The 243,793-nt window shown below is 38.0% G+C and overlaps 1 protein-coding gene across 5 annotated transcripts; it reads left to right on the top strand.

Annotated features, from left to right (window-relative positions):
* The first annotated feature begins 2,150 nt into the window (after positions 1-2,150).
* On the top strand, positions 2,151-140,918 carry FUT8 (fucosyltransferase 8). 5 transcript variants are annotated; one of them, XM_074823934.1, is made up of 12 exons: positions 2,367-2,427; positions 28,446-28,523; positions 67,588-67,662; positions 67,779-68,013; positions 78,857-78,972; positions 79,105-79,270; positions 86,063-86,177; positions 98,898-99,135; positions 123,856-124,102; positions 125,351-125,527; positions 132,633-132,783; positions 137,272-140,918. In XM_074823934.1, the coding sequence occupies exons 4-12, from the start codon at positions 67,811-67,813 to the stop codon at positions 137,587-137,589; spliced, it is 1,731 nt and encodes a 576-aa protein (XP_074680035.1). In that variant the 5' UTR covers positions 2,367-2,427; positions 28,446-28,523; positions 67,588-67,662; positions 67,779-67,810; the 3' UTR covers positions 137,590-140,918. The 5 variants fall into 5 exon arrangements, with proteins under 5 accessions (XP_074680038.1, XP_074680035.1, XP_074680039.1 ...); XM_074823938.1 differs by lacking the exons at positions 132,633-132,783; positions 137,272-140,918 and adding exons at positions 126,700-126,762; positions 128,870-129,226 and having other exon boundaries at positions 2,380-2,427; positions 67,588-68,013; XM_074823937.1 differs by lacking the exons at positions 67,588-67,662; positions 67,779-68,013 and having other exon boundaries at positions 2,151-2,427.
* The last annotated feature ends 102,875 nt before the right edge of the window (positions 140,919-243,793 follow it).

The following is a 243,793-nucleotide window of genomic DNA, read 5'->3' as shown; positions in this document are numbered from 1 at the left end:
CTTTCTGGATCATCTTGATGCAGCTTAGAATCACAGAATGGTTTGGGCTGGAAGGGACCTTAAAGACCATCCAGTTCCAACCCCCCTGCCATGGGCAGGGACACCTTCCACTAGCCCAGGTTGCCCAAAGCCCTGTCCAACCTGGCCTTGAACCCTTCGAGGGATGGGGACTTCCTTCCCTTCCCTTCCCTGCATTCACTTTTAGCCTTTTTTTGCATCTATTTAGACTTTTCAAATGTTTTTGATTTGTGGCACTGTTTTTGGTTTTGGGGTGGGGTTTTTTTCCCATGAAGGGATGGTAGGATAGCAAGTTTAAGGTTATTAATGCTAAGTTAGCTTTTCTTATGCATGCCTTAGCAATAGTTCACTAGTGGATTTGTATCACAAATGGAAAACATCCCCAAGCTCTTTTGAAACAACTGTTTTGTTCTTTTACCTGTGTAAACATTGTACGTAACCCAACGGGTTTTGGAATCCAAATCCTTGACTAATTTTGTAGACATGATCACAATATAATTTTTAGTAGCTATAATAATAACAGCTATCACAGTAATAGGGGTTAGGAGCAGCAACTCAATATTTGACAACCGTTGGCAATGTGCTTACGATTTCAATTTCTAAACTAATCTCTAGTCTTGTCAGTTAGGAATTAAAACCTTAGGGAAAACAGATATAGTCATTATTTTTGCGTTTCCAGATCTCTCTGGAAGGTTGCTATGGGCACAGAATATTACAATTCTTCTTTCTGCCCCGCAGACTATGCTTGCGGCAGCTGTGCCCCAAGCTCCATGTTAGCAGGCAGCTGACCCATAATGTATGAAGTCAAAAGTGAAAAAGCAACAGACACTTCCATAGACCTTATGAGCATATTTGCAAATGTTTACTAGTTCTGGGGCAAAAAAAAAAAAAAAAAAAAAAAAAGAAACAGGGCTTGTGGAACAAGCTGGAGAAGACAAGTGTGAACAAATACATGACAGACCCACTGAGAAGCAGGACAGCTCTTCTGAGCCTGGGAGGGGGTGTAAGAAGGATGTGATAGTTACAAAAAACCCCGCCCTACCAGCTCTGGCTTTCACACAAGTCATAGCATACTGAAACACACTCCTCCTGCGATTCCCACTCTGCGTGCTACCGCTTCATCACTGCCATTTCATCTCCCAAGAACACCGAAACACTCCCAGCGCACGTTACAAACTTTGAAAATGTGTATAGCTTTCCCATGTGAGCGCTTGGGAAATTACAGTTACGTTAAATGCCCTGAAATTCTGCATCTAGCCGAGTTCACCTGCATTTATGTGCATTTTCAGGATGCGTTTTGCTAAGCCACAGGAGCAGAACAAGTCATACGTGCTCAAGTGAGCTAGGGGTGCTCAGGGGTGAACAAGTCGCAGGTGCCAGGCGAGCCAGGGGTGCTTAGGCCTGCCCCAAGTCCTGCTCTCACCCCGCGGACACGGAGCGCTTCTTTGACTCTCTTAATACAAAATCTTGCGAGATTTCTGTCCTTTGTAGGAATCATTATCTTAAAAAAAAAAAAAAAAAAAATCAAACCAACCATACTGAGCTTCTTCCTCGGGCACGATGCAATAGCGCTGCAGGCGGGGACCTGCCCGGTGCGGGCAGCAGCGCCCGCCGGGCACCGAGCCTGTCCGCCGACACGGCTCCGCTGCCCGGCTGCTGCGGCCGGCCCCGCCGGAGGGGGGTCCCCCGGGGCGCCCAAGCGGCTCCGGCCGTCCTCCCACTGCCTCAGCGCAGCGGCAGAGCCGGCCGCCGCTCCCCGCGAACGCCGCCGCCCCGCGCTCGGCAGAGAAAGGGCAGCGCGGCGCGGCGCGGCGCCGCCGTGCAGGGTGCGGAGTGGCGGCGGGGGTACCCCGGGGTTGTGGGGCTGCCGGCAGCGCGGTGCGCGGGGGAGTGCGGGACTGGGCCTGTCCCCGCCGCGCATGCGCGCCCCAGCGCGGGATGACGAGCGCGCCCCGGCAGCCCATCTCGCGCCCTCATAGGCCGCCTGCCCCCGGCCGGCGTGCGCCCGCCGCCGCAGCTCTTCCTACTGCGTTCGCGGGGCCGCGCGCGCGGGCGCGCGCTCCGCGGCGGGCCCCGGCGGTAGCTGCGGCCGCGCGCCGCCCGCCGTACGCCGCTCCCCGCTGTCAGCTGCTCGCGCGGCGCTCCCCGCCCTCGGCGCGCGCTGCCCGCGTCTCGCGCTCCGTCTCAGTCCGCCGGCGGCGGCGGCTCCTCCGCGAAGCGGCGGCGGCGGGTTCCTGCTTCCGTCTCCTCACGGCGGCGTGTGTCTGTCCGTCCGTCCCCCCCCTCCCCGCTTCAACTCCCCCCGCCCTCCCCTCCCCCTCGCCGCCCCTCCGCTAGCCCCGGCGTCTCCCCGCGCCCGGCACCCTCGGCGACGGCAGCGCGGGCCCCGCCAGCGGCGCCGGCACTCGGGTAAGGGGATGCGGGGGCTGAGCGGGAGCCGCGGCGGCGGGGAAGCGGGTACCGAGCCGAGACCGGGCTGCTCCAGCCAGCGCTCCCCATCCCTCCCCCGGGCCTGGCGCCGCCGCTGTTGCGACTCCGGTGCTGCTCGGCAACCGGCGCCGCCGGGGTGGCGGTGGCGGGGCGGGGGCCGGTCTCTCCCGCCGTGTGCCGGGCTCCCCGCGGGCTCCCTCACCTGAGGGGTGCCGGTGGGGCCTGAAGCCCGCCGGAGAGCGCGGCGGGGGCCCTGCGCCCGGCGGGGGGCCGGGGAGGCCGGAGCTTGGCGGGCGGCTGGGGCATCCTCGGTCGGCAATGGGGCCGGGCCGGGCCCGGGAGGGAAGTGCGTGCGAGCCGCGGGCGGCGGCGTTGCCCCGCGGAGCGCGGCGGGCGGCGGGGTTCCCGCGGCGGGGAGCGCGGCTGCCGCCGTCCCGTGCGCCGCGGCCGCGGGGGGAGGCCTCCAACTTTCCTCGTCCCGGGAAGTGCGGCCGCCCGAGGGGACGCCTGGTTTCGGCAGAGAGAAACGCACGGGAAGCGTGGGCTTCGCGGGCGGACCTTGCGCTCCAGGGCCGCCTGGTAGCTCGAGGAAGTGCTTGTCTTACAAGGGTGCAGAGCCATCGGTTGTTGCCCGGGGCATTTCCCACGGCGACCTTTACCGTATTTCGGCGCATTTAACTGGCTTGATCTTGGATTCTGGTACCGGTAAGGCTCTCGTGGTTCCTCCCCTAGTCGAGTTTGTGCTTAATTCTGCTCAAATCTTTCACACGTGTGTGCGAGTGTGTACCCACTGTGTTCCAGATGCTCGCCAAAGACCAGGCTGTGACCCTCTGCCTTCAGCAGCTCATGGGGGTACAAGAACAGGTAGAAACTGTAATGCTGTGGTGCGGGTTGTACCAAAAAGCCTCTGGACATAGACATCAGCTGAAAAACTGCTTGTTGAAAGACTGCAAGTTCCTCGGGGCGGTACCTGCTGTCCCTGTGCCCTCAGTGCACACATGGCACACCGTGATCCACATGCTGTGCATACGTGGATGTGGAAAACAACCGTGTGTTCAGGACACTTTGTCAGTGATCTTGTATTAGCACTTAGCGCCTTTTTTTTGATGCGTGTGTGTATGTGCTGAGGATACAGGTCAGCTGAAATGTGTGTGTTTCAGTATACATGTGTACGTTTCTGCACATGTATGCACACCTACTCCCTCTACCCCAAAATTCAGTGTTTTAGTGCCTGGGTATTAACTGAAAGCTAATGGAGAAAATACTTCAGAAAGAATGTTTAAGCATGAAAAGGTTTTTTCATTTTTATAGTGTTAATTTTCTTTCTTTTCCTAAGTCATTCTCCACTGGAAATTGTGATAAACTTTAGAAAAATCTGAACGGTAAAAGCAAATAAGTGGCCAATATTGCCTGTGCTGCTGCTGCTGCTTGGGGTGGTTTTACAGAAGGCTCTGTTAAAATTCCTTCCATAATTAACACAAGCTAGTTATTAGGAGTTGATGACTATGCTTTGATGTATTTCCAGTAATGTCTGTTTCTCTGCTTATTACAGGTACGCTTACTGCCAAATTTACTGGTACTTGTTAGGATTTCATACGTACATGTACCTTAAACTGACCAACTAGCGTATTGCAAAGTTCGCATATTTCCCAACACCAACTAATGAGACAACCTTTTTTCAGTGTTGAAAGTATAATTAATTATTCATCTTTTCTGAGCAAGCAGTTCAGTAATGAGGGAGGTGTAGGAATCAACCTGGAATGTTAAATCATGCAAATTCACTCTTTTAGTGATGTAGCTGCCAGGACATCTGACAACTGGGAAATACAGAGAGTCAGATTGGAAGTTGTAGCTTTCTTTCTCTTTTACTCTTGTGTTTTCGTTTGTTTAAAATTTTGGCAGTTTCATTAGCTGTGCAACTGAAAAGATAGTTCTAGCTAATATTAGAACAAGAAAAAAACATTAGCTATACTTGCTGGAGCAGAATGGAGCTCATTTACCTTAAGCAAATTGGTAAAGATAGTACTAAACCCCAGAGGGGCTCCCTTTTGTTTTGGCATCTCTGGTTTATGATCACTTTATTGGGACTGCAAAAAGGGCCTTGATTGTATAATGAAATGTTTATATATTACAAATACTGCAGACTATTCATAAGATTAATCTGAAAAACTGTATTTTTTGGTCCATTCTTGTCTCTCTCTAGCTGTACAGAATTGCTGCTTTCTCTGTCAGATGTGTTCTAAACGCAATGATTTTTCTCAGTGTTGGAATTTATGTACAGTAAAAAATAATAAACGATAATTCTACATATACATTATCTGATCAGTCTGTTCATTGACATTTAAGGGGATAAAGATGAAGAAGATTTGGACTTGAGTATTTAAATCTTGTTGCAGAGTCAGAATTTAAAATAAAAAGTAATTACTATAATCTTAGGCTGGTCTGGAGGGGGAGCTAGTGTCAAAGCAAAATGTGACTTAATTTTTTTCTGGACTCATTCAAAAGCTTGCTGTTTGGTCATAGAATGTACTTCTAATACAATAAGGAAAACAAATGCAGATGATGCATGCGATGTATGATTGCATTAATATGTATCTCTTATGATGAATATAATCTGCAAATGAAGTAATGTTTCTGTTTTTTAGGGAAATAGCACCTATGTTTTGCTATTAAGCAACAAAAACTATCTTCAAAGAACTTTGAAGTTGCAAGATCAAGCTCTCGTAAATCATGATAATGCCAGAATTAAGGACTCTTGAAAGAACTGTAATTTGGCCTCTAAATATATGGTTAAATGTTACACTTTTCCCTACAATGTTTCTTTCAGTATATAGCATAGAATGACATAGACTGTGTTCAGTGAGCAATATTGAATCTTTTCTCTTGATATTGAATAATGTGTGGCCTTAGTATTTGTTATGTGCTGTTCATACTGTACCTTCTTAATTTCCTCTTTTGCTGTTTCATTACCTTCAGTCTCTAGTGCCTGCATGTTTCACTAGTAATATTTTCACAGAAATCTCTGGAGATGTGTTATGTGTCCCTTTGTGTTGAGTATCCAATTTAGAGCCTTTATGATATGATTTTTCAAAATAATCTATCAGAGTTTTAATGATTTGCATGTTCTCAAATGTTTTCTCATAAAAGTCTGTCTCCCTATGTAATTTACTAACAATAACCTGGCTTCTTTTTGTTATTTTTTTATAGATCCCTTAACAGGGATCCATGAATGCATATGCTGGAAAAGACATCACTGCTTGGTTTGTAGTATGGTGTCTGTTGATTTAGACTGCATGTATAAATACTTAGATCTGCTGCAATGTTAACCCCAAGATACAAAGTCCCAAAATTTTGAAGAGTGGATTTCCCATTGATAGTGTGTTGTTTTTGTTTTTGTTTTTTTTTTTTAAGGTGATTTACTTGCAAGGAACAAGAAGAAAATCAAGTTCTCTGGCACAATATTAATTTCCTCTCTTTTCCTTCAATACCTATCTTATTAACAACACACTTGCCAATATTTGCAGTGCATGTGGCAACGTCCTTATATAGTGTTGTTATTTAATTTTTTTTTTAATATCTTGTTCAGTAATACAGCAAGAGTACCTTGTGCACAAGGGCACAGAGAACAAGATCAAATAATCTTTAATTTTTGTGATGTGACTGTAATTTTTTCTAAATGAGGGTTAGGCTTTTCATACTCATCTGTTTAAAAAAATAAATTCTTCGCATGTAAACAAAATAGTCAGCACGCTAGACTAAAAAAAGACAGCGACCCTGATGGACAGGAGGAAACCTTCTATCATGTGGGATTGCATTAGAGCATATGACTTTAGAAAGGCTGGAATTTGTGTATTTTGCCATAAGGTTTCTGCCTCTTGAGCTAGCAGAGAGTGGATAGTAGTAATTTGTAATTCATCTGTGGTCCAAATTATATGGTCAGTGAATGTTTTTCTGAGATTTTAAAGTGTTTCAAAGTAGTGATGAAACTCTGGAATCTTGGGTTCTATTCCAGGCTCTGGGAATAAGCATGTTCTTCTGTTTATTCCTTCTGTAATACCTACTTAAATATCTTCCTGTCCCAATCTTTTTTGCCCTATTCTGAAATTTTTATCATAGTCCTATTTTCACCATGTAAACAGCGTGTTTTTTGCTAAAGGGCTTTTTTTCCCCGAGATCCAGAACTGCTGTGCTCTGGGAGATTCTAACTAATAAATTGTTTATCCCGGTATTCTATCACTGTTTGAATCCTGTCCAGCTATTCACACTCCTGTGTGCTGCTCTCAGGCTTCTGTCCACTATCCTCAGCTTCACATCCAGTTTTCTATCATGCCTAGGATTTGTCCTCTCTGTTCTTCATTTCCTCTGGCTCCTGTTCTGTCTTCTGAAGTTTTCCAACTTCTGTGTTGTACTTCATTCTGGTTTTCTTGCCTAGCTGGTCTCTCATCTGAATTTGGTTTTGCCTTTCCTACCAGTCTTCTCACCCATCTCAGACTTGGTCTGTATCCCAAATTCAAGAATCTGTTCACTGTGTCAACTGTATCAATTTTTTTCTACATTGCAGTTCTTTCTTCAGTTAAGTCCTATTGGTCCCCTTCTTTTCCACCCTTTTGTTCATGTGCATAGCTCACCTCTTCGTGCTTGCTGGGTCCAGCAGTATATCACTGAGAAGCAATTCAGATGCCAGTGATTACTCAGGAAAACAAGCAGGCCTATCAAGAGATGAGCTTGGCTTAACAGGGAACTCATGTCTGAGCTCCAGTGCAAAAATGAGGTACGCAAGCAGTGGGCAGGCTATAAAGGAGACAGGCTATAAAGGAGAAGTTTAGAAACATTGTCCTGGTATGTAGGGATGACATCAAGAGAGCCAGTGATCACCCAGAGATGACACTTGCTAGGGCGGTCAAGTGCAGCAAGAAGAGTTTCTTTTAGTACTTTAGTAGTAAAAAGCTAGACAAGTAAAACATGGGCTTCTTTCTGAATGTGATGTGTCATTTAGTGACACGGATAAAGTTGAGGGACACAATGCCCTCCCCTCTTTTCCTTAGTGACCCTTCACCAAGAAGGTGTCCCAGGCCTCTGTGCTTAGTGGCAGGGTTTGCAGAGAGTAGCTACCAGTAGTGGATGAGGATTGAGTCGGGGACTGTTGAGAGAGCTCGAATCATACAAGTCCATGTGGCCAACTGGACTGTGACTGAGGATGTTGACAGAGCTGTTCAGAGTCACAGTAAGGTCCCTCTTCATCATCCTTGAAACATCTTGGATAGCAGGAGAGCTTCCTGATGACTGGAGAAGGGCATGTGTTGCACCCTTCTAAAAAGGCCAAAATACAGTCCGAGGAGCTACAAAGCTGGCTAGGTTCCTTTTCATCTCTGGGAAAATAAGGGCATGGGCGTTCTTGGAATGCGTTCCAGCACACAAGAAGGAAGTGATAAGGAACAATCAACATGGGTTTATCAAAGGTAAATCATGCATGACTAGCCTGATTGTCTTCTATGGAAAAATGGCTGAATTTCTGGATGAGGGAAGAATAGCAGATTTCATTTACCTTGACCTTAGCAAGGCTTTCAAATCTGTCTCCAACAATATTGTATCCAGATTTGGATGTTACAGTCCGAGTGGATGGAGAACTACATGAGTAAAAGACTGGTTGGATGGATGGACTCTGCGAGTAGTAGTTAATGTGTCCTATAGGGAGGATGGTAACAAGTGGGGTACTGCAGGGGTTCATCCCGAGATGGTGACAGAGTGCACTCTTGCACTTGTGGATGACACCAAATTGGGGGGAATAGTTGACATGAATGAGGACGGGCCTGCCATTCAGAGGGACTTTGGCACTGTGAACACAAGGCCCATCCAGAGCATTATGAAATTCAATGACAAGTGCAAAGCCCTGCACCTGGGATGGAAGAGCACCTTGCAGTGATACAGGCTGAGGACTGACTGGCTGGAAAGCAGCTCTGCTGGAGAAACCAGAGGTCCTGGTGGACAGCACTCTGACTGTGGGCCAGCAGCAGCATGCCCCTGCAGAAAAGAAGGGCAACAGTGAAGGACTTGGGAGTAGTATTGGATGGAAAACTGACTGTGAGCCAGCAATGTGCACTTGTAGCCCAGAAAGCCAATGTATTCTGGGCTGTATCCAGAGCAGTGTGGTGAGCAGGTTGAGGGAGGGGATTCTCCCCCTCTGTCTCTGATGAGACACCCCCCCACCCCCCGCAGTGCTGTGTCCAGCTCTGGGGGCCCCAACATAAGAAGGACACGGACTTGCTCGAGCGGGTCCAGAGGAGGCCATGAAGATGATCAGGGGGCTGGAGCACCTCCCCCGTGAAGACAGGCTGAGAGAGTTGGGGGTGTTCAGCTGGAGACGAGAAGGCTCCGGGGAGACCTTATAGCGGCCTCTCAGTGCTTAAAGGGGGTACAGGAAAGGTGGGGAGGGACTCTTGATCAGGGGGTGTAGGGATAGGATGAGGGGTAATGGTTTTAAATGGAAAGAGGGTAGATTTAGATTAGATATAAGGAAGTAGTTTTTTTACTGTGAGGGTGGTGAGACACTGGCACAGGTTGCCCAGAGAAGCTGTGGCTGCCCCCTCCCTGGCAGTGTTCAAGGCCAGGTTGAACGCGGCTTTGAGCAACCTGGGCTAGTGGAAGGTGTCCCTGCCCATGGCAGGGGGGTTGGAACTAGATGATCTTTAAGGTCCCTTCCAACACAAACCGTTCCATGATTCTGTGAACATTCTGAGCTCTTAGGAGGAACACAGCCAGTAGATGGAGGGAAGTGATTATCCCTCTCTACTTGATGCTCATTAGACTGCATCTAGAGTACTGCGCCCAGTTTTGGGACCTTCAATACAGGAAAGATACCGATAAGCAGAAATGAATTTGGTGGAGGGCTACCAAGATGGTTAGGGAGCTGGGACACCTGCCCTGTGAGGAAAGGCTGAGAGAGCTGGGTTTGTTCAGCTGGAGGAGAGCTGGCTTCATGGGGATCTAATAACAACCTGCTGGTGTTTTTGAGGAGATCACTGAGAAGATGGAGTCAGGCTCTTTACTGATGTGCGTGATGGGAGGACAAGAGGCAGTGGTTGCAAAATGAAACAAAGAAGGTTCATACTGGATGTAATGAAAAGCTTTCTCTCCATGAGTTTAGTCAAGCTGTGTAAGAGGTTGCCCAGAGAGGCTGCGTAGCCTCTGTCTTAGAGGTTTTCAAGACCGAAATCGATAACGTTGAGCAACCTGGTCTGATCTCATAGTTGACTTTGAGCAGGAGGTTGGGCTAGAGACATCTGCATGTCTGTATCTCTGAGTCTACAACTGTGGATGCTTAACTCCCAGAAGAAGCCTTAGATGGCAGTCAGTACAGACAGAATGCGTAGCTGATTCAGCTATAACATATCAATAACAGCAATGTCACAACGAGCTTGACAAAAGCATCATTTGTGTGTCAGGATATGCATTTTGCTGTCTTGTAGAAAGATGCACGGGGAGCTTAAAGCATGCAAGTGATTAAACTTTTAAAATTAAAAATAGCCTTCTGTAATAGGGCAAAAGTGTATTTTTCTGTAGCTTTCCTTGGAAAGGGGAAAAATATGTTTAGCATACAGTGAAAACGCTGAAGTAGCTCAGCTTTGACATGGACAGCTGGCACGGAATGGGTCATCTTGGAAAGCCTTTGGCAACTTAGAAGAAACTGAAAAATGAATCTTCTACAAGGAAGTATCAGACAGCCTTAAAAATAGGTGATCTTTCTGGGTCATTGTCATGATATGTATGTAAATTCATATTATGCAGCTTGTAATACATCATTTCAAGGTGGTGATTTTCTGACTACCTGTTAAATCAGTTGCAATCAATTCTGATGTTGGTTTTTTTTTCCCCCCTCAAATACATGATATCCTAGTTCCCTCACATGATTGTTTCTTCTTTTCTCCTCTCCCTTCCTCCCCCTCCACATTTTCAGAGTGGGGATGGGGAACAAATAAAGGAGAAGAAGCAGTCCTAAGATAGGAGGAGCCCAGTAACTGTTATAAGACCACCTTTGACTACAAGTCTTCATATCGGAAGAGCTGCATGTAGCAAAGAGCTACTGTTAAATGACAGGCTGGGGATCTTTTTTTTTTTTTTTTACATTTATTTTTTATTTTTGTTATTCAAGTATGAGATGCTACAGGATGAAATCTTTCAATGACCCTTTTCTGCAGTTTTTGCCCCTTCATTTGTATTTGCTAACCTGTAGTTTTTAGGGATCTTCCCTAAGACAAGTGGTGATTTCTGTAGCAAAGCTTAGTTTTCAGTGAATCAACCATTTTACATAGTTCCTTCAAATATTACATGTTAATAAAGCATAATTTACATAATTTATTAAAAAGAAAATTAAACACTTCAGGTATTGGTCATTCTAGAATTTGGTGAAGTTTGTGCTGCTACGATTGCTTTATGGTAGCAATATTTTGAATGTAAATGCTTTTTAGGAGTGCTTTCATTATATGTTTGCTTCATAACCTTATAGCAGTAAGGTGAATAATTTTCTGTATTATTAGAGAATTTCTTTTGTTAGTTTTGACAGTTAATAGCAATGAATATCACCATGACATTATTAATTCTGCAAGGTAAAGACTGTTTTAGAAGCTTGTGGAACATTGCTGTGAATATTTTATGGAAGTTAATTCTGACTGGCTGTGTGTTAAACTTTTTTTCAAAGCGTTGCTTTTTCCAAAAGGTTTTGTAAAATAACAGTAGATGTTCATCTTTAGTTTCTTAAATTACTTAGGTTTAACTTCACCATAATTTGATTAGAACTTGCACAGTGTCATAGTAACTTTTTATGATAAGTCTGATTTGTATGGGTACAAATACATTTGTCAAGCTTTTTGGAGGGTTTTTTATTTTTTTGGAGGTGTTTATGTGCATGTATGTAATAAATATTAAAGTATTTATCTGACATGCTCTTTATTGAACAGTTCATAAAATGTTCTTTTAAAAAAATGAGTTCTTTAAATTATTAGTGTATTCAATTACATAAATTCCTCTTTAAACTCTTTGCCTGTAAGGAGCTTTCTGTTGACCAAGTGACCTGTTTCAGAATGTGAGCTCTCAGGCTGCGTGGAACCTTCACCTTTAGCTCTGTGCCTTTATTTGTGATGATAAAATATGTAATGTTCCTGAAGCATGTATACAGGTTTCTGATACGCTGTACTTAGCTGACATCTTGTCTCTTTTTGTGTGTTTGCTAAGCAACTTCCTCTGTTTGACACACATTAGATGACTGTATGCTTGAGACTGAATAGTTTTTGCTGTTGCAATATATGTAGTGCGTTGATGGTCTCTTTTCTCTCTCTTGCTTTTCGCCTACCCCAAGCTGTGTAAGACCATTCATGGCAGGGCACATTATGTCTTTAGTTTCTCTAGCTGCCTAAGCAAGCATTTGTTCCTTATTTACGGCAAGGTTTGAATTCACAGAAGAAAAATATAAAAAAAAAAAAAATAAATTCCCCCCCCCCCCCCCCCCCTTATGGTTTTGTTTCACTGAGACACCTTTGTGGTATTGTGCCATGCTTTGGTATGCTTAGATAGTCTCTGCACTTCCTTTTTCTGTGGTCTGGGATTTTTAGCTTTTTGAAATGTTTGGAGAGACTTGCTCACAGTTTACAATATTTTGGATATGTGTCTTCACGTTTCTGTTCATTAAATAAGTCTGTTTCACTTTGTTGGCAATATTTATTTATTTTTAAACAGTACAATATCTTACTTTTTGATCTGTGCATTGCTTGGTGTGTTTTCAAGTTATAGCAGTTAGGACAGTATGAATTACAGCTTTTTCCTGATGTGGCCCACTGTTTAGGACACACTGGTATTGAAAGATGTTCTCCTTGAGTTGTTCTTCATTGCAGATGCCTATTCAGCACCCTGGATTTTGGGTTGAACTGCTAGATGTTCTTTCTGCAACATTTGTTGATTTTTAACTTCAGTGAGGTGGTGCTAGACTAGCTATCAATGCTCTTAAGTTTGCCCTACTAGGCTGTAAAGATGGATGGCAATTTGGGTGCTATGAGAGCTTACATTGCACCCTAGGACAGCATCATCAAACTCTGCAGATGTGAGTGTGCTTTGTGTACTTCCTAGAGAGCAGGGGATGCTGTCCCTTAGCAGGTTGTTGATGGTTTCTTCTAATGTAATTTTTTTCCTTCAGTGGCATCTGTACCCTTGGAATGCATGTGAGAAAGGCCTTTTATCCTTCTTTTTTGTGTGATTACAATGGATAGTGCTCTTATAGGATGAGGGGTTCAGTATAACCTAGAGCAAAGAAACGTTGGTCTCTTGAGGAGCTAGGCATACATATAAGATACAGAGAGGTCAGCGTAATTTAAAATGCTTGTTTGATTTTCCTGTACAACGTATTGCAGTGTCATGCATAGGCAATAATAGATAATAATTCTGCAGATTCAGTGTCTACAGAAGTGCTGAGAGAACATTGTCTCCACTTAGTTGATAGCTCTTCAGACCTCTTTATGTGTGTGCATGAAATCACTTGCTTGGAGTTTATCCTCAGGCACGCTGAACACGTCTCTCTGGTGTACCCCTAGTTGCTTCGAGCTATTGGGCCAAGAATAGGAAGTATCCCAAGTACTGAAATCTGACCGTAAGGTCATAAAACCATGTCTTGAGATGTAACAGGATATGCTGGTATCAGTCAGACAGAGATGTTTTGATCCTAGACTCTCCACAGAATGAGATTGAGATACCATTTTACAGAACATTGATTTTTGCTTGCTTCCAAGTTCACTGTTTTCTGAAGTCCTACATGAGGTAAGATCCTGCTGTCCCTGCTTTGTAGAGACAGTTACAATTTTGTGACCAACTATATTTTTGGTTAGGACTTCCAGGACTTTGCCTTTCAGGGCACATTTCTTATGTAGACTGTGAGTACATCTACTCCGACTGTATCAACCTCAGGTTCACTATTTGAATGCTGTGGCTGTTTAGGCTGGGCTTACTCATTCTTTCCGAGTATAGAAGGGGAACTGTCAGATTTGTGTGCCTAAGTGGATTAATTAGCCAGATGCGTGTCTCCAGTGTTGGTCTGGTCACATTCTTGCTATGTGGCAATTTTTTCTCATTGCTCTTTGAGGGTTTCTCTGTGTTCTCTCACTCTATAGTTCTGGTATTTAAGCAGGGAACACTCATGCCATTTTTCCCAGAAAATGCTCCATATTATGGGGCTACCTGAGTTCACTGCTCTTTTGTAAAGGCATTTTTTGTGTTTTGACAATCTACTCTCTTTCTTTCCTTATGTAAGTTGTTTTCTTGGCTATATAGACAGTATATGGAGAGTCAACGATTGCAAGGCCACTCTCAATAATCTTTGAATAATCATGGCAACTGGGAGAGGTGCCCAAGGACTGGAGGAAAGCAAATGTCACTCCTGTCTTCAAGACAGGCAGGAAGGAGGACACAGGGAACTAGAGGCTGGTCAACCTCACCTTGATCCCAGGGAAGGTGATAGAACAACTAATCCCAGAAACCATTTCCAGGCACGTGAAAGACAAGAAGGTGATCAGAAGTGGTCAGCATGGATTCACCAAGGGGAAGTCATGTCTGACCAACTTTGATAACCTTCTGTCATGAATGAATGGCTTGGTAGACAAGGGGAGAGCAGTGGGTATTGTCTATCTAGACTTCAGTAAGGCTTTTGATGCTGTCTCCCATAAGATTGTCATAGAGAAACTAGTAAAGTATGGACTGGATGAGCAGATAGTGAGGTGAATTGAAAACTGGCTTGATGGCTGGGCCCAGAGGGTGGCGATCAGTGGCATGTAGTCAGAGGCCAGTAACTAGCAGTGTACTCCAGGGGTCTATACTGGGTCAAGTCCTGTTTAATATCTTTGTGAATGACTTGGATGGTGGGTATGGAGTGCACCCTCAGCATGTTTGCTGATGACACAAAACTGGGGGGAGTGGCTAATATGCCAGAGTGTTGTGCTGCTGTTCAGAGAGACCTCAACAGGCTGGAGAAATGGGCTGACAGGAACCTCATGAAGTTTGACAAGGGGAAATGCTAAGTCCTGCACCTGGGGAGGAACAACTCCATTTGCTGGGCACCGACTGGCTGAAAAGCAACTTTGCAGAAAAGGACCTGGGGCTCCTGGTGGATGCCAACTTGAACATGAGCCATCAATGTGCCCTTGTGGCTAAAAAGCCTAACAGTATCCTGGGCTGCACTGGGAGGAGTGTTGCCAGCAGTTTGAGGGAGGTGATCCTTCCCCTCTGCTCAGCACTGGTGCGGCCACACCTGGAGTGCTGTGTCCAGCTCTGGGCTCCTCAGTGCAGGAGAGACATGGACAGACTGGTGAGAGCCCAGCAAAGAGCCACAAAGATGATGAAGGAGCTGGAGCATCTCTCCTATGGGGAAAGGCTGAGAGAACTGGGACTGTTCAGTCTGCAGAAGAGAAGGCTCAGGGGAAATCTTATCAATGTATATAAATACCTGACGGGGTGTAATGGAGTGGGGGTGAGGTAAGAGAGACACAATGCAGCATACCTTCTGGATCTCGGTAAGAAAGGCCCAGCAGCAAATGGCTTTATAAGATAACTGCTTTAATAAGGCAGACTAAGAAGAGAAATTTAGATAGTGGGTAAATCTTGTATCCCTCCAGTGCTGGGCACCCTGTGTTTTTGCAGCACCAGACAGAGCTCAGATGGATTTTCCCCCAGTGCAGTGTGCGGAGCAGAGCAGATCCTGTCTGTGGAGAGAAGCTCTCCCTCCTGGTCATTCAAGCTATTAATTAATTCACTTACAAGAAAACAACTCTATTCCTAGAGGATGTTCTAGTGAGAAATTCTTGCTGCACTTTGAGATAAAGGCAAGTCCACACAGGTGACATAATCGTCAGTACCAAGGGGGAACTGCTTGCAGACTTTTCTGTTACGATTAGCTGGCTGAGTTTAACTTGCAGCCAAGGAGTTTGTGCAGCACAGCACAGGCCTGTGCCTACTCAAGTTAACTGTTATGTGGATTACTAACTCCTAAACGTGCAACTGTCTCTCGGTCAGGATCAATACAGGAGGGTACAAAGAGGACAAAGCCAAGGCTCATTTTGATGGTGCAATGGGCACAAACTGAAACACAGGTGGTTCGGTCTAAACAAATGGAACAACTTTTTCACTGTGAGAGTAACTGAGCACTGGCACAGGTTGTCTAGACAGGTTGTTGTGGAGTCACCATCTTTGGAGTTACTCAGAAGCCATCCAGGCGTGTTCCTGGTCAACTGGCTCTAGGTGACCCTGCTTGAGCAGGGTGTTGGACAAGGTGACCTCCAGAGGTCCCTTCTGACCTCACCCATTCTGTGATTCATTGTGATGTTGTGGTTTGGTGTGTGTTTTCTCAAGGGAGGATGCCCTTGTGTTGGCATTGAGCAGTTTTTTCCCTGTAGTTGAGACTGGATTCCAAAAATACAGTTGTTCCAAAGCCAGTATTGAGACTACTCATCTCATGAGCATACAGGTCACTAGAGTTTAAGCTGTGTATGGGTCTTAATTGCAAAATGGCTTCCTGGGTCTCAGTTATGCTTTCTACAAGCATTTTGTTATTTTTTGCATAAACACTAGGAATGATTCTGTATTTAATAGAATGGTCTTCATATACCTATCACCTTCTTTCCATTGTCCTGTCTCTGTCAGAGCCTTGCTCTTTTTTAATTAACAGAAAGAATCTGAGGATGTACAATATTCTTCACCTTATGTCAGATGCAGGGTGGAAAGCAGTAGACCTGAGAAAGGGCTAAATGAGTTATGAGGATAGAGGGAGCACAAAACTATTAGTCAAAATGGCTGAGGCATGTAATTGCTGAAGGTCTGAATGTATAACAGAATTCTGATTATTGATTGGCAATTTTTGCAATTATGGTTAGTCTTGTTGAAATAACATTTGATAAATACATTAACATGTAATGGGGCTTGATGTTCCTATGCTTTTGTCATCAATTGTAATAACTGTAAAGGAATTTTTATGCTGTGTTAGACCTATTGGCTATAGCCAAGTGAATTGTTCGATAACTAGTATTGGCTTTGCAAAAAGTAGGGAACTGGTAGGTAGCAGTAGAGCATTTCTACAGGGATGATGTCATCTTGTTCAGGTAAGCAGAATGACTGAACTTCCTTTTTTTAAATCAGAGTGTCTCATTAGTTTACCTGAAGATATAATTGCAGTATTTTCTATATTTTTACTTGAGAAAGTTGTTTATTTTTTGAGGGAGTTTTAACTGAATTCTCAGGTTAAGTGCCCGTGAATTTATGCTGACTTGTTGAAATTAGCTTGCACTCAGTACTTAAGGATGCTATTCCTTCTGGACAGTAATTTGGACAACTCAGTCTTTTGAGTTTCACGTGTCATGAAGTTACCCTTTCATCCAACTTCTTGTGTCATGTTGACATCAGTTGTCATTTGGAAAAGATTAAATATAAATCCTTTTTATCTGCAGTTTTTGTTGATGTGACATGTATTCCCCCCCCCCCCCCCCCCCCCAATAGATCTTTGATATATAATCTTAGACGGTCCTTGAATATTACATAAATTTTACTGGTTTGTTAACTCTGGGTGTCCCTTCTATAGTATTTTGACCTGGTAGATTCCAGGTTTGCTCTTTGTTAAGTAACATCGTGCTTTCTCAGGCAGAGATCCCTCTCCTTAGAGATTTCAGAAATAATTATGTATTTTAGCAGACAAGCATAGAATTGGCTATGATACAATATAGTAAAGATTTTCAGCTATTGTCAAGTCATGCCATGTTGGTTAAGGCATCCAAATGATGTTTTGAATGTGTTTAGGAAAATAAATGATTAATCTTGATGGCTTTTTGTTTTTATAGATTTTATATGACTTAATTTTTTATGTTTCTAAAAATCTGGGCTAGTAGATGGAGATATGGTTTCGTGTTCCATCAGAAATGTTAACGAAGGTATCAGTTACATGGTTAGTTTTGAAAAGAAATGTGAAAAATAGTAAGCAGAATTGTATTTTGTTAACTTCAGAGTGCTCTTTCAAAAGTGCATACAGATTCTGAACAGCCTCTGACTTTCTTAATGTTTATATAGCTAGCATAAACATGGAAACACTTTTTCACAGTCTTTAAATGTTTATTTAAATATTCTCATGACACTGATGTGAAATGTTGCAATATGCTCACAGTGTTAGGCAGCAAAGGTGCATCCTGGGAGTTCATGAAGATTATTGTTTCCTGCTGAGATATTTTTAAATAGTGGGTGTAATTCAGTGGCACCTGCAAGTCAAACATATTTAGCCAGTACAGTTTTCCATTTATTGAGGGGGTTTCCATTGATCTGACTTCTAGGACAGTAAAGAATTGCTTGTGTACTTAATGTTTCTCTGTGCCATTTCTGTTATTAAAGTGCTCTTCAAAGTCATAAACAAGCAAGGTATCTTTAGATTGATAACCTTTGTTAGTGGCTTTTCTCCTGAAGTCTCTTACAAATGTAGTATTGTTGCTGCTTAAACTTCTTACCTTCCCTGGCAGAAGCAACCACAAGAAGACTGATTATTTCTTTATCTGGCTTAGACATGCCTTATCAAAAGAGGTAATAGCTTTAACTGAGCTTTTTGAAATCATAAGTGCTTTGGGATGGAAGCGTATGGAATGTTCCTTTGGACAGTTCTTTTCTTGGTTGTTGCTTGAAAATGTTGCATCTATGTGGCGTTTATTAACTGCCATCACCTGGTGTTGAGGGGTATCTAAAGCTCAGAGCCCTTAGATTATGGCATTTTTTTATTTATATGTTACATCAACTGTGATTGTAGAGAAAAAAGTGCTGTGAACTGTGGATTCCCATCTGAGAAATCTTTAGCTGTGTTTAGATGAGCTGTGTGAAGACTTACTATTATTTTGAAGGTGGATAGTCCCAGGTGTGCACAGTTAGTATGTACTAACATTAAAAAACCCCCAAAATACAGTGTGACAGTATTTGAGAATAATCATGTAAATACTTTTTGTGGTGTATTAGTAGCACATATATCGGTATGAAAAGTTTCTGCTGGAATGTGGTAAACCAAAATGAAATACCGTCTTTCAAACTGTGATTTCTAATGGCATTTATACTATTGCAGGGGCCTGTCTTCCCGAAGCTGCACTTACTACCTATGTGGAATTGGTGACAGTTATTCGGTCAGCATGTCAGCAAAAGATATTTGGAAGGAAGAGTCATCAGTTCTTGAGGATGCAGTTTGAGCCTCAACAAAACATTTTGTCTCAGCTATCTTTTATCTTGCTCTTTTTCAGCTTTAGACTTTCTATTTCCTGATGGAGATGTATGAAGCGTAGTGACAAGTTTGTTCTTTATCCAGTAGGCTCTCTAATGAGTTCAGTGATGGACAGCACTGATGTCAAACCGTATCTCTGTAAAACTATGTGTATAGTGAAAGCTACTACGAAATGTGCTTTTACGTCAAGCTTAAGATTACATCTCAATGTTTTTTAACATTGTCTCAGTGTTTTTTCTTTCATGCTTCCTGGAGTTCTTCCATATACTGCCTTTTCCTTTCCTGCTGTCCTCTTACAGGGATCAGGATTTAGCAGAAAACCCAGTTTCACGATTCTGTATCCCTTGGTGTTTGAGTACTGCCTTGTCTTGTTTGCATCGTGTCTGTAAGCACCTCCTGACTGCTGTGGGAAAGGGTGATCTATGGCTAAGTGAAGCTGTTTTTATGAAGGAAAACTGAAGTGATGCTTGGTATAATTTATGAAGTTCTTTGCTGTATGAAAACTAGCTTATATATATAGTATAGATTATATATATCCATATTATACATACATATATATACAAAACTATATAATAATACTAGATTATATCTAATACTGGTCACATAGGGTAGCTTGTACCACAGTCATTGGATAGTGTAGGGAAACCTGAATTACTACCAATGTATATTGTTTTAGGAATGAATGAAAAACTCTGTGTGGAGCCTTTAACCCACAGTAGATTCATTGCAGTGAGTCTGTTGCTTTCTTTCATACGTTATAGACTGAAAGAGATAAAAGGATGAAATTCAGCTTGATTAAACTCAACGTGTAACTTTAAAGATGGTATTTGCTTTTTATCCCTAAGTAGGGAAGACGTGTGTATAATTTTCTAAAAATTTCTGTCATAAATTAAGCATCAGAGGATTAAGAGGGGAATGCAAGATTGCCTAATGGATAGTAAAAGTGGGAGATAACAAAATAAGAGAACCACTTCAGGAGGAACCTTCGTGCATGCATTTAGCAATAGTCTCTTCTTAATATCACACTATTTTATTGTGGTTGAGGTGAAGCATGCTCAGGGAAAAGATGCATCAAAAATTATTCAAAATCTGAGCAACTTAAAATACCTGAAAGCTCTCTGAAATGAAATGTACCATAGTACTTTTTTCTCTAACATTTAGGCTCTATAAAGCTCAGTGCATAATATGGAGGAATAGTTTCAAATGCATTTTCTGGTGTACTGAAATATATAAATTGCGGATTTTTTTTGTGTAATATTCATGCTAATGGAATTATATTCAATACAAATTTTCAGCTTCCTTCATTATCAGGCACCACCAGCCACCTAACATACAAATTTCAAAACGGTCTTTCAGGTTTTTCTTATTGAAAATCCCTGACCACTTCTTTGATCTTAATTGCTAGAATCTCAGCTTTGATAGTCTTCTTGACCTTTGTTTGAAGATCTACCTTTGATTAGCCTGTGTCTGATAAACACCAAGCTGCAGTGCTGTCTCGCCTCAAGGGAAGCAGTGTTGTGGCTTCCTTTTTTCTCAGCTTCCTGGATGCTGAACACTGCTTGCATCTGTTCGTAGCCTTCCCACGGAGCAGCAATGGCAGCGGTATGAAATTGATACCATCTTTGAAATCTGCACAGCTGCTGGTGTGTCTCTGAATCACAGCAGTGAAGTTGACCACTATCTTGTTTATGTCACCTTACTGCTATTTGACCAATCAGTTAATAAAAGCAGAGTCACTCAAGCTGTTTGATGATAGACTTTATGATAAAATGCTATGATTTTTATTTGGTTCTTGTTCAAAAAACTTAAAATGAAAGATGAAATTATGTATGAATTCCCAGTATAATTTCCAAGCAATATCAACCTGTGTGCTCACTGTGGGCAGGTTTGAGGAAGTTACCTTTTTAAGAAGGAATTAAAAAAAGAAAGAGGAAGGAAGCAGGTAGGCATCTAAGGCACAATAGAAGATGCTGTTTGTTTCTTTTAATCTGCTGCTACATGATTTGTTTCAGTACATACATAAAGGATTCTTAGTAATTCTGTTGGTATTGTGTGTTCACCTCTCAATATAAATTCTCTGACTCTAAAAGACTGAGTAGTGGTATTTGTAGCTGTAGCTGGTATTTGCAGTGGGTAGTAAGGTATATATTTTTTTATTTTTAAAAAAACTTTATCTCCTTTGTCTGAAGGTTGATAGGCTGAATTAAATCCCACAGTCTAAAATAATCCCTCATAATTAATAGCAAGGCCCTCTAGCTTTGTTATATAATTATGAAATAGAAACAAAATAGATTTTCTTTATGACTTACAGCCATGTTCCTTTTTGTTGTGTTTTCAACATCACAGTTGTTTTTTGGTGACATGCATGATACTGTCTGTCGTCTTCTGTGAAGCTTGCTGATTTAGATCTTGCTTTTTTTTTTTTTTTTCCTGGGACTGTCAAACATTGTATTCATAGCCTTGTCTTTTGATAGGATAGGCTTTCTCTTTTGAACTAATTACTGTAACCCATAACAATCATGAGGCTGTACCGCACGACTTCCTTCCTCAAATTCAAACAGAGGTTTGTTTCTTCTTGAGTTTCTTCTTGAGTTTCTTGACCTTATTTCAAGAGAACAGGTTTTGCCAGCATTTCAGCTGTTATTTCTTCCTTGTGTTTTCTGTTTTCTCACTGAAGAACTTTCTTGATTGGGCTTTTCTGACAGCTTTTTCAGTCTTTTCTTTCAGTAGCCTGTGTCTAGAGTGAGTGTTCTCTCTGTGTGATTTTCTTGCCTCTAAATTTCCTCATTCTTTTTTTTAAATTTCTAAAGATGGTTACTACTTGCCCCTTTTCTTAGTTTTGTGTACTCCTCCAGACTTTATCTGCACTTAGTTTTTGTTTCCTTAAGCCGGTTTGATTTCAAATCCCTTTTGACTGTGTCAACAATAATAAAGTGGACATTGTCTGGTATTGAGGACTGCTGGCATGGATTGAGATTTCTCCTTTCTTTTAATCTCTCAGCCTTCAAAGCAGGTAGCTGCATGCGCAGTGCCATGTGGAAGTTTTCCCGGCCATGTGATAAACCTCACACTGTTCCCAGAGGTTGGAAGAGTGCAGTTGGCCTTTATCAAAAGTATTTCAGGGCTTGTTCTAACATAATGATTTGCATTTCAGTGTCTGGAGAAGTTTCAGGCATTAGTATATTGATGTAACCTTTTAGGCTAACTTTTGTAAAGTCAATAGTCAAGCCAGTTACCAGCTAGAGGTCAACTCAGTTATATCTATGATCTGCTTCCTGAAAGGCCTATCCTGTGAATTATTAATATTAAATCTTGTGCTTTGAATGATTCTGCTAGCTCTCTAGGAAAAAAATCCCAACAAAACTAAAGAACCAAAAAGAAACAAACAACCTCTCTCAACAGTCCCTACAAACCCTCATCCACTTAAATTTTCTTGTTTGGTAATTTATAAGACATCTACTTTCCTTCTCGCTGTAACTTTCTCATTTTAATGTTATGTGGAGTGCTTGGCTTCTGTTGCATTCTGGATCTCAGAACAAGTATACAAACCTTAGATATTCAAGACAAGATTTCCTGCTCTGCCATCTATATCTGTCCTTCCTGAGCCAAGTATGCCCTCTAACTTTATGTAGTATCCCACTAAATGTGTTGTGTCAGTTGAGTCATATTTTTGTTTACTTTCTGAGACTTCCAGCTACTCTTGTTTTATTCCTATAGTTTTTACATTAGTTGACAGAGATCAAGGAAGCTCTGAAGATAGTCTACTGTTTGCCATGTTTTCCTCCCTATGACCTACTAACCATGCTCATTACTTACCACTTTGGAGCCATGATCTAGATTGTCATTTGTAAGTCTTGCTATTAAAGAGGACAGTCTTTGCCTTTAATTTGCTCACTGGTGATATGAGTTACAGCAGATTTTCAGCTTGCCGCGCTGGGAAGCACAGATGGCACTTCACATGGCTGAGAAGAAATGGGACTCTGGGGAAAAGAAACATATGTTTTCCTGGATTTGAGAGAACTAAGAGAGGTCCAGTGCTTGCAGTGTTTTCTCAAATTTTCCCCAAATTTGCACTGATCATGCAAGTGTGTAACGTATTAGCAATATCAGTTTAACATACATGAAACTTTGTAAAGTGAAAAATGTAGGGCTGGGGACCCTGAACAACAGTGACCTGTCTTTGGGGAATATTGGGAGGTGTCGGCTAGGGTCATGTATTTTTTTAAATAAAAGGGAAAAATGAGTCAAGTGGTTGGGCCAATGTGTCTTGAAGGAGGGGAGCGGGAAGAAACTTGAGAACCGCACAGTGTCACATCAATTTATTAGAATCTGGGTGACCTACCTCCTAGCAAGGGAATAGTTTAAAAATGTGTTTATATTTGGGATGTTATTTAATAACTTAATTCTTAGTCCATGAAAGAAATCAGCAGATTATGTACTGTTTTGTATACTGTATCAGTTTTGTAGACTGTTCTTGATTTATGCCTTGAGAAACCATTATGTGTGAAATTTCAATATCATGAAGGGACTTTTTACGTTATAACAACTGTTTCATATTTTCTTCTGGTAAGGATAAGCACTTAATGATACTGAATTTTGCTCTTAATTATTATTCGTGCTATTAAAGATGGTGTACTCTTAGAACAAGGTCAAAGTGGCAAAGTCCTGTTTGATAAGGAAAAATAGGTGTGAGGAAATCTGTCTTTTAGGCTTATTCTGAGGAATTTTGAGGAATAATGCTTTCAAATCTGTATCTTGTTTGATTAAAGTAGAATTTCATTGAACAATTATATGCCCTTCTCAAATCTGTGGTAGTCAAAGCTTGTTTGAAGGGGAACCTTCTCTACAAAATTGAAGCACAGGTAGAATCCTGTGTACTTCACTGCAGAACAGCTAATTCTTGACAGCCTTTCTTCTGTGTGTGGTAGAAGTTTGATGATTTGGCTTTGATCCTTGCTTATAATGGATTTGAGTATATTCCAGCTTTTCTTTAGCTCTTAGCAGTAAGGAATCTTAAACAACAACAACAACAAAGAGAAAATCTAAAAATATATATCTATATAAAATATAGATAATATTATATATATCTTTTTTAATATACATATATAAAAAATATTATATTTCCTGCTGTTCCCCTGGGAAGTTCTTTGTTTCCATATTTGTTCAAGGAAACTTGCTTAGTATCAGCAACCAACAATGATACCAGACAGATGGATTGATGGATATAAGAGAAATGAAGTTCAGTTTTTCAGCTAAAGGACTGTTCCTCCATTAGAAAACCACATTCTGTCTTCTCTTAAAACTGGAAAACACAGTTCTGAGCTTCACTTGGCTTACAGAAGGAATAATTTTTAATTTGTTTTTCTTTACCAAACATGAAAAAGTGTTCCATGTAACATTTTAGCTGATTTTGTTGTTTGTTTGAAATGGTTTTGTTGTTTAAATTGATTCTTTTCTTGTATATTTTCCCTAACATTGGTTCAGTCAGTTCTCTGCCAGCTACTTGAAACCATCACTGAAATAAGCAAGTGACTTCGCTAAAAGGCTGGTCTGTGTGCTTCTGAGATTGCTAATACTAGAGAACGCAGAATTATTACACTTAATAGTAGAGGATGATTTATGTGTTTGGAGTAATAGAATATGATTTAAATTTAAAAAAAAAAAATTGCCATTCACATACTTGAGCACTGCCAAGAACTCCTGGTATAACTAAACTGGTAATCAGAGGTAGATTGTTGTTGTTGATCTGAGTCATCCCAGATCCTGATCTGTTTCCTTCTCAGATGGTGTGGCTTTGTGAGAGTAACATGATTCCAAGACACACCAGCTGGTTTCGAGCTTTTACAAGAGAGTGTTAGGACCAGCCAATAAAGCATTGCTTGATTTGCATTTAGGAAGGTATATAGCTCTGATCAGTCACACTCAGAAAAGATCGAGTCGTTTAGAAAAGAAAGAACTGTTAGTGTGATTATGCTGAAGTTGAACTTGCTGTCTTAAAGGAGAATGAAAGAATTTGGCAAGTAAAGCCTAGGAAGAAATAGCAATAGTCTTTATTGGGTGTGAGGGCGTATATGGGAGAGAAACAAGTGAAAATAAATACATTTGAGGGATAAATTTAATAGCAGAACTTGTTTGAAGATCAGAGGCTGAGGTCTGGTTGTACAAAATCAGTAATGGGGAGAGAGAAAGTCAGTGGTTCAAGATGATGTTTTATATAGTTATGTGAAAAGACTGTGTAAGATGATAAGGTTGATCCTGGAGTCAGAAATTAAAAATGAGCATATGAAATTTCTTGGTACTGGAATAACAGCAATCTCTGAGAAAGAGGATAAGGCAGCCAAGAAAATATTTGATTATTTGTCATGAAGTTTTCAATTTTACAAATTCTGTTCTTCAGGGCTACCACTGTTATCCTGTAGAGATCAGAAGGGAATACGTATTTTTTAAATTTTTCTCGGTGCATAATTTATCTTCTTCTGAAGTGGACGCAATTTGCCATTGACTAGAGGTGGGATTTTGAGTGAGGTGTCTGATTCTTCCTGTGGTATTGGGGAAAAAGTAGCTCTGGCCTGGCATACGGGTCTAGTGTCTGTGTTGAAAGTTAAATCAGTTCCCCTCTTCTTTCTCCATCTGCCTGGGGCAAAGTGTTTCTTTTTTTCTTCCCCCCTGGCCAACGCTCGGTATTCCTGAGGTGATGTAGGTATTTTCATCTAACACTTTTGTAGTTGCAGGCACTTACAGTGTGGCTGGCATCCTTGAATTCTGTTCTCTTGCTGTTGTGCATTCAAGTTTTGCATCTTTTTAGGGTTCAACTTAAAATGCATGAAAAGTACTGATGAAATGTTTTGGATTTTGTTTTGAATAGGTTCTTGTAATGCAGGAGACTGGATTAAACACTCCAGGTGGTCTCAAACCCTTTATAAGGGTACATTTTTTTATAAATAGATTAATTTTTCTAAAAATAAAAGGTAGTCACTGGTCCATGTTCAACCAGCAATTCAAAGTCAGAATCGGGCATATAACTAAAATTTCTTATCTTCAAGGTAACCTTTATCTCCAAAAAGATCTCTGCTAGAAGGGCAGACTTATCTGTCTAATTCATCTAGTAATATTAGTACTGTTGAGGTGATTGACCAACAAGTGCAAAAATTTTTTAAAATAGTTTTAATTTTTACATAGAATTCTGTTTTCAGTGGTATATTAGCAATATTAGACTGGAAAATTGTAAGCTTTTTGGTAGTTTTAAAGTTTGAATGACGTGGAGTGGGTGGACTATTTTTTTCCACAGTTCCATGAAAAGATGCTGGAATAGACAGTCACTTTGCATTAGTTGTGATGATCTTAAAACAAAGGGCTTTATTTCTTTTCTCTTAGTAATAGATTTAGGGATGGAAAAAAAAAATTGCTGGTCTCCTGCATCTTGATTTCAGTACAGCATTTGTTACTTTGTGTGTTACTCTGAGCAGACTATGGGCTACAAGAAAATATTCTAGAACCAGTGCATAGTCGGTGGCAAAACAATGTTTGGAACTCAGATTAAAATTTTGTTGTCATACAGGTAGAATCTGTTAAATTGAGCTACAAATGACTTGACCAGGCTAGGCTGGACAGTTTTATGTTAAACCACCTGAACATATTTCACTGTGTTGTGATTTCTTTCTTTTAAATTAGTCATGTTGTGGACAAATTTTCCTGGAACAGAGGTACAAACTACCTTGGAACTTTGTTTTTTTACCCTCTACTTTGTCAACAACTGTTAAGTAGCTACTTCACTCCGATGGTATGTTTGTGTGGAAAAAAAGACCCAAATATTCATGGTTCCTTTTTATTGTTCTGTGTGCTTTTATATATTTTAGGATACCACAGTTAAAAATTTTGGGGAGCTTTTTGTAGAGCATGCTAAATTGCCCAGACTGGTAGGAGTCTGGCTGTTTGGTACTGCCTGTAATTCTGTTGCTTACAGATAAATCAACTTGTAAATTTAGCAATAGTTCTCTTCATTACATGAAATGTAAACATTTCCACTTCACATTTACTATGAGCTAATCTGTCTAAATCTGTTTCTTCCATACATACGGTTCACATAATATGCTGCCTTCTACCTGCTTGGAGGGTTGCAAATATAGACTTGTAAGAAGATACAGCATAATGCTTCATACAAAATTAAAAGTAACCTTCATTCTAGACTGGGCGCCAGTGGGTTCGCTGTAGAGCTAGCCCTTGGAACAGGTGGGCTCCATATTCAGTTTTGCTAGGCTTCCTGATTCACCTTCAGCAGATAATTTCACCTCTCCATTGTTGTGAAACAGGTAGTGTAACTGATTTGATGAAAAGTACCATAAAAGAACTAGTTTAGTTTTTCTGGAAAGCTAAAACCCTGATGTTACTTTTTATACTAGGGGTAACAGTGTTGTATTTTTTGTTTGGATTTCTGAGATCCTTTATCACAGGAAAAGCTATATCCTTTTTATTGAGTGCCACCTTAGCTGAAGTATGCCCAAACTATCAATCTCAAATGGAAATGAAAATAAGCTATCTCACTTTTGCCCCCAGGCATTCTATTTTTGGAAGTTCATGGGTTCTGACCTTGTAGGTGCCAATTGTTTTTAAATAATTTATTACGTTAAAAAGAAAATACAGAATTCTGTCTCTTCTTCAAATTTTATCGCTGTTGCTGCTTTTGAGATTTTTAGAGTTGCCAGTTCACCTTGTTCATTTAACAGTACAGCTGCTGAAGTTTCTCTTTGAAATATAAAATCACTTAATTTGCATTCAAAAATAAGAATAATTTGGCAAAATTCTCATTGCAGTACAATACAATTACCCTGAAGCATTTATAATTTTCTCTTCACTCCTACTCCTGGTACTATTGTTGCTTTAATTGGTTTCCTATTTATTTTTGTTTCCCAGTTATATCCCTTTCCTTGAAGTCAGGTTCACAAATTAGCTTTTTCAACATCCAATTTATTGCTGTTTCAGAGTCTGATATGTGCAGCTCTTGCTTTTCGGCTAAATGGCCAAGAATCAACACTTAGTTCAGTAGTATACAGCCATTCTGAATTAGTGAGACCACTGTTATGAAATGATGTAGTAACCCTCGTGCCTTGATAACCCAAAAGATTTTGTTTAAAACAATCTGCTATGTTATATATGGTCTATTATGTATGTTATGTTATGTACAAATAACAAATAAATAAATAAACAAGTGGTACAAACCAACTTAACTTGCTTACATCTGTTTTAAAGCTAGAGCCTATTCTTTTCCGTGTGATAACTATTTCAGTTTGACGAGTTCACTATTTTAATTTTTGGTATCTGGTTTTAAAGTCTCGATCCTATAATTTTTCTCAGTGTTTTTTTCCTAAAGCCTGGCTATATATATCCCAAGAATGAATCCACTGCTTCCCCCCCTCCCCCCGCTTTCTTAGGTTTTTTTTTTTTTTACAGATGCCTTGAGGGTCTATACTTAACCTTTGTTTTTTTCAGCAATGAAGCAGACAGTTTCTATTTTTTGGACCTCAGTAAACAGAGGTTGTTCATATGTATAAATGTCTGCTTTCATAAGAGTTTTGCTACATGTCATCTAATCACAAATCATACAAACTTTTGAGCAATATTTTTAAGAGCGTTCACATTCATCTCTTGAATGCTGCATATAATAGTCAAAGGATGAAAACATGGATGAAGATAAAAAAGGATAAAAACTAACGATCTTCTTTTCTTCTACTTTCAGAGAATTACCTAGGCTTCAAAATGAAAGTGAGGAAGAAGAGTCCCCCAAAAGTATTAATGTGAACAATAAGTATTGCTGGTAAGTAAGTATTTTGCTTCCTCTGTGATGTTGCCTCCACTGGGACAAAAGCTAGATGTAAAGAAGCTAGATGAAGACGTGTGCTACTTAAACAGCAACTGAAAACTGCCCTTCTGTTGATAAATTCTTGTCAGCTGGAAAAAGCAAACTTTGCAAAAGAGAGGTCAGGTCCTCTGATTTCATGTCAGATCACTGACAAAATTTGGCCAATCATACATCCGTTTCACCTTTCTTTCTCCTTACACCCATTTCTCTCCCTTCTCTTCTTTGCCTCTCACATCTAAAAAGAGAAATTCTTTGATAGATTCATTATGTATCCTCTGTCCTGTGTACAAACCCCTTATTCTTTGGCAGTATTTTTGAACCCTTTCATCTGTATAGTAATATTACATGTATTTCTCAGAGATAAGCAGTACTTGTGTGGAAGCTGGGCACGGGCCCTGTTCCATGAAGCTTCTCTGAGAGTTGTAAGTAACTAAGCTGTTGTGTCTGGAAACTATTGTGTACTCTGGGATACCCTAGATCCAGTACTAGATTTTCTCAAATGGTAACGAGTATTAAAAACTTAATGCTACATATTCTTATGTTTTTAAAGGTTTATGCAGGTACCATAATACTCATTTAAATAAAGGAATGTATCATAAAAGATAAATCTTAGAAGAATAGTAACTCCATTCTTTTTGAGGAGTTGATTAAAGAATGAAGTGAGCTTCACTGAAATGTGAATTCAGGTGTAAACTTGGAAACCAAGTATGTTATGATGTTATTCTTTTTTGATGCAACTGTAGAAAAGACTGTTATGATCAGTATTGTTAATTGTGGTAAGGATAAGCTTAGACTAACAGCTCAGACTAACAGCTCAAGCAGATTTGTTGCAGATGAGATGCTTTTACTGTTCACCCAACTTCAGTCATGATTGTCAAGCTGAAGATGTCTAAAGTACTCTCAATTATTATGATTTATTTATACAGTTATAACTCTTGAATGACTTAGTTTAATAATTTAATGATTGGTTTAAAAAAGAAAATGTGAGATTTAAAATGAGGATCTCATGGCCAGGACAGAACAAAGAATATGGTGGTAGCTTTCCACACATCCAGTTTCCATTTAGGTTTACGGAAACTGGGTTAGCTGTTGTAACTGCTTACTGGAGGGGATTGTTTCTGTTTCCCAAACCCTGCTCTCTTCTACATCTGACTCCTGCTGAAACCAGTTAACTGGTTTATCTCACAAACCCAGCAAAAAGGTGGCTAGTTTTGTTTCTTGGTTTGTGGGTTGGATCAACTCAGAGAGCGTTGAAGTGGTGCAAAGGAAGAAATGAGACTGCAGGCAGGAGCAGAGAGTGTGGGAGCATAACCTGGCCCTGTAGGCAGCAGCCAGCCACTGGATCTGTCCAGCAGTTTGTTGTAAGGTTCTGGTAAAGTTGCTAGACTGGAAATAGACCATTTGACTTTGGAGAAGAACAGATGTGGCTTCCGTGAGAGCTTTAGACTAGAACTGGCTCATCTTGCCAGGTCCCTCCCAGCCCTTGCTGTTAGTAGGAGTGACCCATTGATACTGAATAGAAACACTGATTCAGAGGGAAAAAATCCTACTAGATAGCTAGAAAATCTGTAATAGTCTTCCCCCCCGCCCAGCCCCATGTGAAATATGTGTGCTTCAGGCCCAGGAAATGAATGAAGAGTACGTATGAAGAACTTGCATGACTTGTCCAAACCTCACTTCTTATCAGAATTGGCTGGTCTCTTGTACATGATGTTACATAATACAGCACTTTGTATCTTAGTTTACAGTTTTGTAAAGTAATTTTCCATCTATGAACTGCAGTTTTGTAGTTTATTAAAAAAGATCAACTGGGCATTTTTTATTACATTCTACAACACTCTTATCCTTTCTTGCATATACTGTAAGTTAGATTTATCTGTGATAGGCTTTTGAAGATAAACTAATCTCTGCAAAAGCCCTTTATATTTTGAGTTTTAAGGTTTATTGTAGGGGCACCTGAAATCTTGGATAGATATTCTTTATTTCTACATATCAAAATAGATCAACATATGATTCCTGATGGAAAAGGAAAATATTTTTTTCAGAAGGGTACGTTGCTAATCTAGCCCTGCCCTTTTTACAAGGATTGAAGCTGGACCATCCCTCTTGTTTCTGGAGTATCTACTGTCTTTCTTGCTTAGTACTTTCCCCCTTGTCTGAGAATCAGCATAGTCTGTTTCTTTTTCTAACGGTCGGCTTCAGTTCACTTTTTTATTCTGGTAGTCATTTAGCTTGGATTCTTGTTGAAAGATGGCTTATTGCTCGTCTGGCTCTCTGAAATATATTCTTTATTAAAAATGCATTTTATATAAGTCAGTTCTGATGCAGCAGCACAAGCAACAGTCTTTCATGTCTTTTTCCTTCTTAAGTAAAGAGGTTGCTAATGTATCCATTGACTTGCATGTTTACTGCAGTGAAAAATGATACCAGTCCGAGAGACTGCAGAGAAGTTGGAGGATTGGATTAGAATTTAATATGAACCAACAAATTAGAATAATCTGGGAAAAAGAAGATATGAACCATTAAGGGCAAGCTTAAAATACTGCTTTTAAATTAAAAATAAAATAGGCAAATACAGAATAAGGAATAGCTGAGAGTTCTGGAGAAAAATATTGAGAATTAAGAGCTTAAGTCAACAGTATCACGCACAAAAAAAAGTTCTGAAAATGTAAGATCATACCAGGATAAATAAATGGAGGCACTGTCATAAAACACTGTAAATCCCTCTGCTCAACTTAGAGTAGAGTTGGAGTCAGCTAGCTCATTGTGTCTGGTTTTGAGCCGTGAACTTAATACATGCAAACAAATCAAAATTACCTTGCCAAATTGGACAGTCCAGAAGACAATAGTACCGATGGTCAGAACATTGGATCCAAGACCTGTGAGGAGAGGTTTAAAAAAATCGAGGATGATTTAATACAGAGTAAGTGCTGCTGCTCTAGGTCTCTTGGAACACTACAAAATGAAATAAGCTAACATTTTTTCCACTGGAGATTAATGCAGTGTGGCTTGTGAAGCACTGCAGTAGACTGGGAAGAGCATATGTCTGTCTTTGGAAGTTCATAAAATGTAGTAAGAAACATGAACGTGTGTGATCTCATCTTAGAGGAGAGGGGTTTCTGATAACCTTATTACATTTTATTATTTAATGTCTAGTTTCTAGCTGTGTTTGTTTCTTGTTTTCTTAATTGACTATCTCTTTTGTGAGTGGAGCATGTGGAGAACAGCTTTCTGTAAAAGATGCCCAGAAGCAGCATAGAATCTCTTTCTGCATATTACAATAAGAGTTTTATTTCTAACTATTTTAGCTTAAGTATTTTATTCAATGGACCAAGTAACTTTTGATCTTCAGTGCATCTAATTTTAAACTTAAATAGTCCAAATCTAAAACACTGGCTGTAAATTTGGCAGAATTAGAGATGGTGACCTTGTGGGTATTACTTGATTATAAATTAGTAATATTTTTATAGTGCCTGAAAAATCAAATTTCAAATGTTGTTCATAGTCTGTACCATTTTAAATGTCTGAGATTAGACTGCTACACTAAACTAAAACTGCCTGTTGACAAGATCAGCGGAAATAGCCAGACAAGAAGTCTATTTTGTCTGGAATATGTTTCCTGCTTTACAAGTTCCTGCGGTTAAATAGGTGAGGGACTATGTCACAGGTTTTTTTTGTTTTTTAATATGAAATACAGAGAATTGGTATAGCAAATTCTGATGAAAGTGTATCTGAGTTATAATTTTAGATAAAATGATAGACTGGAGGTGTTAGTCTTGCCCACTTTTTGTTTATTAGAAGAAATTGTAGTTGTCATGGAGAGAAGAAAAGGATGTGGATAAATGCCAAGGCTACCTCTACAATACAGAAATATTCTTCAGTTGTTTTGGCTTTGTTTTTTGTTTTTTGTTTGTTTTTTTTTTCTTAAATGATGTAATCATACTACACTGATAATTAAGTACTCCTTTATTGTGTCTATGTTTGGATTATGTTAAATGGTGGCTACTAAACACTTTAGAAATTGACAGAACCTGTTAGCACAGGAAAATCTTAATTTGATTGTTTTAGCATGTCAGTCTTTTGTTTTGGTTTTTTTTTTTTTTTTGTTCTTAAACAAGTGTTGAAATACCCCAAGTCTAAAGGGAATGAGAAAAACTAGATGCCTTGCCAGTATGTAGAAAAAATTCAGTCAGGACATAGGTTAATTATAGGGCGATTGACTTGAAATTGATTCTAGTGATACTGTCTTTTAATCAGATTGATTTTTCCTAAAGGTATTTGTTGTAACTCATGTTAACTGTACTGAAATTGTCTAATGAATCCAAAAAACTGTTGGTAAACAGGGAACTTTCAAACCCTAAGGAAGGTTCCCTTAAAGCTACGTGGCAGGCAGTTCTTGAACATTGTCTTGCTGGCTCTTGGGGAGAATGTATGGCTCCTAATAAATATCTAAAAGTTGTAGTTTTAAACATATAGTAAGTAATTTTAATGATAGAAAGAGATCACTAACTCTTAAATTGCTTGGCAAGTTGAACTTACTTGAAGAACTTCTATTTGGATAGAGCCAGATGCATGAACCCAGGTTTAGAGACTAATATTGTAGATTGCACTTACAGGTTAGAGACAGTACTTTTGAATAAACCAACTGGTTGGAGGGGTGTAGGGGAGGTGATGTTACTGCTGTATACAATATTAATGGACTGTGGTGGGTATATTATGACTAGGTTGGAGGTCTAGTCTTCAGAAAGTAGGAAGGGGTTTAGAAAAGAGCTGTAAGGATCATTCAGATTCTAGGAAAGTGCATCTCATTTTAGAGATTTAAGAAGCCTGTTCTACTGAGGTGTTACTTGAGAAGTTTTGAAGATTTGTACTTTAATCCTGTATGAAAAGGCATTGGTAAAAGCTGAAAACAGACATGTTTAGTAGCTAACTGGTTGAGCAATTTATCTGGGAATTATTCATTCTCTCTCATTTAATGTGTTTGAATCACATGAGTGGCTTTAGTAAAAGATATGCATTACTTTGGACAAAATGTGTGGTTCTGATGTAAAGAATAGGAAAAAAGTTTCAGTGATCATTGGATTTCAGTGATCAGTTTGTGGGATGTCAGATTATGTTGGAGACAGTATTAATACAGTCTGTATAAACAAATTCCCCCCTGCCCCCCAAAGCCTTTTTAATTTAACCCTAGCAGTACTTGAACAAAAATTTCAGAAAGTATTGCGACTGCTGATATTAGCCTTGATACATACTATATAAAAATAGGCTTGTAGGTGGCTGAATTTAAATAAGCTTTTTATTACAAACCTCCTTGAGATATGGCCATGATTTTTAAACCAATTTATTGAAATTGGAGTAATGTAGATTTGTAGCAAAACCCACAATTCAATATTTTGCCTGTAGGAATAACCCTTACTTATGGTAGCTTTGCATGTCTCAGTTTCAAAATTCAGCTTTTGCTGCTAAAGCCAAATCTAGTATTTAAACAAAATTGTTTTGTAAATTAAAAAAAGTCTCCTGCTAACATTGTTTTACTCTGTGGATGCCACATTCCCTGTCTTGTGAAATAATCTTTCATTGATGTAGTTCACAGTGTGGTTTGTCAGCAGTTGGCTACAGTTTCAATTGCCTAATGGTTACTGTGATTGGAATCAAGCTGTTGGCTTTAAATTACCCAATGTGTTTTGGGTAACTTTTCATGCTGCAGTCTGTGTAATGTAAACTGCATGGATCTTTTCAGCACATGTGAATTGTAGAATCATGCTGGTTGGAAGGGATTTATGTTTAGTCCAGCCCCTCAATAGCAGCTCCAGTTAGAGTAGCTTGTTCAAGTCTGGTTTTGTATATCTCAGGTGATGTGGAATCTCCGCTCTTTGAGACCTACTCCAGTGTTTGACAATCCTCATAGGTGGTTGTGTTGGGTTTTTTTCTTTTATTGAGCTGGAATTTACTGTGTTCCAAATTGTGTCTGTTGCCTCTGGGCCTTCCACTGGGCAGAAAAAAGGTACAACCCCCTCTGCTGAGTACTTGCAGGGATATGTCTGTGTATATCATAGTTATACAAGAAGAGAACCAAGAAAAGAACAAAAAGTTGGGTGTTAAGGTGGCTTCTACCAGAAGAGAAAAAGAGAATAACTAAAATGCTGATGCTGCTGTCCATGCTTTTGACTTTCTGATGCAGTTTCATGCTATCCCTGTTTGGAATACATTAGGAACATTATTACTAGAAAGTGGATTTCTTTCAAGATTCTGAAAAGGGTACCATAGTAACATCTGTGAAAATTAATTCACTGAAAGGGCATGTACTAGAGGATCCAGCCTCTTAAAGAAAGCGAGGAGACTTTGGATACCAATGTGAGGCCTGATGAATGGGTGAAGTGAGTTCAGGGAGGTAGCTTGTATTTATTGTTTTTATGTTCTTGTGGAAGCCTGACATTCTCCCTCCACTCCCTGGCAGCATCTTCTGATTGTAGCTCTGAGTACGTGGTAAGAAAAGGAAACAAAGAACTAGCTTTCAAAGCATCTTAAAAACCTAGTTGGCCATAAAAAGCCTGTGAAATTAAATAAGCTGTTGTGTTCTGACAATCGGGTAGAATTTCTGGTTATGTATTACGAAATCGATTAATTGCAAACAAAAATATGTCACAATCTACACCATGAAAATAAAATACACTGGAGATCTGAAATACTCTTTGAAAGCAAGATAGTAATTAGTTGGCCAAACTAACTGATTTTTAAGCCAGATTTGTGAGGTAAACTGGAAATATGAATGACACAAGGCATTTTTTTTATTTAAAAAAAAATTTTTCTTTTTCATTCCTGTGCTTTTTCAGAAAAGTTTTGACCAGATGCCTTTTCCATGCCATTGAATTATAGAATTACTTAGGCAGCAAAAGACCATTAAGATCAAGTCCAACTGTTAACCTAGCACTTGCCAAGTCCACCACTAAACCATGTCCCTAAGTGCCATATCTACATGTCTTTCAAGTACCTCCAGGGATGGCGACACAGCCACTTCCCTGGGCAGCCTGTTCCAATGCTTGACAGCTCTTTCAGTGAAGAAATTTTTCCTAATATCCAGTCTAAACCTCCCCTGGTGCATCTTGAGGCCATTTCCTCTTGTCCTATCACTTGTTACTTAGGAAAAGAGACTGACCCCCACCTCGCTACAACCTCCTTTCAGGTAGTTGTAGAGAGCAATAAGTCTTCCCTCAGCTTCCTTTTCTCCACACTAAACACCCCCAGTTCCCTCAGCTGCTCCTCATAAGACCTGTGCTCCAGACCCTTCACCAGATTTGTTTCTCTTCTTTGGACACCCTCCAGCACAAGGTCTTTCTTGTAGTGAGGGGCCCAAAACTGAACACAGTATTTGAGGTGTGGCCTCACCAGTGCCGGGTGTAGTGCTTGCCATGATTGCCTTCAGTATCATATGGCAGCCGTAATCACCACTGCCTCTAAAATTTGGGCCATTTTCAGTGCACCATTTCTATATTTGTATCTTCAACAGTTCACCCTGCTTGGTATCTGTATCTGTAAGCTGTGATGAATGATATACAGTTCTCTTGAGGGTGGTGACAAACCACTCCTGAAACAAACTGATCTAATTTGGAGAGATTCTCATAGCAAAAATGTAATGGTACTTGTGTTCTCCCCCCCCCTCCCACTTGTTTAATGTGAACAAAATAAATCTGTTCTTTCTGTCAGTGGCCTTTGGTTGAGGTATCAGATACCTGAAAGACTGATTCTGATTAGATGAAGGGAAGACATAGCTTAGGAAATGATTTTCTGAGTTTCTCTGGTGGTAAAAAGCCTACTTGGCAAGCAGAGATGGGAGGCAGGATGTATTAGAGGCAGTGCAACAAGACTATTTAGTAAAACGTCCACATTAGATGGAAAAAAGGAAGAAGGATTGCCATTGGCTTTGCAGACCGAAGGGAGACCTCATTTTATTGCTCAGGGAACAAACATTAACTAAAGTGTTACAAAGGAATCCCAGTTCAGTTCTCAGTACCATACTACCCTCTGCCAACAGGTTATCAACATACCCTCACCAAAGTCAGCATATTACTGGTAACATTTTTGTCACAAATACTATGCAAAATATTATGTGTAACAGTAACAGGAATATTAAATTCTGTGAAATGAATCCTTGTCTCAAGGCATTACCAGCTCCTTTTCATCTAATCAAATGCATAGTCAAGGGTCATGTTGTGTCTTCTTATGCAGTAGTTGTATCACTCCTTTCTCCTTTTTAGACACTGTGTAGAATTTCGCCTGTCAGGCTAAAGGTAGAATCCTTCAGAATAAATATTGGCATTGCAGTTCTGCCACTGAATGTGTCTTTCCAGGAAAAATGCTAATGTTTTCATGAAGTTCTATTTTTAAAAGACCACTTTTTGCACCTTCCTACCGAACCGTTTTAATATTGATGATATTCTTTTTTTCACATTCTTTTCTTCACAAAGAAAAGTACTTCTTTCCCTTCTATGCTTAAGACTGGCTGAGGAAGGCAGAACTGCTATATGTCTCTTTCCTCTTGATTGATCACATTTTAGAAATTCCATTGTCTAAAAATGTTACTTTGCCTGCATGTTACAGTTGCAGTGCTGTGCAGCAGGTCATGTTTTTAGTGGCTCTTCATATGTGGTGATAGCTATTTACTTTCTGTTTCCCTTCAAGCAGATGATCTGGTGACTGATAGTAGTCTGGGATTGCAAACTTCTGGAGGGCCATCATTCCATTTTGCCCCATTGTCAAATGACCTTGATTTGCTGTCGGTGATGTTACATGGCAGTGGTGTTTGGCATGAACGTAATCTGAAGGGTGCAAGGAGATTGCTGACTGTCCTGTAATTGTAACAGTGAATGATCGTATATCTTGGTGTTTTTTTCACAACCCAAAAGCACCACTCAGCACTGTGCAGCTGGTCAATGAATACTTGCAGCAGTTGGTGAATTTTGTGCACCATCTGTATCATGCATCCTTTTGTCTTGATTATCTTGTCTTCATTACCGCGTGATTTTGTAGTTGTTGAAGTCAAACAAATATGGAAAAATTATGTATGCTGTTGTTATATGTGCATAATACTCATTTGAGAAGAATTCATGTTTCTTCTGGAGGGTGGCAGAATTGAAACTGGTGTGGTGAGCCACAATTAATTTAAAAAGGGGACATTAAAATCCGCAAGTGGAGTTGTGGGAAGTGGACTCTTGAGTTTTCATAATTCCCTGAATGCTGTGATTAGCATCCCACAGAGCATTGTAAAACAATCCATTAATCATATCTTAGGCAATGATAAAGAAGGCTCTGCAATGTCAACTGACTCGTGCATCTTTCTGTGGTCACAAGATTTTGTGAACAGGAGTCAGAATATATACAAAAACAAGTGTATGTATGCTGTAATGTGCCCCTGTTAGCAGCAGTGTGACAGGTGATGCCTTCTGGCATAAAACTTTTTCTAATGTAGCGATACTATTACAATAGGTTCTTAAGTTATTTTGCCCCAAATACTTTATGATGTTTGTATTTCGCTGTTACTAAACCATTTCTGTTTTAAATTAAGATTCAGATTAAAGATGTTTACACTAATTTTGTCCCACTGGTTCCATTCAAATGATTCATCTAGTTGTTTTCAGTCTGCTGATCTCCATGTTTTCTTACCATTTTATAATGTTGTTTCCCGTTTTTCCTGGGATATTCCAGAAAACTAATTTGCATATACCTGGAATCTCTGTTTTTCAATTCATAATTGTTACCATTAACTAATAGATAATTCTTAAAATATGTTACGATATGACATGATTTGTGTGATGAACCTGAATTACTAAGCTCTGTTGGAAGGGAAAAGTTAATTAATGCCGATACTTCTGAAGTTATCTTGCAAAAACTGAAAATGAAACATTCATTCTACATCAGTGCTTCACAATGTATTTGAAATGGTACATTTCTGAAAACCGCTTCTGTTCTGAAGCATACACTTTAAGTCAAAAGTAATGGCATTTACATGTACTCTGAACATACTACAAAATCACGAAGTCAGAACTGTTAAGTGATCCCTGGATTTCTCAGCCAGCAGTTTATGTTTAGTTTTGGCTGTTCAGTACAATAGCAGTATTCCAGGGCATGTTGCTAGGATGTGACCAGTGTAAAATAATCTCTGAGTTTGGGACCGTTTTACAGCAACGTATATTAGAGTGGATTAGTATGTTGATGCCTCACTGGAGCAGGGAGCCTAGCACAAAGCAAGGTCAAGAAAAAGGAAAACTCCAGCCCTGTTCAGACATTGGTGGAACGCAGTTCATGCATTCTAATGGCTTCAGAGAACATCTTAATAACATACCTCTCCACCCCTCACTCTGCTTTTGTTTCTTTCACGTGCCTTTTTGGAGCAATGATCTTGCGGGTTTGACTCTGCAAATCCCTCAAATTTGGCAGTACTCAAGGGTTTTCCCCATTTGCCTTATATTGAAGGATTGCTTATTGCCTGCATTTCATTTATGCCTTTGCATCAACTTTTTCATAATTTAGTAATGGTTGTAAACATATCATCTGGAGGTGGAATTGATGGCAGAAAGCGTGAGATCTTTTCCTAGTGCATGCCAAATATAATCAGTAGGTTCTGTGTGATTTCCTAAAATCTATGGATTTTCTCCAGCTCTGTATGTGCTGAGACTCAAAACAGGCTATAAAGAAGGACAGAAGAATTAACTTAACTGATACTGAAAATAATCAGAACTCTGTTGCAGTTTAGTACTTCCATACATGTATGCTGCTTCCAGATCGCCGGTGCCATTTCTTTAGTGACCTTAAAAGCATGTTATGTGCCCATATGCACACACAAAAGGGGGTTTTTTTTCCTCTTAATTTTTAATCTATATTCTTTTTAGCAGGCATAGTATAAACAAATGCCTCTTCCTGTTTGGGTTTTTTGTTTGTTTGTTTGTTGTTGTTTTTTTTTTTGTCCAGACCTACAGTTTTTTTTCTGAAATGCGATTTATTCTGTTACTCTGCCTAATGCTGTAACTTCTTTTGATTTCAGTCTAATGCCTGGCCTGTTATGATGAATAATCAAGTGTTTCTTTCATCTAGAAAGATTGTTGTGTTTATGAATTGATTAGGTTTCTTCAGCAGCTAAATTGCTCAGTGTGACTGCTTGTTCAGAGTTCTTCAAGGCAAAAAAAATTTTGTCGTTTTTTTTTCCCCTGTTCTCTGGACCAGTTCATGCAGTCAAATTGTGGAGAGGGTTCTAGGTTTTTCTGTTGTGTGCATTTTTTTGTTTGGTTGGTTTTTTGTTTGTTTGTGGGTTGATTTTTTTTTTTTTGTGAGGTTTTTTGGTTGTCTTTTTAATCTTTCCTCACCTGTCATTTAATTATAGAAGATTAAGGCAGAACTATAAAAATATGTTTTTCCTAAGGAAGCAGAGAATACAAGTTATTTTATAATGGGCTAAGAACCAGGTCATTGTTATTTTATTTATTTTATTTTATTTTATTTTATTTTTTAATATCAAATACAAGAATTATTTTGGGATCATTTTGGTGGAACCTAATGTTTTTCATTTTTTATTGTCAGAATAAGTTGACTTTTTTCCCCTCCACTTCATTTTATTACTGATAAAGATCTGAACATTTTAAAATGATCTTAATTTCTAGAATCATCAGAACTATGAATAGGTAAAGAATGTTTTGGGGTGTGTAATTGCAATGTTTTATTGGGTTTCATGCCTTTTATTTATATCCTAATTTTCAGCAGTTTTGGTCTATAATACATTTTTTTGTCAAGCAGTGAAAATCTGAGAGAATGGGGCAGGAGAGAAGAGAAAGCTTAAAACTTAAAACAAGAAAATGCACCAAACCAGCAAACAAGCAAACTAACAAACAAACCTAAGGAAAAAAGCTTATGCCAAACTGTTCCAAAAGCCTGTATTGCATGTGGGAAAACTTCCTCAACAGAACTGTGAAATGATGGCCCCCACTGCTCCCTGGTAATGTGCTTCTTTCACAGTATATAGCTTTATCTTAGCTGGCTATAGTTGAATACTGGGACCAAATCCTATTCATATGTATACATAGAACTGACTTTGTTGCATAACTATTGCTTATATTGGTCTCTGTATCAGAAAAATAGAAGGTGATGTATCTAATAGAACCTTATTTTAAAAGAATTCCAAAGCTGGTCTTTGAGGCAAAAGATCGGTAAGTTTAACTTCTATACCAAGCAAATCTGGAGAAACTTTGAAAACAGAGTTATTGGATATGTGTATAAGTATGGTATATTGAAGAAGAGCCAATGTAGAGGTGACTTGATCGATAAACTACAGTTAAATTGCCTGGTTTTGGCAAGACTTTCCAACAGTAACTTTTAGAAAAATGAGTCTGCTGGGAAAAGAGAAGCAGTCTTTTTGTGAATTTGTAACTCCATAGGGGAATAGAAAAACAGGAATATATGGTTACTTTTCATAATAGAAACAATGTAATGCAAGGATTCATTTTATCCTGCTCAAGGAACTATGCTGGGTCATGTGTAGTTCATCATAAGAATAAATTAGCGGGAAAGCAGAGTCTCTTGAGTTTTTCTAAATAGAATCTGTACAGGAAACTAGCATTGTATTTGGTTCTAAATAAGTTTGACATAATGTTTATGTTTTAGGTATCTTTTTTTTTTTTTGTGCACTTCTCTAACATAGATTAGGAGTGAAGAAAGTTAGAAATGAGTACATAATGAGATTTGGGAAGAAGTCTTCCTGTGGTCAGGTAATGAGTAAAAACAAAATCTGAATGGTACTAAATGAACCTGTGCATGTGGCATTTCATGAAGATATGGCTGTTCGCATTACTCAATACAGTGTGTGGAAGTCTTTTGGAATACTATGTGAAAAGACTAAAAAAATTACACTTCATAAAGCTGAATTTGGTAGTAAAGAAGTTTTTGCCCCCCTGCCTTGTTCTGTATTTGACGGACACTGGTTTGTCTACACTTAGCAAACAGAACATTTTTCAGTTTAGTGCAATTTGTTCTGGTTCAGGTTTAACAAGTGTCAAAATATTACTTTAAGTTCATTTCTGCTTTAAGGAAAAGAAAGATTTTGGGTGAGTTTTCAGATGTAGTTAAATTCAACTCACTACAATAAAGGTATATTTCAGAACAATAGCCTTGAATGTTCCCATTTTCTTGGTTATGGTCTTAATATGCATTGCTTAAGAAAAAGAACTGTAAAGCACAATTTTTTATGGCAGTTGCTGCTGTTTATCGCACATATAATTTCTTTTTGTGTATTGTAATACAAATATTCTAATAATATTTTTCTAAAGCCTGATCTGCCTTTTGGCAACACCTAAATGGTTTTATACTTATGCATAACTGAGTTTCTTTAAAAACTTTTTATTTAATAATCTGAAACAAATGAAAACATTCTGTTTGTTTGTAGATCTGGTTGTCAGTACAGCATTATTTTTGCTAGCGTTGGGAATCCCTTTTGCAGTTTGGAAAATGTTAACAGATCCATTAAAAGCAAATCAGGACAGTGGATTTTTTTAAAAATACTGGAGTTAAATTTTTGATCACCCCGTGCTATTTTAGGCTTATATCTACCATCATTGCTATGAAAAGCAAGGTGTACTGGTGTATTTAAAATACATATTCTATTGCATGTGTGTTTTTAAAAGCTTAAGTTCTTGTGTATGGCTGAAATCAATAAAGATCCCCAAACTCAAGTTTTTTTGGATTAATGAGAACTGGATCTGAAATCTTTTTATTTCTCTCTGGAGCCACCTATGCAATAGGTGTATGTAATTTGTCTTCCATCCACTGTTGCATAGGGAGTTTTTCCTAGAGAACTCTTACGAAATCTATTAGTAAATATTTAGACCATTTATAAATGAATTTGTATAAAAGTATGAAGTACGGTTTCTTGTATACATCAATTAAAGAACTTTTTTTAATGTTATACGTATTTCTGTGAAATAACCAGTGACAGTTTGCAGTCATAATTTATATGCCCATATGTCCCTTTTTTTCCAAAGGAAAACAAAAATACTCTGCCAAATATCTGGTATTTGAAAAGAAGTTTCTGAAAATCATTAGCTAATAAAAATATCCTGGGCTACTACAGTAGAAGAATGTTGTGATATTGAATAGATTTTTTTTGTACGTGCCATGTTACATTTCTTTCTCTTCACTTTCTTTCCCTCAGTGTTGCTGTCTTTAATACTGATTCGAAATGTATTTAGTAAATAGATAACAGAATTAATCTGGCTGTTGTTTTCAGGTAGCTTCTTTTCGGTTTTGTTTATTTTAGAAAGCTTATATCAGTTTTGACCACCTGATACATGGACACTGATGTCCATCGTCACCTATGCTTCTGAAGACTGGTGATCATAGTGTGAGGTAGAATACCTTGCTACCGGTCCTGTAAATATTTTAAACTGCTAAAGCATTACGCTGACCATAGCAAAAGATTTAACGTTCACTTGTGTTGGGCAGATACTGTGGTAGTGATAGCTAAGATACTCTTGACAGGAGTGATTGGTAGTGCCACTCTAGGTAGAAACAAAAAAGCACAATATGCTCATTTAACCTAGGTGTTGTAGTTTAATGAAGGAATTTAGCACTCTTTATTTTGTTCCAAATTTAAAAAGACAACATGTTATCAGAAAATAGTGACACATTTACTGAAAGAAATTCGGTGTGAGTGTTCCTTTTGCCATACAAGATGTTTAACTACATAAAGGGAAAGGCTAAGATTGTACTCCAAATAATTGCAGTGGCAGTTACTAACCATCTTGAAGTCATGTATATGGCTTTAATCAACACCTGAGAAGGTGACTTAGGAAAACATAAAACTGTTTTTTAGAGGAGCTAATTATCATAGCATTTTGAACCTCAGGTGAAATTGTTAATTGCTCAGCAACTCAAAAACTGGATCCAGTCTACAAATGTGTTCAAATTAGTATTACATTTCATTTCAAGTTGATGCTTTTATGAAAAATCTGAAAACAGCAGATGTACATGGTCCAAGTTTATTCAAGTTTGAATAAACTATGAGCAGAAGAGGTGGACTTAAAATTGCATCTGAGATACTGTAATGATATGCTTAGGTATTTTGATTCTGATGTCTTTACAAGTTGATGTTTACAAGTTGTGCAGGTTGAGAAAAAGAAGACTATAAAATACAATTCAGTCAGAATTTTGGTAGCTGTTTGATTCAGTCTTCATAAAAACATACATATGTGCAGAAGGAAAATGCCGTAGGAGAACTGGTATATCTGAAAAGTTCAATTGAGCATAAGGAATCTTTTTCAAAGAAAGAACTCCAGTGCTTGTTATGTTGGTAGTATTGTGTTAAAACTGGGGTGATGGATGGAGAGGAGTGGCTGGAAAGCTGCCAGTCAGAGAGGGACCTGGGGGTGTTGATTGACAGCCAGCTGAACATGAGCCAGCAGTGTGCCCAGGTGGCCAAGAAGGCCAATGGCATCCTGGCTTGTATCAGCAATAGCGTGGCCAGCAGGGACAGGGAAGTGATCTTACCCCTGTACTCGGCACTGGTGAGGCCACCCCTCGATTACTGTGTTCAGTTTTGGGCCCCTCACTACAAAAAGGACATTGAATGACTCGAGTGTGTCCAGAGAAGGGCAATGAAGCTGGTGAAGGGTCTGGAGCACATGTCGTACGAGGAGCAGCTGAGAGAACTGGGGTTGTTTAGTCTGGAGAAGAGGAGGCTGAGGGGAGACCTCATCGCCCTCTACAACTACCTGAAAGGAGGTTGCAGAGAACTGGGGATGAGTCTCTTGAACCAAGTAACAAGCGACAGAACAAGAGGTAATGGCCTCAAGTTGCACCAGGGAAGGTTTAGACTGGTTATTAGGAAGTATTTCTTTCCAGAAGGGGTTGTTGGGCGTTGGAACAGGCTGCCCAGGGCAGTGGTGGAGTCCCCATCCCTGGAGGGGTTGAAGAGTCGGGTTGACCCAGCGCTGAGGGATCTGGTGTAGTTGAGAACGGTCAGTGTGAGGTTAATGGTTGGACTGGAGGATCTTCAAGGTCTTTTCCAAATGAGATGATTCTGTGAGAGGGTAGAAAATCAGTTACCACTTTGTCAATGTTATTTGTCTAATTTTCAGTTTCTCCATGTAGTGCACTTCTGGGATATTTGAATAGCAGACATTAACAATTTTTAGAATCTAAAGCATATAGTATTCCCTGAACTTCGAAAACAAGTTTTAGTATCTTAATGTACTTCTCCTCCACCCTCTCTGACAGACTTGAAATGTAATGCTTTATGATTACTTAAATTTTAAATGTAGCCTGTGGGTTTTGATGTTTTGGCAATCTCAATCGTTTACTCTATATAATGCAATTAGCAAACAGGCCAGGCACTATTGCACTGGGAATGTAGTGTTGGTATTCTGTGGTTTTTTTTTTTCCTCCGATAAGTGAATTTAGTAAGTGGTTTATTTATTTGACATCACATACACAAATGCGTGTAAATAAAATAGGAAAAATGAATAGTTCTCCTACAAATTGATGACTGGATATCATTCCGAAAAGATTAGAAATAACACAGACCAGTTTTTGGAAAATCAAAATGTGTGAAATCCTGTAGGTAGTCAGGGATTCTCTTTTGTTTGTTTCTGACAAGTTTTGTGTATTGATTACAGCTTGACACTTTGTATACATTATGGGTGCTTCTGTGAATGCCAGTTGCAGGATGAGGATCTAAGTTAGGTGTGCAAAGCAGGAACAGTAAGTCCTTTGAATAGGGAAGGACCGAATTATACCAGCAGCAGCATGTGACACAATGTGAGCACAACTGTATTTATTACACTGTTTTGGAAAGTGCAGTCTGCCTATGCTTTAAATAGTAAATGTACACATGAAATGGTGTGACTTGTAAATTAAAACATGAACATGGTTTTCACATGCACAGGTTGTATTAGGATGGGAAAATCACAGAGAAGTAAGTTTACCTCTTGCAAGTCAGGACGCCAACTAATCCATCCTTCCTGCTCAAACATGGCTTCAGTTTGTCTGTATGCTCATTTTATTATGGTGGACAGAAGTATCTGATTCATCTGCAAGGGTCTGCATGCTTGCAGAAAGGACATTTTAAAGTTGACCATAGGAGCTATTTAGAAAGAAATAGCAGTTTCAAACATTCAGTATATATTATAATGTCAATATTTTTTCTGTAGTACTTAATGTTCTCAGATTGCTTTTGTGTTTCAAAGGATGTAATTTCTTGGGAAACTATACTGGTTGGAAACAAACAATTACAAATTTTCTTTGATCTTGTTTTCTGAATAGCCAGCTTTTTGGAGCCCTTAACTGTGTTTGTCCTAATAATGCCCTGTTATTTCATAGAAGAGCATAGTAATTACTGCATTTACAAAACTAATTATTGGAATTTTTCAATCAATTTGCTATGAGGAATGGCAAACTCTCTGATTAGAACAAAGTTATCGGACAAAATAAGTCTTGTAATAGTTTGTTTCCTGTAAGCCCTGATACTTATAAATAAGCCATTTTATAAACTACAGAAAAAAGTTGTTCTGTGTTTTATTTTACCACCCAAACAACTTTCATAACATTTCTTCTGTAGAAATGCTTAAGCTGTATGATATCCCCTCATCTTTCTTAGGTTTCACATAATTGGTCACACGTTGTGGCTTCTTTCTTTCTATGGTTTGCTGCTGCTTTTCATAAAGAGAAGAGTGTGAGAGAAAGTGGTCTTAAAAGTAGAATTTATTGCCTCTACTAACTATTAATCTCTATTAGCGTTGACACAGTAAGACTTAATTTTGCAAAAGGCGGCCCTAAACTCTCTGGCAGTGTGGGTTGGTTGTATATTTGCAGAATTCCACTCATGCTGCCTACTTCCAAATGCATAGACATGCACTATATATCATTCCAGCCAACTCCCTTATAATTACTTGTAAAATTGTTACAACAAAAATAATCTCCCTAACTTTGGTGCTTCAGAAATTCATGATCATTATATTTGGTATCTTGAAGACTCTAAGAATTGTATCAAAGCTTTATCAGAATGGGCTGAATTCTGGGGCAGTGTTGATTTACTGTATTTTGTTGCAATTTCTTTCACTTTTGTTCTTCACTTACCCGAATAGATTTCAGCAATGACCATGGCTACATAAGATCCAGACAGAAACAGTCAGTTGTAAAATTAATTTGATCTGAGCTTTTGTCTGAAAAGCTTCCCTGTTCTTCTCAAATGTCAGCAGCAGTTATCTGTGGAAGAAGTGTAAGCAAGCAGCCATGATCCTTCTGGCTTTCTGAGCTTCATTCTAAGACAGATGCAGTGTAATATCCATGGATGGATTTTTCTAGCAAGATTATATCAGTCTATTTTTTAACATATCCAAACTTTTGAACTCAAACACATTTTAATTACAGTGAATTTCACAATTTAATAGTGCCTTCTGAAAATCCAAATATGTGTCATCAACCAGGTCTCCCTTAATTTCGTGCTAATTGAATTGTTCATAAAACTTAGTCACCTTCTGAGACGTGACTTCCCTCACAAAAACAATGCTGATTATTTCCTGGTATCTGGTGTTTAACTATGTGCCTACTATTTTTGATGTGTACTGTAGCTTTCTATTATTCACCTTATGTAGAATTTGTATTTTCTGATCTGTTGTTTCTCAGGTTCTCCTCAGAGCCTTTTTGAAAAACCGATGGTCTTATTCTCTTCCCTTGTTATGGAATCTTAAGTGATAAGATACTGTGAAACTCTCAACGGTTTTGTGTTACTTGATTTCCATACACAGTTTTCATTCGGTCCTGATGATTTTGTTTTGGTCATTTTACTGGCCTTTCAAGCTGCAAGAATTCTTCTGTCATGTCTTTCTGAAGAAAGATTTCAATGTAGGGATCAATTTAAGTTCCTAGTATCTGCTAATGCGTAATGTACTTCATTTAGCTTTCCTGCTGTTGTCCTGTTTTTCAGTTGTTCTGTTACAACTGAAACATCATTTGGCTCTACAGAATCTCTGCCAAGTCTTTTGGTTCTATTGTGCTTTTAAAAAGTTTTGCTATAGTTTTAATGCATGTAAGAATTTGCTTCTCAAAAATTCTGTGACCTACCAATTTAGTATCTTCCAATTAAGCTTCATCACCACCTCTCTGCTTGGCTTATGTGTGTCACAGGGAACAAAACCAAAGTCATTATAATATTTTATAAAGCAGCTCAAGTTGTACTCCAAAGACTTCTTTTCTGCTGCTTCCTGCATTGTTTCTGGGAGTGAGCGTGAACTTGAAGTCACCAGCTCCTTCCCAGCATTTTCTAAAAGACTCTCTAGTTTTGTTATAAAATCCTCTGCACTTAGCAGTCATGTCAACATAGAGCCTTCACTAGCATTGTTATCTTATATGGACAATATTTTAATGTCTTGCTGTTATAACCTGCCTTCTTCTAATCCCTGTCATCAAAAAGTTAATTTCCATGTAAGAATGATGTTGGTGTCATGTACTATCAGATTTATAGGACCATTTCTGTCTCAAAATTTTCTTTCTTCTCATTGCCCCTTGACCTATAAGCCTGGATACGGAGTTGCTCAAGGTCTTTAGAAGTCTGTTCATTGTACTTCTCTGTCTAAAATCTGATTTTAGCAAAACCAGCTTCAAAAGACAGTACTTCACTTCTGAACATGTCAGGGTACATAATCATGTATATAATGTTTGGGGCATTACGGGGAAGCCTCTGCCCTCCACTTAGCTTCTGCTGCCATTTGTTTTAATTGCCAGTTTGTAATTTTGAAATGGGGGTAGTAGACTGATTTTATTGTTTTCTCGATTCATTGTTGCTTTTTGATTTTGCGAATAACTTGAGTAGAGCTGTAGATCCTTTATCCTCCTCTCTTCCTGTGGAGCTAAACTCTAATGCCATCCAGATGGCACTTTACCTTTCTAGGTTTTTCTGTCCTGAGACTGATTTTGCTGAAACGAGAATCCATCAGCCTGGCAGCAGATCGATTGTCTGCGGCTGGGCCTTAGCCCGAGTCTTGAGCAACGGGGCTCCAGGCGCGGGTGGCTCCCGCAGAAGGTGCTCAGCACCATGGAGAGCTCTTCCAGTGCCAGCCGGCGTAGTAATGGGCAGCTTTCAGTTTTTCTTGCTATTGTTGCTAAATTTAGGCTGAACTATTCAGAAATAAGGGAAGGTGAAGGGTAGGGCTGAAAACCCGCTACACTGAAAGTAGGAATAAGATGATAATATCTGGTATAAAAGAGAGTAGATGGAAAAACTGAACTTGCAAGTCCAAGGAATTGTGAGATACTACTGGAGGACTGCAAAACATAGGAGCAGCTGGCCATGATATAGCCACATCCTTATTAACAAGTATTCACCACAAAGGAAAATACTGCTTTTCTCCCAAATAATGAGTCTATAGGCAATGATTCTATGAAGTAATGGCTTTCTTTGTGGATAGTAGTGTAAACTTGCCTAGGAAGCAGTAAGAAAAACACAATTGTAGGTTTTTCCTAGTGCTTGACCTTTTTAAAAAGGATATTTCAAACCCTGCATTATGTTCCTTATTACCAGTCTGAAATACTTGAATGGGATTTCACTAGAACTGCATGTGAGAAAATATGCAAATTTAGCTTTCAAGTCCTTTTTTTACTGTACAGTATTCATATTGTTTTAATAATTAAAGACTTTATATGACAAATTAATTGATCTTATATTAAGAATTTTTAGTTTATAAAATAAAATACTCTTTGTTTAAAAAAAATTTCAAACAACTTTCTTTTCTATTGATAAAGTTATATATGTATACACTCACAGGCACACACAAAACCCCCATCATGCATATTAAAGAAAATGGCTGACTAGTTAAGGCTGATAGTTTCTAACATTCACCATGGTTTGACAGCAAATGTATGAATTACTGATAGTTGTTATCAATAAAAATGGGAATTCTGATTAACAGTGTAATCTTGCTACTTGATGTAAAAGGAGAAAACAAAAAGCTAATATCTTCGAAGATGTTTTAAACTCAGGAAGTTTTAAACTCCTCTGTCATTTTCCTTAGTAATGTCACACCAGTTTTGAGCAGAAAAGCTGTTGGCAGCTTTATGTGAGGTTTTGACATGCAACTTTCGCAGTCCTGTTTTATTCATAGCCTTACTATTGTACAAAGTACTTAAGAGTTTCTCAGTTCCTTCACTTTTAAGTAAAAGGATAGATCTTAGATCAGCAGTGCACTTGAGCCGCTGATGGTGAAGATCAGATACAAGAAGCAATCAAGTGTTGGTGACATGGAGCTCTAGGAAAGCTGTACACCAGTATAAATTCGACAGCATGAACGTATATGCTAATGCACAGAAATTGCTTCCCATACGTGAATTAGCTCATTAAATCTCGTTATTGTGCTATTGTACCATGTAAAGTTCTGTGTCCTAAAGTAAAAGTTTTTCATCTATGAAAATAGAATAGTGTTTAAAAGAAAATTGGAGTGCCAAGGGGAATTTTTACAGGCTAAGATACGTATATTGTGGGACAGTGGAATTAAACTTAGGGCAAATACTTCTTTATCATATGGCAATATTAGTGTTTACAATCTTCAGTAAAATTTTTCTTGTTCTAATAAAAGCACTGCAGAAAACACAGTTCAATTTATATTAGAAAATAGTGACACAAAGCAAGTCTGATTATTTAGATAATGATCACTTCAGACATTTTTCCCTGAAGTAGCCCACTCAGAATTGTGTTCCGGCATTTCTGTTGCTGGGTTGTCAAATCACCCAGTCTCCAAGCCTCCCATGTGTAACAAGAAAGGCTTTTAGCTCAGTTCTGTGACTTTTTTTCACCTTCTGAATACTCTATAGCCTTGACTATGCTTTGAGTTTGCAAAACCTCCTGGTTGCAAATAGCACTCCAGTTTTCTTATGGTTGCCAAGTGTCATGCATTTTTGCATAACTATTACAAACTCAGCAGCTCTCTCATCTGCCTGTTTTTCATCTTGATTTATAAACATCCAGCTGAGTTGTGAACAGGCTGATGTTAAGTTTCTTGGTTATTAGATTTTTGCACGTTGCTTTGATGCCAGCCAAAAGAACAAAGATCTTGCCTCTGATCTTGCTTCTGATGTTTGCAGCCATTAAGGAATGACATGGGGAAGCTGGTGGAAAAGAAGATTTAGTGGAGAGCTTCAGCACCAACAAGAACGGAAAGATCAAATCTTAGCTAAAGATTGTCCATCTCTTTTGTCACACTCTGTTTCTTCCCCAAGGTATCCAGATTGTGCTACTGAAAAGAAGCCGCACTTTCCCCAAGCAGAAGAGGCAGGTGTACTTTGGTCCCAGAAAAGCATTGAAACAGAAAGCAAGATGTTTGTATGTCACTTTCTGATAAATTTGGATTCTAATGCAAAACTGTGGAACAAAGTAACATCTTGGGGATGGGGCAACATCTCATTACTTTGTGAATTTCTTGGCTATGGAACCACATGCAGTATGAAAGATGTTATTGTTGTGTATTCTAAGAGATGTTAGAAAATTAGCTGTTTTCTTCTTTAAGCTTCTAATGAGGAGTTCAGCTTGATTTAAAGAGAAATGTCCAATAAAATTTGGAGAGCATTAACGTATTTTTAAAATCAGCCTTTTAATGACTTTTGGAGAAAAAAAATCAAAAGTTTGGCCATTGTGGCTAAAAGGTTGTTTGAAAGATTAGCAAGATCAGTAAGCATGTTTGAACACATTTTAACTAGCTCATGCAAGAATGCCTTGGGCTCCATTTTTCTAGGGAAGTGATGGCAGCTCACATTTTAGAATCACATCATATGACCAGTAGTGGGGTCATGCTGACACAGGGGCTGTTGGTTAACAGAAATCTCCGGCTACTGGAAGAAGTCAGCCAGCAGCAGTGAAGATCAGCCGGATGTTCCACTCAGTGTTGTTTAGGGAAGCTTCTGAACACTTTGTGTTTTCAGGATATGTGCCGTACTGTGTGGCTATGGAGCATGTTAAGATTTTGGTATGCAGCTTGATGGGCTAAGATTGACCTTCTTTATTCTAGAGATTTACTGATCTCCAGAAGTATTTCACAGAATTAGGGGTGTTAAGTTCTGTGCTTTATTAAGAACGTAGAAAGTTCTAAGTTCTGTTAAGAAAGGGATGGGCCATTTCAGTTCATCAACTCTCATCTGACTAATGCAGGGCAGAAAACCCAATTCTTTTCAACCTCTTGATTGAACTACAATATATTTTTTTATAAGCGTTTTTGCTGCTGCAGTTTAAAGGGAATGAGTGGCCAAGAATCCATTACTTCATTAAATAATCTGTTTCGGTGGCTTATTCCTTTCGCTGCTATGGATTTAGAGGTTTAGGGACTCCTTTCCCCTTCCTCATGAGCTGAATTTATCCAGATTAAACTCCTAATCCCTAAATTTTGTTATGCCTTTGTTTGCAAGTGTAAGAACCAATTCAGTGTCAGAAATCCTTTCTTTTTTAACATAAGTTATGTCCTGCTAACTTTCATACTCTCTTCTTTTACTGTATTGCTTTCACAGATTCTCACTCTTCCTATTTTCTTTTTCAGTGAGGTTTCTGCAAGGGCTGTCAGTAGATTATTAACTTATTACTCTGGAGGAAGATCATGCTTGATGTTAGAATTGATGTTTGAATTTTCATTGTTCATTCTTGTCTGTGGCTATATTAGATTAGGGTTGTATGGAGTCAATACAGTTAAGTAAGCAAGAATAAATAAACCTTCACTCTTATATAATCATCCTGTTCATTTGCTAAGATAATTATTATCTCACAAAGACATTCAGTTAGTTCAGATAAGACAAAAGGTAACTTCTTACTTTGCTGTGTTTCTGGTTAATATATTATCTTAAAAGGGACTGTATAACTGAAGACTGCTTTATCCATTGCTTATTAAAAGGAGTCCATATATATAATTTCCATGGAGGAGTGTATCTTCAACTGACTCTTACCTTTCTATAAGAAAAATCACCAGTTACTTTTTGTCTAAGTGTTTGACAGACAATTTTGCATATACTTGACAAGTACGCTGCTCTTTTCCTTTCAAGGTACAATTGCCTCTTTTGTTTAAGAGTGCATCAATTGTCAAAAAATTTAGAAACTACTGTATCTTTTTTCAGGCTTTCCAATGTAATATGTTACAAAAATTGTAAGCACTTATATTTATTACTGTATCTAAACCCAAGGAGTAATTAATCTTTTCAAAGAGTATTTGTTTTTATTGTTGATGTATGTCTTTTTATCTAGTTTAAAAAAGTTCTTACTTCTGATTAGTTCTTAACTCCTGTTAAAATGTTTCAAGATCAGCGTTCTGTGTATACCTTCAGCTTAAAAACCCCAAGTGCTGCGGCTATGGATCTCTCTGAACCACTACCATTGTGATAACTGAACCACGAGGTGTTCATATGGCATAATTTTGGGAATGTTTGGTCTGTGATATTAAAATTACTTGTTGGTTTTTGTTTTTGTTTTTCTGATCTCTGACGAGAAGCTATATAGTTGAAGCAGGATTAGTAGTAATACTTAACTTTGTTCTCCATTGCCTTTTGATGTGTGGTTTGTTGGTTTTTTGTTTTGTTTTGGGTTTTTTTAGAAATAAATTTAATAACTACAGGGGCATGGGACCCTAAATTGGCCATAATTTTGATGCAGTTCTGCCTAGTCTTTCTCCTTATAATTAGGTCCTCAAGGGAGACCAAATTTTTTTAATTAAAAAAGTGCCAAGTTTTATTAGAATAACAGTTAGGATAATTAACATTTTAAGTATTGCAAACTTGGTGAATAGGGAAGACAGTAGAAAAGTAAATTTTTTTTTTAAACAACTTTTTCCCTGCCTGCATTTTCATAGTGAGTATCCTGTTGCTTCCACTTGGTTACAGTTAATTCAGTGACTGTAAGGTGTGAACTGCACAGCGCCTTCTGATCTGCTGGAAGTTTTCCTATCATGTGTAAGGTCAGGTAGCCTGCGCCCTACTCCTCACTGCAATTTTGTTGCTTGGGCTGCAAGCTCCTGTACTGGAATTTTCTTGGCTGCCATACTGTACAGTTTGTTGAACCTCCTGGACCTGAGCATAGTCAGGATATTTCCAAGCAATGCAGATTGTCCCTCTTTCTCTGGGAGGCCATACCTGACCCAGTCATCTTAAAGAAGCATTAAAATGATTGTGAACAAGCAAGCAAAATGCTTCCTGCCCCCCTAATGCTGTCTGTCAGAAAGAATGGAGGGCACTTCTAAAAAGTATGAAGCTATATACATCTAAAGGTATTACTAGAATTCACAAAAGGCAAGGCTTGGAACAACGTGTATGTTGTCTCTAGTAAATACTAAAATGAACAAAGAAGAATTTTGTTATGAGAGCTGAATTATGTGTTTGGGTTAAGAATTTATAAAGAGAGATTATGCTTTTTGCAAGATAGCAGGCATTTTCTTGAAATTTTGGGAGTTGTGTTCTTCTGTTATGGAATTGTTTTAAAGGACTATTCAATTTATTTGTGTACTGTTTTCTCCATATCTCCAGATTTGTGATTCTGCAGTTGCATTAAGTGATTATTCTAGTGACTTTTAATGTTTTGATTAAAAGAAAATTAATTTTCTTTGCAAGGTTTCCTTAACATATTTATACTTTTTATAAACCATAACGTACATGAAAGAATATACATGAATACTCTTCTATTAATGTTATAAAAATTAGGGTTTAAATACATTAAATATAAATATTAAACTATTAATATTAAAAGTAATTGTTCTAGCCTTGATTATTTTTTTTTTCCCCTTTTCAGTTTCAGAGTTTTGGCTGGTATTTGGAACAGGGACTAATACTTAGAGGTGAGGAAACAATTATTTGACAAATCTGCTAAATGGCTGAATTACTTTGATTATGCAGATTTTTATCTTGCATTCAAAATTTATCACATCTTTCAGCTGCAGATTTGATAGTGTCTGTAAATATTAATGAATTCAACTTCAAACATCGTTTTGGGGTTGGCAAATATTAACAAGGGAAACTGGGGCCTGGTGAGACTGGCTCATACAAGTTACTCACTGAATCAATAGAGAGCCTAAAATACTCTTTGATTCAGTTCTTTAATTGCTAGATCACATTGTATCTAACCTAGGTATAATGAAAGATGGTAGTTAAAAATATTCTGATTAAGTAATTGATCTTTGTGGAAAATTCATAATTAGTTAAATAAAAAGTAGAAAATGCGATATTTTAAGATGAAGAATTAGGTTCTTTCTTAATGTTACGGTACAAGGGCAAGTCAGAAGGAAGATGTTCTTAGAGAATGTGAAACGCTTTTGTCTGAATGAGAAACTAAAGGGACCTTCTTTTTTCTTTTAAAATTAATTTCACTGGCTGCTGGACTAGTGGAATTACTTGTTGACCTCCAAGTGCATGATGCAGTTGTGTTTATTTTCTGCTGTCATGGAGAGGGTAAGCTCTTCGTCAGATGCGTTATGAAGTTATGATATTTAAAAATTTACTTGTGTTATGAAGTTATGATATTTAAAAACTGTTATTTATGTGAAAGATAATATACATTGTACATTTACATGTTACGCATTTTAGAATTTTTTTTTTCCCACACCAAAAGCTCTAAAAAGTGCTGATTAAATTAAATTCTTAAGGTGTTCTGTTATTTCATGGAATCACAGAATAGTTGACTTTGGAAAGTATCTCTGGAGATCTTCTAGTCCAGCCCAGCTGCTCAGAGTAGGGTTAACTGGTGCAGGTTGCTCAGGTCTATGTCCAGTCTCCAGGGATGGAGACTTCCTTAACCTGTGCAGCCTGTTCCAGTGTTTGACCACCCTCACATTAAAAAGTATATTCTTAGGTTTAAATGGAATTTCGTGTTTTATTTTGTGCCCATTGAATAGAATAGAATATTTCAGTTGTAAGGAGGAGGAGGAGGCTGGGCAGAGAATGGATTGAGAGCAACCCTGTGGAGAAGGGCTTGATTGTGTTGATTGATAAGAAGCTCAACATGACCCAGCAGCCCAGAAAGCCAATTGTGTCCTGGGCTGCATCAAGAGAAGTGTGGCCAACAGGTTGAGGGAGGGGATTCTCCCCATCTACTCCGCTCTTATGAGACCCCCCTGCAGTGCTGTGTCCAGCTCTGGGGGCACCAACATAAGACAGACATGGACCTGCTCGAGCGGGTCCAGAGGAGGCCACGAAGATGATCGGAGGGGCTGGAGCACCTGCCCTGTGAAGACAGGCTGAGAGAGTTGGGGGTGTTCACCTGGAGAAGAGAAGGCTCCGGGGAGACCTTATAGTGGCCTTCTAGTGCTTAAAGGAGCTACAGGAAAGGTGAGGAGGGGCTCTTGATCAGGGAGTGTAGGGATAGGATGAGGGGTAATGGTTTTAAACTGAAAGAGCGTAGATTTAGATTAGATATAAGGAAGTTTTTTACTGTGAGGGTGGTGAGACACTGGCACAGGTTGCCCAGAGAAGCTGTGGCTGCCCCCTCCCTGGCAGTGTTCAAGGCCAGGTTGGACGGAGCTTTGAACAACCTGGGCTAGTGGAAGGTGTCCCTGCCCATGGCGGGGGGGGGGTCGGGGTGGAACTAGATGATCTTTAAGGTCCCTTCCAACCCAAACCATTCTGTGAAAGGAAAGAATTGCCTACATTCCTTCATTACTTTCCTACAGGATTTTGATTGAACTTAAGACTTGTAAGGAAGATGGGAAATTACACTTACTGTTCTCTCAGCTTCAGTTTGTCTGCTATACACCTTCTTAAGAACTTGAAAGAAGCAGTAGCAGCCTTGGTTTGATGACTTCTGTCATGTCTTCACTGATCATCAGTCATTTTAGGGAATTTATTGCTGCTACTTGGCTTGCAAATACAGCAACTCTGGAGCTGTCAATCAGCTCTCAGTTTATAATCTACATGTGTTCATCTTTGCTTGTTGCCTTTATGTTGGTTGCATCAGTAATCACTAGCTACGATTGTAGGATATACAGAGCAACTAGCTCTGTTTGAAGCTGCTAACAAATTTTAAGTGTTGACTCCAAAAAGAAAAAGAAATTTGACACAAGATTGCTTACTGGACATTCTGAATATTTGTCTATGTCTTCCTCTGCCTTCCTTTCTGAAGGTGTTTTCATTTCAAAATTCTGCAAAGTTGTTCTCAGCTATAAAATTTTACGTAGTTAAATTGAAAAAAGTCTCTGTGTTGGTCAGCTGAGCATTTTAGAATACACGCGAGAAACTCAGCAAAAATACCACGATCCTTTAAGGCTCATTTTCCCTCTGCTATGAATTTCTTGTCTGTATTATAATATGTATTCTGCTAATGCTTCTAAACGCATTCTAATATGACTCTTCTCAAGTTGATAATCTTGCTTTTAGAGTCTAGCTTTAATTCCTCAACTCCTGGTAATTTACCTTCTTTGTAAGCTCTGTAAGCTCTGAAAAGTCATCAAGCTTCCACACTCAGAGGCAGAATCTCTCTAACCAGATTTCAGGAAGGATAAGTCACATTGCATCTTTCTCCTAAATTTATTCTTGTTGGTTATGATTTTGTTTTCTAACCAAATGCAGTGAGTGGGCCTGCAGCTTTCACAGAGTTAAAGAAGTGCCTCAGTACCATCTCTTCCTGCCAGCGAGTTTGCTGTGGTGAAGATCCAAAATTACAGTATTTGAAGGCTTCAGTATTGAGTAAATCTCCACTTGCAATGAAATTGAAAAGGGTGGTGAATTCCATTAAGAAAATGTTTAATTTGAGAATAATGTGCTGGTTGTATCAGCTGAGCAGATCATATTTATTTATGTAAAATTATAAGGGAGTATATGAAGAGAAAATCACCCACATTGCTCAGAGCAATCCATACAGGTATAAAATTGGGCTTTTACAGAAACAGTAGTAAAGATGAAGGTGTGGATGTAGGAGTAAATAGTAAGCAAGTTTCATGGTTATTTTTACTTATGTCCTGTGATACCTGTAAATGGAAATGAAGAAGAAAAAAGAAGTAAATTTACACAATAATTACACATACAGAATACTACAAAATTTCTGTCCTTGTTTCAGAAAAAGCAGGGAGTGGATAGTTTTTATGGATAGCAAAATTATATAACTGAAAGAGTGAACTTGAATACAAAACTGTAGGAACTTAATTTCTGATACTTTTAGAATACAAACATTAATACATGTTCTGTGAATGGGTTGCTGTTCTCTGGTTGAAGAAAATAATATATATAATTTGTATATTAATAAAGGTAATTAAAAAGTTATGGATGAATGAAATGCTTTCTGAATTGTTTCCAGTCAATAGTCTAAGAAGTTTGGAACTAAATTGGATAAAATCTCTTGGGATTAGTAAAGATGAATGCTAGAATTAGAAATAATTACCAGCCCTAGCTTGATCACAGTAGTGTGCAAAGCATGGGGACAAATTTTGAAAGAAATGATAATTAACAAAGTGTAGAGCTAGATGAAAATGGAAAATGAGATAAATGCAACACAGGTTTGCCAAAGATTGTTTGATCTGGATTATTCTAGGTTTACTTACTAACTGTTTCAGTGAGGGAAAGTAAATTTCCTAATGAAGCAAAGTTTAGGAGAAACTATGTATCTGGATCCCTTTCAGCATTTTCTTGGCACATAGAAAATTTTATATTGAATTAGAGAAAATGTGGATGAAAAGTAGATTCATTCATTGGAAAAGGAAGTAGCTGAAGGAATGAAGTGACAGGGACTTGTGCTGCAAGGAAGAGTATTAGGCTGGAGGAGAGACAGTGCAGTGGATTACATCTGTTATTCATCTTGGGCCTTTTCAGTAGTGACAATGTCACAAAAAGAACAGATTATAATGAAATTTAGGTAACAAAGTAGAGGAGTGTTATGATGGGGGTCAGAAAAATGTGCAAGAATAATTTTTTTTGTTTGGGATACTGGAGTGGTAGAATGGGATAAAGTGTAATAACACGGAGTTAACAGGATTAAAAGTAAGAATTTCTGTATGTGAGATGGGAGCTTATCAATTTGAAGAGATATAGATGCAAAAAGATTTGGAAGTATTTTATCCTTGCAAAATGCTGACAGCTAGAGTAGTGTGGCCATGAAAAAGACAAATCCAGTACTAGAATATATCACAGAAATCAGGTCCAAGAGAGAAAAGCAGATATTTGTTTCATACAAGACATCGGCAGCATCTTGTGTTATGTGTGTAATTCTGATTCCTGATGTTCTGAAAAGACTTGACTGGAATGGGAGCTGGTGCAGGATTCAGAGAATTTGTAAGTCTTTTGCAGTGAAGTGCTTGTAAGCTAGCATGAAAGACTCAGACTAGCATATACGTCTGAGAAGGGCTATGGCTGCTTTCTGTAGGTACACCACTGTGTACAGAACAGGGCAGTAACCAAGCTCTCTAAACTGAGTTTACAGTAGTGCAAGAAAACACAAGTATAAATTAGCAAAATACAAATTTTATTTGGAAATTAAAGAAGGCTTTTAAGCATGGAAGAGTGAGTTTTTAAACAGCCTTCCAGTAATGGGGAAAGGAAATCCATTTTTTTTTTTTTTTTTTTTTAGGTGGAACTTGAAGAGGTTTCTATGACATGGTTAACTGAAATACTAGGACATAGGATTTAACTGAGGAAATGTTGCCCATATGACCTAGTTCAGATTATGAAGATGGTGTTTCATTAATCAAATAATATATAAGCCTTCGTAAAGAATGTGTTGCATACACCATGAATAATATTTGCAACATTTGCTTATTTGTATAAAACACTACAGAGTAATTTAATTGTTATTTTTGTCCTTTGATCCTTAGTTTTATTTTAATATCCTAAAAGGATTATTTCTTTAGGCTCTAATCCTTTGCAGAAGCTGTGCCATCACATCATTGTTACATAGGAACTGGAATCGGAAAGTTGTTTTTTTAAATTTTATTTTTATAGAGCACAACCGGTTAACATTAGGTAGCATGCTTTCCTGAGAAGGTTATTTTTGTTAGTGAAATCTTAAAAACACAACTTATTTAAGTCTACTTTTAAGCGAAACTAACAATGATGCGAAGGTTCAATCTAAGTTGCATGTACAGTGTAACATGCTTTTTGATTGTTTTGTATTTAGTGATGTTACTGTGATAGCCCTTAACAGTGGAGTGAATTTTGTGTTTCATACTGTGAAAAAAAGAATTGTAGATGATGTGCATGTCATTAAGTGTAATGCCTTATATATTAGCTATAGTGATGTATGAGTTTTGCTTCATGAGTAATTTCTTTTCTTTTCAACTTGCATAAGGTGCACTTCTTTTTTTTGAATGAATCTAGGTCAGTAGGTGGTTGAGCCAAAAGTAGACTTGCTTAGCTTGCTTTGAACTGAATCTAAAATAACTTGAAACTGTACATTGCTAAGAAAAAGCAAGGTGCTATTCTGGGGCCATAATTCTGAATAGCAAGCAGAAATACACAAGGAGAAAATCTCCACTCCATCACTGAATTTGCTATTGAAGGCATGTTGGGAATAGTAAGTTAATAAGTACCTTATTTAAGTCATGAAAGATGTCCTTTCATTTGAAATGATGGTATTGGGCTATTCAAGTTTCTAATTTGTAAGTAGCTTTTAAAGCTTTAAAATAACCAGAAGGTGTTATGGGGGCAGGATAATGAAAGATACTATGTATTTATTTTTTCATTGATTAATAATTTTTGCTATAGCAAAATATAATGTGCATCCATGTCAAAGTTTTTTCCTGATGATGTTGGAGCTACACTTCAGTCTCTTTTTGTTATCATTTTAATGAAGTTAATGTTCTCTTTACTGTTTCCTCTAGTCATTTTGTAAACATTGCATTGCACTGTATTGAAGCCATGGTTTTTAACCAAACCTTCCGTGTTAATTTGGTAACAAAACATTTTTATATACTTACAATCAATTGTGGTTTACATATGTAGTATGCACAGTTTGATTTCCTGATTAAGGCATTGAAGCAGACCCTTATTTTTATTTAAATATTCTATCTTCTCTTTAATGGAGTCTAAAATTTCTGACACTAACCACATTTTCTATGCTATGCATTTAGCAGTAAATAAATTTTAATTTGACTTAATTTCTCACAATATTATTTTCCATTAAACTGATGCATTCAGGGTTGTGTATTCCTAATGATTTATAATAGCAAGTACTTATCAGAACTTTTTTGCTTCTTTAAATAATACTGCATATTTTGTGTTAACTTTTTATAAGAGAGCTACAGGATTAAATTAAACCTGAAAAATAGCTTACTGTAGGTGATACTTTGCTTTCAATTTAGCACTTAGTTTTAACATTACTTTTTTCTTATTCTACAAAACTTTTTCCTGATATTGGTTTGATTTCTTCAGTAACTGAAACAGGAGTTTGAAATAACAAATCAGTTTATAAGGAGTGATGGAAAACTCCTACATTTAAATACAAAAGCCTTGATGTTAATTACCCCGATACCGGTTTATTAGTATTTTGAGAAGATTTCATAGGTGTCTAGTGTCTTCATCTTCAGTCTCCCGTGGAACTGGGAGACCCTTTGCATTCATATGTGGAAGATACTCCACTGTTTATGTAAGTCCAAACTGCTTCATTTCACGACAGCTAAAAGTTGTATCTTTACAAGCCTATGTTCAAGAATCCCTGAAGGTTACCAATTTCACTGTGGCATCTCCAGCCCCACGCTGATACTTGGCATTAAAACTTCTTTTGCCACTATATATGTATGCTGCTGCTTCTACTGAGCTTGAGCTTTCAGTCCATGCTTAGCACCTACATCAGGGCTGTGACTGGGATGTTTGTGGATGGTAGCTGGGTTCTTAAGAATGGGAGGTTATTGACCTGAGAGATCAGATTGAAACCCTCATCACTGGATGTAGTGAAGAAGCTTAAAAAGAAGATTAGCTTTAAAGATTTCTGTAGAGATAATTCCAAGAGCTGTTGGGCACAATAGAGGAATATGTTCTTTTTCATCCCAAACACCCAGGGTAAGCCCTTTCAAAGAGATAAGAAATCTTATTACATTATTTTAGAAGGTGATGTTATAAGAATGTAGTCAACCATCCTCAGGATCCTCTAGAAGGGAGACAAGAACTAATCTAAAATTGCAGGGAAGAAAATGCAAATTAGCTGATTGTCAATATACTATGTTTTGACATGCTTACACACTGGAAAATGTAAGGGTATGGGTAAATCCAATCAAGTGTAAGACAAGAAATCATGGTAAATCTCAGGGGATAACTAGTAAATTAGAATACATGGCTTCCTCTGGTAAAAGAAATGTAACATAATATTCTTAGATAAAGGATCTTCACTATATAATAACATAATTTAATAACACCAATCATTGTCATTTAGATATTCTCCTGTTTCCTGCTTAATAAAATGTATTTACTGGCACTGCTTTCCCACAAATTTTAAGTTTGGTGGGCTCTTATTTTGATATTCAGTATCAGACGATGTTAATGACCATGTATGTTATGATTCGTCTCAGGTTGGAATTACTGGTTTGTGGGCTGCTGTTGAGTTTTCTCTAACTTTGGGCTCATATTTTCAGTCTTGGGCAGTCCTGAGCTTAGTTTACAGTATGAAAACTCATAAACAGCTATATATAAAATTAAAAAAGGATACATATTGACAGTACATCTTGACTGTCAGTCACAAGTCTGTGGTATACATCTGCATGTGGAGATCTTTCAGAAACCTGATAAAAGCTGTAGGAATTGAATAGTTTTAAAAATGTGATAATTTTCCCTTATTGTTTCCATCTTCTTTTATTTCTGTTAGTCTTTTATTATAATTCAATTTAGTTAAAGGTCTTGTATGGGCTTTGAAATACTGAAATACTTTGCCGTTTTCCATTCCCAGAAGAGTATGAAATGGAAGAAAAAATGTATAAAGGCACGTTACAGTACAAAGCCAACAGTTAAGAGTAGATAGAACTCATGTATAATTAGCTACACATTAAAGGTACAGGCTGATTGTTTAAGGTTAGTTCAGAATGTTCTTCCTATTTATTCAGGTAGTTTGTCATCTTTATATTTAACTGTACTGTGACCTAACTTATAAAAGAACAATGACATCATCAGAGATTCATAGGAATCATATAAAACATGTTATCTTTTGCATATTATATAAAATATTTAGGAGTAGTTTCAGAACTCCTATGTTCTTTAAAATATTAAGTCCATTAATTGTTTTAGACACAATTTTATTAATTTTCAGGATGTAAAAACTGGTTTACTGTTAAAGAAAGTTAAGTTTAAAGTGTCCATACTTTAATGTGAACATGCTACAAGAACAAAGCACTTGAAAATTACTGTACACCATTAATTGCTCGAGATGTAGTGATGTAAATAAAAATGGCGTTAGTTATTTTTCCCCCATATACACTTGAAAATTTTATAAGCTCGAGAGCCAGAAGTACATGACCAATCTTATCCTCAGAACCACAGACGAATACCTGACAAAGCTATCATTCAATTTTTTTCCTTAAAAAGATTGTCTGATATTTCTCCTGTCTGACTGAGTTTCTGTTTATTCTTTTAAACCAAACACCGAAGAAGTTACTTTTTTGTTAATAATGAGTTCTAAAATTTGTTGTTATAATGTAGGATAGTTAACCCTTTTAAAATGTGGTCTTTTTGTGTTTTATAACACAAACCCTTTAATAACATTTAAAATATTGTTTAACATTTTGAATATTGTTTTAAAAGTATTCACACCGTATCAGATCAAAGACTTATCTAGGCTGATGTATCGCCAAGACTGGCTTGTAGTGGATGTCTAGGGAAAACTGTAAGAACCAGGATACTATGGTGGTACTACCCTGGTATATTCTTCAGTTTCCAGCAATATGTGATTTGGGATTCTCAGAGTATTGGGCGATATCTTTGTGGGTAGCCGGTGATGAATTTTAATCTCCCTTGAAATGGTGTAATGGTCTTTCAAATGTAAAGTTTTAACACCTACAGTGTTTGATCAAAATGAGTTTCATGCTGGAATTGCACATTTTGAGAAATACCTTCTTTTGTTTTGAATCTATTCAAACCAGAAAGTTTTACTTGTTATCACCTTGTACTAAAAGTAACAACAAACAATTATACCCTGTTTACTTTCTTATACCATTAATGATTTTATAAAAATTTGCTGTTAATTCCTGAGTTGTTCTTTCTACTAATCTGTTTAGTTACTGAAGGCCATTCTCTCTGCTAATTTCTTTTAGAGTTGGTTGAATCGAAATGTTATGAAGTAATCAAAGTCCTGACACAGTGTTTTTATGCAATGACATAAGGGTAATGATTTCTGTTGGTGTTTATTTTTGGCATTCTTGGGTATGTGTGTGTGGTTTTTTTGCTGTTGTGGGGTGGGGTTTTGGGTGGGGTTTTTTTGTGGGTTTTTTTTTGTGTTTTTTTTTTTTTTTTTAAACCTGTGAAGACTTGGTTGCTGAGCTGATATTTTATAGAATTACCTATCACAGCTGAAGTCCATTTTTGATGGATAATGATTTAAATGTCATCTATACACAACTCTACACACTCATATAAACTGATTTCTCATCTTTAATTTTATTTCTTCATTATAGTGTCTTGATGTCCTTCAGTTCATGGCTATCATATTTTGTACTATGTGTGTACTTTGTCACCTCACTTCTCACCTTGTTTTCCAAATCACTTATTAATATATTAAACTGTATGAACTCTGAGTCCCAGTGAGGTCCCTGATCATTCTTTCCACTTAAACTGATTGCCTAGTCTTACTCTAAGAGTCTTCTCTTTTAATGGGATAGTGACTCACATGATGCAGCTTAGTTTCTTTGAAACATTTTGAGGACCATGTCAAATGCCATTTGGAAATCCACGTTGACTAGACCAACTGGTTCTCTCTTGCCTGTGTGTTTGTTTACATCTTCAAAAGAACTTTAATAAATTTGAGGCACAATTTCTCTTTTCAAAAGCCATGTTAGTACTTTTTTACTTTTATTACATTCATCCTTATGTCTGCAGTTTTATTTCATCTTCTTACTATTTCTGCCAGTTTGCTTGACATGAGTGTAATTTTTTTCCGGCCTGTAGTTTCAGGGATCCCTATTGTACCCCTTACAAAGAATTCGGTTTACTGTTTTCATTTTCCATTCCTTTGCTACAAGGCGATTGTAAGTGAGAGATTACATACTACTGCTAATAATTAAACGACTGCATTCTTTAACTTCATTAGAACTGTTGGAAGAATACCATCTGTACCTGATGACTTGTTATATTAATTTTGTGAATTTGTTGGATAGCCTGTTCTACTAACACCGTAGTTTGAGACAGATCAACACTTCCTCTTGTAAAGAAGGTACCTGATTTGTGAGTCTGGTTAAGCTCCTGTGTTATGAAAAACAGACTGAATAAAAGAAAGTCAGTCTTCTCCTTGCAAAGTACTCTAAATGATTGTTATATACTCTGATCATTTGTTGACTTTGGAGTCTCTAGTAAGCTATCTGCTTTGGATAAAAGGTTCAGTATTTTTATGTCTTTAATGTACCAGAATTTACAGTCTTACCTATTGAATCATTTGATCATGTTTGTAACTTTTTAAAAGGATACTTCCTTTGATAATTATAATAGTCACCTTTACCTGCTGTTTAATTAAGACAGTGACATCTTTCCAGGTGGCATGGAGTCCACTTAGCTTTTAAAATAGTTCCTCTTCTTGAAATTAATCATTGCTATAGTGAATTTTTTTACTTTGTTGCTCCTAGAAGAGAGTATCTGAGTATATTATGCAGACTGTTATAAAGTGGTCCTCCAGCAGAAACTTTTTGATCTAAGTTCTGCAAACTGCTTATGATTAAGTCAAGACTTCTTCATAGTGACTTTTCTTTTAAGCAGTAATTTTATGATGTCTGTTTATTCTCATCATGGTTCCCAGCATATTTACCCAGTTGGTAGAGAATATTTGAAGTCTCCTATTATTTTTTCTTTCCTCTACCTTCACAGACTTAGTGATTTCACTTAGCATGCCGCAGCCACAGTCAACCATTTCCTGAGGGATTGGTAGTATAGATGTAAGAATATACTTTCCCACTTCAACTTTAACCGTCAGTCCATCGGGGCTTTATATTAATCATTTCTGCAATTAACTAGGCTTGCTTTGCTTATAGCAACAGTCCTCTGTGGGTTGGGCATGGCCTATTCTGTTCATATAATGTGGGTTCTTTTTACTTGTGCTGTGATCTGTAAAGATTGTTGAAGAAACCACTATCTTCCTGAAGGCAGTCCCATGCTTTGCCAAGCTAAAGCAAAAGCTATGTAAAGCTTTCTTAGAGATCTGTAGAAAATTACATGCTCCTAGCATGTGATTCTGACATTGCTTTCAATGAAAACTGGTCTGCTTATAACTCACCTTGTCACAGATACATTAAATGGAAGAGCTTGAGAGAGGTGCTACAGATGTTTTCCATTTCATTAGTAATATTCAATTTTCAAATAGTTTATCTTGTGTACCATTTTACTAGTCTTAAGTGGAATTTTTCTGCTCTTTCAAAAACATACAAACAAAAACCCTTCTGCAAGATAACCAGAGAAATCTTCCAGCATTTTTAATACTATGTTAGAATTTTTGTATCTGGAAGTGTGTGCTCCAGGCATATGTCCATGACTGGGTGAATTTGGAAGTTATTGCCATTTGGGAAGTCTTTTCTCTGAACTTGAAATGAGTTGGAACAGAAGAAAAAAACCTAAATGAACTGAAAAAGAAGATAAGCTGAAAGAAGGATTAAACAGAGAATAATAATATGGGAGAAGGTGGGTGTGGATAGCATCTCAGAGGAAATACGGTGATTTACAGATTCGAGAATTGGAAATACAGGTTGTTTTGGAAATTGAGTATAAATGGCATATATATGCCTTTTACAAAAGGTAGAAGTGTTGCATTGCAGAGAAAGGGGAAGATTGGTGAGAAGTACTTAAGAAGACTTTGGACATGCTGAGCAGTTAAATCTTAAAATCTCTTCTAGATAGAATGAGGAGATACTTCCGCTCATTGAATGATGTTTTGCCAAGTAGAAAATGAGTTGAGGTGATTTTGCATTTTTTAAAATGGTGCAGTGTTTTTAGATGAGAGAAGGAATTACCTTTAGCGCATTTTTTTTGCATTTTTATAGTTTTAATAATAACACTTGTTAGTTTTAAAGCAGAAGAAAAAATGTTTCTAAAAACTAGGATTTTAAAGTCATGCCTGATTTTCAAATGTGTGAGTACAGCAATGCCACATAAGTTCTACTTGAAATCCCTCTCTTTTCTGCCTCTTAAATGTTCAGTGTTCTTATCTATTTTAGAAAGTACAGTAGAAGATTGAAGAGAAGTTGTGTTGTCTTGCAATTTTAAGCAGGAAATAAAATTTTGTTTAATTTTAGATGGGCATTTCAGAGGTCACTATAAATTTAAGAGTAAAATATGCAATGGATTGTTTAGAAATTATTGCTTACACTCTTTGCAGTGCTTGCAAGTTGCTTAATTGGTATTGCAGCTGATACTAGGCCAATGTACTTGAAAGTAGTAGGATATATTGTTAGAATGGCTATAACTTCTCTTACAGGGTGGGAGTCATGATAAAAATGGAGAAGAGAGTTCATAAAAATGAAAAAAATGAAGATGAATTTGTAATTGAATGAAAGCTCTTTTGTTGATAGTAAAAGAGACTATTAAGTTTACCACAGAATGATTTTTGAACTATTTTAATGGGTGAAATGACACATGAATTGGTAAATATTTCTCTTATAAAAAGCAGCATTTCTTCTGGCCATTTCAAACCCAGAATTGATTGCATATTCTTTATGTGGTTCATTCTTGAACCACATAAATAATATGCAATTCTTCTCAGCATATTTTTTGTGGCAAGTTAAAAGCTTTTTTTTTTTCTCCTTGACAGGAAGTAGTAACATGGTCTATCATCATTCCTGAATGTTAATGACAGTACATTTAGGTTAATTGCAATCCATTATATTTTTATATATCAGAATTATAATTTCAGATTTTTTTTTTATTATTTTCACAGAGTATAAACGAAGAATGATGCAATAATAATGCTTTCTATGTACAGCCCCATAAGGATCTTCTCTAAGGAGTTGAAGTAAGATAAACACTGAGAATAATTTTTCTCCGGTACAGTGTGGTGAAACAGAGGAACTGAAATTGTTCACTTTTGACCAGGCTGAGGACTTAAAATGTTTGTTGTTTTATGAGCAGAAGCAGTTCTGGAGTGAATTGAACTTCTGAAAATGCGGCCATGGACTGGTTCCTGGCGTTGGATTATGCTTATCCTCTTTGCTTGGGGAACTTTACTCTTTTATATTGGTGGACACCTGGTACGAGACAGTGAGCACCCAGATCACTCTAGTCGCGAATTATCCAAGATACTTGCTAAACTTGAACGTTTAAAGCAGCAAAATGAAGACTTAAGACGGATGGCAGAATCTCTCAGGTAGGATCTAAAAGAAAATGGTTGAAATATGAAATATCAGAAAATAAATTGAAAGGGTTGTTTGTGGTGTTTTTTGAAAGATAATGTTTAACATTTAAAAATATAGATAAATGTTTTAATCAATGCTATAACTGACAGAAAATATATTGCAAAACCTTTAAACAAATAATCTACATTTAGTTTTGGTCTAATATAGTTGTTATTTAACAGTCATTATTGAATGGTGTCCAAAGGGTTACTGTCACTATAATAGAGTTCTGTAGGTTATTAACTCCTCAATGCCAAATTCAAACAAGTGCAATTAGTATGACATTCAAACCAGTTAGAACAGTTGGTGACTTTTCTATGTGTCTGCATGCAGTAAGTGGAAGAGCTTGTTTTAAAAGTGCTGATGACATTTGTATAGCTTGTTGAAGATAAACGTGGACTTGCTGAAGATGAGCTGCAGTAGACTTGCTGCGTTATGATTTAACTAAGTGGTTTTCCTTGCCTTGCTGCTAAACTTGCAGCAATACTTGTAAAATAGTAGTATCATCTCCATTTTTGTAATTATTTGTTATGTTATAGATGGGTACAATTACAGTTTAAAGTGTTTTCTTTCATTTTTCAGACAGACAGCTTTTAACATAGACTTCTGGTATCTCCTTTTCTAAGAACTTGCAAGGGAGAGCTTCTTAGGCAGTATGTGTGCCAGAGATAGACTAGACCTAAGTACGTGGACATTACCACACACAGCCTAAAAGTCCTGATGGATTGTGGGGACAAGTGCAGAGGCTTCATATGTTTTAAGAAGCTAGAGAAGGGCAAAGCTTAGTACAAGATTTTACAGAATGGGAGGGTGATGTTTATTTTTAAAATGTCTAAGTGAGCTGAATTCACTTGCTGTCTCTTTCACAACCACAAGCACCAGGACACGTGTGTAGCAGTGGTCAGGCCAGGATCACCTGTGTAGAACATACAAAACAAGGGGCACTGGCAATTGAGTCTTCATCTGGGTGGTTCTTGCTTCGCAAGGAGAAACTGATTTTGGACTTGCCTTTTAATACCCTTTAGAAGCAGATGCTATTTTGGATCTTCTACTTTGCTATTTTACTTCATAAAACATAGGAAAAATTACAGAATTGGACAAATCTATTTGTTTCCCTTACCAGGATGTTTTATGGTTCTAGCCCTGTTCTTGTTATCTTAAGTTGGTTTGTTTTGCCCCTTATTGTGGTTTAAGCTCAGAGGACAACTGAGACCACACAGCTGTTGGCTCACTCCTTCCCCCTCAGGGGTGGGGAGGAGAAAATAAAACAAAAGGCTCTGGGATCAAGACAAGGACAGGGAGGGATGACTCACCAGTTATGGCCATGGGCAAAAGACAGACTTGACTTCGAAAGAAAAAGGACATCAATTTAATTTGACCACCACCACCACCATTAATTTAGCAATCAGAGTAGGACAGAGAGAAATACAACCACAGCTTAAAAACACCTTGCCCCCACCCCTCCCTGTTTCCCAGGCTCAGCTTTGCTCCTGATTTCTCTCCCTCCTCCCTTCCCCACAGTGCTGCAGGGGGATGGGGAATGGGGGTTGTGGTCAGTTCATCACCCCTTGTCTCTGCCACTCCTTCCTCCTCAGGGGGAGGACTCCTCACATGATTCTTCTGCTCCAGGGTGGGGTCCAGGGTGGGGTCCCTCCCACTGGAGACAGTCCTCCATGAACTACTCCAATGTGAGTCCTTCCCATGGGCTGCAGCTCTTCATGAACTTCTGCAGCGTGGGTCCCTCACATGGGCTGCATTTGTCCCAGCAACAGGCTGCCCCAGCGTGGGCTTCTTTGAGTCCTGGCCTTCTTCGGGTGCAGCCGCCTGCTCCAGCGTGGGGCCCTCCATGGGCTGCAGGTGGGCATCTGCTCCTCCAGTGACCTCCATGGGCTGCAGGGCACAGCCTGCCCTCTCCCCACAGGCCGAGGGGAGTCTCTGCTCAGGTGCACCTTCCCTCCCACCCTGCCCTTTCTTCAGCTGACCTTGGTGTTTGCAGAGGTATTTCCCTCACAATTCCAACTCCTCCTCTCTGGCTCCCCTTCTTAAATCTCTTATCACAGAGGCACAGCCACCGTTGCTAATTGGTCCAGCTTTGGCCAGAGGTGGGTCCTACTTGGAGCCAGGGGAGCTTCTAGAAGCTTCTCACAGGAGCCACCTCTATAGCCCCCTCCCCTGCTACCAAAACCCCACCACACACAAATCCAACCCACCCCTTCATTTGTATGAAATCACACCTGTGGACTCTGTAGCAGTGAAATGAATACCTTTCCTCTCAACCCTGTTCTGATGTTCCTTCTGGTACATTCTCTCTCTTTCATGCACAGCCAGGGCTATTTGATCTGGTATGTTGGGTGGCCTTCCCTGCCTTACTGAAATTTCTTTTCACTACATTCTGTTCCAGGTTTCTGGAATGCACTGTAGGTACGACTGCATGCTGATGAGGCTTCTTAGCTTAGGAAAACAAATGTTTTAGTTTTGAGTGTGTCAGCCCTGAAGAAGTATTTCAGCATTCATGTGGTGCTGCACAGAGGTGGAGAAATGCTGCTGACCCAAGTGCCCTCTATGTTAAGCATAGAGAATCTTCACCTTGAGTAATATGGCCATGAATGGCTGAGTGGGCTGTAGTTTTCTAAGCTCAATTTGTTAATATGTGGTAACAACTGCACTGGCAAGAGTTTAGTATATTTTTGTTGACAAAATGGTGTAATGTAGAGTATGCGGCGATGAAGAAACTTAAGATCCTATATTTGAATAAATAAAGTATCTTTAAATTCCTTTAATACTAGACAGTAATAGACAACCTTAGGGTTTCTTTTCTCAGAGGGGGAAATATTTGGCCTTGAATGTAAAGATTACCACCCTCCATGCTTTCAGCCTCCCATGTTTGGCTGACCTGAATAAATGCTATGTGATGTATTGCACAGTCATTGAAATATAACCAGTTCAAATTACACAGTGACTATAAGAGAGTAAATGTTCCTAATTTTACTGATGGCAGGGTACTCTTTTCCTCTCAAGAAGGAGGCAGTAGAGACAGGATATGCATAGATGCAGGTTATATTTTAGGCAGTGATGATTTTTCTAAACACCTTTGTTTACCTAACCTATCTATATTCAGATAAATATTACATTTTCAGTGGGCAAGTTTTAAATAATAGCTTATACTGTTGATAATTTTCCATGATTTGTAGAAATAAAAACATTAATTTAGTTCTAATCTAAACATGTTAGAATATTCCTTCTCTATGCTTCAGTTAATTGCTGCAAATTTCTGGAATTAGACCTGGAATATAGATCCAAAACTGTCTTAACTGGACTCTGTTCAGCTTCTTTTTTGTGAATATGTTACTTAAAAATATTTCTGAGACCTTTGTGTAACCACAGAAGAATCTGAAAGCTTGCATGAGAAAGCCTAAAATGACTTTAAATGCCAGTTCGAACACCAACAAATCTCCAGGTTCAGTAGTCGCCACTGGCCAGAACTGAGCCAGCTTGGGACTGGAAGATATTCAGGCATAGTTTTTTTTCTGGAAGTGGTCTGAGATTGGTGAAGTACTAGACTTTGAGGGAAGTGATGTATCACAATGTAGAGCCTTTTCATTATTTTTATTGAGCAAAATCTGTGACACTGTTTTTATAGAAACTTCATAAATAGGTTTGAGAAATATCCTGGTCAACCTGCATCATTAAAGTATTAAATGATAAATGTGATATAGAATTTCAGTATCTCATTTCTTCGTTGGCCAGATAGAACAAGAGGTGTTAAAAATAAGCATTAGCTTTGAAATCATCCCATTTACAGTTTTATAGCAATATAGCAATTTAAAATGAGGCATTAGCCAACAGTTCATGGGTTCAGTATCTGTGTCCTGGAAGAGATCACTGCTGCTATGAACATATATTAAAGAAACAAAAACATCTCTTAAATTCAGAAATTGAATTAGAATTAGACAGAAAAGATTACTTTTGCTCCACTTAACATGGAAGTGAAGACATAATTTGTTTTAGTCTTTACTGATCAAAGGCAGAAAGGCTGGAACTATTATTTGAATATGATTTAATGCTAGAATTTTTGGTTTTGTACTGAAAACTCTTATTACTGATACAGGTTGTGAAATCTGAGTGGTTAAGACAACAGTTGTTACATCAGTGTAGCCTGTTAAGGTAAACCCTATTGCCAGGTTGTATTTAGTTACACTGAGGTAAAAACTTGGTTTTGCTTCCCTTATCCACTAAGATTTTACATCTAGAGAGCTAGAGGGTGTTTTTATTCCAACAGAAAAGCAGCACACTTTTTGCCATGAAGATATAGAATATATTCTGGCATGCAACAGGGTTAAGCTAATGCATGAATTTAAGCATATTTCAATAATAACTCTACCTTAAGGTTTCTTTGGGAGGATTTTAAACAAAATGAGAGTGCCCACCTGGAAAATTGTAACAGGCATCTGATTAACTACACTAGTTAAAGTATTTTGACATAATTAGGTAAAACTTTTGGATGGTAAAAAGCTCCAAGTTAACAGAATTTGTCTTAGTGGGCAAAGAAGCTTTGTGAATGTTAGAAAATTACCATAATATCTAGCTGTGCCAATAATAATAGCTAATTAGGTCAGGGAGGAAGGGACTGAAAGCGGGTATGGTTATAAGAATTCAGTAGTTCAAGAAAAGTATAAGTTGTTGTCACAGTTTCCATTTTGAAGTTAGAAAACTGGTATTTCATCTTTAATTACATTGGGACTGTAGTTATATATGGTAAAATACATTTCGATACAATACATTTCAGTTGCCTGGCATTTCCCATTATAATGGGTTCTTGTGACTTCTTTGACTTCCTTCTCAGTGACGAAAGTGTCACTCCTCTGGGATGGTTGAAAATAGGAACTGGCTATGCTTAGTTTCATCCAGCCATCCATGAATGCCAGTATACAACAGCAAGAAGTGATCTTTCCACTCTGAGGTTTGGAAGCTATTTTGCTGCCGATTTATGTAGCAGCTCCTCATCCCCAAAGACAGCAGCAATAACCAAAAACCCCCAAAACCATGCCTTATGAAACACACCTTATGTGCATGCAAAATCAACTGATCAAAAGTTGAGAAATGTTGTATCTGTGACAAAGCTTTATAAAATCTTGCTTAGGCCTTTTTTTCTGTGTGATACTTAAATTATATTTGATCTTGTAATTTTTCCCCTGGTTGCTTCTTTTCAGACAGGATGCATGAAGAGTAGGATTAAGGTTTTAGGGCAGTAAGAGGTCTGTTTGTTTGGTGGGGGTTTTTTCATTTGTTTAGTTTTGTTGGTGTTTTGTTTTTTTTTTTTTCCCCCTGACATTTGTATGTTTGATCTTACAAACTGCATCATATTCTTCTGATTATTTTTTTTTTAATATTTGTAATTTATTACCCATATTGGTTATGAATAGTTTGTAGTTTTGTAAGGATTTTTGGTAAGGTTATTTTGAGATACTTTTTTTCAATATGTACCTTTGCAATAGTGCAAGTTGGAACAGTCATATCTTTTTGAAAATTGCCTGAAATAAAAATATTCCTTTAGGAACTGAATACACGTTTGTAGTGCACTTCTGATGACGTCAAATGACTTCAGGCACCACTTAGTTTTGGCAGTGCATTTGAAAAGCCTAATGTGAGAAGTTACTGTAGTTTTTCTCTTGCCAATATAATGCTTTTAAAAACCTTACTTGTGGGCTATAAAGAGGCATAGATGTATATTAGTGATGCAGAAGATAAATGGAATTAAAGGGGTTTTGTATTGCCTGAGTTTTAGAAATTATGTGGGTGAATATTGTAGTATAATGAGATTTGGAGAGTTACCATAGTCGTTACATGTTTATAAACAATAGTGTGTGAGGAAATCTGGGTTGATTTTAGAAGAAGCCTAGATCCCATTAGCGCAAAATAATAATAAATCAAAGGTTTTTTATAGATTATTATTTTACTGTTCTATATCTACTGTAGTAGAATTGGAAAAGCCCTTTCAAGAACACTTATTACAGATGTGGGTTTCACAGCAAAAAGGGAAATCTTTACTACAATTTTTGCAGTCATTTAAGGGAAACGCAATAGGGATTAATAATTAAAGTATTATGTAATGTTGTTTCATTGTTTGCCTGTCATGTAGATTTACCTGAAAAGTTTTTTTACTAGTAGGATTATGATATGACTGCTAAAGGCCGTCACTGTTGCATCTAGATGATAAAAGACTTTTAGGAGGAGGAGACCTTAAAATTACCGCTTTTGTAATGTCTGATATTCTTCAGCAGAAAGTGGAAAAGTGGTGTGTATGCTTTCATCTGTGTCCTAGACTTCCTTTTTTGCAATACATGAATGGTTCATCGTATTCATGGGCTTCTTTGTGTCTTGGTGGGTGATGGTCAAATTTTTATCTTTTATGGTATATTAGTGGCATCCTCTTCTGGAAGGTAAGCCTGGCACTATAGGTACCAGTAGTTTCAGAGTTCTTTTCAGGGAAATAGAGAATCTTGTTAAACGTATTCATATTGTGTTCATATTACTAATTTATCACATTCCGTTTATATTTACTTCCTAGAGTCTCTATTAAATATTACATTTTGTAGAACCTGCAATTCTTATAATAAATACGATAACCTGTTTCTTAATCTGAATAGGATCGTTCATAAAGCAGAACAGGAGTGGAAAAGGGCAAAATGTAATCTAACAAATAAAACCAAGCACCAGTATTTCTAAGACATTATTCTCATAGTTCTGAGTATAGCTTCACAAAGAAGAGATAGGATGGTAATTTTAAAAGATCACTATACTTGCTTTAACATAGTTGTCGCTGAGGCTGGTATAGAATCCAAACTCAGGATCAATTAATCATAGGCAAATCTATTAAAGTACTTCTACCAATTACTCTGGGCAGTTGCTGGGCCCAGTAAGCCTGTAGTAAGCAGTGAAAGGGACTGGGATACAAGAACAGCTTTAGGCTGATAAAAATTTAAATACTATTTTAAAGTATTGTTTTCTATTGCATGTATTTAAAGTGTCTCAGGTTTGAAGCTGAGAGTATTGCACAGGCCAGTGTGTGAAGGAGGTGTACATGTCTGCTCTTGGTTTTTGTGCAATTCTGAATTAAGGGAAGGGACACATCTTCAGTGGATGTAAGTGAGCACTGATCAGGGCTGTGCTGATTTAAATTGATAAGGGATGCTGCTCGCTCTTTATTTGCAGGTAACATTGAGTGTTTTCTTTCATTTTTATTTACTGGGGTTTTATCTTAGAAGGGTGAAGTGACAACTTATATTCTTTTCTTCTGTTCTTTTTTATGTGTTATTGGTCATAAATAGTTAAACATCATTTTCTTCTTGGGGGGGGGAAAAAAGTGGAAAAAGAAAAGCCAATCATAATGTGGTTTTAGTTAGTTATAAACCTTTCAGCCCCATACAAAGAACTCAGAAAGTTATAAATGAAAGAATGAGAAAATATTTGAGTGTGAACTTGTGAAATCTTTCATTTTTCCTCCTCCAGATAAATTAGTGTAACCTTTTAAATACCTTGTAAATAGGAAGAGTTAGAATGGTTTTTATAATTTATTTTTTGTTTTAAATTTTTTTTTTTTACACAGTATATGACAGTTCTTCCAGCTAAATTGAATGACACTACAATTAATTTTTGAGTGGTTCTTTTTGCCTTTAGAGATTCAGATTAGCGACCGCTACTTTGCCGTTGCCCCTCTGTTAACTGAAGGTGATGAGAACGTGATATGGATGATGTACACAGAATTCTTTTTGCTGTCTTTATAAGTGTGGCTGGATTACTAAACAAGAGACAAAGCAGAAACGGGTTATCTCTATAATGTAATCTTTTTGATGTTTAAAGTTATACAATAATATCTTTTTTTGATATGAGTTCATTATGGAAAAGATATTTATATTTACTATAAAATGGTAGGAAACAGCATGCAAAAATCACACCATGTAAGTATTGAGAAAAATCATTAAAACAAAACCACTATTTGCTGTATTATCATGGCTGTGCATGTAAGTAGATTATAATGTTGTTTATTTTGTATTTATAGCTTAATTTACAGTGGTGTCATAGCATTAAGTGAAGGATATTCTGTGCTAGATGCTTAATGATGTGCTTTTATTGTTGATTAGAATCATCATTGTTTAGATGAATTTAATTTAAACTCACCTCTCAAATTTTAAGGAGCAAGTCAGTTGTCAGGACTTTTGATTATGAAAACTTACGTATATGGTTTTCAACAGGAATTTTTATTCATAAATATGCATTATTCCTAGGATATTCTGCACTAGAAATTATCTACATACATGATGCCATGAGTATAGATAAGGATTTTATTTCAAACACTTTTCCCTCAAATGTTGCCTTATCTCCAACTCAGTTGATGTACTTGTAGAGGGCAGTAACAAGCAAGCTGTGCTGGTTGCAGAGAAGAACCTTTTCCTTAATTTTGAGACTGGATGAAAGTGAGGAAGACAGCAATTCCAAGTCTGATGAGGTAACAGATGTAGAGAAAAAACTGCAAAAAGAATAAGTTATTTTAGTTTTATTCTAAAACAATGTAACTTTTGAAAGTCCAAACAACTAGTTTAGGAGAATGCCCTCCATCCCCAACCTAGCTAAGTATAGTAAACATTTTTATTGCAGTGTGCCAAAGCAGGCTGAATGTTAAATGGCATGTACTTTGCTTTTTAAAAATCTTAATTATATCAGATTATGGTAATTATGGTCAGAATTACTGTGCTTCTTTCATATCATCCACAACCATCCTTCCATAGGATTCTGTAATTGCTACTTTCTTACATTCAGAGGATGTGTGTGCTGTGTGAAGATTTCTTATGGTAATGATTTTGTATCCTTTTACCTTATTGTTTTTCACAAATTCTGCCTTTAGGAATATGACTTATACAAGATGAGCCGTTCCATTTTTCCTGGTAATTTTGTGGTTAATTATCCTGTCACAGTCCAGATTGTGATACCAAGTTGGCAGATCACAAATATATTTCAACCTTGTGGTTTTAAACTAGTGCAAGAGCTTAAATGTGCTTCAATATGCTTTTCAAAGGTTTGTATTGTCTTGTACATGGCAATACAGCACTGTATCTCAGTATGGTACCATACTGTACATTTGTTGTAGAAACAAATTCACAAACACATTGTTCGTACAGAGGGAGTATATTTAGGGAATGTACGTTTAAGGTTAGAATATTTTCCTCAGTTTTGTCATACTTGTTCCCTCAGTGCATAAAAGAGCAGATATATGAGCAGTTATTGATAATTCCTTTTAATTTACCTTTAGCTTTAAAACCCAAATATGTATTTTGCAATAATTTAATTATCCCTAATTTGCTTTCAATAGGGAGCTTTAAGAGTACAGAGTTTTTTACTACATTTCTGTCAGTCTACCTCTTCCACCTCTCCCACCACCCTCTGAAAAAAGGGCCTTAAATGCTATGCTGCGTGTGATGTACCCTTCTGATGCTCACATTAGGTATTTATTCCCTTCAAACGTTCCAGTGAAAGTGGACTTTTCATCAGTTCCTAAATTTATTGGTATTTATACAGATCTGAGAGACATTAAAGTTAATGACATCTCATTGTGATCTTTGGAATGCTGTCATTTCGAGTTTAGGGTGAAGATACTCTCTCTAACCACTATATTCTCTATGCTAGAGGTGAGGGGTCTTCCTGTATGGTTCCTTGAAACTCTGTGTATGTGTGTGTGGAGAGAATATCCCTTTCTTTTTATGCTCATGTGCCATTACAAATGAAGAACCATCTTCATGTTCTGCAAGAATTCTGCATTCTTTACAGTTCTCAAGACTTTTCATTACACATCTGCTTTCTCTTTTCCTTTTCAGGGTCAACTCTTACAAAAGTGTCATAAAAGGTGGAATGAGTTTTAACCCTTGGATCCACCAGAAGTCTCATTTCTCTAGAGATGAGAGGGGGTTTTATTTTCCCTTCATTAATTTTTAATTTGTGAGGCAAATAGAAGATAGCATCTAATTTCTACATGTTAATAATTTCAGTTTATTAATATGTGGATTCAAGTGGAGATGATGAACAAACCTCAGTAATACCCTCAGGGCTGATTTGTGGCTCATAGACTTCAGGATACGTATTTCCATACTTCTGGTCTTCCATGCCAGAGATTTCACAAATGAATGTTACAGTTGCTGGTGTAGTTTTAGGTGACCAGCAGTTTAGAATACCAGAGTTGTCACAAAAAAATATCATGATGGTACATTTAAGAAGCTAGGTTCTTATTCTGAGTCCAGAAAATACATTGAAATCATCTTGTGCCAATATGTAGGAAGACTTAACTTGAAAGTGGAGTTCCAGTGCTGGATCTCTGGTCCTCTAAGAATGTATGACCAGCATTCAAGACCAGAACGTATTTCATGTGTGAATATAAAAGTAGCCAGAACTTGAGTCTTGTGAAGCACATCCCTTGATTAGGCTTTGCTTGTGTGCCAGTCAGTCCAATAAATGGTCTGAGCTAAGCTGCTGCAAATACTATTTTCACAAGTAGAGCCTAGGTTTGGTCTCAGTGAGTGGAAGTCTTGTAAACAGCACAGTTTAACACCAGGTTGAATCTGCAGCTGTGTTATGCACTGTTTTTCGCCTATGGATTGAGGTTTAAAAATCTTTATATTTAATTTCTTCTGGTTTTAAGAAAATGCCAAGAAGGCTTATCAGCAAAACAGTATGGAACAAAAATGAGAGGGGAGCTGAGTTAATGCAGATAATTTATCAAATAACATATTTATAAATAATAAAATTTCTTTATTTTCTATATCCTAGGATACCAGATGGTCCCATTGATCAGGGACCAGCTGCAGGAAAGGTACACGCTTTAGAGGAGCAACTTTTAAAGGCCAAAGAACAGATAGAAAACTATAAGAAGCGGACAGGAGATGGTTGGTAGACAAGTTTGCTTTTACTTCTAAAACAAGTTTTGGTATTCCATATCACAAATGTATTGCTTTTTTAAGAAATAATTCAGCTAAAAGTGCTGATGCTTTTATGCTGCTTTTTTTTTTTTTAAATAGGAGGCCTTGGAAAAGACCATGAAATATTGAGGAGGAGGATTGAAAATGGGGCTAAGGAACTTTGGTTTTTCCTCCAGAGTGAACTGAAGAAGTTGAAAAATCTAGAAGGAAGTGAACTGCAAAGACGCATTGATGAATTTCTGTCTGATTTGGGTCATGAGGAAAGGTACTTATATTAGTTGATTCTGCATATATGTTGTAAGGATTATGGATTGATTTAAGTAAACTACTGATATACTGCTTAAAAATCTCGTAGGATAAATTACTACTATGTGGGCTAAAATACCATGTCTGAAGCGTGAACTTAAAATCAGTACTTGTATTTCATGGGACATCAAGTATATATCCAGTGTGTGTCACTACAGCCTAGAGTATGACCCTTTAAATAGATATATTTTCATTTTTTAAATCAGAAGACCTGGGTCCTGGATGCCAGTTGTTGGATTTCAGTTGCATCTGTCTATATATGTGCATATGTGCATATTTGTACATATAACATAACCATTAAAAAACCTTAAAAATATTTAAGTATCTGATTATGCCTTTTACAAATACTGGAATATAAGTTACATTGATCATTGGGATATTATATAATTGGAATTACTTTAAAATTGGGTACTATCTTAATTTCAGGACTAATTGTCATTCTGAAAAGTCACTTTTTTTTGTAATTAGAATTTTAACAAAATATTTCAGATAGAAATGACCTTTAATTACACTGTCATTATTATGTAGTTCAAAGGTGTTTTGGAATTATATTTTCAGTTGTTGTAGATCTTCTGGCCTCCCTGTTCTTGAAGTACCTTTTGTATTACACTAAAACGTTCTGTATGAGTTTTGTTCATGCTCAACACAATTAATTCAGGAAGTGTTAAAAATTCAGTAAAATCTGTCTGTAAGCCTATTACATTTATAGCTGTGTTCCCAACAGAATTGCAATGGCAATTTGTATCTCATTAGTAAACATTTATAAGAAAACAGTTGAATTAACTAAATATACCACCTTAAACACGTATCTCTCTTCCAAAAAAGCTGAGATCTGCATGTGTGAACATCAGTAGTAAAGCATGAGTGTTCAAAAATAGTACTATAGTAAAGAATTTTCAATTCTTTGGAAATAATGTAAACACTATTTAAAACATAGTTTAAAAATAATATATTTTGATTATTAATGTGGGCAAATAGTATAGTCCATTAAATTTTGTTGTTTAATATTCCACAATTCCAAACCCCAGTTTGTCACAGATCAATGGAGTTCAAAGTGAGAAGGGACTATTGAATTATCAGGAGTTATTATCTATATAAAATAAGCCATTACATTTCATCCAATTATGTCTCTGCTGAGTGCAATTATATATGTTTAACTGAAATAAAAGTAGTGCTTGCCTGAAGCAGAATTTTCCAAAAGACTTGAGATCTTCAGTTAAACAGTCAACTGACAGAGAAGCTGCCACTTCCCTGGACAGTTTGTTCCAACAGTTACCTCCACTCAGAAATATTTGTTCTCTAGAGAAGTTACTTCCATTTCAGTTTCTGTGACTTCAGGTCATTGATTCTTGATTGACCTTTTAAACTAGCTGTGCCAAAACTGGAGCAAGTAGTCTAATGCCAGACTTACTGATAATCACTTGTGTACACATTACTGCTCTGTTTATATAGCCAGGATCACATCAGGCAGTTGCCACAGTGGAACCTTGAATAATATTGTGTGTTTGATGCCAGAAGGTTTTGATGTCCTTGCTTCCCTGAATGAATTCTCTTCTTATTCCTTTCCTTCCTACACCAATGACTATTAATTCATTAGCCCAACTTGCAAGTTTCTGTATTTCTGACAGCCTTATCTTCACATCTGTCTGTACTTAAAGATGGGGTGAAACCCATAGTAGAAATGCATACTGTGGTTTGTTTTTTTTTTTTTTTCATTTACTTAAGAATTGTCTTGTTGAATAAAAGTATTCTTTAGGCTGACAACAGTGGTTATCAAAAGCAGAATGTCCCAGAGTCTGTTGAATCTTAGTAGATCGGTGTAGATGTGATGTGGTCCCCAAAGACTAAAGTTGTTTAAGCTTAAACCAAACAGCCAGAAACTGGGTTTTATTAAAATAGACAATTTTTTCACAATATGGAAGCTCAAAGCAATTGCATAAGAGAAAATAGATACAAAAATGTTTCTAGATTATTCAGCCTGTGTTCTTGGTGTATTTACAACATTGGCTTAAGGCAATAAATTATCTTGTGTTGCAGAATGCTCATCTTGGTTACCTTTAGTCCCGAGGAAGTTCATTCTTTCACCTTTGAGGGCAGGCTGGCTGCTCTTTCCCTTAAATCTTTCAGTCTTGCTGCATGAGTTGCAAGCTCCCAGCTCCTTGTGTGCAGATCCTTTGGCCTGGGATGTATTGCTGTCTCGGGGGTGCTCCTTTCCCTTAGGATGCACAGTAGCTCCCCGGGGAAGGACTGGTCTCTTTTTCCCTCCACACAGTCCATCTGGTCCCTTTTCCTGAAAGGAACAGAACATAAGTTCAGAATGAGCAAATCAGATGCTCTCATTCACTCTGACAATCACAGCTTGGGGGGGGGGGGGCAGGGGGGCGGTTTTGTTATTGCTGCGTTGTTTTGGTTTTTTTTTTAAGTACGTGTCACTTGTTGATTTTTTTTTTTTAAAGGGATTTGACAGGTTGCCAAATGCCCTTCTGTTGACGTGGTGTCTTAAAAAGTTGTTATGTATGTGTTTTAAATAAATGCAACACTGCATGTGCAATTGGTATTACTTATTTCATATGTATTCATAAACATATATCTTAGATATTTTAATATATATTCTAATCTAATATTTGGCTTAGAAAGATTAGTGTTAATTAAAGCAGTTTGTAATAACCTCCTTATGTGGGAAAGCAGATAAAGGGGTGGGTAGTGATCAAATTATGAGATAACTGTATAAGGAAAGTGGCTAATATTTATTTTTTTGTTTGTGAGGAAAGCTGGTTATGTCATAGAGAAGACTTGCTTTTTAAGAGATGATAAACTTAAAGACAGTTTCTGTGACTGGATAAGTAGTATTAGAGTTCTTTGTTAATCTTGGTGCTGTTATGCAAATGGTCTACTACTAATAGCGCTTCTCTTGTTGGATGCCTTAATCACTATTTCTTGGCAGTGTCCTAGGGGTTGTGTAGATTTTCTCCTGGAGAGTGCCAGTCTTGGCAGATATTTTTGTCCAGTACTTCACTACTGATTCTGTTTAAGAAACAGTGTAGCTCAATGCAGAGTTTCCTGCGTTATGGAATATGTAATTGTATTCTTGTAGTTGCCATAGGGAAGAGGGTTGTTGAGAGTAACCTTCTACAGTGGAAAGACTATTTGATAGAGAGTTGGCAAAAAAGAACAGATTAATCCTCTAGTTGTCATGGTTGTTTCCTGTGTTGGCATTATGTTGTTTGCAAAGTGGCTGTTACCGAGTTAGTTTCATTCCTTCTCTTGGGGAACAGGAAAGCTTTTGTGGTAGATGCCCAAGGTTTGATGCATAGTATTTGGACATATTTACACATTATTTCCTTTGAATTTGGTGGAACATATGACAGTTTTTTTTCTTTGAGTTTTCATCGTTGATGTAAAGTTGCTAATGTAATGATGTAATTTTGTCATATGAGTGGAATCAATGTCTAGACTGATCTTTAAAAATGTGTTAAAAATGCTGCCCTCCCCCTTTTATTTGTGATAATCAAATGCAGATGAAATACGTAGCCAGCTGCTTTACTCCATTCTGCTTTCCAGGAGCAAAATATTTTTAAGAGCAGCTCCAAGACTTAATTTATGATGTGAAACAAAATTAACAGTAACAAATTGATATTGTTGGTTAGTAACACAATGAAAGACCAAGTTTGACTTACTAAATATCTGCAATGCCACTGCCCAAAATTCTTCCTGCCATTTTAACACCCACCCACAACAGACTCTAATAATCCAGTGCAGGCTCATTTTTTTCTGCTCTTAGCTATCTTGGGCTCATGCATCACCAGTCCATCAACTTTTTAGCTGTTCACATGGAGGCTGACACTGGTTTTGCTATTAGTCTGTCTCTATTCTAAATCTGTATTAATAAACTGTCATGATGTCACACAGAAAAGAACCTAGCAGATGTAAACCTAAAAAATGCACATTTCCCAGCAGTAGCAATAAAAGAAAGAAGGTCTCCGTGACTGAAAGTGTGTTAAAATTGCACTACCCTATAATAATTTATCTGTGATAACACCTGTGAATTTTTCAGTTTCTGCTTTATTTCTTTTATAAGAGTAAATTTTTTTTAAAAAAGATTGTGGATACTGTCTGAAAACTCTTGCATGAATTCATAAAGTTTCCCCCAAATTATTTTATATTCTTTATGGTTTGTACTGAGCAAAACTGCATTCCCTAAACTGGTGAGTCACTGAGGCTGTGTAAGGACTCTCATCATTCCTTTTACCTCAAAAGTGATGGAAAATAATTATGTTTCATCTGTAAGGCTTATTATTTAAACTTACCTACTGGTCACCATGACCAATAATATAAAAAACAAAATTTGGATACCACTTTTTTTCTTTAGAAATACAAAAAATAACTGCTGAGAGGGCAAAAGTTTTTTTTTTATTGGTAGGCTTTGTATTTTCAGTTATTTTATGCCAATATTTAAAGAAATATATTTCTGTAAAGTAAAAGAAGAGTATACTGATTACTTACATCACAAGTACAGAAAAGACTTTAAGGCCAGTGAAAGAGAGCATTTGAAAATTGTTTAAAATGTGGCTGTAGCTGCGCAGCTGCTTTTAGTGATAGTAGAGGATTATTTTTTTAATGTTCAGACCTGAAATTTATGGTTTTTCTTTAAACTTCCAACATGGTTACATCCTGATTGGGAAGAAAAATATATTTATATTGCCAAGAAAATGCATGGGTTTCCTTTTTTAATTTGCCTACTATGCTTTCTATAAATTGGAAAACGCTACTTTCAGAGGAGCAGATTCTTTCATCTGTTCAGTTATTTGTATATAATCCATTGTATTAGATCTACTGCATCATCAATTCTGTTCTAATTGTCCCTAAATTGTGTTTGCATCTTACTTTGTGTCATTAATAGTTAGTGAGTCGAAACTAGTTACCTGATGATATTTAAAATTGTTTATTTTTCGTACAAAGCTAGAGTAGGGTGTTTCAAGCTCAGTTGCCTTATAAAAGAAAATCTGATTTATATAGTTTGAGATTAGGATGTAAATATGGTACTTCCAGCTGATTGACAGAAGGTGAACATTACTGCTGCTGAACAATCTGGGTGTAATATTTGATACAGCAACAGTAGATGATACAGTAAGTCAGTGTCACTGTTACCCTGTATAGAAGCATGAGTATGAAGACCAGAATGAATGTATGAGAATGGAAAGATACAGATCCATAAATCCAGTTACTAGCGAGAGAAGGCTGTCTGATAACTCTGCTGATAACGATAACTCTGTCCCAATTTGACTTATCTCTTATCATTTACCACTTAAATATTGTGTCACTGGAAGTAGTTACTTAACAGACATATATCATCTGTTCCTCTCTCATTTGCTAAACTTATTTACAAAGGATACCCTTAGCTAGCTAGGTTTATGGTTCCAGTACTGCTGCCAACAAGAGTGTCTTGTATTACTTCGCTAACAAGACTGCTTCAAAGGCTGTTTGGAAGTATGCTTGTCTTCCCCTCACACTCTTTTTTTGTCACCTCCCAAATTTCTTCGCCTTTGTTCTGTTGCATCTCTTCCTGGTCAAACTTCTGGCTTATAAAGAATTTCGGGCAATAAATTGTAACATCTTAAGTTCAGATGAAAGAATTAAGAAAAGTGGTTCAAAATTAAAACTTATGGAGAAATGTTTAGCAACTTTAGCAACTTTAAATATTCTCAGGCTATAAAGCCGACTCTGAAATTATTGGTTCTGAATTGGGCTAACTGTTACTTGTAGAATTGCCATTAATGTTTTTACAAATATTTTGAATAGTTTGCCTCTAGTTTTGTATTTCCTGCCAGAAGCCACAGATGTAAAAAACCTTTTCCTGGGTGGTACTGTTTGGGCTGTTTTTCACAAAATTCCTGGCTGATCTTATCAAATAAGTGTTATATACCATTTTTTGTCTCATGACAAATAGTTCTTTATTCTCTTACTTGATCACTGAAATGTGGTAAACCTAAGAAGAGGATCTCTAGTATATTAGACAACCTCAATTTAATATTTGATAGTTCCTCAAAGTTCATCTTTTGTAGTCTAGATTTATACTAGGACCATGAGTCTGGTTTTGATTTTTAATTCTTTTTTTTTTTTTTCCATTTGAGTATTAGTAGCATGCAGTCATTCTAAGCAGGCAGGATGCTTACCTTCTTCCAGAGTCAGAAGGAGCTCCATGCCGTAGAAAATACTGTTTACTAAACCTCGTACTAATATTTTGTAGTTTGTTTTCACTAACAAAAATAGAAGGATTACTGCTGTACCTGTGCTAAAGACATTTGTAATATTCTATACAAGCACAGTAAGATGCTTGTTGGAGGCAAAGTAACAAAGCATTATAATAGAAGCTACTGTAGGAATCACTATTGCGCTTTCAGCTGGCGCCACTGAATAGTGTATCTAGCATGGAACTAATTCTTTCTTTTTAGTTTCCTTTAGCACATACCAGAAACAAATGCTTTATAGCAGAGGCCTAAGAGTTTTTCTATCCCATCTCCTCCTTAATACTATAATTACTCAAGGGAATGGAACATATGTTAAATGGAGAGCACAGGCAGTCTTGGCTGCTGTTTGGATTGTGGGGTAGGAGGTGGCATGAAGACATTGTTTTTGAGGCTATAATTGAAATAACTGTTTAATTTGTCTTTGATTTCATCTAATCTTCCAATTTAGTAATGTGAAGGTTGTTTCCCATTTTTTTGAGACTGTTTTCCACTGTTGTTTACAGGTCAATAATGACCGACTTGTACTACCTCAGTCAAACAGATGGTGCAGGAGATTGGCGAGAAAAAGAGGCCAAAGATCTAACAGATTTGGTACAGAGGAGAATAACTTATCTACAGGTAAGGGGCTAGAGCTTTTAAATAAAGGTAAACATTTTTTTATAAATTTAGCACTTAGCTACACCCTTGTAATAGAATAATTATCTGACAGTTTTAAGTGAATGTTTGTATATGAATGGATTACATACAAAAGAAATTAGAACATTTATTTCAAACATTATTTTATATGTATATGGAATTATAGTATTTCAAGGAAATATTTGGGTTTTTTGGTTTTGTTGTTGGTTGTTTTGGGTTGTTTGTTTGTGGGTTTTTTTGGATCTGTGGTTTTCATTGGGCTGTACTTACCTGTTTGGATTCTTTGTTTTATTATAAAAGTTCTCTCTGGTTTCTATTGTTGATTCTTTAGATTATCAGAATGCATACATACGTTTGCACAGTGTTAAAAAGAAAAGTATGGAAGTCCTTGTATGAAACTTCTGAACAAGCAGCCCATTTTTAAAAATATGAGTATACAAAGTTGAAGTGCTTGCATTGTCCAGTCATAGACTGTTTCAACAAATGTGAGACTTCTCATAGATGCTCATATTTGTCAGTGCATAAAGCCTTTTTAATATATGTGCTTGTGTGTGTCTGTAAAAATTTAAACAAAACTTGATCTGAAGGTTTTGGGACTTATATTCATGTATGAATGCATGCAGCTATTTATATAGTGATCAAAAAGTTATTTGATGTAGTCTGTTTTATTTGTACTTGGTTTGTTTTTCCTTGCATGTGTGCACCTCACTGCTCTGTTTTATATGGTCATCCCTAATGGCTGATCTCTTCTCTATGTAAATAGCTGAATTTGTTTCTCAGATTTTCATTATTTCACATTTCACAGTTCAGCTGTTCAGTTCAGTTCTCATCTGTAACCAAGCTATGTATTTGTTGCTTGTTAAATAAAAAGGACACCCTTCTGTGGAAAAAACTCCTTATAAATTATGCAGGACACATCACTTTATTGTCTTTCTTCAACTCCTTCTTGAGAGCTGTTCCTCATTCTTTCATTTTTGATGCCACTGTTTGGCAATGGTGTACTGTAACTACTGTTTGTGCTGATAAATATGGCTTTTCTCTACCTTTTTCTCTTCTTTCACCGTATCCATTTGTTGTCTTATCTAAGCATGGATATGTTTCTGGAGAGTGATTGTCTTCCTGCTGTATGTTTGACAGTGTTCAGGGCCTGAGTTCAAGACTAGGACCTCCAAGGATGTACAGTGAATAACAAAAATAAAAGGAGTTCAGGAGGACAGAAGCTCAAATTGAAGCATTAAATAAATGCTTACACTGTTTTTTAGTGAAGTTGAAATAAATTTACTTACTGAGTGAAGAGCTGGGAGCCCAATTAGCTGCTCCTAAAATTTATTTAGACATGTATAGTCTATGGTAAAGGGCTTTCCTCTCTCTATAGAGGTAATTTATTCTCATTTTTAAAAAAAAGTAGAAACAATATTAAGAATGAAACCAGTGCCAAGTCACAACACATATAGAATCCTAATATTTCATACCTGTAGCACAACTAGTTAAAGCCTTTCAGAAAGTGTATTATATCCTCAGGCAATTCTAAGAAAGGTAACTAACTTTATCCTCATTATCTTGAGAAGGAAACCTGATGATGAGCATGAACAGGTGATTTACAAAAAATTGTGGCATTAGGTTCAGAATTAGAATTAGGTCTAACATACTTGGCTCAATGTCCATTTTACAAGCCATTTTTGTTTCTGTTTTATTAATAAATTTGTGGAAAAAAGGAAACAATAATAAAATTTCTGTCACTGAACAGAATGTTTATTCATATTTATGCATTTAATATATGAAATTAATTATGGGTTCATCCCATGAATAATATTACCCTGTTTATTCTATATGTCTTTTAGGTTAGTTGAAACATTTTAGCTGTATTGGATGCCCATTTTTTGTTGTACTAAAAAGTGAAATAGAAATATGTGATGAGCCTTCTCTTACTAAACTATTCTTTCTTCCTTATGCTTACAGTGTTTCTTTCTATTAATCTGTTTTCAGGCTAAGCATACCTAAAACTTTCAATCATTCTTCATGTACGAGAATTTATAATACCTTTTAATTTTTTGGCCTGATGTTTTCTCTTAACACTAATTCTTGACTGGACTATTAGAAGTGAGTATTCACTAGTTGACAAATGACAGTAAACTATTGATTTATAGAATAGTACAAAAAATACGTCTTTTTCTTACCTTGCTTTTTATGCAGTCTAAGGTATTACTTAGCTAATAATACATCCCGCTTGAATTCATGTCACTATGGAGCTATTGAAGATGATGGCCAAGATTTTTAATTCAGCTGAATTTTGAAACTTGGAATATTTTTTCTTCCACTATGCTTACTTTAAATTTAGTTGTCAATACAAAATTTCACTTTTCATGAGTCATGTTTACTGTGGTTAGTTTCTTCCGAAATTCATAACAATCTTCTCTAGACTTGACTTAAAATTTCTTAGACATTTAATTTAATGGTTTTGTCTTTTACCAGTTCTTCCATGTTTCATGCATGAAAGTATTAGTCCCTCTAAGATAACTAGAGGCCATTTCTCTCTCCTTTTTATAATCTGGTTTTGATCTTTGACTGCACTTTGTCCCTTTTTGAAGGTTGCATGCTGAAAGACCAAAAAAAAAAAAAAAATCATAAAAATTACACTGTAGCAGAAAACTGTGGATAGGATGGTTTAGTGCTTACATGTGTTTATGGAGGATCATTTATCTCTAGGTGTTTACTATTATCATCATTCATATAAAAGATTCAAACCCCAAGGCATGGTAATTCTCAGTGTGTGCAGCATTTCCCACAGTTAGGGTGGAAACATAGCCATCTCTTCAAAGATAGAAAATGTTCTTTCTTCTGAGTAGTTACAGTCTTTGAGATGGGTCATTCACGTATACAATTACTACCATCTCTCTTTTACTTTATTCTCATTCTTCTGTCTGAAAAAAAATGAGGATCCAATCTCTTGCATATATGCCTGTAAGCCAGATATAAGCTTTTGGAGCCCTTGTAAAGATTAAAATACCTTGTGTCTTGAATGATTGTTGGAAGTAATTATCCACAACTGGAATATGTCTGTGACTACACATTTGGAAGTCCAATTGACTTATTTGCTAGTGTGGGTTTCAGGGTTTTGAAGAGTACAGGACTGACTGTGAGTATGCAAACTAAAGAAGTCCATGGTCTGAAATTACACTTATACACCTCTATTCATAATATAACTGTATTAAAAAATAAAAAATTCAACAACCATTACCTGCCCAACTTCATACCAGAAAAGAACTGTGTAGAACATATTTGTGGGTGGTGTGGTTTTTTTTTTTTTTTGTGAAGAATAAAAGTACCATGTAGTTTTCTTTCTGGTACATGTTGAACAGTCACAGCTGCATTATTTTGGGACATCTCCCTGGGAAATCATTTAGCTGAATGATTGTGAATAGTGACGACTGCTACTTCATTTGGATGGCATTACCATAAATTTGATTTAATGAGGCTACATTTAGCTAGTTCCCTGTAGTTAGAGGAACACTTAAAAACCTAGGAGCTTACATTTAAGCAAAAGACCTTATTTTCAGAGATGTTCACGATCAAACAATTGAAGAGAATGTGCAAGAGAAGTTGGACAAGGGCTCACGTAGTACTGTATATTCTGGGAGTGGTAGAGTGACTAGATGATTCTGAAGGCAGCAGTTTGTTTTCTGCCCCTTTTGTGCTTATTTTTGTTCTATTTCTTTTATGAAGTTTGTCATTTAGTATGCAGTCTCCCTATAGCAGGATATTTTTGCCTCCAATTTAAAAAAAAAAAATTTTGTTCAACTTTGAAGGTTAAAAATATAAGCAGGTGAGAAAGGTTACTAACTACTCAACAACATCATCCATTATAATAGTCATAGTTTACCATATTCATACTATTTAGTTGGGGTTGTGTATGTATGCAAGGAAGAGAAAGTTGCTTACAAGATTTTATTCTGAGATTTCTGGATTTCCCAGTATTTTTGGTGATTTAATGTGTCACTTAAGTTTTTCTGTCTTAAAGTGTATTAAATCCTCTCTCTTTCTCTCCCATTAAAATTAATGATATATATTTTTAAAAGAAGTACTCATGCTAAAATGACAAAGCAACACAAAAGGCTCTGGCACTCTGCTTATGTGCAAAGGGATGTACCCTTCACAACTGTTAAATCTTGAAAAGTGTAAACTTGTATCTTTCAGTAATTGAAATCTAATGTATTATATCTTTTCCCAGTTATTCCACTTCACTCATAAGAAACAAATTGTAGTGTGTTGTGGCAGTTGCTGTGTGGTGTTGGTGTTGATAAATTCAAACTAATTTGAAACAAAGGCAAAAGTAAATTCCAGAGTGGAAAAAATCTCATAAAATTCTCCATCAGCATTTACTATTTTATGGGGAAAGAGGACACTAAGTAAAGGACTTCAGCTATGTGTCTGTATGGGCACTGTTCTGGGAGAAGAGATGATTTCTTTAATGGGCAGACTTTTAGCGCTTCAGTTTTGCTGTGGTAGACTCAATACCCTTAGGTTTATTTGAAAGCTTTCTGGCATTTACTCCAAATACATAGAATCCTGATAATTCACTTAATCAAGGAAAAAAAATGTCATGAATGGTAGTTCTAGTTTCTGAATAGATTTAAGAAGTAGACTTAGGAATAGGGTTGGACTAGATGACCTTTAAAGGTCCATTCCAACCCAAACTATTCTATGATTCCATGAATAGCATACTTTAATAGTCTCATCTTGAAATGATAAAGACAAGATTAGCTACTGGCAAGGCAAACAGCTGAAAAAGGCCATATGCTTGAGCTTAAGATGTGTTCCTGGCCACAAGTGCTACTTGCTTACTTAGGTAGTATAGCTCCAGTCAGGATTTATGGTTATGAATTTATAATATTGATACACTTTGGCTACATCTTCTAATTGTCTTAAACTTGACAACTATGTCCATTATTAATTTGGTTAAACTTCAATCATTTCTTAAATACACTTGCTCATTTAATTAGAAATGAAGCAGTGCCACTAGTGGTCTACAGAATTGAAAGGAGATAATGACAGTCATGTGGTTGTCTAAGGGGAAGTCATTGAACAGAACAATTAATGGATTCTGTCTCAGATTCACGTTTACTGACAGACTAGTAAGGCCTAAAAATGTAGCATCTAGCAGATGATTATTGTTACCTTGTTACAGTCTTTTCTACAGCATCATCAGTTTAACATTTTCTTAATGCAGATTTTTCTGTGGAAATAAGTGGGGAAGGTAGAGGCAAGAAACTTAGTGCATCAAGTGGAGAAGACTGAAGTTTGTACTTACCCTTCTTTAGGCAGCAAAGAATCCACATAAGAAGGATCCATTAGTTAAAAATGCATAGGAAACATGTTTGATTAGTTTTGGTACTTCCAGAATTACTTGAATTGTCTTGGGAAGTGATATATCTAAATAGTTAATACAAAATGAAACTGTCTCCAGAAGACATTTTGTCAAGTAAGGTTTCTATAACTGGCCTACTTCAGGTTTGGAAGTGTGGCTTGAACTGAAAATTTCTTATAAGTCCCCAAGAGCTCTGTTCACTGATTGGAGTGCACCCACCCATGCAACCCAAAACCTACTCATCAGGAGGTTCAGTTATACTTTTGATGGATTCTCAGGAATGTTTTGTGACTTAATATGCATTTCCTTATTTTTCTGTCTATTTTATTGCTATATATTTTAATAGTTCTGAATTACTTACTGAAAGTCTTTGATGGACTGAAATTTAAATGTAATTATATTTGTGATCTGACGTTTTGTCCAGTTGAGGGATCAGTGGATTTTTTTTTGTTGTTGTTGTAGTTGCACATCTCAGTATTTTATTCATGTTTTTTGTGAACAGATTCTTTCGTTGTGTATTGAACCATCTTTACTGTTTGATATTGTAAGCTCATCTGTATTTTGCAGTTCTTTTCCCATTTTTACCAGGTTGCTGAATTTATTGCACAGCACTGTAAGAGTGATTTGATTCCTTCCCTGTAACACTAGAATAAAGGACTTGGGCATATGAATGAATCTTAGCATTTAAAAAGTTATCTTTTGGGCAAAATAGATTTAAAAATGAAAAGAATTGAAAAGAAAATAGCAGACAGCAAGCCAATTTTTCTGACTTTTTGTGAAGGTTTAGAAAGAACTGAATAATTTCTATCACATATGAAAATGTAAAAGTGATTTGTCTTGGGTTGTCTTCGTTAAGTTACTTAGTAAATTCAGTATCTGAAAGTATGGTGTTAGGATAATGACCACTTAATAACATGTAATCACTGCTGATATCTATATTAAGTTTTCTCTAGAATTTATAGTGGATTGAGGAACATAATATGGTTAGTCTGTCTGCATGCTGGGATGTTTTACGCAAGCTGAAGCTTGTGTGTTGTAGGGGAGGGTAGGTGCAAGCTACAGGAATTAACATTAGAGGCAGATAAGGCTCCCTGTTACTCAAATCAAAAACCTGATATTTCTGACTAGGGAAAGAAGAAAATTTTCTTCCAGCAGTTGGAAGAAACTTCTGGGTTTGGGTTTATTTATTTATTTATTTATTTATTCCCCCCCTTCCCCCTCTCCAAGCATTGAGGGGAGCTGGTATGAAAAGGAACCATTACAAGTAGCATCACAAAGAACGGGGAATAGATGATGGTGTGAATTACATTTGTCATAACTAGGATGAGAAACACCTTTTCCTTGACATAATTCTCTCAAAATATGGGATTTTCCTCAGAATTTCGGTGGGACTGTCTCCTCCATCAGACTGTAGCATTAAGGAATAAAATATTTATGGAAAATATAGAAGCAGAACACCTTCATTAATGAGTATTATACTGTGTTTATAACGCTTTGTAATTTGTAGCAGACTGCTTGCCCACTCCTCTCTAATCTGTCTTGATTCATTGGATGAGAGTACATTTCTCTAAAGTTTTTTAAATTTACAAACAACACAGTCATTTCTCTTATCGTAAAATGTATGTTAAGCATCAGAATTTACTCTTGCCAGTTTGTCGTGTGTTTTGATGGCTAACTGTGCACTTGGAAACAGTGGAAGGTGGTAACATTGAAGCAGCACTTCTGACACCTTGCCCATCTGATCCTACTGACTCTGTGAATAGGCTAATAACCAAGAGCCCTGGAGAAGAAGGTTCTTTGAGCACCAAAAGATGTGGAAGATGGGGACCTGGAAATAGTCCTAAGACTATTTTTACTGTAGTCAAACAATGACAGAGAATGTTCCCAGGCACTGGAACATAATGTTCTATACTGTTAAATTGTTAGAACAGTTCCTGGCATGCTTTTGACTCACATCAAGTAGCTTTTTCCCAGACAATTCTTTGGCAGTGTTTGAGACAGTACAAGACACTTTTACGACATCTGCTGTGTGTGGCTACCCTGTTTTAAGAGGTTTTAGAAAGTTCAATAGCATGGATGCAGTCTATTCTGTGCCAGCTAGAATAAGTCTCAGGCACATTCGATTTACTACTATAGATTTTGCCTGTGTTTGTATGTTTCAAATTATCTTGTTTCTAACCATTTTTATTTGATTTGATTTTTGTTGCTATTGTTGTGTGCTAGTAATCTGAATGTAAATACACCACAAACTAATTTTGGAGCCACACATTGCATTAAGAAAATACTGTGGTGTTTCATTATCTTTCAGCAGCTTATGGAGTTAGTGGAGTGTGTTTTTATTTTACTCAAGTACTCAGTCACCCAATAGGAATAAGAAACAAACATGAACTCGTACAAATAATGTGCTAGAAAGCATTATACCTATTGATTCTTTTGTTTAATATGTAGAATTATGTGAACAGAGATATGGTCTGTTTTCATCATTCTTGCTGATGGTTCAATTTAAAATATACTGTTTGTTCAGGGGAAAAATAAATACCCACTCAGTAATGGGTATTTCCCACTATAGCTATAATTTCCCGTCAAAACTTTTTCCAGGTTTTTAGTATTTTTACAAGATAATACTGATTTAATGCTTCCTAGGATTTCAGTCTCTATTTTGTTGTTTGTTTTGCTTTAATTAGAGATAGAAAATTAAGACCAAAAACTTGTTTCATTTTAAACAGTTTATTTAAAATATCTGGCTTTAATACCATTAACATTCTGCAGATTTTGTGCTAAACAGCTTGAGGCTAACAGTTATAGAAGAATTCTACACTATTAGCTCATGCTCCAGTCATGTTACCTTTGACGGGATATTAAAATTGTAGATTAGTAATCTGTACTGAATTTTGAGTTATGTACATGGGGGAAGACAGTCTTTAACACACATACACATACACAGTTGACTAATACCATTGAGTAACAAGATCTTGACGTTACCACAGATAATTCTGTGAAAATATCATTTCAGTGGTCAACAGTATTTAAACAATGTATCTGCCTCAAGGATAGACTGTGCAGTTCTAGTCCCTTAGTTTCAGAAAGAGTGTAATAAAACTAGAAAACTTGAAGAGGAGAGTAATGTGGATGATCAAATGCATGAACTTGGTATCTCTGAGAGTAAAGACTAAATAAACAAAGATTTCAGTCTAGTAAGAGAACTGAGAAAGGGATGTGACCTCTGTGAGGTCTACAAAATCTTGAGTACCCTGGAGAACATGAGTAGACTGTCATTCCACACTCTCTTCTAAAGAAGACATGTTTCAATGTAAGATTCGTACTGTGCTGCTTTTGCAGAATTAAGTTTAAAGTTGAATTTAAGAAGGCTTATGTATTTGGGACAGTGTCATAATAGCATGGAATCTGCTTCAGTCTTGTTAGTCTTCTTGCAATAGTGGCAGCATTCCTTTGGTGAACCATAGGTACTAAAAATAACTTAAATAATTTGATTTAAAGGCTGTCCTGTTTGGTATGTCTCTGTTAAAATAGTTTTTAAATGGTTGCAGGAGAACAATTTTAAATAAGTCTTGTGAAGATAAAGTAGCTACCTAAGTCAGTTATTCAAAAGAAGCCATTCAAGGATATTCCTTCAAACAGGCAGACCAATGAATTGTAATTAAATCCAAGACAAAAAGCTACTGTTTCTCCCATTGCTAGTGCAGTTTTGTAGGTCTGCAATGTAATAGGTGATTTTCCAGCTCCATTAGTAAAGAGAAGTCAGCCAGACTTCTGTAACTCTGCTACACTCACATGGCCTGCATACCTCATTACAAACGTTGTCACATGCTACAGAAAGATTAGGGAGATATATTTCTTGCAGAGAAACTGGTTATATACTACTTTCCTTGTAACCTAGGCAGGAGAGGTCATTTGCAGCCTAAAGGGCTGTAAAACTTCTTAAGGGAAGAAGGAGCTGGAATCTGCCAGTGCTTGCAAATAGGAAGTAATGGCACATTGCCTTTATTTGAGAGTTTAACTGTATCAATTAGTGGAAACCCTGAATTTTGTGAGAGCAATAGTGTATGCCCATGTTACTGGTGATGAAAGACCGTGAAATCCATTTTGTCGGTTATAAAAGTCCACTTTTATTTTAGGTGACACATAACATTCTATTCCTCAGAAATACATAATTTTAACCATTTTACAGTTCTGAAAATTTGTTACTATTTTCAGTTGCAGTGTTTGCAGAAGTACTTCTGAGAAAAATAAGGTGTAAACTGGCATAACTTGATAATCTAATCTACATATTGAATTATGTTTTGTGTGCTTGGTTGGTTGGTTTTTGCTTGATTGGGTTTTTGTGGGGTTTTTTTTTGTTTGCTCAGTTGTTTTTTAATGCAGTTGTGTGGCTGTTACAGGGCTTGACAGTCCTGGAGGTCCCTTCCATCCCTCTCTTGGTTATGTAGACAACTCAATTGGATATAAGAGTCTGTGATGAGCAGTGTAGTTAGGGATGAGAACAGAGCGCACTGCTCATTCACATCAGAGATTTGTAATTGTTTTCTGTGACTTCATGCCGGAAAGAAAAATCTGTCAGTCTTCACTGGATTTGAAATTGACTGTTGTTACCCTTTATCAGCTCAATACCTTTATGAGTTGCTTTGTTTGGCAGTTTTGGCTTATGAACGCATAAGCTGCTCAGATACATGCAACGCAATTGTAATTTTTCTTCCTTCTCAATTTTTCAGGAAATCTCAGTTGAAACTGCAATATATCTAAGTATCTTTACTTTCTTTTTTTTTTTAAAAAGTTCTCAAGAAACAATTTAAGCTCAAATACTGCCTTGTCTTAAAATTTGAGTATAGCAATTAAAAAAACCCACAGTCATAAAGACTGATTGGCTTTCTGTTTAAGTCACAAACTAATATTAATATATATACTCTCTAGTTAAGTCTCCAAGTAATGTTAAAGCCCAAGTAAGTGCATTATATCAACATTGGTAAGCAGTCATGGTATGAAATTATGTTTCTTTGTTATTCCTACTTGATTTCCATAATATTATTAATAAGCTAATACATGAAACTTGCATTTGCATGCAAGAAAAGGCACACCTTATCAAAGTTTACACAACTTCAAATATGTCACCAATTAAATGCTTTCATTTTCAAGTGGACACAGGCATTTGAATGTAATAAAGTGAAGAAAACATAATCTATTGGTATTTTCTGAAAATTCTCTGAGATTATCTCTTTCAAAATAATTATGAAAAAGTTAGTTTCTATAAGAAATTTTGCTATGTGGGGAAAAAATGAGAAGACCGTCTTAACATGTTCTATGGCCCTGATGACATCTCTAATGTGTCTATTGTTCCTTTTTGTGTGCTTTCTTTAAAATCAAGGTTTTTTTAAATGTCAACAAAAGTATACTGCAAAATCATTAATTAATTTTAAAAAGAAATAAAATTCTGTCTGAGCCAATTGATATCTTGTGAGACTTGTATGTCCTGCTTTTTGTAAATACATTTTGCTAATGGTTTACTTTTAACCATAATAGTTCTTTTTACAGTCTAGTTATATAGTATGTTACACAATGGTATTAAAACTCTTCTGAGATAGTCTGCATAAAGTATGAATTATTAACTAGCAGTTAAAAGATCTAGACACATCTTTCAAAAATAGAACTGTAATGGATAAAGAAACACAAAATACAAATTTTGAACTTCTACAACTGAATGCTTTTCTAAATGACAGAGAGAAGCTTCTTATATTTTTTTTATTAGTCTAATATTTCAGTTTAAAAATAGCAACATAACAATATACACTATTGAGCTTGTATTTTCTACTCAGTAAGAGAAAGCAGCAGAAAATGATTCTACTTGCACCTGCTATCATTGCACTTCATTGTGTCATGTAAATATGTCTGTAGATTTAGGGAGGAGATTTATTTCATGGAATTATTTCTTTGTGGACTTTCACGCAATACTAGAAAAACTCTCTCTCCTAACAGACTGTGGGAAATAGATTTGTTATCGTCTCAAAAATACCTGTTAGATTTAATCTCAAGTTATCCACTAGATTTGTGATGGCAAGAGTACTGTTCTGAAGAATCAAAATTAAGAATGGAAATTTAATGTAATTTATTGTTTTTCATAGCTAGTTAGGCTTTGAATCAGATGCTTTTTTATTGAAATGAAAAAAATTAAATGCTGAAATTACACGTTGTGGGTTTGTTGTTTTGTTGTTTCTTGTTTTGTTTGTTTGTTTGTTTTTTTCCCTAGATCTGAAATATTCTCCCCTCCTTTTACACAACTGAATGCACAAATCAAAATTTTTAATAAACATTTTAGGACTCAGAATATTCAGATTATCTTTAAGATCTCTTGGTGGAGAGATCTCAGTTTGTCAGATGGTGATTCTTGTTTTTTGGAAAAACCTGAGTTGTTGCAAATTTACAGAAAATTTTATTTAAAGTTGTTTAAATGTGAAAGCAACAGAATATATATTGATATATATATTGATATAAACATCAGTATTCTCACAGCTTAACTGAAAAGGAACTTTTCATCCTAGAGACTTTATAAAAGACCTTTTTGTAATGCAGGAGTATGTCTAGAGGCATGCAAGAATAAATGTGTACAGCAAAGTACTACATTTTACAGAAAGAAAAACTTCTGTAGATTATGTTCTGGTGTTGTCCACATACCTAAAAATATTTATTAGTTTGTACTTTTAAACATAGCATTCACATCATGTAGACATTTGCCTCCTTTGTTGTTGTTTCTTGGATTGTGGAAGTGTAGTATATTATTTTATTGAGAGTGTATGCAGATTAAAATATGGTCTTTTATCAGTCTGCTCAGATATGTGTTTTATATTCTCTATTTGGTATATGGTCAGTTAGTCTGGGAAGCAGTCCATTAATAAGCATTTGTTTTATTCTGTATCCTGTAGACAGGTGGAAATTTTCTTTCGTTGGATGACGTGCATGCTCATTGAGAGAGAACTAACAAACTTGGAAAAAGCCTTCTAACACTGAGAATCATGTTGATGAAATGTGAACTCTGAGTGCAAATATTAGCTTATTCTGACAGATTTACAAATGAGAAAGTAATTTAAAATCTTGAAGGTATTCTATTTTACATTAGGATAGTGAAGTATGTTCAATAGCTGTTCGTGTTCACAGTGAAGAATTCACATAAAATTTTCATGGAGCTGAAGCTTACTCATCCATTTTAATATGAGATGTATTATTGCAGGATGGTTTGTGTGATTTATGACATTTGTCAGTTTTTCAGAAAAAAATATGCCTTTGTGTGTATGTTCTCTTCAGCTTCACTTTTTTATCCCTACATACAGAACCCGAAGGATTGCAGCAAAGCTAAGAAACTTGTGTGTAATATCAACAAAGGCTGTGGCTATGGTTGTCAACTTCATCATGTAGTCTACTGCTTCATGATCGCTTACGGCACTCAGCGAACACTCATTTTAGAGTCTCAGAATTGGCGCTATGCTACCGGTGGCTGGGAGACTGTATTTAGGCCTGTGAGCGAGACATGTACTGACAGATCAGGTACCACCACTGGACACTGGTCAGGTAAGAATTAAATACTCAATTTCTCCTTGTTTTTTGCAGCTTCATTCACATAGAACTATTTTGATACCTCTTTCTTTAATGTTATGTGGAACGTAATAACTATGACAGCAGTTGAATACATAAGCATCTATTGAATCTTATTTTTGCATTGTATTGAGAAAAATATTATCCTTATTAAGATATTTCTGCTTTGGCAGAGATTATTTAATACAAAATTTTTGTATTTCAGATTTAAATTATAAACCTTCAGCAGTCTGCCACTGTGTTATGTGCCAGATATGAATCCAATTTTTATGAGAAGAGAGTAATAAATAGAGGCTGTTGTTGGTAAACTTTAAAACAATAAAGCATGTTTCAAATATAAAGCAAAAGAAATACAAAGAAAATGGTATCCAGTAGTCATTCACACACCAACAAAATAATGAAATAATTGAAATTATTTTTAATGTAAACTGAACTGACTTGAAGTTCAGGTTGTAAAACCAGTGGCAGTGTTAAATACCTTTTTATTTGTAGATCAGTAAGTTGATCCATTCTTATACTAGGCTAAACAATTTTGCTAGAATAACTAGATGGGCATTCATGTTTGACGAATCAGATAGCTTTGTCTCAAAGTAAACAGCATTCATTTTAATGGAATTCTTGCAGTCAACATCTTGAGGAGTTATTAACATCTGCATGGTTTTATAGTTTTTTCTATGTATTTAAAACATTTTTCATGTATTTGTCAAAATTGAGTAGGTATACAGCACAACTGAAGATGGCTGGCAATATGCTAACTTTTTGCTCTCAATTTGTGATAAGTACTAGGAAGAATTTTTTTAAACTAAATTTCTGCACAGATAATTTTTATGTGAAAAATTGTCAGCTTTTAAAACATGGATTTTATTGACTCTTCCTCTTTTGTTAGGCATATTTATTTTTTCTAAGTCTGTAACTGGTGTTACAGTGGGAGTTTGTAAATGTCATAATAAATGCAGGGAAGACACAGTTGATGGAAAAGAATAAAACTGACTGTTCTTACCCAAGACTAGGTAAATGTGGTGAGATATCTTCATTGATAAAAGGAGATTCTTCAAAAAACATAATTAAACAACTGGGTTAGAGAGAGGTGGAATGTTAATTTTAATAATATTTTGTATTATTGATAATTACAGTTCACAATTATTGGATGAGTAGATAAACTAACAACAGGTAGAATGAACAAAAGCAATTTAGAGTGGGGAACAGTAAGGGAGATATTGTGCCACTTTTCAGGCTATAGCTGTTTTATTTATCAGCACTGATGCAAATTTTGATTGTTAGCATGTGGCACATTAATATTATCTCAGAAAGGAATTTTGGCTCAGTAACTCTCTGCTTAAGGACAGATAAGTAGGACTGATACTCTTTATTATTTATGTTAGTTCTGCCTACAGACTCAAGAATTTCTTTCCAGTATGTCCAGGATGTATTTGGCAGCGACAGTTGTGACTTGGATTTCATTGGACATTTAAAAAATTTATAGGGATTTTCAGTTAACGACTGTGTAGACTACACTCATCAGTAAGAAATAGTGCGCTGATGAGATGTTATTTTAGCATATGGTTTTCTCATTAGAACTACAGGAGCTACAGCATGACTTCTGCAGACCAGTACTGTCCCAGTGCCATAGAGACAACATACAGGTGGTCTGTTTGGATAGCAAGTAGAGCTTTTCAGTTCTGGGTTGACAGAAACTGTTTTCCCCCCCCAAACTGTCTTCATTCTTCCTCTTCCGTTGGCTATCTCCTGATAACACAGATTTTGAATGGTGTGTAAAGTTTAGATGCAGGGAAGAATGGCCAAATGTCCAAGTCATCAGAGACTGTACCCTGTACCCTAGAGTCACAAGAAATATTCCCCTTCCCTCATTTCTGACAGGTACAGGGTTGCACTCTCTTTTAGGAGAACTCTGAACTAGTCACTGGGCTTGGAAATTAACATCAATAATGAGAGGAAAAGAGAAATGTAGATGTTCATTCCTTCACTTCATCTGCCTTTCTGTCTTTGAAATGGTGGAACATGTACCCCGTCCCATAGCTACTTCCAGAGGGGGAAGAATTGTCTGTTCTGGCAAGTGTCTCAGGTTTCAGTTGTCATTCCATAGTGATCGTGCCTTTCATAGTTTAAGTCCTCAGACCTATTATAGGCAGAACTGATACCTTTCAAGGATTTCTAGTTACATATAGTGGAAGTGTCTGTGTCTTCAACAATTGTACTACTTGGAATGATTGCTTTATAGTTATTTTACTTCCTACTGAAAATTCTTGGGACTTGTGTTGTATGCTAGGTTTTGTTGTTGTTTTTGTGAGTGGTGTGTCATTTTCTTTGTTTCATTTGTGTTCTCTTTTTTTCCAGAGAATCAGTAACATTTCTTATTCATGTTGGATCCAATAGTACTTGAAGATCTTTGTTATCTGGCTGATTAGCAGTTTAGTGAGGAAGTGTGCCCTGAAGGATATGTAGAGGAAGGAGAATTGCCTATGCACTGGACAATTCAGCCCAGGGCCTATTTGAGTCCAGTCATAACAAGAATTAAACTTCGCAGAAATTTCCTTGATCCAACACATTGTATATGTGTAAGTGTCAACCAGATGTCATAGTTTCCACTGTTGTCTCTGTGGAAAAGGTATTATGGATATTTTTCTACTGCAAAATATTCCTTAAATTAGATGTTTGTGGTATCTTAGAAGGTTCAGATACAATAATCTGAATTCAGAGGAAGACAGGGCAGGGTAAAATGTTACAGGGAACTGTAGTTTAGGATAAAATGCAGAAATAGTACTTGCCTTTCCAAAGCAAGCACACATCTCTACTTCACTAAGCTAGTCATTTGTCTTCTCTGGATGGTAAAGAACATTTCCAAGTCCTTATTTTAGATACCACACTAAGAACAATGCTGATTAAAAGCAAAACCTTTTCATCGTGACTATAGCCAAACGAGTTCCCTAGAGAGGGTGTGCAGCCTCCATTTTGGAGACTTTCAAGGCCTATCTGGCTGAAGCCCTGAGCAACCTGTTCTGATCTCATGGCTGAGCCTGCTTTGACCAGAAGTTCGGAGTAGATGTCCTCCTAACCTATAAACTGTGTGATCTGGGCAAACTTGAGTTCAACTGTGGGAAGTGTTGATTATGGCTAATAATAACCTGGTCTTTTATCCTAATAAACTGGCACTGTCCAGAACCAGCTGCTTTAGAAGAGGGTGAAAGTACAGGAACAGCAGGCAAGTAAGGGGTAAGCGGTGTCAAAGAGAAATTCCTACAGAGGGTCAGTTCCTCCTATCTTGGTTGCACATATGAGTCCTCATACATGCAGGTGAATCTTACATCTTTCTCCATGTGGTTGATAGTCAGAACATAAAATCTTCAGTCTTCTCAGTAGGACACTTCACACCCAGCGCATGTGGAATCTTAAGGAGTTTAACTCTTAAAGTCTTAGAGATCTCAAACTAACTTTTTCAGATTTGCAGAATCGAATTTACAGATTGGTGTGTAAACATAGTTGTGTGTTTATGCATTGAAACAACATTTGCACACTGAAATAACATCTGTTCTTCAAAGCTTAAGGATTCTACATAACTTTTGTTTTAAAATTCTAGTGATTTTTGTGAATGCAAATTTTATCCAAAAATTAGTTTTTAGAAATAGTTGAATGTTTTCTAAAACTAAGTAGAAATGGAAAACTGACATTAAAAACTTCAGCTGAAGTTTTATTCATGTTTGGCAAAGTTAGCAACTGAAACAACCATCTGGCATGGTTCTGGGCAGACTGCTCTATGTGACCCCAGAATTTAGTTGCAGGCAATTTGTGAGCCTTGCTTTTAGCATAATAAGCTGTAAACTAGTGTTCTGAAGCACTTACGCACACATGGCCTAAAAAGACTATATATTTTAATGAAAATCTGTTAAAATAGGTCATGATTTCCTGCAATATGGGCTCTTGCTGATGAAAGTGCAAATATTTCCTTTAGGTCCCTACAGTTTTTATTTTTTAAAAAATCCTGATTTCTGGATCAGGATGAATAGTTTGAAGGCTGAATGCAAGACATCTTGCTGTGATCAAATTTTTTAAAAATTAATGAATGCCACTAATTTGAGTTTTGATGTTCTAGAGATAGAAGATATTCAGCTATGAAAGACAATCTTTCTATGGTTAGCCTACTGGCTAGCCACACACACTACAAACTGCATTAAATTCTAATCTTCTGCAATGGCGTGATCACTGAGGAAGAATGATACTGACAATCGATCTTTTTTTCCTAGCTTCAGTATGGCTTCAGTAGGAATCTTCACTGGATACTTAATTGCCAGTAAATTTGAAAGATATTCTATCTTGCTGAAGGTTTCTATGTTTTTTATGTCTTTCTAAATTTATAGAGATTTTTTTTTTTTTTAATTCCCTGTACCTTTAGGATGAATAAGTCTGAAATTCTTAACTGTAATTAAAAACAGTTTGTCTGCAAAACCACACCTTTAATTTTTTTTTCCTCCACAACTTTTGAAATCAGCATGGGATTTTCTAGATTTTCAAAATAAATGTATAAAAATGCATTGACATTTATAAATTTCCATTTCTGATAAACAAAATGTTTCTCCTATGTCATGTACTTACTATGCTGTGTATATGGGTTTTTAATAAAAGTTATTTCATTATGTATCAAAAATATTCATACAAGTGAATACTTATAACATCAGTGGAAATTACAGAAATAGGCCAAAAAGTCAGAAAATTATATCATCTTGAAGAATTACTTTCATGTAATTTGCAGACCTGCATAGATAATAATATAGTAAATTGTGTTTCATGACAAAATTGTTTAAATCTGTTCATTTATCTTTCTTATTTTGAATGAAATTGATTCTGCTTGATACTTTTAGTTGTATTACCAACATGAAGTTTTGAAGCTTCTGAAGTCTTATCTTAGCAAAACAATTCAGATGGTAATCTCTTTTACAAAGAATTAAGAAACTTATATGAGCTGAGAATATATATATTTTAAAATATTATTGGTCCAGTCCTCTCCTAACTAGGCATAAAAGCTAAGCTTGTCTGTTTCCGAAGAAATTAGCATGGTTTTGGAATTTCAGAAGTAGTGTGAATTTTAATAAGCAAGCTGACGTTAGTCTGATAGCAAGAGATTAGTAAGGCATGTTCTCATATGTGCAGAGAATTAGCAGTCATCTCATCTCTGGCAGGAATTGTTCTTTGTGTTTGACATGGTATTCCTACAAGTCAAGTTCAATTTTTCTAGCTTAAATATGTTAAAAGATTGAGAATTCTATCATGGATTTTTGCAAATACAGCAATTATTTTACACTGTGGCATAATTTTTCCTTTCCCTTTGTTACACTCACTTTCATACTGTCATTCTAGAGAAAAAAAAATCCTAATAAGAGATGGTTATGTGCATGTTCTTTTTAATTTTAAAATTATACCTTGCCTGCAATTGTAACTTACTTGTAGTTCATTTTTCCTTGGTATCTATGACCAAAGTATTTATGAATAATTTAGGTGGGAATTGGCATTAGAAGCAGGTAGAACTTCATAATAATAAGAACCAAAATGCAGAGAACTTGTGAAGACATATTTTTCATTAAATTTTTAAATTAATTTTCTTTATGTTAGTTATATTGAGCATGAATATTTTTACTTGCCAGATCATAATGTTCTGTTATTGTTGCAACATGCTAAAACAGGGTAGGCCTCTTTTTATCATTTTTTACTTGCTGATTTATGATGTCCTGGTGGCATTCCCTAATAATACATTGAAGGAGGTCTATAAAATAACAAGATAAAAAAATGGAACCATACAATAAATGGGAACAGAAAATAGATTAATAGAAAGGATGGATTAATATATGGTTAGAAGTCATATCTACATTTCATGATGGGAAGTGAAGCGATGTGGAGGTAAAGAAGCCATCTACATGTTTTAAATAACAGTGCATGCTCCTTCCCACAAGGCCTGCAAACCAGTAAGGTGAAAGATAACTTGAAAAAGGAAACCTGAAACAAAGTTTCCTGCAGTTTCCTTTGAATATTGAGTTTCCTGCCTCTAGCCATAGTTTGACAAATGAATGCTTTTAAGGCAGGAGTACCCAGAGGGGAAAAAATGGCAGAGCTCTTCATTTGGAGGTAGTGCCAGCTTTTAAGTATTCATTGAACTATAATTTTAAAATATAAATTAACTAATATGTTTATATGTATAATTCAAGAAAGAGGATACTGTTGGTACAGAAAATTAATTTCTAATTTATTAAAGCCAGTCAGGCAACAGTAATCAAAAGGACTAAATGAAAATTGCAAACTCAAACCATAAAAAGTTCTGCAGAATTAATTGCAATAAATAAAAAAGTTTCATTCCATGAACTAGATCTTCCTTGACAGAAGTTTTTCTTTTACATAGATCAGATGAATATTTAGTATTAGCCTAAAAAACCCTTTATCTTGCAGACAATTGCATGAAGTATGTTGTGCTCCCATATCTCAGTCTTCTTTATAAAATCTTGCATAAAAAACTGGATCCATTTATATTTCTAATTATTAGTGTCTTTTTTTTTTATACACTGACTTTCATTATTTACATTTTAATTCAAGCAAATTTATGTTGCTGTGAAGGATGCTGGGGAATGGTGGTTTGAGAGAACAGAGCAGAACAGCAATCTGTCTTGTATTTTCCCTTTGTTTCTGTTGTGTGTATCATGAAATGAAGTTCCTGATACTGTGTGGATTTTTGTTCTAATGGTACCTTCTATATGAAGACATTTCTTTACGTGAACATGAAAAAATATTTAGAAAGTGGTAACTCTTAAAATTCTAATGAGGTAGGTCTGAGTTTTCAGAGCTATGCAGTAGACTAAGAGAGCAGAGTGTGATCCTTATTTGTGTCTAAGTGGAGGGTTTTTGAACAGTAGCAAGAAGTTATTTTCGCCTTGCAGAGCCATGGCCAGACTGCAGCACACTGTCCAGTTTGGTTATCTGGCCTTCAGAATGGATATTGATAAATATGAAAGGATTCTCGGAAAGAACTACACTGATTCAAGGCCAGAAAAATGTGCTTTACAGTAAGAGATTAAAGGACATCGTTCAGTTTAAAAATTAAGTTTAAAAAGCTTGTCCCACCACATTTTGTAGGCGTTTCTATATGGGAAAATTTCTACTTTCAGACAAAAGCATGTGGCTGGACAATTTGGATTGGGAATAAGGTCTGTTTTTTACAGAAGGATTGGCTGACTACTGTAATAATTTATGCAGGGCCATCAGTAAGTCTTCATTGCATCACGATTATGTGTGTTTTTGAAAACCGTGGATTATCTCCCTTTTGATCTTTTAATATTTTTCATGTGTGACATAGAAGGTTATTGTGATTTCAGTGACCCAACTGAAGCTCTGGTCTGGTATACAGTGAACAGGCTAGGGAGAGGAAGACTGAACATCAGCAGCTGAATAGCTATGCCTTGCATGAGCACAAGCAGAATCATTTATTTAAAAAAGTCCTTTACCTGCTGTGCTCAAGAGATTGGAACAGCAGAAAAGCAGAAAAGCAGAAAAATAAGGTGACACATTTTTAAAAATGTGTGTTTTACTTTTTTGAGTTGAGTCAATCCATGAAAAGAAACATAAGGTATAACTAAAGAGTTAGTTGTTGTCTTTGAGCACACATGGCAATCCTTTTCCACTTTTAAATATCAGATCAGTGCTTAACTTTATGAACAAAACTGTTAGTCAGGAATGAAAGAAGCAAAGTCTTAGAGACAAATGGAAGTCAAATTCAGTTAACCAGGTGATCTTACAGTTAAGGAAAATACATAAAGAGATGGGATGGAGAGGGAGAGTGATTTGTGTTATTAAGCCTACTTTACTATACATAATGTCTTTGAGGTAATTGCAAATCTCCTATTAAGAGTTAGAGATGGTTATAAATCTGGAAAAAATTATTTTCTAATGGTTAAAAATTGACTTGAAAGTTAAGGTGCTTTGGAACATTTTGAAATCCTCTTCTGATTAGAAGTCTTTGAGTCAAAAATGTTCTGAGTAATATTCAGAAATAAAAATGAAACTGATAGAGGTGAATTCAAAATCACATGGGGTAATGAGGCAAATATTTCAGTATATTCCAAAAGCAATTACATTCTTTCCTGGTAGGAATTATATGTCATGAGACACAAGTAAAAGAAATTGCTCCTTTTTCTTTTTTTTTTTTTTTTTGTTTTAATTGACATGTTTATGCTAATGTTATAACCAGCAGACCAGATAAAAGTACTGTATGTCTTTTTCAGTTTCACCACTTCTTAAGAATTAGGCATACTATTTTTTTATCATTGCAACTCAAATATCATTAGAACACTAAATAGTCTAATAGTGTTGCTTTCTATGAAATTTACATCCTTTCTAAAATATAAGTTGATGCTTTCTGGATCTCAGAGAAACTGAACAGCATACTTTGCTGTAGCTTTACAAGTAATTTAAAAGACTATTTGTGATCCTGTGTTGAACCATGGGTAGAGAAGATTGTATCTTTTTCCTGCTATGAATCAATTCTCGTTAACTTTTATTCACATAGAAAATAGTTTCTGGAGAAGTAAGTTCTTCTCATATATGTAAAAACAAGATCTTCAGAGTACTGTAAAGAAAGTTGTATTTAGAAGGTATCTGGTAATGTAATTGAACTCAGTTCCACCATCCATGTGTAATAAAAAGAAAACTGTTAAATATATTTTGGGTTTTTTCCCCCCTTTGTCCTTCTTTAGAAGGGGTTTAATTGTATAGATCATCTGCCTATTGCAGCAAGAGTGAAGAGTCCAGGCTTCCTTTAGTCTTAAAGTAAGTTAAATTTTAGTCCAAAAGTACATTATTAATTTTAAATTATTTTAAAATTTGTGCTACAGCTTTTTGCTTGTTACGAAATATGGCTGTTCAAAATCAGGAAAAAAAGTATTTAGAATTCATCTTAAGAATGTATTAGCTATTGTCATAGCTGCATTTATATAATATAGGTCATTGTCTGAAAATTGGAAAATGGTGTCTGCAGTTATTATTTCTGTTACAGAGCTTCTAGAAGCCTTGTTGCGACAGGTATTTTCCAGGGAGATAGTATTATAGACTGTAAAATCTTGCAATCAGAATTAGGACCAATACGATATCAGTAGGGTGAGTAATTTTATACCTAGTGAAATCCGCATAAAGACATTTAACTCTTGGCTTAATTTTTAAATATAGTATGCAGCAAAGTTATTCATAGTCATAATCCCATCCTGCTGTTTAGTAGCTTGGAATTCATTGCAGACATAGCAGAGAAATGAAGATACTTGCGAAAGTAATTTCTGTACCTGGTGGGAAGTAGGATCAAGTAGTGAAAATACAGAAGCAGGTTTTGTAAAAGAACAGCGTTGTTCTGTTCAGAGACCTGAGAATAAAAAAGAAATCTTCAGAAGGACTTTTGATTTGGAGGGACTACAGGCAGAAGGAGTGTTACAGTCAGAAAATGCCTGGATCATGTCACAACATTAACTTAAATGCTGTGAGTATCAACATACAGGTATTAGTTATCTCCTTAACAATTCATAATTAACTTGGTGTTACTCAACTTGTTCTTTATATGTTGTTATATTATTTGCTGTGTCAGCCTTATATGTGTTTCCATCTGTTAAAAACATGCCATTTCAAAAATGAACACACTCTAAAAACTGGAAAACAGATAGGAAGGTGCTTCTGGGGTGTGCATTTCCTACCACTGCTGGGGAGATAATGCTGTAGCAATGAAGCCTTGTCCATGTCAGTTTTTTAGATATGAACATAGTAAGAATTTCAAGAATACAATACATAGTTTAAAAAAGAAAACATAAAACAGTAGTGGTTTTTATTATTATAGATACTCTCTTCAGTTGTTGCAAGCTGTATTACAGTTAACAACCTTTCACTTCTTGGTGGTTTTTTTAGGCTCAGTCATCTACATTGCTGCAGTCGTTAGCCCTTGTCCAGCATTATTTTTTATGTTAAAATTCACTTTGTGCACTTCTCCGTTTGGTATTTTTTCAGTTTAGGAAAACTTCTAAGACTGAGACTAATTTTCCAAGAAATTTTATGGCCATGCAATTAGGATTATTCTGTCCTTAAACCCCCCTCCCCATTTTCTCCTACTTATGGGATGAAACACTAGAAGGACAAAGGAGAAAACAAGATCAGAACTGAAATGTTTTTTACCCCCTGAAAGCACTCTGGAAGAATATTGTTGAATTAACAGAGTAAACAGAACATTAATATTATGTAGTGCCCATTTATTAGCATAAGCTTGATATTTAATGGATATTACCAGTTGTAGTTAGCTAATTATTTGTGGATAGTAACAGCTGTTGAAAGATTTTGGGTTTAGCTATGAGTCTAACTAAACATAACTGCTTAGGAAGTCAAGTGTGCTGTTGGAAATTGCATTTTGTTGAAGAACGTGGTTTTTTAATTGTTATTTTCATAATTAACTTTTTGGAAAATTGTCTAAAAACCGTATGTACAGTGCAAAACATTCAGATGTTACATACAATGTGTGGTGGTTTAGCCCCTGCCAGGGTCTGAGACCACGCGGCCGCTGCCCCTTCCCCACAAAGGGAGTGAAATACAAAGCCCCAACACTGAAATAAGGAAAGGTTTAATACAACAATGCAATAGCAACACAACCAACAATAACAATAACAGTAATAGTGATAGCAATGAACAGAGCAAAATAGCTACCAAATACAGCAGTTTGAAGCACGATGTCCAAAACCACGAGTGCACTGCGCTCCTCGCCAGGAAAATGTGACCTGCCAGGATGTGACATCCGCATGGTATCTGAATAACCCGGCTAGAGCTCCCCCCCACTGCTGGGGAAACTTAACCCTATCCTGGTTAAACCAGGACACAATGTTTTAATAAAAGTATATCCTGCAGTATCAGTAATAATTTAATATTCGAAGAAAAACGTTATTACATAGTCTCATGTTTCTTGTCATTACATGTCTGTGAATGCCATCTCATCTAGCATGTTAACTTGCATTTCCTTATGCAAGCAAAGATACTGAATTTTAAGCTCTTGGGTGCAACTCACTATTATAATTGTGTTACTTTCCATTTTTTTCTTTCTTTTTTTTTTTTTTTTTCCAATCCGTAATCCTGCAGGAGAATATGGGATTAGTTTACATGGAAAGACAGTATAGTATCTCTCATGACACCTCTTGCTAGATGCCTTAAAGTTTGGGTTTAATAGGCTGCATTCCAATTAACAATTAATTTTACTTTTTCCCACTGTTGAACATGAAAACCAGCTACTGTTATCATAAAAAATCTAAATCTAGTATATGCTCTAAAGAGATTGTATGCAGATTTTATTTATTTCACAACCTTGATTTTCTTAACGCATGTATATGCAGTTTCTTGTCAATAGTTGACACGTTCCAGTGGAAATGTGTTAAGAGATTTGGCTTGCTTTATTGGTTTACCAGTCTTCAACATTTTGTGGCTACAGTGGAAGTTCAGTTAGGTGGGAAGGCTAAATAAGAGAAACCAGATAAGTGAATTTGATAGGGGAAAAAAAAATCTGAAGTGGCCATCCACTTATTTAAGAGAAAATAAAAAAGTTATCTTTGCATCTTAGAAATCTTAGAAAGCAGAACTCAGGTAAATCAAATTTATCTTGCATGAGGGTAGGGATTTCTCAGTTTAGGACACTAGGGATCATTTGTAAGGTTATATGCTGTGTGTGCATCTCTCAGACCTCAGAAACAAAGTACTCTCTTCCAGACAAAGGGACGAAACTGAGGAAAAAAGGGGAGAGAAACACAATGGAGACTTTTAGTGATATCATAGAGTAGTCCTGCTTTCAGCTTGCAAATCTGGTTTTGTGGAGGAATGTTTTCTGCTGGGGCGGTAGGAAGGTGCCAGAAGAAACAGAAGTCTACACATAGAACGAGAGGCTGAAATTCCTGATCTGAAGTGTGTGTAGCCAGAACAGCATATCAGAAACTTATGGGATGTTTCAGTACTCAACAGTAATTAACGTGAGAAGAACAGATGATGTCATGCAGCAAAGCTATAGCCATGTCTGCTTAAAATAACAAATAAATAACAGTAAAAATAACAAATAAATAACAGTAAATAAAATTAATCCAAACAATCCACTACAATGTTTCATTTAAATAAGGGAGCTACATAAAAAATAATCCAACTGTTTACAAAAAGGGACTAAGTGCTTGCAAGCAGCATGGAGATTACATAAAACCAAACTCACACCACCTGTCAAAAAGCCCTTTTTTTTAAAGGCAAATAGCATGAAGTTGCTTGATGTTGTTAAAGAGCATTTAAGAAAACAAAACAAAACCCCAAACAAATTTTGTACAAATGAGAAAAATAGGAAAGAATATAATTTCTAGCAAATTACATAAGAAAATGTGGTAAGGAAGGCCAAACAAGATTTTGAGGAGAAGCTTGCTAAAGGCAAAAAAACCTGATAATAAATACTTTTTCATACACATCAGAATAAGGAAGCCTGCCAGAAAATCTGGAGGGCCAGTAAATGATCAAGGGATGAAAGGAGCTCTGAAAGAAGACAAGACTGTAGTACGAAATATAAAAATCTTTCATATTCACATTCACTATAGAAGAACTTAGGGAGGCTCCCGTGCTGGAATTTTTCTTCGCAGGGTACACTTTGGATGCTCTTTGTCAAACAAGTGTCATTGAAAGCATTTCAAAACAAAACATTTTGTTTATAATTGCTATTTGTTTATAATTGCTGTTCTACAGAACAGTGGAAGGTGGCTGAAGGAATACTGATTTCTAAAAAGGGTTCCAGGAAATCATAGACTCTGTACTGGACAAATTGACAGAAATAATAATGAAGAATCAATTTAGGGAATGCACAGAAAAATATGTTACAGTGGAGAACAGTAAATGAGAGTTTTATAGAAGGAAATAATGTCTCATAAATTTAGTAGATTTATTTGAAAGAGGCAAAACTATGTAGACATGGAAGACTGAGTTAATTTAATATCTTGTACTTCAGAAGGCTTCCCCAGATGTCAACTGCCATGAGATAGAAGGGAAGCTCCTGATATATGTAAAATTGGGTTAAAAGAAACTTCAGAGGGAAAGGATAGAAATTAGTGATTAATATTTGTTAGAGGAGTAATCGACCAGCAAAGACTGATGCAAACTTTATACTTTGTACATATTCATATATCATCTGGCAAAGAGATGGAATGTGAGATGGCAATATTTGTAATAATAAGGTATTTTGTTTAGTGAAAGTGAAAATTCTTTGTGAAGAGCTACAGAAGGCTCTTGCAGTAGTAAGTGACTGTGAAATAAAATAGCAGATAAAAGTCTGTGTTGATAAAGACCAGGAAATGGAGAAGAACAACCCTGAACTGTACACTCAGTGGTGAGATCTGACTATGTATTGCTATATTAGGAAGTGTGGAAGTACATCCAGTGGTCAGTAAACTGTAGTAACATGTTTGCCTAAAAACTTGTGCTTGAAGTTAGTATGTGATTAACATTTGCTTTTCAATATTTCAGCTTCTGTATTAGAGAATGCCTGTTAAAATGGTAATACTAAAGGAACTTTGTGGCTCAATTCATGTACAGTACAGTAAGTTTTTCCTTTTCACATCACAAGTTCATATCTGTGGTTCAAAACCAGTCTGACTGAGTGTTTGGTTGCATCTCTGAAATAAGTGTATGGATTCGATGCTGCTGTTGTTGACCCCTATTTTGGCAGCCTTTCCAGAAGCAGAAAGGCTTGCATGAACTAAGCAAGTTGAGTTCTGTTGTCCCCTCTCTCTCAAATTCAGAGTAAAGCCCTGTTGATGATGTGGTGTTTTTGTCAACATTTTGCATTTTTTTGTGTGTAAGTAGAAAAGTACATACTTCCGTTTTCTGCACAGCTGTTTTCACAAGAATACCATTTTCTTTCAGAAAATGTTAAGGAAAAAGTGTATAAATAGCTGTAACTTTTTCATAAAGACCATTAAGTGGGCTCAGTATTAAAATCAAGTAACTACACTGACATTCTGCTTATTCCTGAAAGATCTAATGATCTGAAATTAGAATTATGGGAAATGCAGTAATTTCTTGTAACTAGCTTTTTTTCTTTTGTTTTTATGTAGAAGAATGTTTGCCTTTGGTCTTTCAGTGCGTTTAGGTTTTGTTGGTTGGTTGGTTGGTTGGGGTTGTTTTTGGTTTTGGGTTTTTTTTGTAGCAATACTTTTAACATCATTTTACAACTTGTGACACAAAGTTCACCTGTGCAATCCCAAATCTAAATCCATTTGTATTTTAATAAGTTCTTCATAAAATAAATCTGTATGCTCTTTCACACCATAATCAATCAATACCACAATACTGAATGTTGATTCTGATTAAGCCATTTATATAAGGTAAGTGTACCACTGGTTCTCATTTAATTTTATGAGGAATTACTTTAAATCTATTCTTGATAAAGGAATGGTGTTCTTAGAGGTTGTTTTCCATGTCAGCAGCATTTTTTAGCAGGCTGAGAGATAAATGGGAAATACATTGCATTTAAATACAGTCATCGTTAAGTAAACTTTATTTAATGTTTGACGTATATAATTGCTATTTAATTGCTAATGTTCAAGGAGCATAAATACGGAGATTTTATACAATGAGTTCTCCTTATGTCATTTTTAATTTAGATTAAGATTTGATGTCTGTATAAAATGCAATTGACTGATAATAGTTCCATGCATGGGCAGCACCATAAGCAGACTAGCAAACACATTGTTCAGCGAGAATTATTTAAGTATGTTGAAGTGAATGAAGGTAACCTAGAACAAGGGATTTTTATTCATGAATAAATGTGCCCACTGAAATAATTATTTTCGAAACAGTAGGGACTTATTTCCCTACATTGTTTGTTTAGGAGAAGTTGAAGCACTGCTGTTATTTTGTAGATTTGGAAATCTGGGGAGTGCATGAAGGGGGGAAAAAAGGACTTTTGGTTCCATTCTCTGCAGTGCTACCAATAACTGATCACATACTTGGTCACGTATCTTATGCTGTTCATATGAAATACTACCTTTTGAAGCATGGCTTTTTCATTTTCCTAAAAGATTGATGTTGCCCCAAAGTACTGGCAAATATACTAGTAGGTTAGTGATTAACTGCAAACTTTTCTCACAAGCATTAAATCACGGATAATAAAACATAGATTGGCAAACAAATTCCAAGTTTCTATCACAAACGGTAAAAGTTTTTACTTAACTGTCACTTTTCTAAGAACTGTTCCATAAGCAAAAAACTACAAATTGGTCTAATATTAGAGTTTATTGGATTTAAGGTAACCATTCTGTACTTGAAAAGTTGTACTGTAACGTGTCCACTAGGGAAAAATACAAGTGTGTCTTGTGTTCAAATGGAAAAAATCGGGGTTTTTTTCAATATCAAAAGTCAGCATGAGGCAAACTGAGAGTAAAATTACCTCAAAAGTATGTTAGGTCTCAAACAATCTTTACAAAGTTAAAAATGTTAATCCAAGTTCGTTCTTTGACTGCATGAATTTCAGTCCAAACTGAAGCATTCTCAGGTTTTGGGGAATTTATCACCTGCATTCAAGTTTTGAATTACTTTCTGATGCATTACAATGTCAGCAATGGAATAGTTAAGTAATATTACTTACTTTTAAATAATCTGTAAACAAAGGTAATCTGACCTGGCAGCTGTGGGTTTCTATGTCTTGAAAATGGTTACCACCATTTCTGGGTGGAAGGCATCACAGGGCACCTCCAGCACTATGGGTCATCATATCACTGTGATACTTAGGAATGTATCATTTACGATGGAGTCATCCTTTCTATTAATGCAGATACTATTAATTCTGTATAGCGAGGTTGTAGTTCAAGGCTGGAAGTTTCATTCATTTCAGTATAACTTTGTCAAATCCTAAAGGGTTCTTGTCTTCTTGCATTTGAGTAATGAATGAAAACCCACCTAAAAATGTCATCTAATTACTCAAGAACTATTTCTTGTGTAGACTACGGATGTCATACTGAAAAGATGCTTTCATTGCTATATATTTTGTTAGACATGAAGAATCAACTAAGTAGGCAAATGGTACTGAATACAGTTTTTCCACCATGTAAAATAACTGAAAGCTATGCCAAGACTTTTAAGGCAGAAATAATTTCTTCTATTTTATATTTCTGTTTCTCAGTCTTTAGGCCCTAAGCCCACTGATTTCTTCCTAGTGTTGAAAACAGATGAGAAATTTGAAAACCTGCATTTTATTACATGAGTCTTCTACCTACATTGGAAGACACGCATTTATTTTGTTAACATTTCATGTGAAACAATAAATATTTAATACAAGAAAAAGCCTTTACTATATTTTTTTTGACATTATGTGTCCATGAATGCCATCTGACATGTTTTGTAGAGAAATCATTAGAACCTGTTTTCCTTTGTCTGCTATGACATAAATCCTGGGACAAACCTCAAAAACACAGGTATTTTGTTTGCAAGTGCCTTTAACTCCTATAAGAAACAGTAGTGTTTTAAGTTTCTAATAGTGTGCAAATTAATAATACTTTATTACTGTAATAATTATGGAGAAAACGTTCTATGGAGAAAACTTTTATATTTAATTGTGAGTTATCTTGGGTTTTTTGTTGATTCTTCCATTACATTTATACCTTATTTTCTTTGGAAAATACAAAATTCTGTCTTCAGATGACAGACCACTTGAAAATGGGCATACATGCTATGACTGAAGACCAAAAAAGTTTCCTATTCCATTATTGCAGGGTTACATTCTTGTTTTTCCCCCTTTTAGGTTTGTAGATCATATGAAGTAGAATGCATTCCTGTTTCAGTTTCTTTCAGATGCACTGTTAAGGTGAAGTGTGCCTCACTGCTATGAATTTCCAACAGCACATCAGTTTTATTCTCTGCTGTTTTATTTATGGGTAACTAAAGTGTCTTTTTGTCTACATGCACCTTGAGGGTGGACTTCCATATGAAGGAATTTTACTAATTCATTGAAAGAAGAGTCTTCCAAGTGTTCAAATTAGGACAAGACAAGATTGGGAGCTCAAGTTATAAACCTCTAAGCTCAAAAAGACAGAAAATATGTTGTCTAAACTGGAAGTCCTTTTCCACTAAATGCCTTGACAGCCAACTCCGAATATTAAGCTCCTTTCTCATGACCTGTTTGAAACTTTTAGGTCTCCTAAAATATTGTCTTGAGTTTTTGTTTTTTGCATGTTTTTACATGCTTGTTACAGGCTCATACTTATGTCCAATCAGCATATGCATGCCAGAGATCAGTCCCTGCGGATAAGTCCCTGCAGCTGTTGAAGGATTATTATAAAAGTAAGCTGTTTTATCTTCTATTCTAGAAAAGACAACCTAATATTCAAAGCAAGTATTTGGAAGTATTTTCAGTATATGGTAATTAACATTAGACTGAAACAGAGAATAAGCTTCAGTGGAATTTTTCCAAATCAAATCCAAAATTAAGGGTTTTTTTCAATATTGCTGTAAAGATCTTTTCTGTATGTTTTTCTAAGTTATTTCAGCTATCCTTATGTAAGATCTTATTTTTAAATCATCAACTCTGGCTACTGTTTGCATGAGCGACTAAACCTGGGTAACATGGCAAAACCCCTTTGCATTTATAAAAGTGTATTTGCGTTTGCAAATACATTTTATGGTATTTTCTGGTAGCCAGGGAACTGGAGCTCTTCTTGGAAAGGTACCCCTTTCATATAGGCTGTTTAGATGAAATGGGGCATTGTTCAAAAAGCAGTTTGAATATATAAAGATAAAAGGGAAAATAAATTACTAGTAAGCTGCTTGATTTCTACTTAGTTTGACTGAAATGCTGAAAACACCTTCACTGACTGTTATGTGAAGTCAATTTGTGCAATCACACACTTCACCTGTAAACTTTCCAGCTGGCATGCTGGGTATCTAAGCAATTGAGGAAGGGAAAAATCTTTACTTTTTAATGTTCTCTCAAAAGTGACATGACAATTGCTATAAAAAACTTCTAATAAGTGATGAGAAGTGAAACAGAAATATAGGTCTTTATAATGTAGCTCACCTGAGCATACTAAGAATGAAATGGAGGCCCTCAAGGCATCAGTAGATGCTACTGCTTTAGTTTTGTTAGACATAGCTATTTCAAATGCAGAAATCTATACATTCAGTTCATGCTTTCATTAGGTCCAAGAGGGAGAACATTCATTGAAATCTCATTACTTATTAAGACAGTAAGAGCACTGTTTATCTTTACACTGTGGTTTTGATTATGGGTAGGATTTTCAAAGAACCAGAACAACACAGGAAGATAAATACTATTAAAAGTCAATGGAACTCATGTTACAAAGACATGTTGCTAGTTCTGAAGATCTGGAAGTCAGGGTTTTTGCTGGACCAGAAATAAAACTACCATCAAAGTTTTATTCTGGGGGGAGAGCTGATAAAACAGTATCTTTGGCAGAGAATTATTTTAGCCAACTTTCTTGTGAGAGCAAAGGTTTTGTCATCATGCTGTACCTTTCTATCTGCTCCTTTTTTTATCCTAACTTAGTACAAGTTCTGAATATTGGATGAATTTTGGTCAAATTTGACTGAAAAAAATAGGTCTTGTTAAGATTTCTCAAAAGTCCTCAAAATAGATAGCCTGGATATGTGTATACAGCCGCTGTATATTCAGGCCTACCAGGAAGTGAGAAGCAGTGACAGATCACAGATGTCACCTTCCAACAGGCAAACAGTACAGAGAGTGGTAAGAGACATGGGAGTACCTGAGGGTAGTTGCAAGAGTTTTGCAAGAGAGGAGAGGAAAGGATGCAGGAAAAAAGTCATGGGGGTACCCGTGTTGAGAAGAGTAGTAGAAGACATGTTGGCATGATTGAAAACATTTTGGTTTATTCCCTCCTGAAGCTGTTAAGAATCAGCCTCTTGGGATGACAAATGGGACAAAACTATCCATATGTCATATAAACACCCCCCCAAAAAAGGACTGTATTTTCAGTTTCCTTAAAACTGAATTGCACCAAATTTCTTCAATACCTGCCTGCCATAAAAGGTTTGCTTAGATAAAGGATGATTAAAAAAATTAGTAAGTGGAACACTAGTGAGAAAGTAATCATTAACAAAGTTCAAAAACTTTGCATTAAAAATGTACAAAGCAAAATCTTAGAGAAAAATCACTTAGATGTACAAGTTATATTTTACATCGACTACTTCAAAATAAAAATAGGATTTTTTATCTCATTTTAATTCCATTTTATAATTCAACTATGGCATAAAGTTCTTACTAGGTGACTTGAATAATGTTTGGAAATGCCCAAATAATAAGTTTTAGGAGATGTAATCTGCAGCACAGAACCGATGAAAGCGTACTTTTTCTTTCTTCTGAACTAGTTGACAATTCATGATAGCATAACACACCATAACTTTGCATAGTTTCCATATTTTTGTCCGTTTTGCAAAGAAAACCATTAAAATATCATTGAAGTTGATGAACCATGAACCTGCTGACTTTGCAGTATGTAACAGTAGCCACCAAGACAATGAGGAGCCTTGTGAGAATTCAGCACGGTCCCTCTCACTGTATCCTATTTTAATCTAACAGCGTTCCTAGCACTCTGACATATCTTGTGTGATGTGAATTTAGAATTGTTCACTCAGTTGGGGTGAGGCTTCAAATTGGCAGTAAGTCTTTCAGGTTGTAGAGTTTAGTTAATTAGAGCTGTGATTGGTCTGTGCAAGTTGGTATCGGCTTAAATAAGTCTGTATTATAGAAACAGGAAAGCAATGAAGCTATTCCATTTTTGAGTGAATTCACTTGTTTTTCTAGCAACACAGACTGAAATTAAATTGAAGTTCTCATTTACACAACAGAAATATTCTTAGCACAGTGTTCCTTGGCATACTTTTAAGGACAACTTCTTGAAAGAATACTTTGAAATTAGATGAAAAATTTTGAAATAATAGGATAATGAGTAAAGTGCTCAAACAGGTTTTCAGTTAACATTAACTAATAATATTGATTGTTACTTGAAATGAGGCTGACATTTTGCCATGCAAAGTAATGAACACCCAATGAAAATGCCCATCGAAATGCAGGTCTGAACAACGTTCAGATGGCAGGACGGTAAGGTAAGGTAAAATAACAGAATTCCAAAGGTCATTTTGAGCCAAACAAATGTTTTTCAGGCTTTAAAGAAGGTGATATGAAAGGTATAAATATCAAAAGTTTCTAAATGGACTCTAAATTACGAGGACATTTGAAAAGTAGACAGGCAGTAAGATTATGCCAAATCACTAAAAATTATGTAAGCTGTGAGCTATGAAGTCAGCAATTAAGGCACATTGGGATACTGCAGGGAAGCAAAGTTATGCTTCTTATAACACACACAGCTTATTTCAGTATTTAAAAAGTAATCAGTGATAAATAAGAACTAAGGGGTGCAACTGGCATTGGTCATCTAAATAAAAATCAATTTCTTTACAGCCTGTGATTTTCCTCCAGAGTATGTTGTTATGATAAAAGAGTGAGTGTTATCAGTATCGCAGTACTTTGTTACAAAAACACTCGATCTTTTGATTACTCAGTGATGGAAAAATGGATTATGTTGCAGAACTTTGGAGGACAATTTTTTAGGTCACTGAAAAATAGCACCCGGAATCATATGAAAGTTAAAGAAACTATAAATAGGATTTTATATATAGTTCTGTATATTAATATATATTTAAATATATATTGTATATATTCAAATATATAAATAGAATTATGGAGGCAAATTTTGGCTTTGTAAAAGCAAACTAAATCACATTGGAAGAAGTAGCTTGAAGTATTCCTGAAGTGTAAATGACCTATAACAACTCTTGAGGTATCTTCCAACCTAAATAATTCTATGATCCTGTGATCAAATGTCAAAGCTGGACCTACACTGAGCAGGGAGTTGGACCTGATTGACATGATGATACTGTGATTTGAACTACCAACATGAGAAAAAGATATAAGCATTAGTATGGATTATTACCTTTTATGGCTTATCTATTATTAGTTAACAAAATACAGCTGCGCAGTGGAGAAACTGAAATATTTTAAAATTTAGAGAATACATAGCTAAAAACTGAAGAAATGTGTGGATAAAAAGATCATTCTGTATTTTTAACCCAGCTTCACTATCTTTAGTTGAACAGCTACAATTCGTATCAGTCAAGAAAGTGACAATGTTTTTGTAATGTATATGCTTGCCTATTGATCTGACTGAGGTTTGGTTATCCACCGTATCGTTGATTTTGATTGCAGCTTATTTCTGAGTAAGCTAAACCAATATCCTGCTATCCAAAATTTCCACGAAAGTTTTTTAAACTATGCCCGTTGAAAATAGGACAAGATCATTGTTTATTAGGAGTCTTTCAGCAGACGCTTAAAAAAAAAAAGTAATCAGTAGGATAAGAAAGCTGTCATTTGCCTATATGGCTGTTGCAGAGAGTTGTTTACTCCTTCAGGTTAGTAAAGAGTTACTCTTCACTGGTTTTGTCCAGGACAAAAGCAAACAGTTGCTGTAAGTTTTCCTTTTACTGCATCTGCTATCTTGTACTTTTTGAAATGAGTGAAGACTAATAGCAGGTTTTTTCTTCATTGTTTAGAGTGATAATAGAGGTAATATAAAAACTAGAAAGTTGTCAGAAAGTTTCCTAGAATTGTTCACACAGCTGCGTGTTTGATTACACAGATGTTCTAACTGGTGATGTCAAATGGCTGTGCTTTGTCAGAAGTTTGTATGTTTGAATTAAGTGGACTTACGCACCTTGCCCACTTGCAATTTTATGTCAACTGTTAACAGAACATTGTTCAAAGTAGTGATGACCATATTGATTGATTTATTTTTTAAAAAAAAACCACTTATATGCATTGTCTCAACACAACATTATGTGTGTCAGAATTATTTTGTCAACAGTTAGTAACTGGCAGAAGTCCTGAAGCATGAGAGGCTTCTATAGCCATTTCAAAATTTCTAATTATAATGACAACACAGTATTTGATCTGTATTTGTGAATATTTCATTCTATCACTTTCCATTTGTTACCCATACTTTCAGAAATAGTTCCAATTTTCAGTCTCATATTGTGTAGTTTTACAAAGTAAGGAACTCTTAATCTTCTCTATGAAATAACCATAAGATATTTTCAGTTCCTTCTTGAAAAGTAGCTTTCTGTATCTCAAAGTGCACTCATTAAGACTTGACCTAGTAGTTAAGTTTGCACCACCAAGTTGTTTGTTTTGCCTTAATAAAATACATTTTGGTCCTTTCTGATTTTGATTCTCAGCAAGTCTTGCAACTTCATTATTATTCAAACGATGTATCACATGCAGTTTAAAGCCGAAATCTGGTGTGTGTTTTTTTGTTTTGGTTTGGTTTTTTTTTTTCCCCCCCCAGTCATCTTCAGTATTCTTTTGATTTTGATATATTTTAATCCAGTGTCCTGTATGCAGAAAGCTGTCCTAGTTATTGCTGGCCAATCTAATTTTCTTCAAAACCTTAAGACAGCCCGTGGAAAGTTTTAGAAGCACACTCTTGTCCTTTGAATAGTATGGAACAATGTGTTGGGTGCTTTTAAGGGTCAAAATGCCAAGAAGTGGGTCAGATCGCTCAGTCAGCTCTATCACTAGCAAGACTTTCCAAATGGCTGTCTTTACACAACATATTTTTTCAGTGCTAAAATGAAGTTTAAAAACTTGTGAGTCATACCATACTTAATAAAAAAAAAAAAATCACCTTTTTATATGCACCTTAGCATCTGCTTTTTCTCCTCAAAAGAATTGCAATGAATTTTCTTCTCTAACTCAAGATTGGAGTATTTTCTTTCTTTTCTCAGCCAAGATTGCTGTTGCTTCTTTTGCCACCCTGTTCCTTCCCCCACTCTCAGTTGAGGGGGAAGGGGTAAAAAGGATGGAACCTTAAGTGTTCTTCCTTACCATTTCCAAGCTAAATGTTTTTTGTCTGGACTTCTGACTACATCTGCACTAAATTTAGCATTTCCCTGGCTTCAGGCTGCTTTTCTTTATTGCAGCTTTCTGAAGATATACTGATATACTACCCATTGTCTTATAAGAAAACTTAAATGCCTATTTTTTTTACTAAATTTATGAACTTTTACTAAATCTTTTCCTGTGTGATATAATGGATGGTAAAAATATGAATTGGCTTCGTGAATTAAAAAGTATCATCCATACCTACAGTGCATATTCTATGGGAAATTCTTCTGAAGGATCCCTTTACACTGGTGTTATACAGTGCAGTGATGAAATATTAACATATAGAGATATCTGTGAAGACAGATTTTTCCAAATTACTAAAAATTAATTGAAAATATACCTGACCATAACAAACATTCCTCATTTAAATAACCATGTCTCAGAGAGTTACTGCTGAATTTTGACTATTTTTGGTAGGCTCAGTGGTGTTAATGTAGCATTCTGGCAATTTATGACTTAATCATGCAATTGTCATATTTCTAGGACTTTGGCACAAATATACTGAAATGATTTTTAGTGCATGCAGAAGTGTTCTAACCTTAGGGATTTTTAACTGTTCTTAAAATAAGACTCATCCTTGCACTGAACTGATTTTCTTAACCATTAGGTTTCCTTGGTCATCAACAGTTATATGCATTGGATTTGCTTATGTTTAAAACAGTTTTCTTTCCTGGCTGGTGAACACTAAACAGAGAATTAGCCATCTTTGGCAGTAAACACTGCAGACAATGTAAATATTCTTTTGGAGGAAATGAACACACTAGAAATCTTACCTGAAACGTTCAGTGTTTCAAAAATGTAATGCTTTGTATTATGTTGTCGTGTATTATAATTTATTTCAGTATATGAAAGTAGCTTTGAATTATCAATTATGTAGACACTTATGTTCGTGTAATTTGTAAAAACGCTTTAAAAATGTTTAGTGGTTATTGAACCGGAATGCAAGTCCCATCTAAAACATCTGTATATTCCACTTCAGTATTTAAAAGAGAACAAATTTTTACCTGTATGTAAATCACATGCTTGCATAGTGCTTGGCTGTTTTCCTTGATCTATTTAATTTGCTACTTCATAGTTCTTCCAGACAGGAATTGTCTGTCTCTCTGTCCTTTCTCCCCTTCTGTCAGTAGAGTAGCTAATTCAATGGTTCTAATGATGTCTGAAATGCTGAGATTTACTGCAATAAAATGTATTCAAAAGAGCAGCAGGACTGTATAGGGTTTTTAAAAGAATTTCTTATGCCTTAAAATATTTGTTTTTTAAACAAGTAACTGAGTTTTAAGCATTTTAGATAACAAGTCTGTCCAAGTAAGCACACAGTAATGGTGTAGTTGTATATGAAAAGGTATGAATATATAAACAGGAACACTTTTTATATTCTATTAACTACCAGCTGCTAAGAATTCAAGGACCTTCAACTTTATTCTGCTGGAATGGATTATTAGATACAGTTGGTACATAACTCTAGTCTAAAACTATGATTTTTATTAATTTTTTTAATGCTATTTTGAAAAGGTAGAGCAACGATTAGGTAGTCTTTTTGAAGTTGAAGTTACAGTTTAGCTGATATGTTTGGGATGTTATTTGCCGATGGTAAAGCTTATTAATAAACTGCTTGACTCATCCTAGTATGTATTTTAAAACAGGTGAGGCTAATGATAAGGATGTTCAGGTGGTGGAACTTCCCATTGTTGACAGCTTACACCCACGACCACCTTATTTACCGTTGGCTATTCCCGAAGACCTGGCTGATAGACTAATTCGTGTACATGGGGATCCTGCAGTGTGGTGGGTCTCACAGTTTGTGAAATACTTGATTCGTCCACAGCCTTGGTTAGAAAAAGAAATAGAGGAAGCCACAAGGAAACTTGGTTTCAAACATCCAGTGATCGGGTGGGTATTTAATTTTCTTTTTAACTGTCTGTGCTTTAATATGTGTATATAGTGATTCCTGTACAGAACAAATTGTTTTATGATGGTTATCCAAGAGCCTCAAGCATTTTGTGGGGTGAGAGGGTGCTTTCTAGATAAAGATATTACTTTTTAACTGTGCACAACACAAGTTGATTACAAGTACTTCTTCAGCATACTTGCCTACCTATAGCTGGACAGATACATAAAAGGCAGCTCAATAGAAAGTTTTTTTTATATGTCCTTCCATATCTAGTAACGTGATGCAGAATTTCATTCCTGTAGCTGCCTTTCAGCTTGTATTCCAGACACTTTTCTGTCTGGGTCTTCTTTTTAAATGCTGATAGCTTTTACAGTTGAGGAAAAAAGTCTAAGCCTACATTTTACATGCCACAATCCGCAACTAATTTTATTGTTGGCTGCACTTGAATATGGTATGTGCCTTTCCCTTTCCTGTGATGTTTTCACTGTTGTTGTTTCTTAGCAGTAAGTATGAATTGGAAAGTTCTGTATGGGGAGATACAGGGAGAAGGAAGGAAAGTACCTATGGGCAATAATGAGCAGCTTGTGGAAGAAAGGTTTTTACTCTCATGTAACGTGAAAAATTTTGCTGCTGCTGTACTCAAGTCTGCAAATATTGCTTCCTTTGCCAGAATTTTCCTTCAACCCTTAATCTTTCTTTTTGTAGGAGTACACAGTAGGTCTGTCCAAATGTTAGTTGGCTTTTGACCATTAAGTTGGTAGGCCACTTCACCACCGGTGGATCCGAAGGCTTTGTTAGGTTTCAAGCAGATGGAGAAGATGCATTTTTAACTACCTTCATTCAAACCCTACATTGTAGTTGGTGTCTCAATATATCCATGATGCAAATATTCCTGTTTTGCTTTTGAACTGTATTGATCAAGCATTATCTAACTACACCGCTAACTTATCATTCTGCACAAAAGGAATACCTTGTATGCTATAATTAAATCTCCTTAATTCTTTTCTTCCAGTTACCCTTTGTCTCCTTGCAAGATTATTATATTGCTTTCAAGAACAGACTGACAGATAATGTTGTCAGTGTGTCTTGATGGACATCAATGAGTTTTAATCCTTTCTTGTTTTATGTAGGGATTTAATTTAACATGAATTCTAAAATCACAGGCATGAAATTTAAAGTTTAAATTTCAGTTACTAAAGCATGTATTGTATTTATAAATTGAATTCCTAGTTTCTGCCTTTTTCCAGTGTTCACGTCCGAAGGACAGACAAAGTAGGAACAGAGGCAGCATTTCATCCCATTGAAGAATATATGGTACATGTTGAAGAGCGGTTTGAACTTCTTGCTCGCAGAATGCATGTTGATAAAAAAAGAGTGTATTTGGCTACAGATGACCCTTCATTGTTGCAAGAGGCAAAATCCAAGTAAGATGAATTATGTTTATGTTACAGTTTGTTCCTTCTGGTTAGCGTCACAATTTCTGACTATTGTGTGCAGAAATCTTAGTATATTTTTTTTTTCTTATCATTTCTAAAGTTAAGATTGCATTTCAGCTTCCAGTGATTTTGATTTTTCTTTCAGATTTTTCTCTCTTTTCTTGGATGATTTTTTCCCACAAGAATGCTTTTCAAAGCTTAATGTTAAAAATCTAGAAGAGTTGAGCGACATACCTGTGACTATTTAAAAACAAAGCAATACTGTAAAAGGGAAGTGAAAACATAAATAATAAACACACCAAGCTTTTTATAGAACATCCATATTAAAAAGAAATTATTCAGAAATATTGTAAAAACTAGTTAATGTATTAAGAAGTTTCACCTGTCCAAACAATACCTTTCTGTGAATAGTAGCCAGAGAAATTTTTACAAGTTGGTTGAAAAGCCTCTGATGACTCTTTCAGAAAGATTTCTGTATTGACAGCTTAGAAGACTTTCACCCTACATGTTGAATAATTTTAAAGTTTGTCCTTAAATATATGTGGGATTCCCAATCTGTAACATTGTCACTGTCCCTTTTTTGCTCTTTGTCCTCTTCCAGCTCTTCAGAACACGGGTGTAACAACCTACCCTAGCTGTAGGCTATCCCAGCCTGTCATAGAAAATATAACTGTGTTCAAACCTGGAAATGCACAGTATACATTCATTTACTCCTAACATGGCCTGTATTTTCCTGTAAATCTCATTAATTGCATGTTTTGCAAGGTGTCACTGAGATGGCAAAATCTTCTGTTTAGTAAAAGAAAGCAGATGCATATGGAAGAATAATGTTCCATGTTTAACTGTATCTTTCTTGGGTTGTGGTGTTTATGGTATATAAACAATTTCACAAATGCTTATCGCTATGACTATGGAAACTTGCATAAGTATTTCAGATGCATTGAATTTAAGTGTATTCGTTACTGAGTACAAGTTAGCATATTTTCCATTTGAGTACTATTTAATTAGCTGTCTACTGAATAGCACCTATTTCTGTTTCCAAAATTTTATCTCCCTTGAGCAGAGAATACGTATTTTTTCATTTAAGCAAGGAAATTAATACTTTTCAAAATCAAGGTAAATCAAAAGTGACAAATTTTTGAACTGTTTATTCTTGGTAGACATGCTTGGAAAAATATGTAAGATAACATACTGGATTACAAATTTTCTTTGGCATATACAAGGTAAGCAGAAAATATTATTTTGTAGTAGAGGAATTTTCTACAGCATTGCAAACCTGTGTATTTCAATTGTGCTATTTCTATTTTTGTTTCATATCTATAAAGGGCTGCTGTTTAAAATTATGGAGTTTTGAAAAAACTAAACGAACATACACAACTCCAGATGATGGCAATCTAATCCTTCCTTTTTTGTATATATAGAGACAAGAACAGTAGCAGAAACAATTATGATAACATAACATTTAAAGTGCAAATCTGAACAATGAAAAGACAGGTAATACAAAATAGAGGTTATAATATTTAATTCATTACATTGTCCTAAATAACTTTAATTACTGTTTGTAACATAATAGAATTCAATATTACTGTAACAGTCTTGGTTATGCATTTTTTGTGTTGAACTTTCAATCCTTAGCACTGTATACTTAGGTGTGTGAATAATGAGATGCACTACCTATGTAAACATATCATCCCAAATTTTCAATAGCAACAAAAACTAATAGTAGAATTGTGACTTGCTCAGTAAACTGATACAGAATTTTATTAAGCATTGCAGTTTCTGTGGTAGTTCAAGGTTCATTCCAAATCACACTTTTACTGAGATGTGATGATACAGCTCATTAGTACAGCATTCATTTTGTATGTTTTCTTAATAAAAGCCATAGAATCTGTAAGTAGTGAAATTTTTGTGTTGCTGCTGAGTTTTCAGGTCATAGTTTACACTGAAACATAATTTCCTAAGTTGTTTGCACCCTATTGTTGCTTGCAGTCCAGTAGAAGGCATTTTAAACTTCCTGTGATTTCACAGAAGGCAGGACACAATGTGATATTTCAGCATTTAAGGGCATCTGAAGGCAGGTTTGGGGAACAAAGAACCTTTTCTTCCTCTTCTTGTGAAGAAAGCTCCAAATTAGTTTACACGTCTGACATATTGAACTATCAAGTTTTGGTAGAAACAGCTGTCACGTTGTATTGCGGTAGCTTATATTGCATTCATTATTGGGTGCAGTAATATCAGTAAGTACTAGACAGAAGATCTCTCTTTATAGGAGTGATTGGCTGTCAAACAATGTTGACCATTGTTTCTGTTAAGTATTTCAAACTATTCCTAGTCATGAAAACAGAAATGTTTTGACTGAAGTTTCAGAAACTTCCCTTGCAGTCAGATGTCTATCAATTGCGAGTACAGTAGTAAAGACAGTGGAGTCAGTACTGTCAGTTTGTAGAGTGTTTTTGTTTGTTTTGTTTTCCAAAAGAAAAAAAAAAGCAATATATTTTCAGAATTATCATGATACAGAACAACATGATTAGAGAGGAGCATGGTTGAGAGTTCAACAGCTGTAATGATTATGGGATTAAAGCACTTGACAACTTCTGGTAAGCAGAGGTCATGGTATTTGTCTTATCTAAGTGATATGTTAGGGATGGTGTAAATTACTTGTTATTTGCCAGATTTAATAGTTTTCAAATACAAACTTTTGTGTTTCTACTATATGTGTTTCTATTCTATAATGTTATTTACAGCATCTTCTCTCTTTCAGGTAGATTATTCAAAATAATGCAGTTGAACACGCACATAAATTCTTAAGAAACCGTATTTAATACATTTCTCGTTTATATAGGAATCTATTTAGGCCTCTTTCTCATGTATATGAGCACTAAAATCCAACAAATTGCATTCTTCCTTTCAGGATTTTTACCTATAAAGTCATCTGTATTTTGCTTTTTGTTTGTTTGGTTTTTTGTTGTTGTTGTTGTTTTTGGGGTTTTTTTTCAGTAATTTGCCTCCCTCATGAGGTTTGGGTTTGGTTGTTTGTTTGGTTGGTTTTTTTTTTCCCTTCCCAGCACTTATGAAAGCTGCTTTTTCCACCCTATTTCACTGTTTATTTGCTTCCACAATAGCAAGTGAATGTCTTTTCTCCCTCTGTACTATCTGTAGTATAGCTGTTGCAACCCTCCCTGCCCCTGTTACATAGAATTCAGCAGTGCTTCAAAGTTCTTGAGTCTGATGAACAGCTCATATTTTCCAAATCTTTTTAGAGCAAGACCTGAACAAACACATTACTTCTTACTCCATCAGTCTACACACATGCTCGCACTCTTCTTTCAGAGGGAAGAAAACTTGGATTGCCTGTTCTGGACACCTCCGCAGTCCTAGCGAATTGAGAACAGGAGCCTGGAACTTGCCATGGTTTGCACCTGCTGCACAGGGTAGTGATAAGCTATACTGACACAACTAGTTGATCAGCTTCTGAAACCATTTGGAACTTGAAATAGTCTCGTAACTGTGATTAGTTTCTATCCTTATCTGAGGCTGGTAGGTGCAGGAAGGAAAGACTTTAAACTATCTCTTCCCCACCTTCTTCTGATTTCTTCTTTTCACCTTTTTCTAGGGAAAAAAAAAAATCCTTCCTGGCCTGTATATAACTTTCAAGAATCTATTAGGTAGCTTTAGAAGAATTAGGTATTATTTTTAGATATGTGGAAGAAATACACTACATATATGTAGTCTGATACAAAGAAAACAGTATTATACCACTTTTCATTCTTTGGTTTTGTCTTCAAAGTCTGGTCCTTTCCTGTTATAGAGAAGAGATTGTGTGGGTAATTTCTTTGGTAAGCTAGGAGGGATCCTACAAAATACTGTATTTAGGTGATTCTGTCAGTAAGAATATGACATCTTACTATTTATTATTCATTTACCATGCATTCAGGAATCCTAGTAATAGGATCATGCCTGAGTTCTGCTTAAAAAAAAAAAAAAAAAAATCCTCAAAAGCTTGTAATGTATTACATTAATCATAATATAAATACAGACGTAAAAGGGAATAGAAGGAAGCAAGAGCTAACTATAGAGCTTTAGAAGTTTCATGTCCTTTATTCTTTGTAGTCATTGTGGTAAGAACAGCTTTAAATACAATCTAAAGTACTATCAGGTGTGGGAAGGAGAATTAAACCTCACCTAATGCATGAAGCTGGTGGGTCATGTATGGCTAAGCTTGAGAGGTGTATAGGCTTGGCCTTTTACTGCATTTTTCTTTATGCTCTGCTTTCAGCCTGTGTTTGGAGACAGGATGGTGGACTAGAAGATTCTTTGGTCACACTGAGTATGGCTGCTATTATGCTCACATTTTGGGGTCTTTTAAAAGCAACCTCTTTTCCCAAGCATGAATATAGCATTGTGTGTGCGGGACAACATAAAAGTGCTTGTTTGAAAACTTTAACTTGTGAATTGATAAATGGATCACTGGGTTCTGAAACTGTTAGTTAGGTAAATTTGGATCAACTTTACCAAACTGAATTGAAGACCAGATTTAAAAGCATCTCAAAAACTGTTTCCAGAAGAAAGGGAGGAAGGAGAAAATTTTAAATGTATGCATAAGAAGATGTGTAAATACTTCTGGGTTTTGCTTGGTTTGGTTTTTGGTTTGTTTGTTGTTTTGGTTTTTTTTTTTGTTACCAGATCCAATATTACAGTTCTTGTGGTGTGCTTCATCTGTTAAGTTATTAACTTAACTAAGATCTTCTCTTAGTAGAAAATCAGATTCTTCAAGAAACCTTCTTTTGTTTCTACTCAGCATGCGGATTCTGATTTTTGAAGTCTGAAAAAAGTGATTAATTTTAACAGTATTCCTGATACCAAGAACTTGCAAAGAGGTGTGCAAGTATCTTTACTATGTTCATTGTCCATTGAAATGACATCTCCTGTTAAACGTTCTTCCTGTTGCTCCCCTCAGAGCTGTGTCACTGAAATAAGACTGATTCCTGTGTCTGTTCCTCAGCTAGTTTTCACAGAGTAGTATGACATTTCCATTTGGTCTGTACTTTTTTTTTTTCCTTTAAAAAAATATTAAAATGATTCACACAATGGAAAGAGAAATAGACTGTATCACAAGTACTGTGTTTTCATCTGTTGTATTTTGAGAGCTGGTTAAATACTGACAAAAAATGTCAGTACAGACAAAAAATTATACATGAAAAGATAAGAAAGAAAATTATTATTGTGACAGAGTTCATCTTGAAAAAACTATTTCTTGATCCATATGCTTCTATAATTTACAGAAGACATCTTATCAGTTATTCCAAATGAATAATATTTCCATCTTCTCCTACTTATCTTTTTTTGTTTGTTTTGTTTTCTCTTGTTTTTAATGCAGCATGAACTTCCCCTGACATTCATGATCAGATGCACCCTTTAAAATTCTCATACTACCTCTGGGAAATTTGCCATACATACATTAATTTTTGTTAGAGCAGGTGTTTCTCTTGGGAACATAAAATTCTATTAAAATCACTATGAAGATAAATTAAAATTCTTCCTCAAATATGGAAATTTTGCATATGGCTTTTTGATTTGCTCTTGAGATAAATTTCCTGATTTGGTAGTCACGGCTAGTGAATGTTAGATGGAAAAGCCTTCTATATTTGCCTATTTCACTTTTGAAAACAGTTTTCCCATAGTTTTAACATTAAAATGGAATAAATTAGGCATATTCTTCTGAGAGATTGTCATAACCATGTCTACCGTGTGTTCAGAGTATATGCACGCGCTGCATTGTTGTATACAAGTGGTGCTAACTTCAGTAACTTTTGAAGAACTTGTGAATATAGCCTTATTTTGAGCAATGTTCAGCACAGGATTCTGAGACTTTGAAGCATTTAGATACAGGTCTAAGTTAGTGTTGCTCCAGCATTATATTCTCTCTATATATTCTCATTTGCTTTATTAAACAGTATAAGAATAATTAATTCTTACAAATGAAATATTAGCAGCCTTGCTATCTTATGTAATATATTGTTTTATAATTGTTATGAAGTTGTAATTTGAAAAATAGGTTTTATTTAAGTTATTTTATAATTAGCCCTGTAGCTGAAATTTTGTAGTTCGCAGGTTAGTCGCATGAGTTGCATTTCATTGTTGAAATATAATTCTTGTATAACAGCAATATAATGATCATCTTTGTTACAACTACCTGGGGTTTTACATATACAGATTATTTTTGGTAGGAGCTGACTGAAAATTTAATTAATTTGTACTTTCCACAGTTTATTTCAGATTTCAGTTCCCCTGTAAAGGGTTACAAATATTTTGAGGAAGACCATTCTTTTTTGACATTTTTTAAAAGGATTTTTTTTTCTTTTAAAGTCATTGTTATATGTCAAAAACTTTTATTTTTAAGGTAATATAAACCAAGGTGTTATATTTCAAATAAAAACATTTTGACTTAAAGTATTACTGTTTTGTTTATGATATGTTCAGAGGTATATTGACATGAAATTTTACACTTCTTTTATTTCTTTTTGACCAGTAAATAGAAAAATTTGTTCTCTATGTGGCCTTAACTGTGAAAGACTCTTATTTTTTTGGTTAGTTTAGATTTGTTTATTTAATATGTCCCTTTTACAGGTGACTGCTTTTGTTGCCGTGTCATAATCAGTATCAAGTAGAGAGTATGGTAATAAAATTTAGTAAAGAAAAAAAAAATCTAGTAAAGACATAATCCCATATTCTGTGTAGTAGTAGAGAAAGTGAAGTGATCTGAGTACATTTCATCTAAAATCAGTAGCATTAGCAGAATGTGGCATATACTTCCTCATATTCTTTCCCTTCTTCTACAGTGTCAGATCCCAGACAGACTTACAGCGTATTTTTATTCAATTTTCTTCTTTTCTGGGTAAAGAGTGGGTATGCTTGAAGGCAGCAGTAACGTGCTAGAGTGTTCAGCAAAATTGTAATTCATTCCCTGTAAAGCAAAGACTCAAAACAAATTAACAACCTTATCTTGCAGCAAAGATGATGCTTCTTTAAAAAAAAAAAAAATTAAAAAAATAGAGTAAGACTTTGCCATTAACAGTGTATTGTATTTTCACAGGTATCCAAATTACGAATTTATCAGTGATAACTCCATATCCTGGTCAGCAGGACTTCATAACCGATACACTGAAAATTCTCTAAGAGGTGTTATTCTGGATATTCACTTTTTGTCTCAGGCAGACTTCCTGGTCTGTACATTTTCATCCCAGGTAAACTGCAATACAAATACAATATGGAGTATACGTACCAGTTCTAAATCGTAATTTTCTTCATGCTCCTGTTATCTTATTCTCAGTGCTCTCTCATGAAAATTTCAGGGAAGAATTAGAGTCTCAGTATGCTGTGTGAACATTTAGAGGACTGTAAGCACTGGTTGATTACTTCTCTTCAGTTGAAGTTACTGGTTTAATTAAGACGTTTGAAATAAGCAGGAAATAATATTAAACATGTTTAAGAGTTCCTTGTTTTGCATAAAGTTAATGTATAACTTGTATCTATCCATTTCTATGCAGCTTAGTTAAGGAATTTAAAATAAGTAAAAATAATTTTAAACATGTTTAACACTACCTAATTTTGCATAAAGTTAATATATAACTTGTGTCCATCCATTTCTACACATCATTGCACTCTTACTAGAGTTCAAATGTCTGCTGTTGCCTTAGATGAATGCCTTAGGGAATGGAAAAGAATGAAGAAAGCAGACATCTAATTTCTCTTCAGTCTATTATATTTCTAGCAATCCAGCAGCAATGTGATAGATGTGAATTCCGACCACCGTAATCCGTAGAGACTTATTGTTGCAGATAATTATTATACTACAAGCTTCCTTTCTTGAGTGGTCTGATGAAGCAAGTTGGAGTCCATTACAAAACTGAATCATACAATTGTCATTGTTGTAATTTTCTTTATTACATTGTATTGTATATTAATTTCATATATCATGAAAAGCTGTATAAGATTAAAAAAGACCAGAAAGCAATATTTTGTGACTGATATGCTGATCCACCTAATGCAAGTATGGCAAAATATGATTGAAATTAGAGTAAATGTTTTTTACCTACTGTTGTCATATATGCTGTTATGTGACACTCCTGGTTAGGAAAGCATTCCACTGTGGATGGCAATAGATTATGATCACACACCATTGTACTGTTACATGGAAGTGGACACAAAACTGAAAGTTAAAATTCACTTCAAAAAGAAATGTTTTCCACAGCCTCAAATGTAAATTGTTTTCTGCACTGTAATGAGAATTAGATAGGTAACAAGCATAATATTAATATCAATTTCTTATAAGAAAAATAATTCTTAATACCATTACCATGACAAGAAGACAGCAAAACCAGAAAAAGTATAGAAAACCCTCTTATCCCTCAGTCATACTTGTGTATACTTTTTTTTCCACTGTTCACCAAACCCTGTGAAGAAAACGACATTTTATAGCATATTTAGAAGGTTATTAATATAGGCTGCTTCAGACCACTACATGAATAAACTCCAGAGTAAAAATCCTCACTAAGAAAAGCTTGTGAGGAGCCATCCGCTTTTATAATTGTTTGATTCAGCTGTATGTCCACTGAATGCATATCACAGTGAAAGGTGGTCATCAGCTAAGACCTAGAGCTGTATGTCTTAAATGCCACACGTGCGTTGGTGGAGAGACAGTTCATATTCTGAATTCATATTATTAATATAATTAATATTCTGAATTCATATTATTAATTAATATTCTGAATTCATATTATTAATATAATTCATATTCTGAATTCATATTATGTGTTGGACAAAAAATAAGCAATCGATAACATTTTCTGCTATTATTATATTCAGATAGCTGTGTTAAAAGTGGTAAATGTTTGCTTTAAATAAAACACTGGGTATAAACATAGAAGAAATGTTTAAATATAGATACAAATGGCTTGGACAGAATATATTGTAATTGAATTTAAAGTGTTGGGGTAATTTCAAAATAAGAATATTTGTTAAAATACATTGATACAGTTAAGGTGATACAGGTTGATGGGGACCTCTGGAGATCATCTGGTACAACCCCTTTGAGGATACCATTGAGGTACATGGTATCTTTGAGCTCCACTTTCATTTTGCCTCTCCCTGCATTTGACAGTAGACAAGTTTGCTGGATGACATACCTGCTTTTACAGAGTTGCAGAAAATTCTACTGAAGTCTAGGAAATCCCATATTAGACTATTACTCTCAATAGCTGGGATTACGAATTTGGTCCAACCATCTACTCTAATTTATTCTGGGCAATTTCTTGTGCTTTAGTAATTCAAACTCCTCAAAAATCATTTAACACCATTTAGCTGGTCATGCAACAATGTGGATCCCGACAGTATTTTCATATATTGGGCTTTTCTGAGGTCTGTTGCAACTTTTCCTGCTGTTCAGAAAGTTTTCTCTTTTATGGGTTTAAAATTTGATCCTCTGATCTCTAACATTTGAACTACTGTTTCTGTCCTTTCATCAATGAAATAAACAGTTTGATAATCACTTTGGCATTGAAGGTAAGCAAAATGAGGCTGTTAGTGACCATCTGTTGTCCAATCTGTATGAAGTAAGGATAAGAATGTAGTCTTAATTTATTTCCAATGTGATTTTGGACTTTCACAGTAATCAATTGGATGCTGACTTTTTTTCATTTTCTTTTCCCTTGCCAAAAAAAGTCAAAGCTTCATTATAGAGGTATTAAGAGAAAATTACAGTATATGTGAATAGAATCAGGTGCTTTAGGAAGTCTCCTATGTTAATTCTTATTTATGTTACCAAAACTAAAAAAATACTGATATAAGCTGAAGAACAGATATTTCATTAAAATACTGTTGTTAATGAAATTAGGCCCATCAAGTGATGTGGAGTCAAGGGAAACAACCTACCTTGTCACTGTATTTCATCCACACTGCCTTAATTGAGATGTATAGAAAATCCACATGGTAGGTAGTTACACAAATTGTAACACAGCAGCAGAATTAAGATTGCACATTGAAACAAAGAGCTTTTTTCTCTTCAGTCTTCATTTAGATGAAATCGTAGCTCCCACTGCCTGACGCATTTTGCTTCATAATCTCATTTCCTTCCAGGATTTATTAGTCTTTGTATTTTGCATTGTACATGTAAGTATACAGGCTGCAAAACAAGTGAATCTATGAACAAAAAATGGGAGGCTGGCTTTAACTACAATTCTGCATGTGAATTCTTCACCTGCTGCTCTCAACAGCTTACAGTTTAGTTACCCACTACAAAGGAAACAATTGCTGAGAGATGTATGTTTTATGTCAGGTATGCAGGACACTTACACTCACCAAAAAGCATTTCTACTGAAGAGATTTAAAATCTTTTACAGAGTGTATGTGTGTATCCTCCTGGAGCGCACACAGATGCAGAGAACAAAACATCAAAAACAGTCACAGAAGCTATAAAATAAATGACCTCTTACCAATATATGGGTAATCAAATTTGTTTCTGTAGTATGGGGTATAACAGGTACTTCAAAATAATTAACTTCAGCCTGATCTTCTGAAAGCTACTTCTGAAAAGTTAATTCAAAGATCAGATGGAGAGGGATAAAAGGAAATCTATTACATTTTTAAAGCAAATGCCTCTCTCAAAGAAGCTAGGAATGTACAAATATGTTTAGTTTGACTGATCAAAGTTCTATTCTCTGTATCTTCAGAGGGAGGAAAGAAAAGTAAAATCAAGTTTTACTATAGTTACATAGACTGAAAATTATGAAAAAGCTGAAATGCTTCTTCATATTGAAGAAGTCTGCTGTATTGTTAGTTTATGAAGCTTTATCAAGCTTACACAAAATCAGAGAAAGATACAGTAATGTAGATCAGAAGTCAGAAATGTCATAGTGGCCAGATTGGACACCTGACAGAGAAGAGCTTTCTAGCTCACTGTTGAAAAGAGCTTTGTTTAATATAGTGGCAGCCTTTTGTGTTTCTGGAAACTCTGAGAGATCCAACACAATTCTGGTATGGGGACCTGTTTTCAGTCTGAAAGAAATGCCCTGGGTAGCATGTGATACAGTGACACTTCAAAATGCATCTTCCTCCTCGCCAACATCATTATTGTCTGCTGGAATTCAGTTTTATTTAGTTGTCTTCCAAGTTACCAACAGTCATAATTCTATCACTGTTCTAATATTAACAGCATTTTAAAGTCTTGGTCTTCTGGAACTGCTTGATTGTGAAAATTGGAACTTACTTCGGGAAAGTAAATGTAAAGCTTCATTATTGCAGAATAAATTTTGAAAATATAAGTTCTAAAGTTTCAAAGGAAAGTAAAATACAGTTTTTATTAGTAGAAAAGGGAAACGAATTTGCTTTTACATTTGATTTGCTACACATTCATTATAAAAAGCAGGATGACTAGTGTTCATACAGATGTTTCTAATTTTTACTGAAAAGGCGACTGCTGTAATTATTTATCCATTTATTTACCAGATCTGATCACCAGAGTACTAATTAAAATTCTGCAAAATTGTATGCTTCTTGTTAGTAAATATGCAGGTTTTTTGGTTTTGTTTGGTTTTGGTTTGGGGTTTTTTTTGACCTGGATATTCCCAAACTTGATCCTCTTATAAAAGTTAATTTTTATGCATTGGTTGCTGAGTTCTGTCGTATATTGCAGACGCACACAATATTTATGACTTCTCTCTGTTTTTATTTCTAAGGTTTGTCGAGTTGCCTATGAAATTATGCAGACATTGCATCCAGATGCTTCAGCATATTTCCATTCTTTGGATGATATCTACTATTTTGGGGGACAGAACGCCCACAACCAGATTGCTATTTATGCTCATCATCCACGAACTGCTGATGAAATTCCTATGGAACCTGGAGATATAATTGGAGTAGCTGGAAACCACTGGGATGGTTATTCAAAAGGCATCAATAGGAAATTAGGAAGAACAGGCCTGTACCCGTCCTATAAAGTTAAGGAGAAAATTGAGACAGTCAAGTATCCTACATACCCAGAGGCTGACAAGTAGATTAAAAGGAAGACAGTCGGCAGTAATTCTTAATTTTGATTGGTTCGAACCAGTCAACACGCTAACTAATGGTTTATATGGGATTTTTATTTGCATTTTAACGTGCAGTTAAAATCAAAGCCTTTAGCAATGAAACTGGATAAGAAGCTGAGAACGAATGGATGGGCTATTATCTGAACTTACTCTTAAACATTTTTTGTTATATGCACTCTCACACATGCACACACAAAACCACATACAACAGGAAAACTGTTGTTTTATACTTTTTGTCTCTTTTCAGGATTTGTCCCAGTCATTAGTCTTACGTGAGCTTTGGGCTCTTTTCTCTGCCATTAATTGACAATAATGTTCAGACTTATCACTGCCGCATTGTGTAATTTGAGTGACATGAACATATTTTGTATGTGCAAAATTGAAAACATGGTGCCTATATTTGAAAAATTTGTGACCTTTTTAGAAGAGCCATGCCTATTTCACAATGGGCAAGAGTCAATCTTCAACTGGTGTTACCGTGACCACTGAACTCACTTCAGACAACAGATTAAGATTTCAGACTAGATTTCTTTACAAGTTTATTTTTAGCATTCCCTTGATTACATCTCATCATTAATAAAATAAATGATACATCCAACAATAAAATAGTCACTGTCTGTTAGGAACTTTTGTGAAACAATGCCACGAACAGATTCTTTAGTATTGATAATGTTTCTGGACGTTGCCTTTGATTAAAAAAAAAAAAAAAACAAACCCAAAACCAAACCCCAAAGAAACCATAAAATCCACAAAGGAAAAATTAACTGGTGTTTTATTGAATTTTTACACACTCATTGTGTAGTACAACAAGTGCTTAGTGACACAGTGTTGCTCAGTTCTGTGGACAGTGGGTTTCAGCAGGATTACTTCAGTGGCTCAATTTCTTACATTTACTCTCTAGCACTGTTCTTTTACCTTCTGTGTTTTTTCTTCCAAAAATAATTTTTTTAGGATATTATAGGTGGCCATTTATAATTTTGGCATTGAATGTCATTACTTTTAAGTAAAATACTTCAGATTATCCCAGTTATGGAACCTGTCAATCTGGAGTACTCTAAAAAAATCTAACAATTTACCCCAAAACCAGTAGGTTCCAAGAAGATATACACAAGGATGAATTTTTATGCATGACATAAAACTGTTAGTAATTCTTAGTGTTTTGAAATCTGTTGGTAGTCTGCTCTCTATTAAGAAAAGAGATAATTTACAAACCAATTTTACAAACAAATTTGTAGATTTGGGGGGTTGTATGTATATATATATATTTTAAAAATGTACAAGATATCAAGAGATTATCTCCAAATAGAAAGAATATTAAAAGCATTATACAGGTTCTAGTGCTATCCAATCTGGAATACTGGAAGTGCAGAAAATGTTTACTGTTCAGACACTGAGAAAATGCCACGTGACTAAAGATAAAAAAAGCGTGGCTGGTTGACCTTAACAAAGCAAAAGTTTAAAGGATATTTAATTCTATTTATGTATAGACCAAGGGCAGTGTTGACATAGCGAACGGATGCACTTGACCATGAATAAATTTTAGGCTGAAAAGTAAGAGGAAATCTCTGGTGGTGTGAAGTTCAGCAACAGTCTTCCAACTGAAATAGTGGTGAGTAAGATGGAACTTGTTTGGTATGTAAAGGAATTAACTAAGGAAGGAACTATCTCTGACATTACTTGCAGGACTGATCCTGTAGATCCCTTTCAGTTATGTGTTTCTCAACTAAAAAGCTATTCTGTGTCTTGAAAAAGAATAACAAAATCAAAGTTGAAACCTGCTGTAAAAAAAAAAAATAAATTACCTGTTAGTAGTATTAAATAGACATATCAGTAAAAATGAGCATAGATACCAAATGGGATTTAAAGATGGATTGACGGATAAAGGCAAATGAGTAAGAGTGGCCAAGATATGCTAAAGATGATGAATTTTTGTGACTAAATATGGCTAGAGTTAAGTGGTGTTTCTGTATTTTGGAACTACTAAGGAAGCTGTTTGATGTTAGTTTCCTGTCTAAGTGATTCTGATAAATTTTCCACTGACTTAGCCAAACGTGTGGTATTTCAGAGGCACAAATGTAAGCTAAATTATAACCTTTCTTACTTAAATTTGAATTGCACATATAAAGCTATTGCTACTTTCCTTTTCCTTGGAAAGAAAAAAAAATCCAAACCTACAAACATTTCTTCCTCAACAATTAGATTAATGCATTTTATCTTTGGGAAAACTAATTTAATTATTTCTCCACAAATACTACGTTATCTATTTGATATTTATAGATTTTGAAAATATTTTATTTTTGAAGCTCTTTACTTACAGCTTCAGAGTTCATAATTTCCAGCTCATTTAATGAGTGTGATGCAGAAATAGTATTAATAAATGAATTAACATATGAAAATTCCTCCATAGTCGGGTAACTCAATTGAAAATATCACTAAAGAAGATAAATAACAGAACATCTAAGATGAATACAAGGGCAAGAGGAGATCTTCTGATGTAGTAATGAGAGAACTGGAATCACTGATGTTATAGAAGACATAACTATATAATGTGACAATATCTCAATAGACTATGTCTGACAAAATACTGGCAGGGTACATGTGCCTCCTTAGATATTCTAAGTACCTAATGAATAATTAGCTCATCATCTTTGAGAAAATGATCATGAAATGGTAAGAAATTATAAAATTATTGTTAAGAAATGTACTAATGTAGATGCTATGACCTTATTCCCCTGGGCCGTATAATCCTCTAGTGCTTATAATGCAGTACTTCTCAGAGGAAGAAACCTAGCAATAGACTGCTTACTAGATACATCTCTTTCTAGAGATTTGTTTCCTTTAAGGATACCAGTTAGTTACGTCTTGGAATCCTGGGACCTTTGGACATTAAAACTGAATTTGTTTTATATTAAACAAAAGTAATATTAGAGAGTCCAGTTAGTATGGAAGGATCCATGGGTAAATGAAAATGAGACACACACACACACACACACACACACACACGATTTTTATTGTAGTTCACAGAAAAGTGAAACAGCAAGAAATAAAAATTTTGTCTTAAATACCTGAAACAAAGCTGAATCTTTTGAAGGTTGTGAACTCCTTAGGATACTAGCCAGAATGCTTGCAAGCAAGTGTACATCTTGTTTCTTCCATTTGCCTTGTAGCTCTGCAACAATCCAGTCATGTAATTTTTGCCTCGTACCAAACCACCATGTCTGACATCCGTAAACAAAGACAACCCTCATACTCTCTTAAACAAGCTAATGTTTAATTAAATTTTTCCTCTTTAAGAAGCGTTTGTGCGTGTGTGTGTGTGTGTGTGCTCGCGTGTTATGTTCACAAAAAAGAATATGAACAGTACTCTTTCCTTCTTTGCTATTTTACATTATCATTGTCACGTTCTCTGTAATAACTTATTTGCCGGGTAAATGTAGTCTCTGGAAACTGAATATTCTACTTGCTTACCAGCTGAGCTAAGAAATTTATTCAGAGTAGTTCAGTTAACTAGTCTTCTGTGACACTGGTATGCCTGGAGACTGGGGTCATCATCAACAGTTTGCTGCTACCACTGCAATTACACCAGCCTGAGTTCTGTCCTTGATTTTCAGTCCAGCCTACAGTCAGGTGCATGGGATTCCCAAACCTCCTCTACCAACATCCTCTCCCTGTGAACTGCAGAGTGTTATGGATTCGTTCATGAAGGATGTTTTATTCCAAAATTTAAAATTATTTACCTTCAGAGAAGTCTTTTGTTTGCCTCTTCTAGCACTGAATTTTAAGGACACTTGCAATTACCAGAAAGTTTTTTCTCCTTTACCAATTTTTCAGAAAAGGGAACTGATGATACTTTTCTTATGGAGAGATATTCACAGTGTGAAGGTTTCATCCATAACAGGTTTTATGTTTCTTTGGTATGCAATTATAAAATAAGGGTCTTGTCTTCTGAGCTAGGAACATGAAAGAATATAAAATAGAAAATTTTCATTACAAATTCTTGAAAAGGGAAGGGAGATTTTCCTTCATGCCAGTGGAGTAGCACCTACCATTTGAAACTTTTTCAAAACAGTGAATTGAAATTTTGTTTTTCCAGGTCATAAGTTTCTTTGCAATATTATCTCTCAAATATCTGAAGAATCAAGGTAAACATTTGTTTAGTTTGGGAGGTGGGAAGGAGAAAGTCTAATGAGAAGACATGATATTGTACTCTGAATTTTAAGTTGCTATATCAGTTTATAAAGCCACGAATAAACCTTTCAATGCTGGGTGAAGGACCTCTGCCAGCAAAAAAATCATTCTGCTTTTTGCCAGAAATACTTAACATTTGCAACCCCTCTTTTGATTTTGTCTAATACCAGTCCCAGTCGTGTATAAACATGCTGGTCATATTCTGATCATTGGTTGTTACTGTATTACAGTTTCATTCGTATTTGGGTGGGTTGGGAGCAGGCTGTCAAAGGGCACAAGCTTTGTTTGATTTTCTTACTGTGTTGAATTAAAACTATGTTTAAAACTCACAGAAATTCCATTTCCCTAAGGCACCACTAGAATTCTAATTGTAGTCTACAGACTTTTGTCAGGGTCCCCTGTATGCACCTGCAAGCTTATTGGGAGCAAGACTGAAGCAAAGAAAGTTGTGCATAAATATCAACTGCAAACAGGTTGGGTTAGACTTCACTGTGTACTGTTCATTTCTAAAAACCATGAAATGTGGCACTGCATGATACAAATAAGAGGATAGTATAAAATCTCTAAGCCTGCAAAAAAAATTGCTAGTCTGTTTGCCTGCATCACTGGTTACATTCACTGTGTAAAAGATTATTTCAGAATCAAAGTACACAAGACAGAGTTCTTCCAGCATTACTACAGGCATCTGAGAATCCATTTCCACTGATGTGTTTGCTGGTATTCACCCCTTTTGGTACCAGGTACAAATACATAACAATGCTCATGGTGTTTCAGTGGAACCTTCCTTTATTTTGTAAGCTTGTTTCCTTTGACTCAACTTGTCAGCAGAATCCTATTGCCACTGCAATTCAAGCAAGTTTGGATTAATGCAAAGGCATGCGAATTGTTTGCACCAAAATGTCTTTACTGTTGCTCAGAATTAACTTCACGCTCTTAGGCTGACTCTTAAGGAGACACTGTTGAGGGAAGGAGCTATCTCTACTGGACTATACTGTACATGTTATAAAACTGCTGACACATACATGTACTGGTTTTATGTTCAATTTTGCATGATTTTTCCACTTGTTACAGACTGAAGATTTTGGTTTTATTTTAGTGTATGAAGAGTTTTCTTGAGCATGGTGAGACAAAGTCCCAACTATCCTACCTTTTCTTCAAGAATTATATTGGACCTCACCCCATTTCCTCTAATTGTCTTAAAGACACTCTCCAGTCACACCATTTCAATAGAATCATCTAGATGGATGTTTCCTGAAGACTATGTCATTTTCACGCTCTTCCATTAGCCCCACTGCCTACTTGCATCTGAGCCTTATCTACCATGGTTGTATGAACCTTCTTCAAACCTTTCTGCTTAGTGTATTTGATTTCCTTACCTAGTGGCTAGTGCTCATTACTTGACCAGGAATCCAAGGGACAGCAGGTGTCCATATTTGAGCTTTCATAACAACATGTGAAATTATATTTCTTGCAGGTTTTTTTCTTCTTACAAAGTGCAGTTTTAGATTTTCCCAAACTGGTATGGTCAAGGATTCAAAGAGAAAACACCATAATCAGATGTGTCTAATAAGAGTTTAGAAGGCTTACAAGACATAGGAATTCCCTATCTAATAAGACTTACAGCTGACGCTGTGGCAAGTTTCTTGACCAGGTGCAAGGTGTATTCTCATAGCATTCCCTATCTATTTTTGGCTAGCAATTATTATACACTAAAGCCTGCAGCTTATTACACAAGCAGTAGGGACACAATCTGAATGCAGGCTTTATACAGGACCATAAGAGACAGATAATTTTCTTCTCTTCAGTCTTAGAATCCTTTATTTTAGCTTAGTTTTAGTGTTCCTGCTGTCTTTCTTTGGCAAGTTTTTTTATATAGTACAGCTGCACAATTCTCAATCATTCGGCTACAAGTAGAGCCACAAGAATATTACATCTCTGCTGTGAGAATCCACTGAATGTAGACCTTGCTGTCTAATTCGGCTGTCTACAAAAGATGTCTTTTAAAGAAGCTGAGTATGTTTGCTGATATCTTTCCAAACAGTAGCAACCTGGAAGAATGGGAGGAGACCAAAAACCAGAACATTCTGCTTCCTTCTTTGTGAATGAGAAGGAATTGGACATCTATTATGTCCAACCAACATGCTGGAAAGCAATTGACTGGTTGATGGGAGTAGTCTGCTTCACTACTTCAGCTTATGCTGGAGAAGGAACTGTGATGACTTTATATATAATTTTAGATCTCTGGTCACTTTGTAACATCTATAAAATTTTATTTGTTTTCACTTAAGAATAAAATTGTTATACAAAGAATAAGTGCAGATTTGTGGGATTAAACTGACAGTGTTTCTTCTTGCCTCAGAGTTCATTGTGCACTAGCATTTCTTAAAATGATTTTTGCTTATGATTAAGCTTCAATTATTCATCAAAGATAGACAAATCTTGTTAGACTGGCTTGACCATTTTTTTAACCTATGCGTCATTAGAGACTATACAGAGGCTAGCACTAATGAAGCTTTGCATTACAGATTTAGGATTGATGGATTCGTTTGCTTAATTTTTTATTTTGTTTATATACAACAGTGAAAAGGTTTTCTAAATATTAAGAAATTATAATTAGGATGTATCTGCCTGCTCAAAATGTATTTCTCTAGGGCTGCTGATGTGTTATAATTACACTTTTACACTGATTCATATTAGCTCATATTCTCATGTTTCTGAGTGTGTTGCTCATTCCTTTTGTCTGATTTATGATCCAGGACTCTCCTTTTTTGGGGGTTTCCACCACTCTTGTCACAGTAGGATTCTCATCATTCAGTAGGATCCCTAGACAGTACAGTAATATGAATAATAATTGTAGTCATACAGTGGGTTAAACATTTAATCTCTAATACTAAATTCAATATAATTTTGTAGTCTTTGCTTCTATTTCTGTTGCGTTAATATTTTGTTTAGTTATATGTCTTGCCTATTTGTCATCATGTGTATATGAAAAGAAGTTCTTAAAAAAAAAAAATCCCCAAGCCCAAATACGAGAAGTCGGATTCAGGAAGTATTCTTAGTTCCTTACTACATGCTGATGACCTTTGTTATTGATAGCATATTTATATGTTTGGTTCTGAAACAGCACAATGATTTAAGAAATTACTTTGTGTATTTCGTTTGCTCTCATTCCTTCTCTTGGGGCTTAGTAACTGACCACAGGTATGGTAAATCTATTTCAGTATGAATTGAAACAGGTTCATATCTATGCCACTGCTGATTGGGTTGGTATATATTAGTCAGCGAGAATATTGGAAGTAAATGGGGATGTATATCCTTCATTTCTGTGCTTTTAAAATCGAATAATAGGCTTATGTCACCTTCTGTTGAACTGGCTAGAGCTTACTCATGCCCTTTTTCATTCTTGAGATAGCACATTGCAGGAATATGCTATGGGAGAGACAGATGCATACACCATACAGTTATGTATCTAGTAGGAAGGGATAAAATCTGTTGGAAAGCCTGAAGAAGCCTCTAGAAGATGAGGATGCAACCAAGGTAATGCTTGGCTTGACATGAAGGTGTTGCAATCTTTGCTTTATCTGCCTATAGGATTGACTGGAGGTCATCTTCTTTTTTTCTTCCTGGGCTGCCCCTTCAGGATTCATTTAACAGACAGACATTATTTTGTCATGACTTCATGCTGGATGGATATTGGTTCCAGAACATGCTGTTCCTTTCTAATAAGATGCATCCTGTTCATGCAGGTGCTCTGCTGTTCTACTCTGTAGTAAAATGGTCTGGATTTTCTCAGTGCAGTGTTTAGTTGATGTTGGTCTCTCTTCAGTTTCCCTTGAAGCATTTCCTTTTGCTAAAGCCATACACAATGGTTGAAAAAAAGAAAATAATACCATTCTTTGCTGTTCTGAGTCTGATGTTTTATTTCCGAGACACCTGTAATTTGCCTTGCTGACCTACAACACCACAAGGTATATTTTAACTTCTTTTCTGTAGCAAGTAGCTTACTGCTGTTGGCTATAGCCAACAATTTGGTGGTGAAAGTAAGCTTTAAGCCTCTGGTTCTTACAGCTGTCTGAGAAGGAGTGGTGACCCCCCTGACAGTAGACGTATGGAAAACTAGTTAGGGCTAATTCTGTGTGATACACTTTTTCCTACAAACGTTACCACTCTTTTGCCTAAGTCTGCTTTATCCAGCTTTACTTTGTTTTAGAATTTATCTTGCAGTTGCAGGCGTACAGGGCAATACTGTTGTCTGTGCTTGAAAGGCAGTTGTAAATGAGTTCTAAGTATGCTGCTAGCACAAGGCACAACAGTGTCCATTAATCTCTTCATTTATATAATATCTTCTCCAGCAACTTCTCTTTCAGTGGTGCCAATTTAATTTCTTTGTTTCCAACTGACTTCCGCCCTGTCTTTGTCTTATACATAGAATGGTCTACTACTCTCTTCATTCAGATCTCTAAAAAACCTGCATATGTACAAAAAATGAAAACAGAAAATTAAATGCAATTAAATTATCAATATGTCTGCTTTTTAAATGAGATTTTATCTTCTATATGTAACATTTATTTTCTATATGTAACATTTTTGAATTTTAAGTTCTCAGAAGCAAAAAATTTATTTTGTTATTGTTCAAACTTCCTAATCCTGAAACAATAAATAGTAGACAAAAAGGTTTCTAGAAGGAGTAAAGCTTTTCCAAAAGCAGTAGATAGTTTAGGCCTAATACAAGCATAATAAAAAATAGAAAACCCATTAAATTCCTAAAAGTAGGACTGCATAAAAGATTACTCTGAATGTCAGAGTAAGAAATACACAGGTTTATAATATTCTTTTCCTGGTTTTCCCCTGTTGGTTTAACTATTTAAGTCTCTTCTTAATCTGTGAGGAATCAGCATTAATTAACATCTGCTGAACTGGACAGACTCTTCAATGTACAGACTGCCTATCAGAACAACTATGTGAAATTTTATCTCAAGACATTTTAAAATTTAATTAAAAATTACCTTGAAGTTCTGTTATAGCATTTAATATTTTTGCATCTTGAGGTTTTCAGATAACCACTAGTGCGTTGTATATAGCTTGAATGATAGAACTTTAAATATATCCATCTGGAAAGAGTAGGAACAGCTGTCTCTGCATAAGGCAATACGTTGACATGTCATGTTAATTAATCATTTTAATTTCAGTTACAGGATGTGCAAAGTATCACTGTCTACTGCACAGTGGTATGGCTAACAAATGATTTGTGAAATTATTGTCCGTTTTAACTGGGATTTTTTTATTAAAGAACAGTAGCTATGACTAACAACAGATTTCCATATTGTTTTAGTTTGAGGTCTGTCACTTGTTTATCATGGCACACACTTAGTGACTGAATAATAAAGAATGTAAACTGCATTCTGCTGTTGCAGACAGATTCAAAGGACAGTTGAGTCCCACCCAGCAGCCAAACAAATTGCATTGGGGAAACTCCCCAAATCACTTAAATTAAGAAAGGAATAAGTTATTAAATAAAAAGGCTCATACTGAGTTCAGAGAAATGTCTCTGCTCTGGAGTCTTCAAACTTTCTGTCTAGGGAAGATTTAGTTTTCAAAGTGTGAACAATATGCTGTACCCATGTTTTCTCCTCATTACTATTTGTATGAGGATCTAATAATTTTATGTTACTCTGATCTTATGCTTTTTCAGAATTCCTAACATTTGTCAAGATTGTATTTGTATACAACAGTAAAATAACAGTATGCTACATAAGCAAACGAGTTTTCCAAATTTCCAAATGCTTTTTCTTCTGTATACAACATTATTAGTGCGCTTGAATTAATACATACATATATCATCAGATTACCATGTCAGTAATGAAGTTAAGTATCTCTAGCATGCTTACAATTGCAGAAAACTTTTTTCCAGGAATCAAAATTGGAAATTCCTTAGGTGAGCGATCCTTATTTTCAGCAATAGTATCATGTGGCTATGTATCTGTTTGCAATGAAAGGAAACAAGCCTGTTTTCAAAGATGGTTGGAATCTGTGTTTTCCAGAGGATACCTTTTTTATTCTGAATTCAAGTGTGCTGATGGATACATTCCTTACAATTCTCTTGCTTCTGAGACTTCTCAAAAAATTAGGTAAAGCACTTTATATTGGTATTTTCTACATAGACAAGACAAACTTAGTTCACAGGGTAGTTCAAATTCTCTGCCAGTTTTCTGGCATAAACTGGTGATTTTTTTTGGACTGACGACAAAGTATTAGTTTCACACTCTAACCTTTTTCAACTGTACCTAGTAAGATTGCTTTTGTATGCATTTCTGAGCTATACAGGTTATGCTCTGTAAAAGGTTAATCTGAATAGCAGGAAAAAATCTACAAAGAAAACTTCAATACAGAAATAAAGATTTTAATTTTTTTTTTTTTTTTAATTGCAGCTACTGATGGTAATGACTGTAGGTTTCTTTGCATGCTTTGGGCTGCTCCCAGGACTTACTTTGTGTGTCCTTGCCAGCAATTAGTCTTCTGTCCTTTAAGAGGCAGTATCCTTTGTCTTTATACTCTTTAATGAAACTTCTAAAATTTTACCTTTGCCATGTGTTTCATGCATGTGTTGCCTTCATCTTTTTGTGGTATGTATGTTTTTTAAGACTGAAACAGCTAGAACAGACTTGAAAGTTTTGGTATCAGAACCCCACACCCCACACATGCACATATACTCTTTGTTTCTTCATTACAAGGTTTTCATTTTTCATGACCAAAGCTCCTAAAACCACTGCTAAATATGTACAGCTCAGGTGTCATAATGGCCCTAGTCTTTACTCAGTTTTGAATTAAGCTGTTCAACATTTGTCTTTTTTGAGACTGATGAGTTCTCTAGTTTGCACCAGGAATTATAAAACTAGATGTGCAGTAGAGTGCAATGCTGTGAATGGTCAAAGGCACCAATGCTCAGTGTAATTCTAGCATGTTCAAAAATTTTCACCATATTTGCTTATTGGCAAGTACAAGAAAATAACAGAGACTTCTCTGTAGAAGCATTTTGAACAAGTATTGTTCTGGGTATGTTTTCTAGCTAGTCATTCATTCCATCAGTACTGGAAAAGGACTGATTTCTTACCTCATTCATTTATTGTTTGGGAGAAAATGACAATGGAATAGGAATAAACACATGAAGAAAGAGAAAAGTTGATTGCCTCTGTCTAACACATTTACTTTTTTAACATGCTGTTCCCATCTGTATTCCACTTTTTTCCAACTTTCCCCTTTGCTTCAGATTTCTTTATGCCTCATGAAGTCTATAATGAAAAAGAAAGAAGAGTAGAATGTTTCCTTTACACTGTGTGCAAATGACTGAAGTGTACTTATGAACTGAAGGGTCTCAATTCTCTGACCTTAGGTGCAGGAACGCATGCCCAGCCCCAGTGGAATGCACACAGCAGCAATACATCTGAAAAACATAAGCTACCATGCGGGTATGTATTTTTCAATTATTAAGGGTTTAATATTGAGAGAACTGAGCATCTGCTCTTCTCTCAATAGTTGTCTTACACATGTATTCTACTCTTCAGTATGTGGTGTCATGGATGTTTTAGTTATCAGCCACTACACTCTTGGACTGTAATAGCTCTTTATGGCTGCTGGTTTTGAGGGTTTAGGGCAAGAAGAGCAGACTGGTCCTCCGTCAGTTCTTTTCCTCACAGTGTTGGTTAAGAGATGGAATAACTAGCAGTGCTTTTCCCCAAATATATAGTTCCCAACTTCATAGTGACATTTTTCTTTTTAGTCACCACTGATTTAGGATTATTAATCCATGTTCTAGAAAGTGTATATATATCATACTGTCTATTTTATTTTTAGGCTTTTTACTTTGAGAGAATGTTGTTAGAGCAGACTGAGTGCTCTTATGGGAAAGCTTAAGTCACTCATTTTGGGATTTAGAAGTGCAGATGGCAGTGTAAATGATGGAAGTTTGTTGCCATTTAACTGTGATCCTTTTGGTTCCAAGATCCCTATAGCTTTATATTTTAATCTTGCCAGAACTTGGAGCCTGCTCAATTATTTTCTTGAAAGAAGTACTAGTTTTCCTTCTTCATTAAATTAGAAATAACGCTGTCGTGGGGTCCTAAGGAGACCTGAACTGCAGGTCTCAAGATTTTGGACTAGATACAGAGTTTAGCTTATGTTGTTGCCTAGAGTAATTGCAGTGGTTCTAAAACTACTGCAGAATCTAGTCTACATCAGTATCGGCTAGATACCAGCTGTAGTAGATATTGCAATGTTGTCATATCTCTGAGAGAAGTCACAGAATTCATTCTCTGGCTCAGCAGGATTAAACAATGAATATTAGTGAGACTCAGACAGTTATCTCTTTGAGACTAACTGCTGGAGGTAAAAATTAGTTTAATCTTTGGTTTGGGGGAGATGTACTAAATATAACTCAGCTAACAGTTTGCTTTGTTGTACAATAAAGCCCTCACATCCACCATAGTTCCATATATTCTTATGGTTAGAGAGGAAATCCAAGATATTTGTTTTCCATATGGTTATATCAGTAGCCTGTGCATACATGATGCTAGAATTACAGTCTCTTAAAGGAAGACAATATGGTATCTGAAATGGTAGTTGAAATCTAGCAATATGTTTAATGAGGGCCTGGGCTTCTTGCATGTATTATTAAGAGGTCTACAATAAAAACCTAGTGTTAGGCAGACTCACTCAAATGAAGAAAGGGGATAAAAGGAACAGGAGGGAAACAGGTGTCAGTTACTTAAACATCCCTACCTTTAAGCACAAAGGCAGTGTGCATAGCACTCCAGTGACTGAGAGTAAATGTGGCTGAAGCAAGCAAGTTAATTTTTAGTGATGTCTAAAATAAATTGTGATTTATGACATGAAATATGCATAACCTCTGTATATGCTGAGCTGTTCCTGTAGGTAGGGTATCAACCATCTATTGCAGCTTGTTAATTTCTTTACTGAATTTATCACAGTCTCTCTCATATTCAGATCGATTCACCATTTTCAAGTATCATTTATTCAAATGCATTATCATTTATGCATACTGTGGTTCTCTCTTTATTTCTTTATTTTTAGGAACCATGTTGGTCTCTAGAAATTGACACTGATAAGTCTGTAACAGCTGGGAAATGAGCCTAATTTGAGCATATATATTCTGAACAGAGGCTAATACTAATTGACCTAATTGTTACTAATAAAAATGTCATCAGGTGATGATCTCTGTTTGCCTTTGTCCTGACATCATTTAGATTAGAGCAGTGGCAGGACTTAGGCTCAACTTCCAACCTGCCAGTGTGTAATACAAGCCTTAAAATATGTGAAACATAAGAAACACGTTTTCGTTCATACTGTGTCACCATTTCTTGACATGAATAATTTTATAAGTTCTTCATTAAACAAAATATTAATATTTTCTAAGTTTAGTCATATACATTTAATCTATTTTCAATCCAAAGAATTGACAACTTCTTGTATAAATGAGGCAGCATTTATATACTAGAGATGAGAATAGGAAATCTAGACTGATTGCACATCTCAAATAATGGCCAAAAAAAAAGCAGAAAGCATTTAAACTATGATATATTTGTATCCTGATTTTATAGAAAATGAAGCGTGTCAAAGCAAAAAAGAGAAGGAAGAATTCTGAAACTTGAAGATTAATGACAGTGCACTTTCTTTCAGATAAAAAACCTTGTCACTGGCTTTTGATCCTTATTTTGAAATGACTTTAAGTGACTCATCTCATTTAGTTTGAAAGAAAACTTATGTTTATGTTTTAGCTTCCAAGAGGTGTTAGCTGGTTTTTTGTATTACTACATTTTTTTCCTTGTTAATTAAAGGCACAGATACTCATTCCCATTTCAGCACATATTAAACCCCTGTTGGAGAATGATTCCCAACAGCATCACAGCTCAGAGAAGCAGGTGTTTGACTAATGTTCAGTGAAGATGAAAACATTTCATGACAGATGTTCAGAGAAAAAGAAAACATAATCATTATTGCTGGGTAATTATAAATTAATTGAGTTTTGCTTTAATTGTGCCTTAGTCCATAAGTGCTGGAAGATGGTAAAGCTGTAGGAAAAGTCCTGATCATTGTGTATGTCTGTATCTCAGTGGTCTGCTGCTTGTACTCCAGTGGAATATAGTCAGGCATACTTCGGATAGTTTTAATACACCAGTGAGGGTAATGGCAGAAATCTAACCATAGTAAGGTGTAACTCATCACAGCCTAATTAAGTTAAGCCTTCATTTGGTTTAACCCATGGTTAAACATATCTACGCAACACTGGAGTCCTAATTGTAGATGCACTTGAAAAAAATTACTGTTAAGCTGACTCTGCATTCACGAGCTTGCTAGTTGTTCTTTTGAGAATGTGTCTTTAAGATTAATGTGAGGCACTTTTTCTTTTTAAGCTTCTAATGGCTATCAAACCTAATGAAAGTTGTTTGGACCATCCAAATATGGCTATCTAATAGTGCTTAAATGCTAATTAAAGGTACTTATCATCTGGAATGAGGAACCTTGTTGAGGTCAGGTCACAATTTTAGCCTTTTCTGCTGGCAAGCTCTTATATTCTAGAAATGATAGGTTAATTAATGTATCATAACCATGGGGGAGGGTTTTGTTTGCTATTTTTTCCTGGAAAGAAAAAAGACATCTTAGATGAACTTGGCAAGCAGCATTGTGTCCTGTGAAGAGATCCTAAGTCAGTGTTCCATTTGAAAACTGGAAAGTTTCTCAAGTCTGTTTACTTGTGACAATTGTCTCTCTAGAAAATAAATTCTAAGGGAGGAGTTAAGGCTATTTAATGGATGTTTTATTTTGGATTGAGTAGAATCTTTCCCCTGTTTGTACTTCATTCTCCTGTGACTCTTCCAAGAATAAGGTGTGATAGAATAAAATGTTTTCTTTTTGTTTGCTACCTGTCATTTTTGACCTGTTATGCCCTGATGGTGGATCCCTTGTAAGATAAAACTTTTCAGCATGCTCCATTATCCCTGGTTCTAATTGCTTGGAGACTCACTATTTGAATAACATTAATTATGATTATTCTGAGAACATGAAAACAATTTCTGCTGCAGAACAGAAAACCCTATAGAAGGAATCTTTTCTTTTTTTAAGCAAAGCCTGTTTTCCACTTTGCCAATACAGAAGGCATCTGACTTCTGACACACTCTTTATTCTTCTCAAGTTTTGAAATACTTATTTAATTTTTATTTAAGCCATACAACTTCCCTGCAAAATACCGCTATATTACTTTCCTCACAAGGACAAATTCTTTTAGTGATATTCCTTTCCATAGCATATGGAGACAGCTACTGTGAGTATTGGTATCTTCAGTCATCTTTGACAGGATTGACAAAGTCATACCTTCTAGAATTTAAAACGGAAATGTGTTCTCTGAGACTGGTCTCTAACCAGCCTCTGAGACCAGTGGGAAAGTTTGGGGTAAGGAAGACTTCCCAGTTCCTGGGAATCCATGGAGCAAATAACCAGGGAAACCATTTCTAAACATATTAGGGATAGAGGTGATTTGGAGTAGTTGGCATGCATTTATGAAAAGAATGTCGTGCTCAACCAGTGTGACAGTCTTCTGTGAAAGGTTGAGTGGCTCAGTAGACAAGAGAGCTGTGAATGTTGTTTATCTTGATCTTAAGACATCTTGATCTTTTGACACATTCTCTGAATTCCATCCTCTAGACAAACTTATGAAGTAAATTATGAACTAGAGAAGTGGACAGTGGGGTGGACTGTCCACTGGACTGAAAATCATCTAGACTGCTGGGCTCAGCAGCAGGAACTCCAGCTGGAGACTAGTCACTGGTGGTGTACCCAAGGGCCAATACTACGACCAGTACTGTTTAGCATCTTCAGTGGTGACTTGGATGATGGGGGCAGACTGCACTCTCAAGTTTGCAAGTGATAGAAAATTGAGAGGAGGGGCTAACACACCAGATGATTGTGCTGCTATTCAAAGGGATGTTGATAGGCTGGAGAAATGGGCTGACAGGAATTTCATGGAGTTCGACAAAGGGAAGTGCCAAGTCCTGCACCTGGGGAGGAACAACCCATGCACCAGAGCAGAGCGGGGACCAACTGGCTGAAAAAGAGCTTGGCAGAAAATGCCTAGGGGTTCCTGGTGAATGACAAGCTGAGTATGAGTCAGCTCATGCAGCAACAAATGTCAACAGCATCCTGAGCTGCATTAGGAAAAGCATTCCCAGTAGGTCAAGAAAAGTGATTATTCCCCTCTATTCAGCACTGGTGAGGCTACATCTGGACTGCTATGTTCAGTTTTGGGCTCACCAGTGCAAGAAAAATATGGACTTGGATTGAGTCCAGGGAAGGGCCACAAAGATTTGGAAAATCGGCCATGCTGAATGTGTATAAATAGGTGATGGGGCAAGATTTAAATGTGGTGTAACCACCACAAATGGTTACTCACTGAGGCGATCAGCTCAGGTGCAGGCATGTTCTGCAGCGGAGCAGGGGATCATGGCATGCAAGGAGCTTTCCTGAGCCAGGGAAACCCAAGGAGAGAGTGGAGACCCACCAGCAGCAGCAGCTCTCACAAGAGAGAGTGGCTAATGAGGTGTGGGCCGGGCCAGGAGTAATGGTGGCCACCTCCCACTCCCACAAAAGGCAGCCCTACCAAGTGCCAGGGACCAGGAGTGTTGCAAATAGGATGGGCAAACAGCCCGTAGCAGCCTCACCTTCACAAGCCCTGGTCCTCATGGGGGACTTCAGTCACCCCGGTATCTGTTGAAGGGACAGCACAATAGGGCATAGGCAATCCAGGAGGATTCCTGGAATGCGTTGATGATAACTTCCTTCTCCAAGTGATGGAGGAGCCAACAAGGAGAGATGCTGTGCTGGACCTTGTTCTCACCAACAAGGAGAGGACGGTGGGGGTGTGAAGCTCGAGGGCAGCCTTGCCTGAAGTGACCATGACATGGTGGAGTTCAAGATCCTTAGGGCAGTGAGGAGGGGGAACAGCAAGCTCACTACCCTGGGCTTCAGAAGAGCAGACTTTGGCCTCTTCAGAGTTCTGTTTGGTAGAGTAACATGGAGTAAAGCCCTGGAGGGAAGAGGGGCCCAGGAAAGCTGGTTGATATTCAAGGATCACCTCTTCCAAGCTCAGGAGTGATGCAGCCCAACAAAGAGGAGGTCAGGTAAGAACGCCATGAGGCCTGCATGGATGAACAAGGAGCTCCTGGACAAGCTCAAACACAAAATGGAAGCCTACAGAGGGTGGAAGCAAGGACGGGTAGCCTGGGAGGAATACAGAGATATTGTCCGAGCAGCCAGGGATCAGGTTAGGAAAGCCAAAGCTGTGATAGAATTAATCTGGCCAGGGACATCAAGGATGGCAAAAAAAGCTCCGGTAGGTACGTTGGTGATAAAGGGAAGACTAGGGAAAATGTGGGCCCTCTCTGGAAGGAAATAGGAGACCTGGTTACCTGGGACATGGAAAAAGCTGAGGCACTCAACAAGTTTTTTGCCTCAGTCTTCACCAGCAAGTGCTCCAGCCACACCACCCAAGTCACAGAAGGTAAAGGCAGGGACTGGGAGAATGAAGAACTGCCCACGGTAGGAGATCAGGTTCAAGACCATCTAAGGAACCTGAAGGTGCACAAGTCCATGAGACATGATAGGATGCATCTGTGGGTCCTGAGGGAACTGCTGGATGAAGCGGCTAAGCCACTATCCATCGTATTTGAGAAGTCACGGCAGTCTGATGAAGTTCCCACTGACTGGAAAAGGGGAAACATAACCCCCATTTTTAAAAAGTGGAAAAAAAGGAAGACCTGGGGAGCTACAGGCCAGTTGGTCTCACCTCTGTTTTGGGCAAGATCATGGAGCGGATCATCCTGAAAACTATGCTAAGGCACGTGGAAAATTAAGAGGTGATTGGTGATATCCAACATGGCTTCACTATGGACAAATTGTGCCTGACGAATCTGGTGGCCTTCTACAACAGGGTTACAGCGCTGGTGGATATGGATAAGGGAAGAGCAACTGACGTCATCCACCTGGACTTGTACAAAGCATTTGACACTGTCCCACACAACATCCTTGTCTCTAAATTAGAGGGACATGGATTTGATGGATGGACCACTTGGTGAGTAAGAAATTGGCTGGATGGCCACACTCAAAGGGTTGCAGTCAATGGCTCGATGTCCAAGTGGAGAGCAGTGATGAGTGCCATTCCTCAGGGGTCGGTACTGAGACCAGCGCCATTTAACATCTTTGTTGGAGACCAGGACAGTGGGACTGAGCTCACCCTCAGCAAGTTTGCTGATAACACCAAATTGTGTGGTGCGGTCGACACACTGGAGAGAAGGGATGTGCCATCCAGAGGGACCTGGACAGGCTGGAGAGGTGGGACCATGTGAACCTCATCATCTTCAACAAGGCCAAGTGCAAGGTCCTGCACATGGGTCGGGGCAATCCCAAGCACAAATACCGGCTGGAGGATGAAGGGAATGAGAGCAGACCTGCCAAGAGGGACTTGAGGGTGTTGGCTGATGAGAAACTCAGCATGACTCGGCAATGTGCACTTGCAGCCCAAAAAACCAACTGCATCCTCGGCTGCATCAAGAGAAGTGTGGCCAGCAGGTCAAGGGAGGGTATTCTCCCCCTCTACTCCACTCTTGTGAGACCCCCGCTGCAGTCCTGTGTCCAGCTCTGGGGACCCCAACATCAGAAGGATATGGACCTGCTCAAGCAGGTCCAGAGGAGGCCACGAAGATGCTCAGGGGGCTGGAGCACCTCCCCTGTGAGGACAGGCTGAGAGAGTTGGGGGGGTTCAGCTGGAGAAGAGAAGGGTCTGGGGAGACCTTCTAGCAGCCTCCCAGGACTTAAAGGGGGTACAGGAAAGGTGGGGAGGGACATTTTATCAGGGTGTGTAGGAATAGGATGAGAGGTAATGGTTTTAAGCTCAAAGAGGGTAGATTTAGATTAGATATAGGGAAGAATTCCTTCACTGTGAGACACTGGCACAGGTTGCCCAGAGAAGCTGTGGCTGCCCCCTCCCTGGAAGGGTTCAAGGCCAGGTTGGACGCGGCTTTGAGCAACCTGGGCTAGTGGAAGGTGTCCCTGCCCATGGCAGGGGGGGTGGAATTAGATGATCTTTAAGGTCTCTTCCAACCATAACCATTCTATGATTGTATGATTTCATCTACTAATCTAAATACTGTGGCCTTTGTCTTCTTATATTTAGAAATATTAATTCAGAATTCCAAGTTCATTTTCCAATGTGTCCATGCTAAGTTGGGTCAATTTGTGAATAAATGATGAAACCATTGTGGAGATAAGAATTTCAGTTGTTTCTATCTGGTGAATTAGTTTCAGTAAGAAGGATCTGGTAGCCGAAATGCTACCCTGAATTCCCCTGTGCTATGCTATGTTTCTTAAAAACTTGCTTTACATCTATGTGCTAACTCTGTTGATGCTAGTGACACCTCAAGTAGCATAATTTGAAAAGGATTTTTAAATGTTCCAACGATGTTTACAAGTCAATAGAGAGTAAGATTTTTTCTCTTGAAGTTGAATTGGCTCCACAAAACTGATAATAGTAAAAACATTAAGCTATTACTTTAATCATTGAGACTCATATGTGAAGCTGGTTATAGACTGGAAATTAGAGGAAAGGACTATTTTTTGTATAGTGCCTTTCCATAAATAAAACTGTACATGAAACTAGAAGTTAAGCTTAAGGAAAACAACCTACTGAGTGTTTTGAGTATGAAGGAAAAAAATTAGCACAGATTTTTTTTGAAGTAAAAAGAATATCTTCCCTAACCAAGAGACACACATTGAGGCCTGCCTGTGCAGGTATAAGAAAGAGTTCTCAACAATCTGGAAGATCTTCAAGGACAGGCTGGAAAAGTTGCTGAATCAGTTGTTGAGAACAATGTTAGTGGTGTCTTGTTCCTGCTCTGTAAGCATAGCAGCTCCTTGTAGGCCCTTATGTTTCAAAAAAAGGTCACTCATTACCTTGCTGTTAAAGCTCCTTTTGATGCCAGACAGCCTAGAAGAAATTGTCACTGATGAAGACTTGCATAATACAGTCCCCTGTATAGTCCTGAAAAGTAGTCAGGTAGTAAAAATTATAGTCTTTATCCATGGTCATGGAAAGACATCAGGCAACCAAAAAAATTGTATATAGCCAGATTGGTTTGATAAATTGTGTAGCTTGAGCACACATTAACTGTACATAGTTCCACATTAGGTTGCTTCTGAGTATACCTGAATGATGCAGCTGATGAACTTGCTTACTCTGTGGATCCACAGTGGGTTTTATGCTTGCCGATACTCCTGACCACAAGAGTATTGCCCTAAATTTCCTTGTATACTGAACATAATGTATCTGAGAGAAGAGATTTAAGTCTTTCTGACATTTCTTGTAGCATATTTTTTTGCCTCTCTGAACCAGGAGTCCTAAGGTCTTAAATCATTATCTAAAGTTAGAGCTTCTACATAGACTCATGGAGCTGCTTCTTCCACTTCACAAATTTTGCTTCTTCAATGGTATTAGCATATACACTCATCTTGCTATTTTAGTAAGAGTAAATGTTCCAGCACTAACTATCTTCTCCCTGTCTGCTTTCAGCTAAAACTTAGACTGATCATGCAAAAGAAATAGAGAGCTCTTTAGCATGCATTTTAGTGTTTAAGTCATTTTCACTTACACACATGACTTGGGATTTAATTTGAAATATTTCAAATATACTTGTTTTTTTCCTGTAATAGGAGTCAGAACAATTGCCAGGAAGCATAAGTAAAAAATGCAGAATAATATTTTCAATGGATAGCTAAAGTAACAACATACTAATAAATGGTGATAATGGCATTTGTGAGATTACTGAAGGGAAATAGAAAAGGCATTGTGATATCCATGTGTGTTCATAGAGCTCATTGAGTATAGGCTTTTAAACAATTTTTTTACTGTTGTAAGAACATCTAGAAGCTTGCCTTCAGGGTTTTGGTAACTGTGTACACATGTAACAAAAATCTATTGATGCTTTGAAAAGCTTTTAGCTCATGCAAAGAAACCTCAAATAATCTCCATCAATAAGTATAAAATAACAGTTTCAGAATAGAGGGAATTTTATTGGACAGTTATAATAACCAAAAGCATGCTTATTACACCACATGCATGTTTAACTGTCAGATCAAAAAGCCTGAGTTCTTTCTATCTGTGCTGTAAGCGTATGCTAGAAGTTGAAAACTTACATATTCCAATAAGGCCTCTAAAGGACTTTCAAGTTTTTTAACTGCTAGAGAAGAATAGACCTCATTAGCCAGAAAGTAAGAATGAACACTGAAGTCCTAATTTAGTTATGAAAGAACAAAATAAAAAAAGTTGAATCATTATTAGGAGAGCTGATAGTGAACCCTCTCTTTAGATTGCCTAACATTTTTCATTATGTAAGATTTTTGTAAGAGTTTTTTTCCCCTCAAAGCTTTGATACCTTATTGTTTTCACCAACCTTTGGAGTTTTTCATGGTCAAAGACCTGCAGCTAAAGACAGTTCTTTTGTAAATCTTTTGAAATTCTCATTGAATTATAAAATGTTACAAATTACTATTTCCCTTCTTCTGTTTGCATTTCTGAAAGACATTTTTGTAGGCTGCCAAAAGTGACTCAGTATAAAGACTACAAGTCCATGCTGCTGCTGTGATGGAACAATGTGTATTGGGAACATTCAGGACCTGCAGGAGCACCTACAGCAGAAAGGAATGATGCTGAAAGGAAACAGTTATTGATTCATGATTGATCACCTGACCCAACAATACGTCCATTTTTCCTGAGGCTTCTTAAAGGGTAAAGGAGGAGGGGAGAAAAAGATCTCTGTAATTCCTTCTGTTCTTACCAGACTGAGCACATGGACACACTATTCCATCTCCCACTTGAGTACGAAAATCTTTGTTCAAATGCAAACATTATTTTGATTCTAAAGTTGTGTTCTCAGACATCATGCAACCTCATGGTTGCTCACATGAATTTTATTATTTTCCTTTGAATCTCTGTATGGTAATACAGTTGTTAATTACACAATCATGTTATTGTTATATAAGAGTTGCACATCTTTTAATACATAAGATTTTTATATATGGGAAAAGATTAAAGCTTGGTGAGGAACTTCTTCTGTAAGGTTTTATCTTTAATACAACATTTAACATAAAGCAGGAGCAATAATGTAAATGGAATATTACTCTGTGTTTAAAATATCCATTCTAAAGGAAGATGCAGCATGAGGAAAATAACAACCATAATATTTTTCTAGGAAAAATAGTCACTGTTCAGTTGGAAGGTTTACTCCTTTCCAGAAGAAAAATAGTCTAGAGATGTGGTGACCTGAGCTGGTAGGGATATCATTCTGCATAACTTATTTGCTACTTTTTCAGGTTTAGAACTGTGCAGAATATTTTCACAAAGTAGTGTGAAAATGTAGGAAGAGGTAGGCAGGCTAAGGGAAACCTGTTGGGTTTATAGGAAATGTTGGATGCAAGGAAAGGAAATATTGAGAATTAGGATAAAAGAAACAGCAGTCAGTGAGCATTTAAAGAAAAAGGGATGTGATAAGAGGGTAAATTATTATTTTAAACATTTGCAAGTAATCAGACATTAGATGAAATAAATATCAGAATCTTAAATTTTTAATGAATATAAATAGTAAGTGCAGGTAGTTAGAAATTATAGAAATTCACAGAAAAATTAAACATAGCCATATATATGGTATCACTTTTATGCTATTTATTTAAAAATGTGTTCAGTTGAATACTTGCAGGAGCATAGTCAATTTTATTTTTTTTTCTAATAACCCACAGCTACAAAGCATGGAAGACTGAGACCATGACTGGTAAGGCTGGAGAATCCTCAGAAGGTAGGTGTGGTCACTGGGTAAAACCAGTGTGTGATGGTGTCTGGCACCTTAATCTTCAAGTTCAGTAGCTGGTATTAGTGTTTATGGAACAGAGAATGCAAGAAAAGCAGTGGATGAACAGTCAGGATTCCCATATTTACTTACTTGATCATATTGGACCTACTTGTAATGAAAGATACCTGCAAAATGCCTGATGGAATCTAAGCAGAGAAAACATCCATGGAGAGGCTTGGTGTAATATGCTGTTTGCACTAATTAAGGCAAATTTACATTTACCTCTAATTTTGACACAGATGCTGTGAAGGTTGAATAATTGATGCATAAATTCTATTTTTCTTTCTGTTATGCAGCTCATAATGTGAATGTTAAAGCATTTATGACAGTGATCTGAAGCTACATCACAACATTCAGCCTTCAGTCTCTATTGTGAACTTTGGAGGAAATACTGCCCTAAAAATGGGCCATGTTTGAGAGAACAAATGGGTTTTTTCCTTATTTTGTTAATAATGCATAATGTAAATAACAGCAAGTTATAAAAGATCTGTGCTGTGATGATGCTGGTTAGGTCATCATTTGGAATGCACTTTGAGAAACAAAATCACAAACTGTGTAAATACCTGTGATGCACGCTTTTTTCCTTTTCTGGAGACTGTATGTTTTTTGCATTTATTCTGAAATATATAGAAGGTATGACGTGATAGAGGTCAAATTCACCAGTAGGTAAATGGAATGAAGATACTTCCTGATACAGTTAGTAATGTAAAGCAAGAAATGCGTACGGCTGGTCTGTCAGACAGGCATTTAGCACTTGCATGCGCTGATATGCAGCGATACTTATTTTAGCTATAGAGGAAAGAAACTGCATAAGAGAGGGGCTGCAGAAGGAAAGAATGCAGTGTTCACTAATGGCCTAAATATTTGCACAGCTCCTTAAGTGGGATTTTAGTCATACATTTTCTATTAGAATTTGTTTTATCCTCAGCAATAGCAAGGGCCTATTGTTTTCGAGTTTTATTCTTTATTGTTTACTAAACCACTGGTATTAATACAGAGCTGTTGGTGGTTAACTGTCTGCCTCTGAGGATCATCATGTCGTTTGTTACAGCTGACTTACAAATCTGGAATAGTCCTAGGACTTGGATATTAGTGTGCCATGGAGCAATGCTGTGTGTATAGTTTTCAGTTGGAAGAGAGGAGGATATATATGTCATTCTTGAGTTTCATTTGCAGAGTCTCTGAGAAGATGATCTATAAATTTATGTCAGAACACAAGTATATGCATTACCAGGGCTGCATAGAGCTGTAGTTTGAAGTTTGAGAGAAATAAAAACACGGACTATAGTAGCTCAGTAGCTCAACATGTATTTATGTGTTATAAAAGTTGTGTAGGTTCTGCCTATACATGTTTCTAGATAGCACTGTCACATAATTATATTTTCTAAGCCTGTTCCTGTCAGAAAAGTAATCTATTGGTACCGTTCATGTAAAAAACCAAACCAAAACAAAAAACCTTGCTAATTTTAAACATATTTATTTTCTAAATGAAATCAAAGGTACAGATCTATGTGTGTATGTTTCTATGCAAAAATGCTTAGCATGAGCACTGGCCTTAGACGGCATAATAATTGAATATGTGAGGTTGTTTAAAAATAAATAACTGTTAGGTAGCCTCCCTGACATTAGTTTTATAAATTGCTGCTGTTGCTGCAATGGCTTGGGTATTTCAAATTAAGCCCCATTTAGAGTAATTTCTTTTTCTGCTGTTCAAACCCATCAAGTCAGTGTAATTGTCACAGCAGGGTACTAGTGATATGGTAGGAATGCCCAGACTCACTTTCTCTGGAAGGAATAAATGATAAATAGAAAAACTTCCAGCACTTCTAATATAATCCACAGATTTTGAAGAAAGAACATTTTTAATAGGATCTGCTTAATATTCTGCCTCTTGGTCATCCTCACTGGATTAAAATTTAATCCAATTTATTAATTAGCATATAACATAACAATATCATGTACAATACATATGTAATCAACAAATATATACACTGTGTAAACAGTATTATGCTCTGTGTTTCTTTGTATCTTCCACTTGAGGATATCAAAGAAACCTACAAATGTTAAATGAAAATAGACTGGTTAGATTCTGCAGGATTTTTAATTTTTACCTGAAAATCCCATATTCTGTCCACAAGATTTCATATTATTAATGTTATATATATATTATATATATAACAAACAAGATAATCCTGGGCACTGTATATGCAGATATTATATTTTCTGATGTGTCAGTGGGTGAAATTCTGGCTTCATTAATATCAACAGGAATGCATTGACTGAAGCCAGGTTTTCCCTTAAGTTCTTTTTCTGAATGTCCTTTCAACTGTTTTGTTTTGGATAATAATAGGGATTTTTCTGCTGCATATCCCAGTTAAAGTGTCAAAGATGCTTGCAAGGTTGCTTCTGATGTGAAATGAAGATAAACCTCTCCAGGTAAATACCTCTAAGTAAAAATAAATGTAATTTACTTCTCTTTGCTAAGAATCTTGTAATCAAAGATAATACATAAGATCAAGCTCTGCAGGGAGCTAAAATGCTGATTAAATACAGTTATTCTGTCATTCTGTGTATATAGGACAGTCCCAGCCGTGTTTTTCAGCTGTGTGGACAGATCCTTTTCTAGCCCTAAGCTTAAGAATAAGAGTGCTTCATACATCAAATCAATATGAGGAGAAAGCTTTTTAAATTTTCTGATTTTATTTTTTCTTGAATACCTGTTAATGTGTCATTTGTGAGATTGAGCATTATGATATTAGCCTTTGGTCCTTTAATCCCCCTGATTTTTGTATCCATAACAGAATAAATATCTGTCCTCTGAGCAAATGTCACTTTTGTCTAGGTTATTTAGACTGCAACAGCTTTGTTTTCAGTCTTTAGAGGATGTAAAGCATCTGTAGTAGCTGTAAAACAGGAGCCAGTTTGTTTTGTACATATCTGAATTGATCCTCTTCTGTCTGAGACACTATAAATGTGAAAATTTAATGAAATGTAGAAAGAACAGCGGTACTATAAACATCATTACCTACCTATACCTAATGGATCTACTCTGTTCTTGTTACAAAAGTGTTCAGGTTTTTTCTGAAGTAAACTAGAAATTTTCAGTGTGAGCTGAAGAAAAGTCAGAAAGTAGCAATGTTGATTCCGGCAGCCTGGATTTTAGACAAGGGCTCTGGTAAGTACCCACAATTCTGACCTTTTCAAGTTAATTCTTTTGAAAGTCACTGGTATTCTGTTTTTGTTAGTAAATCTTTCCCCTTTCAGTGTTCATATTGTAAATGTTTTCTGAGTCACACAGTTTAAAAAATTAGAGATTGCACAATGTGATAATATAGAAAGAACCTTGATATGAAGAAAAGGAATGATTAGGTAATATCTGGTTACCTTTCTTTTCCTCTGACTGATCTGTTTTCTGATTATTTCTATTACCTCTCTTCTTAAAAAGGTAAGTAATGGAGTGTTGTACCTGGGGAAAGTTTTGTTAAGGAATAAGGCAATAACTAAGGCTATGGTAAACAGATACATCTTAAAACGTGGGAGAGTATGGAAAACTAGATTTAATACAGCCCAGGATACTGTCAGTCTTTCTTTCAAGGGTGCATTGCTGGCTCATGGTTAACTCTCTGTCCACGAGGACCCCCAGATCCTTTTCTGCCAAGCTGCGTTCCAGTTGGGTGGCCCCCAGCATGTACTGGTGCCTGGGGTTGTTCCTCCCCAGGTGCGGGACTTGGCACTTCTCCTTCTTGAACTCCATGAGGTTCTTGTCAGCACATTTCTGCAGCCTATCGAGGTCCCTCTAAATAGCAGCACAACGCTCTGGCTTATCAGCCACTCCTCCTGGTTTGATGTCATCAGGGAACTTGCTGAGGGTACACTCCACCCCATCATCCAGATCATTAATGAAGACATTGAACAGTTTTGGATCCAGTATTGACCCCTGGGGTGCTCCACTAGTTACTGGCCTCCAGCTAGATGTGGTAACACTGATGATTACCCTCTGCACCTGGCCATTCAGACAGTCTTCAATCCACTTCACTATCTGCTCATCTAGCCCATGCTTTATGAGGGTCTAATGGGAGACAGTGTCAAAAGCCTTACTGAAGTCTAGGTAGACAGTGTCCACTGCTTTCCCTTGTCTACTAAGCCAGTCATTCATCACAGAAGGTTATCAAAATTGGTTAGGCATGACTTCCCCTTGGTGAATCCATGCTGACCACTCCTGATCACCTTCTTGCCCTTCATGTGCCTGGAAATGGTTTCCAGGATTAGTTGTTCTATCACCTTCCCTGGGATCAAGGTGAGGCTGACTGGCCTGTAGTTCCCTGTGTCCTCCTTCTTGCCCTTGGAGATACAAGTGACATTTGCTTTCCTCCAGTCCTTGGGCGCCTCTCCCAGTCACCATGATTGTTTGAAGATAATTGAGAGTGGCTTCACAATGACATCAGCCAGATCCCTCAGCACTCTTAGGTGCATCCATGAGGGCACGTGAGCTTATGTATGACCAGTTTGCTTAAGTATTGTCTAATTTGATCCTCTTCCACCAAGGATAAATATTCCTTGCTCCAGATTTTCCCCCTGGTTTCTGGGTCCTTGGATTTCTGAAAGCTGGCTTTACTGGTAAAGACTGAGGTGAAGGCGGCATTCAATACCTCAGTCTCTTCCATGTCCTGTGGGCCCATCAGGGCCCCTGCCCCATTCAGCAGTGGGTCCACATATTCCCTAGTCTTCCCTTTGCTACTTATGCACTTGTTCAACGTCAGGTGGGCTTTGGCTTTCCTAACTATACCTCTGCATGCTCAGCACAGTGTCTCTATGTTCCTCCCAGGTTACCCATCCCTGTTTCTACCTTCTGTATACTTCCTTTTTGTCTGAGTTTTGCCAGGAGCAACTTGTTCATCTATGCAGGCCTCTTGAATTTTTTTGCCTGGCTTTCTGTTCATTGGGATGGACTGCTCTTGAGCTTGGATGAGATGATGAGATGATCCTTGAATATGAACCAGCTTTCTGGGATCCCTCTTCCCTCCAGGGCCTTATCCCATGGGGCTCTGTTAGGCAGATACCTGAAGAGGCCAAAGTCTGTTCTGAAGTGCAGGGCTGTGATCTTGCTTTCTGCCATGCCCCCTCCTTCCAGGATCCTGAACTCCACTGTCTCATGGTCACTGCAGGCATGGCAGCCTTCGGCCTTCACATCCCCTTGTTTATGTACAAGGTCCAACAGCGTCTATACCAACCCCATTAAGAACTCAAGATGTGCAGTTTACTTTTTAAAGAAAACAGCTAAAGTTGAAAGATCCACCCCCCAAGTTCACCATAAAGTCTTCAGACCCCCTTATTCCAATTCCAATTTGCAAAACTCTGTGTGGTTCGCAGGACTGTGTAATGAATACATGTCCAAGAGGACATCAGTTGATGGGACAGAGATCAAGTATATCTTCTGACTGCTGTTACCAGAGTCACACTGAAAGGAGCTATTCTTTGGGGCTTTTAGTGCTCTCTATGTGAGATTAGTAGGACATTAATATTTATAAGTTACGTATACACCTAAAGTTACATTTTGTGTCAAATCAACAATTACAAGATATGTAGATGAGAATTTTTCAAGTCATCTGAAAGCAGGAGAATGTGTAAATTCTTTTCAGAGTTCTTTTTCTATGGCATTTTCAGGGCACATTGTCAGGTTGTACATAAAATATAACACTTGGCCATGTTTTTTTCAAGAAAGTTCAGATAGGGTAAATATTCCCTGTACCAAGATGAAAAGCTAAAGTTATGGAGCTGAGACAGATATGCTGGACTTAATATGAGGTGTGGATGGGGAGGAACCTATACCTGACAATGCAATTTGAACAATGGAAAGCAAGACTGCATGATGAACTTCAAGGAGGTCCATCCACATGTCAAACTGTGCGTGCTTTGTGAAGTTATGAGAGTAAGCATTGTCTGAATAACTGTTGGTTTTGGTTTGGTTTGAATTCCCCTCATTTCCGAAACAAATTTCTCCTGAGTGGTTGATTGAATGTTACTTAGGTTCAAATGTCTCATTGATAAAAAAGTCTTTCCAGGTATATCTTAAGTGCTGCTTGGTCAGGACTATCAACCAATAGTATCAATTTCATGAGATTGGATTGGAAAATTAATATCTTTTGAAATGTCTTTTTACTGTATAAGGAGTGGAAGCCAGACAGACAAGTATTCATCTGATTCAGTCTTCAGATCATACATTAAAAATAAAAGAAAAAAAAGTAATTCACCGGTTCTGCCCCCCCCCCCCCCCCAAAGTCTAGTGGAGGAAAAAGATCTGGAAATTAATCTAGACATCATTTCTTCACAGATTTCATCATAAAGAATATGGAGAAGACAGAAGTAGTATCCATTGTCATAGTTTCTAGGATACCTCTGCCCAAGGCCTTGAAGGGCCATCAGAATGGGTAGGGTATGTAGGGTTTCATTTAGCTGTTCTAAAGTTAAAAGGACACAGTTCTGCACAATAAACTTTCTGACAGTCTTGGTCTAGTCTGACATGCTTCTGCTGAGTAAGCACAAAATTTGTTCACAGTTTCATTTATGTAGAATGACAAAACATGTTTGAGAGGCAGCAAAGACTCAGATGTAGCTGTATAGTTCCTTAAAATCTACAAAGCAAGCAGAAGGGAATTTGTGATGTACTTGATTTATTGATTTTAATCTACAGTGAATTGACAGAACACTTTCATCCTGCAGTGCACCTGTTAAAGAAAATATAATTGCAGAGAAGTATATGAAATAGATCATGGAAATGTTTCCTTCTGGTGTTTCTTCTTGGCAGATGTGCTAAATGGTTATTCCTTTCTTCAGATGGTTCACACACTGTAAAATATGACCTGCTTTTCCTCTACTACATAATCGAGGCAAACTGCCCATGCACTAGCAGAAATAAAATAGATGACCTTTCTGAAACACTGGAATTTATCAGAGCTATTTAACTGGCACTTCATTTGTGTGTGCTCTAGATATTTGAATTGGCACAGTTTTTGTGGCTTCACACTTCTCCTTTCTCCGCATCAAATATAATTTATGCTGGAAATGAGAAGACAGGGACATTTAATACTGAGGCTTTATTAATCTTTAAAGTGATGACATCCTTGATTTTTTTAATGGGGGCAGCTATGGATTCTCTAATTGAAGGCATTGCAAGCTAATTAGAATCACACCAATAATTCTGCAGAGGGCAATGGTTCTAATGAGAAAAATCTTGGGAGTGGAACACTTCTAAACAATACTATTAGAGTTCTTCTAACAGGACCCAGTTAATGATATGGAAAGAGGGCAAAAATAGATGTTACGTTAGACTTAGGAAAGTCCAAACCTGGGCTAAAAATAGCATACACACCCACATGGAGGTACTGGGGACATAGTCCTCTTCCCATCTCCTCCCTCTCAGCAATATTTTACTGTTTTGAGATACGGATATAGCTGTTTAATGAAGAAGCAGCTGTGGAAATAAAAAATAACACTACCCTGAATATATTCTTTGGAATTTCAGTTGAGGGAGCTAGCTTGTTTTTCTATCTAATTCAACTCTCTTTCTTATTCATTAATACTTTGGAATTTATAGATGAATGAAGATAGGTATAATAACTTAGAGGAGTTGGTTCATTTAAATTTCTAAATGGGATTGTATGTATTGTTTACTGTACTCTAAAGACCAAACAAATCTAGTAACATGAGTCTGAGTGATGACAAAATATTACTCCTGCATTGTTGAAACCAGATATTCTTTAAAAAATATTCAAGGAAAAAATAATTAGCCCATGTCTAGGGACTGCCACACAAATGTCCTTCAATTAAAAATTACTTACACATTCAATATGTCTTGAAAGGCTTTATTAAAGCATAATACAAAATTGTCTCAGAGCACTGACACATGCCAGAGGGCAGATTAATGAGAACTGGATAGCCAAGCCACCTGCCTGATTTCTGTACTGACAATTTGCTGGAGTTTTAAGAAATTGCTGAATGAGTCTGTAATTTTTCATTGCCAGAAGTACCGAGTCTTACGCTTTCCTTGACTTCCTGTTCAATATAAAGGATAACAAGAGAAAAGCAGTCTTAGCTGCAGGGACACTTGTACTACTTCTGGCTGTAATATCAATATAGATGTCATATTTGTCACCTGACATGGCAATTATGTGTATCTCAAAGAGGAGGCACTTGGTTTGCTGTATTGTGGCTCCATATTCACAGCTGCTTAGCTAGAGTCAGAAAGATTATTATAGAAAATTGAAATTAATTAAAAAATTGACACGTAGCATATCATGATCAAAACTGATATATCATTAGTTTTCTGAGGTCTTAAATAATTAATAAAGCTATGATGGTTTGAAGAGGTACAGTAGTAAAAGACTTCCTCTGCTGTGGTTGGTTGTATCATAATATATTCCATTTCAAAGAAAGAAAAAAAGACTGAAAGCCTTGTAGGTTTCAGTGATACTTATTTCTCAACTTTTCAGAGGTGTCTGTGGTAAAATACTATGAAAATGTTAATTTCCCTCCCAGAGAAGCACTGTGTTCCTTTCTTGCATTTAGTCAGATCTTAGTTCTGTTGTTGATGGAAGGGTACTTTTACATCTCTCCTAGTTACTGACTAATGCTAACAGGTTGCAGTCTGTAGTAAAGAAAGATAGCTCTGGTGCTGCTTGTCAGACTATCAGAATCAGCCATCTTCAGTCCTGCTGCAAGGCGCAGGCTGTCTCAGTATCATCATCTGGCTGTCACAGTAAAAGGTTTGTCTGATGCAGAAGCTTTATCTCTGGTAGCTGGTCTTGGAAATGTTTTGACAAACTAGCAGCTAATGTCTGTCTACTACTTCTGAGTGTTTATAAGGTTGTTACTGTAACAGGAATGGCAGTAGATATCCAGGTCTCAGTCTAATTTATGTAGTGATTATCAGGTGATAGAGGTGAATAGACTTTTAAATAGAAATATTTGGGGAGAGAGCGCTGATGAAATCTCTCTGCTGAATAGTTAATAAGACTCCTCAGAGTATCTTACGGCAGCTTAAAGTACTGAGAATGACAAATATGAAAAATTTAGCTCTAAATCCACTGGTTAGAGGTCTGGTCCTCATTTCCTCTGACTTACAGATGTGATGGCTTGTTGAATATTCTATATAGAATGATCTAAGGAGAGTTATCACCTGTGTCTTACTACACAAGTCATCATATTGCAAAAAACCTGTAATTGGAATGAAGTGTTGTCGTAGACAGCTGTCTTGGTAGAGACTTTAGGAGGAAACGAAGACTAAGATCCCTGCTCAATTCAAGCTACAGTTCCTCTTTGCATCTACATTACTGGCATATTTCTGTACCTTTATTTTAAAGCATGAAGTCAACATTGTCAGCAATTTCTTCATACTCTGGATTTACAGATCATTTGCTGGAGCCATTACTTCACCAACATTTTTGAATGGCCTTGCTTTTCTACTAGGGTTCCATTTTTGTGTGATCCTCTCTGTGGAGTTTTCCTGCATGATTCTTGTAATCCACCTTTTTATTTTACTACTTCTACCTTTTTTTTTAAAGAGTGGAAGAGGATCCCAATGCCCACAGTTGCTGAAAAGCGTTTGATTGAGGTGAAGATACCCATAGTGTTTGATAAAGACATCTCAGTGGTCAGAAATCAGACAGATAATAGAAGTTGCCATCCCTTTGTAATTCAGTTCTATAGTGTGAAATCAGAGTATGGCTCCCTACAAAAGGGGGAGATTCTATCTGGAGACAGATTCGAACTCATGCAACCTTAGATACAGACATAGCATAGCATAGAATATTTCAGTTGGAATGGACAACAGTGATCGTCTATTTTGGCCAACCTGAATTTGAAAGCATTTAAACTCAAGTAGGTCGTCATTGCCCACAGGCTGGAGTAGAGCGTGCCAAAGGTTTAGTCTTCTAATTTAAGAACTATTTAGGTGTACCTCCAGCTACAACTTCCAAAAAGGAACTGGCTTCCTTATCTCAATTCTCCAGAAAAGTTGGAATCATTCATTCCTTAGGCACAGGAAACTCATACCAGGTTTCCTCCCAGGCCTATAAGATTCTGAGTCCTGAATCTGAAGGAATTCTTTTGCTTTCTTTTCAGGATTGTCTGTGATTTGGTGCAACTGGGTTTTTTCCTCACATTGCTACCTCTATTGAATTCATCGCTTGATGGGAAGCAGTTGTGACTGAGTAACAGTATAGGGAATTCAAACTGAATTATAGCACATTCATTCTCACCATAGGGCAGGGTGACAAACTTCCATCATGAAGATCAAATCTGTCATATCAGAACAATTAATCTGGCTTGATCCCACCAGTCTCTTTCTCAGGGGCCCCTCAGAGACAAGAGTCAATGGGCTATAGGCAGAATAACTTGTGCTGGCAGTGTATTGCTTATCACCCTGTTCCTCAGTAACCTTGCTCTCTACTTCTCCCATCTGCATCACACAACTGATGGGTGACATGACAGCCATCCTACAGCCACAGTTCAGGTGGTGGGTGCAGATTTGGCTATGTAAGAAGACAGTTTGCCTGTCAAACCATGACATAGGAACACTCTCAATGCACTGTTAGGTGTGTGCATGTTACATCATCAACATAGCATATTCTCCATCATGTGATCGATGTGGAATAGCTGATATTTTTAGTGTAATTGTGGTGTAACTTCACCTATGTAAGAGGGGAGGTATGGTGTTTTGCTGATCAGGGATATCAATTAAACTCAGACACCAGAGTGAAAAGAGCAGGCGTATTTACTAGAAATAACTAAATAATATAACAGAATAATATAGAAAACATACAGTAAGAAAAGACAAAGTAGCATGCTTAAACAAATAGGAAAATACAGGGTAATGCATCAAATCATTACTACGAGAGAGAGAATAGTGATTAAGAAAGATCCATCAGCACTGGCATACGTTACCATCATCCAGATCCGCAGTCGCTGGGGAGCCCCGGTTACAGCGAGGATTTGGAGAACCTTTCCCTGCAAGTGGGAAATCCTACGTGGTGCGTCCACCCGTAGGTGAGGCTTCCAAAGTCTCTGTGAGCGGGCCCAGCCTTATATACCTGAAATCAGTAAGCCAGAATAGCTGGCACCTTTTGTTTTAAGCGGAAATATCTGGAGTCAGTCTCACGTTAGATTTTCCCAGAGCCTGGCCGGGGCTCAGGGAAAAAACTAAGGGAGTTTTCCCAGCTTATCTAGGTGATTTATGAGCAAGGTCACACACCAGGTCACAGGGCCAGACAATTGTCTTTGTGGCCCTATTATTGTGGCCTTGTTACCTTGTTTACACACACAAAGAAGGATACATGTTTTATGATGTTTAAGTTACATTTTCTATACATATTTCACTAATGACTACATACGGAGTTAGCAATTTTGGTTCAAGACCTATTGTTCAGGTTTCAATATTCCCACCTTTTACATCCGGACAGGTGGTTTGTTATAATTTTAGTACAATACCTATTGATACAATGCTTGTCAATTATAAAACATACAGGATTCATCTATAGGTCAACTCTGGCTTGGGCCTATTGTCCAAGCCTTAGCACTTCATATGGGGAGATCTGGCCCCAAGTGCTTCCATCAAAGCCTATGTGGCTTGCTTGCTTCAGAAATAATTCACCCTGTTGTAGAATGTAAGGTCTGCAGAAACTGTTTTCTTCTTCTTTTTACTAGGAGACGTAAAGAAAGTGGCTTAGAGGAAGCAAATTTATTATTGTTCCCCACAGCTCAGCCAGAGAGATTTCATGTAGTTCAGTTCTTGCCTACAGAGCTTGTCTCAGGTCAATGCATACAGAAATTAAAATTCCCAAATGCGACAGATGGTATTTGTTTTGTGTGCGTGTTCTCAGTTGCATGCTGTGTCCCTTCAAAAAGGAGCTGGAAAAGGAGAGCCCTTGGAAAGGACAGCAGGGGGTGGGTGCGGCTTTGGGGAGCTGCGGGGCCTGTTTGGGGGAGAAGGTTCCAGGGCTGTCAGGTCTGGCAGGAGGAGAGTCCCAGTGCAGCCTGAGAGGCTGCAGCCCACAGGGATGAGGACCACTCGGAAGAGCAGCCAGCAGGACCCCAGAGTCAACCAAATGAACTTCCTTGGGAGCAAGAGGAGACTGGCAAAGTTTGATGCAGTTCAGAAAGCCACTGAGCTATCCAAAGCTGTGCCTACAAGCCATGATCTGTCTCCAAGGACACAATGAGCAGAGGGGAGAGTTGTTTATGAAACTGTTTAATTTTCATTCTGTCTGATGTGGTCACATTGAATTTTTTACATTTTAAAAGCTGGGTTACTTTTTTTTATATAACCTGTCCCTTCTTCAGTTTAAAAGTATTTTTTTCTGCTTACGTTATCTTTCTATAGAAAAAGGTCTAGGCAGATCCAGATCAAATCTCTAACCAGCACTAGCTTCCTACAAATCAATAATTTCTGGACATTTTTTTTTTTTTTATAGTTCCTGTCTGTAAAGGACACCCTCAGCTGATCTTTAGTGCGGCTTTCTGTTGGTTTTGGCATCATGGTGGAACTAACAATAACTTCCTGAAAGTGAAACCTTTGATCTGCAGCTTCTGCAATCTTAGTGCTTCCTTCTATGCTGACACTGTCTGGTTTCAGTGACTCTTACAGAAAATGTATATGTTTTCCTTTTCTGGCCTCTATATTTTTCTTAGCTACTCTTCTGCTTATGGGCTTAAGTCTGTAAATCATTTGATGACTCAGTTTTCTTGAAATATTGGTGCAAGTAGGAAGAGACCTAAGCAGTATAGTTGACTTTGACCGACTGTGGGCAGCAGGGTTCTTCCTGTGCTTCACAAAATCTGCTAGGATGCATGAATTGTGAGAGGAAGGGGAGTCTTGTGGCTTGAGGGTAGATTTCTCAGCCATATGTGGGACTAGAGAAGTATTTATATTGTCACTGGGACTAAGATGAATTTTTTTCCCAGCTCATTCCAATTCTTCCTGCTCAACTCTGGATTTTCTCATGCATGCTCGTAGCTTTCACAGACTTGCACAGTCATACAAGGGAGACAGTCTGCATGAAAAATTAATAGTTTTTTAGACCATGACATTATTTAGGGCTTTAGGGAATGTGGTATTAGTCACTTGTTATGCAGAAGTGCATCTTATCATCAGGTGCCCTTGCCATGTTCAGCAAACGATACTTCTATTCTTTTGCTGGCCCGTGGTCTCAGAACTACAAGTGTTCAGCACATCTGGCCCTAGTGCTTGGGGACTGCATCAGCATAAAGACTACTGTTTCTAATTACTAACAAATCAGAAAGTGCAGCGGGAGGATCCTTCCAGTCCTGACTTCTTCGGGTCATGTGCTACTCTTGAGCTGTAACAATGTGTAATTAGCCAGTTAGTGTTTGTTGTTCTCTGCAAAGCTCCCTCCATAGGACCCTTCAAATAAGGCTCTGCCTCATCTTTAAGTATATTCTTGCTGGGCTTTTCTCATCTAAAGAAAATACAGCAAGAAGATAAAGAATTAGAGCTATAAAACACCCAGAAAAGGAGACAAATGACAGTGAGTAAATGACCAGTGTTGCCTGTTGATTCAGACAGGTAGGACAATATGAAGAGACAGTTTTTCATAGTCATTGTCAGTCTTAAGGTTGAAAAGCCTTAGGCCAAGGGTATAAAAGGCGCCTCCAAACATTAGACCATAATCTTCAATGTAAAAAGGACCTGGAAGACATTATGAGGGCTTGACAACTACTGTTCTTGTCCATCATGGCCAGACTACTTACTGCTTGTGAATATATGGATATGAAAGAATGATCGTAAAAGAATGAATGAGTTAAATCCATGAGAGAGGACTGTGGGTGAAATTAGTTTTGACTGAAATAAAATTCCTTTTCCTTCCTTTATGTTCTCTCGCTGAGTTTAGTCACAATACTTGTGCAGCACCAGCACCATAAATTAAATTCAGAAACACATAAGCATTTTTACATTGTATTAGTAACAGTGATATTATGACATCTAGAGAAGGCAGAAGAGGCTCATAATATTTGAATATTGAGTAAGTATAATTCAAAGCTTAAGAATGAAGAAATGGGAGGACAGCATTATTGTTCCTTTGCTTGACATGCAAGTAGGTAGGTAAAGAGGTCCTGTCGCTATTTATTCAATATTAAACACATATATTCTGTTAAGAGGTGGCTGCTTTTATTAACAGCAATTACAGTTGCCAAAGTTCATTTTTCAGAAGCAATACTACATTTCCAAGTGTTCATAGCTTATGGTTACATGCATTGTTTGCGTAGCATTTAATTCTCATTGTTTGCTATGTTTCTCAGTTTGAACATAGTATTAGACTGTAGTGTCGAATCCACAGTTCTCAGTTTGCTTTTGGGTCAAATACTGTGTAAAGTAGATCTGTTCAGCCACAGCCTTCAAATGTTCTTGCTGCTTAGCATTTGCTGAGGCTCTAAGTGTGTGCAGAAAAGGAGACATGCCTGCATTCACACACTGAAGCAAGAAAGAGAGAAATGGGATCATGAACTGGGAAACACAAGGGTGTTACATCTAGACCACTGGCTTTCCCCTAAGCACAGTGGGAAGGACACTGGTGTGGTGCTCAGCACTGGGTTTATGAAATGCCGTGTGCTCTTTACGATGTCACAGACCCCTCTGTGCCAATGGGAATTTTGCCTGCTATGAGCCATTAATACTGAGGTCACCATCTGCTTGTTTCTGCTTCTGGGTGAAGGCAAGGACTGTCTTTTTTCACATGAAGTGGATCTGCAGCCAGTGCTTGTTTTTTAATATCTTTATTAAAGGAAGAGAAAGAGCCTGCATCAAGTGAATAATTATCCTAGAGACTGTGCCCATTAGTGACACAGGAAAAGTTGTCAGACTGTGCAATCCTGAAACCGATAGTGCGAGTTTATAGCATTTGAAAAGGTGACAGCCCAAAATTCTTCCTCTGTATTACAGCTCTGTGAATGTGCTGATGTGGTTTTACACAGAAAAGTATTGCCTTCAGAATATTAGTCACTGGCACTCGTGTAGTATCTTCTACAACACAGGGCATAATGCTTCTTTCTGATATAATGTGTCTGAGTCTTGTTTATATGGTCATTTGCACTCTCTTTGCAGAGGTTTAAAACATAACCATTTTTATTTTCTAACGTTGCATCTTGTTTGTGAAGGAACACTAACCATAAAAGATTCAAAACAATTGAGTATGAGTTTGTCTATATCAAAACGTCAGTGATGGTCATCAGCTTGGAGAGACATGTGGTCTCCACTAAAGTATCATTAGCCTTTGATTCAGTCCAGGACCAAACACTCTTGAAATGGATATTAACAGGGAGCTTGCAAAATGAAATGCTGGCCAGTCCTGCCACTTTTTGCAGGAAGGAATTAGCAAAATTGTACCTCACAGCACAAAACAATATGATTAAACAAACTACATTCTGTTTTGTTGTTGCAATGTACTTGTAGCAATGATATTATTTATCCCTTCAGTATGAAATTGTGTTATATTCAGTTTATGTTTCACTGACTTCTTTTTTAACCAGCTGCTAGTTTTTTATTATATTAAAAATATTAGAGAAGTTTGAATCATCTGCTTCCTACAGAATCTGCAGTTTCTCATTTTCCTTTCAATGTTTGTCATCATATTACTGAAGAGGATAAACTGAGAACAGAAACTTGTTCCCTATTACAAGGGCCATTTTAAGTACAAGAAAAAAGATGGGTGTTGAAGGGAGGGAAGTTCAGGAGATTAAAAGTATGTAGTAGACTACATAAGAATTAGTAGCTAAATTCAAGTGAGTATTTCTGTGGCGTAACAAAACTGAAAAAAATTTTTGGGGAAGATTTGAAGACATTTAAAAAAGACTCCTCTAAATTATTAGAGGAGACATGAAAGAAAGTATAAAAGATAATTGGTATCATTAAGTAGATGTTAATCTTTTAATAAGAATAAATGATGATAAGTAGGAGTCATTAATAGAGTTATGGCTGGTATTAGGGTTAAGACAGCTGGGGAATAATTTTCAGGTACCATGGAATATGGCCACAAATTCTTAGTAAAAGGAGAATGGCTGAAGTACCAGTGCACACCATGGCTTTTTTGCCTGCATTTGAGAGCATAGACAAAGATATTGCCTCTGTAGGCTGTACTGGGTAGAGAACTGACACTGACTTGCTCTGGAACTAGGATCCATAAAGTGTGCTACTTTGCTTTTCAGACTCTGTCTTACCGCTATACAGCACAGCTCTGGCAGCTAACAGGACTCAGACAATGGTCTTTATTTCTAATCAAATTGGCTTGTTTTTTTTTTTTTTTATTTTAAACAAAAGATCCTAGCTAGTAGGTGTGTAAAGGGCCATACCAGATACTCATTACTTCTGTTTTTTCATTTCGTAGTGCAGGTGTGTTTCATGTATATGAAAAGATAGTTCAGTGCATTGTTCACAATAGTTTTCAGATGCATTAAACAGGATTAGGGTTATCAGGGAATAATGTGCACTTTTATTGGTAAACTGAGCACTTTTAATATAGGTAGCAAGACACAGTAAACATGCAGGTCTGTCATACATTTTTTTCTTGCTGCTTTTCAGATTAAATTGGCAGCATAACATGTTTCTTCTGTATTATAGCGGAATGTTTAATTTAAGTCTGAGAGCTGCTTTGAGATACATTTTGCATGAAAGATCTTTCACAGAATAACACTGCTGTAGCTTTACACTGTCAGGTCCAAGAAGTAAATGGAGACCCAGGAGATACATCACAGAGGTTGCTTGAGGTGAGAGATGAATAAGGTAAATAGCAGATCCAGTGTTCAATCACTTGGATGAAACACTGGATGCCTGGGACAAAAACTGGGAAAGTGCATTTTTCTTTGTGTTATTGTGAGTTGCACCCTCAGTGTTAACCTAATCTTCCTTACTGCAGTTTCTGTTTATTTTAAGAACTGTCTAGCTGAAGTTTTAATGTGTCCCCTACTCATTTTCCGGTGAATGTTTATTGACTAATTACAGAAATTTTACCAGTAAAAGCAATGCTGGGGATTATTCACTATTTTCTATCATGTTCTAAAACTGCTTAAATGATCAACAAAGAAATTTTAATAGTTCAGCTGACATTTAGCTTTTGAATGTTGTCATGAAACAACCAAACATTTCTTCTAATGACTTGTCTGGGAATCCCAGATAAATTACGCCAGGGATGAAATGCATTATTCTATGTAGTCTGTTTACTTATTTGTTTAGACAGATAAAGCCGAGTAGTTCAAACAATATGTGTGACTGTAGAACCAAGAGTCCACCAAATCTGACTATTTTTACTGTCTTCCAGATGTCACTTTCAGAAATTTCATACCTGATCATTGTTAGCTGAGGTCAAAAAAAAAGATTTTCAGTGATATCAGACAGAGCTGCATTATGCCTTTTGTGCCAACAGAAATTCTGTTAGAGATGAATGCAGCACAGAATACTAAAGCTCAGCATGTCCCAATTTTGTGACTGTCTGGGAAGCAGGGCTATTCCTAACTTGTGTTAGAGCAGCTGGGGTTTCTCCTTGTATAAAAGTTGGGTTCTTGTTTGTCTGCCAGGTGCCATTTATCCCCGGGAAGTGGAGGACCATCAGAGAGACTGTTACAAGTCACCAGTACTTGAAAAATCTCTACATTGCACCATATTCTTCTCGAATACAGGAACTAATATGAAGATGATGGAAAAATTAAGTCTCTGTTGCATATTCTTACTTGATGTCCCTGAAGAGAAAGATGATGGCTTTTCACACTTTGATATCTTTTTATGCTATGTGTATCACCTTATGGTCATATGACTGCCAAGAATTTCTGGTAGCAGTAGTAGTAATGATAGGACTTAACGTTTTTATATTTTGCAGAATAGTTGGAGTTGGAAGGAATCTCTTGAGATCAAACCCTTTGCAGGGTCACCTAGAGCCAGCTGTTCAGAAGCAAGTCCAGAAGACTTTTGAATATCTCAAAGGATGGTGACTCCACAACCTTTCTGGGTAACCTGTGCAAGTGCTCAGTCACTCTCACAGTAAAAAAGTTTTTTTCCATATGTTCAGACATAACCTCCCGTGTTTCAGTTTGTGCCCATTGCCTCTTGTCCTGCCACTGGGCATCACTGAGAAGAGCCTGGTTCTGTCTCCTTTTCACCCTCCCTTCAGGCATTTGTATAGATTGATAAGACCCCTGGCCGAGCCTTGACAGTCCCAGCGTGTCCTCATAGGAGAGATGCTTCAATTCCTTAATCATCTTCATGGCCCTTCATTGGACTCTCTCCAGTATGTTCATGTCTCTCTGGTACTGGGGAGCCCAGGACTGGACACAGCACTCCAGGGTGTTGCCTCACCAGTGCCGATTAGAAGGGAAGGATCACCTTCCTTAACCTGCTGGCAGTACTTTGTCTAATGCAGGCCAAGATACCATTAGCCACTTTTGCTGCAAGGGCGCATTGCTGGCTTGTGGTTAACTCTCTGTCCATGAGGACCCCCAGATCCTTTTCTGCCAAGCTGCGTTCCAGTTGGGTGGCCCCCAGCATGTACTGGTGCCTGGGGTTGTTCCTCCCCAGGTGCGGGACTTGGCACTTCTCCTTCTTGAACTCCATGAGGTTCTTGTCAGCACATTTCTGCAGCCTATCGAGGTCCCTCTAAATAGCAGCACAACGCTCTGGCTTATCAGCCACTCCTCCTGGTTTGATGTCATCAGGGAACTTGCTGAGGGTACACTCCACCCCATCATCCAGATCATTAATGAAGACATTGAACAGTTTTGGATCCAGTATTGACCCCTGGGGTGCTCCACTAGTTACTGGCCCGGAACTCAACTTTGCACCACTGGTCTGGTCACCACCCCCACCCTTCAGCCAATTTTCAGTCCACCTCAGTTTTGCTTCACCTCAATTTGCTTCAGATTTTCTTCATACAGAGTATAGTTTGTCACTGAAACCTAAGTAGAGATGAAGCAATCATATATCAAGAGAAACAATTTGGTCTTAATATATTTAATTTTAGACTTGAGTGGTTAGGTAGTGTGAATGAATGTTCAGATCTGTCACTTTATCATTTTGTGCAAATTCTTGTAAGAGCTTTCTTTTAGATAGCTGCTGGTAGGGTATAAAATAGTGTTGCTTTACATTTGACTTTCTTTCTTCACCTGACTGCTTTGCTACTGAGTAGTGTTAGATTTAGTTATCTTTTCTGTTTGCTGAAGCAATAGGGGAAGTACTTGTAGACCCCCATGCTGATACTTTCATTACCACCTGTAGAGATGAGAAAGTAAGCTTCTGCTACTCATTCTGTTCTTGGCTTCTCTAGCAGTTCATACTAGGTATGGACAACTGAATATTTTGAGAGGTCCCCATATTATTGAATTTTGGCCAGTTAGAAGTTATCAGAAGACAGTTCTCTTCAGCAATAAGTTGTGTTCAGAATAGTGTCTTCTTGCTTATTCCAGAAGTATTGGACTAACTCCTGTACTTGTTGGTGGATTGTGGTATCCTTTCATCTGAACCTTCAGGTTTCTGCATCAGGATGAAATTAGATAGCATGAGCTATCTTGTAATACAGACTGTGACTGTGAGCTTGCTGAACAAAATCTGGAACCACCAATGTCCTGTACTTGGCTTTTCAAATTAACAGAGACTTCTGATGATGGAATTCTAGTCTACTCAAACAAAGAAAACAATGACACAAAAAAACTCTAAAATAGGAATGTGAATTGGTCTCTAGAAGAGGTTAAGGAATAGTTGTGTATTTTTATTTTCTTCTTAAACCTTTCAGTTTCAGCATGCCTTTTACAGATAATTGACTTGATGTGACAGGTATTGTCAAATTCTGAGAGAACACCTTTTTTTCTGAGAAGTTGCTTTTATTTTTATTTCTTTCCCCCCAGCCCCAGTATTTCTGGCCAGAGCACAGAACTTGCTTTGCATTGCCAGTCACAAAAATCCAAGATTCATCAAAATATAAAGGTTTCTGGGGGCACCATCAACCCTTTGAAGTTTTTGAGATTTGTCTACTATTTATAATATATCTCAGTCATTAGATTGTGCAAGGTGTGTTCTTAAGCCTTTTAATGTGGACAGTCAATGGAAATATCACAATTAACATGACAATACTTATTTTTAAACCAACCTTTTGTCAACAAAAACCCCCTTAGAGCTGCTAGTTTTGCTTGTTGGCTGTCATGCCTCTTGTCCCAGGGGAAACCATCCCTGGCTGATTGTGTTCTGCTGTGACACTGACAGCTTTTTGCTGCAGGGAATCTTCACATATTTTCCCCAGGTAGAGAGACAGCAATATGATGTCATTTTAGCTGTTTTGGGGAACAGACAGTAAGAAAGGCAAACACAAAAAAAGTGAAACTGGGGGGCTCACAGGATTACAAGTAGCTGTGAGGTCCCTGTATTCTATTCCTGGCTCTGTCATTGTCTTGTGCTATTGTGAACTAGTAAATTAACCTTGTTCCGTGACTGCAGCACCATTTATAAAGTGGGAATGATAATGCTTAGCACCACAAAGGGGCAGTGTAATTCTTTGCTAATTAATATTTATAAAGTGCCAGATTCTCTGTTGCTCTGCACCTTTGCAGTCATTTACATTTGTGCAAAATGAAGACAAAGTGGCTGAAAAGTGCTGCAGTGTTTTATACCCACTCTCTGCCAGTGTGAAGGGCTGTACAAGGATTACAGCAATGAAGAATCTGTCTCAAGTAATTTTCGAGATGCTTTTGCCTGTAGGCATACACCTACTAATTCAAGAGTGAAAGTACCTATAATGGATATATCCAGAGTTCCCCTTCTTAGAATATGGCACACAAAAATGTTACTGTGGTGTTAGTTAAGGTACAAACTTGCAGGACACTACTTCACAGCAAGCTACTTGTGTGCATGTTCTTACATACTAAAGTCACTTATCTGCTAGTGAAAAAGGATTAAAGTGTGTTTTAAAAATTAATACCCTAGCTTAACTTTGCAATAACTCTTTCATACCTTCAGATATTTTGATAAGCTTGGTGATCACATATATTTACTTCTCTTGCTGCATTATTGTAGCAAGTATTTTAGGGATGAGGAGGAACACAGGAGTTCAGTGATCCAAAAGAAGTCAAAACTTTTGGGGTTTGGTCCTTTACTTGCTTTCTTCTCTTTATGAGAGAAGCCTTTGGATGTGAGCATACCAGTAGTGTTTTCCTTCTGGAGATCTTGCAGGCGTCCCTGACAGGTGAACAGCATCATTGCTTTGTCATGGTTCTTGGGTAGGCTGCCTGGAAGACAAGAAGACAAACTGCCATCATAATTAATGAAAATGAACAAAGAAAACAGGTAACAAAAAATCATCAAGTTAGCACACTGAGAAGATGTATTTTTTGTCACTTGGCAAGAAGACCTTTGCAGTCCCTCTTTGACAGGCTGATGATAATCAATGCCTGTTTGCCATGCCTAGCCCAGCTTTTCTTGCAACTAAATATAAAACTTCTTTTGAAATCTTACTACGTGACATATTCTAGGCTATGAGGGAACGAATAAGAAGTGTCAGTAGTTTTGCAATTAGGAAGAGGAAATGTATTACTTACTAGGTTGTCCATCTATTGTTCTCATAGGCTGAAGACAGAAGGTGATTGCAGCTTTATTGCTGCTCAGTTCAGGTTTCATTTGAAGAATTATGGAAACAAGAAATTTTGTTCATTTTTTGTCCAGTTGTCCTCAACACTTTGCTTTGTATGCAACAGTGGCCAGAATCACGTATATGTTAATCACAAAATTGCTTTAGTGCACATTCTTATTGCCTCTTTGATTATGGGCCTGTCACCAAGAGCCTAGCTGTTCAGAATACTTTCTGATTAATCATGCTCTTCTCATCAGACACTTCACTTGTAGAGTATCAGATAATGATCCTCCTCACTGAGAGTTAAAGGTTTCCCAATAAATAGAAACTGTGACTGTTGGGAACTCCAGACAGTGTGGTATCCATTAATTAAAGTAGTGGGAAACTACTGAATCTGCAGCTTGTCTCTAGAACATTAGCACATTAAAATATTCATTCTTTGTGATTCCAAGCAAAAAAATAGGGTAAAAGAAACACTGAATGAGGTGATATGAAGTAGGCATAAGCATGATCAGGAAGCATGATCTGGTATTAAATGAATGCCCTGCCCTACCTTGCAGGCTCTGTGACGATCCTCCATCTGCTGTTACTGCACGCACAGAAATGTGTTTTCTTTTGACATCTGTTTGTGTTTGCTCATAGAAAGCATCATGTAACTATAATAATCCAATTCATTCTGTCATAAAAATGAGGACAGAGAGGCCTGCATCCTATTCAGTCTATCTTTTTTAGCCACTGTAAAATGTGCTCTAGTTCCTTGTCCAGTCTGTAGCTCAAGAGACAGGATTTCTACTGCTTCCCTGTGGAGAGTCCCCTACAGTCTGACACCACAGGTAGTAGGCATTTTTTTTACAGATGAAAATGAACCAGAGTTAGAAAATAGCTCTTGATATCCTTTAGTAGGAAAAGTAAAGCAGGTTCCAGAAGGCGAACTTGAGTCAATTAGGGAGGCGGGAGGGGAAGAGCTGAAATCTGCTTTCGTTCTTTGCCTCCTACATAAATGTTTTGAAGATTCAAATATTTGTGTTTTATGTTCCTTTTGATATTTACCCTCTGCAGGAATGTCTCCTTGTTCTGTAAGGCTGCAAGATGCAGGGGCATAAAAAATCTGGGACTGCCAATTCCAGTGATGTGTTGATGGGTATGTTATACATTATATTTGTATGTACATTATGTACATATAATATGTACATTATATATGTGTATTATATGTTGGAAAGACAACAGATCAGTGATCAAAACAGTGATTACTGATAGATAAGTCTGTAGTCAGTCACTATAAAAAATGGCAGTGGCATGGTAAGGTTTTTTTAAGTCTTGAGCAAAGTGACATTTACCTCATCAAAATAAGGGTTTACCCTAGTAACCACGTTACTGTGATTTACCAAGTTACCACATGGTGCCCGACTTGCAGTGTTGGTTATGAGTTCACTCTTAACCCATCGCAAACATAAAGCAAATTTGATTTAGTTTAGTCAGCAATGAAGGAATCTTAAACTGAATCAGATTTCCTCATGCTGAGAGCAAAATAAGGGTAAATACACACAGTGTCATTCAGTTGAATTGTGGTAACATTATTCTGCTTTAAGGTGCAGACCACACAGAGAACAGAGAAGCAGTATGATACAGTAGCTGATACAAGGCTCCTGAATTTCAGGACACCATTGTTTAATCTCTGCTTTTCCACTGACTTGAAACATGACGCTGAAAAAATTACAAACTCCACACCTTAGCTTCTTCAGATGTTGTCAATGGATAATAATGCTCAGCTGCTCTTATAAGACATTTTTATATCCTCTGATTAAAGGTTGAATTTAAAGGTATAGCCTTCCATAAAGACAAATTAAGTCAGGCTTTGTTATGTAGCAAATCTTTTATGAATAAGTTCCTTAACTGAGAAAAATCCTCTGTTACCAAGTAACTGACTAAACCTAAAATGCTTTTTAAGTGAGGCTTAAGTGCAGCTAAAGCAGATACTCCTTTAATCAGATGAGTGAAAACTGTTCATGAGGGTGAAATTGAGCCCTAAATGTCCACTTACTGTCAGACTTACACACCAAGTTGACTCTGTTGAGAATTATTTTTTGCAGCAGAGTGACTTCCTGAAAGCATGGCCAATCATTCTATGCATGTTTCCTTGATCAGAGCTAAAATTCACAGTGATGGTAACCTGTTCTGCTCTGGACATGATGTTAACACCCCAATCAAAGCTAATACTCCTTCACGCTAAGTTAGGTAACGGGACTGTTGGGCAAAAGTACTTCTCTCTAATCCTTTCTGGGGGAGGTGGAAATCATGCATGTGATTTGCTTCTGTTCTCATAGGGCATCTAGGGGAATGCTGGCCTGTTTCTTTAAAGGTACATCCTATAATGTGCTTTCCTGGAAAAAGGCAATCTACAGATCTGTGCCTGGCAGTTTGAGCAGAAAGCGGTAATTCTGTGATAAGTCTATTCTTTGGAAGGAGGTTGCAGTCCTATGGTGATTGCTAAAACTCCCTGACTTATGCACAGGTGAAATTTCCATTGGGTAGTGAGCTCTTCTTGTGTGGGGGCTGTTGACCCTGGAGTTTCTCTGGTACGTGGCATCATCTAGCATGGTCACTGAACACCTCACAGGTAGGAACAGAGGCTTTGAATGTGGCTATCATGGGAAGCTAGGAGAGAGAGTGGGTCAGATGCATCTGTGGAATAAGATTATCATCTTCTGAAATGGAAAGAAAGGGAAACAATGAAAACTCTAGGGCAGAGGTTTAATTTAGGAGTTACCATTCTAAGCAGCATTAATTTAAACAGGTCATATGTTTTCCCTTAAATGTTCCCAAGATTTAATCCAATTACTGTAGTTGGAATTAACTGTTTAAATTATACTAACACATTTTAATACATTTTATGTCAATTCATTAAAGTCTTTATATGTATAATTGCAGATAAGTTTAATGTGAAACTCAGTCTTAACGAAATCATCACTTAGCAAGTCTCTGCAGTCTGCCCAGATCTGTTGAAACAAGGAAAATATTATTTCAGCTGCTACATTTGAGGTAGGAATGGACTGAGTAAGTTTCCCAAACTTTAAGAAGTAGAGAGAATTAAGAATTGGAGGTAGAACTAGATTAGTTCCTACAAGCCTCTGGAGGAACATTCAGGCTCATTATTGAGTCTTCCAGTATCCCACAATGATCTGCTTCAGGGAGTTAAACTCATTAGAAAAAAATCGAAGAATTCAGATTTCAGAATATATCTATTTTACAAATGGAGGATCGGATGATCAGTGCTGGCAAGTGGGAGAGAAAGGAGGACGTGACTGAGAAGGAAGGAGACACGGTTCCTCTTAGCAGTAACGTTAAATTTGATTGCCTCAGTCATATCATAAACCCACCAGTACCCGAATGAAGTTACTGCAGTTTTAATCACTGAAGTCAAAATGTGAAGTATTTCGAGCCAAATGTACACTGGTGAACAAAATCCTTTTGAAGTTTTTTTCCCTTTTGATGAGTTTTTTAGATAAGAATTACAGTTATGCCAAAATGTTGTCATCAAGCCTTTGTTTTAATTTACCTTTTAATCAAGTTATTGTGTCATAAAGTTCGGGGATGCATGGTTCAGCTTTTCCATTGTTTTATGTCATACATTGTAAAAAAAATGAAACATTCCAGTGAAACAGAACACTCTCAGTGAAAAAGCTGTTCCTGTCTTCATTTGATGAAGTTTGAAGGGACACAGTGTTGCAGTGGCATGATATTATATGTGTTTGTTAAAGGGAAGAACTGCTCATTTCCAATAATTTAAACCAAATGAGATGGAAGTGGTTTGTTGATTTATTAATGACACGTAGTTAAAAGGCAATTATTGAACTACACACTCAGGAATTATATCAGCAATACCACACAATATCAGGCACTTAAAAAATGTTAATGAACATCTGCAAATGCCTAAATACTCTTCTTTAGCTAATTCTAAAAGTTCTAATGCTCCCTGCCCGCCCACCAAAACGGCTGGGTGCACATGGGCTGTGTGGGTTACAGGCACATGTCCCTCTTCGGGGTATGTGGGTTTTCCAGCATGCTCACCCCTCCTCCTGGAGATGTGGCTGCTCTGCCTCTGTGCGGACCCATGCCACCTGCTGCAATCCACCGATGCACACGCTGGTGAGAAAAACACCCCATAAGTCCATTTATGCACATCCCCTGTGTGGGTCCCTCCTTGTTGCACCCCATGCTGACAGCCCACGAGCTGCAGGCAGGCTCCCCGTGGCATCTGGGGGGCAGCTCTGGCAGGCACAGGCCTGCGATGCCAGCCAGGCCATTTCTGGCAGCAACAGACAAGATTTGGCTCCTGCTGTCTTCACTCCAGTGTATGTCTCATTTACTACAATTTTTCCTGCTTCTTTTATACTCCTTTTCAGGCTGATTCCTCCTTTGTTTCAAAAGTCTCTGTAATTCCCCAGTTACTGTTTAATCTGGTTGATGTTTGGCTTCCTCTTTAACATGACCACCTTTGATGGTCCTCATCTTCTTTAGCATGACCAGTTTTGGGCAAATGGCCTCCAGATAGTTTTGTGTATTTGGTACATACACACACACATACACACTATTTACATTCTGATTTTAACAGGTAGTGTTAAGGAGGCCATTTGCCAACAGTGGGCCACGCAGGCACCCCCGCAGCACCCACATCTATTTAATTAGTATTTCTAGTATCCTACATAGCTTATCACATAGTCATCTCCACTGTCATGACTGGTCAGGGTTTGACCTTCATTCCACTGAGAAGGTAAACTAAATGTGTTTGCTGCTTATAAATTAACAAATGGTCACATCTGTAAAAAGCTTTGAGAACAATGAATGTAGGATGAGATTAGTATTAACCATTACTATTTTTATTAATAACATATAATATTGTATGACAGAAGTGGAAAAAGAGCGAAAAAAACCTATTTTATGTGTGATCATTTTGAATTCTTTTATTTTCATTGCTTACTTCTATCAAGTAAGCAACATAAATATATGAATTAACAGTTTCTCTGACTTTTAGCTGTGTATTCTTAGCTTATCGTAGGATAATATCTGATAATGAATGGATAAATGAATACATTCAAAGCTGTACAGAAACTATTCGTTCCCAGAGTTGAAACTTCCTTTGGCTTCCAGCCTTGATAATGGTCCCATTTACATATTTGATAATAACATTACATTGGCTTCTTTTGGCAATTATGACAAGAACTAACTCAATTTGATGCAACTGCTATATCAAGGATGCCAGAAAGACTGTATTTTTAAAATTGAGTATCTGTCGTGTATTAAATTGCTGTCACTGTCTTGTACAGGTCAACCATTGACCTGCATACACAGAACATCTGAATCAGCTTGAAGATATTCAGTTTTCCCCCCTGACATCGTTATTTCCTTATTGATAAAGTCTTTCAGCATTAATTATATTTACATGATTAAAAGGATACAAGAGATGAGATGCTTCACAGCTGATACACCTGGGGACCTGGAGCCAGGCAGACCCACTTTGAAGATCAAGGTTCATGGAAGCACAGGCAAGTTATTGAACCTCTCTATGACCCTATTTTTCTCATAAATAGCATGCAAGGATTCACTAATTGGCATTTATGGACTGATTCCCAAATATTTCAGAAAGCATCCTTCATGGATACTTACTTTTTTCCCTTTTTGCCATTGATTGTCAGACCATTATTTTGTGTCGAAGTTTCTCACTAATATTAGTGTGAAGATCTATTAAATCTATTGAAGAAGTAAGCAAAGCCTCTTTCTGTGTTTAAGAACATGAAAGAGAGACAAACTGCGTATCTGCATTGTACAAGATACTACATGAGCTGATAGTGTAGAAAATCTCATGCAGCCCTATGGTGCAGTCATCAGATTTCATTACCAAACAAATGATGAGAGTTTCATGCTTACAATTTATACAGAAATCATTAAAAAAGTGAGCAATCGGAAGGGACAGTTTGACATTTAGAATCTTTCTAAATCACAACAAAAAGACAAACAATCATCCAGTGTTTCAGAAATACTAAATAATTACTCTTTGTATTTTTATTTGATGTTTTCATATTTTAATTCATTTTTATATATATAAATTGGTAATTGGTTTTTGAAAGTAGTGCTATGTTTCCTGCATGGTTATGAAATTGATATCCTCATTGATAATAGCGGTTGAGTAAACCATATTCAACCTGGTGATTCATAATTGTTATTCTAACTCATAAGAGGGAAATGGAATGGTAATTGCTGTAGCTTAATTTTAAAGTAAAAAGTCTAGGGAGCTCTACAGATTAGTACTTTCTAGCAGAAAGTTTTGAGATATTCTATTTGGGACTCAAAAGGTGGTTAAAATCTTGACTCAGGCCTGCCCTTGAGAATCAAAAACTGTGAATGATTCTTCTTGCTCATATTCCCTCCCTGCTTCCTAAAACTAGAGGAGCTCCCAGCTGTACCTTGAGCGTCCTCACCGAGCTGCCTCTCAGCAGCTTCCTCTGAGACAAATTATCTGTGGATAAGATTCATTCCAAAAGTTACTATTCCTGTTCTTTGAGGTTCTTCTCTCAAACTACTTCCACTTTTTCCTCTTTTAATGCCTTTTCAGTCAGTCCCTTTCTTTTCCCCATCATCTTTTTTATTTCCTGTCTCTTTTACTCCTTTGTCTGCTTTGTGTGAACTTTTTTTCTGTGAAGCAGAAGAGCTTGCAGATTTTCTTGCTTTATTTGTTGCATGAATGCAGTGTCTTTTTAGCAGTTTCTACAGTTCACTTTAAGGAAGAATTTTAATGATAGTAAATATACTTTGTTATCACATTATGTATTTTCCCAGATGTATAAATTCAGCATAAAAACCAGTAAGCATTGCTTTTAAAATGAACTTTCTTTTGTGTGTACCTTAAGGCATCTGCTTCAAGATCTTCATCTGCACCTGACCGTGCACTTGTTGGTTTTGCTGTGCTACCCAGTTGTCCTGGGTGGCAGACTGTTCACTTTTCCTCTTGTAAAAATGGCTTCAGAAATATAATAGTCCTGAAAGTGGTACATTTAAAGCCTCATGTTCCATCCCTGGAGGGATGAAGAAATCATGGACTGCTGTGTGGGTAGCAAGTCACTATTAGCACAATTGCCAGGTTGGAAAATAATTATTATCTTTAACTCTGTTGCATTTTCCATGTAGATTTATTAACAAAGATGGACTTAAGAGCATTTAAGTCAATGTTGCCTATGCAGGAATCCCAGATGAAAAGAAACTTGGAACTCCTAAATCCTCCTCATACTCCCTTTATTCACTGTTTACTTTCAATTTTTTTTTTTTTTTTTTTTTTTACTTTTGATTCTCCAGTCACTTAAATAACATCATAAATGAGTGACTACATTTTTCTCATTTAATCATTCATTCAAGTAACATATGGGATGTTAGGGAATATGTGGTCAGTGATTCACTGCATTTGAGAGCAGGTGCAATCTGAACTTCTCTGTGTGAAGCCAGCAGAAAAGTCATAGACCTTGCTGCTCTTTCTTATAGCAGTTGGAAGGATGGAGGCAGGTGGCTAGGCTGTGTTGACTTTTATGGTGGAGCATCCCAGTGTCTGTTTTTCTGTAAGGCAGAGAATTTCTCCTTTTCTGTGAAGCAGAGGATTTCTGCACTGAGTGTTTTCCAGATTGCACAGAAGCAGAGATAACAAAATTTCAGTCAGGATGACCTGGTAGGAAAAGCACAGGGTGGGGAATCAGAATGTGTGAGTGCTGTTCCTTACTCTGCTACAGACACCTTAAGTAACCTTCAACAAGCCCATGAGTTTTCTTTAGTATTCTTCCTTGTGTGATACCTAACCCACAGAGAAAATATGAGATTTAATATATTTGTCTTTGCCAAAACTAAGTACTTCTTGAATAGGAGATACTATAAAAATGCAAGGTGTTAATTCTTTGACATTAAAAAAAATGAATGATAAAGTTAATGTATATTTTTTTGTTGAAGTTTTATGTGCAAAAAATTAGATTGGTAGTAATGGCTGAATCAGTACCAAACTGATCAGATCTGAGTCAGCAAGATAAAGTAAGTAATCCAGTACTCTGGATTGGCTTTTACAGGGAGCAATTAATAAAATATTCATTGAACAAGCCCTGTTAATATTACAAGTAACAACTTTTTTTCAGTGATGAACCTTTTTGACTCTAGACATGTAACAATCCTTGCATTTTATTTTCAATATAAGCATCAACTAAGGTTGAATTATCTGTATTCCTCTAGACTGCATCTGATTTAAAATGATCAATTCACTGGAGCATTTTCCTATCTACTGTTCAACTGGTAATTAGTTTCAAGTTAATAAAATAATTCTCTCTAAAAAAACACATCAGACTTCTAGTGTCCGAGGGGAGATGAATACTGAGGTTGTATATTCATAAAGATCTAATGCTACTAACTGGATCAGTAACTCTTGTGACAGACTTGGGCTGTGCATGACATCCAGAAATTTTTGGAATCTGAAGGAATTTGGTGTAAGAAGTCTGGGAAACAGAAAAAATATTCGTGGAAGCAAGAAAAGTCAAGTACAGTTTCACTGCTACAGGGGACCACTGAGTACAATGCCGGTCTGTCATCATGACTTGTGTCACAATAAGTGACCCTAGCCTACCTTAACCTAATTTTCACATTAAAATGAACTTCATTTCTAGGATGTGAAAAAGGTTTGTGGGGCTGTCAAGATTGTCGAGAACTTTCAGCCTCATTCTAACACGTAAGGGAGGCAATTTAATATGAAGCTTGTGGAAGATCATTGTAAAAAAAATGTGTTTGCACCCTGGCTTGCACCAAGCACTTGAGAATGTTATAAACCCAGGAGAGATTGAGAAGGTTGATTAAAATGGTTCCTAGACAGATAAAAGGGACAGCACTTATCAAAATAACAATATATGATAATGTGCTGTCCCGTTATTGTAGACTACAGTGTATATTGGTGTCTTACCAAGCCATTGGGAAGCCTAGCCAATGGTGGATCGCTACAGACCTGACTCTACTTCTCCATGATTGGGTTTTTCATGGGTTTCATGCCTGTCTGCCTTTGGGCATCCTATATATTCCAGCAAACACAGAATATTTTTTTTCTTCCTTCTTGTTCTGTGGTCATCTCTTTCTCATAGAAAATAGATTTCAGAGTAATCCACAAAGAAACAAATCCATATGTTGTATAGCTGTTGAGGGGAAAGGGAATATAGCCTGTTACTTAGTACCTTAGTTGTAGTCTCCTCTCAGGCTTCTCTATACAGGCAGGCCTTTACTAAAAGAAAAAATAAATTCCCCTTTTACAGTCTCACCTTTGCTATGTTCATAGACTTTAAAGGAGATTGGCTTGGTCACAGCACCTACAGTGATGGATCTGAACAGCTCTGTGGCTCTTAAAGCATTAGTGGTCTGTGATGAGCAATACAGGACAGTTATGAAGGATGGATGACTGGTAATTTTGGTGAAGCTCTGTAAGCATTTACTATATATCTCTTTTTAGTGTATCTGCTTACCCATTTTATCACTGATATAGACACAGTTACGATTTGCATTTTCTGGAAGAGTAAATGTGCAATGCTATAAATTATTCATTACACCTGTGTATTTCAATCAGAACAGGAGACAATAAACAGCAAGAAAAACAGTAATAAAGGCAATGAAACATGTATTAGAGTCCATTCTCGCTAAGGTACTGGCAGAACTAAGAGATTGCCCCAAGTTGCCCACAAACATATTCTGCTACTTCTTATTAGAAAAAAGCATTTCCATTAAGCAGTGCACTTTATGATCTTCTGTGGAGCAACTTAAGGTTTGCGCAGAGTTGACACTTTATGAATGGTACAGAGTTACATGAATGTTCCACGTCACCATTCATAGTTTTTTTCACATCTAAATCTTGCTGAATAAACTCATTCCTCCAATCAAAATGTTATCTTTATTTAGTTTTTGCAGGAGTGATTTGCATCGGTTTAGGGGCTTTTAAAAATACAAATTATGTTTAAAATGTATTTATAAGTAACACTGAAATTTTTTTGTTTTATGCTTTAATACCAGGTTAAAAAAATCTTGGCTGTGTTTAAGTAAACATCTTAATTCAGGGCTCATGTTCTGTCTCTGAGCCTATGGCTGTCGTTGCTAATGCTTATATTAACATACTAATATCTTAGCTGACACGGGGTTAAAGTCAGGCCATATAATAATCCCTGGCATTCCTTGTTACCTTTTATGATATAAGAATATTAACCCCAGAATTCAAACATTGCAAATTGGAACACGTAGAGAGTTTTGATCCCCAAAGCTTTATTACAGCAATTATATACAAAACTTAATGATTGAGAGAAAAAAAGACACTTTGCAGTCAAGGATAGGTGCATCCTTCTTCTGATCTTGGAACACCATAGTATCTTACTGATTTATCAGAGAAACTTATTCTTGCCTACAAGCTTTGCTTTCCCAGAGTCTTATCAGTGGAATGTATGTAATAGGATTTGGGAACCGAGGTCAGTTATGTTTATAGTATGACAGGACAATTCAGATTGGAAGGGAGCATAGGAGGTCTCTAGTCCAACCTCCATCTGAGGTTAGGGTCAGCTGCGGGCTTGGAGTGGGATGCTCAGCTGAGTCTTGAAAACCTCAAAGGATGGAGGCAGCACAGCCTCTCAGGGCAGCCTGTTCTGCTGCTTGACTGCCCTCACGGAGATAGGTTTTTCCTTCTATCCAACCTGAACTTCTTTTGTTCCATTTTATTCCCATTGTCGTCCCAATGTGCAGCACTGTGAAGATCCTGGCTGTCTTTCCCATAACTTCCTGTAGGTGCAGGCAGGCTGCTGCTAGGTCCCCTTGGAGCCACCTCTTCTCCAGCTGAACAAGCCCAGCTCCCTCAGCCTCTCCTCACAGGACAAGCAGCCCCCAGTTGTCTTGGTGACCCTCTGCTGAACTCGCTCATCTTTCCTGGCAAACCAAAACTGGATGCAGTACTGTAGATGTGGTCTAACATGTGCAAGGCAGAGGCAGATAATCACTTCCCTGGATCTACTGTCTGTGCTGCTGCTAGCACAGCCCAGGATGCTGCTGGCTTTCTTTACTGGCAGAGCACAGTGTCCACCAAGGCTCTCAAGGACCTTTTCAGCACAGCCGCTTTCCTGCTTGCCAGGAAGCACACTGTAAAGTTCAGATCATGAAATGAAGACACGAAATATTTTATTCCAATTTCCAAACAAGACATTTTGACATATTTTTGTTCCTTCTGGGGGTTTTTTTGAGCAGTTAAAACTCAATTACGTTGATCTAATTTTGCAGAGAACTAGGGTTATGACAGAACTGAACATCATTCTGTCTGCATTTCTTAAATCAGTTGTAACTACTAACCTATCCTCCTTCTCAGGAATATCCTTTCAAAAGGTTTAAATAATATTATTCCATTTATTCAATTCAGCCTGACTGAAATGTGTGTTATGTTTCTCATGTTTTACTGAGATTTTGCAGGAGAGGAAAATATACTATGTAAATTGCCTGTGCAGGAAGAAAAATGGCAAGAGGAAAATTGAAGCAAAAATAGTATCTGCCAGAAGTCCAACAGTTATTATTTGACAACTGACTTGCAAAACAGGGACAGGATTTGTATGTTTAAATCATACCAGTAAATAAATAAATTAAGCCCTTATGCAGCATTTTATGCAGAATACTGTGGACTTTATAGCTTGTTTTTTTGCTGTTTGTAATGAGAAAGGACAACAGATTGGAAGAAGCCAGCATTAAACCATAAATTAATGAACTGTAATATCTTTAAATCCCATTGTGAGCTAATGTTAGATTGTCATTGGTTAAATGCTTTCAAGGACTGATATTAATAACATTCTAAAGCGAGAGATGTCAGTTCCCTTATGGAATGGGGCCATTCAAGCAATATATTTTAAGACTGGTCAGCAAGCTAGCAAGAGTGAAGTGTATGCATGGAGACAAGGGAAAAGGAAGATCAGAGGATCATCACTTAATCCTTCCTTCTTAGATTGTGAGAGATAAGAGAATAAATCAGGTTTTCACAAGAACAGTTTGTCCTGCTGGGCTTGTGTGATGCTGCAGTTGCACGAACAAAAGCAACAGGAGATTTTTATTATGATATTGCTCTAAAAATGAAATAAAGGAAAATAAAAAATAATCCTCCCTAATTACACAACAGAAGTTGTTAAAAATATCTTTGTGCCTTCCAATTCCACAGTAATGTTCATCCCACAGGGGTTTAAAGATTTCCTCACTAAACTCACTTCGCTCCCCATCCTTAAGGATGGGGCATCTATTTCTGCCATGTTCCACTGCAGCTGCTTAAAAAATGGAGATTGGATATGAAGGAGAAAGAACTCTTTAAATGAAAATACAGGGGTATTGTAGTAGAATGTGGTGGAATTTAGCCATTTCCTGGAATAATAACTTTTTTTTTTTTTTTGAGAAGTATTAAGTCTATACTTAAAGGCATGTACTACTGGGTCTACAATTTCAGAGTATTTCTCTTTTTTGTTTAAGGAGGTGAAAGTACATTTGGAGCAGAACTGCACAGTCAATAGAGAACCAGCCTCTTTCTCTACCTTTCTACCTGTTATGATCCATAGGTGCTTAGATGTTCTCTTAGGCCAGAAACCGTTCTCTCTGAGCTAAGTTAGCCATGATAGAAAATGAGATTGGTGTGGGGTCAGACAATATGGTGCTAACAGCATGCTGCACTGAGGAAGCAACACACTGGTTTTGAAAGCCAAATGGGGTGCTGGAGGCTTTAGGATTGCTTGGAAGGCATGAAGCTGGCTTGCATTAATTCTCAGTAGAAGGTGTGAGGTAGTCTGAGGTGGGAGAAAGTTTGATGCTTATATTCAGGGTTCTATTGGAAGCTCTGCCGAGATCTAGTTATGCTTCTGGACATTTAAATTGCTCATGTATTTACTGGGATTGGTAGAGTCTGTACCCAGGCAGCATCTTGCCATCTGCTGTTACAAGGAGGGGTTTCATCTGGGAGGTAGAAATGGAGAAAATGCTTCTAATTTAAAATAAGAGCTGTGGAAATTACAGTGTGGGTGATCCAGGGATAACCAAGGATATGTATGTAGTTGCTGTCTGTTAAAAGTAACATATTTTTAAAACAAACAAATAAACCAGACCAAAACAAAATGGCATTTTTCATAATGCAGGGCTTGATTACTGATTCACTTTCACCTAGGAACATACAGCAGTACAAAGGGTTGCATCTCTGAACGATTGGAAGTGACGATCAGCAGATCATGGCATACTGGTGGGCGTGTGGGGAGGTTTACAGTTCCCATATGTAAGTCAAATGATGTAGATACATCCTTTGGAACCTGTTTTCTGTGTGCCAAGGAGCACTCCCTCCTCTAGCACACAGCGTGACTCTGATGGTTTTGGGTGTGCCTCTGTCATGGCATTAAGGTCACACCCTAATATATGGGGTTGATTACGTGATTATTCTGCCTTTATTAGTACCAACTGTACATTGGTCAGACTCATTTCTTCTAAAATGGAAAAAGAGAGAAATCTCCTGTGTGTCCACAGCGATCTATTCTAAACCAAATAGTAAATTCACAATGGCCAGAAAGGTAATATAGTGAATATCCTGCAGGGCCTTGTTCCAGTTAAACTTCTGAGAGAGAAGATGGTTAAATGTAATCACAAAAAGTAGTCCAGTCCTCACAAATTTTTAGAAGATGATATTGTGACCCATAAAAGGAATATATTAGTCTTTATCTTTTATTAGTTTTTACATGAAAGACTGTCACTTTCTGTTAGAAGGTAACATTTTTATGAGTTGTTTGAAAGCAATGGAACAGTGAATTTTTATTTTTGGTTTATCACAAAGGACATTGTATGCTTTTGGCAAAATGCTAAATTTTTCTTGGTGAATCCGAGTTAAAAAAAAAAAAAAAAGAGGGGGCTAGCAAGAGCAACAGATGGGGTATACACTATGACTGGTGATAGAGGATCATCATGGGAACATAACTGTTTCTGATGGCTTTTCTGTTTTAATGGTATTGTTGTTTGAAAAAATCCAGGATAAGGGCTGCTCCAAGCTTGCATTTCTTACACCTATTCTGTGTGAAGCAAAAAGTTCAATAGTTCTAGCATTCCTGGATGCAGTTTGCTTGGATTTTCATCATAGGAAGAGAGTTGTGCTTTATTGTGGTGACAACAGAAGCTCTCAATACTGTGCCAGGCATCAGTGCAGAAGGTGGCATGTGGCTGTCATAGCCAAAAGGAAAAGAAGACAGCATGGATTAAAATAGTTTTTAGGCACTTTTGAGGGTGTTTTACATGGCACTTTAAGCAGTTTAAAGATCAGGAGTGATCCACATGCTCATTTGGAAACCATCACTTTAGAGACAATTACAAGGGCTCGTGAGGTCGTTGTCCATGTCTTCTGCCTGTGTGTGCGGAGAGGACACCAGTCCCTTTTTACAAAGACAGAGAGCAGAAATTGTGTAGATGTGTGACCTCTGGCACAACATTGGGAGTGACAGAGAGAACTGGTTTCTACTTTTTCCTTCCCCACACGGACTTACCAGGGAAGCAGTGAAGAAAAACAGTTACTGCTGTTTCCCATACTTCAATTTCCTTTGTGTACATAAAGAAAATGGAAAGAGATGGTGTGCAAAATAGGAACAGAAAGCAGAGCTGAATAGCAAGGAAGGTGAAATATCAGCTGATGGCTGTGAATATTGAAATATGTGTCCATCCCTAAAAGACATGATTTGTGGTGGCCATCCCACACTTTACTCATAGTGAATGAGGGAGATTAGCACAGCTGAAGATCACGTTTATTTACTGAGATTCCTTACATTCTGTCTGCAGGAACACTTCAACTGCACACCTGCCCATCCCTAACCTATAAATTCAGTCCTCAAATCCAAATTTGTCCTTTTCTGCATCTCTTCAGGGCTGCTATTTTTTATCAGGGCTTGTTGTAATTTTTCTCTTCCTTGGACAGAGTGATGTCTGTGTCTTCTCATACGTAGAGTGGATGGTGCAGATGAAAGGCTCACAGGATGTGTCCCCATCACTCATTCACGGGGAGAGGTCAGGCTTGAACCAGAACTGCCCTGATCTGCTGCACCTCTGCTTTCCTCCAGCCCTTGCTTCTGCGAGTGTGGTGCAACTCCAAGGAGGAGCTCTTTCCCCCATTTGGGGAGGACACTTCATTGAGTGGCTTCCCAAAGGAAAACTGGAATTCATGGGAGGACTGCAGAGCCGCTCAGCCAGCTGCAACCACAGCGGCGTGACTTGAGAACAGCACAGGCAATGCTGTAATGAGTAAGACACTGCCAACTGTTACTTCATCTGCCTTGAGAGTTTGGGAGTAAAGAAGCAGAGAAAGGAAAGGAAAGTGCAGCCAAAGGTACTTAAATATCATTAGAGTTATGTAAATCAGGCAAGTTAAAAAGACAGAACTGAAGTGTTATTTCTCTCCTGGGGAGTTCTGGGGAGAGCTGAAAGGGAAGAGTGATATCTTGAACAAAGATGAATTAACAATTTTTTTACAATGTGAGATTTTGTGGGTAGACAAGAAATAACCTGATATTGATGTCTTATTTTTCAAGGTTGATAAATATAAATACAGAATATGATCCTTAAAGAATAATATTTTTCAAAAGGTTCATACATGGCTTTAACATTTTCACTGTGCTGAGTGTTGGCCCATGAAACAAAAATAAATACATTGATGTGGATTTTTTTTTGTTACTGTCCCAAAGTGATTAAAGCGGTTTATGTTTAACTGCACATTTCTTAAATTATTTTGGGTTATACCTAAGTAATTCAAAGCTTAGAGTAGCTAGTAAAAACAGGGCTATTAAAGGCCACAAAAAATCATCTACTTCCCCAACTCTTCTCATCCATGGACAGGATCCATTACACCTGTGACTTTAAATACTGAAAAGGTTATTCCGTACAAATATGTCTGCTAGCAAGGATGATGTTCAACTGGAGTACTGAAGGCCAGTGCAGAGCAGCCTGCCCTGCACTGCTCTGCTGTAACAGGTGTGGGTGACTGATGGGAGCGATCAGTTCTGCTCAGGGCTTGCCCTTCAAGGGGGTTTTGCTCAGGTCAAGATGGGGCGACTGTATTTATAATTGTATGTCTCTAAATGTCCCAGATCTTTGCACAGAGGTTCAAAATTAGGAGGAGTGTATGAAAGACTAATCAGAAAAGTGTGGACAGATTACTAAATAATTCTCTGGTCCATGTGGCAAAGGACAGGCAGTAGCATGTTGTGAAACTCTAGATCAGTATTTCCTATGTTACAGATTTCAGCTAATGCCTCTTCCTATTCATTATATGGGAAAGCAAAAATCTTGTCTGAGTTAAGGTGCTAAGGATGGAGGTATTAACATGTGGAGATGTGCCTTTCCACATGTAACCAACTTACTATAGCAATGCCACCTGCAAGGAGAGAGGCATACTGTAATCAAAGCTCTCAGCAGTGTGCAGAGAAGTAGCAGATGAAGAGGCGGGGAGTTGACATAAGAGCTGAGGAGCATCCAGCCAGGGACAGTGCTGGTTTTTATGGAAAAAAAAGAACATGCACAGAGAAGTCAGCAGCTAACAGAATGTAGACAAAGCCCAGTACATGGAAGCATTTTTGCCTGAAACTGCCAGTACATCTGCACTGCAAAATACTGTCCCACAGAGATAAACAGGAAAGCTGACTGTGAATGCAAGGAATTCTGCCTGAGATTACTTTGCTTCTCAGGAGCATTTCACAGCCTGCCCTGTACACCTAAACCAACTAACGTAAAGCTGCACCTTACAGGCTCCAGTGCAATATGGACATACCCTGATTCACAAAGTGTAGAGGTTGAGGCTGATGAAGGTTATGACGGCTCATAAATCTGAGCATTTGTTACAGACAGTGGCTTTAGCATAATTTATGGGCAAGTCCTTGACTCTTCACATCAAAGCAAAGTGAGGGATTCAGAAACTATTCATAATAAGAAAGTCTATCTGATATTAAATGAGGCTGTCTTAACAATGTACCACAGTACTAAAAATGTGCAATTGTTTTGGCCATCTTGAGGAGATGTTAGGTTTCAAACATTTGAGAAGTGATTTACGACAATAGCTGGTCCAGGGGTTTTCTGTCAGCCCCAAGATTTTCAGCTCTAGATGCTGTTTTGGAAGTACAATTTTCTTCTCCAGTGCTGCCCACTGGACCTGATCAAAGTGGGATTTCTCAGCTTTTTTTGCAGGAAGAGAATAATCAAATTCTAAAAGACTTAAATAAGCGTGAAATCCCTAGGAATTAGTAAATGTACTACATGTGAAGAAAAATGCCTGAATGCTAAGAATTTTAATGACCAATGAAAGGATTTTTTGCTTTGTATCATATAATGGATATTGTGTACACACCACAGTGTCCTTGAGAACCTTCTGCTCTGGGGGCAGCAGTAGGTATTGTAAATTGTGCATTGGGATTAGCCTGTCTGCTTTGCCCACCGACTCTGAGGGGATGCTGCTTGAAAGCTCATATTTAAACTCTAGGTCTTTCCAATACAAATGGTTGTTCTAGCTTTTTCATGAAGTTGCATGAGTTTGTCAGAGCTGTTAGACTTGTCAGTAGGAGAAAATCCACATTAAGGAGGAACATGTGACAGTGCTTAAGAAGAGGCAGAAGATACCGTGTTTCAAGGAGGACAGAAAAACAATCTCAAAGAAAAAACTGCTGTTTCAACCTTACAGTAAGATGCTGCTTTGATGATATTTCAACAAGACTATACTTTTCAAACATATCTAAAAGATGTCTTTAAATATGAGCCATAGGAAACTGCACAGGTACCTGCTAATTGGGCCACTCCACTGAGAGGCTTTTGACATGAGTCATAGGTGAAACTAAGTCATATGTTCATAACGCTGTTTTATTCATAAATCTTAGCTGAGAGATACAGAAGTGAATTATGCTTTTAGGCATACAGGAGTAAAGATGAACAATGGACTGCACATTTTAGAAACCTAAGAGTTGTTCTGAAAAGATGCAAAATGATTCCCAGCTCAGCAGAACCTCACTTGCAGAACTGCAGTCCCCAGAATTCAGCAGTAACAGGGAGACCACAGCCCACCCCTCAAACAGGCAAGAAATGGGTAACCTTACTGAGTCTGGACTCCAACATAAATTGGGAAATAAGAGCAGCTGCTGCTCACAGAATCAAAGTATGATAAAAGGCAGACATTTCCATCTGATGGTGAGTTCAGGACTCAGTTGGGTCTCACAGACCCTGACACGCAGTGGGGGAGAAATCATGTGGCCTAAATCAGCAGCAGCTGCTGTATCAGAGGCTTAGTGGTTTCTCACTCCTGTGACAGGTAGCTGCTTGGGAGCCAGTGTGCTTCATGGTGCTCTCCTGCAGGCATTGTAAATGGAGATTTTCTGCTCTGAAAACACAGCAAGACTCTTTCAAAACCAACGAGGTGATACTGTATGCTGCTCTACCTTGGTGCTGCCTAGGGGCACAGGGGAACAGGCAGGCAGCTGGTTTGTGGTCCTGCCTTGGAGGGGTGTCTTACGAAGTTCTCCAGGTGAGGAACCTGGGAGCTGCTCAAGCTAGTGCTCTCTGTGGTGCAAAAAAACCTGGATCACCCACAGGGCAGCAACAAATGGCTGACTGAGGCATGCAACAACCCGATTTCCTATTCTTGGGTGCTACAGTCAACTGCCTCTCCGCAGAGTCTGTGTAAAACAATTATACTGCTTCAGTAGATTTTTATAACCTCTTTGCAGAGATGTAAATGTTTATCCAGACTATAAAGCCATGGAGAATCTGAATGTATATTTCAATCTCAGTTCTTCTGCAGCTTCATCCAGAAAAGGAGCAGGTTGGACACCATGCAGAGGTGCTGTGTACCATCATTTGAATCCAGTGGCCTTGGCTGTATTCACATGAAATAAAACTGTGACTTAACTGCCTGCAAGTGTGGGGACTTTCTCCTTGAAAGCAGTATAAAACCATGGAGATTTGTTCCTTAAAATCTATGTCTCAACTCCCTTTCACAGCTTTCATTGAAGTGGCTAACACTTAATGAGGCCTCAGAAACATTTGTACAATTCTTATGGGTACTTGAGGACCTAAACCAAGTCCTGACTATGTGACCCCAGTTTTATTCTGCTGTGTTTGGTCAGCTTTTTAAGTTCTCTTGCTGAGAATAACTATCAATTCCTAGATTTTTCTTTGAGTTTGTTTTATCTGTCTTCTTTAGAGTGCTCTGTAAGAACACTGACCTCATGACACTGCTTTCCTTGGCAAATGATGTCTTCAGCTCAAGTTGGAATGTGCAATTTGCATAAGACAAGTAAAAACTATCTCACACCCTGTTTAGAAATACTGGTTAGAAAGTAGAGCAGTATAATATAGGAAGGGGCTGCAGAAGAAAACATGTATCTCACAAAAAAAACCCCAATCATTAGAAACAATATATATTTAAATTACAAGAAACTCTCCTCCAGGGGTCCTGGAAGGACAAATGCATGAATACTCTCAGATCAATATCAGGAAAAGAAGAAAAAAAAAAAAAAAACAACAACAACAAATAGCAACACATCTCTTGTGGAGATAGGGAGGACACAGATCCAAGGTGCACAATGCAACTGGAGTGGGGGGTCAGGAGGGCTTTGTTCAGCCCTCAGGTGCAAAAAATAAAGCCCCCTCCCCCAGCAGATGACCAGCTATCCATAAACTAAGTGAAAACAAGAACCTGCCTTCTCTAGCCCTGTCTGATAAGGACCTCACATTGTCTACACCTGCTTCTTATGCTTAGCTCATTTTCATTTCTCTGCCTCCTTCAGTTGGAGAGATGGATAATCACGAGCTCTGTTAGCATGCTGAAGTTAAGCACCTGAAAGGACTGCTAATCTGTTTCGACTTGATCAGATAGCAGCTGTAACTTAGCAAAGTGCTGGGCTGCATTTGAGGTAAGGTGTTTATTATTTTTGTTTTGCAGATAGCTACTGTATGTGTCAGTATATTCTTTTAATCAAAGTTCCTGTCCTGTGAGTGCCTTGAGATGCTCTGTCTCCTGGGACAGGCAATTGTATGGTGATGTTACTGAGGTGAAAGGAGTGCTATCTCTGAATTCTTGTCTCTTTTTTAGATGCTGAGAATTTGCTAATGTGTTGTGACTGTTTTGCACAGCTGCTGTGGTGCATAATCCTGTTTGATATGGCTATCCTGTGGCTGCTTTGCATTATGGAAGACATGCAGCCATTGAACTTCCCTTCTGGCAGACCTGGTATGTCAGTCCTGGTGAACAGGCATTGCCTATGTCATATTGCATTGTTCTGGCCTTAAATTCATAGGCTTGTCTTCAAAGAGTACTATTTCCACCCTGGTCAAGGGGAAGTTTATACTTTGTGTGAAAAAGGTGCATGTAAGAAATTGTGAGGTAACCAGAAATCCTGGCTCTCTTTAGGCTCAGCTGGAACTTGAATACTGCCTTCAGTGGGGCCTGAGAATGAACCTGAGACTTACTGCTTAGTTACTCCAAAAAGCAGAGCTTAGGGTTTCAAGTCTATTTTCTCCTTGCTGTCCTTCTGTAGTCCTCCTCCCACCTCCTTTCTTCAATCTATTTCCTTAAAATAGTAGTTCTGTCTGTATTTTTTTTTTTTCCATGTGTACCTAGCCCTAATTTTAGGCATAGACAAAATGGAGGGTGCCTGTCTGCTTGGCTTTATGCTAGAGTTAGACCTGGTGAAAGTGGCAGTGGCTGCTGCCAAGAGAGGTGTTGGGATACGTTGGTTGATAGCAACAGACCACTGCAGAAAACAAGGTAATGGAAAATCAGTGGAAAAAAAGTTGCTCCTCTCAAATGTTTAACTCTGCTCTTAATTCCAGTTTTGTCCTACCCACTCCGGTAGCAGAAGTAGCCTGGCCCTATCTTCTCCTGCTCTAATGGTATGTACATTGCTAAGAATGCTTGAGTCAACTCTGCTTATAGGCTTTTCTCCAGTAACAGCGAGGGCTAGTTTTACTGGAATTAAAGAAGAGCCCTTGCTCTTTTGACTTGAATGCCTGTTGGATCTGGGTTACAGCTTGTTAGAGACTTATGTCTTGATTTAGACTCCCATCAAATAAAATACTGCCAGTGGGAGTCCTCTCTGCAGGATTCTCCAGTGTCTAAAGAGATTTTTGGTGATCTCATGTCCTAGTATCTTAATGCATCTCAATTGTTTTAATGTTTGGTTTTCTTTCTTAGCTTAATAGGGGCAAACGGGGAGAAACCTTGAAGTGGTCTCTGGAGCCTAATTTTTGTTTAGATATTTAAAAAGCTGAAATGTAAATAAAAATGCTGCTACTTGCCTTACTTTTATTAAATTCTAGGCTGTTCATATAAACCAGTATTGTTCATGCCGAACCTGTAGGCTAACTAATAGCTTCTGGGCTGTGCTCTGGGCTTGTCTATCTTCTGCACTGTTATTCCTCTGGTATTGTTGAACACATTTTGCCTTTGGTTATACTCATTTTAGTTGGTGCAATAGTAAAAGGAATGAGTTTCTCTGAAGATGGCTGGCAAAGATTGCAAAGATGTTTTTTTAAAGATTTAGCAAGGGTCAATTGGAAGTGCACTTGTCTCCTGCCAAGTTTATGATGAGGCCACAGCACCAATTAGTTGCATTATCTGAAGACCGTTGCTTTAACAGTCTGCTGTCTTCTGGGTAGTTTTATAAGTGTTATAGTAGTTTTATAAGTAGTCTTCAAAGCTTCCGTGCATTTGTGAACTGTAAAGCTCTGTAGCAACATTTATGCAAGTTTATTTTTTCCTCACAGCAAATAAGTTTGAATCGGCTACCGCTGTGCACTTAACAGCAGCACAACACTTTTTACTCACAGAGCACTCACTGGGCAAAATTAGCCTCTAAAAGCAGTTGTGTTGGGAGTGGAAATGTATTTTATCCAGAAGAACTCCAAGTGTAGAAAAAACCCAAATGACTCAAAGGTAGCATAAAAAAATCGCTGGCATAACCAGGACTTCCATCTGTTGAGACCCTTTTTCAAAGTTATGAGGCATCTCTTGCCCACTGGCAGCTTCCTCTCGTTGATGTGGCACTCTGAAACTCAATCTGGGCTGAGGTTCTTAGTTTATGAGTGCATCTCAAAAGCTAGGCTTATACAAATATGTTTATGCTTCAGTCAAAGTTGGTGCTAAATCAGCTGCAGCCACCCCGGGCCAGTTCCCTAAGGATTTATTCAGCTTCTTATGTTACTTTTGATGTCCATGCTGTTATAACTGCATAGCTACCACTGCCCAAATGAGCTAGTTTAAATCTGCATTGAGTTGCACTGTAGACAGCCTAAACCTCTCTCAGCAGAAGAATGCTTACTCAGTATTTTAGAAACTCAGTTTACCAGAGTAGCAAGCTGCCTGTGGGATTAGGAGGCTGCCTGTCTCTGTGTTCCTGTTGTCAAGTGTTGGCCCCTGGGTTTATCAGTCCTTGTGATTTGCGTAGTTATAAAAAACTGCTTGCAAATGTTTGCATTAGAGATGTCATCTTCATCTGTGTGTGTAAATATGTTGCTGTTTCTATCATTTCCCCAAACCGTTGATTGTTCATCTGTCATTTTCAGTGATCACACCCACTGAACTCCAGTGTGCAATAAATTACCTTCTGATCAAAATGGGTTTATTTACCAAATGTTGCAGGGAAGCAGCCTGGCAGAAATTTATACTTAGCTGATAAGAAATGTCAGAGCTGAATATTTATGCGTTAATTGCTGTACCAACAATATGCTTAATCTTGCCTGCAGGATCACCACAGAATTACCTCAATTAAAGACAGAAAAGATTGGTGTAGACAGATGATGCCAGTCCGTTCCCATGGTCTATTACAGCATTCCCCTGCCCTCCCCATAATAGCTTCTCAGGGCTTGTCCAACCTAATATTAAAGGAGTCTAAGAGATGGAAGATTTCACTATGTCCTTTGGGAGATATTTCTACTCTTGCAATGGTTTTTTTCTGATGCTCATATCACATTCTTGTTTCCTTAATTTCATTCGTATTAATATTCTTTTATTATAAATGATGGCAATCATTGATATAAGAAAATGAAAGTAGAATCAGTGCCATATTTAAATACTACGGTAAAGTAAATGTAAAACTTAATTGATGTACTCTGTAGATTCTGATCCTTTTTGTATTTTAATACCTGACATGCTATCGAATATAAACTACCACACCGGCACCTAACGTAAACCAGTATTACCACTAAAAGTGTCCAGAGATTAGACGACTCTGACATTTTAATTTTTTTTTTATTTTTTACTAGCAGCTAGATGCTTGAATATTTCAGACAAAAGCAAAGGCAATGTGGCAAAGTGACTGTATTTCAGTATAACGTTATGTATTGAAGAGACGTGTGCCAAAGAGTAGTATGGTTATTATCGCTATTAATGTGGCCATCCAGATATCATTTCCACTTTGGGAGAAATAAGTGCCATATGGATAATCTAGCAATGCTCAGTAGCTCAAACTGGCCCTTTCCTATCTCCTTTATGGTTAAACAGGACCACATGATCTGCAAAACCAGCAGTTCCTTTACTACAACCACCAATAATCACGCAGTCCCAAAGTTTCTGTTTATTTGTCTAGGAATAGAACAAAATTGCCACTTTACATTTATATCACTGTTTATTGAGTGTTGAACTGAAAGAACCTGTGTGTATTTTTTCTGCATATGCTTTTCAGAGGGGTGTGTGTGTTACACATTGAAGTACGGCATTCTCAATTTGTGCAATGGAATCGCTGTCAGTTCAGATAATCTTTCCAAACAGTTCATGGTAAACTTAGTGGAACAAATGAGTGCATGCGGTCTGAGGAGGAGATGGGAATTATGTATCAACAAAGCGATACGTGAACTGCTGTGATGTTATTAGGTTTTTTTTTTTAAAGGCATGAAGAGAAGCTTTAGTTGTTGTATTACATGTTATTGTAAGAGCTGGACAAAACCTGCAAAAAGTTCTATTTTATGCTATCAAAAATGTCAAAACATAGAATGGTTTAGATTGGAAGGGACTTTAAAGATCGTCTAGTTCCACCCCCTGCCATGGGCAGGGACACCTTCCACTAGGACAGGTTGCTCAAAGCCCCGTCCAACCTGGCCTTGAACACTGCCAGGGAGGGGGTAGACAAGGATGTAGTGAGGGACAGTGTCAAAAGCTTTGCACAAATCTGGGTAGATGACATCAGTTGCTTTTCCCTTCCCCACCAGCTCTATAACCCTGTTGTAGAAGGCCACCAAATTGGTCAGCTGATTTGTCACCAAAATTTAGGTGACAAGAGTCTGCATATTCTTTTCTTTTACCTTTCCTGTTATTTAGACCTAATTGTCTTCTCAAAGTGCTCTTGCTTGTGTAGCTTTTGCCCTCTGCTGGAATAAAGCAAATGCAAGCCTGTGTGTTGCCACAGTAGGATTTGAAAAATGTGTGCTTTTGCTTTCCCATAATGGGTGAAATCAGTTTCAATTAAAATTTGCACTCATTTTGATCTAGAACACATAAAATATGCATGACTGCTGTGTGCCTGATTAATCTGCTCTCTACTGGCTGGAGGTCTGTTATTTGTTTATAACCTTAACACTAGTGCCACGTGTTGGAAAACCTTAGGTTGCTCTGGTGGTTGGAGCCAACGAAATATTTGGAACAAGAAGTCTTGTATGATCACCCTTAGGTGATGATGCTCATCCCTAAGCCCAGTAGATTACATTCATAGGCACCTTTAAAACTGTGTAATGGCTAACTGGCATCTCCTCTGTGTTTTGTTACAACCAGAGGGAATCACTGCCCTGTGTGTGGTGAGAGGGTCTGCATGCCACAAGCTGGGAGATGGGCACAGTGGCCGCTCCAGCCATTAGAAGCTACTGATTCTTGCTCATAATGAACTGCAAATAATAACTCGATTAAAAAATTAATGTGCTTCTGCCTGTTTCTGTTGTTATTACCTGTAACCCCCATCTCTCCCCAAATCCTACAGTGATAAGGGCTTGAGCACTTGCAGTTAAAGCTTGCTTTGTCCACAGGGAGCAGTCCAACAGAGAACTAAATGCATCATTTCCTGGTTTTTAACTTCCATAGGGTACCCATCTAAGAGGAAACCATGGACATTTCTAGTAGGCCCCATTTCTGGCAACTGTGATGGTGTAGGGGTGCCTCTGTAATGCTGTCTTTGGGGCAACAACATGCCTTGAGCTTGTTATTGCTGTGGTTGTCTTTGCTTCCATGCAGGTATCGATCACAAGTGGCTTCACTCTTTAAGCCTCAGTCTACCTTTAGCTCTACCCAACTCCTGCTAGGGCTCTCACCGCAGCTAACTCCTTTGTCGATGTCCTCCCTTCATGTACAACTTATTTCTTCTTGATCCTTCCCTCATTCTCCCCTTCCCCCCACCCCCCCTTACGTTTGATGGGCTCTGCAGAATCCTCCATAAATGAATGCTGAGTTAGATCACTTCATTATCAGAAAAATTTGTAGTGCCAGGGATGTAAACACCGTTGTTTTCATTTGCATCTGGTTTCTAAGGCAGACGTTTCATCTCTCTGTCTTAAGTAAACTGTGTTCACATAAATGGAGAAGCTTAGCCTTAGTCTTTTCAAAAATTGTCCTCTCAAATCCTTCTGTGGAGAAGGAGAGGGAGGAGAACTCAATAACTTCAGGGAGGGGGGCAGGAAATCACTGTATATAATCTTGCAAAATCCTATAAACAACTGAGTGCTGCCAAGACAATTCTCTGGGTATCATCTGTGCTCCTCAGCAAAGAACAGGCCACAGGAGAGGCCAGATTACCCTTCAAGCAAATAATGCTGGAGTTGGGAAGCAGATGAATTTCTCTATATTCCACCAGAGTTAGAAATTTTCAAGTCAGTCAGAGAAGGGCAGGAACAGTAAACTGGCTGCATAGTAACTTTCTTAAATTTAACCAACAGCCTGGTTAAATAACACTGTTAAGGTTTCGCGGCCAAATCTCTCACAAATATTTCCAGAATGAAGCGTGGCTATGCAACCTTAATTCACCTGTAAGTGTGTATCCTTCACAATGTAATCCCTAATTACATTTCTCATAATGTTGTTCCCCTGTACACTACTGCATCAGCCTATGCACAGCAGCTATCTAATTTAGGCATGAATTAGGGGGATAGTAAAGGAGCATTGCTACAGCAGGCAAACAAAGAGTATATATAGGGGTCTGTACTGGGACTGGTACTGTTTAATATCTTCTTCAGTGATATAGATGGTGACATTGATTGCACTCTCAGCAACTTTGCCAGTGACAGCAAGCTGAGCGGTGCAGTTGACATGCCTGAGGGATGGGATGCCATCCAGAGGGTTCTGGACAAGCTTGAGGAGTGGGCCCATGTGAATGTCATGAGATTAAACAAGGCCAAGTGCAAGGTCCTGTCCTTGGGTCGGGGCAACCCCTGGTATCAATACAGACTGGGAGATAAAGGGATTGATAGCAACCCCGTGGAGAAGAACCTGGTAGATGAAAACCTGGATATGAGCTGGCAATGTGCGCTCACAGCCCAGAAAGCCAACCACATCCTGGGCTGCATCAAGAGAAGTGTGGGCAGCAGGGCGAGGGAGGGGATTCTCCCCCTCTACTCTGGGCTGGTGAGAGCCCACCTGCAGTGCTGTGTCCAGCTCTGGGAACACCAGCACAGAAAAGACATGGACCTGTTGGAGTGGGTCCAGAGGAGAGCCACAAAAATGATCAGGGGGACAGAACGCTTCTCCCATGAGGACAGGCTGAGAGAGCTGGGGTTGTTCAGCCTGGGGAAGAGAAGGTTCTGGGAAGACCTTACAGTGGCCTTCCAGTACTGAAAAGGGGCTTATAAGAAAGATGGGGACAGGCTTTTTAGTAGGGCCTGCTGTGATACAATAAGGGGTAATGGCTTTAAACTAAAAGAGGGTAGATTCAGGCTAGATATAAGGAAGGCATTTTTTATGATGGGGGTGGTGAAACACTGGCACAGGTTGCCCAGAGAGGTGGTAGATGCCCCATCCCTGGAAGCATTCAAGGTCAAGTTGGACAGGACTCTGGACTGGTCTAATTGAAGATGTCCCTGCATATTGCAGAGGGATTGAAACTAGATGACCTTTAAAGGTCCCATCCAACCCAAACTATTCTATGATTTAAAAACTGTTCTGGGAACTACGTTCAGCTACTGTTTCTGTGCTATAGAAAGCCTTTCACTTAAACAGTGCTTTATCACTGTTGCTGAGAGGGGGTCTGAAGTGGAGGATAGCAGCGGGGGACCCTTCTGAAAGCATCAAAAAACCCGTGGCAAAACCACAAGCCAAGAAGGCAGAAGCCTAGCGAAGAGGGAGAGCCTCAAGCTGCCTCCCCCTGAGTGGGAAGAGTGAGCTACAAACGAGGGCAGCAGGGACTCAGGGTGGGCAGAGCCTGGAGTGACGACACCCAATGCCCCTCATGTACAAGAGCATCCCCCAGGGAGTGTGAGTGACCAGGAGCACGGCAACGGGACAGGGCAGGCGCATCCGAAGGGTGTGTGTGGGAGAGAAGCAAGTTGACAGCGGCCTGTCAGCTCTGCGCAGCCCCTGGACAAACAGTGAGGCTTTGATGAAAAGCAGGCCTTGGGAGCAAGATAAGAAACTGCCGAGTTGTGCCGATGTGGCAGGAAAAAACATCAGACAGCTGCAACACTGTACTGTGGAAAAGTACTGAACTGTGGAAAGTTACCGCCACGTGAACAGCGCGTGAATGAGAAGTTGATTGGTCTGCACAGTGCGTGTTAGAGTGGTCTTGTGCTGATAGGAGAAAAGGTAGATAGCTGTTTAATTGCTGATTTGCTAATTATGAAGTAAGAGCTTTAACCAGAGCATAAATATATATTGTTGTAACAGTAAAGTGTCTTTCCTTTTGCGCTTGCTGGAGATTCTGTGCCTCAATACGCCACAGGTGTGGCGCGGCAACGGGACAAGCCAACAGGGCGTGGCGCGTCCGAAGGGTGCGGCCTGGCAACAGGACGTGGCGCGTCAGAAGGGCAGAACCTGGCAACGGGATGGGCCACCAGGGCATGGCGCATCTGAAGGGCGCGGCCCAGCAACAGAATGGGCCAATAGGGTGTGGCGAGTCTGAAGGGTGCAGCACGTCAACGGGACGGGCCACCAGGGTGTGGCGCGTCCAAAGGGCGCAGCCCAGCAAGGGGACAGCCCAATAGGGCATGGCACGTCCAAAGGGTGCGGCCCAGCAATGAAATGGGCCAACAGGGCGTGGCGCATCCGAAGGACGTGGCCCAGCAACAGGATGGGCCAACAGGGCGTGGCGCGTCCGAAGGGTGCAGCACGGCAATGGGATGTGGCGCACCAAAGGGCGTGGCCTGGCAACGGGACGGGACACCAGGGCGTGGCGTGTCTGAAGGGTGCAGCACGTCAACGGGACGGGTCACCAGAGTGTGGCGCGTCCGAAGGGCGCGGCCCGGCAACGGGACAGGCCAACAGGACGTGGCGTGTCTGAAGGGTGCAGCCCGGCAATGGGACGGGCCACCAGGGCGTGGCGTGTCTGAAGGGCGTGGCCCAGCAACGCAATGGGCCAACAGGGCATGGCGTGTCTGAAGGGTGCAGCACGGCAACAGGACAGGCACCCAGGGTGTGGTGCATCCGAAGGGTGCAGCCCGGCAACAGGACAGCCCAACAGCGCATGGCATGTCCGAAGGGCACGGCGTGGCAACGGAATGGGCCAACAGGGCGTGTCGTGTCTTCGGGGCGTTGCCCAGCAACGGGACAGGCCAACAGGGCGTGGTGCATCCGAAGGGTCCAGCCCAGCAATGGAATGGGCCAACGGGGCGTGGCACATCCGAAGGGCGTGGCCCAGCAACAGGACAGGCCAACAGGTCGTGGTGCGTCCGAGGGGTGCAGCATGGCAATGGGACGTGGCGCGTCCGAAGGGCCTGACCTGGCAACGGGATGGGACACCAGGGCGTGGCGTGTCTGAAGGGTGCAGCACGTCAGTGGGACAGGCCACCAGAGTGTGGCACGTCTGACGGGCGCGGCCCGGCAACAGGACAGGCCACCAGGGCGTGGCGTGTCTGAAGGGCGCAGCCCGGCAACGGGATGGGCCACCAGGGCGTGGCACGTCTGAAGGGCGCGGCCCGGCAACAGGACAGGCCAACAGAGCGTGGCGCGTCCGAAGGGTGCAGCCCGGCAATGGGACGTGGCACATCTGAAGGGCGCGGCCTGGCAACGGGACGGGCCACAAGGGTGTGGCACGTCTGAAGGGCGTGGCCAGTCTGAAGGGCATGGCCTGGCAACAGGATGGGCCAACAGGGCGTGGCATGTCCGAAGATTACAGGAGAACTCAACGGATGAATTTGTGGCTCTGAGGCTGGTGTTACTGGCAGGGCTTTGGATTTTTCCTTCACGGGTTGGTATACAGGTCGCCAGACCTTTTGGCATCAGATGGGATGCACCTGTCCCAGAGCGGGAAAAGGATCTTGGGGCAGGAGTTAGCTGGGCTCATTGAGAGAGCTTTAAACCAGATTTGAAGGGGGAAGGGGACAAAACTGGAACTCCCAGACATAAGCCCCAGGGTAGATTACCAATGTCTGTGGGCTGTTGTGCCAGTGATGACCCTCACCCTGCCATCTCAGTGGAGGCAAGGGATGGAGACGTGCAGCACAACAAAGATGCAAGGATACTGATGGATCATTAACCATGGTAACACCTGTGAAAGCTCAGGCCAGACTTAGGACCTCTAAATGCAAAAAGGTCCTGGGGACATCAGCCCATCTGAAGTGCATGTGTGCCAATGCACACAGCATGGGTAACAAATAGGAGGAGCTTGAAGCCATGATGAAACAGGAAAATGATGATGTAGTGGCTATCACAGAAACATGGTGGGATGTTTCCCATCACTGGAGTGCACCAGTTGATGCCTACAAGCTCTTTAGGAGGGATAGACAAGAAAGGAGAGGCATGGGGTGGTGCTGTATGTTAGGGACTGTTATGATTGCTTCGAGCACAAGTATAGTGAAGACTTTGTGTTAGAATCAGGGGGAAGGCCAACAGGACAGATGTTGTAGTAGGAGTCTACTATAGGCCACCCACCCAGGACAGAGAGGTGGATGAAATATTCTATAGGCACTTAGGAGAAATCTCACGATTGCTTGCCCTTGTTCTTGTGGGAGATTTTAACTTCCCAGCCATCTGCTGGAAATACATCACAGCGGAGCGGGACCAGTCCCGGAGATTCCTGGAATGGGTGGGAGATAACTTCCTGACACAGCTGGTGAATGAACCGACCAGAGAAGGTGCCCTGCTGGACCTCCTCTTTGTGAACAGAGAAGGACTGGTGGAGGATGTGGCGGCTGGAGGCCAGCTTGGGCACAGCGATCATGAAATAATAGAGTTCTCTATTCTTAGAGATGCCAGGAGAGGGGGCAGCAGAACTGCCATCCTGGACTTCCATAGGGCTGACTTTGTCTTGTTTAGGCACCTGCTTGACAGGATCCCTTGGGAGATGGTCCTGAAGGGTATAGGGGTCCAGGAAGGCTGGGCGCTCTTTAGGAAGGAAGTCTTAATGGCACAGGAGCAGCCTGGCCCCATGTGCTGTAAGAGAAGCCGGCATGAGAGAAGACCATCCTGGCTAAACAGGGAGCTTTGGCTGCAACTCAGGGAGAAAAGGAGAGTTTACGGCCTTTGGAAGAAGGGGCTAGCAACTCACAATGATTACAAAGATGCTGTGAGGCTGTGCAGGGCAGAAATCAGGAGGTCTAAAGCCCAACCAGAAATTAATCTGGCTTCAGCAGTCAAAGATAACAAGAAATGTTTCTGTAAGTACATCAACAGCAAAAGAAAGACGGAGAGCCTCCATTCCTTGCTAGATGTGGGAGGAAACGTGGCAGTGAGTGATGAGGAAAAAGGCTGAGGTGCTTAATGCCTTCTTTGCCTCAGTCTTCAATAACAAGACTAGTTGTACTGAGGGAATCCAGCCTCCTCAGCCAGAAGACAGAGACTCGGAGAACGACCCCCCTGCAATCCAGGAGATAGTGACCTACTGCATCACATAGACACACACAAGTCTATGGGACCAGATGGGCTACACCCGAGGGTGCTGAAGGAGCTGGCTGGGGTGCTCGCCAAGCCGCTTTCCATCATTTCCCAGCAGTCCTGACTGACCGGGGAGGTCCCGACAGATTGGAAATTACAGGCCTGTCAGCTTGACTTCGGTGCCCGGGAAGCTGATGGAGCAGCTCATCCTGACTACCATCATACAACACGTGTGGGACAACCAGATGATCAGGCCCAGTCAGCATGGCTTTATGAAAGGCAGGTCCTGCTTGACAAACCTGATCTCCTTCTACAACAGGGAGACCTGCTTATTGGATGAGGGAAAGGCTGTGGATGTTGTTTACCTTGACTTCAGTAAGGCCTTTGACACTGTTTCCCACAGCATTCTCCTGGCGAAACTGGCTGCTCGTGGCTTGGATGGGCACACGCTTTGCTGGGTAAAAAACTGGCTGGATGGCCAGGCCCAAAGAGTTGTGGTGAACGGAGTTAAATCCGGTTGGTGGCCGGTCACGAGTGGTGTCCCCCAGGGCTCGGTTTTGGGGCCACTCCTGTTTAACATCTTTATTGATGATCTGAATGAGGGGGTCGAGTGCCCCCTCAGTAAGTTTGCAGATGACACCAAGTTGGGTGGGAGTGTTGATCTGCTCGAGGGTAGGGAGGCTCTGCAGAGAGATCTGGACAGGCTGGAGCGATGGGCTAAGGCCAACTGGAGGAGTTTCAATAAGGCCAAATGCCGGGTTCTGCACTTTGGCCACAACAACCCCCAGGAGTGCTACAGGCTTGGGGAGGAGTGGCTGGAGAGCTGCCAGTCAGAGAGGGACCTGGGGGTGTTGATTGACAGCCAGCTGAACATGAGTCAGCAGTGTGCCCAGGTGGCCAAGAAGGCCAATGGTATCCTGGCTTGTATCAGCAATAGTGTGGCCAGCAGGGACAAGGAAGCGATCTTACCCCTGTAACAAGGGGAGAGGCAGGGAAGCACTCTTCTGCCTTCTGCGCCCTGCTCCCTGTGGCATCCCTCTCATGGGAGACAGTCCTCCACAAACTTTCCATCGTGAGTCCTCCCCACAGGATGCATTCTTCTGGAGATGCTCTGCGTGGGTCACCTCCACGTGTTGCAGTCCTCCCAGCACCGAACTCCAACAGTGGGGGCTACTTCTTCCCAAGCCGGGGGAGCTTTTGAGAAGTTCTCTCAGGGGGCCACCACTGTCGCCCCCTCCCCTGCTACCAAAAACCCCGCCACTCCAACCCAGCACATTCTCATGGAGGGAAGGTCTCCGAATGTGTCTGGCTGATGACATTCGTTCCCACGACCCTCCCATGCACCTGCACTCGATAAATGCAGGTGTATCTTGGATCTCCCCAGTTGCTCTATATGTGAAGCTTCAAAAGCTGAAAAACTCTGGGGATCCCATTCTGCAAAGAAACCATGGAAAAAGCAGCGTTACTCCTGGGGTGTAAAGAGTGAGAGCAGGCTGCATGCGTCATCCTCTGCCAGGCCGACCCTGCTCCGGGAGCAGCTGCCGCTCTGGCTGAGGTGCCAGCCTCTCCCTCCTTCCCTTCTCCCACCCAGGCGGCCAAGGACCCCTGTGCCCCCGCAGAGCCAACGCCCGGCCTCAGAGAGCGTGGCGGGTAGCTGTGGAAACCTCAGGCTCAGTGATCCCAGGGAAAGTCCTGCTGCCCTGTCAAGGTGCTGGGCATCCTCCCTGGCAGCTCTGGGGTCTGAGGGGGCTCTGGGGCCAGTGCGGCCTTTGTTCCTCTCTCCCTCCTAATCCCGCCCGCGTTTCTCTTGGCCCAGCTCGGGCCCCTGCCACGGCAGGGACCGTCCACCCTTTCTCTGCAAGTGACTTGCTGGCAAAGCAGCGTTTCTGTCCCGGCCTCTTACCCACACGCACTCTCTGTACCTGCAGAGGGAAGGTCTGGGTTGGCTCTTTCTGCGCGGCGTACGTGAATGTTCCCAGCAGAGTTTCGCCCTCATATTTCTCATCCAGTCCCTTGGAAACAAGGCACAGTGGAGCAGGTCAGGCTCGAGCTGACCACGAGGAAAGGCTCACGCCAGCTCGGGGCCCGTGAGCTGCACCCGGTTCCTGCCGCCCCAGCGCGGGCTGGTGCTGATGTCATAGAACTGATGCACCAGAGGTGGTGCTGCCTGCCAGAGGGACCTCAACAGGTGGGAGGAATGGGCTGACAGAAGCCTCGTGAAGTTCATCAAGTACTGAAGGACAAAGTCCTGCGCCTGAGGGGGGAACAACCCTCACACACCAGTACATGCTGGTGTTTATGTTCCATACCAAGTTGAACATGAGCCAGCAACGTGCCCTTGCGGCAAAGGCGGCCAATGGTATCCTGCACCTGCAAGAGCAGGTGGAGGGAGGTGATCCTTGCCCTCTCCTCAGCACTGGTGAGGCCACACCTGGAGTGCTGTGTCCAGTTCTGGGCTCCCCAGTACAAGACAGACATGGCCATACTGGAGAGAGCCCAGCCAAGGGCCAGTAAGGTGTTGAAGGGACTGGAGCGTCTCTTCTCTGAGGAAAGTCTGAGAGAGCTGGGATGGTTCAGCCTAGGGAGGAGGACCTCATCAATGTATATAAACACCCGAAAGGAAGGTGCAACAAAGACAAAGCTGGGCTCTTCTCCGAGGTGCTCAGGGACAGGACCAGAGGCAATGGGTGCAGACAGAAGCACAGGAGGTGCCCTCTGAACATCAGGAAGCACTTTTTTACCATGAGGATGACTGAGCCTTGGCACGGGTTGCCCAGAGAGGTTGTGGAGTCTCCTCCCTTGGAGATACTCAAAAGCCATCTGGACACAGTCCTGGGCAACCGGCTGTAGGTGGCCCTGCCGGAGCAGGGATGTTGGATCAGATGACCTGCAGAGGTCCCTTCCCACCTCAGTCACCTTCTTCCAAGCATTTCTGACAGAGACTTCCATTGGAAATGATGCTTGCACCAATGTGGTCCCATTTCCCTGCCAACAGAGGACAGTGGAAGTGGAGCTGTGAAGCAGCAGCCCACCAACCTCCCCCACCCTGTGCTGTGAATTAGCTTGACAACAGTGTGGCTGTGCACCTGAACTTGCCTATTGCCGCATTAATACACTCAAAGGCACATGAGGAGAGCAAGGCAGAAGGAGGGCAGAGGTGCCCAAGCTCTCCCTGAAGAGCTGCACCCACTGGAGTGAGAGGGACAGTCTACTGCTCTTCAGGCCTCCAACTGATACTTCACATTTGCTAGTAGCCACGGTTCATGATTATGCTAGTCGCTATAGTTACCGCACATATGGGGACAGTTACAAGATTTTGAAGCCTGGTCAGGTGAGACGTTGAAGCGTGGTCAAGATGACCTTGATTAGTGGTAAGAAATTGATAAAGAATAGGCTTTGATCTCCAAACCCTAGAAGAGAAGTAGAACATCCTGGACCATAAAGAGAATGTCTGGGATTGTGTTGAGAATGACTTACTTGACAACCTGGCAAAGTGACTAATGGATTCATTAACTTGGCAATGAAACTAACTTCTGAGTGTCCTGAAAGAGAACTACCATCATTATAACAGGAAAAACACACCCGCGGATCAAAAAGACCCCTGCCCAGGTTAGGACCCTTCCCCTGAGCATGCGTAGGAGCAGAAGCATTCTGTAAGCCGTATTATAATTATGTGTTAATCACTAACCAATCAGTATCTGATAGGCGTGTTTGGAATGGGCTGCCCAGGGCAGTGGTGGAGTCCCCATCCCTGGAGGTGTTTAAGAGTCAGGTTGACACAGCGCTGAGGGATCTGGTGGAATTGGGAACTGTCAGTGTGAGGTTAGTGGCTGGACTTTTATTCTTTTGAGATCTCCCATCTTCAAGGTCTTTTCCAACCGAGATGATTCTGTGATTCTGTGATCAGAGGTGATTACTGGTTTTATATGTTGGGCACATAGAAAATAATAAAGCCTGGGGTTTGACTTGCAGAAGCACTGACTGTGTGGAGATGTAGTTGGAATCTAGATGTATAGACAGTTAAATAATTATAGAGTTGGAAGAAAACGAGAGAGATGTCTTGCATCATGTGGTGGAATCAACAATACCTTTATCAGTCTTGGAGATGTTTGTCTAACTTGTTCTTAAAATCCTCAGTGACAGATCCTCCAAGCAGCCTAAGCATGCTGTTGCAGTGTTTATCTGTGTTTAAAAAGAGAAATTTTGCCAAATGTTTTATCTCAATTATTCATCTTGTAACAATGGGTAGGACAAGAAAAACAGGCCTAAACTGACATTGCGCTTTTTTGGGGGGGATGTAGGGTGGGGGTGTAGCAGCCTTTTACATATTTGAAGACTTTTGGCTTCCCTCAGCCTTTTAAGGCTGTATGGTGATTATCTGTCTAATCTGCTTTTTGTAGGTGGTGCATTTTAGCTCTCTATAATTTTCATTTCTCTCACCTGGATGTTCTTTGACTAGATTTTATCACTCTTGAAGTGTCTTCCCCCAAATAGGTAGAAATATTCCTAATGAGGCTTTATCAGAGCTCAGTACAATAGAAATGTAACTTCATATGTCTTGCAGGCTCTTTTCAGATACAGGAAAGCAGGAATTTGCACTCCTATCTCATCTTGGATTTTATTAGGCACCAAACAACTGTTCCACTGGTACTGTTTTCAGAAATGGGTGAAACAATGTGGCTAAAAATTTCCAAAATAATTCAGCTCTAGCGGGAAAAAAATGCTTCAAGCCAAATAGTGGAGTCCGGTGATTATAGGCAAGAAGAAGGCTCAGGTAATCTTGAAATTAGCTGGTCTCAGCTCTACCTATAATAAGGCTATATGTAGCCTAAGTGTCTTTGCAGGCCTTCAGGCAGATTTTCCTTACCTTTCCAGAGAAACCTTAAATATGTTTATTGAATGAAAGTGGTCAGAAAGTGGGCACAATGTCATGAACTTCACCAGCCAGTAACTTCCACAGGAAACTGCTTTAGTGTTTGAAATAAAATAGCTTGCCTAGTGAATTGCAATCCTCGTGTCTTGCACCATAGGGTTGTGTATGTGTTTTCATTTTATTCTTTTGAGATCTCCCATGTAAGCTGACTAAATCAAAACTTTCCTCACACTGGATTCAATGCTGATAAAGATGTAATCTATCTTGTTACAGCTGCTTTCGACATAGTGACGTTAAGATGTGTACCTATTCCATAGATGAGTAGAATTCTTTTACTAGAAAATAAATCTTCAGTACTTGTTGGTCAGTATAAACACAACAAATATTATATCCAATATCTGCTTCCCATACTCTGAAAAGCATTTGACTATTAGAGAAGGCCAACCCTTGCCTTGGAGGCAGTAATTCTAATGAATATTTCAAATAAAAAGCAATGCCTACTGTCAGCTGTTTCCAACAGGTTTCTGGGTTTGTGTTGACAGGCTGTGCAGGTGGATGTACTGTGATTCTCAACCCCTCATCAAGAATTTCCAACAATACTTGTAATATTTTATTCTGTGGTTAAAACCTTCTGCTATTTAATTCTTGGTGTCTGCTTCCAAGTGATTATTTACTCAAAGCTGGCATAAGAAATGGACTTACATAAAATATTATCCACAAATTCTGGTGTTCAATTTGTACTAAACCCCATCAAGTGAAACAGTGTATTAGTTCAGGGTTCTGGATAGTTTGTGATGGTGGTCAGGCACTGTTGAGCCTTGTCACTGAGACTCATTAACAAGATTGCTCTAAGCTGCTGGAGAAACTGTTGCATTAATGCTATGTCATCATCAATGTCAAGATGAATAAGATTTGAGCTTTGAAAATGGTGGCAGGAAAAAACGAAGGACATAGTCTTAAAGGTGTCTTACTGCCTCATTCAGAGGATGTTAAACAAGAGAGGTGAATCAGTCACCAACAATGCTGAAAAGGCAGGGGTTCTCAACACTTTCATCACCTCTGTCTTTACCAGCACTGTTGGGCCCCAGGCCTTGGGAGCAAAAATTCAGGCGCTGATGATACTAAACTGAGTGGTGGAAGTGGACACTTTGGAAGGGAGAGCCACCCTGCAGGAAGAGCTGGGTAGGCTGGAAAGAACCTTATGAGGTTCAACAAGGGCAAGTGTAAGGTCTTGCACCTGGGAAAACATAATCCAGGAGCGCAGCACAGGCTGGGATCTACCCAGCTAGGAAGAAGCTCTATGGAAAGGGACCTGGGCATCCTGGTGGACAAGAAGTTTAACGTGAGCGAACAGTCAGCTGCTGCAGCAAAGAAAGCCAACGGGGTGCTGGGTTGCATCAACAAGTGCATCACCAGCAGAGATAAAGAAGTCATTTTCCCACTCAGCGCTTGTCAGGCCACACCTGGAATACTGTGTTCAGTTCTGGTCCCTGCTATAAAAAAAAGATGTGGCCAGGCTGGCGAGGGTCCAGAGAAGGACCACAAAGGTGGTCAGGGGACTGGGCAGCCTGGCACGTGAGGAAAGGCTGAGAGAACTGCGTTTGTAAGAGAAGGCTTAGGAGAGACCTCATCACCATGTTCCAGTGTTTAAAGGGTGGCTACAAAGAAGACAGAGACTCCCTTTTTACAAGGAGTCACATGGAGAAGATGAGGGGTAATGGGTACAAGTTACTCCTGGGGACATTCAGATTGGACAGAAGAGGAAAATTTTTCACAATGAAAGCAATCAGCCACTGGAATAATCTTCCCAGGGAAGTGTTGGATTCCCCAACATCAGGCATTTTAAGATTAGCTGGACAGGGTGTTGGGCCATCTTGTCTAGACTGTGCTTTTGCCAAGATTGGACCAGATGATCCTTGAGGTTTCTTCCAACCTGGTGTTCTATGACTATCTTTCTCAGACCCAGATACCAAGATTGACTGGATACAAATACTATAAAGATTGAAGTTTTCTCTAATAAATATGTTAGACTTCTCAATGATGCTTCTGACATCCAGAAACATGAACATCATAGAACCAGATGCAATTCAAGTGGAGGGCTGAGGAAATCCTCTACTTATGCTAACACTCCCAAGTGTTTCTCCAGGAGATCAGGTCTGTATTCAGTAGCACTGAATTTTCCAAACCTTTGCTAGAACAGTTCTTACAGAACAAGTCCGAGTCTTGCTAGGTAAATGGAACATTTTTCTTCTTCATTTAATTATCTGTCATCCGTCTTTAGTTGCTGTCATTGATGTGACTGAGCAGAAACCATTTGTCATCATTCTTAATGATCCTTTATTAACTAAGTCAGTGAAGCTCTGAAATAGCTTCAATATAGCCCCAATACTGAGGGAAGGCATGCTAAAGCTCTTACTTTTGTAAGTGAATTACTGTTACCTATTCTTCTTTTGTATTCACTCACATCCTTGGAGCAGTGGGAGTCCCTCATGTTTTAAGGAGACTGCAAGCATGCACTTTGTTAGACAAAGGATGACTTTACTTTGTGACAGACGCTGGCATTTCTCTCTTACTGCCTCCTGGGAAACTGCTACCTCAGATCATACTTGGTTGCCTACATACCCTCGTCATGGTTCTGCCTGAAAACTCCTGAGGATAATTGCTTAGCTGTGGATTCCCTCACAGTATTCACAGCCAGTCCTCAGAAACAGTGTAGTGAGGAGCATCAGCATCTCTACAGTATCAGGGCTGATTTGACCATGTAATGGTTTCATTTGATCTACTCTCTGAAAGTTGAAGTGAATTGGACTGGTTTTTATTTTATATGTATTTATATAATATATATAGTATATATCGAGACTGATACTCTTTTAGCCTGTTCTATACATGATGGGAGAGATCCCGTGCAACAGGAAATCCTTCGTCAGTGGAGCTTCTCCTGAAAGATGGAGTTGAGCAGCATTGTATATTCATATCTATTCAACTTCTCTTTTCAGTACTGTGGATCTTGACTTTAGTGTGTGACATACTGAGGGTAATTTGTTCAGCCCTAGCAAAGTTATTAATATCTGAGTTTTTTGTGAAACCAGCCAACAGTAGACCTACAGGGTTTCACTGGCTGCTTTATAACATCATCTTGCAGTTGGTATCCAAAAGGCAAGGCCATATTTCAGCTTGCCCAAAGCTAGCTCTGCAGGCCTCTTTGTCATAGTTGCAGGCTCAAAAGTGCACCGTTCTTGATATTTTTCTCTCTCCTAAGTGATGATAAATACCTCTTCGTTTCTGGAACACAAGTGTAGCTTGAAAGATATTTGAAAAATCTTCTTTTGCATGAAGGAAGAGTACGATGCTCAGAACAGATCACTCATTTAAATCTTTGGCTGTATTCACTTGCTACAGGCTAGGCACTGCATGAGGATGCAGATTCCAGAATGCCCAAGCAGGTCTTCTAAGTTAGCTTGCCTGTGGTGACAGACCACCTGAGTGACTGTACAAGGACAACCCGAAGTCCTCTCTTACAGCATGCCAGACCAATAATTGTGAGGGATAAGCTTTGAGACATCTGGAGACAAGTCTCTCCATGTGCTAGCATAGCCCTTGACGTGAAACATGCAGCTAAGCTGGAGGTAAAAAGAGAAAAGATGTTCAGAGAGAGTCTGGAGCCTGTGTTGCAAAAAAACCCTTAAAACCCAGAAATCTTAAGTCCAACACCCTGTGCTAAAGAACAGAACTGCCTGTAGTAACAGCTTTTGTTCCATTCTCCTCTCCTTTTGCCCTCTACAACACCAGCACCAACGCACATGTGAGAAGCCCTATGTGTGGGTGCTACGCAGTTGTGTAGTTGGACTCTAAACAGAGTTGAGTCTCTGGAGCCATTGATCTTAGAGCTAAATTCAGGATATATTTTACGTTTTGGAAATTGTAGTATAAACTAACAGGCTCGAGCAAAGCTGAAGAGAATAATATCAAGATAGAGAGGAGGCATTTGTAGAGCAAAGAATGAAAAACAGTCTAATCAGATTGAAAGAGACTTTGTACCCAGTGCTGCATACAGTTAGTAAGATATAGTTGTATGCCTTGCTGTTTTGGGACTTCATTGTACTGTGTGTGGGTTGCTTTTGTATTTTTTAAAAAAAAGGAGAGAAGGGAGGGTTGGGTGGGGAGAGGCAACAAGACTCTAATCTTTGAGAATGTGTGATAGAGGTTACCCCCAGGGAGGACAACAGACCTGGTGTAACAGCTTCTCCACTGTTTTTCAACCTTGTAGATCAAACCAATTCTGTTGATGTGGTAAAGAAAAAAACACAACTTCTCTGTGCAGTGGTGCTCTCTGGTGCTGCAACAGTGCCTGCCTGCATGCTGTCACTGGCCATGAGGACCTTTGTTCAGATTAAAGGATTATTGAGTGGTGCACAGTTCAGCTCAGGATATCGGGGGTGCAACATATCTTGAAGCTTCTTAGTTGTCAACAAATTAACTTCTTCCTGTTATTGGTGGTGCTGTCTGATTTTAATTTCAAAGGTTGATCAGTTGTATATGTATGTAGCAACTGTCAAGAAGGCAAACTTTAGAAGTTGAGAGGCTGTAATGTATTAAGGGTGTATGTGGCAGTAACATGTCTGGTAAGTGAGATTCTGTGGCTTCATTATTATTAAATAGAACTATTTGTAAATTGACTTGCTCTCCTGGGGAGAGACTACTTTTGGGCTTTTATTTTTATTTTTTAACTCTTGGTCAAACTTGAAATGTAAATGTAATATCAAGGGTTTGGTATTCAGCTGTTTGAGCTCTCTCAGCTAGAAAGGTTGGTCTCAGTAGTTAGACCTCAGCTCCCAGGAGGTGCCCCATAGCTGTGGCATCTCCCTTTTATCTTGTACTTGCTCAGGAGATGTTGCAAGTGTTATTCAGGAGGAATAGGAGATGTGCTAGATGTCCGGTCATCTGTCACTGAGGCAGCATGTTCAAACAAATGTAGATTAATGTTGAACTCATCCAAAACTGAATAGCTGATTCAACTTGAAAAAAAATCAAAGTGTTTTTGTTTTGTGTCAGCTTGGCTCATATTTTTTGTTTAGGCTTTACTGAAGGAAAGTTGTAGATCTGTGTACCTTTCAGAATGCTCCCCCAGAAAATTTCCCTGAAGAGATAGTTTATTTTACTGGGAAATTCGTCAGCCTTATCAGTCACTCAAGTCTAGCATCTCTCAGGGCCCTGTAAAAATGTTCAAATTGTGCAAATCTCTGTCCTAAGATCTACACAGTCTGAATATATATAAATAGATAAGGGGTATGGGGTGAAAGGAACAACTTGCAATGAAATGAATCTGGTAGTTTTCTGTCACATCTTTGTCAGATAAACAAATCACATTTAATTGAAGTTTCACATTGTTTTGACAAACTTCTACACTTGATGCCAAAGCTTTTGGGCCTGAACCCAAACCCCAAACTCTCCAAAGCTTACCTACGAGTAGCAGAGATAGCAATACAAAAGGAAAATGCAGAGCAAGCCTGAATGCCTCTAGTAGGAGAGTCTAGGGTAACAAACACTTTAGAGAGGTCTGTGCCTCAAGGTGTAGGTCAGGATGTCCCATATAAGGGCCGGTTCAGAGTGCCCCAAACAGCTCCGCTTTGTGATAGACTAGGCATGTGGTGTAGCTGAGAGAGGGCTGAAGAGCAGTATAGAGGAACAAGCTGAATTGCTTTTCTCATGCTGGGATGAACTGGCCTTACAGAGACCTGTGAATGGTATACTGCCTAGAAGGCTGAAACTGCAACTGTTTTATTTTGATGTGACTGAGTAAAATAGATTGTGGAAGACATCTGCTTTGGAAATGTATTTGTCACAATAAATAACATTTACATGACTCTTCCAAGAAATACCGCTATGACATTTACTGTTGGAGGTTTTTTGGTTTTTTTGGTTTTTTGTTTTTTTTTTTTAACCTGTATCCTTACCTAACCTTTTTTGAGACTGAGAGATCAGCTGCTTTAAAGAAATAGCTTATAATTTCCTTTCCTCCTCTGAGCAGTGGTATTATCACAAGAGTGCTACAGAGACATAAAGCATTTTGCAGACACTTCCAGATTGTTACTCAGAGGGATTAATAATTTGATCCCTGATCCTACACTGAGTTTTTCAAGAATCATCCATTGGGTCTTGCAGAGCCATGGCAAAGTGAGTGAAGTGCCCTAAGGTTTTAGGGTTTAAGTAAATATAGTACAAGGGAAAACAAGAACAGCACATACCACTCACACTTCAGCCCCTGCCAAAGGAGCTGAGCAGATAAGGAAAAAAGCAATGAGCATGTATGAAATGCTTATTGTTACCACTGTATCTTTCTGCTCCTATGTTTACACAGAACACATACACAACACTAATTAGTTTGTAGGCTAAAATCTAGAAATAGTGGAATAAAGAACCATGTGAAGATGAATGGTGGAAAGCAAATTTCAAGAAGAAAATAGAGGAATAAGAACTCAAATAAGAATCCAAAGTTTTGATTTTTGGATTGTATCAATGTATCATGAACCAATGGTTCATGATAGGGTTAGGGTATCATGAAAGAAAAGGGGATTACAAGAAGGAGTAAGGCTAAGGAGACCTTTACACTATGCCAGTCTCCGTCCCCCAAGAGCTGGACATGTTATTGCTATCAGGTGTTGTATGGACCAGGACGTTATCTTGAGTGTGGTTGCAGGACAGAAGGATTCAATAGACTAGGTGGATCCAGGTCTAATTCTCTCCTTTGACTGATGAATTCTGGTACACAAGCATGTCCAATAGCCCAGAGCTTACCGATATGGAGGAATCAGACCAAGACTCACAGTGAATGTACCCAGACCCTTTTGCCCTGTTCTTGCCAGCTTTCTACCCTGATAGCACTCTAGCTGCCAGCTGTGCTGAAGGAGTGGACTGGTTAAACACTGTCAGGCTTTCCTTCGGTAAGAGTGGCTGCTGTTGTCTGCTGAGAAGTAGGAAATGATATGTAATTCTTTTTGCCACAAGATACTACTGTTGTGGGCAGATGTGTGGTATTATTTCCCTTTTTTCAGTAATTACTTTTATTTGCATGCTCAGAATGGCACAGCACATTGACTTAACTCACCAATCCTTCTCCTTCTTCCCCTCTGCCCATTTACCCAAACCTACTTCTGGCAAATAACTTTGTGGGGATTTTAAACACTTCAGGATTTTCTCTTCTAGTCCCCACTACCCTTTCCCCCTCCTTCCCACACCTTTTCTTTTATTATTTCAGTAAAGGAGAATGTCATGCAGAGATACGTTATATTGCCAAATATCTTTTTGTTATTCTCCTTTGTCAGTGAAGAACCAAAGGCAGTAGAGGAGCATGGAGTGTTTGTGTTAGTGTGGAATCATGCCAACAGTGCGTGTACTCATATTTCTAAAACTTGTAGTGTAAGATCTGATGTTTAGAAGCCTTCTAGCATGTAGTGCATCTGAATCATTGAGGGAATTAGGGGAGAGAGATATTCCTTATTTGTAAGCTCTGCTTTAAACCTGCTCCAGGTCAGCAATGCAGAAAACCTGCCTGTATAGGCTCATATAGAAAAGAACATGATATTTGTTTTTGTTTTTTTCTGAACAGAAATGGCTAGGATTACATTTGTCATGAGTGACATCACTGGGCTCTTCTAAAAGTGAGGTTAACACTCAATGGACACATGAAATGAACAGTATCCTTTTTATCTTTGTGTCTCTTCCTCTGCCTACAAGTTGCCCATATATTTTGCAAGTGTATCACAAATAACCATGTTGTATCTCTTGTCATGGACAAGCAAAAGACAGCAGGTCCTAGAACTGCCCACCCAGATTTTTTGGTGGTATTAATTTGAGAGGAATGTTCAGAGCACAGGATGTCTTGTGAACAGTTTAGTCTGTAGTCTGGCCCCTACTTATTCCAAGTTGCTTCAGTCACAACACTGAACAAATGTGGAGAAATGCTTTTCAGTTATCCTGCTTGTTTCCTTAAATATCTTGCAGAACTCCTGAACTATGAGGGCAGTGGTTGCTGTGTTTGGAAAAGGTAGTGAGGGACAGGCTGATGACATGTGGGAAATGAAGCAGTATTTGCAGAAAAAGCAGTCACAATTGACCTCCTGGGTATCTCCCCTAAACATAAACAGAATTTTTAGACTGAGTGTTGTTTGTGTTGTGATTAAAACTTGCTGTTTCCCCTGTGTCCTTCCCCTGGTCGTCCTACCCTTTTGCAATTTCCTTGGAAAAATACTCCATTTATCACAACTAGAAATTTCTGGGAATGTATCAGTTCTGATTAGACTTATCAAGAATGTTCTTAAAACCAGGGTGAAATGTAGGGAGGGTTTGAGAGAATTGACTACAATAATTGCTTGAGTTTTTTGTGCTTATGATGAACTTAACTATGTGATGTTATTTTAGAGAGCTCCCCCCGCCCCCCCCCCCCCCCCCCCCCCTTTTCCTTTCCCTTTAAAGGTCTAGTATTATTATGGTACAGAATGGAAATACTTTAACAATCTTGAAAAATGGCATTGCAATACCAAGAACATTTCCACTTCTGATTTGGTTGAGACTGGAAATCCCAAAAGAAGGCAATATAAGATGTAGACCACATAATGCTCTCATGGGATGCGATGTTTTCAAGCTGCCTGTGTTCTGTGTGCAGCTAGTCTATCTCCATTGGCATCATGGCTGCAGATTAGGCAGGATGCATCTGCACACACACATTACCTTTTATAGGGCAGAAATAGTCCTATGGGGCTGACAACCTTCTTGTTTGCTGCTCTGGCCCATATAACTGAGTCACAATCCCATGTGGGTGGATGTCGGTCATTTGAAAGGCTTAGCTCTTACAGAAGTTAATGTCATTCTTAACTATATTTTTTAAAAAACATAGTTTTTACTTCTTTTGTGGAGAAACATCCTGTATCATTAGCTCTCAACCTGTATTAGTCCAATAAAGGCAATTAGTTTTCCCTATGGCAGAAAGCCTGCTCAGTATTTGGCAGCTGCCCTTGGAGCATATCCTTGGAGCAGATGGCTGCTTGACTGCCAAATAAGATACAAATTAGATTTCCAGATGATTGAATGACGGTGGCAGGAAAGCAGCCATTCATCTTGACTCCTCCTCTATTGCAAATCTGGTTAACCAGTGAGCACATAACCCCTCACCGTTGGTGCATGTGCTCTGCACAGCTAAGATATCAGTGGATGGGCCCCATTGGGAGAAGGTGGGATAAGTTAAAAGGAAATGTTGTGCTTTTTGTAAACATTTTGTTTATAATGAATACCAAATCTGTCTTCTGCACGAGTGAATTGCCAAGCCTGATTTAGTCCATAAGGAAAGCAAGAAATTAGTATAATAGATCAACAGTCCCGATACCCTGTCTCTATCAAAGTCCTGCACAGGTTCATAACTAGGCTGAGCTCCCACGCAGCAGGATAACTGTGGAGCTGTACTGTGTGGCAGATTTATTTATGATCAGCTTTTAGGTTCAAGCACCAACTCCACATGAGCTGCATTTGTGTATCTCTGATCAAAGTATATGGGAGTGCACTCTGCTTGGCCCAGGAGGACAGGCAAGCAACCCAGTAACCTGTGCTTCTCTTATGTATTGTTTCAGTATTTTAAAGAAGATGCATCTTTATATTTGAACATGTTTGTTTCAACACAGTCAAAGGTGAGCAGGTGATTGCTGACAGGTAAATGTAAGACCTGGACAAAGGGCTTTAGTTTTGCTCCAAACCCCTTGGAAATGACCACAAACTCACCACGCATTTGTGAAGTGGAGCCAGGTTCCACTTGGAACCTCGTGTTCTAGCTAGATAACTGGGGAAAAAAGCAATGAAAACAGAATAGATTTGAAAACAGAGTTGGGGGAAAAAAATAGAAAAAATTTTTCCCATGGTGGAAAAATAAATACAGTAGGACTGCTAGTGTGCTCAGTTGAACAAATGTGTTTCCAATGAAGTTAATAGAGTTATACTGGTACAATTGTGAAGGGAATCTGGCTTAGCATGGAAATCAAGGACTAGATCTTCAGTTGATGGAAGCAGATGTGGTTTCTACTGAAGTCCATGAGGTTACACTAATCTGCAAAAATGGAAAGAACTGGCCCCAGGACAACTAGCGTCTTTGGACTGCTTCTGCTGTTTCATATTCAAAATGCAGGTTTCTCTGTGTCTTTATCTTCTCTTCTTTTCATATAAATAGTGGGGATAGAGAGATTTGTAAACCTGCACTAATTTAACGAATCTCATTTTTAATATCCTTTTCTTCCAGAGATTAATTCTTTCTACTTAGTGTATCAGTGCATGTATAGCTGTAAAAGCAACTGTGTTAAATTTACTGTGCAGAAAAAAACCCCACACTTAAAAAGATAGAGAAAAATATTTGTTGTGGCTCTATCTAAAAATGGTTTGTCAGTTTTCTACCCTTCATTAAAAATGCATTACCTTCCAAACCTGTTCTTTGACTTAGAGACTTAAAGCTAAAGAAATACATATAGTTATTTAATTTTTAAAGAAGAAATCTAGAGAGGATGAGGCCAGAGTCAGCAGAAAACTTTTCAGTAAGGTCAGCAATGCTCAGGTTTGCTGTCCTAAGGGTAGCTGGTGAGTGGGTTGCTGAGACTGGGTGACGGAGAGGCAGGGAGGATTCAGCGGTGTTCGAGGAGGATGCAGGGCCCCGGCAAGGGAAGGGCAGTGGCACAGCCTCGGGAGCTCTGTACAGGGGACAGAGCTAGGAGATGACAGCAGGATGTCGGGGATTAGCAAAGGTATTGATAAGATAAAATATTTAATAACAGCTAGTATGGTGAGGAGGAGTCAGCAGGGTTTGGGAAAGGTATGTATGTGAGGCTTGGGGGGGGGGTCTTTCTTTTGTCCACCTTCCCTACACACCTTTTTCTCCCCTGCTGTTTCCTCCCTCCTTCAAGGAGGGATTGTGTGATGAAGTGACAGGGCCAGATGAAGTTCCACAGGAGGGTCCCATAGAATCAGGCTTTCTTCTCCTGCTTGAGCTCAGGATGGGGCTGCAAATGAAGGTGGCAGCAGCTGTTGCTGTTGTGGAGCTGCCTCAAACATCCCTCGGCAAAAGCAGAACAGTGCTGGCAAGAGGCCCGTGGTGATGGTCACAGAAGAATCACCCAGCAGCAAAGCAGGACAGTTTTCTACCCCAGGCTGCATCATGTTTTTTGTGTATAGGTTCTCAGGATGAGACTTCAAAGTTTGGCCGTGCTCTGAAAAGAAACTAGAAAGGCTTTCAAGTTTCCATGTCTGTTATTTCTCAAAAAAATGTGCTCAGTTTAGAAGTAAAAGAAGGTTCCTTGTCCTGCTGTTTCTTTGAATGTTCAAGCTGAACTTTTTCTCTGGCTTTCACCTGTTACAAAAGTATACTGCCCTAGATTTAGACCCTCTAAAGCTATATCTAGATTTGTTGAACAGATGAAGTTTTTTTCCTAGTTTCACCTAACATTTGTTTATTTTAAAATCTTAAAGTAGATAAAGTGATTAGCAATTCTGGTGTATTCATCTAGCTGAGAGAAACCCACAGGTTGTCCAGTGTTAAATTTCAATAGTTCTTCTGTGTAAAATATATATTGCCATCAATTCAATAGAGATTTAGAAGGAACTAAATCTTCTGAAAAGACTCTTTTTTTCCTAGTAAAAGCAACACCAGTGGTACACCAGTGTCACTCCAGCAAACAGCTGCGTTGATTCGGGGTCAAAAAGAACTCACTGTAGTTTACTTCCCTTAGCCATATTGGCTCTGAATTGGTAAATAAATAAATAAATAAATAAATAAATAAATAAATAAAAAGCCAGTGGTAGCTGAAAATCAATAAGCCTAAAATCTCTACATGAAGAAAATGCACCTGAAGCTAAGCCTGCGTCCTCACAGAATCTATTCATCTTGGAAATATTTGTGGATTTATTTCCTATTTTGCAAGGTTGGTAAGAGGTTATTGGTTCTTTGGATTTAATTTCTTGATGGGGAAACCGAGGCATACAGTGTGAGACACATCTGTTGTAGTGCATTGTCTGTGGCACAGGTAGTATTTGAACTAAGACTTCTAGAATTTCTATTTTTACCTTCCTATAGCATCTCTAGCATCTGAAGCCTGAAATAGGCACTGTCTTGGTATATGCTGCTTGGTATATGTACACTCAGTATGCACATCTCTATACACTGCCAGTAAAATCTGTTTTGAGAGCAGCATATGGGCAATATGCAGACAGGGAAGAGAAATTTTTCAGCAGAGCTACTTTTCAGAAATCCTGTGGAACTTTTAACTTCCCATGAACTTCATTCATTCATTCATTCACTATTTCATTTTAATCCTCCCTCCCTTTTGAGGCAAGAATCTTAGACAACTAAATGACACATTTGGAAATCCTGACATGGATCACCAGGGTGAATTGGTGCTATGTACAAAACTATATGAATATTTAGGGATGGTGGATGGTCAGTGTAACAGGACAGAGACTGGCTGCTCTCTCTGTAGAGAAATCTATCACCTAAAATAACTGAGAGGTGGATGGCACATGTTTTATTAAATAATTTTGTCTTTCTCTTTGTTATGAGTCAGGTGAGTGCCTGTTACTAGATGGTTCTGGGACATACTGTGCTTCCTTGGGACTAAGGACCTGATTATAGTTAGACTAGATGCTGGAGCTTATCCACAACTGTCTTCATGCTCATAAATCAGAGTTTCACTGTACACCTAACCCTTCAATTCCCTTCTCTCCCACAGCATATTTTTCATGTCAGTGCTGAGCTTTCCTCCCAGGCTCCCTCTCTCCTCTCTTCCCTCATTTGTTAACCCTTATTAGAAAAGAATCTGCCCTAATAGACCTGTTCTGGCTAATGTATTCATGCTTGCTTCAAGCAGTCTCAGGTCTGTTTTAATTACTCTCCTTTTGGTAATAAGTCTCTGTCTTCATGCTCTTTTATTCTTTTTTTCCCCACTTTGCTGAATTAAGCCTTTGAAAAGAGGTTTTGCAATTTTGCAACATCAGATAGAAGTCTGTTGATCAACTAATACTGTTTCAACTCCTTGGTGAATTGTAGTTTCTCTCTTAAGCTATCAAGGAAAGCAAAAAATCTGCATATTTTGTATTACAACAGATTTGTCCAACAGTTCACAGGAAGGAGTACCCATCACTTCTACCTATTTACAAAAATTAGCCTTCTGTCATTTTGATAAGGAACAATAAGGAAGGACAAATAGCAAGGAGGTGTCAGTAGAAGTTTATCCTAAAAATTAAAGTCTAAATGATGTGGAAGTATTTGTCTTACATTTTCACAGCCACTTTACTCTTAAAAAAACCCAAACCCAGAAAAAAACAAACCCCCACCCCCTGCCATTGAGATTGCTTTACCATAGATGCATGAGAAAATTAGAAAATTTTAAGTTTCATTTAAGGCTATTGTTATCTGTTCAGTTGAAATCTAAAAATAGTGTTACAAAAGGTGGATGTTTGGTGTTTAGATCTAATTTCAGTTAAAATTGAACCAGGTGAGACTGGACAGGTTATTGGACAGGCTGTCAGACTGGCAAAAGATGGAGAAGATTCCATAAATAACCTTAACTGATCTTCTGCTGCCTATCTTTGTGTGATGTGAATAGTACATATATGTTCTATTATAATGTGCTTGTAAGAGTTAATGATGTAGCCAGAATGATGTCTAGGTTATGATGCTACTTGGGGCATTTTTATGGTTAATAAGAGAGAAACTACTTTTTTTGCACATAGATGGTGGTTAAAATGGATAAATGTTTGCAGGTATGGTCCTTCTGTGATTCACATGGAAGATGCTGATGACATTTTTAGTTTCTTGCAGAACTGGAGCTTAGACAACTGTAATAATAGATGTGCTATAAATAATTTTTGTTAGAGCTCTGTGTTTACTTGATGATACTCTGACCTGAGACCTACTATTAGTATTTTTTATAGGAGCCTAAATTAAAAATACCATTCAGGAAAAAAAAAACCTGTGTAGCCTATTGAGCTGGGTATTTTACTGCTGTATCCATAATGTGTTGTAATTAAAAAGAAAGAGTGTATTTAGGAGAAAAGAAACAGAGGGAAGACATAAGGCTTTGATTCATGCTTAGGTTTCCACTGTTCTCATTGGTAATTGTCAACCAGTGAGACCCTGTAGCCGGTAACTAGTCTAAACCTGTTGTTAAGTATTAGGGAGTAGTCTGAGGCTTGCGTCAGGGACATATAATCTTATATCTGGTTATTAAGATTTTTTTTTTTTTTTAATTTTCCTTCTTAAGTGTTTGGGGTTGCTGTCTTTCAGCTATAGAATACTGAGCTAGATAAACCAAAAGCTTGAATCAGGTACAACAAATAATAGCTAATCAATAACATGTTTTTGCTTGACCAGTATTGGTCCCTGCTTCATATTAGTTTCGATATAACAGCATCCATTTTATGTTCTTTGGAGCCTCTAAACAGCAGGGGGGTGGGGGGGAGTTCTCAATGGTTTGCCTTTTTCTTTTTTTTAATTTAATTCAGCTATAAGTTTCTGATTAAATTGTTATCCTAAATGGTACTGCTACAAGGTCTTTTTCCAGTTTGCACAGATTTTCACTACAATTAATATTTTAATTCTGTATCTAATGTGGTGTAGTTAGTAGATGCTAGCAGCCACTCCAATTGCACTATTCCACTCCTGTCTGTGATTCATCCTGTTTAAAGACTAGCTTTTCCTCTGGGTTACACCATTTCAGATTTTAGTACTGAAGCATTTGTGCTGTTCCTTTATTTCTTCAAAACCCTTTTGTAGTCTTGCTCACTCCTGCTGTAATGATATAATTTGCCGGTTGTCTCAAAAGCCATTTTTTTTTCTCCAAGGAATGCAAAATTTGCACAGGTCATTTGGTCTTTCTTTGAATCTTGAATACTGTATCTGTTTATGCAGTATCTCCAGAGGGCTAACAGCTTGCCACAACTTGCTAATGGAGTAGGGGTGAATTTGGTTTTACCCATATAACTTTCAGGTTTTTGGATGTCAGCAGATGTCACAGTGAATGGTATTTTCTCTGGTATTTACTTGTTTGGAAACATTTCTAGATTTTGATGTTTCTTTCCACATTTTTTGTTGTGAATAACTTTTTTTTGTGTATGGTTTCTTCAGTAATGGAAGTTTTCTTGCAATCACCCTGCTACAGTCATTCAGGTACCTGATACAGTTTCTATTGAAACACCTCTGGAAGTCAGTATAATTCCAGTGGCATTCATAACAACTGATGTCTGCTAAATGGGATTGCAAAGAAGAGCCACAGTTCATAAAACTCTATATGCCAAAAGCCATTTAGTACTTCCTTTTAAGAACCCCGACTGAGAAGATGCTGAGTTTTGTTAAACTTGACAAAGTAACATCTCACTCCCCAACCAAATGCAACTAGGTAAGGTATATTTTAACAACATTGTTGGAAAGAGTATTTTGATATGCTTAACAGTTGCTATTTTAAATGCACTTTTTCTTCAGAGTGTGCAGAAACCCACACTCAGCCCTACTGCCTGCAGGGTTTTGCATGTTACTGTCTTTACTTTTTGACCTCTACAGGGTGGAACTAAGTTATATGCGCTTAAAAAGAACCATGTTCGTGTATCTCATTCCTTTGGGGTTATCTGCTTGGCTGGGAGGAATTAAGGTAGAAAATCACAAAGAAATGCATAGCAAAGCTCTAGAAAACAACAGGAGAAGTATTGATTAGGAACAGCCTTTCCTGACTCTGCATCATTTCTACACCAAACCCCAGGTTGGAGGGATCCTACTGACTGAAAATGCTGACTGAAGCAAGAAGGTGAGTGAACAGGTTGTGAGCAAATTGAAGCTGATAAAGAAATACAGGAACAGCAAGTGTCTGTCTGTCTGACTCAGCTCAAAGATGGGAGACAGCTGATCTTACCCAAATCATTATCAGAGATTGAGCTTTTGTAAGAGACTTTGTATAAAGGTCTTTTGTGTCAAGCTAGTATCCAGAATTTAAGGATCATTTTTGTTACCAAAAATCCGGAATAAGAATTTATCAACACCAATTTGATGCAGATAAGCAGACACTTCTTTATTGACGGCCGGGCGCGCAGGGGAGTGTTCTCACCAACAGCGCGCACCAAGCACTAAAATCATGCATCTTATATAGAACTTGCTCATATACAATTTCCAAGGACACAGTTTCATACACAAACATAATTCCCAAGGACACAGTTTTCTTGGCAGGTACTTGTAAGCTGTTACGGTTGTTTCCCCCAGTTCCCATTAATCATAGACTTTGACAACTACTTGTATTCTCCTGGTCCTGTATATGTATTATAAATCAACTTACAAATCAGTTTGTGTTTGGTTACCTAGGTTCCAAACGTTTCTACTAGATGATTGTGACCAAACTCTTCGGTCTTGGTATAGAGCTGTATAGGGGATTTTAAAGTAGCAGTCGGTTGCTGGTATAAACTACAATAAATAAATAATTTTTACTAAATATTTCTTATGATTCTATATTTCTGTTAAATCAAACACAATTACTTCTACTTATTGGTAAATCGATAACATTTTGATCATTGAATAAACTCTGTCTTGGAATGAAAGCAGAACTTTTGCCCAGTTAAGTTTGTGAGTCCCCATAGAAAGAGGTCCAAAAAGAGGTATATGTGTTAGCTTGCTGCCCAGGTCTTAACACGGTTGACAAATGCAGCAGGACCATGTTGTTTTCAGGCAAGGGATGTACAGAAGCTCTGGCTGTTACCTAATGAGTGAGTTTGAGATGGACTAACAGGGTCCAAGGCACAGGTAGACCTGTAACATCCTTCCTGTTTTATTCCTCTTCTACTGCAGAACATGGCTGCTGCAATGATCACATTTCTTGCACTTTCATCCACATGCTTTTTCCTCCATTTTCTTTGTGTAATGCCTACTCATTGACCACAATGTCTTGGTTTGCTAACATGCTTTTCATGACATACTAGATGTTATTCCCAAGAACATATATCGGTCTCCTTATGCTCCTTCTGTTCAGTTGGATGTGTTTGTTGATTTGGTTTTGGGTTTTTTTAATGCTGAATGAGCTCCATAACATTTATTGGGGGTAGGCCTCATCGCAGATTTGTCACATCCATTAATAGTTAGAAATGCATAAATTATGGATTCCTGCCAGTGTTCATAAAACTGTGGTTGTACTTTATTTTTCCTGGCTTCTGATCCACTGAGACTAATTTAATCCTTTTTATTATTTCCTTCATTTGGAATTGCAGTATTAATCAAGTATTACAGTTGTCTCATCTGCACCTGTCTGTTCTGCTACTTTCACCTGTTATGAACACTCGGATGCACAATGATTTTACTTTTAACCAGAGAACAAAATATTGTTGCTCCACGTTGCTTTTTCTTTTCCGAGTTTGTTCATTCAATATAGAAACAGAAGTCTTCTCCTGTATTGCTTGTGGAAAATTTTATTACTACTGCACCATAGTCATGATCAAACCTATGTTTTCTATTGATTAAAATTTCAAGTTTTTGAGAAAAATATATACTGCTTCCATCTGAGACTGGAGGACAGCCAATATCTCAGAACAAAGAAGCTTGATTCCCGGTAAGGCTAAGTGCTTTGGACAGACCTCAGCAGGCTTCCCACCTCTGCAGAACGTAGAGAGAATAAAGCGTTTCCAGTGCTGCCACTTTGGACCCTAGAGCAGCTGTTGTTGAATTAGAATTTAGAACCCTATATGAGAATTCATTTACTCAGTAAATTAAATGCTTTTATGTGAGCCTGGGTATATTTAGAGCTTGGTTAAGAGGCTCCCACAGTAGTTTGAGTACTTTTTTCCCCCCATCCTATTCCTATTGTCACTAATATCTATAAATCTTAATTGAAATTACAGAGCTGACAAAGTGTGCTAGTCTGTAGTCAGCTGGGTTGAGAAGTAAGTCTCTGGTCCTGGGCCAGCAGAGGAATCAACACTGTTTAGCCGTTTCTAATTGCACAGGATCAGGACATTAAGGTTTGGAACAAGATTGTCACACCTCAAAGTTAAAGTTAAATACAAGTAAGGGGTGGAGGGGCAGGAAAAGTCCACTGCTCAGGGCTGTGAACACTCTCTGTGTGGCTCTGAATACTAACCCATTAACAGGCAAGATGCTTTTTATTTAAATGCTTATTTCTTCTGACTACATATTACTTAAGAACTTATTTTCAGAGTTAACTCTTAGAGAAGAATCTATCTAAAATGAGGATCTATGTATTTAATCACAGGTTGAACAATTCTGAGGTAGATGCCAGGGAACTGCAGAAAATATTTGGTACCTAGTGAATCACTGTAATCTTCTGGTACATAATTGATGCTATGGTTAATTTTTTGGTGACAAGTTTGGTGGCTGAGGTGTCATGGCCAAGGTGAGTTGCAAAATGAAGGATTAGGATTTTGTGCAGGAATTAAGCTGTTTTATTCCAGCACAGAAGGAAAAATTCTGAATGACCCACACTGGAATTCTGACTTATTTAATTAATGTAATTTCAGCTGTGCCTGTGTAACACTTTCTCTCATGCCTCCACATTCCCAGTACAATGAGTGCATCCATCTGTCTGCAGCAGGACTGTGGGATATGACCCTGCTAATCTGGTTCTGAAACTCCGCTCTAATTTTTCACTGTGTAGTTCAGATCTCTCTCCAGGTGTGTGTATGTGGGGGGCAGGGGGGAGTCCTGTGAAGAAGTATTCTGCCCTGATTTTTTGTTTTTAGCTAACATTTTGGGTCAAGAATGCCTTTTAGACTAATTCTCATCTGTCCCCTAGAGCTCAATTTAACTTTTATAGGAAATACCACCTCTGCTGTGCCTCCTGCTCCGAGGTGTTTGCAGCTGTTAATATCTCTGTAAGTCTCAGTGAAATGAGAAGGTTTGTTTCTTGTGTTACTCCCCTATTTGAACTCTTATTGGGACTCTGCAGGCTCCACTGACAGAAGGTGCCCTTGTCCTGCCCCTGGCTTTATCATGCACTGACTATATTTAATCTCCCCCTCCCTGATGTGGTCTGAGGGCTTTAGCAAGCTGTTGCCATTTTCCCAAGGAGAAAGGGCTCGGGGGAGAGACATGCTAGACTGATGGTGAGAGAGAGAGGAGGCTTTTAGATACTCTGTCTGCTACCTGTCAAAGAAGAAAAACACCAAGAAGTTAGAATAAACAGGAAGAGTCTCCACAGACTTGACAGCTGAACTTCTGAATGAGCTGTAAAGTGCTTTTTAGCTCTTCTGTGCATTGGCATTTAACATGGCAACAGCTCTTGAAGATGAGCAGTTCTGGTGACTTCTAGTGTTCACCCAGAACATTATGGAAGGTATGAAGAAAATACTGTTCTTGGGCTTTGCTTCAAGAAATTAGGGCACTTGGGCTTAATCAACTCAAAGCCTCTACTTCAGAGGAAAGCACTCTTTATAAGCAAACATACAAAAAACTCTCAATCACTCTTCCACAGAGGATCATACAGATTTGAAACAGATTACAGAATTTAATTAATCAGTCTCAAGGCTCTTTGAAAAAGTCAGTGTGTCTAGATTGTGTCTAGATTGTTCTGGTGGATGGTGAGTCCATAAACTCTGTGTGAAATGTCGCATGGTGTTCCCCTATGAGAACCTCAGACCGTGGCAGTAGAGAGAGTTTAGCACAACATGAAAAAAAGGAAAGGTGCATACAGTATCCAACTGATAAGGCAATGACCTTGTTGCAGTCCCATTTAGGCACAGAATATAACCATGAAGGCACAGGCACTTGTTGCAACACAACATGGACAAATCTTGTTTGAGAGGTGTTGCTGTACATAGATGAATCCTCCTCAGATAAATGTTTTTTGGTTTGTTTGGTTTTGGTTGGTTTTTTTAAAAAAAAAAGTAAAACAGAGTGTGCTTTTACTTAAAATGAATAATAATGACTAAGTAAAAATTTAAAATAATGACTATATTTTGAGAGAGATTATTCTGTTATGCATTAATGGTGGGTCTTAAGAAGGCAGAAGTTCAAAGGAAAGATTTTTCTTATATATCACCCTATACATCTGAGCATAAGATAGATACAGATGTAAGAAGGATAGATGATCAGATAGAGGAGTACAAATTAAGTGTTCTGTTTATGCCTTGTTTCATAACATGTGAAGGCATGCTGAAAAGGGGAAGGAAATAATGACCAACCCAAATACTTAATTAAAAAAAACTTTAAAAAATGTGCCCAATTTACTTTTATCAGTAAATACTTGGGATGATAGTCTTGTAAAGCCATAGGATTAATTCTTCGTTATTTCTTCTTACAGTACATGCACAAATGCATTAGTGGACAAGTGTATGAAAAATGTAGATTAAGAATGATGGTGATATTCCTAAAGCCATACATTATTTATTAAGTCATGCTTCTTGAATTCTGATCTGGTGTCAGCTACAAGAGATGTATAGAAAATGGACTTGACCAGTATAGTCAGATGATTCACTCTGCTCTTGTCCTGAATTCTTATTTGCCTAAAACAGTTTTACTTGGAGACAAAGCAGCTTTTCAGTTGTGTTCCTACTCCAAGTCTATGCTCTTATGGCACCAATTTCTCTTGTTCTGTGAGGTTTTTCAGAGGGATTGAGCAGTTGTTCTTTGTTTCCATGTTCAGGTATCTTAACTAACTCAAAGCAGCCTTTACCTTTCATCCTTGGTGTTTCCTAAAGACGTTTATGTATCACTTCATAACATTTTTCCTCTGACTCTGCTTTCTGATGCTTAATCAAAAAATGAATTTCCCTCTAGATTGGAAATCTATTACTGCAGCCACTCTGGGTGCCTTCTTTGTCACTTTAGTCAGTATCCTTTCCTTATTTGTTCATCTTACAATATAGTCCATGCTTTATTGGGGCATGACAGGCTTCCCTTTTTTACTTTTTTATTGGGAAACCAGTTTGCATATAATCCAGACCTCAATTTTGCTGTGTTGTAGTTTTGTCTAATGCTTTGAGGAAGTGATCTTCCACACATGAATCCCACAGAAGTGAGTTCAGCTATTATAAAAATGGACAGACTATTCTGTTCAGCTACAAGCGAAAGGAAGGGTTTCTTTAACTGTAATCCTTTTTTCCACCCCTCACTTCTTTTTGTCATTCAGAGAGAACTCCAGAGTTCCGTTTCAGTCAGGAGCTTTGTAATAACGGAAAAACATAATTCCTTATATGATCCAGCAAACCAGTTCCTTTCAGTGGTAATATGAATGCAAATTAAGACCATGAACAGGGTTATTAAGACCACCCTCATAGTGTAAGATTGTTATTATTTTTAACTCCTTTTTATTGTTTAGAAGACTTTTTGGTCTCACTGCCTTGTTTATCATAAAAGCAGTACTCTTTTTGGGTGTTACTTTACCCACTTTCAAATAGAGCAAAAACAGTTCTTTGTTTTGAACATGGAAAGTATTTTACACAGCATACCACTGAAATAGGGGGATTCTGAATATGAAGTATGCTTACAATTTCAATAGGGTTCAATTTTCATTAAATCTGTCCTAGATGAAATCTAATGTGACGTATTCTTTCATGATTTTGCATTCTAAATCAAGAGTTATGCTGAAATCTGAAACTTTAAATATTCTATCAAAAGTGACAATATATATATATAGATTTAGCCAGTAGTTTAGCAAATATTAAAAGTGCTTCTAGAACAAGAATTTTGAGGCTGAGAGTGGCTGTTGAATTATCCAGATTCAATGAGGTTAAGGAAACTGAAGGAACTTCTAGGCTCCTTTCTTATAAGTGATTTTCTAAAGAGAAGTTTTTCCTTTGCCATTGCTATCCTTGATAGATCTGTCATAGACGTTAAAACATTTATCAAGACTGCCGCAGATCCTATGACCCATAGAAGAAGGACTATCAGACTTTAATTGCAATAGCTGTGTAATTTCAGAACTTCCCTTCCCTTGTTCACCCTCTCTCTGACCTTTATGTCAGCTTCTAATTTCCTTCTGTAATTGACTCTTCTTCTAGTACAGGAAACTATGGCAGCAGATGCATCTTCTTAATACACTGGAAGATCCATACAGTGCTGTCGAATGCCTAGCAAATTTACTTGTATCTATTTTGCAATCAAGTTTTTAGAAAAAAAATAGTTTGAACAAGTTTCAGATGAAAAAGGAATAAGTTTCTCTAAATCTTGAGGTTGTGGGTGCTTTGTTTTTAATACGTAAACCTCAGTAAGGACTTAATACACTATTCAATTTGTACTGAAGACAGCTATTTGGTTTGAGACTTGCTCATTTCAGTGACACATGCTAATGGAAGCAAAACCTGAGTTTACTTCAAGGGACAGCTAAGCAATTGAGACAGGGCCTGAAGGAAGGAATAGCCTCTGAGTGTACCCTGAGAATACTTGTGTATTCTCATCCAAAGTGAGGTTTCTATATCATGCATGTTTCTGTACCTTTTCTATATCATGATACCTTTATCTTTTTTCCTTGAAGAGACTTCTGTTTCAGCACTGCCTTTCCCAGCATACCACTGTATTTATTGACTGATACAGGAGAGAGTGATTTGTGGATCTACTCATGAATGCCCTTAGCTTACTGGGAAATCGGCAACACTACTGTCAGTAACTGGAAACACAAAAAACCACGGACTTTAGTTCCAGGCTACTCCAGTTAGAAGTAATGTTTAAATAAATCAAAGTATCAGTTAATAAGATAATGTTGTTAGCAATTAGAACAACTGGCTCATAGAAAAGACCTACTTTTACACACCTAGTAGCCACAAACTTAAAAAAATAAATACAGTTCATTCTTGTCAAACTATAACTAAACAGGTCCACCTACAGTTTTACAGAACAGAGAAGGAAGTACGCTATCTGGAGAAGAATAGTTGTAATTTTTCATGACCTATTTACGTCTGGGTTTAGGGAAACAAACCCTAATACACTATATTTGCTTTAGACATCGTATTGTCTTGTGGTGCATAAACCTTTTCTGATGGCCATGTCTTTTGTCACTTGTTATTAAAATGTTTAGGACACTGGAGAGTAGAAGGCCAAGATTAGGTCTTTACTTGGGTGTTTGCATCACACAATTGATGTCTGTATAATGTATTCAGAATTCAAGAACAAAACCAATACTATAACGTCTGTTATTATGTATAACTATCAGTAGGGACTGAGTCTTCATTCTGCATGACAAAATTGAATAAACTGAACCGAACTCAAATCTTATATTTAAAACAACCTTCACCCTCCCCAAGTGAAAGTTTTCTAGAGCTCGCTCCTCCACAGCCACGAAGAGTCCATGGTGCTACAAAGGAGACTGTCACAGAGAATGTGTATAGGGAAAAGGTCAAGACTGTAAATACTATGTAGTCCTGTGGCACCCACTAAATGCAGGACTCCTCACCTTGCCTTAATTCTCTATATTTTGTTTTTAAAAATATCCTTATGACAACTGAAGGGGCAGCCCTTTGCACTGAGGAAAGAACTTATTGTTTTTCAAAGTTTAGAAGGCAGATAGATCACATCTCTATCCCCCTCTTAAGTTTTACTAGTTTGGTCTATGAACTGCCAGAACAAACATGGGCTTCCACTTTCTTGTCTTTAATATCTTTTGTCTCTCATGCTATTTTAACCATTTTGGGTCTGGATGGAGATATGCATCCACCTGGGAAACAGTCTACTTACCTTACCCTGTCTGTCTTGATTTCCCTTCCTTTCAAGGGGTTATTCAAGACATCATCTAGTACCATCCTTGTTGAAATCAACCGTGGCTTGAAGAACAGCTATCTCTGGAGATTAAGTATCCATCATCAGTTTCATTCTCGTGAACTAGGTCACTTCAAGATGCTCCTTGAACTGTTAAGGTAAGTGAAAAGTATGCACGTTTACAGAATTTTCTAAAATTTCACAAGTCGGTGAACATTTCACACTCTTCCATGTCTGGCAAGATAGATTTACTGTCTCTGAGAGAGTGTTTTAGGAAAGACCACATCCAAATTGGACTGAAAGAACAGAAGCGCAATCCATATGACTTACCAATATAGTAAAGCGCAAAATTAGAACTTCAATGTTGCTATTATGCATACGAAAGAGTACAGGAAGTTGTAATGATTTAATAAGAAAAAAAGCTGTGAAGAACTGCTGGGCTAAAGCTGTCATACATAAGAAACTGGCATGCACGATCTCCACTTTCCTTGGATCAAAACATTCTAACACTCCAGAAACAGTGTACTAATCAGACTGTACTAAAAGTTTGCTGGAAATCAATAACAATATCTACCTTTTCTTGATTGGGGGGGGGGGGGGAGGCGGTATATCTAAAAGTGTTCATCTTTGATACCAACTTAATACAGGTAAGCATCTAGAATTCTGGGAGTATGGTCCATAGCTACACCACTCAGTGTAAGTACAGAGTATTCTGAGACTGTACAGAATTGATCAATAACCCTCCTGAAAGAAGTGTCTCAGTCCTGGAGGTATCTGCCTCTCTTCATGAGTTCAAGGGAGACTACAGGACATAGCATAGACCAGACATCTGGATTAAGAAGCTGAAGTTACACAAGGTGACTTTTTGTGTAGGAGTCTTAATTCAGGCTAGTTTTGTCCAAGATCAAGAAGTCTCCTGGTGTACATGGCATCATGTCATTGTTAAAGTAATTCATTATTCAGTATCACAATCCATGAAGACTTCACAAAAATCCAAAAGACCTGTCTCTAAAATCATAAACTAGATATGCAAGATGCAGCTTAATACACTTCATGTGGTATCTTTGGTCCTTGCTTCCAACCCTTTGGAGTACCTAGGACAATCCAGGTATCTCTTACAGTTAAACGTTATAGTGCTGAACTAAATGAAACTTGTAATTCCTTGAAGAGGCCAGAAGGTTTCTTCCATCTTTTGGGAGATGCCAGATTGGAATTAGGAAAAGGAGGCTCGCAGCCTGAAAGTTACACAGGCTCACTTCCTTTTAATTTTTCAGAAAACATTGGATGTGGAGAGGATAGGAGATAGTGTGGGAGATCTGTTGCTTTTATTATACATTATGGATATGCCTCCTGGTAGTAACTCAGAGCAGAATCTTTAGAGGGCCAGCAGCTCTTTGAAATCATAAAATTATTTTAATTGCAGTCTTTTCTTGATCTTCCTCACTGACTTTTCTCCCAACTACAGCTAAAACAGGGTACTGAAGGTACTTCTGAAATTCAAAAGAAAAAGAATAATACCCATTCCTTTTCATTGACAATGACAGAGCTTTGTATGCCTGTCTTTAATCTGAGGGATTTCAGATTTGCCCACCCTGCATTCACAATGATGAAGGGTGACCCAGGCCAAGTGCCAGAATGATTCAAAGCAGCTGACATGCAAAGCGGTGTTCTCTCCCATCTATATATTTCACTCATAGGAAATAATTGCACGTTTGTATCAAAGCACTACACTAGATAGCTTTGGTGGTTCGAGAGCTCAAAAAAGAGTTATCCTAGTCTTGTACT

Source organism: Strix aluco, chromosome 4, assembly GCF_031877795.1.
Source record: "Strix aluco isolate bStrAlu1 chromosome 4, bStrAlu1.hap1, whole genome shotgun sequence".
In the NCBI taxonomy this organism is placed as follows: domain Eukaryota; kingdom Metazoa; phylum Chordata; class Aves; order Strigiformes; family Strigidae; genus Strix; species Strix aluco.
This window is presented reverse-complemented; position numbering and strand designations above follow the sequence as displayed.

Excerpts from the sequence above, each read along its gene's own strand:
- FUT8 (XM_074823934.1), top strand. The coding sequence starts at position 67,811 with ATGCGGCCATGGACTGGTTCCTGGCGTTGGATTATGCTTATCCTCTTT. Across the intron at positions 86,178-98,897 it reads GGAGAATAACTTATCTACAG|AACCCGAAGGATTGCAGCAA; the intron begins GTAAGGGGCTAG and ends CCCTACATACAG. Across the intron at positions 132,784-137,271 it reads TCTGTACATTTTCATCCCAG|GTTTGTCGAGTTGCCTATGA; the intron begins GTAAACTGCAAT and ends TTTATTTCTAAG.